Consider the following 232,676-nt stretch of genomic DNA (forward strand, 5'->3'; position numbering starts at 1 on the left):
TCAATGCTGTGGCCATCCAACTGCATACATGATCTATAAAAACATAGGTGGTTTTTTCCATTTATTTTTTTCATATCAATTATTAGCTAATTCTTTTTGAGTAACTGGAATTCATAAGGTATTATTAGAAGAAAACAGAAAACTGCTTTCAAACCTGGTTCACATGACTCCACAAAACCTTTCTTAATCTCCCCAGGAAATGTCTCCTTCCTTTGAATCCTCTTAAAATGTCCTTCATGTCTCTCATACTCTTTATCTCTCTCTCTCTCTCTCTCTCTCTCTCTCTCTCTCAGCCAGGATTGAATCTTGAGCACTTAAGAAGGAAGCATACTGAGAGAGGGATACAGGACTTACAGAGAAGGTCACATATAGGGAAAAGAGGAACTCCAAAAGACCAATGTCTAAGGAACAGTAATTGCATTTCTAGCTGATTTTTCTCAGCTTCTCTTTCCTGATGCAGATAGAAACCTATGACCTTCATTCACACCATCATAGGGCCTGGGTTAAAACAGGAGCTATACTGGTACTTTTACAATAGAGAGACTTTAGGGAAACTGAGCCTCCAGATGCTTGCTTCTTGACTGGTCTTCTGCATTCTTCTTATGCATATCTAACCACTCCCCCTCCTTAAATCACTCTATTCCTCTATCTCTCCCTTTAGGACAACCTCAAAGCACTCCTCTAGACTCTAAACTTAAGGGAGAGCCATAAATAGTGGCAGGAAAGAAAATGAAATTCAGCTTCATCTATCCAAGCCCATTCTACACCTTGGACATCTATGTTGATGAACAATGCCCCATACTTTCATGGAAATGAATATTCTCAGTCCATTGAAACTTTGGAAATCAGAAGCCATCAGAGTAGCAGAGGAGAGCTACTTTGATATCTATCAAGAGGTCTATCAAAAACACTTATCTTTGCTGAGGTGGGTGACTATGGATATAAAACATATATTATTGGACTCGTTCCATAGTGGATTAGTTTTGCTCAATTATTTTTCTTTCTTTTTAAAATCTCTAAAACAAGAGTTTGTTCTATGGTAAGGAGAAGAAGGAGCAATACATTGGGAAAATAAAGAACATAAAAAGACATTAAAAAAAGAAAGAAAATAACTGTCAAGATGAAGCCCTGGGAATCTGTGAAAATCCCATTTGAGTCCAAGGGTTTTGATTTTTTACTATTAGGAAAACTATTCCTTGAGTAAAGAATAAATAAAGTAGAAAGCAAACTCAATAAAAGGAAGAAGGTATCCCTTGAAAGGTCAGTCTTCCAAGATCCCTAGAATAAAATATTCACAGATGGAAGGAGATATTAGTGAGGCCAATCAAGCAATTCATTGTGACCCCATAGTGGATCCAATACTGGTTTGTTTGTTTTTTCTGTGACACAGAAGCATTCAACATAGTCTCTGACCACAAGGATATTGGGGATATTCCAACTGGGGACACCTGGGCCCCAGGGAGAAGAAGTTACTTATATATAATAAATGTCTCTAGGGTCCCATTAGCAAAACATTCTTCCCTATGATCTTGCCTTTTCCTGACCACAAGAAACTAGTCTTTAGTCTCATTCTGGAGACAAGTTAATATATACATGAACAGATAGCTGCCAATACCAAGCAATATGTAAGCACACGTCTACCTTAAAGTCTAGAGGCTACAACTACAACTACTACAGAAAGTCTCAGGATACTCCCCCATTCTGTACCCAGGCAAGAAGTGTCAGAACCAAATAATTGCACTAGAATTGCCTAACTTCTCAGTAAAAGAAGTAAGTTCCCTAGTTCTCACATTCCTCAACTCATCACTCTACTCTTACAACTGAGGAAAAAGACCTATGAGAACCCACATGTAGGGGATACATGTATTACTCATGTAGTTTAAGTACTTCCACATTTGTTTACCTAGACATGGTTCACATGGAGATATATAATATAAATATATGCATATATATTCACATATAGATACATATTCACATACATATATATACACACATATAAATGTATATACACAAAATTATATATGAATAATCCCTAGGGTCTATTCTTCTCTAAGGGAGTCTTTGCCAGGAGAGGAAGCAAGAGATTGAGGTTACAAGGCTGGCCATTCTTTTCTCCTCAGAAGAAGACTACTGTGCCAGAATTTTAAATATCCACTCCCAAAATAGAGAAATAATTTTAGATGCAAATTGAATTCCTGATTGCTATTCTATAATGGGAAATATGTGCCCAAAACTACATATCCAAAATTTTATTTCCCTCCCAAATGTTGGGTACACAAAAACGTTACTAATGAATAACAAATATTTATTTATTTATCTAAGATGACAGAAAATGGAAATCAAAGAAATTGTACAGATGAGATTATACCAGATAATATAAAGAGTAAATGATCTCTCCCATTGGGATCAAGATCTCTCAATTTTTCTTGTAGAGAGAAAGAAACAGAAAGACAAACAGACAGGACAGATACATCCTTGACCCAAGGGGAAACTGTTAGTTGGAATAGGAAATTGGTCAATGTGCCAGTTCTTCTGCATGTTTTCTTCTTCTCAAAGACTATTTCTTCCTTCAGAAACCTCTCTGTAAGAAAGAATCTGGAACTGTATGTCTTCTTTCTCAAAGCCAAAAGCAGAAAAAAACATGATATCTCCTGTCTCAAACTCTCAAAAACTTTGCTTGTTTTTATGTCAGTATGAAGCATTAAGTATGGAACAATCTCTACCAGAGAGAGAAGAGTCTTATGCCAATAGACTTTGAGACCCAATTACATTTAGAAATAACTATGGTTTCTGCATCTAGAGTTTTACCCAGCAAAAGGAGAAAGTTAAAAAGTGTACAAACATCCATCAAATATAAAATAGGCAGTTTATTCCATGCAAAATGGAATACTAGGTAAAACATTCATAGAATTATTAGAATACATTCTGGTAATCTATTGCCAGTAGTATAATCATTTGGGAAGTGAATATGGAAAGCTTGTTGGAACCCAGAGGCTCTATTAAGCTCTTTTACATTTTATTCTCTGTCAGCATTGTTCAATCAAATAGCCAGTTGGGATCCAATAAGCATTTTCTTGTTTTTGGAGGTCCCCTTCTCTAATTCCAATGCTTTCTTTATCCCCAAACCTAACCCTTCCACTGTGTTTCGTTCTGTGTTTGTTGCCTTTGTCACCAACATTTGTGAGACTTTTAGAATCTCCAATGTTCATAAAATCATTGTTAGAGAAAAGAAGATACAAAAGGAGAACTCAACTAGTTGAGTTTACTCTTCACATGAGGAGTGAAGATCTGAAGGGTTCTGGGTCTTCCAATATTCTGGAGTAGGGAAGGATCTTTCCTTCTTCATCTCCCCAGACTGTAATTACATCTTGTCTTCTCAAAAGCCAGCTCCAAGAAAAACTACCCAAAAGCCACTTCTTCTACTACTAAATGTGACACCCTATATCATCAGATTTTTCAAATCAGCAACCAATGAAAGCTAAAAGAAGATACAAAACTTAGCAATGAGTAATATATGTATATATATATGTATATATATACATATATATATATATATATATATATATATATATATAGAGAGAGAGAGAGAGAGAGAGAGAGAGAGAGAGAGAGAGAGAGAGTAAAAGGAAGAATATATCTGTGAATCCTCAAATTTCTACATGGTCCCCACAGAGGTAGGCAGAGAATATCTGCACAAGCACTTAGGTGGAGAAGCCCATGAGTTTGACAGTAATGCTAACTAAACATGCCCTAAAGAGTTCCACTTTAGGGAGTGTTTCATAGACAGAGAACAAAGAAAAATTGCAAGAAAAATTGTGGGAAGTCATCAAAGAAGTGGATCTTGAACTAGACTAAAGGATTGATATGATTTGAATAGGTAGAGAATAGGGTGAAAGGTATTTATAGTGAGGGGAAACAAGAAGATCAAAGCTATAAAACTCATGCATTATTGCAAAAAACCCAGAATATTTCACATTTCAAAATTTATTCCTCAATCAACAAGCATTTATTAAGTTTCTACTATGTGCCAGGCACTATGTTAGTCATATCCTAGGAAGGGAGGAAAGGAGAAAGGGAAGAGGTCTGGCCATTCATTCATCATCTATTTATTGCATAAACAGAGGCATTGATTTTGAGAGGATAAAGGGGGGACAGAGGAAATGAGACATAGTTCAAGCTTTTGAAGAGTTCATAATGAAATCAGGTAGACAGACACTAAATGTGGAATAATGATGGGAGATAGGATGCAGGAGTGGGCAGGAGGAATTAATTCAGGCCTAGAGCAAGACAGGCTCCAGGATGTCACTAAACATTCCACTCTGACAATTAAAAGAGAATAGAATTTGTTACCACCAGAAAGGCCATTAGAGGTCATCTAACCCAGACCTTTCATTTCACTCACAGGAAAACTAAAACCCAGATACATGAGCTAATTTGACAAAGTTAATACATATATTTGGTGGCAAATCTGTAATTTGAACTGAGGCCTCCCAATTCCCCCTTCTCATTTCCCCATGAATGATAAAAAGATAAAAAGCCCCACCCCACCACAATCCAAGGTTCAGTCTGCCTTCCAATTTAACCATGTTGTCTCTCTACTCACTAGCTCTTTCATTCCTTGAAAAGTCTACCCAGTCAATAGTGATAACCTTCAAAGAGGTAAAAAGTGAGGTGGGGAGGGAAGAGGCTGACCATGTAACCTAAAGATCCTACTTCTCATCCAAACCCTCTTCCCTCATATGGAATTCATCATCTCTGTAACCCTCATTTCTCCAGGCAAAGATATTCCCCTGATATGAAAACCTATTAGGCAATCCTCCCCATCCTGGATCACTGAGGCTGATGCTCTGTGTCTGCAAGGGAAAAAGTTATTTTGGCAAGTAGGGAAGCATAAGGGGCCAACCTCAATTCCTCCCTGCTTCCCAAATTCCTCTAAGAGAGATGTTACTTGGACCTCTCTCCAATTAGTTCATTCTCTCTCCTACCTCAGACCTAGAATCAAGACAGACACAGGTAGGAATTCTGACTCTACTATTTATAAGTTGTCTGATACTAGACAAATCACTTTTTGAACCCTGGTTCCTCATCCGTAAAAATGGAGATGATTATCTCATTACTACTGATGTCATAGAATTCTTGTGATGATCCATTTAGATGATGTATACAAAGTATTTTTACAAACCTCAAAGCATCATATTAATATCTACTACTGCTATGAAGGAGTGGCAAGAAGACTATGACCCAGTAAAGGAGACCATGCTAGAGTAGTAAAGACAAATAGAGGAAAAACCAGCAGGAAACAGTCAAGACAAACAAAGAAGCAGAGAGGATCCTAGGAGAGAGAGCCAAGAGTGTTGAAAGTAGAAAGCTCAAAGGAAATAGTCTTTCTTCTTGACTACTTCTTGAGTACACATCATTGAACCAACCACAAATCTCAGGATGTTGGAAGTGTCCTTTGAGATTATCTAATTCAACTCTTCCTTTATTTTAACTGAAGAAAAATGAGACCCAGCAAAAGGAATGTATTTGTCCAGGGTATACTGAGTCTGAGGGCTCCAGAGATCATTCATACTTGGATGTAAATGATTGGGTCTTTTGTATACGTGCTTTTATCTGATGAAGGAATTTCAGCTATAGTGAGGTAGGGGTTGAGGTTAAGAAAAAGAATTCCCATTCTTTCCAATTTTTCTACTTACTCTACTGTGTATCTGTCTTCCATTTCTTCCATTATCCTCTCATATCCCAAGGTCTTTCCCATGGTCTTTCCCTCTTCCTTTGCTCAATATTTGAGGGAGGTAACATCAACTTGTCCTTGGGTTCCTACTCCTCACCATGAGGCACTGATTTTTCAACATTCCTGAGAAATTTTTTTTTTATTTGTTTGGTTAGTGTTTTTGAAGAATGCAATCTAATCTCAAAAGAATTTACTTTACTGACTCTGAGTTTGGGGAAGTGATGATAATGAAGGATGAACTCTTATTCCCTGGTGACTGCTTCTCATGAATTATTCAGGAAAAACTGATCAACCTTACCTTCTTGCCAAATCCTTCCCCTCCTTTCCTCCATCTTACCATGGCTGTCCAATTCCCGGAAAAGGGGGGGAAAGAGGACATTCCTTGAAAGACAAGGTCAATTCTCAACATGACTTAGACAAAGGGCATTAAGCCACACTAATAGGTCCCTGGAAATAATCATGGAATTTAATAATGCAGATTAAAAGGATGTATACTGAACTGGAATGACTTGTAATTCATAAGGTAACCCATTAACTGGTTATCTAATTTACACTGACCATATGAAGCATAACTAGGTAGTTTTCAGTCTCAGGCAGAGGACAGCTTGAGTGAATATGGATGCAATTACAGAAGAGGGACTAAAGAAGAAAAATAGCAGCCCAGGAATAGGCTGGAAGGAGACCATGAAGTTGAGGCAGAGCCAAGATGGTGGATTAGAGGCAGTAACCCAGGTGAACTCTCTAAAAGTCCCCTCTAAACAACTTTAAAATAAGACTTCAAATCAAATTTTGGAGTTGCAAAGCCAATGAAAGGTCAAAGTGAGACATTCTCTAACCTAAGAAAATTTAGAGGATCATCAGGAAAGGTCTATGACACTAGAATGAAGGTCTCTGTAGAGTACATGCACAGGGTACAGCAGCAATATAAGGATTTCTCAGTCCTGAGATGGTTAGGGGATCATACAACCAGAAAACCAGAAAAAAAAATTACAGGGTATCCTTTGCTGGCACCGGGTGCAGCTGATACTGATAGCAATTCTGTTGCCTATATGCAATTCTGGATAACTGTTTTTCTGATCTACTACCTGTGATTGGTTACAGGAAGCAGGGCCCTGGCAGAGTTCCAGGGTAGAGATGAGTTCTAGCAAATTTACTGCAGGGGAGCAGGGACCTTCAGCACAGTTCTAAGGTTAAGAAAAGAGTTAGTACTACCAGTTAAAAGGGACCAAGTGCCCTTCCTAAGTAAAAACCAGAACAAGGAGACCAGTGACCTTTCCCAGGATAAACCACCTTTGAAACACAAAAACACTTGCAGACCCCTAAAACCAGATCAGAAAACAGAAACACAAAAAAAATTCTGAAGCTTGGGATAGTGCCTCTTCACTCTGAGGTGAGCAGAGATCAATTTTAATATAAAGTGCAAAGTCAGGTAAAAGTCCATAAAAAATGAACAAACAATACCAAAGAAGAACCTGACCATAAAAATCTATTACAGTTGCAGGAAATACTAAGACACAAATTCAAAAGAAGACAATAACATGAAAACAGCTATAAGCAAAGTCTCAAAAAATTGCTAATTGAACCTAAGTCCAACAAAAATTTGTGGAAGAGTTTAAAGAAAGAAATGAGTGGTAGAGTAAAAATCGGGAAATGAAATGACAATAATGCAACAAAATTATAAAAAGAGAATTAACAATTTGATGAAAGAGGAACAAAAAATATTGAAATGGGATGGAGGGGAAATAACCAGTAGTAATAACTGTAAATGTGAATGGGATGAGCTCACTCATAAAACAGAAACAAATACCAGAATGGATTAGAAACAGACAGCAGATTAGATTGCGCATAATATGTTGGGTGCAATAGGCACATTTAAAACAGAAAGACACAGAGAAAGAAAGCACCAAATAAAGACTGGCAATTGTATGATGAACAATTGATTGACTTGCTTTTCTCAGCAATAGAGTGATTAAAGATAATTCTCAAAGACTTATGTTAGAAAATGTCATTTGCAACCAGAGAAAGAACTATGGTGTCTGAATACAGATCAAAGCATATTATTTTCATTTTTAAATTTTTTTTGTTTTTTTCTTTCAGATTTTCCCTTTTGTTGTTCTTTCACAACATGACTAATATGAGCATATGTTTGATATGATTGAACATGTATAACCTATATCCAGTTGCATACTGTCTTGGGAAGGGGATGAAAGGAAGGGAGGGAGAAAAGTTTGGAACTTAAAATCTTAATTAAATAAAATGCAATGTACATTTTTAAAATAAATAAATAAAGGACTAGAGCTTCAGCTAAAGCAAAAAGGCAGAGATAACAATCAAGATCTGAGACAAAGCAAAAGCAAAAATAGACCTAATTAAAAGGAATAATAGGGAAATTACATTTTTTCTAAATGTACTATAGGACAACAAAGCAATATCAAAAAAATTTACAAGTTTTTCTGATACTTTATTTCATATATATGTATATATGTACAGAGAGAGAGAGAGAAAGATAGAGAGAGATTCATCAGAGAGAGACAGGGAGAGAAAGGGAGAGAGAGAGAGAACTGAGTCAAATCTCTAAAAATAAAAGCCATTTTTAATTGATAAATGGGTAAAGGATATAAAAAGGCAGTTTTCAGGAAAAAAAGAAAAACTATAGTTAAATGAAACTATCTGTAGTTAAATGAAAAAATCACCAATTAAAGAAATCCAAATTAAAACAGCTCTAAGATGTCACTTCGTGCTATCAGAAATGATAAATGCTGGAGGGGAATGAAGACAAATAGGTACACTACTAGCTGCTGGTGGAAGAGTAAACTAGTCCAACCATTCTAAAGAGCAATTTGGAATTATACCCAAAGTGCTGGATTTTATGCATACCTTTTGACCAAGTGATACCACTTTAAGGTCCGTGTCCCAAAGGGATCAAAGAAAAAAGAAAATCACCTATATGTACAAAAATATATCAGCTCTTTGGGGATGGCAAAGAATTGGTAATTAAAGAAATGTTCATTATTTGGGAAATGGCTGAACAAGTTCTGAATTGTGATGGTGAGGAAACAAGAAATTGAAGGGATTAGGATAGCAAGGAATTAATAATGGAAAGTGACTGAACCACACCGATTCCATCTTGTGACTCAGTTATGGAACTAGCAGTTTCCTTTCTATTCAATTATGGCTCTAATCTAACTTCAGAACCATGAGAATGCTTTATTCAACTGTAGGGACTGAGAGAAAATTTGTTACATTGTTTGAACCTAGCCCTATGTGACTGGAAGCTGAATCACCTCTCCCTAATGCTTAGAGGACCTTAACTAATTGCTTTGTTAGGCAATTGGCATGTGTTGCTTAATAAATCAATATGCTCAGAAGATCAAACCTTTGTTTCTGCAATCATTTCATCTTTTATCAGTCACAATGGAATTCTCTTGTACTATAAGAAATGACAAGGGGAGTGGTTTCAAGGCTTATATGAACGGATGGTGAGTGAAGTGAGAAAAACTAGTCATAGTAATGTAATTATGGTCAGTTGTGAAAGACCTTGCTACTCTGATCAAGCAGGACCAGATTTCTTCAACATATACCTAGACCTTGAATGCAAGGGGGTTGGGGGAGGAGAAAAAGACTTTTTATACATTTAAAACAATGAATCATTTAAGTCCAAAAGCAATTAAATAAGGAAATTCCAAAAGTTTCATAATGAAAAAAAATTCTATCTACCTCCCAGGAGAGAATTGATGAACTCCAAGTACAAGCTAAAGTAGAATTTTCTAATTTTATTTTTCTTGCTTTTAAAAAATATGACTAATATGGAAATATGTTTGCATGACTTCTCACATGTAATTAATATATTGTTTTCCTTCTCAGTGGATATGGGAGGGCATAAGGGGGGAATTTGAAACTCAAAATTTTAAAAAGAAAAGAATGTTTCAAAACCAATAGATAGGGGTGGCTAGTTGGTACAGTGGAAAGAGCACCAGCCCTGGAGTCAGGAGTACCTGGGTTCAAATCTGACCTCAGACACTTCATAATTACCTAGCTGTGTGGCCTTGGGCAAGCCACTTAACCCCATTTGCCTTGCAAAATCATAAAAAAATCAATAGATAATAAATTTGAAAAAACAAATTAAAAAGAAAACATGGGTGTTAAGACCATGAATTGAGGCTCATGGACATCAGTCACTACATGGAAGAAGAACACTCCCACCCCAGATGTTGTCTCCCTGGAGCAACACTCCATTTCTAACCATGTTCTTTACAATTATACTAATCAGTGGAAAAATATGGAAGTAACTTTTGCGATGGACTTACCCTAAAGAATGTGATCCACCCATGACAGAGTTGTTGGTGTTGGAACAAAGACTGAAGCACATTTTTTATTATTATTATTATTTGGGGGGCTGCAGGGTAAATGGAGCTGGGTGGCCTGCCTGGAGATGCATAGCAGGGTGATCCTGGGTTGTCTGAGGCCAGATTTGGACCTGGGTGCTCCTGGCTCAAGGGACAATGCTCTGTCCACCACCCAGCCACCCCTACTATTATTATTACTATTTTATTTTATTTGGGGTCTTTTTTTTTCCTTTTTTTTTTGGTTTTTGCAGGGTAGTGGGGTTTGGGTGGCTTGCATGTCACACAGCTGGGTGATTGTTGGGTCTATGGGGCCGGATGTGGGCTCGGGTGCTCGTGGCTCCAGGGCTGGTGCTCCATGCATTGCGCCACTTGGCCATACCTACAATTATTACCATTATTTTTTATAATTTTAATTTTTTTTCTCTCCCCTTTACTTTATCACTCAAGCAAGTCTATATTTATGGGGGAAGGGGTATTTTATTTACTCTTAAACAAGAATATTTTATTAATGTAAAAAAACATTTTTACAAAATGAGAATAAATATTAAAAAAACAATTATACTAATCATAAAGAACTTAAGAGCTCTTAGAGGCCCTGTAATTCAACCCTTTCATTTTACAAACTAAAGAACTGAGTTCCAGAGAAGGGCTCAGCTTCCCTACATCACAGAACAGAAATGACCCAAAAAAAAGAAACACAAATAGTAAGGGAGTTGGGGTTCAACCACCAATCCAGTATACTTTTCATTATGCCACACAGTCTGACAAAGTTGGACAGCATTCCTTTTCCCTTTCCTTCCCATTGATTACACACAAAAATTTATTCCTGAGTCAGAGACACAAGAGAACACAATAGCCATGGTGCCTAAAACAGAATTCTAAAGAAATTCTCACATGATTATTACTACTGCCTAAGCAACCAGCCAGAATCAGATAGGAAGTAAGTTGAATCCTAGATGAAACCAGGGTATTCCCGAATGCATCAATATCCCTACCCCAATCCCCCAATGTGATAATGATCTTACTCAGAGATACTTTTAAATCCTGGCTCATTCAAAGGTAATCATTGTCTTCAACCAAGATGGATTTCTTTGCCTTCTTTCTGACTTATCACCATCCCCAACCTCCACCATCACCACCACCACCACTCCAGATTCTAAGCAGGACTGAGAATTCATAAAATATGGGCAAAGGCAGATAAGTGAGAACAAAATTCTCAACCTAAATTTAAATCTAGCTGCAGGCACTTAATAGCTTTTGGCAAGTTATTTAATCTCTATTTGTCTCAGTTTCTTTAATTGTAAAGGTGGGGGGCAGGGATAATAGTATCTATCTCCCAAGATTGTTCTAGGAATTAAATGAGATAATTGTAAAGTACTTATCATGATGCCTGGCACAAAGTAGTTGCTAGATATTCATTGTTATTATCATTATTGAAAAAACCAAGTCATTCTTCCACTCAAAAAAAAAAATCTCCAGTAGCTCCTTACTGCATCTAAGATAGAACACAATTGTTTAATGTTTAAAGTACTTTACAACCTGTCCCCATCTTTTCTTTCTAGACTCAGTATACTATCCCTGTTCTTTCTTCAATCTACCTCTATGTACCTCATTCAATACTCCATCTTCTATCTCTTGGCTTTTGCACTGGTCATTCATCTACCATTTTTGGAATGCTCCTCACTATCTCATAAAATCCCTCTCTTCAAAATATAATATGAACACCACCATGAAACCTTTCCTTATCCCCTCAACTGCTAGTGTCTTCCCTTTCAAACTAGTCTATATTTAACTGTTTTTATTTATTTTTATTCTTTTAATTTATTCTGAATATGCTTATACGTGCTTATCATCTTTCTTCACTAGAATTTTCGTTACTGGAGAGCAGTTATTAGGAGGCAGTGAAGTGGCCCAGTGGATAGAACATTAGCTCTGAAGCCAGGAGGTCCTGAGTCCAAATTAACCTCAAACACTTGCTTAGCTGTATGATCCTGGGAAAATAACTTAACCAAGAGAGAATGAGTGAGTGAGAGAGAGAAACAGAGAGAGAGAGAGAGAGAGAGAATTCATTCATTATATTTGCATCCTCAGCTTCTTGTACACATAATAGATGACTAACAAATACTTAACTGACTGATCCCTAAAGACTAGATTTGTAGCATTTTAACTAAAACTAGATCATACTATCCAACCCCCACATTTTACAGATCAGAGAAGTTAAAGGACTTCTTCAAGGTCAGACAGTCAGTGATAAGCAGGAAGAAAACAATGTTCTCCTGACCGCTTAGTCCCAGAGTCTGTGGTCACTATACAACCTTTAATTATACATATAATGCTCAGAGATTGCACAGGATCATCCTTACAAAGGTTGCTTCTTGGTATAACAGAATGAACACTGACCCTGGAAGCAGAGAATCCAGTCACAATTTCCTTTTAGGAGGATTAGATCACACACACACACACACACACACACACACACACACACACACACAACATTGAATCTATGACCCTATTATCATATACCATTTGTATTGAAATATATCATCAAATTCTTGTTGCTCCATTCCTTTATGATTTGGTATAATGGAAAGAAAGGCAATCTGGGAGTCAGGAGTGGTGAAAAACATTCCTGAAATGTCTGGAGTCCTTTTTTGAGCTGTGTGGTAGAGATGATGGTATTGATTCTTACAGTGCATTACTAAAGGTAGTCCTTTGGAAGGTAAAGACTGTTGAATGAATGATAAAGTTCTCACTTCTATACTGTCACATAAAACCTTGGTTTCATCTTTTTCATGTTCTCCCTACTTCATAAAGTTGAAGAGAAGAAAGCCTTTTGAAAATCCTAAAATATATAAATTGGATTTTCCATTATTATTTTGTTTCATATTACTTTTATTTTGCATGTTATCTTGTGAAGAGTATAGTCAAGCTTAATATAGAATGTAATGTATTGGCTGGATATAATGTAATATGGCTGTTCTGTAATGACCTAACAATGTGAAATGTGTTACACCTCTAGGATCTTCTATGGAGGCTATTTACTAAAGGATTTAGAAGGGGAGGACTTGTTCTATAATTCTCCTCCAGGTTTAGGTACTCTCCTCTCTGACATAACTATGAAGTTTAGGATCATCATCATGATCAAAGACAATCAAAGACAATCAAAGATCTATGGCTGCAGGAAAGGGTTAATAATGAGTAGCTTTGAGTTCCCTTTCACTGTCCATGGAGAGTTGACTTTCAAGGTGGATATTTTTGTAATAAAATACTAGCATTCCTCCTATTGCAGACATTCTGTAATTCTTTGAACATTCCAATTCCAATTTAGAATCCCCATAAATTCTCAAAACCTAAAATATTATGACTAAAAGAACCTTAGAGATTACCTGGTCTAACTCACACACTATATAAATGAAAACATTGAGCTCTATTCCCCTTGAGATATTCTTCTCCTATATTCTGGATCTTTTCTCCCTAACCTTTCTATTTCCATTGGCTAGTAGAACAAGATGTTTGGAGAATTATGTGGATTTAAAAAAAAGAATCATGGTGGGGGGAGAGGAAGAAACCTCTCTTCCCATCTCACTTCTTGTCTGAGGCTTGCCAGAGTTTGGAAGAAAATATCTCCTAAGAGCTCTGAAGCCACAGATGGACAAGAAAACCCAATCCAGACTCTGCCTATGCCCCATTCCTTCTGCCTCCGGTAATTCAATAGATATAGCAAGCCCAGAAACTGCATGACAGAATGATGGAAAACTCCAATTTTCCAAATGGCATCGAAGTCAAACTCCCTGCATTCTCATACACGTAAACAGAACTGCAGGCTGCAGTGTTATTCACGGGGTGATGGTGACAGTCGATAGTACCTAGGGTGAAATGCACTAATTTAGAGAGTCATCTATTTCTCTTTGCTTAAATCTGAGATCATGCAGGTTTAGGATGAACCAACACCTTAGCAGAGTTAGAAGGGATTCAGAGATCTTTGGGATAACAACCCATCCTGTGGTCTTCTGCCTGTGATGTAACGAAGCACCCACTTCAGAGCCCTCCCTGATGATAACTTATTTCCAAGTTGTCTATTCCAAACCATTAAAGAAAACCAGAATCAGTGTAGTTCCCTTCTACACTGTTTATCTTCATCCCAGATTAATAATATTCCTTCCCTTGAGGGAATGCACAACCTTTTGCCTTCCTAGACTTTGTCTCAGTTCTTGATACTAAGGGATTATGTCCAATGTTATTCCCATATGTGTGTGTATGTAAAAATATATGCAAAGAGTCAGAGACAAACATTAGAAGATAATAATATCTAACATTTATATATCATTTACAATATGCCAGTGTTTTATAATCATTATTTCATATGATCCTCATAAGGACTCTAGAATGCTGGTGCTATTATTAACCCTATTTTGTAAGTGAAGAAACCCAGGCAAAGAGAGTGAGTGACTTGCCCAGCATGCCCAGTAAGCACCTAAGGCCAGATTTTAACTCAGGTGTTTCTGAATACAAGTCTGGTGCTCTCTTCACTTGAGCTAAAGAGAGGTAGCTAGGTTTCAGAGAGTCAAGAGAGTTTGGCAATTTCTGCAAGTACTCTGTGGTATTGACCCTGGAGGATAATTGGGGATAAACATTTAAATGACAGTACAAGGTCACTTTTGGAGGAAAATAACTGTAATAACACATATATTCCTTACCTCACAGGGTAAGATCAAACAAGTAATACCTGTGAAATTTTTTTACACACAACTTGATACTATATAATTGCTAATTACTATAGCCCATTTTATCTCTATATCACTCTTGGTTTCTGGAAAATAAAAACAACCAGGTATAAAAAAGAAGTCTAAATCAAAGAATTTTTGCTTCAAGATTCTGCCAAATATGGTCCCTTACTATCTACCTTATTTCTTAATGCTCACCCAACAATCATCCTTAACTCAAATCATTTCAATCATTCATTTATTCACCTACTTACTTCAAAACAAAGAGGTTCCATGAATTCATTAGCCTGAGGATATCATCTAATGGTGCAGATAGCCCAGTACCTGTTACATAGTAAGATGCTTTTAATTTTGCTATATATTGTTGGTAAGTAGATTTAATTGTGTCCAACTCTTCATGACCACATTTGGGGTTTTTTTTGGCAAAGACACTATAGTAGTTTGTTGTTTCCTTCTCTAGTTCATTTTATAGATGAGAAAACTGAAGCAAACAAAATTAAGTGACTTGCCCAGAGAAACATAGCTCGTAAATATCTAAGACTGAATTTGAATTCAGCTACTCCTGACTCCAGGAAAGGCACTCTATCCACTGAGCTGCCCTCTTATTTTTTTTGGGGGGGGGAACATATACATATATATATATATATATATATATATATATATATATATATATATATATATATATATATATGAAAATCTTGCCACATCTCTTGCAGATTGATCCTCATATATTGCTGTGGCCAAAAATAAACTCATCAGCTGGTGGTGGCCAGCCTTCTGACAAGGGGCATGCATGAACTTGAACTCATTCACCAATAAAAGACTTATTTACTTCTACCTTATAGAATTCCTTTATTCCTTCCACATTTAGCATTTCTTGATCCTGACACTGCTAGTGCTCTCACAAAGTACTTTGCATCAAACTCCTGTGCATTTATTTATTGTATTCATAAGGCAGCTAGAGGTACAAAGGACAGAGTGCTGCACCTAGTGTCAGGAAGACCTAGGTTAAAATTTGACCTCAGATACTAGCTGAATGACCTTGTTGAAGTCACTTAATCACATTTACCTCAGTTTTCTCATCTGGAAAATGAGATGGAGAAGGAAATGGGCAGTCACTCCAGTGTCTTTGCCAGAAAATTCAAAATGCTGGCACAATGAGTCAGATACAACTGAAAATGACTGAAAAGCAACATTACTTGTCTGAACTTGGGGTCCATTGGCATAGCTTTGAAGAATCAAAGAATCTGTGCCAGGGGAGGATTCCAAATATGACTTTTGTGGAGGATGCATTGCTCATTCATTGAAGATTCATTGAATATCATTTCATGTAAGGCACAGTGCAAGATAATATTCAGACTTGTTCCTTTAATGCCCTAGAGTGGTCAGGGACCACTCTTTTCTACTTCTTAATCTTAAAGATTCCTCAGAACAAAGTTGAACACATAGTAGGTACTTAATAAAGATTCCATGAGTTTGGCTTAATGATTACTGTTGCTAGAGATTGTCCTCAAGCACTTTTAAAGGAAAAAAATTCATTTTCTCTCCTTTCAACCTGACCCCAGCCAGAAGTAGCTTTATTTTCTCATTGAAGAAAATGTAATGGAGACTCCCTCTATGTTTATGGTTTAGAAAAGAACATTAGAGAATTACCATGGTTACAGGCCTGATTCTGCCTTCATTCAAGGACCAGAGGGAAATTGAGGAAGGCACAAAGCAAGAACAGCTCACACAGCTCAGGCAGGAATAATAATAAAAAAATGTTTACATCAGAGGAAAAATTGCTTCTCAAATGGCAAGGGGGAAACGCCAAGTTTGATAAGATTGTTGCACAGACTCTCAGCTCACTTGTTTCTGGATCCATTTTCCTTCCCCCATCCCATTATTATTTAAGGTTATATTAAATCAGTAAAGGGAACAAAAGACAGAAATGCTACTTCTTATGGGCAGCTTTGGCCAGATGCCCAGGTCTGGATACTAGACACTAGCCTGCCCAGTCCCTGGACTAAGACTGTCTCCATGCAATGAAGTACAAATGCGATGAAGCAGGGCCTTCTCACTAGACTGAACATAGCAGAGTTTATATATGTGTGTGTGTGTGTGTGTGTGTGTGTGTGTGTGTGTGTATATATAATATATATGTATGTATAAAATGTATGTATGTGTGTCTGTTTATATGTATATACAGACATGTCTAAAAATATATAATACATATATAAAATCATTCATACAATGAACACATAAAAGAAAGTAGAATGTATGATATGGATCCATGATACCAAATAAGTTTTATATATCTCCTAGCACTAAGTATAGCTCTCTCTACAGTAGTCTGCACACCTTAGGTACCTAAAGAATGTTTAATAGGAAGGAATATAATGAAAAAGGGGAGATCAGAGGAAAGAATAAGAATGGGAAATTGTATGCCACTGACACTCAAATCTTCATCGAACAGACATTATAAACAATAGTAATTGATTATTTTGTATGTCTAATGTTTGCAAAGCACTTTACATGCATTACACTCATGCTAAGTGATGAAGGAAAATTAAAGATGAATAAAATAGATGAATAAAACAGTCCCTGTTCTCAAGGAGCTTATAGGTAGGATAGAAACACAAATGCACGAAAAATTAACTAATAATCTGATAAGTAAGACAACTATGCAAAAAATGCCAATATGTGGTAAGCATCAAATGATTGCTTTGTGAAATAAAATGGATTTCCATAGAGGGATCAATTAGCAAGAAATGGAGTTCTGAGGTATTATGAGATGGACTTAGAAAATAGGTAGAGAAGAGGAGAGGAGAGGAGTTCTAGGCAGGGCAAATAGTAAGAAGGAAGGTGAAAAAGCAGGTGGTTGGTTGTTCAGTAAACCGGGAGCACACTGGTCTAATTAAAAGGTAAAGTGTTTATTTTCTTTGTGGGCAAAAATGAAGAGAGTAACTTTTATTAAATCCCTCATAGGAAAATAAAACACAAGCGAGACCCAAACACTGTGATGCTGAAAACATCAGTATTCTTTTCAGTTTGGAGAGGCTCTTTTGGAGGGAAATGGGGCTGAAATCTAGAGCTAAAATTTTAAGTGTCTCCAACCTCTGTCCCATTCCATTATGCTCTCATCTTCCAAATATACCATCAAGTACCAATCAATCTCATACCTCCTCCAAAAAGTCTTCCTTGAATTGCAGATTTTGAGAGTCCCCTATGCACCACCTCCAGATTCATGGGGTACTATCAGTTCTGGGGAGGAAGGAGAAAAGTGGTATACTGAAGGGTGATCCAGGGAAAAAGATTAGAAAGTAGATGGAGTCAGGAAGTTTGAAGTACAGAGAAGTAAGACATAGGTGGAAGCAGAAAAAGAAGGGCTATCACTACTTACAGTTTTGATGCAGAGCTAAAACAAGGAGTTATGTCCACTTTAGGCAAAGCAAATCTCATCAAGTGTTGTGGGTGTTATGGGGTGTTTTTTCTTGGGGGGGGGGGGCCAGGCTATCTATCTGGGTCAGATACAGTTATGCCAAGAGATGAGTGGTCTTGCATAAAGTGTAGACTGAATAACTTCTAGATACTTATGGTGGACTGGGGAAGCCTCAGACAGGGAGCATGACTGTGAAGGAAAGTGAACCCAGGGAGAGGGTTACTCCAGTAAGGGGTCTGGCAGCTCAGGCTTAGGTCAGGCAAAGGAAGTTGTGCCATTCAGCATAGGGCTGTGAGTCAAATTAATCCTCTAGGAAGGAAGCATCTCCATCCATATTGGCTACCCACAATATCCTGGGACAAAGCTACAGTTGTCCCATACTAGTTACTGTTTCTAATCCAAGTAATATGCCAAGAACTCTGTTTTCAGGGAAATTCCTGCCCCTGTAAGTCAGTGTTTCTGAACTACATCTTATTGTTTTCTTTCTCCTCAGGACTCCTACAACATGGGCCCAGTTTAATTCATGATTATAGGCTGTCTTGTAATGTTCTCTAATTGTTCCACCTGAAATAATTGTCTCTCCAAGTATATCAAGTTCCTTTAGAAATAGGGAAAGTCTCTTCTCATTCTCACATCATCTTACTTCACTCCCCAATATTATGTATAAGATTGGTTCTCTCTAAAGATCCACCTGATGAAAGGATTGATTGGCCAAGTGAACAACAAGGACTTGAGTCCAAGAGATTTTGCTCAAGGGACCTACTAGGAAGAAACAGGATAAGGAAGGAATTGATTCCCCTGCTCCGAGAAAGTTACTCTCCAATAACCTATAGCAGCCCTAAAAAAAAAAAAAAAAAAAAAAATCTAGCTGGCCCTTGTGGACGTCTTCCCTGGGCTTCTCTGCATCCATCATTCTCTGCCACATCCCAGGCCTGGCTGCCTGCATATTCTCCTTTCAAAGATTTGGGAAAGAGACTGATTCACTTTCTCACTTGTGTGTAATGTGCAGGTTAATGTTATAAAAACAACTCAAAGGCTCATCCCCAACAGTTCTGCAGGTACCACTTGCTGCTTCATTAATATCATTGCCTAACAGGACCTCTGTAGACACCTCAAGAGCTCCCCCAGGGCCCAGAAAGTCCATAACCCTACTCCAGCCAGCAGTGATGACACTCCCTCAGGAAATTGCAAATGAGTGTAAAAAGAGGAATCTCAGGGCAGAGCCAAGATGGTGAAGAAGAAGCAGTGACTGTCCTGAACTCTCCCCAAACTCCCCAAAACACCTTTAAATAATGCCATAAAATAATTTCTGGACTGACAGACCCCACAAAAGGGTGGAGTGAAATAATTTTCCAGTTAATTTTGGCAGTAAAGATCTGTGGCACCCATGTGATAGTGGAGGTAGTCCAGTGAAGGCTGCACTAGCATAGACCTGTTCCCAGCAAACCAGGAGCAGGCCTTGGGAGCCACTGAATCAACAGTGACAATGGCTGCTTCCAGAGCTCTCAGCCCTCAGATGGTAAAAGGATAAAATAACTGATCAGAAGAAGATTACAAGGGTATCTTTGCTGGCACTCTGTTGCTTTGCCCATACTCATATCCAGATCTCAACCCTGGGTGGCAGTCCGAGAGGAAGAACACAGGCACACCAGAACTTGAGGCCACAGTGGAACAGGAACCCTTGTCAGAGCTCCAGGACAGAAAAGAGTGGTTGGGGTCACTCACTCACAGACCAGAGCACAGACCAAAAGAGGTAAATGCATCTCTCCTTGGATACCACCAACTTGGAAAAACTGAAAACTGACAGGTCCTTAGAAGTTTCTCTGAAAACAGCTTGCCAAAACTTCTGAAGCTTGTGACAGTAGAATTCACTCTAACAAAGAGTTTTTAAAAATGAGCAGATAATAGAAAAAAGACTCTGACCATAAAAAGTTACTATGGTGACAAGGAAGATCAAAACACACACACACATTTATAAGAAAATAACAAAGTCAAACTTCCTAAATCCAAAGTGTCCAAGAAAAAAAAAGCACTTACACCTAAGTGCATTCCAGGAAGCTTAATATTTTAATCACAGAGCGGGAAAAGTCATTTCTAAATGAAATTGCGGGGAAAAAATTCTTTCTGAAGCTTTTTTTCTCAATTCCTATATAATAATAATAATAATAACAATAGCAATAATGATGATAGAATTCTACATAACACTTTTAGGTTTGTAAAATATTTTACAAATATTATTTGACTTTCTCTTCAGGAAAGCCCTGAGAGATCATTTTATAAATGAGGAAACCTGAAGAAGTTGAGATTGAATTGCCCAGGGCCCCACAGCTAGCAAGAATCTGGAAATTTGAACTCAAGTCTTCCTGACTCAAGGTTTAATACTCCTTCCACCATAACACCAAACTACCCCTATATACTTACTTCAGTCTTTCCAATATTTTCAAGGCTTTCCCTTTCTCCATGTTGTACTTAATGCTACTCCTTGTTGCCTGGAATGCTCTCTCTTCTCCTTTGCCTACTAAATTGAAGGCACAACTGGGACTCCCCAAGGAAATATTCCACTGGTAAGTGCAGACTATAGAGATCTTTCCCTCCTCTGAACTCTGACAGCACTTGTTTTCCAGTTTAGTACATAATTACACAGTGTTCCTTATTTAGGGTACATATGTTAGTTTTTTTCTCCCTACCATAATCTATTAAGAATATGGCCTAAACTCTTTATATTTCAAAACCTCCATAACCCAAGACACATAATAACTACTCAGCAAATATTGAGATGTTATGGTTGTTGTTAGCTGAAGAATCTAATTCAGGAGAAGGGATTGTGTAGGAATCTGATATTACTTTGAAAGGTACTGTATTTTAAATGAAAATGTAAACTAATTCTAAGGAAAAGCAAGAAGTTAATAAAATATTTGTACTGCACGATAAACCGAAATTTATACAATCCTACATAATGATATCCCAAGCTATATTATTTAAGTTACAAGAAATAAAATTTGAGGGGCCACAGAAGAAAGCAGAGAATATCTTATAAACCTTGTTTTCACTTGGAATATAAGCTTTTAGAGGCCAATAATGATATTTAAATGGTTTTATGATCCATCTTAGTATAGCACTACTGCTCACCCCAACAGGGCATACTTTCTTTCTAAATGAAAGTTAGGCATTTCTCAACAGACTCATAGGTAAATTTGCCCATTATGAAAAAAATGGAATATTGGTGATCTTTCCTAATACAAAGAACCAAATAAACTTGGATAACATTTTTGCTTCTGTGATTGGTTGTCTCTAGCCAGAAAGTTACTATGGTGATAAGGAAAATAAAAACACACACTCAGAAGAAGACAGCAAAGTCAAAGTTCCTATATCAAAGGTCCCCAAGAAGAAGAGGCAACTCCACCTCAGTGCATTCCTAGAGACTTGATTTTTATTTTAATCACTAAGGGGAATTTAGATATATGGTAATCTCCAAGGGGAGGTCATTTAGGCTCATAAGCCTCAATAATATAATGGTTTTAATTATAAATTAATGAAGATGACATTTTCATCCAAATTCATAGAAAGGTTGACACCTTTAAATTTTTCAGAGACCTGTACATACTCTGTGTCTCAAAATACAAATACAAATCACAACCAATTTTATTCCTTAGCATCAATATGCCTTTCCATGTCCCTTCTATCTGTGCAGCATTCCATGGTTCTGTTAGCTCTTATTTCCAATTCAGCAGGCATTGGTAGTTGCTCATCCTTGTCAATGTAGACAATAGTCATCTCATAACTGGTACTACACAGTTTCAGTTTTCTGCCAGATTTATTCATTCAGTCATCTCAGCTCTTGCTCTCTTTGCTCCATAGTTGGGCAGTATTTCTCTCATCCAGTAGATAGCACTTGCTATCTTTTCCAGGGCACCAGCTCTCTAAACCTGGCCTCTGTAGAGACAAGTTACTAACTGGACTTCTTCAAATCAAAAAATCTCTCAACTTCCTTGTTCTTAAACCTTATTTTTGTGCACAGCTCAGGGGCTGTTAGAACTTCTCTCACAAGTGAGTCTCCCCTTTTACCCCTTTATGGTTGGTCATATTTTGCACACTTCACTCCCTCAGAATTTTGGCAATAGGTCTACTACTTGGGTCAAAATTTACTGCCTCCCCAAGTCTCAAATGTCTGAATTATATCCTATTCTCTCCTCAATTTTCCTTATGTCTCTCATTCTCTTCTAAAACAGTTGGGCTAGATTATTCAAATTGCTAGGGTTACTACCAGGTTCATCTAGAAAGTGGGGAGGGGAGGGTAGCATCAGCTCTTCCTTGCATGAGCCATCCATCACATGCTGGGAAGAAGGAAGGATTTGTACCTCCTCCTATGTACAAAAAGCAATCCCTGTTATGTCATTTATCTGCCAGAGCTCAGGTGTTGAGTCCCTTTCCTGGACTCTTATGTTGAGTCCCAGTTTTGGACTCCTTCAGTTGTCCCCAGGCGAGTGTTGGAGGGGCAAGAGACAAGTACTCCATCAAAATCTCCAAGTGCTCCATTTATTTACCAAAACACCAGTGCCTAAATACCTTTCCAGTCTCTAATCCACTCCCCCTCCCATGACACTTAATAAGATAAGGCTCTGGTGTTCAAAGACACCAGGTGAAGATAGTTCACAATGCTCCCATACACAAAGGTTCCCAACACTCAGGTATGTATTGATTTCATTGTTATTTAATTTTACTTTCAATGCTCATGGATATTTCTAATTATATTTCATTCTACTAGCTAGTCCTAAATATAAACTACTCTGAATTGGACTTCTTATAGTATTTCATTTCTTAGTCTAAACCTATGATTTCACCCATGTTGGGAATTCCTGATGTAAAACCCACCTATCCCCCAGCACCACCACTGAGGTAGATCATTATCTCATAGTTTTAGAGACATAGATATGAAAAGTTGAGATTTGTTATGGTCACATAGTATGTATCTGAGGCAAGACTTAAATACAGATTTTTTTAACTACAAAGCTGGCCTTTTATCATTTAAGATATTAAAGTCTAATTGGAGAATAGATATTTGATCATTAATGTTGAGATGGGCCCCCCAAAACACTGAAGGTCACTTGAATCCAAAGACAACATTATTTTGCACACATTTTGAAAGAGGATAATAACAGCACAAATTTCAAATTGTCTCTGTGATGTGCTAAGCATAAGAATAAACAACCCCCTGTCCCACTGGTATTTACCTTTCTCCAGTGTTTAAGGTCATCTTAGTTAAATTATCAAATCCTAAATGTATGGCATGTAGTTCTTAATGAGTTGATTGTTCTGTTTATTGTAATTAGTTCAAGTCAAAAGTAACCTGATACTTGAATTTGAAAGGCCTTCACGGGTGCTTTGAACTTGGATAGGGCCCAAAACATTGAGATTGTCTGCATACCCACTAATGTCAAGTTTCAGAACATTGGAATCATTTCCTTTTCCTTTGGGAATATCATCTAAATTCTTAGCTAATTTTATTGGGAGGCTAAAGAATGTGATCAGAGTTATACAACAAGAGCAAGAATATGAAATGATAGTTCTAGAATTCCCTGTCCTTCCACCCTAACTTGAACCTTTTACAACTATTACACTATTAAGAACATGGCTATTTTAATCTAAAATTTCCAGAGTGTTGGAGGAAAAGAATTATCTAGTTTCCTAGGAAGCCTGTAGAGTTATTTCCTCTGCAATCATGAGTAATCTTCCTCATCTGACCAAGTTACATCATTGGAGGCAGCAATGGTCTCTACATAAAACAAATCAGCCACTCATTCAGTGGTAACATCCTGGTCCTTTATGCTTGTGACTGAATGGTTACAACTACTTTATGCTGAATGACCTGGAGCTATACACAAAGAATCTGGAATGGGACAGAAGTGGATCTTCCTCCATCCCTGCAGGAGTAGAAAGTCACAGAGGCATATCCACCAGAGTGGAAGATATTAATATATAGGAAATGGATCAAAGGATAAAAGAATTCAGAGATGAAATTGTTCTTGGATATGATCTAGGTCAACCCTGCTCATTGTAGATAAGGAAATTGAAGCTTTGAAAGATTGTGACTTTTTACAAGGTCACACAGGAGGTATATGACAGAATCTGATTCAAATGCAGGACCTCTGACTCCATTGTAAACTGTTTCATTTAAATTATTTTTTTAAAAAACATATTTCAGAAGGTTTCACTACTTCTCCTGAAAGTTCCCATGAAAGGAGTTGGCAAAGGAGAATGAAGGAAGTAATAACTGAAAAGCATTTAACCATAGTAAGTGTCAATGTGATATGATGTGGTATTGAGAACATTAAAACGTGCACTAGGAAACTTAGGATCTATCCCTGGCTCTGTCAATATATGACCCTGAGAAAATCACTTTATCACTTTGGCACTCAATTTCTCCATCTGCAAAATTGGAATGATAACACCTCATAGGTTGCTGAGAGAATCAAATGACAATCATTGTCTCCCTTCTCATCTCATCCACTGCCATAGCTTCATTGATCACCTTATTACAGATGATTCCCCAGTATATTTAAAGTCCATTTCTCCCCTGAATTCCTATCTCACATTTCCAGCTGCCTATTGGATATCTGTACCTGGATAGCTTGCCAGTAACTCAAAATCAATATTTCCATAACTGAAATCATTTAGAGTCAAAAGACATTTTAACTCCTAGACCAACCACTTACTATGTAGGTGACTTTGAATTAACTTTTCTGGATCTCAGTTTTCTCATCTGTAAAATGAGGGACTACATTTACTTGACTTCAGGTCCCTTTTGGCTCTAAATCTATATGATCCTAAATTTCCCCTCCACATCAGTTCTTTCTCCCAAGTTGCCTCTTTCTAGTGATAACACCGACCTGGAACTTCAGATACCACCTCTAACTCCTTCATGATCCACCCCCATCTAATCAGTTGCCTAATGCTGTTAATTCTGCCTCCATTATATCTCCAGCAGCTTTCTTCTCTTCTCTAATAACTCCACCACCATCCTTATCCAGTCCCTCATTCCTGATATCTCACTTGTCCCACTGTAATTGTCTTGTTGGTTTTACTAACAAAGATTTTTCACTATATATTATTGACACATTACCAAATTAATTTTTTCTTACATACGTATCTGACCACACCTTCTAAATCTCTCAGCTCTTTTTTTCTCCTCTAAAAATCTCAGCAATTACATATTTCTGGTATATCATATAGGTAGTATCCAAAACAGGAATTCATGCCCTCCTCTCCAATTGGAAATAAAAATCTACCTAAGTCCAAATACTATGTCATCCACAAGACCTTCCCTGAGCCCACCTAAAAGTACCCTCTCCTTATTCTTATTTCTTCTAGCAATTTATCCAGACCCTCATTTTGTCCTTATCAAATTGCAGTTGGAATCTGTGTACATGATGCATTTCACATATATACACTCAGCATAACCAAAGAACATAAGCTTTTTTGATGACAGGGACCATGTCTCTTCTAACCTCTGTATTCTCAGCACCTAATGCAGAGCTTTGAACATAGTATCAGCTTAAGAAACATGTATTAGTTGAACTAAATTGAAATAAGATTAAGCATGCAGAGCATTGTGTCAGCCTTAGAATTTTACATATACATACATACATATATATATATATATATATATATATATATATATGTATATATTCACACATATTTTAAGGGTTGGAGTTTTCCACACTCCCAATTATTCACAGAAAGTCCAGAAGGTATCAAGGTTATAGGTAAGAACAAGCCATTAATATGAAGTGCTTTGATCTTAAATGAAGACAGAGAATGCCATACAGGAAATGTCTTATAATTGGTTGAAAAAAATATGTAGAACCTAGTAAGACAATCTGGCATTCCAAACAGTATGCTAATCCCAATGGTAAAGTAGTTCCAGTTAAACCCTTGAGAAACGATTAGTTGGGATTGAAGGTAGAGAAGAGGAGAGAATGTTTCCCTACCCCTTCCACCCAGGATATTGTTTGAGTTTGGAAAATCACTGGTAACTCGAGCTGGTAGCAATGACCCTGGAATCGTAGTGACTGATCTCAGTCCGAGACTGCCAAAGTGAGGACAAACTAAATACATTAAAGAAAATTGACTTCAAGATTCTATAAGGGCACTGACCCTTGGAACCCAGTAGCGAATCATGACTAAAGAAAATTTCATGAAGACTCCAGAAAATGGAAAAAAGTATTTGTAGCAACCAAGAAGGTACCGTTTACTTATCACTGTAAGTTTGTGCCTGCTCACCCTATGAATGCTGTGTGTATTTATGTGAGCCTAAACTTTTGGGGAATTTTTATATCAATACAATATCAATACAAATGCCTTTTCCAAAAGTTCATTAAAGCTACTGACTGTTAATCAATGGTGAACACACTATTAGGGGCTTATTAATATCAGTACCAGAAACCTCAGCAATGCTCAGGGTAAAAAACCTAGAGGTAATAGAAGCAATTGACCTCTGGAGACCCAGTCCCTCAGTATGATTTGGAATTGACAAAGCAGTCCTGAAAGACATATCAAATATAAATATAAACAACTGGTATTTTTGTTATCCCTAAAGTTTTTACTAGCTCTAGTTTTACATAATACAATGACAGTATTCTTGTCATTCTCAGAGATATTACATTTTAAAAGAGAAATTTACAAACAGACATGATTAAACCATGAAATTAATAAGTAATGGTGGAATTGCATTTTTTTTAAGAATTCCATCTTGGGGGCAGCTAGGTGGTGCAGTGGATAGAGCACTGGCACTGGAGTCAGGAGTACCTGTGTTCAAATCCAGCCTCAGACACTTAATAATTATCTAGCTGTGTGGCCTTGGGCAAGTCACTTAACCACACTGCCTTGCAAAAAAGAAAAAAAGAATTACATCTTGATGTAAGGAAGCTATGGGTTCTTGCTCTGAAGTAGGGCACAAACAGTAATCTAAAAGTAAAAGTCCATATAAATAATTATTTTACTAAGTGGAGGCACAAGTGAGCATAGTTTCCCAAAACATTCTCAGTCACACACAAATATATTCACTCCCTCCCCCCACCCTAAGCAACCTACATAGAATCTCCAATGTATATGAGAAGTCATTGGTCCATCTTATAGATACCTTGCCTTTGGCTTCTAAGTCAATTCTTTCTAGTTGGTGGGGAAGGGATTTAAATCAAGTTTCCCAGGGTCCACATCATAGCACCCTGGCCTACAAAAACTCATAACAGGTGAGCCAGTCACAGTCTTTCACATAGCAATCAATTAGCATTTATTAAGTGTCTATCATATACCAAGATACTACGGTAGCACTAGGACTACAAAGGCAAAAATGAAACAGTTCTTTTTTTAAAATTTAAATATTTTATTTTTTTTTCAACTACATGCAACAGTAGTTTTTACCAATAATTTTTTTGGCAAGATTTTGAATTTTACAATGTTTCTTCTTTTCTCTTCCCTCCCCCCTCCCCCTGAAAGAATGCAATATAAGTTCTTCATTTATAACCATATTAAACAGATAAATATTGAACATGTGAGAGAAGATTCAGACTCGAACAGAGGAAAGAAAATATTATTGAGAAAAAATGACATAATTCATAAGACAACTTTTAAAAATTGAAAATAATAAGCTTTGGTCTTCATTTAAACTCCACATTCCTTCTCTAGATATGGAAGATATTTTCCATCACAAGTCTTTTAAAATTGTCTTTGATTATGGTAATGCTGAAATCCTGTTCCTCATGATTTCTTATAGAGCAATAGTATTCTATCACATACATATACCACGTGTTCAGCCATTTCCCAGTTGATGGGCATCCCCTCAATTTCCAATTCTTTGCCACTACAAAAAGAGCTGTTATGAATATGTTTGTTCAAGTGAGATTTTTACCCTTTTTCATTAACTCTTCAGAATACAGAGCCAGTTAGTGGCATTGCAGGAAGGTTAGGCACATTTTTATTGCCTTTTGGGCATAATTCCAACTTGCTCCCCAGAAAGGTTGAATCAGTTCTCAACTCCACTAACAATACATTAGTGTCCCAGTTTTCCCACATCCCCTCCAACAGTGATCATTGTCCTTAATGGTCATAGTGGCTAATCTGAGAGGTGTGAGATGGCACCTCAGAGATGTTTTAATTTGCATTTATCTAATCAATAATGATTTAAAGCAATTTTTCATATGACTAAAGATTTCTTTCTATGATAATTGTCTTTCCATATTCTTTGAACAATTGTCAATTGGGGAATGACTTGTTTTATTATAAATTTGACTCAGTTTTCAATATATTTTATAAATGAGTCCTTTGTAAGAAACATTAGTTTTAAAAATTGTTTCCCAGCTTACATTCTTTTTCATCTTAATTGCAGTGTTTGTGCAAAAATTTTTAAATTTAATGTAATCAAAATTATCCAGTTTGTTTTTTATAATGTCCTCGACCTCTTCTTTGGTTATGAACTGCTTCTCTTTCCATAAGTCTGACAGGTAAACTAATCCTTGTTCTCCCAGTTAGTTTATAATATTACTTTTTTGTCTAAATCCTGTACCTATTTTGACCTTATATTGGTATAGGGTATGAGATGTTGATCTATGCCTCATTTCAGCCATGCTCTCTTCCAGTTTTCCCAGTAGCTTTTATCAAAGAGTGAGTTTTTATCCTAGAAGCTGGAATCTTTTAAGTTTATCAAACAGTAGATTCCCATAGTCGTTTACCACTGGCTCTTTTGAACTTAATCTAATCCATTGATATACCACTTTTTCTTAGCCAGTACCAGACAAAACAATCCTTTCATTCTATCTAAGAAAATAACATGAATCTATGCAATCAAGCACAATATATATATATATATATATATATATATATATATATATATATATATGAAGTAAATATGAGGTAGTTGTGGGAGGGAGAAGGTTCTATCAGCTAGGAGGATCAGGAAAGGCCTCTTATAGAAGGGAAGCACTTGAGCTGAGTTTCTAGGCAATGTAAAGAATTCTAAAAAGAGTGTACATTTTAAGCATGGGAATCAGCTGTGTCTAAAGGCATGGACACCAGAGTTGGAATGACATTTACTCTTAGACTTACAGCTTTAAGTGATCTTAGAAGTCATTTAATTTGAATGGAGAGGAAAAGATAGGGACTCACTTGAACTCTCCCAAATTTCTTTCCAAACAACTTTAAGATAATGCCTCAAAACAAATTTTGAAGTGGGAGAAGCAAGAAAAAAGATGGAGTTAAACAATTTTCTAATTCAAGGCAACCTGGAAGGTCAGCAGGAAAGGTTTCTCATATCAGGGTGAAAGTGAAGCACAATTCAGTGCAGACAATGTCCTGACAAGCAATTAAGAACTATGTATAAAATCTGCCTATACTCTGACCCAGCAATACCACTAGGTCTGTATCCGTTTTTTTTTTTAAAGGAACAGTATCTATAAGTTTAAAACTATCTAAAGCAGCATTATTTTGTGGCAAAGTACTGGAACTTGAGGGGATGTCCATCAATTAAGAAATGGCTGAAGAAGTTATGGTATGATTGTGATGGAATACACTTGTAATATAAGAAATGAGAAGCTGCTCTCAGAAAACCCTGGAAAGACTTATATGAATTGATGTAAACTGAAATGACCAGAACCAGGAGAATATTGTATACAGTAACAGCAGTATTGTATGGTGATCAACTATAAATGATTTAGTTATCCTCAACCATACGAATATGCAAGACAAGTCCAAAATTTCTCATGATGAGAAATATTATGCACCCCCAAAGAAAGAAGTGATGGAGTCTGATTAAAACATGCCTTTTAAGTTTATTTATTTTTATTTTGGTCAATATTTTCTTTCACAACAGGAATAATAAGAAAATATGCTTTGCATGATTGAACAAGTATAACCTATATCAAATTGCTTGTCTTCTCAAGAAAAGGGAAAGGAGAGAATTTGGAACTCAATTTAAAAAAAAATGAATGCTAAAATTGGTTTTATATCTATCTGGGAAAAATAAAATATTAATTTAAAAAAGAAAACAAATGAGGCTTTGATGGTGTTGAAGCACAATGTCAATGACAGATAAATAAAATAGAACAAAATTCCAAAAAACAAAAAGAATCTGTGACAGCCATTAATAAAAAGCATGAACCAACGCACAGAAATTATAGAAATATACTGTTTTCTATTTACAGAAATGTCTAGAAACACAGAAACACCATGACATGATAATTTGCTCAGTTTGAGAGGATCATGAAGTTGAGCCTCTGTAATGTCATTGCAGACAGTATTTGAATGAACTAAATTTAATATAGAGAGAAAATTAAATACTTTGAGGAATAAAAAAAAGAAGTCAATTATTTCAACTCCCTCATTTGATGGATGAGGAAATAGAATGTTAAGAGACTTGCCCCAGGTCACACAGGTAGTAAAAAGATTTGAACTCAGGTGCTGGGAATATGAATTCAGTTCACACTGACCTATGTGTAAGATCAGCCTTTTTGTCTTGTTCCCTTTGCACTATAACACAAAGGAACTTTTCAATTCAATGATGCACAAGATCCTAGAAGCTCAGTTTTCTGAAGTGGGTTGGGAATGGCTCACCAATTTTCTCTAATCATTTTGTCTTGTACACACAATAAGCTTCTGCTGCCCATTTCATTCCCAACCTCTTCCTCTTAAACTAGAGTTTTCCATAATCCTCTTCAGTCTTTTGGACATAAGACAGTCCCTGCTGAAATGCCTTATGGTCAGAGGTAAACAATCACCTCTTAAATCACAACAAATGGCCCAGAGTCTCAATCCATCTTCTGTCCCAGGAAAGGAAACATCAATGGCAGCAATTCAGCAAAAATATTATGCAGAGAGTGGCAGCCCCTAACTCTTATCCAATCTTCCTGTCTTGGGCAGGGAATTTTCCAGTTTATTTAATGTATTTAATGAGAGTAGAGTACCTGTAAGTCCCTGTACTGGGTGGGAAATGAAGTCAGGAAAACAGATGGATAAATGAGATCAATAAGACACAGTCCTAGCTTATAGGGAGCTCACAGTTTCACCTTCCATCTCCCAGAAGAAAAAGGGTAATCCTTGATGGATGTCTTGTGGTTATTTTTGCCCCCAAATAAAAATAGAAACATAAATAATGACAAGATTTTTAGCAGGGAAAGATGATGCCAGAAGGTAATTGCTTTGCAAATTACTGAAAGTTATAAACGGATCAATGATTTTCTCCAAAGTTGAAATCATCTGTAATTAGCAATATGCAAATCCCTCCCTAGTCCTTTGCTAGAGACAGTGAGATGTGAAACCCTAGGAAGCTGTATTTCATATTCTTTCAGACTATAGTGGACAGTGATCAAGTTTAATCTAGAAAAGAGGAAGAAAGATTCTGCTATTTATAAAGGATTCAATAGGACTTTCCTCCAACCATGGGGACCTGTGGACTGTTCAGGCAGAAGTGGAAAAAATTTACACTATGGGGATGGCCAACGATTCCTATTATTGTTGTTGATAATACTAATTGACAAAGAGCTTTAAAGTTTGCAAAGGACTCTGCCTACATTACTTAATTTGAAACCCACAATAACCCTATGATGGAAATCCTCCTGTATCCTTTTCTTCATTTTACAAAGAGGAAATTGAGAATGAAAAGTTGAATCATGTCCATGGTCACGCAAGATTACACTTTAAACAGAAAACCTTTCTAAATTCTTCTTAATTTTAGGACTTTCCCTTGATTAATAATTTCGTATTTATTCTGCATATAGCTTGTTTTTATGTAGTTGCTTGTTTTTTGCCTCACTGATAAATTGTGAGCTACTCAAGGACAGGGATTGTCTTTTACCTTTCCCCAGCATTTAAGAAAGGGTTTGGCATATGATTATTGACCAACTGACAGGTATCAGAGGCAGAATTCAAAACTATATCTTCCTGACACCAAATTTAGCAGCCTGTTCTCTTCATTGCATTTCTCTTTCTCAAATACTGTTGCTGTTCTTTGTTCTCAAAAAAGACCATGACATCAGGGATGTGATGCCATGACATGCAAGTGAATTGGATTTAAATTAGGGAGTACTGTGCAAAGTCACCAGCCTCACTTTCTCCTCTGGTATCATCTAGGTACAGTGGTCAGATATAGACCAGAATGACTGGAGATGACCCCAGATGCAGTGGGAGACCTTGGTCTTTTTAAACTAACAATTCTTTTCTCTTCTCTCCCCCCTTTCTGACCAAGTAGGGCATCACATCCCTACCTGCAAGTGCTCTGCCCAAAAGAATATAAATTCTCAAAAATACCAAGTAGATATTACTTCCCTTTACTCATAGGCAGTGGGTGAAGGTCCTCACCCTCCACTCCCCTACAAAAAAGTGTAAAGCAAGAATTGATCTTTTTTGTTTTTACCTTTAAGACAATGTCCCTGACTCCCCAAAAAAAGACATTTAAAAATCCCAAGTTTTCTGTTACTCCAGTGTTTGGAGATGGTTCACAATAACCTTAATTAAAAAAAAATCAACACCTGTATTTTTACCCACAGATCCTCCTCCCTAAAAAAGCAATTCACAACAGCTGTTGCCACAGAAATAGGGTCACCAAGAAGATAAAGGACACTTCAGTTAGAGCATAAATAGAATATTCTACCTTATTACCTGAAAGGGGCCTGTGTGTATCAGAGCCTAGCTGTTCTGAGGGACAGAACTGCAAATGATGGAGCTATAAATGCAGAGAACATCAGCGGTAAATTCAGTTCATCTAGACCACACCTCTCATTGAATTAAGGGGGAAGAACAGATGGCAAGAAAGGGGGAGTAGATTGTCCAAAGTCTCAGAGTTTAATTCAACAAACTTTATTTTTGCTAGACACTGATGAATATACCTGAAAAGTCTGTAACTCTAAAATTTACAAGTATTTTATGTATATTATCTTAGCCAGTCTTCACAACCACCTTTTGAAAGAGGTGCTATTGTTATTAGTCCCATTTTATGGGCAGTTAGATGACACAGTAGATAGAATCTCCCCATGGAAGCAAGAGGACCTATGTTCTGATTCAGTCTCAGACACTTTCTAGTTGTGTGAATCTGGGCCAATCACTTACCCCTGGTTGCCTCAGTTTCCTCATCTGTAAAATGAGCTGGAAAAAAAATTGATAAACCACTCTGGTATCTTGGTCAAGAAAACACCAAATTGAAGCCACAGAGAGATACAACTAAAATAGCTCAACAAAATTATTCCCATTTTATAGATGACGAAACTTCTGAAGCAAAATCTGAACCCAAGTCTTCCTCATTTTAAGTCTGGTGCTTCACCCACCAGGAAATAATGGTGGTCTCACTAATAGAAACAAAAATTAGAATCTGGGTTTACTGGTTCACTCTCAGTCCATTTCTCCCCACTACACCATAATGTCATATCGTGAAACAATATAGTAAAATGTCCTCCCCCCTTTCAGACCAAGCTGCTTCCAAATTGGGCAGGTGTTCTCCAAATCTCCTGATGCTGATCCCATCTAGCTAATGGAAAAACTGTCTCTGGTCATACACAATTGAATTTCATGTGACTATTCTCTGAATGCCATTAAAGAACTGGAAGGTTAATCCCTCTCCAATCCAGGTAGGTAAGAGGTTGATAATAATAAATATTATTTACATAACATCTTACAGTTTGAAGTGTACATTATGTTCATTAACTCATTTGATCACAATAATCCTGAGAGGTACTGTAATGATGCTCATTTTACAGATTAGAAAACTGAGGCTAATGGTAAGTGATTTACCCATGTCACACAACTGGGGGGGGGTGAGATTTGAAAATTGGTGTTCAACTCCAAATTCAACATTCTAGGACCTTATCCCTAGACTGAAGGGGGGGCGGGAATGAAAGACAAAGGACAGTCTTACTCAGACTTCCTGTCACTTCAGGATAACAGAAACCTGTCAATACCCCCATTAGAAAACTTCACTCTTCTAAAGGAAAGCTAACTTTTAAAAAAAAAAAGTAGCAGAGGGTATTTATGCTTGTTCGACTGCCTATAAACAGCTGGGCTCCAAGCATCAATGGTCGTGGTTCCCTGAGGTCGTGGGAGGCAGCAGGCGAGACCAAATGGCCCCGCTGCCTATTAGGACACCATTTAATAAGCAACATCTGGCACTCCTGTAGCTCCCCTTTACCCAGGGCTCTCCAAGCGTACAGCCCAGCCCCTCCTAATGAATCTCCCCACACAGCCTCCAATGCCAGTCCCAATTGAACACATAGAGCTGATCTCTCCAAAGTAAACCAGCTGCCCCCTTCTAAGGGTGACCTGGTTCCATTTGAAAGGAAAGGAAATAATACAAAAACATATTTTTCTGAGCCACAGTTTATGAGTAACCCCTCCACAGTATGTGCCAGCAACTGATCACTCCCCAGAGCCCCTTCTGCCCCCTTCTTTTTCCTCTTGTCTCCATCTGCCCTGGTGAAGGACCAGAAAGGCCCCTCTTGGAAGGTTGTGGTTCATATCTTGACTGCTCAGAAAGCATGGTTTATGTCTCAAGCTCATATCTCTCTTGGGTCCCTACTCTCCTAATTTCTACAAGAAAGAGTCTCCTTCAAATAATCATATGATGGATGCTAATCAAAACACATTAAACAACTCTGGCCCTGCTCTTGAAATTCCAGCTAGCTAAGAAAAGTAGCAAAGACCAGAACATCATCAAGATCTATAGAAAAGGTATACAGAATAGCATTATAGGGTTAAAAAAAAGGTAAAGAGGCTCACTCACGTATTTGGCAGATTAGGATTAAATACATTAAACACCTTACTTTGCATTCATAGAAGAACCATATTGGAAATTTCCAAGGAGTTTTGAGGGTCATCAGAAAGTCCTTTTCCCTTTCTCTCCTGCACTGGTCAGAAGAAAGTCCTATGAAAGAGTTTCTGGAAGGAAAAAATAGCTACCATGGCAAGGATGAAGAACTGTTCAGATTAGAAGACCAGTGATTGAAAAACAAAAATACAAAGATGATATCTGTGAGGGCAGTGATGGCTGGATGAACATGGAGGAATTCCAGAGTCAACCTGGAAGTAGAGATCAGACAAGAGCAAGAGGATCACACAAGATCCTAGGGACCAACTCAGGATTTGGAACAACAGAAAAGTATAAATCACTAGATCCACCCCAAACCACCAGAGGTTAGGGAAGGTGTTCAACTCCAAATTTATGGCAGCTTGGTGGTATAACAGGTAGAATGTTGCTCCTGGAGTTAAGAAGAGTGGAGTTCAAATCTTGCTTAAGGTACTTATTATCTATATGACCTTGGGCAAATCACTTAAGGGGGGAAAAGCATCATGTTTCAGATCCTGTGCTTTATAAATATTTTCTCATTTGATTCTCACAGAAACTCTAAGAGGTGGGTACTATTATTATATATTTTTTTACAGTTGAAGAAACTAGGTATGTCAGAGGTTAAGTAATTTGCCTGGGATTGCATGACTGAAAAGAATCTGGATTTGAATTCAGGTATTCCTGACTTCAGGTCTAGAGCTCTGTTCACTGCACCACCTAACTGCCTAAATCTCTCAGCTTCAATTTTATCATCTGCAAAATGGATATAATAATATCACCTTTGTCACAGAATTGTTGTGAGGTTTAAATGAGATAATATATGTAAACTTCTTTGTAAAGCTTAAAACGCTAACAAAAATGCTACTGAAGAAGAAGATGATGATGATGCCCAATCATAATTACTAGATATATACCATGACCTGGGGTCCTACTCACATTGCTAAGTATGTCCCTGTGAAGTCAGGGACTGTGATAAAACTCTGGAGGTAGGGAAACTGTGGTTACAAAATAGAATAAGGGGCCAAAATCAATACTTTACTAAAGGGGCTCAGAGTAATAATTAGATGACTCAGGTATAAAACATTGGACCTAGAGTCAGAAAGACCTGAGCTCAAATCCAGCCTCAGACATATACTAGCTATATGACCCTGGGCAAGTCATTTAACCCTGTGTGAAATAAGCTAGAGAAGGAAGTAGCAAATCATTTTAGCATTTTTACCAAGAAAATCCCAAATGGGATCATGAAGAGTCTGAAGCTATCCCTGGAAAAATCATTTCCCCAGAATTCATGTAAGATCATTCCTAATTGTACCAATCTCCCTTTCCTCTGGATTCCTATAACCCTTACAGTTTGTACCTTGAACCAGGTATAGACTGGATCACAAGGACACCACACATACACCAGGGCCATGCTCAGAATCCGGCCTTCTGTAGAACCCTGCATTTGCAGATGTATGACCCCTGCTTCCCATTGAAATCCTACTTTCCATGCCTCATTGCAATGTGTAAGTGACCCTAATTTCTCAAAAATAATATTGACAATGAACAAATTCTTCAAGGTTCTACCAAACTGGAAAGGCTTCAAGTATACACCCAGAGACCTGTTTGTCCAAGGCCCTGTATCAAAAGACCAGTCTGGTTGGGTTTAGAGAGGATAATCACCAGACTGACCACAAGTATGTACTCAGAGATTTTCCAAGGCATAGTGAGGTTGTATTAGGTGTCAGTGTTGGGAGTATCCCAAACAGTTCCCAAGGAAACATCAAAGTAAATTACCCCTTCACCTCAGGTAAAATGTGTTACTGGAATTCAGGGGCCATAGTTTCTCCTTACCTAGTACACCCCTAACCCCTACTCCCAAGGATGGAGAGTACAGGGATGATCACACTAGATTTTCAACAAAGACATTCTTGATCGTTTGATATATATTATTATTAATGAAATGTCAATGCATGGATATTAGAATCATAAAATTATACATCTTAGAGCTGGAAAAGACATCAAAAGACCATCTGATTCAGTCCTTCATTATAAGCAATAGCATTAATAGGTTCAATTTTGGCAGCTAAAAGAGCATTGGATATTAGATAAGTCCAAAAAAGCATTAACATTGAACTGCATATCACTCCTGGGTACAGCTCTGCCCTCTTTTCTCCAAGCACTAGAATAACCCACAAGAACAAAATTAGGATACCCCAAACAGTACAATTCAAGGTCAAAGTAGGAAACCATGCACTTCAATATCTATATTTATTGGTACAGAACACAAAGGCAACTGAAAAGGAGATTTTTTTTGGTTATTAAAGAGTGATTTTTTCCAATCACATATGAAGATACTTTTCAAAATCCTTTTTTCATAAAATTTTGAGTTTTTTCTCCCTCCCTTCCTTCTCTTCCCCTACACAAGATGGCAAGAAATATGATATAGGTTATATATGTACCATCATGGAAACATATGTCCACATTGATAATGTAAAAAAAAAGAAACAAAAACAAGAGGAAAAGACAATGAAACAAGTGAAAATAGTCTGTTTCAATCTGTATTCAGACTCCATATTTCTTCCTCTGAATGTGAGTCTTTTTGAATTGCCTTGGATCATTGTGTTGCTGAGAAGAGCTAAGTCTATCATAATTGATTATTGCAAAATGTTGAAGTTACTGTGTACAATATTCTCCTGGTTCTGTTTTCTTCACTCAGTATCAATCAGTTCATGAAAATCTTTCCAGGGTTTTATGAAACCCACCTACTCATCATTTCTTATTTTATAATAGCAATTCATCACATTCATATAATGCAACTTGTTCATCCATTTCCTAACTGAAGACCTTTCCTCATTTTCCAATTCTCTACTACCACAAAAAAGAGCTGCTATAAATATTTTGGTACATTTGAGTTCTTTTCCCTTTTTTATGATCTCTTTGGAATACAGGCCTAGTAGTGGTATTGCTAGATCAAAGGGTATTCACTGTTTGATTGTCCCTTTGGAAATATTTCCAAATTGCTTTCAGTAATGACTGAATCATTAGTGTCCCAATTTTACTATGTTCTCTCCAATATTTATCATTTTCCTTATCTGTCATATTAGCCAATCTGATAGGTGTAAAAAAATAAGATATTTTAAAGGATAATAGTGTTCCAGAGACACCTCTAGTGGGCTTTCAAGATTTAACTATTAAGATTTTTCATCATGAACATTTACACCCAGGAAGTCAGCAAAAGCTAAGAAACAGGGCTTGACTTATTGTTCTGTTGATTTTACAAACTTAATAAAGTGATGGAGAAAATGTGAATAATAAAAAATGAATCTTAAGAGAGTGTCTTACTGTTAACAGAGCCTTTTGCTAAATACACCCTATATTGGGTCTCTAAATATTTAAAACTTGCCTATTTAACTTAATTTTACATAACTTTGCTCCCCAATTGATAAATGGTCAAAGGATGTGATCAGGCAGTTTCCAGATGAAGAAATTAAAACTATAGTCACATGAAAAAATGCTCTAAATCATTTTGATTAGATAAATGAACATTAAAATAACTCTGAGGTACCATCTCACACCTGTCAGATTGGCTAATGTGACAGAAAAGGAAAATGACAAATATTGGAGGGGGATATGGGAAAACTGGGACACTCAGGCATCATTGGTGGAGTGGTGAACCAATTCAACTATTCTAGAGAGTAATTTGGAACTATATCCAAAGGGTTATAAAACTGTGTAGTAATAACATTACTAGGTTGTATCTCAAAAAGATAATAAAAAGAAGGAAAGGATCCACATGTACAAAACTGTTTATAGCCGTTCTTTTTGAAGTGGCAAAAATTTGGAAATTGAAGGGATGCACATCAATTGGGGATTGGTTCAACAAATTGTGGTATATGAATGTGATGGGATAGTATTGTTCTTAAGAAACCATGAGCAAAAAGTCATTCCCCAATTGACAAATGATCAAAGGATATGCAAATGTAATTTACAGATGAGGAGATCAAAGCAATTCATAGTCATATGAAAAATTGCTCTAAATCATTACTTATTAGAGAAATGCAAATTAAAGCTTCTCTGAGGTACCACTTCACACCTCTCAGACTGGCCAATATGACCAGAAAGGATAATGATAATTGTCGGAAGAGTTGTAGGAAATCTGGGATACTATTACATTGTTGGTGGAGCTGTGAACTCATCCAACCTTTCTGGAGAGAAATTTGGAACTATGCCCAAAGGGCAACAAAACTGTGCATACCCTTTGATCCAGCAATACCACTACCAGGTCTATACTCTGAAGAGATGATGAAAAAAGGGTAAAAACATCACTTGTACAAAAATATTCATAGCAGCCCTCTTTGTGGTGGCAAAAAAAATGGAAATCAAGTAAATGCCTTAGATTGGAGAATGGCTTAGCAAACTGTGGTATATGTATGTCATGGAACACTGGTTCTATTAGAAACCAGGAAAGATGGGAATTCAGGGAAGCCTGGAGGGATTTGCATGAACTGATGCTGAGTGAGATGAGCAGAACCAGAAAAACCCTGCACACCCTAGCAGCACCATGGGAGGCTCAACCTTGATAGACTCGCTCATTCCATCAGTGCAACAATCAGGGACAATTTTGAGCTGTCTGCAATGGAGAATACCATCCGTATCCAGATAAAGAACCATGGAGTTTGAACAAAGTCCAAGGACTATTTCCTTTAATTTAGGTAAAAACTGATATATTATGATCTTGTTATCTCTTATACTTTATGTTTCTTCCTTAAAGATATGATTTCTCTCTCATCACACTCAATTTGGATCAATGTACAACATGGCAACAATGTAAAGACTGACAAATTGCTTTCTGTGGGGAGTGGGGGGAGGGAAGTAAGATTAGGGGAAAAATTGTAAAACTCAAAATAAATAAAATCTTTAATAAAAAATTTTTAAAAAAAGAAGTTAACTTTAAAAAAAAGAAAAGAAACCATGAGCAAATAGATTTCAGAAAAGGCTGCAAAGACTTAGATGAACTGATGGTGAATTCAGAAGAACCAGGAGATCATTGTATACTTTAACAGCAATATTATGTGATGAACAACTATGATAGATTTAACTCTGCTCAGCAATACAGTAATCAAAAACAATTCTAAAAGAATCATGATGGAAAACGACATCTACATCCAGAGAAAGAACTACAGAGTCTGAATGCAGACCAAAACATGTTATTTTTACTTTTTATTGTTACGTTTTTTCTTTCTCATTTTTTCCCTTTGTTCTGATTTTTCTTTAACAACATGACTAATATGAATATTTATTTAATATGATTATACATGTATAATCAATATCACATAATTTACTGTTTGGGGGATTGAGAGAGAAGGAGAAAAATGTGGATCTCAAATTTTTTACAAAAAATGGAAAAAATAAAATACGACACAAAAAATTGACATGCTTTTGGGATTCATAAACAATTAAGTGATGAAGATAATGGGGGATGGGACAGTGTGAATGAGGAAATGCTGAACTGATAAGAATCTGTGGGGAACATTCTCTGCACTCATTTTTTTTATATTGACCATCAATATCCCTCCTCAGTTCTATCAGGGTCTCCAGACTCTAACTGTCAGAGTACCATAACCCCTGAGAAAACAAACCTGAGTGAATCATGAAAAGTGCAGAAAGCATCAGAAAGATGCAGCTGATTGTCCATCACTGACCTTGTATGCAGCAACATCCCTGCCAGTTCTTTGGTGAATGTCATATCCTAAGATCTGCAGAATCATGAAGTAAAACTTATTTCATAACATTCCACCCTCATTTCCCCCACCTTACCTCCCTAAAACACAATATAACAGCACCCAAGCAGACACAATAAAAAAAAAATCACCCAGGTACCCAGGTTTAACAGAACTATACCACAAGGATAAAAGGAAAAGTAGAACCACCATTCTTAGCACCCTCATCCCAGAAGAACCAGAAGTGGTCCTAGTTCCCATTCCCTCCTTTCCTATCAACACAATTAGTTCTATAATATAAGGGATGATTTAAAGCCACTGACTCAAAATTGTTGACTACCTACACTGAATCCAGTTATCTTCAAGGGGTGCGCAACAGGCAGGTCTTTTTGGAAGCAAGTTCTGTTTTCCCACCCCACAAATCAATCACCTTGCTTTCCCAACACTGGTAACAGTATTTAGACTCCATAATTGAGAAACCAACTATATTCCTAGAGACATACTTTGTTTTCTTTAATAGAAGAAAATAAAGGGGTCAAAGCAGAGAAGTTGTAGAGGAGGATAAATAGACAGCCTGGTGGTTATCAAATTTGACCCTGGAGTCATGTAATTAGAGAAGGGGTAGGGAGGACAAATCTCATTAACTATAAAAATCATTAACAGCAGAAGAAAATAAAAGGAGGGCAGAAAGTGGGGCTGCTTAGCTGCAGAAGAAGATTGCTTGGGAAGGAGAGTTCTCAGTGAAGAGTCATTTTTATGATTGCATGAGTGTGCCTGCCTTTGTCATCCCATGGACTCCTATGTCCTCAGAATAACTTCTAGAAGTTTCAATGACACTTCCTTTAAGCTAAGCACCTCCCAGTACATCCTCAGCATCAACCCCCATCCATCTGCAAGTTAAAAGATTAGATCCTAGTCTTGTCTCTACCACAAAGTATATGATATTGAAAAAGCTAATTCTTCTAATTCTCTATTTCTTTATTTATAAAAAGATTAAACAATCTCTTGGATGCCTTCCAATTCTAACATTGAGTCTTATGAGATCCAGGGTTTCTCATCCTGGGGTTCAAATGAACAGATTCCAAGGGATTCATGGACAGATTCCAAGGAGTTAATGAAGGTGGATGGGGGAAAAAATTACATGTTCATTTTCAGAAACTTCTAATTGAAATTTAACATTTTCTTCAAATATTTAAAAACAAGTTGGGAATAGATGCATACCAGTATGCCAAAGGAATCTATGACCCCAAAAAGGTTAAGAAATCATGATCTAGTATGGCCTGGCCTTACTAATATCCTTGATTGCCAGGGTCTACTGAGTCCCTACTCTAGATCTTCTCTTCCCCTACGTCTATGCCTAAACCAGGAAACCTCCCAAACCTGGCCTCCAAATCCTCCTTGAACTCATTGTGGGTAATTTTTCCAGCCTCATGAGTATTGTGCCAGAAACTCACAAATTTACATACATATACATACATATATACATGAACATATAAACATACATAAATACATGCTTTGTGTATGTGTAGTTGTCCTTCATGCACAAAGACAACAAAAAATAAAATCACTATATCATCAGGGTCAAGGTATAGTGCATCTGACTGTGACTGATCAGATCAATACAAGCTTTAAAGTCTATCGGAGATTGGGTAAAAATAGTCTATTTGAACATTTGGGGTGGAGATGTCTCTAAATTTGTGCACCTCACAGTTATTTTGAGCTACTGCAGTTCTGCTTTGCTCAGAAAGCACAGCACATTCTTTAATGTGGGTGCCATGCTAGGTGGTCCTGAGCCAATGTCTCCTATGTCTCATAATCAGCTCCAAAGTTTTTCAGAGAAACTTTAAGAGTGTCCTTGTATCACTTCTTTTTTCGGTTTTTTTGTTTTTGCAAGGCAAATGGGGTTAAGTGGCTTTCCCAAGGCCACACAGCTAGGTAATTATTAAGTGTCTGAGACTGGATTTGAACCCAGGTACTCCTGACTCCAAGGCTGGTGCTTTATCCACTATGCCACCTAGCCGCCCCCCTTGTATCACTTCTAACTTCCAATGAACACTTGCCTTCTGTGAATTTTTCTTTAAAATGGTCTCTTAGGCAAACATATATTTAGTATTCAAACAATGCGGTCAGCCCATCAGAGTTGTATTGTCTACAGTAGAGTTTGAATGCTTGGCAGTTCAGTTCAAGAAAGGCCCTCAGAATATAGTACTGTATCCTTCCAAGTGACCTTCAGAATCTTCCTAAGACAATTCAAATGGAAGTGATTCAATTTCTGGCATGGTGCTGGTAGACTGTCCAAGTTCCACAGGCATATAGCAATGAGGTCAGCACAATGGCTCTGAAGACATTTAGTTTGGTAAGCAGCCTAATACCTCTTCTCTCCCATACTTTACTTGAAAGTCTCCCAAATACTGATCTAGTTCTGGCAATATGTGCATCAGTCTCATCATCCATATGTACATCCCTAAAAATATACCATCAAGGTAAATGAACTTACACACAGTATTAAAAATTTCTCCCTTTGACTGGTGGAAAACCTCTTTCAAAAATTAGTCCAAGTGACAGACAATTAGTCTTTAATCTGTTGTATCCCAGCATCAGAGGCTACATTGAGTACACAAACATCTAAGAAGAAAAAGTCACTCATCAACTCTTCCTCCACTTTAGTATTGGCTTGTATTTTTTTTCAAGTTAAATAATTTACTATTAAGTATGGTAGCTGACCTTGATGCCATTTTTGTCCTCATTGAAGGCATCTCCAAACACTACTGAAAACATCAAGCCAGAAAACACAGGATCAAGCACACAATCTGTTTTACTCCATTGGTGACTGGAAGAGTACAAGAGCACCATACATTATCCAGAATCTATGCAAGCATGCTATTGTAGAACTGGCATACAATATTGAAGAACTCTTCCCAATAACCAAATTTTCCATTATGTTTCACAAGCTTTCACAATTGACAGTATCAAAGGTCTTGGTCTTATCAACACATATTGTGTATTGATCTCATTCTGCTCCAAGAATTTATTCTGGAATTGTTGGGTAATAAGTGCCATGTTGACCATGCCTTTGGCCTTTTTTGAAGCCACTGGCTCTCAGGTAGAGGACTATTTTCTGGGTAAAGAATCAACCTATTGGACTTCAGGCCAAGATGGTGGAGAGAAGGCAGGCACTGTTTAAGTGCTCCTGATCCCCTCTCAAAAATAACAAAAGAAACTTCTTAACAAATTCAATTGACAAAACCCAGAAAGAGAAGTTAGAAGAACACCTACCAACAAGGTCTGTCTCAGGGGAACTTGGGTGAAACAGGAGTGGAGACCAGAGGGGCAGCACAGGGACAGCAGCAGGGGGAAGTTGGAGGACTGGTCTTAGCCACAGAGGCTTTGGTGAGTGGAAGGTCTAAGGACCAACTTTAGCCATGGAATCTTTGGCCAGGGGGAAAGGAGTGATGGGAGGGTGAGTTCCAGAACAGAGAGTTTCAGAGCATGCCTGGAAAACAACCAGATGGGCAAGGGATCTAAGCTACATACTTTTAGAAGAGCCCTCTTCCCAGAACTAAAGATAAATGGCCCCCCAGCCCCTCAGGCTCAGGTGTGGGCAACAGAGTTCCCTCAGCTGAAAGGGAGATTAAGTCCCTCCCCCAGGGCTGAGTCCATTGCTTAAGGTCAATTCAGATCCTGCTGTTGAGGACCTCAAACACTCCAGAGAAAGCAGTCAGTACCCCTACTGGCTGGCCCTTGGCATTACTAAGCCAAGTGAACAAAGCCTCTAGGGATTTCAAAAACAAGATCCTAGGAAAATGAAGAAAGGCCATCAAGAGGGGGGCCTATGGAGAAATACTTAGAAGAAATAGATTCTAATCCAGAGAGATTTAGCACTTCTGAAGAGAATATGAATTGGTCTCCAGCCCAGAAAGACTTCCTTGAAGAAATAAGGAAGGAGTTTAAAAGTCAATTAGAAAAAATTAACATCTCACAACAAGAAACCAAATGCTTGGAAAATACAATTGGACAAATACAAAATGAGAATAATTCTCCCAGATCCTCAATTGGGTAAATGCAAAAAAGAAAATAATTCTCTCAAATACTCAATTTGGCAAATGCATAAAGAAAATAATTCTCTTAAAACTACACTTGGGCAAATGGAAAACTCCTTCAAAACTAGAATTGACCAATTGGAAAAGGAGTTGCAAAAGGCAAATGGAGAAAATTTTATCTAAAAAAAAAAAGAATGGAATCTTTGGAAACTAACTTCATGAGACAACAATATTCTGTTAAACAAAACCAAAAGATTGAAAAAAGAGAACAAAATGTAAAATACCTCATCAGCATGAATAAATGACCTTGAGAATAGATCAAGAAGGAACAACCTGAGAATTATAGATCTTCCTGAAAACACTGAAGAGAAAAAAAAGCCTGGACTTAATATGACAGGATTTAGTGATGGAAAACTGCCCTGATATCATGAAACCTGAGGTCAAACTAGTTATTCAAAGAATACATTGATCCCCTCCTGAAAGAGATCCTAAAATGAAAACACCAAGGAATGTTGTGGCCAAATTCCAGAACTAACAGATAAAAGAGAAAATCCTACAAGCAGCCAGAAAGAAACAATTTAAATACCAAGGAGCCACAGTCAGGATTACACAAGACCTGACTGCATCAACATTAAGGGATAGAAGGGCCTAGAATGAGATATTCTAAAGAGCAAGGAAGCTTGGAATGCAGCCAAGAATCCACTATCGGGCAAAGCTGAGCCTTCTCTTCCAGGGGAAAAGATGGGCATTTAACAAAATGGGAGGCTTCCAACATTTCCTGATGAAAAGACCAGAGCTAAATAGAAAATTTGGACATCAAACAGGAGACTCAAAAGACACATGAAAAGGTTAAAAAAAGGGGGGAGGGGTAAAGAAAAAAACTGTTATCCTATAAGGTGAAATTAACTATATCCCCACCTGGGAGAAAGATTTTCATAACTCTTGAGAACTGTAATTCTATTAGAGAGAATATACATAGCCATAAGTGATGGACACTCATGACTTATCTGTGAGACTGATCCAATAAGATGAAACTGGCTATATCCCTAACTGGGAAAAAGATTCTAATAGCTCTTGAGAATTGTAACTCTATTAGAGAGAATATACTTAGCCAGAAGTGATGAACACTCATGACTTTTCTGTGACTCAGATAGAATTATTTCAAAAGAGTACCTCCTTAAAAAGGGGGAAAATAAGGAGACAGGAGGATGGAGGAGACTGAATGGGGTAAATCTCATTACATTAAGAGGTACAAAAGACATATTGTAATAGAGGGGAAGAAGGGAGAAGGTGAGAACCACCTGATTCTTCATCTCATCAGACTTGGCTTAAAATTAACTTACATATACTCAGTTAAGTTAAGAAACTTATCTTACCTTTCAAGTAAAAGGTAAAAGGGGAGGGGGGACAGGGAGGGGGAGAAAAAGGGGAAGTAACAGAAGGAAGTTAAGGGAGAAGGGGAAAGGGGAAAGGAAAATGGGAAAGAAAAAGGAGGGTGTTGATATAGGAAGGCAAACACACTGAATATGGCAGTATTCAGAAACAAAATACTGGTGAATGTGGATAAAGGGAAAAAAGGGAAAAATAGAAACAGAGGGAAGATAGTATGGAGGGCAATAAAGAGTTAGTAATTATAATGTTGAATGTGAATGGAATGAACTCTCCCTTAAAACATAAGTGAAAAGCAGAGTGGATTAAAAAGCAGAATCCTACAATACACTGCTAACAAGAAACTCATCTGAAGCAGAGATAAATATATAGAATAAAACTAAAAGGTGGAGCAAAATATATTTTGCTCTAGCTGAAGTGAAAAAAGCAGAGGTAACAATCCTTATCTCAGATAAAGCAGCTACAAAATTATATAGTGTTAAAAGAGATAAGGAAAGAAACTATATTCTCCTAAAAAGTACCATGGCCAATAAAGTAATTTCAATACTAAATATATATTCACCCAATGGTATAGCATCCAAATTGTTAGAGAAGTTGAAAGAGCTACAGGAAGACATACATTGCAAAACTCTACTGGTGGGAGACCTCAGCCTCTCACTCTCAGTTCTAGATAAATCTAATCATAAAATAAACAAGAAGGAAGTTAAGGAGGAAAATAGATTGTTAGAAAACCTAGATATGATAGATATATGGAAGAAATTGATGAGAATAGAAAGGTATATACTTTTTTTTCTGTAGTACATGACATTTACACACATACTAGGTCATAAAAACCTAATGATCAATTACATAAAGGCAGAAATAGTGAATACATCTTTCTCAAATCATAATGAAATAAAATCATATGCAATATTGGGCCAGGGAGATATAGACCCAGAGCTAATTGGAAACTAAATAAATTCATTTTAAAGAATGAGTAGATCAAGCAAAAAATTATAGAAAGAATTAATTATTTCATCCTAGATAATAACAATAATGAAACAACATACCAAAACCTATGGGATACATTCAAAGAGGCTGACAGTGGATATATTATATCTTTAAAGGCTTATATGAATAAATTATAGAAAGAGGAAATCAATGAACTAAATATACAACTAAACAAAATTAGAGAAAGAACAAATTAAAACCCCCTAATTAAAAACAAAATTAGAAATTCTAAAAATTAAAGGAGAAAGAAATAAAATCAAAAACAAGAAAACTATTGAACTAATAAATAAACTCATTTTTATGAAAAAAAGCCAATAAAATTGATAAACCTCTGGTCAATTTGATTAAAAAAAAGAAAGAAGAAAATCAAATTGCCAGTATCATAAATGAAAAAGGTGAACTCACCACCAATGAGAAGGAAATTAAAGTAATAATTTGGAATTATTTTGCCCAACTCTTTGCCAATAAATTTGACAATCTAAATGAAATGGACAAATATTTACAAAAATATGCCCAGATTAAATGAAGAGAAAATTTAAAAACCTAAATAACCCTATCTTAGAAAAATAAATTCAACAAGCCATTATTGAACTGCCAAAGAAAAAAATCTCCAGGGCCAGATAGATTCACAAGTGAATTCTATCAAACATTTAAGGAACAATTGGTTCCAATTTTATATAAACTCCTTGGAACAATAGGTAAAGACAGAACTTTAACTCTTTCTATGACACCAATATGGTGCTGATACCAAAACAAGGAAGAGTTAAAAAAAAAAAAAGAAAATTATAGACCTATCTCCCTGATGAATATAGATGTAAAAATATTAAATAAAATCCTAGCAAAAGAATTTCAACAAGTTATCAAGTAAGATTTATCCCAGGAATGTATGGTTGGTTCAATATTAGAAAACTGTTAGTATAAATAATTATATCAATAACAAACCTACCAGAAACCATATGATTATATCAATAGATGCTGAAAAAGCTTTTGACAAAATACAGCACCTATTCCTACTTAAAAAACTAGAGAGTATAGGAATAAATGGATTGTTCCTTAGTATATAAGAAATAAGTAGTATCTATCTGAAACCATCAAGAAGCAGTATATGCAATAGGGATAAGCTAGAAGCATTCCCAGTAAAATCAGGGGTAAAACAAGGATGCCCATTATCACCACTACTATTCAATTTTGTTTTAGAAATGATAGCTTCAGGGGCGGCTAGGTGGCATACTGGATAAAGCACCAGCCCTGGAGTCAGGACTCCCTGGGTTCAAATCTGGTCTCAGACACTTAATAATTTAATTACCTAGCTGTGTGGCCTTGGGCAAGCCACTTAACCCCATTGCCTTGCAAAAAAAATAATAGCTTCAGAAATAAGAGAATAAAAAGAAATTGAAGGTATTAGAACTGGGAAGGAAGAGACATAACTCTCACTCTTTGCAAATGACATGATGGTATACCTAGAAAATCCAAAAAAATCATCTAAGAAACTACTAGAAATAATTAGTGACTTTACCAAAATCACAGGATATAAAATAAATCCTCATAAATCCTCAACATTTTTATATTTGACTAACAAGATGCAGCAGAAAGAGAGAGAAAGAGAAATTCCATTCAAAGTAAGCTCAGATAATATAAAATACCTGGGAGTCTACCTGCCAAGGCAGACTCAAAAACTTTTTGAAAACAATTACAAAATGCTTCTCAAACAAATAAAATCAGATTTAAATAACTGGGCAAATATCAACTGCTCACAGATAGGCCGAGCTATATAATAAAAATGACAATTGTACCAAAACTAAACTACTTGTTTAGTGCCCTACCAATCAAAATTCTAAAAAAAAATTACTTTAATGAGTTAGAAAAAATTCTAAGTAAATTCATGTGAAGAAATAAAAAGTCAAGAATTTCCAGTGATTCAATGAAAAAAAGTGCAAAAGAAGGTGGCTTAGCCTTACCAGATCTAAAATTATATTATAAAGCATCAGTCATCAAAACTATCCAGCTATTGGGGTAAAAGAGTCCAGCTATTGGGATAAAAACTCTCTCTTTGATAAAAACTGTTGGAAAAATTGGAAGTTAGTATGGAAGAAACTTGGATTAGACCAACACCTCACACCCTATACCAAGATAAGATCAAAATAAGTACAGGATTTAGACATAAAAAAACAATATTATATGCAAATTAGAAGATCAAGGAGTAGTTTACCTGTCAGATCTATGGAAAGGGAAGCAGTTTATGACCAAGGAAGAGATGGAGAACATCATTAAAAATAAACTAGATAATTTTTATTACATTAAATTAAAAAGCTTTTACACAGACAAAACCACTGTAACCAAGATCAAAAGAAATGTAGCAAATTGAGAAACAATTTTTACAACTAGTAATTCGGACAAAGGACTCATTTCTAAAATATACAGAGAACTGAGTCAAATTTTCAGAAAAACAAGCCATTTCCCAATTGACAAATGGTAAAATGCAAAGGCAATTTACAGGTGAGGAAATCAAAGTGATCCAGTCATATGAAAAATTGCTCTAAATCAATATTTATTAGGGAAATGCAAATGAAAGCATCTCTGAGGTACCACTTCACACCTCTCAGACTGGCCATTATGACCAGAAAGGACAATGATCAGTGTTGGAAGGGATATGGGAAGTCTGGGACACTAATACATTGTTGGTGGAGCTGAACTCATCCAACCTTTCTGGAGAGAAATTTGTAATTACACCCAAAGGGCAACAAAAATGTACATACCCTTTGATCCAGCAATACCACTACTGGGTCTATACCCTGAAGAGATGATGAAAAAGCATAAAAACATCACTTTTACAAAAATATTCATAGCAGTCCTGTTTGTGGTGGCAAAGAATCGGAAATTAAATGAATGTCCCTCAGTTGGGGAATGGCTTAACAAACTGTGGCATACATATGTCATCAAACACTATTGTTCTATTTAAACCAGAAGGGATGGGAATTCAGGAAAGTCTGGAAGGATTTGTATGAACTGTTGCTGAATGAGATGAGCAGAACCAGAAAAACATTGTACACCCTAACAACAACATGGGGGTGATGATCAACTTGCTCATTCCATCAGTGCAACAATCAGGCACAATTTTGGGATATCTGAGATGGAGAATAATACCAACTGTGCCCAGAGAAAGAATTGTGAAGTTTGAACAAAGAACATGTATACAATGGAAACAATGTAAAGACTAACAGACTGCCTTCTGTGTGTGGGGTGGGGGGGAGGGTAGCAAGGCTAGGGGAAAAATTGTAAAACTCTAAATAAATAAATAAAATCTTTCTACAAGAAAAATAAACCTGTTAAGGAAGACTCTGGCAAGAAGCCTGCCAGCAATAAATAAGATTGTTAAGGTACCACGCATTTCCTTTTCCTTTATAGAGATATACAATGGATCTATCTTTGAACTCCTGTTAGATAAAGCCCTCTTTCCATTTAAACAGGAAGATTTCAGTCAGCTTTTGTATGACTCCTTCCCTTATAAATCTCACCTGGAAGAGAATCACACCAGAAACTTTACCATACAGGAGGAGCTTTGAATAGCATTCAAAACCTCTTATTCAGTTGGAAGTTTAATTGGAGACAGATTGACTTCAGCAGGAAGTTAGTGGTTTAAACAATGATTGATAATGGTCTGTTGAGACTACTATGGGAGTGTTCAGCTCATCTCTCCAGGATTATGTCCTTAACCCTAATCAATATGACTATATTAGTGCTGAATAGCTGAAATGCACCACAGATCTTTGACCCAGAAATAGCCTTCAGGACATCATGACAATGCTCTGTATTGTTACTATCAGCAAAAACTGAATTTCATCTTCTTTCTGACTGAACCAAGAATCCTGCAAACCTCTAAATTTCACTTTACTTTTGATTAAGTTAAATACTGCCTTCTTTTAGACATATTAACCTGCTGGTAAACCCTATGGAGTTCTCGTTTTTCCCCTTAGCAACTTCTGAATATCCCCATCATCAAAACAATCTTAGTATTTGTGAGTATTCTGGACCATGGGAACAAATGAGTTGTACTTCAAATCTCTGAAATATAACTACTTTTTTCTGCTTCACTGTTGCCAACTGTGTGTTGGCTCAGTTTTCCCTCCTAGTTAGTAATAAACTGTTCTTGATAAGGGAAGCAGTCTAATATGTTGACATTAAGTCTCTTGGTAGTCATTTTACTTTGGGGCCACTGCTTTTGTTAAATTCAAATGTTTACCTTATAGAGGGTTAAGTCTTTGACTGTTCCAGTGCTCTATATAACACATTACCTTCATTATTCTGTCTGTCTCTTCCTCTTAAAATGACATGGTCTATGAAATGTCAATGTTTACTGTAAAGGTGCATCCTTTTTTATTGTTTAAATAAATGGAAAACAGTGTGGGTAATGAGGTCATGAGCTGCACAAGCCCTCAGCACTGACTGTTACTGTTGTTATTTCTGACTCCATTCCTTCCAAGGACTCCCCACCACGTCTGATAGTCTGTGCCTATTGTGGCATTTATGCCACCCAAAATTGCAAGTTTTTCCTCTTTTAGTACATTGATGATGAGGGACTCTGGGTTTTAATAAAATTTTTCTTTGACCTTATCAGGGTTCAATATGATGTATTGATGATGGTGGCATATAGAAGCTTTACAGCAAGTGACAATTAGCATTGTCATGAACCTGTCATTCATTCCTTTTTGGGAGACATACAATCTATTTGACTAGATTAATTTTGATTGTGAAACCTATACCTGTTTCACAATCCTCCCCATCACTGCAACTACTCCAGAAAAAACATGTAGCCAGCTCTGTCTTCTGTAAATTGTTCTTCATCTGACAGCCTTCCTTTGTTCTGGGCTGCTATTTGGATCTAATACCTGCTGAGTTTTCTTGCAACAAGAAATGTTTGTCTTTCAGGTCTACTGGTTTTCTTGTTGTCCATAAGCTTCCATGTAGCAATGTGAGTGGAATCATCTTTGCAAAAGATTTGGTATATTATTTTGTGTTTTAACCAAAAGGAAGGATCCCCATCTGAGGTAAATAAGCCAGAGTTAGGTTAAGTAAAGCAGACAATTTTTAGGGCACATTTTTTTAACCCCATCCTCACACATTAAATAAGGTTGGTCAGACACCCAGTGGTTGTTGAATCCCACTGTTGCTTCATTCAAGATGACTCTGTGGTCTGAACTATCTGTGTAAAGGGTTGTGACTACAGCTCCAAGTGCTACTACACCCACTGCTTCATCACTTACCTGTCACCCACCACAGATTTTTGAGTTAGGTAAAAATGGTAAAATGATATGAGTGATGTCTTTTGACTTGCACATAAATTGGATTTAAATGAGGTAGAGTTGTTTAAAATTGTCAGTCTCATTCTATCTTCCACAGTTATCAGAGTCTAGTGGCAAGACAAATGTCATGGCTTGAGATACAGTGAATGACCTTGGTGTGTTCAATGTCTAACCAAGTTCTAAGTGCTTCACCATGCTGCTTCATGGTTCATTGAAACAAATTGTTCACATCTGCCTAGTCCACCAGGGAAGTCTTAGCATGTTTGGGAGAAGGCACCCCCCTAACTCACTGATGGATTTGAGACTGTTAGTTACCCTCAATCCAATCGAGTCCATCTGCTGAGAATGGTTTTACCAGAATGTGGCCTCTGCACATACTACAGCTTCTTGGAGCCACAGGTGATAATTGGGTAAATCAGATGGATAGCACGGTAGATGAGCAGCTCTGGAAAGGACTCAGTAGTCCTCATACCAGAGGTACTAGTCTTCCCTGAACACTAAACACCTGTACATTATATACTATGTTTGAGGGATAGACAAATAGAGACAGAGAGAGAAAGACACACAGAGACAGAGATAGAATAGAGATAAAAGAAGGCGTAAGAAAGAAAAACAGAGAGAGAGAGTGTATATATATATATATATATATATATATACAGATATATATATATATATATATATATATATATATCATGAACAATTCACAAAATCATCAGTTCCCTAAGCTGCACAATGAAGATAATAGCATCTCTCTCCAAGGATTATTGTGAGGATCAAATAAGATAATATTTGTAAAACATCTGACACAATGACAGACACACAGTAGGCATTTAATAAAAGCTTTTATCTTTTCTTCCTTCCTACCTTTCTTTCTATCTACTTTGTACTAATAAGCACTGTGGGAAATATGTAGATACAAAGAAGACAAGTATCATGCCTTATAGGAATTCACAATCATGAGAGAGAGATAAAATTTATCATGGTATCACATAATGTGAGCCCAGGGATGGTGCCACTAGCACCTCTGGTACGTGTTACACTCTCATTTTGGTGCCAGACCACTGGCAATCAAGCTGATTTATCCCCAGTCATAGTTGTTTTTTTTTACCTTCTAGGGACCTTGAGCAGAAAAAAAAGACCACAGGATTTTTCTTCCTCTTTTTTTTGCTCCTGCTTCCAAATAATAGAGATTCACCACAAAGGATTGGAAAGGGAAACCCAGCAGAGAAGGGATACACAGGGCCAATGAACTTGGCATGACATTTCCCACCTCTCTGCAGTCATGCAGTTCATCCCAAGGTCTGGCATGGCTCCTTCCTCCTTTCCTTTTTTTTCAGATTCCTTATCTTCCTTCAACATTCACCATCAATGAACCTCCTCTGTGTACCCTTCCCTAATCCCACTGTTAGTTTCCTCTCTTTGCTCAAATATCCATAGAACGTAACTGTCTGAGCTCTCGTTCACTCCCTATTTTGTAATATGGAGAAGGAAATGGCATCCCACTCCATTGGGGCAGGTAGATGGCTCAGTGGATAAAAGTACTGAGCATGGAATCAGGAAAAATGGAGTTCAAATATGGTCCCACACATTTACTGGCTATTTGACCTTGGGCAAGTCATGTACTTTTCCTCATCTGTTATAAGAACTAGAGAAGGAAATGGGAAACGATTAGTATCTTTGCTAAGAAAACCTCAAATGAGGTCCTGAAGAGCTAGACACAACTGAAAGACTCAACAACATTTACTCTAAAAATATAGCAAGAACAAATGTATAAATATTCTCTCTTCTCCCCAACACCTAGGCTAAGTACCAAGGCCTGTTTTCTTGAGGTCACATGGTAGAAGGTCCTAAGGCCCTTTCCTCACAGCATAAGTTTCACCCCTCCAAAATTTGCTTCTCCAACCCTCAGGAATTGAGCCTTTTTCAAATACTGCATCCTCTTCAAATGTCATATTTTTTTTTAGTGTACTTCACCCTACCTTACAAGATATATTCTAACAAAACCCTTTTCTAATTCCCAACCCTACCTCTCATTGAGAGTCTTTCTTTTCCAGACCTCAGTACTTTCTCTTTCCCTTTAGACTTCAGACTTCAGTCTTACACCTTTTTTACCATGCTCTGGCTCCTGGAAGCCTCTCTCTCTCTGCCTATCTTTCTGTCCCTCTGTCATGTTTGTCTCTCTCTATTTCTCTCTGTCTCCCTCTCTGTCTTGGGGTGGATCCCTGAAACTTTATAGTTTAACACTTTCCTCAATTCAGAAGAAAGTTGGAAGACTGCAGGTACCATATCTTGCATATTGGAAGAATTCATTATTGGTTTTGTTTAACTTTTTCTTTGTTAAAAGAAATGTATGGGGTACAGTATGACTGATATAAAAACAAAAGGAATAAATAAAACTTTTAAAATATATATATATATATATTTTACCTTATTGAAAATGTTTAAAGGCATGTGACTTAATATTAACATTCTCACCCCAAAATAATTGGACAAGGTCATATCATTATGTGTACATACATGAAAAGTTATATAACACAAAATATAAGTGACCGGTGGGTGACATGAATGGCTTTCAGCAGAGAAAGAGGTTACAATGAACTGAAGCAGCCAAGAGAATTCCCAAGGACCAATGGGGGTTGATCTGGCCATATCTGTGCCACAAGGATCTACACCTCAAGGTCCTTTTGGTGATATGGCTAATTAAGGACCTTTCATTCAATCTGATGTATCCAGACATCAATGCATAGGTACTGGGTCCCTCCACCCTTGCAGGTGGCAACCCCTCCTCACCTTTGCCTTCTGTGTGATCTTTTTCTTTCTGAAAGCCTGCAGTGAGGTGCTGCCCAAAGCACCAGCTGTGGCCTCCCTCTGATTCTATTACACCACCTGCTGCCCTCTCTTTTGCTACCTGACTATTTCGCCTTCTTCTCTTTCCCACTCCTACAGGCTGTCCTTAATCCTACTTCTCACACTCATAGTATCATAGCTTTAGAAAGGAAGGGAACCTACTATGTACCTACCAGATACTATGTTAATACCTTATGAATATTATTTCATTTGATCCTCTTAACAGTCCTGATCATTATCACCCCCATTTTACAGATACAGAAACTGAGGTGAAGTGACTTGTCCAAGGTCACACAACTAGTAAAGATCTTGAAGTCAAATTTGAAGTCAGTTCTTCCTGATGCTAGGCCCAGCACTCTACCCACAGTGCCACCTAGCTGCTTTTAAAGCCAGAAGGAATCTTACAGACTACCAAGCCCACTTCCTGATTTAACACATGAGGAACATTTGACTGAGGCTCAGGGAAGTCAAGAAATTTGTGAGGATCACACAGTGTGTAAATGTCAGAGGCAGGATTTGAACACAGGTCTCCCTATCTCTATTCCAGCACTCTGAAACATTACACTGGCTCCCTCACCATTGTTTGAAAGTCATCATCGCTAATGTGCTGCAGCCTGCTTGTTCATCATGTAACTTTTCATTCTCGTCTGGGTCAACTGCAATTTTGATTTTCCCGAGATTGTGCTGGTCTATGGCTTGCAGTCATGTAGCATCATGGTGAGAATGTTAAAAAAAAAAAGGATGATGTTTTGTAGCAGCATGTGGTCTGGGATCATTTTTAAAATACACCATTACTCAGATGCAAAGTAGTTCTAGTCTAATTCTGGGTCCAGCTTAGGATTTCAGAGTCTGTCAAGGAGAGAAACGGGAAGAAAGGGAGGAAAGGGAGAGGGAGAAGGAAAAAGGGGAAAAGAGAGGGGAGAGGTAAAACAAAAGGAAAGAGAGAAAGAGGGGGAGAATAAGAGAAAAGGAGAGAGAGAATGAGAGGATAGGGGATAGAGAAAGGAAAAGAGAAGAAAAGGAAGAATGAGAGAGATGCAAGTGAGAGAAGAAAAGAGAAAAGAAGAGAGGAGGAAAGAGATATGTTTATACATACATACATATACAAACATGTATGAATATATTATGTATTTGTATATACACTGAGCTAGGTGACACATTAGATAGAATGCAGGACTTGGAGTTAGAAAGACCTAAGTTCAAATCCTGCCTTGGATTCTCCATAACATGACTCTAGACAAGTCATTAAGCATTCTATACCTCAGTTTCTGCATCTGTAAAATGTACCTTCTTTCCAAGGTTGTAGTGAAGACCAAATGAGTTAATATACATAAAGCATTTTGTAAAACATTAAAGTTCTCTATAAATTCTAGCTATTATTATCACATACATGGATATACAGTATATGTCTATCTCTGAGTTCAAGTTTCCTTTTTGTCACATATTAGCTTGTGACCATGGGCAAGTCGCTTAACCTCACAAGTGGTGCAGTGGATGGAGCACTGGGTCTGGAGTCAGGAAAAATCATCTTTGTGAGTTAAAATCCATCCTCAGACAATTCTAAGCTGTGTGACTCTGAACAAGTCACTTAACCCTCTTTACCTCAGTTTCCTCACCTGTAAAATGAGCTGGAGAAGGAAATGGCAACTACTTTAATGTCTAATACCTTTGCCAAGAAAACTCAAATGGGGTCATGAAGACTCAGACATTACTGAAAACAACTAAACAGCAACAACAACCAAAATAACTCTTTCAGACTAAGTTCTAGATAATGTTTGAATCTTCATGGGTAGAAGGAATTTCTATATCAAAAGTCCTCTACATAGATGATTCACAAGGATTGTCTTTATTTTTTGCTTTTATTTGTATTCCTAGCACTTAGCATAGTGTTGGCACAAGCTTAATAAATGCACTGTCTGGGTGGCTAGGTGGCAAAGTGGATAAAGCACCAGCCCTGGAGTCAGGAGTACCTGGGTTCAAATCCGGTCTCAGACACTTAATAATTACCTAGCTGTGCGGCCTTTGGCAAGCCACTTAACCCCATTTGCCTTGCAAAAACCTAAGTATATATATGTATGTATATGCACTGCCCATCTATCTGTGATCCAGTGAAGATATCTGCTTCCAAAAAAGATACAATCAAGTATAACTGTTCTCTTCATATTTTCACCAAGGATACCAATTATTAACACATTATTTTCATAAAGATTTTTAGAGAGATAACAATGTATATGTGTGTGTGTGTGTGTGTGTGTGTGTGTGTGTGTGTGTGTGTATTTATATGACTTGGTAATTGTTCACATCTACTCAGAGTCCTTTTATCAGTAAAAATACTATCTGTAGTAATCTTCCCTTCTTTGAATTATCTTTAAAAATCATTTCCTAGATATCTTTAAGATGGTGCAGCTTCTATCACAAAATTCAAAATTCAATTCAGACTCAGATACTCTTTCTGACTTTACCTTCCTAAATGTCTACCACATTTTTACATAGTATGGTATTTCTGAGGTAGCAGAGTATAAATACATTTGTTCTACTATTATTGTGAAAGACCATAGATCACTATAGAAATGCCAGCAAATCTGTCCCATTCCACAACTATTTAATGACTACCTTCCAGGTAGACATTGCTTGGGGGAAAGGGAGCAGATGGAGCTAAGATGGCAAACCAAATCTTCCAGGATTCACCTCCAAACAACTTTAAAAGAAGCCTTAATTCAAATTCTGGAGGGGTAGAGTCAATAAACCTCAAGCTGAGACATTCTTTCCATCTATGATAATTTAGGAGATCAGAAGGAGAGATAAGTGACATGGGGGTGAAGGTCAAGGTGAATGCAACACCAGGGTTGGTTACAGAAGCAGCCAGAGGCAGTAAGGAGATGGAAGTTGGTTCAAAAGAAATTACAAAGGCCCCCTGTGCTGGCACTGGACACAGGAACAGATGTTGTTTGGTAACCTACTTGTGGGTCATGGTACGTGGTTAAGAGGGAATACTTAGCAGTATCACTTCTGATCCCAAGGGAACAAGGATCTTGTGGAATAGTACCAATTGCAACCCCAAAGGATCTCATCCAACAGGGTAGCATTAGAGAAAGGGAATAATAGAAGGGGTGATGACAAAAAGGAGGGTGGATAAAGGAAGATAGTGATCAAAAGTAAAAAATTTTAGGGGAAAGACAGGACAAAAAGAGAGAGAGAATAAACTGAAGAAAACATAATGGAGGGAAATGTACAGTTAGCAATCATAACCATGAATGTAGATGGTAATGAATCATACAAAAAATGAAAATAGATAGCAAAATGAATTGGAAACCAGAATTCAACAATATGTTTTTTAGAATAATCACACTTGAATCAGAGAGACATAGAGTTGAAATATGGGACTGGAGCAGAAGCTATTATGCTTGAGTTGATGTAAAAAAGTCAAGGGTACAAATACCCCTTGGATGAGATGTCTGAGCTACCAGAATGTTCATTTTTCTCTCAAATACTTTTTTATTACTTTGCATATAATACTATTTGTAATCTTCAGATATCTTCTTCCAGAAAGTTTTACAAAAGAACTTATATTCTAAACCCACATTGCTCTTGACAGCTAATCATCTACATCATACAGACTGAGAATCTGCTGACTGTGGCACGAGACTGCACCTCCCTACTTGACTGGTATGAGAAACAGTCACCAAAATTTCTGAAGGAAATGAGTAGAGGCAATATCTTTACTTTCATTCATTCCCCATTTTACAAAGTACAGTTTGCTTAAATAAGTCAAGATAATGCAGCTTTAAGTACATACAGCATTGTTTCAATATCCTTAATATTTCTCCTAGCAATTGAATTCAACTTTACAAACATTTATGAAATACTTGCTATATTTACAATACTACACAAGATGCTAAGGATACAAAATTGAAAAAGACATAGAACCAGTTCTCAAAAAAGATTGGAATCGAATATGTGTGTGTGTGTGTGTGTGTGTGTATGTAAATAATTGTAAAAGACAAGACAAAATGTGAAGAGTACTAAGTGCTATAAGAAAGATGAGAAGAGAGAGAGAGAGAAAGACTATTTGGTTCTTAGAGAGTAAGGAGAAGGAATAGTCTAAGACTTCATGTTAGCAGTGGTCCTTGAGTTGGACTTTGAAGGAAAAGAGAGATTTCAATCTATAGAGATAAGAAAAGCATATGTTCACTCCAGAAATGAGAGATGGCATAAATAAAGACACAAAAATGTATGGGGGAAAAGCAAGAATGAAGGAAAGTACAGTCTAGTTTGGCTAAACTCTAGACAGAGAGGAGACTGGAAAGGTACTTTGGAACCAGAGATTAGAGGAGCTTGAATGCCAAGATAAGAAACATATTTCATTCAGAAGGAAATATAAAGTCCCAGTGGTTTTGAATAATGCCTTTGGAAAGATGACCTGAAAGCTGCATGAGGGATAGGAAAAAGTTGAAGTAGGTTGATTAAAGAGGCAGGAAGATTATTGATGACAATTTTTGTTGTTTGGTCATTTTTCAGTCATGTATGACTCTTCGGGATCCCATTTGTGATATTCTTGGCAAAGATACTGGAGGATTTACCATTTCCTCCTCCAGCTTATTTAACAGATGAGAAAACTGAGACAAACAGGGTTAAATGGCTTGCCCGGGATCATACTGCTAATAAGTGTTTGAGGTAGGATTTGAACTTGGAAAGATGACTCTTCCTGACTTTAGACCTGGCTCTATCCATTGTACCATCAAGCTGACCTTTTCATTTCAAGAGCTATGACAAAAATCCAGTTAAATGATTGATGAAGGCCTGAACTGAGAGTAGATGCATTTATAATGAATAAATGCTATCACTGAATAAAGATGCTATTGTGGAGTTTGTTTGAGTTTTTTTGGGGGGGGGGGGCAAGGCAGAATCAACAGTACTTGGCAACTAACTAGAGTAAGGGAAAGGAAAGAAAAAAGAGTCACTAACACCATTCCCATTGCCACCACCCTAATTTGGAGCACCTTTGCTACTTACCTGATGAATTATCCAGTCTTCCAACTTCTGGTCCTCTTCCCTCTTTCCAATCCATACTACAAAATGTTGTCCCATTAACTTGTTTCCCTGATGTACTGGTAGAATCATATCATCTCACTATTCAAAAACCTTTCATTGGTCCCTTTTTCCCACCAAACAAAATTTCATCCTTCTTAACCTAGCATTATTCCCTCTAGCTTCACCATATTTGGTCTATACTCTAGCTAAATTGGATTACTCCACACTTCCCTAACTCCAATACTCTCCTACCTCCATGCCTCTATCCATACTGTTCCCCAACAGTGTTTTCCTGGGTTGCCAACCCACAATCTCCAATCTCTGTTGATATTATACTCATCCTTAAAGATGTAGCTCAAATGCCATCTACTCCATGGAGCCTTCCTTGGTTCTTCCTTGTCCTCAATTACAAGAAAAAATTTCCTTCATTTAATCACATGGAACTTTATGCTTAACTTAACATATTCTAATTTGTATTATATTTAGCTGTATAAATGCATCTCCTGGTACCAAAAACTGTAAGCTCGATTAGAACAGAATATATTACACATACTAAATACTTAAGAATGACAGTGCTCCTGGGTATTTGACAACAGGGGATACAACCTTTCTCCCTCCCTCACCACACAATCCACACACACACACACATACACACACTCAAGCACTGATGTTGTGTTAGCCTCTGCTAAGAGGATAGAGTTTGAGTGGCAGTTCAGAGGGAGCATCAGGTCTGAGAAGAGGAAGCTCTGCCTCCAGGGAAGGAGAACAGAGACCTTTCTTTACCAAAGCTCCAGGAATGCTAGTGAAATCTCCCCACCTGTAAAGGGGGCAGGTACCTCAGTGACCTTGGCCAACTATAGCAAAGATCCTTGAGCTTTTTATGTACACAGTCACTAATAGGTACATAATACCACATCTGCTGCTGCTGAAGGAGACCTCTCTTGTCTGGGTTCATGAGGAAGCTTCACTTGGATCTAGAGTTGTAAATACATCAAGGAGTCCAGGCTGGTATATATGATTTAACTTTAGCATAAGGGAATAGAGTGAATCTAAGTAAGCCCTTACTGCTAGGTATGCTAGCAGCTTCTCCCAACTGTAAAGAAAGGTCATCCACTCATGCATATGATGAGAATCTGCCTTGGAAACTCTCTCAACCCAATAGATTTCAGGTACTTTATTTCCATCATAAGATCTAAGAGCCCAGGGAGCAGGGAGCAGGAAGCACCACTAGAATCAGACAAGAGGAATGGGGGGCGGGGTGGAGAATCTTCCTCAAGGGAGGAAAAAGAATATCTCTCATCCAGTAGACTGAGAAATCCCCAAGGGCCACATCTCCCTCCTCAGATTTTGAAGACTGGGAGTATAACCCTGACTTCACAATGAATCTCAGGACTTTACTCTATATGCAGAAGAAACAGACACAATATAATATATTAACTAACCAGGAAGTAATATTTTCCATTTCATATAAATAAATGTGTGGGACTTGGGAGTCCAGAAGGACTGAGTTCAAATCTAACTTCAGATGCTTATGAGTTATGTGACCTTGGGCAAGTCACTTAACCTCTATTTGCCTCAGTTTCCTTATTCATAATGACCTCTACTTCCCAGGACTACTGTGAAGATCATATGAAATCATATTTGTTGAGCACTAGGAACAGTGCTCAGCTCATCATCCATACTATATACATGTTAGTTGTTATTGTTGTTGGTGTTCTCAGTCCAGTTTCTTTTTGGTTCTGCCTGACTTTTCTCAGGTACTATGTTAACTGATATGAATCTATTTTAGACTAAGACTCAGGGTATTCATTTATTTTGTATTTTCTATTTGCTGCTACTACCACTACTACTAACTACTACTACTTCTAACTGTAACTACTATTAACTACAACTACTAACTACTTCAACAACTACCACTAACCACCACCACCCACAATAACAATCATCACCAACCACTACCCACCACCAACAACCAACAACCATCACCAACAATAATAACCACCTACAACCACCAACCATCACCAACAGCAACCATCATTGATCACTACCAACAGCCAACCATAACAACCACCAATCACAACCAACAACCTCCACTATCAACATCAACCACCAATCACAACCAACAACCTCCACTATCAACATCAACCACCAATCACAACCAACAGCCTCCACCATCAACATCAACCACCAATCCTCACCAACAACAACCTCCACCATTAACAATAACCAACAACCACCATCAACAATTACTACCACTACCTACATCAACAACTATCACCAACCACCACCAACCACCAACCATTACCATCACTACCACCACATCAACCACTACCACCACCACTACCACTACTACTATAACTAACAACAACAACAATAATAATACTTTTAAAAGAATTAAGCTAATGGTTTCATTTCTCCCACAATACACCTTGAGTACCTCTGATGGCCCTATCTGGCCTTGGTCCTGTATGCTAATAGAAAAATTAGGTCTTTATAATGCTAAGAAACATTGTCAGTTCCCATTCCCTGGAGGGTGATGATACTGTAGCATCCCCAAACTTTAACACATATGAAGATATTGAGCACATAACTATTTCCAAGCAATCTACAAATAAATACATATAACATATATATATGTATATGATGTATGTATACACATATAACACAAATGAATAAGATGCAAACACAGAGTTCATTCACATATAAACATATACATGCACACCTCCATGCATACATACATACATACCTAATAAATAGAATTAGAAACCTGGCTTTACTTTCTTCCAGCATATGCCCCTGAAGAAAACTGCTGGCATCGCAGGGTCTTACAGCTTCCTGCAATCAGGCAGGAAAGGCTAATTAGTCAGTCTGAGCTCCATGGGGGGAATATGCTGACAAATTTAATAGGTAGCCAGTGTCTGGGCCTCCTGGGGAACAGGCAGGCAGACAGAGATGTACCAGGTCAGAAGGCCAGGGAGAAGATGGGATGGCATTCTCTAAATCAGACTTTTTCCTCCAACTGCTTGAGGCATTAGAATGGCTCTCTTTGGCACAGGGCAGGTTGGCTCAGACAACTCTGGCGTCTTCCAACATCTGGAGATTGGTCCTGCCTAGGGATTCCAGACTAGTGGCTAAGGTCCCGAGAGGAAAAAATTCCCACCCTCCTCCAAAGTGCTTCTTCAGTTACCTGAACCATCTCTACTCTTATCATTCCTTGCTGAGGCAAAGTTTCAAACTTGTCCTTTCCAAATCTGCTCTATGGGGCCAATTCTGCACCAAAACTAGAGAGATACTGAGATGGGGAGATCCAATAAAGTCATGGGTATAATTAGGAACATAAATGAAATGCAGAGCATTCTAATAACACCTGAAATTCATACAGTCCTTTTTAAGTTTGCAAAACACTTTATTTTTCTTACAAGGTGTTCAGGGGGACCTCCTGACATGAAGAATCATACATGAAGCTGGACCGTACTCTGTATCCATATAGAGAGACAAGTACCCTATTACAGCAACACAGGAAACATCTTGAAAGCCCATAGTTCCTAGGGACCAACTAAGAGTTCCCTATGTCAATCCATTAGGGAGCATGTCCAATTCCATACAAGATGCCTCAATTCATTAAATCATGTCCCTATCTTATCTGAGGCTCACAAGATAAAGGCAGAACCTTCTTTTAATAGATAAGGAAACTGGGACTCAGAGAATTTAACTGGCTTGCCCATGGTCCCACAGCTACTAAGTATCAGAGGTAGGATTTGAATCCAGCTCCTTCCCTCTCCCAAATTCAATCTGACTATTCTGCAACAAATTGGTCCCAAATTACAAGTAGTCAACTCAAAATAATTTCATTGGTGGTCTTTTTTGGTTTTGTTTTTTAAATCCCAAATCATTTAGATAAAGCCAGTCCCTGATTATCTATGAGCTTAATTGTTCACTGAGTGAATTATCTCATTTGAACTGAGGCTTTTGAGTGGAATCTTGAGAGTAGATAATGGTAGGGAGGGACCTGAATTTCAGTATAGACCAAAATAGTTTTCAATACATTCCTACCCATTGCTTTGTTATTAGCCAGCCTTCTTCCATATATTAGAGAAAAAATGGTGTATTTGGGGTGGGGGGGAGGCAGCCCAGGAATTACCTGAGTCTGACTTAATCCATTTCAAACCAAAGCAGGTTTTTCTCTAAATAACAAGTAGCTCAAACCTTGACTGTGGGGAAGACTGGAATCCTGTTTCTGTGTTCAGGGTTGGTTTTTCTGCTTTCTCCTTGTCCAAGTCATGGCCTTTCATTGGATTTCTCTTTGGGAACTCAGTTTTCTCCTCTATAAAACCTGGGGGAAGGGGAGAGAAGGGAGGGGAGAGGATGAAATTACCTGATGATAACCAAGGTCTTCACTGTCTCTGACATGCCACCCTGGAAGGTGCCTCTCGCTCCAGAGGGGCCTGACTGTACCCCACTGCTGACTCTTAAGTATGTGCAGTGCATCTACTCTCCTGTCTGTCCATCACCAGCCTGATTATCTTCTAAGCTATTTGCTGCCACCCTCCCAAATAAATCAAACTGCAGCCTCAGCATCACCCACCATCGGGGAGGATCGCTCTCCACAGTAAAGAAGGACTTGAAAATTGCTTGTGTCGACTGGATTAAAAGAAAATAAAAACTGCACGCTATTCCCAAACAGTAATGAGTTTGACTCTACAAAATGAATTAGATATTAGACAAAATTGCCCAGCCCCAGAGGGCACTACCACAGTGGGAGGAGGGGGGAAAAATGCCTATCCTATGCAAGCTGCCTAGGGCTCCTGGCTTACATCTGCATAACATCTTACATTTGGCTATGTCAAAAAAAGCAATGCTAAGGAGCCATGTGGGGGCAACAGATGTCTTCCCCCGCCCCCTTCTTAGGTTCCTTAATGCTACTTTTGGCTTAATGGGCCAAGTGTGTTTCTCACACCTGGGTAGGCTTCCTAATAGGTGAGCATCCCTTTGCTCCATTCTCAAAACTGGGAGGATTCTCCCTATCATCTGCAACTCACTTAGTGAATACTTGGAGTTCTGAAAGTAGTGCATCTCCAAGGACCACCCAGTCTCTCAAGGTTCTGAATCACCAGAAGACTGCAGGGGCAAAATGTGGAGTCAATCCTTGCTCCAGAGGCAAAGTTCAAGATGTGACCTGCCATTTTCTCTGTAAACAAGGCACTCAGATCCTCCAGAAACATATAATCGCCAAAAATCAAGAGGACTCATTTTTAAAGTAAAGGACTATATTCCTAGACCTGCCACTTACTATATATTTGACCTTCAGCAAGTCATTTTCTTCACCTGCAAAATCAGAGGATGGAAGTAGATTATCTTCAAGATCCCTTTCAGCTCTAAATCTCTGATCCTACAATGAAGGAGGCACTCTGTCAAAAAAGATTGACAAGGATGCAAAACAATACAGTAACTTTTTATTATATAGCATCCTCTAGAAAGGAGTTATTCCACAAAAGTAAATTTTTCAGATAACTGGAGCTCATTTCCTATAAATAATAGCTTTAATGATAATCACAGCCAACATGTATATAATGTTGCATCATTTGCAGAGCGCTTTATGTATATGAATTTCTTTGATCTTTTAATTAGAGGAAACTGTGCCTAGGGGCAGATTCAAATGGGTTGGGGATCATAGGGTGGTAAGTCAGGTACTACCAGCAATGGTCCAAGTTATGGGGGTGGGAATGGGAAAGAATGTGGGTAAAGGAGTCCAGAGAACAGTACCATACTGAGTATATACCTGGAAAGTGGAAGCATGAAAACATGTCAAATTCACAGCAGTTGACTCCTCTCTCCTCCAACCAATGTTAGGGGCAAAGATTCATTGGTCCTGTTCCAGTTACCCAAAGCTAGGTGGTTCAGTGAATAGAGTGATGAACCTGAAGTCAGGAAGGCTCATATTTGGCCTTAGACACTTACTAGATTACCCTGGGCAAGTCACTTAACCCTATTTGCCTCAGTTTCTTATTCTGTAAAATGAGGTGGAGAAAGAAATGCCAAACTATACAACCACTTCTGCCAAGAAAACCCCAAATGGGGTCAGAAAGAGTCAGACACAGCTAAAAATGACTGATCAGCAACAATTATCCAAAACTTTTTGTTTCAGTTTAAACATTTGATATGTTTAGAATATGGATAGAAATCTTTTTAAGCAGATTGCATTCTTTACTTGCATTCATCCTTCTGAGAGGACAAAAAACATAATTTATTCTTTTCTTGATGATTTGGGATTCTTCATTATGAACATCAATGATTCAATTGTACTATGCATAGTGATATCCATAGGTGCTCCAGAGAGATGGAGGGCTGTTTGCCCTGAGACTAAATAGCCCAGACTACTGAGCTTCTCTAATTTTTCTGTCTTCTTCCACAAATATTGCTTGTCATTTTTCAAATTTCTTCTTGATGCCACAACACATTTTCTTATGAGGCCAAAAGCATCTGTCATTTTGTTAATAGTCTCAAATTTGCTGTCTTATTTTATGCACAATTGTCTACAAGGCAATTCTGCCTTCCTTACCCAGCACAGATATTGTAGCAGCTATTTGACACTCAAAGGTGATTTTGTCTTACACGTAGTAGGCATTTAATGATAGTTTAATTGAACTAAATTTCAAGTTCATGGTCATGTTCTGGATAGTTAAGATTACCAGATGTCTGACTCCTGGATAAGTGAGGGGGAAAATCATCAGATGAGAGCTAGTAATTGCCCTTAAAGAGCTTAAAATCCTAGACATAAGATAAGCACATGCAAAGTAAGAAAGAAATCCCTGGAGAGCATCCAGTGGGTGACAATGATACCAAATGTTATAAAAGTTCAGAGAAGATACAATATCTTGAAGAGGACAAACATCTATGACCTTAGCAACATTCCAATACTTATAAACTCAACACTTAGATGGTAGGTAAAAGCAGTGCTTGGGGCAGGAGGATAGAAGATGGTAATCACTCTTGCCTTTATCAAGTATCTAATATTAACAGATGCTAAGTAAGAAAAAGGAAAGACGCAATCCCTGCCATCCGGTCTAGTTGAGTAGATAGGTGACCCTTATCACCTGGTGCCTAAAGAACAGTCAGAGAATAATTCAAGGCAGAATAAAATCAGACAGAAGCAGAGATATAACTAGGAATCTTTAAACATGGGACAATGTAAAGAGTGAGATAAAGCAAAGGGTTCAGGGTCAGGGCAAGTTCAGTAAGCGTGACTACTGGGATGAGAAAGTTCATACTGAGAAACAGTTGCTGTAGACTTGGTCACTATACAGAGGAGTGCAGCCTCTGGAGAGAGGAAATATATTACCTTAGAATGAGGCTAATGTCACCAAGTTCTGGGCTGAGAGGAAATCCTAGTTGGTACCTTTTAAATTTAAATTCCTTAACAAAAAGCCCCAGTGAGGGTAGTAGTAGTAGTAATTCAACATAGGTTGCTTTGGGATGCTAGTATTCAAACTGAGATATCTACTTCTCCCAGGTGTTCACCTTTTATCTCCTTTCCCTATAAGAAGTGCAGGCTTTCAGGAGCATTGACCTTCCCAAATTAAGTAATGGTCAAGGGGAAAGGGAAGGGGAAGGAGAAAGAGGTGAGAAGGGGAAACTGGGGAGGAAGAGGGAGAGGGGAAGAGATGGGAAAGGAAGAGAAAGAAGAAGAAGAAAAGGAAGAAGAAGAAAGAAGAAGGAAGAAGAAAAAGGAAGAAGGAAGAAGAAAAAGAAAGAAGAAGGAAAAGGAAGAAGAAAGAAGAAGAAAAAGGAAGAAAAAGAAAGACAAAAAAGGAAGAAGAAAAAGAAAGAAGAAAAAGGAAGAAGAAGAAAAAGGAAGAAGAAGAAAAAGGAAGAAGAAGAAAAAGAAAAAGATGAAAAAGGAAGAAGAAAAAGGAAGAAGAAAAAGGAAGAAGAAGAAGAAGAGAGGAAGAGAAGTAGAAGTGGAAGGGAAGAGGGAAGAGAGAGCAAAGGGAAAGAGGGACAGAGGGGAAGAGAGGGACATAAAAAAAGGGACAGAGGGGGACAGAAATAATATAGCCCAGATTTTATTTTTTTATTTACCCTTTAATATCTATTATCTGAATGAAATTCTCACAAGAACTCTGCAGGGCAAATATCATCATCCTCACTTAACAAATAAGAAAATTGAGGCTTGGGCAAAGGTGAAATAACACAGTGAAATAACTAAAGTTGCAACTTGTAAGTAAAAGAGCAGGGACTAGAGACCAGGGTCTCCTAACATGTAGTCTGGGGTTCTTTCCCCTGTACTAAACTGCCCCTAAGACAGGGGGAGACAGTGAACTGGAAATGAACAAGTCAATTTTCATACCAGCTGTTCTCTGGTTACATCATGGCAAAGAGAATTAAAATGCACAGATGGTACCCCAGCAGATTTTCTCTTTCCCACTGGGAAGGAGCAGGGTTTCCTGATTAATGGGTCTGAATTCTTCTCAAATAATAAAAGCCAGGAGAGAGAATTTTAGCTCCACCAAGCATAGAGTTGGCTACATCCTTGCCAAAGTCCCCTAGAAACAATGATCAGACAACACAGAAGCAGCCAAGGTAGAGAGTGATCCAGGTCAGAATTTTATTCTTCCCTCAGTCTTATCCTGGGCAGGGGGGGAGTTATGCCCTGGGGATTCTAATCAGAATTTATAGAATTTTTTTCAGAGAAAAGGGGAGCAACTTGAACCCCCAGAAATCACAAGATCATAGGATTTAAAGCTGCAAGAGAGCTCATCAAATCCAAATACTTCATTTTATAGATGAGGAAACAGAGCCCCAGAAGAGTTAGGTGATTTGGCCAAGGGCAGGCCACTGTCAAGTAGCCATGCTAGAATTCAAACTTAAATATTGCAATTCCAGACCCAGAACTTTTTTGCCTGCTCTACATTAGGGAACTTGTCCCACTCATTCTCCTACATCTCCAGAGAAAATCCCAGTAAAGAGATAATTCCAGGCTGACAATCTGCCTTCAGAGTGGTCAGGCTTAGAAAGTAGATACCTTCCTTATTATCTCAGCTGCTGCACAAAAAGGCCATATCAGGTTTTGAGTGGGCTCCTCTGAGGCCCAGAGTCCGGAACATATTAAGATTATTCAAATGCACCCAATATCTCTCACCAGTGTCTTCTACTTTGCATCCACATTCTTTCTTCCTTTCTCCTCATTAGTCACTGCTTCTCCTCATTCAGAAAATACAAGTCAAAAGGCTGTTTCTGATCTCTAAATGTTAGGACAGCCTGGTTAGAGAGGTGGGAAACTGTTTCCAAACCTGGGAATAGTGGAACTGGAAAGGAAAGGTGAGTACCAGAAAAATCAAAGAACTCTAAGATTAGAAGTCAGAGATGTTCATGGTTTAATCAGGATCATTCATTCATCAGCAACCAGTTATTAAGCATCTACTGTATGTAATGCACTGACTTGGGTTCTAGGGGAAAATCTAGGCAAAAGCTGATCCCTTCCCTCATGCAATTATAGTCTAATGTGGGGGGGGTGCAGTAAGGGGAGAAGGGGAAGGGAAAACCTTATACTAATGGCTTCTTTGTATCTTCTTATACTTGAGGAATGGAGAGGTGACTTGTCTAGGATGACAAAACCAGTATGTATTAAATACTGATTGATAATACTTGTCCATAAGGGAGGTGATGCTATGACATGCACATGAATTGGATTTAAGTGAGGGGGTGCTGGGTTAAGCCACCAGACTCACTTTCTTCTCCAGAGTCATCTTGGTCCAATGGCCAGATATGGAACTGGTAAACTGGAGATGGTCATGGATGCAAGGCAATCAGGATTAAATGAATAAAACCACACATCTAGTAAATGTCTAAAGTTAGATTTAAACTTGGGTCTTTCTGACTTTAAATCAGTGCTCTACCCACTCTCATCTAGTTCTGTTAGACTCTCCTGCTGAGGTTAATTTCCAAGTCACTCTACTCAACTCCATTACAATACATTTGTCCTCAACCTATCCTCTCATTTTACTGAGAAATTAAGGACCATTTCCCAATACCTCCCTCTTTCTTCTCCCCATATATCTTAACCTCTTGATATCATATCCCATTCTTTCCTCCTGTACTCCAGCTTCTATTGAAAATATGATCCCTATTCTTGACAAGGTCAATTCTCTATTCCATTTTCTTAATCCCATCCCCTCCAATGAATTGTCCCTATAATAATTATATATATATATATATATATATAAAATAATAGGTTATCATTATAATCTACAATCTCCCACTATATATTGCCATATTCTTTGATGTTTACAAATATACCCTCTCACCAAAAGACTTTACTAAGAAAATAAGGCCATTCCCCATGCGTTCTCTTCTCTCCTATTATACATCTCAAAACCTTCCATTATCCTCCATTCTCTGATATCCTTATTTCTGATAAGAAATGATCTCTATCCTAGAGAAAATCAACCACTATGCCTACTCTTAATCCCTTTCCCTCCCATCTCTTCAAACTGCTCCCATAATCATCTCCCTTTCTCTAATTTACAGTCTCTATACACTGGTACATTCCCTGATATTTACATACATGCCCAAATCCTATACCCTTGAAAAACACTCACTTGGCCCTACTATCCCCTCAAGCTGTCATCCCATAGCTCTTCTCCATTTCACAGTAAAATTTCCAGAAAAAGATGCTTACTTTCATTGCCTACTTACCTTCCACCCATTTCTTAATTTTTTGTAAGGCTTCTGGTCTCATCCCTCAACTGAAACTGCTCTTTCTCCAAAATAGCTGATGATCATGTCACTCAAGTTATGGCCTCTGATCAGTCCTTATTCTTCAAGTATTCTCCAGGATACTATTTTCTTTCTAGGTTTTCATGACATCAGTGTGTTTTGATTCTGTTCCTACCTGCCTGAGCACTCTTTCTCAGTCTTCTTTGTTAGAACATCATCTACATCCTTACCAATTGGGTGTATCCCAAGGCTCCATCTTGGTTCTTTTTTTTTTCTTATTTCTTTATTCTGTTGGTGATCTTACTTATTTGGGTTCAATTATCAACTTTGTCAAGTTGATGCTTAGGTCCTAGTTTTTCTCTAGCTCTCCAGTCTCATATAACAAGACAGTTTAAACCAGATAACTCAAAGATATCTCAATGCAACATATTTAACACCCATTTCTGATGAGGATGATGTTTTTCCTTCATCTCTACTCCTACATACCAAATCAGTTGCTTTTATCTTCCCCAACATCTCTCATATCCCTCTCCTTTCAAATCATATGGTCAAATTCCTTTCATTCAAGTCCCTGTATCTTGAAATATTGGTCTCCCTGCTTCAAGTATTTTCCCTTTCCAAATCATTCTACAATCCATCTGCCATACTGCTTTCTCCTGATATATCTCTTATGTATATCATCACTTCCTCTCAGTCTCTTTTGCTAGATTTTTATGCAAGGTTATGACCACTAACTGTGGGTATCCCACAAAGATCTATCTAAATCCCTCTTTTATTCTCTTCCTATACTATCTTACTTGATAATTTCATTAGCTTCCATAGATTCAATTATCATCTCTATGCAGGTAATTCTCAGATTTATTTATCCAGCCCTAACCTTTCTCTAGAACTTCAAACTCACATCATCAATTGCTTGCCTACTAGACATCTTGAAATAGATGTCCCATTTCAAACTCAATATGTCTGAAACAGAACTAATTACCTTTTCCCAAAAATTCCTTCCCTCTTAGGAACTCCCCTGTCACAATCCCACAATCTCAACAGCATCCTTGATTTCTCATTTTCACTTCTCCAACACAGCCAGTCTTCCATCAAATGCTATTCTTCCTTCCATTACAATTCTCAAATATATTTCCTTGTCAACTCACAGAGCTAATATCCTGGTGTATGCACTCATCACCTCACATCTGAACTTTTGTAATTTCCTACTGGATGTTGGATGTCTCTTTTCATAGTAATTCCTCCTTCAGTCAGCATTCAGAAGGATCCTCTCAAGTCATTCCCTAAAAGATAAATAGTTTTCAGAAGAAGAAAAAGGCAAGCTATCAATACCCATATAAAAATGATTTAAAATGTTAATAATTAGAGGAATGCAAATTGAAAAACTCTGAGGTGTCACCCTTTTCCCATCAGATTGTCTAAGATGACAAAATAGGAAAATAACCACCAATATTGGAAGGACTTTGGGAAAAAAATGCATTAATATACTGTTGGTAGAAACTATGAACCAGTACATTTTGGAAAGCAATTTGGAACTATGCCCCCAAAGCTATTAAATTATGTATACTCTTTGACCCAGAAATACCAATACTAGTTCTATAAGCTAAAGAAATTAGAGAAAAAGGAAAAGGACTTTTATGTACAACAATATTTATAGAAATTCTTATTGTGATAGAAAAGAATTAGAAACTGAGGGAATGTCCAACAACTGACAAATTATGTTTTTATAATGTTAGAAAATATGATTCAACTATAAGATAAGATGAAAGGAATGATTTCAGAAAAACCTGGGGAAACTTATATGACCTGATGCAAAGTGACATAAGCAGAACCAAAGGAACAATTTACACTGTGATGGCAAAATTGTAAAGATAATCAGCTGTGTTTCTTAGTGATTCTAATCAACAATGATTCCTCAAGTTCAAGAAACTCAAGATGAAAAAATGTTATCCTCCTTTAGAAAAAGAACTGTTGAAATCAGAGTACAGTCTGAGGCACCATTTCTTTTTTCTTTTTATCTTTTTGGACATAACTAATGCAGGAATTTCTCTTCATCTCTAAATATTTATGTGATGAGTTTTATTCTTCTGACCTCAGTGGGTGAAGGAAGGGAAGAGTGAGAGTGAAACAGAACAGAACTGAAAATAAAATCAAATTGAATTTGAAAAATAGAAATCAAAGTGATTTTATAAATAGATATAGATATATAGATATAGATATCTCACTATGTCATTAGCCTTACTCAGTTGCTTCTGGGATGAAATATAAACTCCTGGGTTTGAAATTTAGAGTCTTTCACAATCAGTTTCCAACTTCCCTTTCTAACCTTATTGTATCCTTTCTTCCTTCTGACTCTTTAATTCATTCAACTTGATCTTCTTTCTACCTCATACATGACATTCCATCTCCTATCTCCAATGACCCTCATATTTCACTATAGTCACCCACCCTTAGGATAGTTACACTTTATCACTATCACTCTAACATGTCCTACCTACAAGATCTTAAACTTAAAATGTCCCTTCTTATGACTCTACTAATCATAGGCTCCTAATACTCCACTTCTCATCCCCCCTCCTGCCTACTGAATACAATATTTTTATTCATCACCTTTTGACACTTATTTTATTTCTCACAATAATGAAAAATAAGCCATTTCTAGTGATTTCTCAACCATTTACACTGTCCCAAAACCTTCAAAGTCATCATTACTCCTTCATTTTCCTCCAATGGTTATCTCCTCCTACTCTATTAACATGGAGATTATGAGTCTGCTCTTATTCACTTTTCTCCACCTCCAAATCACTCTGCATTTTCACTCTCACCACCTCCTCTTACTCCTTTTCTTCTTATCAAATCTAACTCTCATTGGTGAGGTCATTCACAATCTTTTCTACCTTCTCTAGGTTCTTGCTTTATTTACCATACTTTTTTCTCTTGTACATTCAATTCCTCCAGTTCTACTGACTCCTGTCTATAAAAATGCTCTCTCCACTTGGTTTTTGACTCCACTGAATGTCACGTTTCTATAGACTAGGTATGCTCAAGTGATCCCCCCCCCTTTCTGTTGTGTGTTGTCTTCTCCTATTAAATTGTAAGCTATTTATGGGCAGGGACTCTATTTTTTTATTATTTGAATAACAATACCTAGCCCCTTGGTGGCTTTTAATAAATGTGAATTGAATTGAACTGAAAATATAAAATGGCTTTTTTTCTGAATCCTCATTATCCTCAATCTCTAATAATATTTGAGCCATACCCTATTGCCTTCCTCTTTCCTCTTGACTTCAATGAATGAATTGAATGAAGAAAGAATTTATTAAGCATTTACTCTTTGATGAACACTGTGCCTAGTTCTGAAGATGCAAAGAAAAGCAAAAAACAATCTTTGCTTCCAAAGATTTCAGTCTATTGGGGAGATACCATGAAAACAATTGTACAAATACGACACTAGGTACAATTAGGACACTTGCATTTAAAAGAATCAGGAAAAACTTCCTTTAGAAAGTGTTTGAGCCTCTTCTATCTGTCCTCAATATCTGCAAACTACCCTTGCCTTCACAACTTTCTGTAATGCCAGAGATATCCTTGATTATTGACTGTGCAATATATATCCAAGAGAGACCTCACTGGGGATGATTGACTGCTGTGATTCAGTCACTAACAGACTCTGTGACCTTGGGATGAGTTACTTCACCTATCTTAGTCTCTTTTTTAGTAAATTGAAAGCAGTTATAATATTTTGAGCTGCATAGAACCTTATAGACAATCTAGTCTAGGGATTTTTAACCAAATTGTCCATTGATTTCCAAGGGGTTGGGGGGGGTACAGTTCATGAACTTAAATGGAAAAAAATTACTAACCTGAAATTGAAATTTATTATTTCCTTCAATTATTTTAAATAGTATTCTGAAAAGTGCATAGATTTCCCCAGATGATCAAAGGGATCTATGACACAAAAACAGATTAAGAGCACTTGATCTAGTCCAATCCTCTCATTTTACAGAAGAGACTCAAAACACTCCCCCAAGGTCACACAGGTAATAATTGACTGAGCTAAGATCTGAGCAATTGCTAATAGGTATGAAAAATAAACAAAACTCAAGTCTTCTAACTCCAAATCCAAAAATCTTTCCACCACACTGTGTTGTACTAAACTAAATTATCTCTAAGGACCCTTCCTGCTCTAACATTCTAGATTTCAAAATATAATAAGGGTGTTTTGACTTTGATAAAAGTTCTCTAACATAGCTACAATTACATACAATGATTAGCTAGAGAAATTGCTGTTTATTGGGAAAGCTTCAGACATTAGTCTATTGACAATAGTCAAATACTCATGCCAGAGGTACTAGTCATCCTAGAATACTCTTCCCACTGAGAAAGGCAAAAAACAGTCTTTTCCCTCAAGAAGTTCCATTCTATTGAGAACTTATGTATTTTGTGTGTGTATGTGTTTGTGTATAAATTTTTAAAGCTAGAGTGTTATCTATTAGGAAAAGCGAGGAGGAAAGAGTAATTGATTCAACAGAGTCTGTGGAAGGATGACTGGAAACAGGATTGGTGAATGGTCATGCTCATTTCCTATTCAAAAATGGTCCAGGCAAGGTGCCAGATACTATGCTAAGTTCTAGAAATATAAAGAAAAGTAAGAGATAGCACCTGTTCTCAAGGAGCTTATAATTTATCTCCTATCTCATACATAGAAGATGAGATTTTATCTGAGAACTTGAAGAAAGTCAGTGCAAACAGTTAGAGATGAGGAGGAAGAACATTTCACACAAGGGTTAGAGTCAGAGAAAAATGTGGAATCTAGAAATGGAGTAAGTATCTCATGCAAGTAATGTCAAGGAGACCCATGTCATTGAATCATAGAATACTTGAGGAGGGGTAGGGTAAGGTACAAAAAGAATGTGGGCCAGGTTTAGAAGGATTGTGAATGTCAAACAAAAGATATTATATTTGATATAGGAAGGTGATAGGGGACAAGTTAAAGTCAGTTTATAAAACTCACAAGACGCCAAATGAAGGCAGGACTACTATGGAACTGGTTAAAGGTTGTTGTTCATAGCTGTGAACATTCATTTAAAATTGGAAAATGGATGGCTGGTGTCAAAGAAAGTGGAGTCACTGGGGCCAAAGAAGCAATAAATTCAAAATCAAAGGAAAGAAACAAACTTAGAACAGGAAGGATGAAGGAAAGATTTGTAAAAGAGCAGCAAATTCTAGAGATTAAAAAAATTATAACATTGAGGGGAGGCAGAGAGAACACAAAAAGTGTCATCAATCCTTCTTGTGATTTATTATGGCACATCTAAAATCATTGAAGGAATTTACAAGTTTGGCACAAACTTACCTACCCCAAAGCATGTGTTCATACTTGCCCACTCTCTCCACAAAGTTCTGGTCTTTTTCAAATCCTATCCAAATACCCACCTATTCTTTATGCTCTCTTTCTAGATATCATTAAACAGAAAAACATAAACAATTATATGTATATAAACAAATATATATAATCTCCATTTACAGATGAAAAGCAGGTCTAGGAAAATTAGATTACTTGCTCAAGTTCAGTGTCAGGGGAAGAATGAGAACCTAGGTCCTCTGATTACTGATAGAATATTCTTCTTTACTGTCTCTTCACTGTCCCCCTGTCTTCTTGAGGGTGCTGAGTTACTTTGGAAAATCAGTGCAGAAAATGTTACAAAACAGTTTTCAAAAGGTTTGCAAGTAGGAGATTAATAGGCATGGTTTAAGGTAGATTTAAACAAAGTAAAATTATGAAAATGACTCTAACCTCATGCCCCGACCCTAAGAAGAATCACACAACATTATATACATTGTATTGGGTTAGAAACCAAATTTAAATCAGTGACAAACAAACAGCAATGGGGTGAGACTAGATCCTCAGCCCTGATGCCTGAATGAAAAGAGAACAAGAACAAAGTGAGTTCAGAGCATTTAATCTAACAATGACATTGAGGGAGTTCACCTGAGTCTGGAAAGTATTATTATTATTATTATTATTATTATTATTATTATTATTATTATTATCCTAACATGCCAAGAAGGCTGCCCTTCTCATTACACATACCTCTCTCTTCAGAATACTCTAAGAAACTTGTCTTATCCCTAGTACTCTGATAATATCTTTACCTTTCAAAGTAGGATCTTTTTTTTTTTAGGTTTTTGCAAGGCAAACGGGGTTAAGTAGCTTGCCCAAGACCACACAGCTAGGCAATCATTAAGTGTCTGAGACTGGATTTGAACCCAGGTACTCCTGACTCCAGGGCCGGTGCTTTATCCACTACACCACCTAGCCGCCCCTTAAAGTAGGAACTTTTCTGAGGCCACTTTGAAAGCATATATTTATCTTCTTCTCCAAATATTTAATTGCCACTTATTCAACATCTAACAACATTCACAAACACTTAAATGTCAAATAAGTTCAAGATATTATGAATTCTTTCATAGTTTTTTTTTGGGGGGGGGTAGCATTCTTTCCTGAAATAGCAGGAAAGGATTTCTAGATTGGTTGGAAGAAAGCACTAAGGCCCTGATGATCTTGATCAATTGTATTTATTAAGGGTCAACCAAGTACTAGATTCTGTGTTAAATACTAAAGATAAAAAGAAAGGCCAAAACCATCTTTGTCCTCAAAAACTCACATGCTGATGAAAATGATACCATGTAAATAACTAGATATGTGTAAAATTTTTACAGATAGAATATTATCTGCAAGGAAAAAGCAAGAAGAATAGTGTAACTGGATTACAGATGTATGGAAAGGGAATTGGAAAAGTCTTGGTTGGTATTTGGTGTTGACCATGTTCCTTATTTCCTATTCAGAAATGATTCAATTGATCAAGAACATTTCTTAAGTACATACAGTGTGCCAATTATAATTCAAATCCTACCTCTTCTATGAATCCTGCCAGGATCACTTCAGTCCATACTTTCCTCTCCCTTGAAAATATAAAAACAACATGAATTTTTGGTTCTGTATGAAGATCTTTATGTGAGGTGCTATGAGAGAGATCAAATTTAGATAAAGCACGGATTCTGCCCTTATAGAACTTGCAGCTCAGTAGCAGAGATAAGATATTGACAGAGAACTGAACACATTTTTGATATATAGAATTATAACAATATTTTGTACTGGTGGAGGGAGGAGGAGTGAAAAGGAGTCATTAGCAACTGAAGGAATCTGGGAAGACTTCCTGGAGTAACTGGATTTTTTAAAATAGTTCTTCATTGTATAAATTGTCCTTCCAGTTTTGCTCATTTCACTCTGCATCAAAATTCATGAAGTTCTCTCCAGTTTTCTGGGGAGCTGTCAATTTTGTAATTTCTTATGATGTGGTAATATTCAATTACTTTCATATATACTGAAATTTCTTTAGTCATTCTTCAATAGGCAGACAACCCTTTAGTTTCCAATGGGTTTTTTTCTATTATGAAAAAAAGTGCTAAAGTTTTGTATCCATGAGTTCTTTTTCTTTTTCTTCACTCTCTTTGGTCATGGATTAAGTATACACATGTATGTAATTACTAAGTATATAGATCTGAAATTGGGGTGGGGAAGATACTAGCAGTTGAGGGGATCAAGACAGTCCTTCTGTAGAAGGAAACACTTGACCAGAGCCTTGAAGGAAACTAGAGATTTCTAAATTTGTAAGTGGAGAAGAAGTGCATGGTGGGCCCAAAGGACCACCCTTGCAAAGGCATAGAGAATTATGCTGATAAAGAACAGCAGGTAGTTCAGTTTGATTGAAATATAAAGGGTGTCAAAGGCAATAATATGCAAGAAGCCTGGAAAAGTAGGCAGCAAACAGATTGTGAAAAGCTTTAAATGTCAACAGGAATTTTATCCTACAGGTTCCTGACCAGGAAAATGACATGGTCAAACCTGAACTTTAGGAGCATTAAGCTGACAACTGTGGAGAGGATGGATGGGAGACAGGAAGATGAGGCAAGTCAATTAGGAAACTATTATAATAATAATAGGAGAGGAGTAATGAGAACCTAAATGAAGGTGGTAGTCATGGAAAAGGAGAGGAGAGCAGAAGTAAAAGAGATATGATAAAGATGTGATTGACATGATGTGGTAACTGACTGGATAAGGAGAGGGAAGAGGAGGAAAGAGATAATGTATGATCCCAAGATCTTGAACCTGAGGGATTAGATGGTGAGACTGTCAAGAGATGTGGAAATTTGATTTTATAAGGAATCTGTCTCAGTTTAATTCACAAAGAGGACAGAACAGACATTTCCAGTATCTTTCCTGCTTCCCATCCTTCTCTCTTTTTAAGGTATTGTCTGTCACCCATTTTCTGCAACCCCTTTCTTACCATCACTGGTCAAGGAAAAAGGAGCAGGGCAGAATTCTCTAACTTCTGACCTGACTCCCCAGGAAACTGGCAATGGGTCTTTGAATATTCCCAGGTCATAACATGCCTAGGCACTTCTGCCTGCCACCATTCAAAGCCTCCCTCTATGCTGAGGAATGTAACCAAGTACAAATGGAAACTTTATCAAACTCACCAATTGTAATCATATGGTACCATGGTGGGATGGGTTTCACCTGTAGGTGTGTGTTATTAAGCCTCCCATATCAGCCTAGTCAATTTGGGGAAATGGATTCATTTCTTTATCACCTGTGAACTCTATTGGACTTTTAACATTTCCAAAATTCCCATGGCACTGGTCCCTCCTAGCCACTCTCCCGTTGAATTGGTTTTCTGACAGTGCCACTTTAAACATGATTCAAGAAAAATTACAGGGGCCTCCACTCCATCTGTCTCTGGAAATGGTCTTTGTGCTCAGATCCTTTGCCAGCAACACTCCATCTCCACAATTACCTCGGCTATTTTATCTTTATCTGTCTGGAACACTGAAGGGGAAGCAGCAGATAAGACTGATATTTAAGTGACTTGTTCAGCTTAAACACATTTGCACCTCCAGAAAATGAAATACCCCAATAGGGTACTGGTCCTTCCCTGGGTGGGGGAGCTAACCTCTGTGCCATTTTTAGACTTCAAGCCTGATAAAGAGGAACTACCAGAAAGAAGTTTTAATTATAACATGATTCAAACTCAAATTCCAACCAAAAATCCTGTCTTCCAGAGCACTGATTCTTATACACAGATGGGTAGAATCTAGGTATTGGATGAAATTTAAAATCAAATTTGAAGCTATATATTCACATCAACTAATGAAATACAGGTTGAGCCCCATGGTGACGGGGGTCTCTCAACAACTTCCAGAGACCTTGGCCTCTTAGAGCAAAAGCAATAGTTGATAGTTTGAAGTGAGTGTATTTGCTTTAAAAAGATAAAAGGGAAGACATTAGGGAAGCAAGGCTAAAAAGATTTAAATATCAAACTTCCTTACCCTCACAACATGATAATTAATCAAAAAATATATCTTTAGTATCCACTATATACAAGATACTATGGGAGAAATCAAGTCAATAAGTCATGAATTGACCTACAAGGAGCTTACAATCTAATATAATCCTTATGAATATCAGTGGAGTACACAAAATGTCCATCTATTATCCCTCGTTCTTGCTTCACAAGGGGTCCATCTTCTTCCTTTAGCCTAGATCTCTCAGGTTATATCCCTTAGGTTAATTCCTCATTGGGTATCCATGGAAACAAGATGCATAGATGTTTTTAAAAATAGTTGTTAAGTACTCTGTGCTACAGACAAAATGAATAGCATAGGCAGTGACTACTACAGGAATTTAGAGGGGAAAAAAAAGTTGAAACTACCCACTTTGAGGTGGGATGGACATGAAATATTTCACAAAGCAGAAGGGACTTAAGTTTAGCCTTGAAGAACAGAATAGATATTCCAGGTGGGGATATATGCTGAGGGAAGATAATGATTAAACCAATTTGGATAAAACAATTTGTTTTTTTTTTACCTTTTTCTTTGGAATTAAAATGGACTTAATTGATTTGCCCAGGATCACACAGTGTTGGTCTGAATCTGGATTTGAATTCAAGTCCTCCTAACTTCAGAGTGGGTCTATGCACTGCACCACCTAGTTGCCTCCAGACAATTCATTTATAGGAATTAGTGGGAAGTAAAGTTAGGGATGTAGATTAGGATTAGATTATAGAGATCCTTGAATGCCAGAGAGAATATTGGATTTTATTCCATGAACAGTGGGGAATGGATTCCTAATGAGATAGATTCTAACGTCATTGAGAAAGACAGAGTGAAGGCTGCCCAAAGAAGCTACTTTCATCGGTTCCATGGACAAGATATTCCTGCTTCTGATGTGAATCATTCTTCATGTAAAGGGATGGAAATTGATCCCCATTCTCTCCAAGGCCAAATCCAGAGGAAATAAAGCAAGCAGGAAGATAACATAGCCCTTCTTTGGCACACTGATACATCTCTGGGACCACATCTCTTGTTAACCCTCCAAAATCTCCCCATCATATTTTCCTTTCCCTCCACATGAGCGACCCCTACAATGTACACAAATACATAATTCTGTGGTTTCTCTGTTTGTTTTCATCTAGTGGAAAAAAATTCTAATTCCCAGTTAACATAAGTGAGAGGCCAATTTTCAGGGGATAAATGAATGAATGAATGAATGAATAAAAAAGATAAAATAGAGGAAGAAGATCTTATGCCCTGATCCTCTCACCCTGAAAAATCCCCAGAGTCATTACCTGAAACTAGGAGTATAGAAACCTCTGGTCTGATGCTGCCAAAGTAACCACAGGTGGGGTCTCAAAATTCAATTAATCTAAGGAGTTTTTTAGGAGTGAATTAATTAAATGTTTGATTAAATGTAACCTACAAATGATGTTATAAATATCTAAATGACCCTTGGCAGAAAAAAAAAGTTCCCCACTCTTGCCCTGGGCAGTCAAAAAAAAAAAAAACTCAGTAAAATTGTGTTTCATATATCTTGGGTTGAATACCTTGTCACACTCTCCTTATTCCTAATACTTGTTCCTCTTTTATACAACTTTCTGGTAATATTGTACCTGCAATCTTGATTACCAAAAGGAGGTTGAAGGATTTTGCAGAAACATGCCTACATAACTTACTTTTTGCAAACTGAAGGAAAAGCAAACCACATTTGCTCAGCAGACAGACTTTGTCACCATGAACCTGAGAGCCATCACTTTGCAGATAATTGTGACTGGGGTGAGAGGCACTGAAACCAGTGAGAAGATAGAAAACAGACACCTGCAAATTCTTATCCATGAGGTGCCTAGGCCTTTAAACAGAAGTGTTATTCCAATTTTCTCACTTCCATTCTCCTTTAACCTCAGACCAAAGAAGGATCCGCCTACTTCGATTTGTAGTCTGAATTCTTTAAAGAGATGGAGTGTTCATCTTTTTTTAAAAACTGGGCCAGATATAGGAAGGATAAAATATAGTTTTGGATGAATGGCTCTAAACACTAAGGGCCACTATAGAGGAATGTCATGCAACTAATCCATTCTTGCTGCTAACCCAAAAGTCAGAAAACCCATGGAGGACTTTTTTTCTCTCGAAGATTTCAGGCTCCCTAAGGGCTAATTTCTTTGAAAGCTGCATTAAACTAATAGCACTATAAAAGGTCCATTGTGAGATGTAATTGGTTTGCAGGACTTTCCTATAAAAATAATAAAAAGACTGCCAAAGGCAGTTTCCAAAGGTCAATTATCTTTGTGTTGCTTGAGTTGAGTGGAGGTCAGTCCCAGCATTCCATTTTATAGGTGTATTAATCAAAACCAGGGCTGCCCCATCTATCTGACCTCATCAGCTGTCAAGAAAAGCAATGTTTCCACCCTTTGGTTGGTCCCAAAAAAGTGTATTTTGGATTCACCATATCCCATGGAAAGGCTGAGTCACAAATTAGTTGCAAGAAGAGTAAGAAATAATCAATGAAAAAAAACATTCTCTAGAAGACCAAAGAATACCAACTTCAACAGCATCCCACCATATCCTAATTAATAGTCTTGACTCAAATCTGTGTGTAAAAGAACTTCATTTGAACAAGACTATGAATGTGCCTCTGGCTCTGAATCAAAGGCCTGGTCAGCTAGCAGGTAGGTGGCTTTGCTTGGGGTCCTTTCTTGTAAGAAGATGAAAAATAATGGATATCCAAAGAAGTTCATGAGTTTTGGCAGAAGTGTTGCAATGGTTTCTGGATGAAGACTCAACTCTAAAGACTGAAGTTTGATTTAAGATGCAATGGAGGCAATAGTAGGCAGCAAACAAGTAACATCCCATTTAGGTCAGGAAGTCGAAGTTTCAAGAATGGAAAAAAAAATACTATTTCTTTTTACTTCCTGGAAAACTTCGGTGACCAGGATGGAGAAGGATAAAGCCCTATAAGAGGACACATCCCCAGAAAGTGGTGAAATAAGATTATGAAGATAGCTCTTACTGGGGCAAGAATACATGTAAATTGATAGGATTAGCTACTTCTGGGAATCTTGCCCAGAAGAAACTCACCCTAAGAGATCTAGGGTAGATGTATGACGGAAATTACAGAAACCTTCCAAAACCCCCATAATCTGAAAATGTAATTAATGTAAGATAAATGAATCTTGGACATGATAACAAGAAGTAATGTAATGAAAAATAGCTTTTGATAGCCACAGGCCACTACTGGAAAAGGGAGAGTTGGTTAGGAATGAATGGTCATATTTAAGAATATCTAAGGAAGAGGATAGTCTGAGTATTCAGCATAAATGTCCATGTCTCTTAGTAGGTATATATCCCTAGGGAGTTGGGAGGAGTGGGTGGGTGCTTTCATGGCTTAATGACATAATTTGATAAAGCCATTTAATTCCCTTTGCTCTGACACCATACTCCTCAAGCAATCCTGTAATACAATATTACTCTTGAAAAAAGAAGGCACTGACCAGGTGCCACAATTATTCTCAGCCACTCACAAAATATACTTCTTAGTATAAATTAATAAATTGACTTTCTGGTTAAGTCATCAAGCTCTTAAAACTGGTGAGTAGGAATCTGTCCCTCAAGAGATTGATCACCCCAGATGAACTGATATAAAGGAGCTTCTTGAAAGTGCAAAGTTAATCTCTTATACTTTATTTTTCTTCCTTAAGAATATGATTTCTCTCTCAACACATTCAAGTTAGATCAATGCATACCATGGAAACAATGTAAAGACTTACAGACTGCCTTCTATGGGGGTTGGGAGGAGGGAAGCAAGAATAAGAGGAAAATTGTAAAATTCAAAATAAATAAAAATCTTTCTCAAAAAAGAAGAAAGTGCAAAGCTGGGGAGCAGACCCTGAAACCATTTTGTGTCTGAAAAAAAAGCAAACAGCTAATATCTTCCCTTCCCATCTTAATTATGTTAACGAAGTTCAAGAAGCAGTAAAAGCAAATTCATTTACTCATCCATCTAGCATACCTGTACTGCTGAATATTGAAAGAGAAACTCTGAGGGACTGTCCAGCAACAGTAAGATAGAAGATGTTATATTCTCTTACAAGCAAAAGAAAATCCTCTAACTCAACTAAGATTTGTCAAAAATGTCAGTAAAGGCACCAGTCATCTCTAGGACAAGAAAAGGCATTGCTACTTATTAAGTTTCCTTAGGGCTAGTGAGGGCTAGAATTCATAAAGTCCCTTTTCTTCCCTTGGAATCAGTGGAAATCATCACTTCCTAAATGTGTTAGGACTTCATTTCTATTATTTCAAACAGAATTGCAGTGCCTTTTGATATATTTTTCACAGATCTTTTTCTATCTTTTGTAAGATGTCTCTAATAATGTCCTTTTATCTCCTCTGACACTGCCACTACTCTGTTACTAGCCCTGGTCATCTTATACCTAGACTATTAAAATAGTCTGCTCATCGACCTACCTACCTCAAGCATCTTTCCATTCCAACTCGGTCAGACTGAGTCTTCCAAAACAAATCTACTGGCATCACCCCCTCTCAATTTAATCAAATCTACTTTGTTCCAATTTCATCCAGGATCAAATGTAGATGCTTCATTTGGCTTTAAAACCTAAACCCTTCCTACCTTTCCCAGTTTCTTATAACTTACACACCCATACACAATTCTGTAAATCCAATGACATTGGTTTCTTTGCTGTTATTGAAAAAACCAACATTTCATTTTCTGACTATATTAGTACTGGCTGTTCCCCACTTTTGGAATTCTCTCTCTCCATTTCTGACTCCAAGTGTCTCTGACTTCCTTCAAATCTCAACTAAAATCCTACCATCCACTTAGAGGACTTTCTTTGTCCTCCTTAATCTTGATATCCTCTCTCTGAGAATGTCTCCAACATAGTAGCTGCCCTGTTAGTCCACGTGTCTGGCTGTATACTATCTCTCCTATTAGATTGTAAGCAATTGATAGTAAGAACTGTCTCTATAGCATAGTATCTGGCTAATGCATAGCTGCCTGATTGCGAAAATAAAATCATGAATTAAAAAATATGAGTGATTTAACCCTTTATACCCAAATTCATCTTGGAAGGGGCAACTCTATACTGGTTAACAGGCACAAAGCTTATTTTTAAAAGCATAGATAACATAGGTGTAGGATCTAAATAAAATATAAAATTAAAAAATCAGCTACCAATGCTCTTTGGAGATAGAGGAGATAAAATGATAAGAAGGTAACCCTTCCCTTCATTAAGCTTACAATCTAGTAAGGAGGCCCCCCCAAACTTTTAAGTTGCTCACTTTCTTTAGCTTTGACTCTACATTCCCCAAGAAACTTTATGATTTTCATTTTTTCTCAAAGTAAACTTTCCAACTGGAAAAACCAATGACTAGTTAACTAGTTACTTTTTAGTGTAAATTAATAAATAGATTTCCTAGTTTAACCATTGGTATTTTTAAGTGATTAAATTAATGATCTCCCTCCCAACTCCTATTGATCATTTCATCATTCTTAGCTTATTTTTCTTGAAATGTACAGTTTAGAAAATTCTAACATGAACTACAGAATGTTTTGATTCTTTCTGAAAAGATGAAATTCAGTTGCAACATTAGTAACCTCTAACTTACTGAGTGATCTGGAGCAAGTTGCAACCTCTCTAAGTCTCAGTTTCATTTGTAAAATGGATATACCAACAACCTTCTCTGTCTATAAGGATATCATGAGTATAGAATAAAGTCATGCATAGGTAAATATTTTATAATTGGAAAAGGCTATGCAAATATGTATATCCATTAATTAATAACTAGTACTGGTCCAAATGTAGGTTACACTTTTGCTTAAAAAGGTGGCTAATAAAAATTTTATTATGATCTTATTTTCCATATGTATGTATGTATGCATATACAATACATAGCACATATGTTTATACATTTGTGTCTTATATTGATATATTTAATATTTGCATATCTCTGTGAGTAAATATGCAGATAGATTAGACGGATGATAGATAGATAGATAGATAGATAGATAGATAGATAGATAGATGATAGTTGATAGATAGTTGGATGGATAGATGGATAGATGTAGATGTAGGTATAGATGTGGATATTTCCCCTTTTCAAAGACATCTCATTTTAGGAAGATAATCTGTATTCAAATGGATATACTATGAAAAAATGTGGTACATACTAATACAGAACATTAATATACAAATAGGAATAAAGGTATTTAGTCAAAGAACTCCAAGGTGAAGACAATATAAAGGGAAAGACAGCTCACATTTGTGTAATACTTTACATTCAGCAACCCCATGTGCTAAGTAGTATATGTGTTATTATTCCCTTTTTACACATGAGGAAACCCAGGGTCAGAGAGGTGAGCAGAAGCAAAATCAACTGAAGTTCAAGATTCTTTCATCCTTCCAGTGCACAGGCAGCAGGGGCAGAGAGTCATGAGGACTCAAAGAGCTTGCCATTTCTGGTTTAAACACTCTAAACATTCTCTGGTTTAAACAATCTTCCTAAACTGTCAGGTGAGAGTAATTCTAAAAAGTAATGCTGAATATCCAGGGGGAAACAAATTCTCTGATAATAAATCCCACTAGGAAATGGTAAAAATTTCTCAAATTAGATAACTAGACAGCCCACTGATGTTCTCTTGGGAAAGACCTACTGACAAGAATATAAGTGGCTGCCCATTTTGTGGAAGATATATTGACTTTAGGCATTTTGCTCAGGACTTTATATTGGTGATCAGAAAATTATGGGGTCCTAGTTCTGCTATTAGGAAAAAGTGGGACTTACTGGTTTAGCTTGGGTTTGGAGTTTACTTTATTGGGATGAAGGGGAGCTGTCACATAGCTGAACAGAATTTATTTGTTCTAATGTTCCATCTGGAGAAAGTACAAATATCCTTTTGGAAGCTTATTTTTTTTTAAATTGGATTAGTAAGAGTATGTTTTTAACAACAATAACAAGAGGATTTGGATTTGGATACACACTTGGGTTCATAAAATATAAATCCTGTTTAAATCTATAGGCATGAAGGAGCCATCTCATGGTTCTTCAGAGAAGAAAGTGGGATCTCTGTGGAATTACACTAAGTAATGGTCTTGGGTGTTTTGTGATAGTGACAGATCTTTGCTCCACACCAAGCAGAGCAGAGAATTAAGAAAGTCATTTCCAGTCATGGCGTAGGTAGGTGTCTGAGCTGAAATATGATGAAAGTTAATTTTTTCTCATTAAGCTACCAAGCACAAGTGAGAAAATTCCTTTTCTTATTTAGACCTGAAATCTGGAAATTCCATCACCCACATTCGTCACAGTAAAGCAACACATTGCTCTTTTGCCTTTTTCTTCAAAAACAACAACAAAAAATGAAGTGTTGCTACCACCACTTAACATGCGGATTGATGAGCAATGACTGCTAATTAGTGGTTTTTTAAAGCTATACCTCTTTATTCTTGTCTTACACAGCATGTCTACCAAGCTCAAGGTCTTAATATCTATGACTTTGAAGTTCTTACTTCAAGCCCACCTGTTGGATGGGTGCTGCAATTAGAGTCATACATGTGGAGCGGAAAGGGACAAAGGCTTTTTAAATCCAATCCTTTCATTGTAGAAATAAGAAAACAGAGACCCGGATGGCTGATTTGCCCAACTTCATACAGTTAATAAATGGCAGATTTAAATCTATCCTAACTCCAAAGCTAGTTTGCTTTCCAGTATTTCAGACTGTCTCAGTTTGGTGACCATAGCCCAGATTGGTTTCTGAATTATTTTTTGCAATTCTTAATATTAAGAACAAATCTCCCTTATAGGATCATAGCTCTAGAGCTGGAAAGGACCTTGGAGGTCATTTACTTCAATTCAGTTTTGAAGAAACCAAGGCCCAATTAAGTGACTTGCCCCAGGTCATAATAATAGAAGTGCCAAAGTCAGAATCTTAATTCAGGTACTATGACTACTACCAGACACTGCCCTTTAGAAGTAGCAAAACTTTGCAACTTTAACACAAAGAGCTCTTTGACTTTTTCTGATGCATTATAGCTTAGAGTTGTTCCTCCAAGCTCTTGAAAGTTATGAAATTCTTTTTCTAAAAATAAAATTTTCTAAAATATTTTTTCTAAAATAAAATAAAAATAAAATGAAATGAAAGTTATGCCATTGGGGTATGAGTGTAGAAAGTCCATATATGGACTGAACCAATAATCCGAGGTCTAGGCCAGCTAAATTTAGAGAAGACTGGCCAGTAATGGATAGTTTTTGTCCAAAGGAGCTCATAAAGACTTGCTAATAAGTCGGGGGCAGCTACGTGACACAGTGGATAGAGCACTGGCCCTGGAGTCAGGAGTACCTGAGTTCAAATCCGACCTCAGACACTTAATAATTACCTAGCTGTGTGGCCTTGGGCAAGCCACTTAACCCCATTTGCCTTGCAAAAACTAATAATAAAAAAAAACTAGCTAATAAGTCCTGGAGAAGGGACAGGGGTTGAGGGAAAAGAGTATCTGCATGGATGGTGGGAGTAGCCACACAGATTCTCTAAACAAACATTTTGTTCAACATAAATTCAATAATAATAATAATAATAATAATAAATAGCTAACATGACACATCTCTGGGCAGAGCACTGTGCTAACTACTAGTGAAGATTCAAAGTTTAGATAAGATAAAGGTCCCTGCCCTCAAGGAAATTACAGTCTGATCATAGAATAAGAAACATTACAACACATGCAAATAAAAGCCACAATACACAATGCCATTTGAGGGATAAAAAAAATGCAGTAGGAGGTAAAAACTTTTAGCAAACTTTTGAGGGGAGACTGGAAGATCAAGAAAATGAATTAAAATCACAGATAGTTCAAATAATTTAAATATATCACTATTAAAGTATTTTTTAGAACTTTCAGAACTAAAAAAAACCTGATCTCATTCCAGGCTATGGGGCATAGCAAACAATGATCAATCCCCAAACTAAAAAATCATATAATCATCAGTCTCAGTGCAATTCCCCAAACAAACATCTAACATACCATCATTAAACATATCATCAAGCTCTGTGGAGTTTGGATTATACAGACAGGTCCTACTATATTTTTTTCTACATTATAATAAAGACAACTCAATTTTGAGATATCCAAAAGTGGAGATATAGGAGAGGCCTCAGAGTCAGGATAATCTAGGATCAAATTTGCCCCTGACACATACTGGTAGAGTCAATCTGAGCAAGTTTCAAATTCTCTAGCCTCTCTAAAGCTACTGGTTTTAGATTTTTCTACAGTGTGCTACTATATAGGAAGTTTCTCACTGGAGAACTCCCTATGCTAATGAAATATTAGATATAGACACACAATATACACATCTACATATATGTATGTGTGTATGTACATGCATACATACACACACACACCAGGTACTCTGGATACAAGAAAAAATAAATAATCCATATCTGTCCATATCTTCAAGAAACTCACACTCTATTGAAGGGGAAAAAAGCAGTATGTAGAAGATAAAGACAAAATAAATTAATGGGGGGAGGAGAAATAGTAGAATAACAAATTGGGACATCAGGAAAGGTCTCTTATATGAGATGGTGATTGAGCTTTCTTGCAGAGAAAGGCAGAGGGAAGGAGTGGGAATATTCTAAACAAGTTCTATAGAAGATGGAAAGTCATACATGGAGATCCAGTAGATCAGTTTTGCTGGAATATGGTATGTGTGAAAGGGAGTAACATGTCATGAGACTTGGAAGATAAACTTAAGCTAGATTTTGAAAAGTTTTAAACACCAAAAAAGTAGTTTTTATTTTAACCTAGAAGAAGGAGCTCCAAAATATTTTGAACATGAAATTGGAAATAATCAGATCTGTGCTTGAGGAATATCACTTTGATAGCTATGTAAATGACTTATTGGAAAGCAGAAAATAATTAAAGCAAAGTGACCAATGAGGAGGTTATGGCATTAATTCATATGAGATATTGATGAGGGCCTAACTTAGAATGGTTGTGGAATGAGTAAAGAAAGTTAGGTAGATGGGAGAGATACTAATAAGGAAATATCAGTAAGACTTGGTAAGGATGAAAGTTGCAAACCTGGATGAATGAAAGAATGGTAATATCTTTATCAGAAAAAGGAAATGAGGAGAAGTGAGTTTATGAAAAAATCAATTATTTCAGTTTTAGACACATTGAAGATATATATATGTATATATATATATATATATATATATATATATTTGAGAATTATCTACATGAAGATCATAGTGATACCCAAGGGAACTAATGAAACCACAAGAAAAAAGCCTATAAAGAGAAAAGAGTCAACTACAAACCCAGAAAATGCAATTCACTGGTATCAAATATATAAGCTAAGGTTTAAAAGAATCATTTTGTCACCTACTATTCTCCTTTCTACCAAAAACAAGACTACAAACTGCTTCTGTTTCCTACACTATCCACCTGCTACCCCATTTTCTTTTTTCTAAGACTATGTATTGTATTTTTTTGTACATTCCTTACTTTCACCTTGAGAAAATATATTTCAACCAACTATAGCTACCTGCACTCTGCATCATGGAGGTGAACTCAAAAGTTCCAGTTTTCAAATTTTAAAAAGTTCCAGTTTTCAAACTTCAAAATCCTGAAAAGTGCTATCTATTAATAAATATTATTTTCTTTTACAGAAAACATTACCTTTACCTGTTTACTACATTTCTTGATGCTGCTTAGAAGAAGCAGTCATCTAGCCTATTCTCTCTCCTTCCCAGTACAAAAATCTCTTCAACAATTCTCATAGGTCTTTTAATTCTGTGCTTGAACATTTTCAGTGATGGTAACTTCACTATGATGTGAAACAAATATTTCATTGTTGGAAAATTCAAATTATTCGAAAGGTTTTTTTTCTGTATTATTAAAATCTTTCTTTCTCTCAATATCTACCCTCTATTCTCAGTTTTGCTCTCTAGAGTTATATAGAAAAAAATTCAACTTTTCCCCGTGATATCCCTAAAATATTGAAAGATCATAATCTACATCTTCCCAAATCACCATTTCTCCAAGACAGGGTATCTATTAACTAAATGACAATATCCAAAATTACTTAGGTCTGCCCTCTATCTACTGTGTCAAGAATAGAGTATTAAGTACTAATAAATGCTTGTTAAATTGAATTGGAAATTAAATTGTCTTCTTTCCTACACATTCATCAGTAAGTTGACTGTGAATATGCAGGCTTGCTTTTGCATTCACTCAGAAATGGTAAAAGCTTAAGCATCCTAACCCCACTCCTAGAAGGCTATCTGCATGATTATAAGTTAGAAGGCTTCAAGTCGTTAATGTAATTGGCAAACACGATTACTCCCATTTCATTCCCTTACATTATCATAAGGAAAAGTAGGAAGAAGATTCCCTTTAAACCACTAAACCACTAAAGAAAATAGCTTATCATTGGTTTTAGAAGTTGAAAGTTCTTGGTGTTCTGTCCTAAGTACAAAGAAAAACAATCACAGGAGCAAGAGACTCAGAACTGACATATTATACTTTAATAGCTATTAAAACTACCAAGTTAAGGATATCCATTATTAAAGGTGCCTAAATATGTTTTCACTGTACAATAAGAACACCTGATCAGGTCAATTCACATAGTAGTTTTGAATGTTCAGAATATATATTATCCATTAATCTGATCATTTGGAACAATGTGCTCTAAAAAGAATGGAATATTAGGAAGTAATTTTAATTTGAGCATTTTAAATGCAAAACAACTCGGGAATGGAAGACTTTCCTAAATGCTAAAAGAGAATAAAAGCATCTTAGAAAAGAACTTGGCTCTTAAGGCCCTCATAAATAAAATGGTACAAGAGATTTGATTAGGCAATTAGAGAAGTCAGGTGGCTGTACTGTATAATGATGAATATAAAAGAACCACAAGCTGTATTACATATTAAGGAGGAAGAAGGAGGTATTAGACTGGACTAAGAGGAACCAAGGAACTAACTAATGGAAACAACAGAATATGCATATAAAATTTCTAATTTTAAAACTTCTTGATAAAAATTTTCCTAGTGCAGGCATTTAGTAAATATTTGTGGATTAAAGAATATAATCATTTCCCCCCTTCTAAAACATATTTCTGAACTAATATTATTAACTCACAATTAGATAATTTTTTAAAGGTTACACAGTGCTTTCCCAAAATCAAACCTTTGAAATGGGTAGTACAATAGTGTTATCCCTATTTTCCAGATGAGGAAACTAGGACCCTGAGAGGTTAAGTAAATTACTCATGTTATATCTAAAGTGGGAACTGGACTTTCTCTTGACTCCAAGTTGGCCCTCTCACTTTGAAAAAAGAAGGGTGGGTCATGAAATTGTAGAAGCTTATTCCTGAACACAAAAATCCTCTCACCCACAGAAATCTAAATCACTATTGATTAGAGAAATCCAAATTTAAAACCATCACTTTACACCTATCAGATTGGCTATTATAATAAAAAAGGAAAATAATAAATTTTGGAGGGGATACAACAATTGGTTGGCTCCAATTGCTCATCACACCTCTACTCCCTTAAACATGTGTATCCCCTCAATAGCAACCCTCCACTCTAGTTATCCTATAATATTTCCCAGATCTCCCTTATCAAACCTATATTTAACTCCACCCTTTCTCTTAGTAGGATTGATCAGTGTGATGACTATTCAAGATACCACATCCCACTCTCCTAAGAACAATCTAATAATAATTTGGGGGAATTGAGATTTAGGCCACTTGTCTTCATCAAACCTTTATTTTAAGTCCAAGTTGCACACTTGAAAACTGGAAATTTTTAAAAAATCTAAGTCATGAGAGGGTTCTGGAAGATGGCAGAGTTAGGTCAGAAAACTTTCATTCTCCAAATTTCTTCCACAAAGAAAAAAAAGCTAGAACATTGCCTCAGAACAATAGAAATAAACATGGAGTGAATCAGTTGTACTCCTAAGGCAAATTGAGAAGAGCCCAGAAAAGAGTAAACCTTTACCTGCAAAGGTTTGGTCTAAGTGAAACACAAACACCTCCAGGCGTTGATTCTGTAGAATCAACAAACAAGCAACCCTGGGGGCAGGTTGAGTGGCAGCCTCAGCCTTATAAATTCTCCTCTAGTAGAAAATGTAGAGGTATGACAGCAGAGTAGAAGATTGAGGACCTTCCACTGTAGAAAGATCAAAGCATAGCTGTACTATCCAGATGTATCCTAGAGCACATAAGTGATGAGTGCAGTAGCCGGAGGGGCGGGCAGGGACCCTACTGGCTGTAAGCATTTGCAGGCAAGCAAAGTCTCTGAGTTCAGTTCCAAGGAAGAGAGGATAGCTGTAATTTGCCACCAGTGAAGGGATTGCAGAATTAGATCATTTGTGGGACAGGGTGGTGGCCTTAGCTATGGTCCAATGTTGGACTAGGACAGACCTTAAAAAATAACAATAAGAAGGGCCTGAGACTTGGGACATCATTCCCCCATAACTTGGGACTAAAACTTGATTACACTAATAGTTGTTAAAAACAAAATAAAACAAAAAATGAATAAAAAATGAATAAGCAACAAGAAAGAACCCAATCAAAGATGGTTACTATGAGGTTAAAGCAGATCTGGGTTCATATTCAGAGGAAGATAGTAGTAGAGTTTTAAAAAACCACTCATTTTTCAATGAGAAATAATAAATGGTCCCAAGCATAAAAAAAAGTTCTTGGAAGAACTTATTAAAATCAAGGAAAAATTGGGAAAAAATGAGAGCAATCTAAGAAAATTATGAAAGTGAACAAACTTGAAATAAGAGAATCAAAAACTTCAGAAAATAATTCCTTAACTAAACTTGAGGAAGGAGACACTAATGATATTTTAAGATGCCAAGAAATCAAAATAATGAAAAATTAGAAAAGAAAGTGAAATATCTCATCAGAAAAAAAAACAACTAATTCAGAGAACAGATTGGGGAGAAATAATATAATCATAGTCTGACTACCTGAAAATTAAGAGAAAATAATTTTGATAAAATATCACAAGAAATTTGCCCTGAAGTTCTAGAACATAAGGCAAAAGCAGAAATAGAAAAAAATCCACTCATCACCAAATGAAAGAGATTCCAGGAGGAAAACTTATAAGAATTTTATAGTCAAGTTTCAAAGCTTGTTGGAAGCAATAAGAAAAAAAAAGATATCATGGAGCTACAATAAGGATTACACTACTACACTGAAAGACCAAAATCTTAGAATACTATAAAACAAATGATCTGAGGTTATGATCAAAGGTAACGTACCCAGCAAAGTTAAGTATAATCCAAGAAGGAAAAAAATAGACATTTAATGAACTGAGACTTTCAGGTTTTTTTGACAAAAATCTCAGAACTTAAGGAAAATTCAACATATAACATCCAGGATAAGTATAATTAATATATATATATATATTATATAATTTTATACATATTTGTCTATATATTATATTATATAAATATAATTAAAGACAAATTACAAGGGACTTAAGTCAAATTGTTTACTTTGCATCTGTGAATTATTAGCAATACTCTTATTACTGTCATTATTTGGGTAGTTTAAAAGAAAAGTTGGGACTGAGCTGTGTATGATGAGGAAATTCTAAAAAAATAAACCTGAATAGAGAGAGATAAAAATGAGCAATTAACTCATACAAATGAGGCATAAAAAATCAAAATTGATACAAAAGAAACTATAAGAGGAAGGGCAGGTAGTGCTAGAAACACTCTCATTGGGAAGGAGTTGAAAATAAGGATACACACACACACACACACACACACACACACACACACACACACACACAAACATCACCTGAATTCAGAAAGAAATAAAAGAACAAGGGGATAGGGTGGAGGAAAGGATAAGGGAAGGACTTTTAGAAAGCATGGAACAGGTTGAAGTAAAGCTGAAGAGCAAGGAGAGATAGGGTAAATAGGTTGAGGATAATGAGGAAAAATAGCAAGGAGGAAAATACACATGTAATGTAGTTTAGAATGTGAATGGGATGAATTTACACGTAAAACAGAAATGATAGATTAAATTCTTGAATTCAACAATATGTTGTTTTCAGAAAACACAATAAAAATGAGAGATACACACAAAGATAAAATAATGGGCAGGAGCAATATTTATTATTCAAAAAAAGCAGGAATAGTAATCATGATTTCAGACAAAGTTAAAGTCTCTGAAGATTATTGTTTAGTTTGAGGAAATTGGGAAAAATCAGAGGCAAATTCTTTCCCTTCCCTGCTCTGACCCAAAATTAATCCCATATGATTGGCTAACAATTGGCATCCCATTGAAACATTTTGTGCATTGATGAGAGACAAAATTGAATTATATGGAGTTCTACCATCTTCTACTTGTTGATATAACATATCCTTGATAAAATTATGGCATAAACAAAACACCCAGCCAACTTGCTTGCCATCAGCAATGTTGCCCCACTTTCCCACCATCTGGACCATGATTGTTTAACAAAATGAAGTTTATAAACCACTTATTTTTATCAATCATCCAAGGGCTGGGTTTTTTTGGTCACTTTAAAATTTAGAAATTAAGTTGGCTATGATTATCAAAGAAAAGCAGAAAAAAGATGAGACCCCGTAAAGATAAACCAAGTGCTTTTAAACAATATTGCTGAATGAGCAGAATATTCTCTTAATGAGAGAGAACTCTTAGCTAAAACCCAAATAACTATTAGAATGGAAGGAAAAACATTCATTGGAATTTATAACTCAGGTTCTTAAAAATAAGGAGTAAAATGAATCCCTAGGATATTTTTACTGGGTTCCTAAATTAAATCCTTATTTTGAAAAGTTCCATACATTGACTTTAATATTTTATTATGTATTAAAACAAAGCAAAGATCAAAATCTCTACAAAAGTTTTATATCTTTTAAAAATAATATAGTGTTAGTATGTCTCTTTGGAATAATTTCCTTCCCTCAGGCCTGGAGATAGCTTCCATACAGAAATCATTATCAAAACATTAATTTTTAAAAGATTCGATATCTCATATAATTATTTTCTCTTATGATGTAACAGAATTAAAAATGTAGCTTTTTATTTAGAATACTGGAAGATATGCACTAGATTTCAAAAACAACTGCAAAAAAAGAAAACATCAAAAGCATCATATTATCTAAGAACAGAAATTTAGGTTCCAAAGATTTACCACATGGAATAGATTTGGTACATTTCAAGTCAATCAGATGGTAACAACTAAAGATCTGGCTCAAACAGTGGACAGCTTAATTGAATAGATCTAAGTACAATCTGTTTGTATCCACATGGACCAACCCAAACTTCATCTCTGTTAAATGTCTAAGATTCTGCCAATTCTGCCATTGGATATTATTCCATTTTGCTTCCTGGAATCCAAGTACTGAATTGAATGGAAATTCCTTATTCACATGACATAAAGAACATGTCTCCCAAACAATTCTGAGTAAATGTAATTAATTAATCAATTGGGCCCCTGCTAGTTGCTCCAGATTTTAAGCCAGTGCCTTGGTTGGCTTATTGATGGGGAATCCTCCACCAGTAAATCGAGGGCCAGGTCTGCTTGATGAATAGGTATTTTCTATTAAGGAGAGGCATCCTTTATTCCTTTAAAAAAGAAAAAAAAAATAGTTGATTTATCATCTTTTTTCCTTTTGAAAGTTTGATATTACTACAAGAGTTTCTTTGGTATAATTACTTATACACTTAAAATGGGGTGATTAAAGCTTCTAGTATTGGGCCAGATGACAAATCTAATTAGGTAACTACAGATAACATTTGAAATAGAAAAAAGCTACAATTAAGTGAAGCCTCCGAATGTGAGCTTAAATATGGATAGAGGACCTCAGAACTAGAATGCTATCAATTTCACTGGCTCCCAATTTCTAATGATCTTTCAGTTTTATGAAATACTTGTTTTTTTCAAAAGACTAATCACTTTTTTCTCTTTACTGATTTAAAATCAAATTAATCATGCATCACCTTTTTTAATTTTAAAAAATCTCCAAAAAACTTTGATAATACAAGTACAATTTTAAGAAGATATGTGTTTATATGTGTTGGGAATTAAGGAAGATGTTGAAAATGATTAGGAAAACTTATGAGTTAAAAAGAATGAGAAGAGTTAAATTTGATAAGATGAACTGGGGAGGGGAAGAGTCAAAAAATAACAACCTAGAGGGTTAGATGAGTAGGAAAAATTTTTCAAATTTCATTTCTTGGTGGGGTTAAAAAGAACCATAGATCATTAATTAATCAATCAGCTGCCTCCTAGCAGAACTGATTTCATTATTTTTTTTTTGTTAAGGAGAGATTTCTTAAGTTTTTTTTTTTTAGTTTTTGCAAGGCAATGGGGTTAAGTGGCTTGCCCAAGGCCACACAGCTAGGTAATTATTAAGTGTCTGAGGCAAGGAGAGATTTCTTTAATTTTTTTTATCTTTTTCAATTACATGTAAAGATAGTTTTCACCATTCATTTTTGTAATATTTTGAGTTCTTCAGTTTACTCCCTTCTTCCCCATGACAGCAAGTAATCTGATATAGGTTATACATGTACAATCATGTTAAAAATATTTCCACATTAGACATGGAACTGATTTCATTATTATGAAAATCTTCAATACAAGAGAAAAAATATTTAGCTTTAAATGTACCCAGCAAGGATAAGTCCCTCATATGACCTGGCAAATCATTCAATTGATTACTGCTAAATATATGTATGTTACCCTCTTTACCACCTTACCTCCCCTCACCCCAACTAACATAAATCTTCACAAAATAAGAAATTTTAGCTTAATACTCTTGGGTTTCATTCTTTTTAGTTATCTTTTCTCTAAATGTTCTACTAACATTTTAAATCTCACTGCCTCATAATTTTCTTCAAATCGTTTCTCTCCTATAAACTCACCATTCTCTTAAGTCTTACTTTCGTGAAGACTAAACCTCAAAGCAAGTAGAACAACTCAACTAAAGACTAACAAAATCATAGCTAGTTGATGATTAGAGGAAGTCAAAAGAAGAGTATCATGGAAGGTTAAGACAATTGGAGTAACAGGTCATCACACTCTGAGCCTAGAGCTCTCTGACAGAATGACTGAGAAATTATAAATAAGAATGGACTAGATCCCACATCCTGGCAGACATGAGGTAGAGAGAAGGCAGTCATCCCTCAAGTTGAATGCCCCACCTAAAGAAAGTAAATTAATTCATCTTTAAATGTAATAGATATGGGTTTACCAAAAAAAAAAAAAATCCAGGCAAGTTAGCAGTTGGGTGCTAAGGATTGTTCAGTGTTTGGAAGATTCCAAAAGAAAAGTAAGAGAGAAAAGGTATTAGGCTGACTACCAAACCGAAGGTCTATAAAGCCATTGTGTTGACTTCATTGTTGTATGCCTGTGAAACTTGGACAATCTATCCTAGGAAACCAAATCACGTCCATTTAAATTGTCTTAGGAAGATTCTGAAGATCACCCAGCAGAAGAAGATGCCAGGCACTGAGGTTCTTTCTTGAACTAAACTGTCTAGCATTCCAACATTACTACAGAGAGTACAACCACAATGGGTTGGACACATTGTCAGAATGCCAGACAGATGCCTGCCAAAAAGACTGTTTTGTGGGGGACCATCCAGGGAAAGGATCATGGGAGGGTCAGAAAAATCAATACAAGGACACTATTCTCAAGGACTCTCTGAAGAACTCTGGAATTGATATGGTGTGCCCTCAACAGAGAGGGTGCACTGCTGTATGAGCAAGGCAGAATTGAAGTAGCTCAAAGGAAATGTGCGATATTAAGTTTAGAGAACCCACACCAGATGTTCACCTGGACTATTTGTGTGACTTGTGATGGAGAATTCCAAGCTCATATTGGACACAGTCAGACACACTGGAACTTGTCTCTAACAGAGTGGTGTCATTTTGATACTCTTCATTAAGTAAAGAAAAGAACCACTATAGGATTGTTGATTAAGAATTTTAAGAGACTTTAGAGGCCACTAGACCTATTCCCTCACTGTAGAGCTGAGAAAATTAAGGCCTAGAGAAATGAAGAGAGCTGGCCATTATCAGAGAGGTAGGATGTAGCAAAGGCATGGCAAAGAAGTTCCTCTGACTCTAAATTCGGCAATCTTTCCATTGTACAAAGTTGCCTCTAATGACAAACACAGCATTACTATCTGATAGGTGATCTTTGTGCAATTACATTTAATTGAGAGAAGCATTTAACTGGTTCTATCTACATTACAGCAGTGCTCTGTCCCACTGAAGTATAGGCATCCAATTTTTAAAAACAAGAGATTTTTTAAGAAGGGTTAGATAGATCACTGAGACTGAATTTTGCCACTGAAGTAATGAGAGTAGTACTGGCCAATAACTGGAAAACACTGGATCATATGCTAACCCATTCAAATCTTCATGCAACTGAAATATCCAAACTCAAAAACCACTAAGCAATCAGCATAAGCATAATAATAATAATAATACCTAGCACTTTATATGACGCTTTAAGGTTTGTGAAGTTCCTGTATATGGAAATATCTGTTGGGTTCTGACAATGCTATAGAGTCCAGATGGCATTCAAGGTTCATCAATCAAGTACTGAAATCTGCTAACTTTAACTTCACTAACCCCAGGATCAGGCTAATGATAATAATTAAATAATAAGTTATTTAAATATAAGGAAACTCAAATCCTTTCAGGATTCCTGAAAGGAAATGAAAACATGGAAATTTAAGAGGAACTCTTCATAACAAGAGACAGTTGAAAACATTGATCCTAAGCTTTTAGTTGAAAACACTGATCCTAAAATTTAAGGAAGGTTGTTAGGGGTCAACAGTTGTTTTCAATTCTGAACAGAAAAGCTACATTATCATAATGTATGGATTAACTAAGATCCTAGAAAGAGAAATGTTTGAAGTCCTAAAAGTGAATGAGACTGGACAGAATAATACTGATTTTAAATCACACCAATAAGAAGGTATTTATAAACTCCCAAAGCAGACTAAAAATATTTCACCATATATTCTTCAGTCTATCTAGATGTTTACTAATTAATGTTAGTCATTAGTGGATCAGAGCTGCAAACTAAAATCTGAACATTTGACCTAGCTTTAAAACTTAGTTTAATGTTTAACCTTGGAGCTGTCATCTGTTCTCTGTGTCTCATTATACCCACAGAGGTTCTTTGCTCCACAGTGACACTTTGTAGTTTTCTGTGTATTTGTAATATATTTTCATATATGCAAACAGTACAGAACATGAAAATGGGGAGGGAAAATCACAGCTCTTACTTTTGACTTTGTTCCTTGCGCTTCTGAGCGAGGTATTTCTTCTTCACATTTAGGAGTTCATTGGCAAGTCTCTCAATCTCATACTTGTACTCCTGGCTCTGAGACTCATACATATTCAATTCTGAAGACAAAACCTAACATTCCAAAGAAAGTGGCAGTAATATAAGATACAGTTAGATGGTTTCCTTTCCCTGGTAGAGCTAGAGGCTTTTAGCAACAATCTGTACCCCAGAAAAAAACTCTAAATGGACTACAGTTCAAGCATATGATAAATACATAATTACAAGTCACTAAATGGACCCAAAGACTTTACTAAGGATTAAAGTATAAAAAGAGAGCAAAATACCTTAAAATGAAGTGTCATTCCCTAACTTATTATGGATAATATAAAAAAATTCATTAGGTTAAAAAATATGATATCTTCAAATAAAAGATCTTATATTCTAAGCAGATACACACAGGGCCCATGCAACACTCCCAAGTGTCATAAAGCAGATTAAAATGTAATTGGGAAATATTTAACAAAATAAATTAAGACACAATAGAGATAATCTTTATGCATTATTGTTATAAATTATTCTGTGCCTATTATTCTCTTTATGTATGGTTTAGTGGCCCCTCCTTTCTATTTGAGTTTGATAACACCATTGTAAAGCAAATTCTAAGAACATATGCCAAATATACCCGAAAAAGAGGAATTTTTAAAAGTTTTAATTTAATTTGCTTTTAAAACTTTTTTAAGACAATCATGAAAAAATGACTAGTTTGACTACAAAGCTTTTGAGTAAAAAAATTATTCCAGATTCATCCTCCTAATCCCTTTAATCATCACATTGCTAACACTATGGGTATTCATTTTGTAAGTCCCCAGTGAATTGTGGCTCTTGTGTGTGTCCCTTGAAATATCTGGAGTCATTCACAAATCCTCATTTTACCAGGCACAGGGAAGCTTACCTCTGAAGAAGCAAAAGGTAAAACATGTTCTTAAGAGACTCATTCATATTGTAAGAAACAGCAACATGAAATATGATTAGCTGCTTCAGTTAAATGTGGGAAATAGATGTTTCTATGGTCACCAACAGGTCAAGCAGGGTATTTGCTTCTCTCAGACAGTGGACTATGCATTTCATATAAGATCTCAGTATTAAAATCTGCCCCCAGTCTCCTAGAAAAGCAGAAATTGTCTTCCATTCTATTTACGGAGGCTGTGATTTATTCTGTATTTCCATTTCCTTATTCTTTATTTCCAAGATTTGCATGAAAAGAGGATCTTCGCCTCTTAAGTGTTCATCTGCTTCTGAACCCTTTCTCCTTAATTGAGATGGAAATGATTATGACTATGGTGATGCCAACAGAAGAATATGATTTCCAGATAGAGGAAAATCTGCCACAACAGATGAACTCTAAGAAACATAGATCCTGTTTTCAACCCATAAATAAAGAAATGGGGAAGAGAATACAGGCAATGAGGCCAAATCAATTGAAATGGTTATTAACATTGGCCTCTGAACTTTTTTTCCATGTACCATCCACTTTAATTTCTCAAATTAAGGATCTGGACCTTCTACACTGAAGGATTAAAAACAGATCTGAAGGGGGCGACTAAGTGGTGCAGTAGGGGGCAGCTAGGTGGCACAGTGGATAAAGCACCAGCCCTGGAGTCAGGAGTACCTGGGTTCAAATCCAGTCTCAGACACTTAATAATTACCTAGCTATGTGGCCTTGGGCAAGCCACTTAATCCTATTTGCCTTGCAAAAACCTAAAAAAAAAAACCAAAAACAAAACAAAAAAAAAAAAAAAAAAAACCCAGACCTGAAGATTTTATGAGCCACTCAGCATAATGCAGGACTAATGGATGACTAAAGGATATCTTCAGTCTACAACAATGTTCACCTAACCTGGTATAAGTTTATTGTAAAAAGAAAAGGATAATATTTGTTACCTTGTTTGAAAGATTCAATTGTTTGAAAAAGTGATTAAGAAGTTAACCCTTGAAAAATTCTATGTGATCAAGAATACTGTGAGAATTGTATAATCTCAAATGCCATGTAGTCCAACCTATAATTGAACAACAATCTTCTCAAAACATAGCCAGGTCTTCCCTCCCACCTTCAGAATACCTCTAGTGAGAGGGAACTTGCTACCTCTAGAGATAAATGATAGCAATAAGTATTTACAACAGTGTGATGTAAATTAATGTAGTAATTAGACATATGTTTTGTCTGCCAGTTTTTTAAGAAAAAAAGTTATAAGATAATATTCTTCAAAGAATACTTGTAAAATGACATCTGTTTTCACCATGCAGGGAAAGCTGTTGAACTCAAATAAAAACTATGTAGTACTAGACTACAAGCAGTCTCATGATAGAGGCCACTACATCTAACTTCTGTAGCATCGAACACAGGACTTTGAACATAACAGGAAATAAATATTTGTTATGGCTTTATATTTAATATGTGCCATTACTGTGATGGCATTTGTGGCATATTATACGTTTCTTATGAGTCTTTCCTACTGCAGTAACAATATCCAAGTATTTAGTAGGATTATGTTCAAAATATAATGGGAAAATTTATATTGGGGGGAGGAGGGGAAGGGCCCAGATGGCAAACAGAAAAATGAGTTGTAAATGTAGACCGACGTTGCAAAAAAAAAAAAAAGTACAATTCTTGTACTAAGGAAAGAGCTTCAGGGTAACAAGACTTTGGATGAAACCCAGTTCTTGCTTAATTGAAACTTAGCTTTTTTCCCTTACCTATTCATCATATTAATAGAAGGGTATAACCCTGGGGAACTGTGGGGAACTTGTACTTTTTGCATAGGCATTTTCAGGTGACAGAAGGGAACAAAAGAAGCCAGAACCCTTGTTCCTACCAGAATGACAATCTGGACACTTTCCCATGTTGATTTGAGAAAGTTAGTCTGGTTTTGTTTGGCAATTAAACCAAAACATCTTTCCCATCCCCTAACAAAGGTCTCTATTTCTATATTATCTACTCAACCTATCTTAGAATTTCACGATTCAGCCCTTGTTCTTTCCTTTTCTGGTCCACCTGACTATCTAGAAGTGGGGACTCTTGAACTTAGTCTGAGCATCCAAGAATTGAGGAGGGAAGCAGTCAGGTCTGCCTCTCCCTTGATTACCATAGGGAAAAAATAGCAATGGCAGCTTCTTACTGAGAAGCAAGGGTTTGTCCTCCTCCCTTTTGATAGTGAATAGTTAAGCTCACTTTCAATTGTTTGGTTTTTTCTCTTAAAGTATGTCTGTATAGTTGCAGTTGCTCAGCTGCTTCAGGTCCAGGTTGCCGAGCCAAGATGTGCTTCAGTTCCACATACAGCTTCTCCTTTTCCTGTAGAAAATATTAGAGAATGGTAGAATTTCATGCTAGAAAAGACATTGGGATTAACTAGTTCATCTCCCCTCATTTTTTTAATGTTTAAACCAAGCCCTAGAGAAATTGAATGACTTGCCCATGGTCACTTAGCTAATGAGCATCTGCCCTGGAATTTACACTTGGGTTTCTTGATTTTCAAGACCATGACTTTTTCAGAAGGACCAAAATTTAGTGATGCTCTGAGTCTTCTCCACACTCACATCTAAGGTCAATGGCTTGTGACAGCCAAACAATCAGTTCATCTTGACCCTATGATGAGAATAATCAGCTTGAGGGACTCCACACTTCCTTCACTAACCCCTACTAACTTCCTGAGTTACTTCAGTTTTCAAAATACAATGTCAATAGATACTCTGAAAGCTAATTGCCTGAAATTTACTTTCAAATATTTAAATTGAAGGCATTATGTGAAAGACAAAAATTCCCTTCCATAGCTTTCCAAACATTAGGTACCATCACAAAATCTGGACAGATTCTGATAAAGACAAGTGTTTCCACTCATCAGTTTCTGTATTTATTTCCTTGAGATAACTAAAATGAAAAAAAAAAACCATGACAGATAAAAAAAGACTCTCATTAAAAGAGGCATACAGTCAAATGAGAAGCTAATTTTTACCAAGAAGCAAGTATTCCAAGTACTATCATCAGCTAACCCGGTTTGCCAGAGAACATAAAATAGTCAATAAAAATGTAGCTAAAGGGAAATTCATTAACTGGCAATTGTTATCATTTGTTGTAGTTTCTATCTTCCCCTGACGCATTATGGAAACTTTGTTATAAGCACCACAGCTCCATTTACCAGGAATTGTATACATTACTTAAAATCAGTTTCACAGAATAAATCCATTCCAGATACATACCACCCAGAACCTTCTGGATGAATACGTTAAAAAGTAGTCACATTTCACAAACAGTCCCAGCAGTGACATGGAAAGAAAACAAGACACATTGAAGGGGGATATGAACAAAGAGATTTAGGAGCTAAGCATTTTCCCATTCCATGACAAAACCCTCCAAAAGAATCTTCACAGTAAGGGTCAGCAACAAACAAAATGAATAATATCAAGAGTGAGTTTATTTTATGTAACCACTTAAAGCTTACCTTGTGAAGAAAAAAAATCTTCCAGACATAGCCTTGAAGATTCCACTTAAGTAGTAAAGGATAAGGAAAGAAGCCTAGCTAACTGTTTTGGTGCCTCTCATCTGTCTCAGCTTCTCTGGCATATGAAATAGTTGGGACTGAACTTAAAGGATCTCACAGTAGGGAGAAGAGACTAATCTTGTTTTTGCTCAAATATAATCTTGAACTAATTATACTAACTTCTTCCCACGAGCTCAGATTTTTTTCACAGAGACTAATGTTTCAATGATAGGGAAGCCAAGTAAAAGATATAAAGGAAATTCAATATTCATCAATACTCAATAAACATTCACTCTATGCTTATTGTGTACAGAAAATGATGCAAAGTGGTAAGGAAGAGGTAGTATTTAGATAAAACATACAAAAACTTGACTTTAGTAACTTAGTAGGCATAGTGCTGGATTAACTGAGGAAAAAAGCTGTCTGAGGTCTATCTTAAGATACACTACTAACTGTGATCTTGGACAAATCACTCTAAGTCGCAGTTTCTTCATCTGTAAAACTGGGAAAATAAAACTTCTTGCACTTACCTCCCAGAGAGCAACTAAGTGACACAGCCAGGAAGACCTGAGTTCAAATTTGACCTCAGACATAGACTAGCTGTGTGGACCTAGGGCAAGTCATTTAACCTAGTTTGCCTCAGTTTACTCTTATGTAAATGAGCTGGAGAAAGAAATGGAAAAATTTACCAGTATCTTTGCCAAGAAAAGCCCAAAAAGAGATGATGAAGAGTCAGACAAAACTGAAAAAAACAACTAAACAACAATTCACTTCCCAGGATTGTTGTGAGACCCAAAAGAGAAAATGGATATAAAGCTTTTTGCAACTTTCAAAGTGGCACATAAAAGTATGCTATTGTTAGCATCATCAAAACTAGAGGGGATAAGACAAAAACAGATTATTATAATACACATTATTACATGAAGAGTGGATTGGGGATTTTCAAAACAAAGTGCCCCATGAGCTCTTAGGGAAGAGAGTTGATAGAAACCATGAAAACCAGAAAAACTTTGTGGAAGAACTGAATTTTAACTTTGTCTTTAAAGGGAGGTTTAAACTTCAATAGATGAAAAGTAGGAAGAAGAAAGAGGAAATCATAAGCATAGGGAAAAAACCTAAGGAAGGGCACAAAAGTGAAAGAGTTTGCTGCCTTTTCAGGGAAAAGAGCTTGTTCTGGAACCTATAAAGTTTGAGCTACTAATGGACCAAAAAAGAGTTTCTATAGGCAGTTCAGGTTTAAAGTTCAGGAGGGGGTCAAAACTAGAAGAACCAGTTGGAAGAGCTCCGTACAGTGAATGAAATTGGAAAAGGAAAAGATGTAGAGAAACAAAAAATGAGGGTAAAAGCTGTTGAGGAGTGGTGTTGGGGCAGAACAGGTCATTGATGAGACTCCTTGACAAAAAGAGAACAGTTATTAAACTATTGGCTCGGGGCAGCTAGGTGGCGAAGTGGATAGAGCACTGGCCCTGGAATCAGGGGTACCTGAGTTCAAATCCGGCCTCAGATACTTAATAATTACCTAGCTGTGTGGCCTTGGGCAAGTCACTTAACCCCGTTTGCCTTGCAAAAAATAAAAATAAATAAAAATTAAAAAATAAACTATTGGCTGACCATAACAATAATTTCATTTCATCAAAAGGTAGAGGGTTTGACAAGGGATTCTGCTATTCTAAACTTGATTCTCACCCACAAGAAAATACTAGTTGCTAAAGTAATAAGAATGATAACATTAAGGAGAAATCTCTCCAACTTAAAATTCATAATAGAAGAGAAGTTGAGAATCATCTACTATGTGCCATGGATATTGAGAATATATTTAAAGGAGTTTAGAGAAGTAATGAGTAGCATTCCAAGCTCTAAAATTCTGAAGAGAAAAAGAGACAAGGGAAATATAGAATGTTCTCAAAAACAAAATGTGAAGGAACAAAGAGAAACAATTACAGTAAGCAAAACCAAAATGAGGAGGGAGTTTAAAAAATATCAGTGTGAAAACATACGGAATATGAAATGATACTGAATAAAATGATCAAAATCAGGAGAACATTGTACTTAGTAATAACAACATTATGTGATGATCAACTCTGATAGACTTAGCTCTTCTCAGCAATACAATGATCCAAGAATTCCAAAAGATTCATCATGGAAAATGCCATTCACATTCAGAGAAAGAACTATGGAGTCTGAATACAGATCAAAGCATACCGTTTTCACTTTTTTCTTATTTTTTTCTTTTTGTTGTGATTCTTCTTTCTCAACACAACTAATGCAGAAATACGTTTAATATGAAGTATATGTATAACCTATAACAAATTGCTTACTGCCTTGGGAGGAAGGAGGGAAAGGAAAGAGGGAGAAAAATTTGGAACTCAATATCTTACAAAAATGAATTTTGAAAACTACCATTACATATAATTGGAAAAAATAAAATAATATCAAATGTGAAAGAATTCAGACCAATTAAGATTTTTAGAAAGCATCTGTAGAAGATGGAAGCAAAGGCAGGTAATAAAACACAAATACAAAAGATCGGCAAGATCCTGTAAGAAAATGTGGAACACTAAAGCCCTAAATGATTAGACATCCACAAGGAATGCTCAAATAAGCAGAAGAGACTAAAAGTCTCCACTATAAGGAAGATGCCCAGCCAGCTATGTCTTCTTCATTCTTTCTACAGGCTGAAATCCTAACTCTCCTCTAAGAATTTCTCAACAATGCATCCTGCCAGGTACCTTCATCTCTCTCCTCCATGCAGGTCCCTTTTATGTACTGTCTTCCCTTGTTAGAAAGTAAATTCCTTGAAGAGACTGATTTTCTGTTTGTATGAATATTCCCAGCACTTAGCACACAGTGCCTGAGTACACAGTGCAACTTGTAATCTATGTTGGAGCGATCAAAGAACAGACGGACTACTGCTCCAGGCAGGTGGAACAATGATAAGGGACAATTAAGAGAAGGAAAAACTATTCGACCCTGTTTTGCTTTCTATTTCTCTGCCAGGGAAAAAGGATCTTTGGATTTTCAAGGATAGATATTAAAACTCAGGTGAAGTAGGAAGGTAGTAAGAGAGTTCCTAGCTACCCTCATTGAATTCATCAACAGACCTAAAAGAACTGACAGCTGTGACTGCTCTAGGCAAATGAGCTATTCACCTTCCAAATTACCTTACACAGGACATCAATAACATCTCAATCTCACAACAGAGTGAGCCCTTCAAATGTTTCCTAAGAAGAGGAACAATTTTCATGTGCAGAAGTAGGAATTTTCTCACATTTTGTTCGCCAGTCCTATTCTAGGGCTTCCTTCTTCTAAAACATAAAAAATATATGTTAAAACTGATGAGAGGGTTGGGGTGGCTAGGTGGCACAGTGGATAGAGCACCAGCCCTGGAGTCAGGAGTTCAAATCTGACCTCAGACACTTAATAATTACCTAGCTGTGTGACCTTGGGCAAGTCACTTAACCCCATTGCCTTGTAAAAACCAAAATATAAACATTAAATAAAAATAAATTAAAAACTAATGAGAGAAAGAGTAAGAAAAAGAAATGAAAAAGGGAACACCAAAAAAAAATCAAATAGTAGAACTAATTCAATCCTGGACTCTTAGAGATAGGAGGTCCTTGAAGGCTACCTGAAGTGAACTCTACTTGACCCAGAATCCCTTTCTACACGAATCTGAGAGGTCAACATCAAATTACATTGAAAACCTCCAACAAGAAAGAACCCATTGCTTCTAAAGTAGCCCATTAGACATTGAGATAGCTCTCATCATTATAAAGTATTTCCTTACATCACATTTAAATCAACCTCTCTGAAACATCAACTCTTTGTTTAGTTCTGTTCTCTAGAATGAAACAGAATAACTCTTGTGTTTCTTTAACACAAGAATTCTTCAAATGTTTGAAAATAGCTCTCACATTCCCTTCAGCTAGAAGGCAAAGTGAAAAGAGCTCTAAACTCATTGTCAGGAAGATCCAAGTTCAAACCCAGTCTCAGATACTGTCTCACATCATTTAACCTCTCTTTGCCTCAGTTTCCTCAAATCTAAATGAGGATGATGATAATAGCCCTTACTACAGAATTTTGTGGGACCCAAATGAGATATTTGTAAAACAAGCCCAGTCCTATAACATACTGTTGCTGTTCAGTTGTATCACATTCTTCATGACCCCCATTTGGAGGTTTTCTTGGCAAAGATATTGGAGTGGTTTGCCTATTTCCTTCTCTAGCTTATTTTACAAATGTGGAAAATGAGGAACACAGGGTTAAGTGATTTCCCCAGGGTCACATATTAGTAAGTATCTGAGGTTGGATTTGAACTCAGAAAGATAAATCATCCTGACTCCAGGCCCAGAGCTCTATGTATTGAACCATCTAACTGCTCAATGCTTATTCCTATCCCACAGAACAGGAATTCCTGTCCCTATTTTTTCCTCTAGGTTATAATTCCCTAATCTCTTTACTCAAATTTCTGGTAAACATGAGGTTTTTTACTCTAGCTTATCAATGATCACCATAAGTAGTGGTACCCAAAAATGTACAGAATGTTCCAGCTGTAGTCTGACCATGAAGAGGACAATGGAAATATTTTTAACCACACCACACACACACACACACACACACACACACACACACACACACACACACAAACACACATGACTTTCACATCTATGACTCTCTATCTTTCTTGATTCAGTCTAAGATCACACTAGCTTTCTTGTCTGCCATATTGATGCCATAGTCTCCTAAAGTGCCCAGATCTCTTTTTTTCAGAAGAGTTGTTGCCTATCCATGCTTTCCTTTTCTTGTTTTTATGAAATTAGATTTTTGGAATCCAAGTGTAAAATTTTACATTTACTTCTCTTAGATTTCATCTTGTTAGGCTCTTCTCAGTTTCTCTTATATTTCATCTTGTTAGGTTCTTCTTCTTTTGAAGATCTTTATTCTATCATACAGTGTGTTTGTTGGTTATCCATCCCAGTTTTATGTTATCTGCAAATTTGATTTCTGCCATCTCTGCTACTATTTAAGTCATTAATAAATCTATTAAACAGCACCAGACAAAGCATATATTCTCTTTCCAAGTTGGCATTAAACCATTAATGATTCCTCTCTTGGTCAAACTATCCACAAATTCTGATTCCATTGGTACAATCTGTACTAATTTCAAGTCCACAACTCCCTCAGGGAGTTAGGTGTTCTAAGATAGATGTTGGACAAGAAACCAAATAATAGTTTATGGTCTGAGACAATGAAAAACAAGATGAAAAGTGGAAAAGGGAATTCTGGAAGTAGAGAGTCCTTTATCAATTTCTTGTTGTATCAATACAAATACACTCTTAAAGAAGAACATCTTCCTAATAAAAAGCCCTAGCAAAGGCCAGTCAGCATTAACATGCTGGCCCTGAGTGTGACACAGATTTGTATTTGAGGAGAGTAGACTAGTAATTTGGATAAATATGGAGTAGTTGATGGATTGAAGGTCTTATGTACAATTGTTTTCCAATTTATTTCTCTCCTAACCCTCTACAAGGGCCAACCAAGCTCTTCAAACACTGTGCAATGGTGTGTATAATAACCCCATTTAGAGACAAAGCGTGCAATTCTATTATAAAGAGAATCTATCTTATGCAACAGAGACTCATTAGCTGTCCGATGTATATTGTCTCCATAAGCCGGCACTGGCAGAACCAGCTGCCTTGTAATACATATCCTGTCCTTCTTCATTAAGCAGAGTCCATCTTTTTTTAAACCTAGTCAATTAATTTGTCACTGGGTTAGAAGCACCATATGTCAATGAAAAAATCCCAGAAAAATTATGAATACTATATTTTTTCCTCACTAACAAATACTATTTTCTTTGGGTTAGCACCCATAAATTTACTGTGTTCACTATTTCACAAGGAATATTATTATTACTTTGGTTCACACCTCATTCTTCAAATGATTTTATGGACTAGAAAAAAATAAAGCTAGACACATCAATACCCAAGATCTCTGGTTCCAGTTTAAAAATTTTATGATCCAAGTTTAGTTCATTGTATGGAAGTGTTTTTGTAAACATTAAGTATGTTATCTTCATCCTCAGTAATTAAGTTCTCTTCCCAGGAATCCTCATTCTCTTTGTCAGAGAATTTGTCAGACATGATTATAGGATTCCTTTTCTGGAAGGCTCTCCATGGAATGATGTCAGATGATAGTTTAACACAACTGTCAATACTGGCCAAATGCAGTGGTGAAAAATTAATTGCATTATTAGCCTCAAATAATACTGTCATCACATGGTGGTATTCTGAAACCACATGGGAAACTGCAGAGTTAAGTATCACCTAGATTTCAGCTATTAATGTTTTATCTACATAAAATTTCAAAACCTGTCTTCAGAACAGTCTGTGCAAATAAAAGTTATAACTATTCTGGGAACAATTCAGAGCAAGGACTTGGGATGCTCATAGGTCTCCTTTCAAGCCAAACCATAGTAACATATTAAACTCTCTGTGTATTGACTCTATGGTTTTTCATTTGCTTCTTAATCTCTAAGCAGAAGCTAGTTCACATTCAATGTACATCTTACCCTTCTGTTTCCACAACTCACTCACTCTACAATAACTGACTAAAAGGAATTAATTTATTCTATTTTAGTCTGAATCTGTGTTTGACAAATGTCAATGCATTGTCATTGCCCACAGTCATCCATTTGTTCAGGCTAACAGTTAGTGTAATCATGGCAGCCAAGTCAGGTGAAATGGGTGATGTCTTTCCAGCTCAAAGCTTATCCATCCAGCTAAAGTCACTGGATACTCTTGTAAATGATACCCTTATGAAATGCTGGGAAGGAGGGACCATCTGCATTTCCTCTTTACTGGTGAAGTCAGTGAAATTTGAAAAAATGATATATTGATAAGAATTGCATTTACTGAAAGAACACTACACAGTATCAGGGACATATGTAGAAATTCTATGATAATGAACGCAAGAAATAAATATAGGGCATAGAATAATGTAAGCAGCTACTAGGAAAAGCAGTGAAATAGTGGTCCAAACATCTATAAAGGAAAAGGAACATCAATGCTTGGGATCCAGGCATCTACAAATGGGGCAATAATCTCAAATATTCCAATGTGCTGCACTGTTTCAAATTTCAAGAAAATGCTTTTCCAATTGGAAAATTCCAGTTGCAGTTATTTATATTGCTATTTATCTTTCCAGTCTCCCCAAATAGATTATAAACTCCTAAAGAAAAGTTAAATGGAGACGTCCGGCCAAGATGGCGGAGAGAAGACAGGCATAGTTCTAAAGTCTCCTGATCTCTTCCCCAGCTATCACATGAAACAAACCTCTTAAAAGGATTCCGATCCAGAAAACCCAGAAAGAAAAGCCAGAAGAACAGCTACCTCAGGATTTGTCTCCCGCAGCAGCCTTGGACGAAGTCAGGTGGGTGAGTCTGGGCTCCAAGGGAGGATCTGCCCCGGATCAGCCAGATTAACAGCTGAATTGGAACCCGGAGTCTGAGGGCCCTAGAGTGGACCTGCTGGATCAGCAGTGGGGCTGGACAAAAGTGGCTTAGGTCCACAGGGAAGCATTGGCGCTGGTGTTGGTGCTGTCCCCCTGGAGCTCCAGGACCAGGCTGGGGGAAGTATTCTAGTGCAGGAGAACAGCAGACACCATCCCTGGGCTTCTAGGGTCTGAGAAACTCTGAGGGCACCTCTCCATTGCAGAGGCTTCTCCTGAAACAAAGGCAAATTACTTCTGCCTCAGGCCCAGGTGTGTGAGCAAAAGAACCAGCCCAGCTGAGGAATGAACTCAGGCCAGGGTAAAGCCCACCATTGATTGAAGGCAAAAGAATTCAATAGTTCCATCTCCTGCCTTCCAGCAAAGGGAGAAGGCCTCCCAACCAAGGTCACAGACACTCCAGAGAGGACAACCAGCATCTCCTACTGGCCAGCCAGAGAAACTGCACTCAGTAAAGCCTTCAGAGATCTCAAGCCCAGGTGAACCAGCCCCACCCAACTCAAGGTCTTAGCATAATGAAGAAGGGTCAGCGGAAAGGTGGATCCATAGAAAAATTCCTGGAAGGGAAAGACCCCAACTCAGAGAGAACTGGAACCTCTGAGGAGAATACAATCTGGTCTCCAGCACAGAAAGACTCCCTTGACGAAATAAGGAAGGAGCTTAAAAATTTGGGGGAGACAATTAATACCTTAGAAAGTACAATTGGACAAACACAAAAGGAGAATAAATCTCTCAGATCATCAATTGGACAATTACAAAATGAGAATAATTTTCTCAGATCCTCAAATGAGCAAATGCAAAAAGAAATTAATTCTCTCAAAACCTCAATTGGTCAAATGGAAAGCTCTTTCAAAAGTAGAATGGACCAATTGGAAAAGGAGTTGCAAAAGGTTAATGAAGAAATAATGGAGTCTACAGAAACTAATGACTTCATGAGACAGCAAGAGTCAGTTAAACAAAATCAAAAATAGAAAGAATAGAAGCAAATGCAAAATACCTCATAAACAAAACCACTGACCTCAAGAATAGATCAAGGAGGGGCAACCTGAAAATTATAGGACTTCCTGAAAACACTGAAGAGAAAAAAAGTCTGGACTTAATATTACAGGATCTAGTGATGGAAAACTGCCCTGATATCATGGAATCGGAGGGCAAAGTAGTTATTGAAAGAGTACATCGATCCCCACCAGAAAAAGATCCTAAAATGAAAACACCAAGGAATGTTGTGGCCAAACTGCAGAACTATCAGATAAAAGAGAAAATCATGCAAGCAGCCAGAAAGAAACAATTTAAATATTAAGGAGCCACAGTAAGGATCACACAGGACCTGGCTGCATTAACTTTAAGGGATCTAGGGGCCTGGAACGAGATATTTCGAAGAGCACGGGAGCTTGGAATGCAGCCAAGAATCTACTTTCCTGCAAAGCTGAGCCTTCTCTTCCAGGGAAAAAGATGGACATTTAAAGAAATGGAAGAATTCCCAAAATTTCTGATGAAAAGACCAGAGCTAAACAGAAAATTTGGACATCAAACAGGAGGTTCAAGAGACACATGAAAAGGTAAAAAAACAAGGAGGGGGTGGCAGTAAAAGAAAAAAAAAATATGCAATCCAGTAAGTTGAAATTGGCTAAACCCCAGCAAAAAAAAAAAAAAGATTCTCATAAACCTTGAGAAATGTAACTCTAACAGAGAGAATACACCTAGCCAGAAATGATGGACATTCATGACCTATCCATGAGACTACTATCCAATGGGATGTAACTGGCTTTAACCCCACTTGGGAGAAAGACTCTAATAACTCTCAGGAAATTTGACTCTATTTGACAGAATGTACAAAACTAGAACGGACAGACACTCAGAATTTTCTATGACTTAGACAGAAGGATCTAAAAAAAAAAAAAAACACTACCACCCTAAAAAGGGGGACAGGAAAGAGACGGGAGGAGGGAGGGGATTGAATGGGGTAAATCTCATTACACTAAGAGGTACAAAAAAACCTATGGTAATAGTGGGGAAGAAGGGAGCAGAGAAGAAACACCTGAATCTTATTCTCATCAGACTTGCCTTAAAGTCAACCTACATATACTCAGTTAACTTATAAAACATCTAAAATTTCAAGTATTAAAAAGGGAAAAGGGGTGGGGATGAAGAAAGGGAAGGGGAGTGGGGTGGAAAAAGGGGAAATAACAAAAGGAAGGGTAGGGAAAAGGGAAAGAGGAAAGAAAGGGGAGGGTGTGATATAGGAGGGCAAAAACACTGAAGGGGGGTGGTTTTCAGAAACAAAAGATTGGGGAAAATGGATAAAGGGGGGAGAAAGGGGGAAAATGCAAACAGAGGGAAGATAGCACAGAGGGCAATAAAGAATTAGTAATCATAGTAATCATAACCTTGAATGTGATGGGATGAACTCTCCCCTAAAATGTAAGCAAATAGAGTAGATTAAAAACCAGAATCCTATAATGTGTTGCTTACAAGAAATTCATTTAAAGCAGAAAGATACATATAGAGTAAAGGTAAAAGGTTGGAGCACAATATATTGTGCTTCAGCTGAAGTAAAAAAAGCAGGGGTAGCAATCCTTATCTCAGACAAAGCAGCAGCAAAAATAGATAGCATTAAAAGAGATAAGGAAGGAAACTTTATCCTCCTAAAAGGTACCATAGACAATAAAATCATTTCAATATTGAATATATGTGCACCCAGTGGGACAGCACCCAAATTCTTAGAGGAGAAGCTGAAAGAATTACAGGAAGACATAGAAAGCAAAACTCTACTAGTGGGAGACCTCAATGTCCCACTATCAGATCTACATAAATCGAATCATAAAACAAACAAGAAAGAAATTAGGGAGGTAAATAGATTGTTAGAAAAATTAGATATGGTAGACTTATGGAGGAAACTGAATGGGGATAGGAAGGAATATACCTTTTTCTCTGCAGTACATGGAACTTATACAAAAATTGACCATGTACTAGGACATAAAAAGCTAATGATCAACTGCAGAAAGGCAGAAATAGTGAATACATCTTTCTCAGATCACAATGCAATAAAAGTCATATGCAATACAAGGCCAAAGAGACCCAGAACAAATTGGAAACTGAATAACCTCACTTTAAAAAATGAGTGGACCAAAAATCAAATTATAGAAAGAATTAACCATTTTATCCTAGATAATGATAATAATGAAACAACATACCAAAACCTATGGGATTCATTCAAAGCAACTCTCAGGGGATATATTATAGCTCTAAATGCTGATATGAATAAATTGAAGAAAGAGGAAATCAATGAACTAAACATGCAACTAAAAAAATTAGAGAAAGAACAAATCAAAAATCCCCAATTAAGTACCAAATTAGAAATTCTAAAAATTAAAGAAATTAATAAAATTGAAAGCAAAAAAACTATTGAATTAATAAATAAAACCAAAAGTTAGTATTATGAAAAAACCAATAAAATTGATAAACTTCTGGTCAATTTGATTTAAAAAAAGAAAGAAGAAAACCAAATTGCTAGTATCATAAATGAAAAAGGTGAACTCACCACCAATGAGGAGGAAATTAAAGTAATAATTCGAAACTATTTTGCCCAACTCTATGCCAATAAATTTGATAATCTAAGTGAAATGGATGAATATTTACAAAAATATAAGTTACCCAGGTTAAATGAAAAAGAGATTAAATACCTAAACAACCCTATCTCAGAAAAAGAAATTCAGCAAGCCATTACTGAACTCCCTAAAAAAGAAATCTCCAGGGCCTGATGGATTCACTAGTGAATTCTACCAAACATTTAAGGAACAATTGGTTCCAATTCTATATAAACTCTTTGGAAAAATAGGGAAAGATGGAACTCTGCCTAACTCTTTCTATGAAACCAATATGGTACTGTTACCTAAACCAGGAAGAGTTAAAACAGAGAAAGAAAATTATAGACCTATCTCCCTGATGAATATAGATGCAAAAATCCTAAATAAAATCTTAGCAAAACGATTACAACAAGTCATCACTAGGATAATACATTATGATCAAGTAGGATTTATTCCAGGAATGCAGGGTTGGTTCAATATTAGGAAAACTGTTAGTATACTCAATTATATCAACAACAAACCTATCAGGAATCATATGATCATATCAATAGATGCTGAAAAAGCTTTTGACAAAATACAGTATCCATTCCTATTAAAAACACTAGAGAGTGTAGGAATAAATGGACTGTTCCTTAAAATAATTAGCAGTATCTATCTGAAACCATCAACAAGCATTAAACTCAATGGGGAGAGGCTAGAGGCATTCCCAATAAGATCAGGGGTGAAACAAGGGTGCCCATTATCACCACTACTATTCAATATTGTATTAGAAATGTTAGCATCAGCAATTAGAGAAGAAAAAGAAATTAAAGGAATTAGAATTGGGAAGGAAGAGACAAAACTCTCACTATTCACAGATGACATGATGGTCTACCTAGAGAATCCCAAGAAATCATCTAAAAAACCACTGAAAACAATTAGCAATTTTAGCAAAGTTGCAGGTTATAAAATAAACCCCCATAAATCCTCAACCTTCCTATATATGACTAGCAAGAAACAGCAGGAAGAGCTAGAAAGAGAAATTCCATTCAAAGTAACCTCAGACAGTGTAAAATACTTGGGAGTCTATTTGCCAAGACAGACTCAAAATCTTTTTGAAAACAATTTATAAAACACTTCTCACAAAAATTAAATCAGATTTAAATAACTGGGCAAATATCAACTGCTCATGGATAGGTAGAGTTAATATAATAAAAATGACAATTCTACCAAAACTAAACTATCTGTTTAGTGCCCTACCAATCAAAATTCCAAAAAATTATTTTAATGAGCTAGAAAAAATTGTAAGTAAATTCATATGGAGAAATAAAAAGTCAATAATTGCCAGGAGCTTAATGAAAAAAAAGTGCAAAAGAAGGTGGCTTAGTCCTACCCGATCTAAAATTATATTATAAAGCATCAGTCATCAAAACTGTTTGATATTGGCTAAGAAATAGAGTGGTGGACCAGTGGACTAGGTGTAAAAGCAGGAGATGATTATAGTAAGCTTCTGTTTGATAAACCCAAAGAGTCTGGCCATTGGGATAAAAACTCCCTCTTTGATAAAAATTGCTGGGAAAATTGGAAGTTAGAATGGAAGAAGAAACTTAGATTAGACCAACACCTCACATCCTTTACCAAGATAAGATCCAAATGGTTACAGGACATAGACATAAAAACAATACTATAAGCAAATTAGAAGATCAAGGACTAGTCTACCTGTCAGATCTATGGAAAGGGGAGCAGTTTATGACTAAGGAAGAGTTGGAGAACATCACCAAAATCCAATTAGATGATTTCGATTACAGTAAATTAAAATGCTTTTGCACAGATAAAACCAATGTAACCAAGATCAAAAGAAATGTAGTAAATTGGGAAACAATCTTTACAACTAATGATTCTGACAAAGGACTCATTTCTAAAATATACAGAGAACTGAGTCATATTTTTAAAACAAAATGCCACTCCCCAATTGACAAATGGTCAAAGGATATGCAAAGGCAATTTACAGATGAAGAGATCAAAGTAATCTATAGCCATATGAAAAAATGCTCTAAATCATTAATTATTAGAGAAATGCAAATTAAAGCTTCTCTGAGGTACCACCTCACACCTCTCAGATTGGCCAGTATGACCAGGAAGGATAATGATCATTGTTGGAAGGGATGTGGGAAATCTGGGACACTATTACACTGTTGGTGGAGCTGTGAACTCATCCAACCCTTCTGGAGAGCTATTTGGAACTATGCCCAAAGGGCAACAAAAATGTGCATACCCTTTGACCCAGCAATACTACTACTGGGTCTATACCCTGAAGAGATGAGGAAAAAGTGTAAAAACATTACTTGTACAAAAATATTTATAGCAGCCCTGTTTGTGGTGGCAAAGAATTGGAAATCCAGTAAAGGTCCTTCAATTGGGGAATGGCTTAGCAAACTGTGCTATATGTATGTCATGGAACACTATTGTTTTATTAGAAACCAGGAGGGACGGGATTTCAGGGAAACCTGGAGGGATTTGCATGAACTGATGCTGAGTGAGATGAGCAGAACCAGAAAAACACTGTACACCCTAACAGCAACATGGGAGTGATGTTCAACCTTGAAGGACTTGCTCATTCCATCAGGGCAACAATCGGGAACAATTTTGGGCTGTCTGCAAAGGAGAATACCATCTGTATCCAGATAAGGACCTGTGGAGTTTGAACAAAGTGTAAGGACTATTCCCTTTAATTTAGAAAAAAAAAACAGATAGCTTATTTTCTGATCTTGTTACCTCTTAGACTTCTCCTCTCTTTAAGGATATGATTTCTCTCTCATCACACCCAATTTGGAACAAGGTACAACATGGAAACAAAGTAAAGACTGACAGAGTGCTCTCTGGGGGGGGGGGGAGGGAAGCAAGATGGGGGAAAATGTAAAACTCAAATAATATCTTTAATAAAAATAAATTTAAATTAAAAAAAGAAGAGTTAAATGTTACATTTCTTTATACCCCCAAGTCTAAAACAGGTGCTCCCTAAATTGTTGTTGATAAAAATGCTTTATCATAAATCCATATTTCTCATATATTAGGATCACAGAATTTTAGATTTAACATTAGGAAGGACCATTATTGTCATCTAGTCCAAACTTTTTACTGTATAGATGAGAAAAAACTGAAGTCCAAAGACAGTAAGTGACTTTCCTCAGGTCTCATAGCTGTTATGTGATGAGCTAATATTAAAATTCAGTCCCTAACCCTAAATCTAGAATTTTCTACTATAGCAGCATAATAAGAAATTCAAATTAGTTTTAAAAAAATCAAATTCCAATTAAAATCTTATAATTTTTCATCAATTAACAAAATTGGTAGAGTTCTCCATAGTGTACAAATTGTTATAGCTATATAACTCTTGAGTTGAAGATGTTCATAAGACATAACTCTTAAAACTTAGAACTTAGTCGAGGGGTTGCTCAAAACAATCTGTGATTTCTTTGATTTGGATGTTTCCTCTAATAAATTCGATCCTTGCCCTTTCTGTGGTTCCTGATTGCCACAGGGGATCCTCCTCAAGATCAGACATGATCCCATGAATCTTTTTTTTTAAGGTTTTTGCAAGGCAAATGGGGTTAAGTTGCTCAAGGCCACACACAGCTACGTAATTATTAAGTGTCTGAGACCGAATTTGAACCCAGGTACTCCTGACTCCAGGACCGGTGCTTTATCCACTGTGCCACCTAGCCACCCCCCAGATCCTATAAATCTTAATTAGTACTCAACTCATGACCCTTTACCTCCCTAATTAGTGAGTGAAGCCTTGAACTCCAAAACCTATCTTGAAGGAGGAAGCTCAGATATCTTATTTCTCACCTTGTTTTATTATTCTGGGACTTCTCTGACTTCTCTGCCACACTCCCATTTTGGGTACCTTTTCACCTAACCTTTCTAATTTAGGTTCCTGTTGAGTATTTTCCCAATAGCTTGCAAGCTCCTTGAGAACAGGGACATTTTTCCCCCTCATATTTTTGTTCACAAAACTTAGCATAGTGTCTGGCAAATAGGAGATGATTAATAAGTGTTTACTGATATATCACTGACCCAAAATATTGGAGTCCTTCCTTACTTTTTCTTGACATTGTAAACCCCATTGAGGGTTGTTGCTCTATGGCAAAGTCTTGGAACACAACATTTTCCAAAGAATTAAAAGTGAACATCACCTAGAGTGCAATGGAGAAGAGTATGATAGGTATGATCAAACTGTAACATATAACTGAGGAAGAATTTTGAAGATTGGGAATGAAATATGTCATCAGAGAACTGTGTAATATTGTGATATGTGTTGGTCATGTGTGAAGAAGAACCTAGGATGTCTACTTGTCATCCCTCTTCCTCATACATAGAGCAACAAAAGTAGGATTCAGTATATTAAAAGATGATTCTTTGCTATCGTTAAGAAGTTTGGATTCATTAAAAAAAAAAAAAGCTCTGTTGTTCTGCTGTATCAGTTATTTCTGACTTTTCCGGGACCCATTTGGAGGTTTCTTGACAAAGATACTGGAATAGTTTGCCATTTCCTTCTCCAATTCATTTTGCAGATGATGAAACTGAGGCAAAAGGGTTAAATGACTCATTTTGCCCCCACAAAAAACAATTACTCTTCAACTTGGACTCTGAATTGGAATTCCTCCATCACAGTGGAGATTATCTTTGGCAAATAAGTATCTCCCTCTCTTATTGACTGATGTTTGATTAGAGGTAACTGAGCAAAATAGTTTCTGTTGCTATTGGGTTTAAGGAGCCATTCAAGATTGGTGTACTGATAGGAGAAGCTTTGTTGGAAAAGAACCTGTAAAGTGACATTTTATTCTCCTGAATAGAATGTATTTTTATACTCAACAGTTAAGTTCAACTTTGATTTGCTACATCTTTTGGTCCTTTGTGAAAGGGTATCCATTCCCTCTTGCAGACTACCATCATATACCAATTTGTCTTTCTCCATCTTTGTACTCCTCAGTGCCATTCCTACTTCTCCTAGGACTGTGATACTAAGGACCAAGTGGGGTGGATCCACTATCCTTGGGGTAAAAAATGAAATGTCATAATAATTCTTATAAATTTTACTTATTTTTCCTAATTGCTGACTTCTTTGCATCTTCATGCTTAAATTTTCTTATGGTAACTTAGTTGATATCTTAAAAAGCTTTCTCTGATTTAATTTTATCATCCACTATTTCTCTCTGCTCATTAAATGATGCTGTTCATAATTGTGCATGCATCTTTGTAAGATTTTACAAAGAAGTTTATATCCTAATTTTGGGTTGTTATCTTTCTCCTCCTGGAAATTAAACTATATTTTTGCTGTGTTTTCTGAACACTTTTGCCTCCATGGCATGACAATCAATTTACAAAAATTAAGCTTTATATAAAAATATTATAATTGGTGTTGATGTAATATCTAATTTCCATTTTCCATCTGGGGTATGATCCTGGCAACAGATTAAGGTAATTTTCTGAGGACCACCTAAAGAGGTTCATCATTTTACATGGTGATACGTGTTTTTACCATAGTAATCCATGAAATAAATTTTAAATGGTCAATACAATGCCATCCCCATTTGTGTAGTTACAGTGGGAAAGTGAAAGTAAAGGGGACAGGATGCTAAGAATCAGTTTTTAGATTGCCTATAAACTTTAATTTGGTGCTTGCTATTTTAAATATGAGTTCTTTGTTCAGTGACCAACATGTGGACATATAGCTTAAGGAACTGGAGCACATCAATTGACATTCTTCCTATAAATGAAATCAAAATAGGAAATTACAGCTGAATGAAAGGATGGCTCCTTGGAGAGGCAAAGAAAAGAGTTGGCAGAGTAGGTTTTATCATACACCCAAAGGCAAGAAGGAGAATTATTTCATGAAATTTTTAGTCATCCCATACTGAGAATATAACCCTGGGTTTCAAGCATAGGCATTGGCATAAGATTCTTCTTATTAGTGAGGAAGACGATTATTCATAATTTTCTGCCTGTCTGAGGGGTAGAGTTGGCAAGAAACTAGAAGAGGAGAAATTCTTTTTCTGGCTTCCAATTATGAGAGAGGACGGATGTGGTTCCAGGCTCTATTCAGGGAAAAGGCCTTTAAAGGGTAAGACTGACTCTGGGAAGAAGTCAACATATAAAGGAGTCCATTCCTCTAACATATCCTTATTTCCAGTTTTCCACACTACAAACTTAGAGCAATATCCCCTTGTGTGAGATCCAGGGACTCTATTGATTGAATCCCAAGGGAGAGGATTTATTTATGGCACATTGTTTGATATCTTCTAAATTTCTCTGATTTCTGTTTCTTATCTTCTTGGATAAATGGATGTATTCACAATTCAATATGTGGGATGGTCTTTATGTAACTAGCCTTTAGTGGAAAGGGAATCTAGCTTTTGGATATAGCTTGGAATACTCCTTTGCCATTAAAGGGTTGGCAACCAAAAAGGAATCTTAAACCTAAAAATTATTTCTCCTGGTCTAATATTAATTGGGGGGGGGGGGGCAGATGGATATGATTGTGATCCGATATCCCCTCTCTGAGGAAGGCAGAATGGGCCAGCACTGTAAACCCAATCTCCTACTCCCCTACTGAAAGGAGTCAAAGTCTCTCTTGGAGAGGGATGGGCCATATTCTAGAGATATCTATTCATGCCTCCCTGCAAACCAAATTTAAGCAGATTCAAGTAGACCCATACATAATCTACAAGAGCAACATACACAAGTTGTAGAGGAAATAACTTCAGTTTATATACTAGAATGAGTTGCTAGGGACAAAGTAGTAGAGAAAGCCTATGAAGATCTTGATAATAAAAATTAACATACACTGATACTTAGTTAAGAAAAAATATATGGGAAAGCGTTATTCAGAAGAACAAATAAGAGAGGACAAAGACTTGTTGATTATGTAAAAACTTCATGCCTACATTTCATGAAAACTTTCTACAAGAAAAGACTTGGTAGGCATTGATTATGGTGGGAACCAGATAAGAGAAAAATGTTAGGGATTGGATTTGTGATTTCACTGTTATAGAGAATTCCCAAAAAGTTAATTTCTTCTATCAATGCAAGTTGGTACCTTCTCTGCAGTTTATAATCTTAGAGAGTTATCTAGGGTCCTAAGCAATTAAATCATGTGTCCCACCTCACAGAACAAATAGAATCTTGAGCACAGGTAAATCTGGTTCTGAGGCCAACTCTCTGTTTATTATTCTAAGGTTACAAGGCAAATAAAACAAAAAAACAAACAACCGCCCCCCAAAAAACCCCTACAAATTTTGTTTATTTTTAACAAATAAGAAAGGATTTATTATTAATAGAAGAGTTATCTTTGAATCAACTATCCAATAAGATCAAAGAGTTATTAGAGCTAAGATCAGAATTAGTAAAAAAGAAAAATGAGAAGAAGTTAATACACACAATTGAAATAACTCAATCCTGAACTATTTAAATAAGTAGTAGGCAATCAAAATTGTGAAATGAACAGCAAAATCCAGGGGCTTACTGAATTTATATCTCAGAACTAAGTCAAGAATCTCAGAGCTGAAAAGGGCCTCCCCTAAAAGAGAACTTAAAATATTAAAGAACATCTCATTAAAACCATACTTGAAAAATAATATCTTCTATAATTTGTCTAACAAGGATCCACTTGAATCATTCCAATGAGTAGAACCTGTGACTTCTCTCTCAATGTGGTTCATTCTACTTAGGAACAGTTTTGATTATTATTATAGTTATTTATTTAGCTATAAAGTTCTGCTTTATACCTGATGTCCAAGTCAAAATCTATCCTCCCTATAGCATCCACCTCATACTGCTCTAAGTTGTGCCTTTTGTGATGATAGCCCTTTCAAATTTTTACAGATAACTATCACAGGCCCCCTGACTTCACTCCAATAAATACTTTCAGTGTTCCATCACTCAGTCCTGCTGGTGCATGGTTTCTAGTCCTGTCACCCTCTCCTCTACATAATCTAGCTTGAAAAAATGAATTTCCTCACAAAACCCAACAATACAAAACTGCATGAAGTCCAAAAAACAAAATAAAAGCAAAAGGAAGTTATGAGACTTAAATGTAACAGTGATTGATAAATACAGATTATATTTTAGTCTGGTGATCAACAGGACATTTTTATGGGAACACAGAACAAACTTTAAATTTAATTTTTATAGGGCTATTAGGGATTGTGGAATTTCTTAAAATGGATCAATCGGGTCTGTCATGTCCTTTTCTACAATGAGTTCAAGAATATTTTTATATTTTCAAATCATTTTATTATTACTTTAAAATATTTTTAAAATGTTCTTAGTTCACAGGCTATACAAAAACAGTTCCCAAGATGAATTTGGTCTTTTGGGCCTTAGTTTGCTGACTCTTGCCATAGAACATAAACTTGGTTCTAAGTCCTATGATCTATGAAAAAACAGAGTTGAAAATATGCGATGCTGAAGCAAAAACAAACAAAAACTCAGGCCCTCTTTTGTCCATCCTTGTGAACAACAATTCTGGCCCTCTCCTCTGAGAAGCAGAAAGCGAAGCAGAAAAGAAAGTACTATGTGTCAGGATATTTTTATCCTTAAAACTTCTGCCCTTGGTTAAACTCCAGGAAAAGTGGAAAATCATCCTATAACAAGAAGGACAACTAATTTAATCAACATTTCAAAAATGACCTCTCTCCCTCAGCCAAACTGGGTTCTCTTTTAAATTCCATGCTGTACCTACCAGTCAGTGACAACCTAGCTTATTTATATACTCCTAAAAAACAGGCCAGAAAATTTTTTATTATACTACCTTCATCTCTTAGTTATAAATGCTTGTAGAAGCTTTTATGGTGGGGGGTTTTGGGGGGAGTTGGGTTTTTGGTTTTGGTTTTTTGAGGTTTTTTGCTTTATTTGCTTTGTAAATTAATGCAAATTAATTGTGCCAGGAAAACTCCACATGTATTTACATGTATATATTGATATATTTAGGTGAATGTTAGATATAACAGCATTTTTCCAAAAATCATCCTCTAACTAAAATGAACATGTCAAATAACTAATCATATGCTTCTGCATACATAAATACATAGCTCTTGGCTAGAAAAACCTTAATGCAATATTTTTTTTTCCTTTCTGTTCCGTTCCAAACACCCGCTTCCATTGTCTTTAACAAAAGAACAAAGCCAATTTAGGATTTTGAGCAAAATTACTTCCCTCACTAAACAAGAAGCCCAGAAATACTACCTAATCTGACTGAAAATGCTTATTTTAATTAGTAGGAAAATAAATTAGAAGCAATATAAACCTACTGCAATTCTAGCTTGCATTAGAAAAGAAAAAAAAAGCATGCCTAATACCTTGGGGCTTTCTTGTTTATTGGTATTATAACCAAAATGTCAGCTAAGCTGAACTCTGGAACCACCTTGTTTATGATGTCATGAAGCAGCAAAGCCCCCTCGAGAGAGTATCTGAGATGTTTGAATTCTCGATGAGAAAAGGCACTTACATTTCTTCTAATGGGGGGGGGAAGGTCCTGGTTTGTTGCACAGTGGTTTTTAACATGGGATATAAATGATTAAATGTTTTATGAGGCATATCAGAAATTAACATACACTAACCTTCATTATTGTTTATAACAATATGGAAGACATCTCTCCAGGACTGTCTCATATAAACAACACAAATTTCTTTTTTGATCCATTTTTGCAGGAGTATATTTTTCTAAAATGCAAGTCTATTTGCTGATAAAAATTCTACGTAGATTTTTGCCATTCCCTTCACATAGACTGAATTTCATTAACACAACTGTTTAAATTTGTTTTATCTTGGTAGCTGGCAGAGTACCATTGTCCTAGCTCTGTCCTTGTTTCCCTTCCTACTCCAAACTCAGCTCTCCTAGTCATGGAATTTCTCTGGGGTTTACTTTCAAATTTAAATTGTATTAATCCTCCACCTAGTCTAACATTCCAAGCAATAGTGGCTAGGTTTTTTTTTTCCTTTTTCCTGTGAACACAGTCCTCTAAGCTACTTCCCTGGGATGATCCTTCCTAGCTGACTTGGTTCTGGCTCAGCTAATATTTTAATTTCCAGCTCCTTTTACCAAGTGGGATCGATTCTGAGCACCTGGAAGAGGATTCCTAAGTAGCATCCTTTCTCTATCTTTCTCCTTATCATTGTCTCCCATTAAAATTCCATATCCAGATTTCCCCTAACACAATCTTCATATAAGATTCATTTCAAAAAACTGGTTTCTAACACACTTACGAAAGGTCTTTTATTAAATGATCAATTGAGTACGCTTTCATCTACTGATTGGAATCAGAGTTAAAATACAGAAGAAAAAGTAAACTTTTAAAAAATATGAACATAAAAATATTTATATTTCTAGGATCCAAACTGAAAAAATCAACATGGGATAGGTGGCACAGTAGATAGAGCACCAAGTTCTGGAGTGAAGAGAGCCTGAGTTCAAATGTGGACAAGTCACTTTACCTCAATCGCCTCAATTAAATATTACTATGTGCCAAAGCACTGAGTCACAAAGTAGAGAATTAGAAAGAGCCCAAAGAAAGGATTCTTAACCTGGGATCTGTGGATGTTTTTAAAAATATATTTGGACAACTATATTCAAATATAATTGGTATTCTACATATTTTATTTCATAAATTTAAAAACATTATTCTGAGAAAAAGTCCATAGGTTTTACCAGACTGCCAAAGAGATCTACATCCAGAAAGGGTTAATAACCCCTGTCATCAAGTTGCTGAAGCTTAGAATTAGGAAGGACTTCAGAGACATTCAAACAATATATGAAAACTCAGTTAAAGGGTAGTTTTGGGTTTTTTGTTTTTGTTTAAATAAGACCTCCAGTGGGGGCAAACCCACTACCTCTAGAGGCAACTCACTTCTTTTCTGGAAACTCAAATTGTTAAGATTTAAAAAAAAAAGGTTTCCTACCATCCAGTCTAAAGCCTCTTTGAAATTTCCTCCTTTGCTCCTGACTCTACTTTCTCTTGGACTAAACAAAATAGGTTGAAAATCTCCAAACAACAACCCTTGAAATATTTGTTAAACTGCTATTCTATCAACCCCAACCCCCCAACTCTGGGTTCAACATTCCCAGTTCAATTGATCTTCACATGATATAAATTCTGGGGTCTTTCACCATCCCAGTTGCCTATTCTAGAGATTTTCCAGTTTATCAGTGTCATCCCTAAAATGTGATACCCTCAGCTGAAGAGAGAACTTCAGATATAGTCTAACCATGACAAGAGATTGCAGGATTATTCCTCATTAATCCTAAATGCTAGAGCCAGTATCAGTCAACAAGTATGTATTAAGTTCCATATCCCTATCGATTCTGCCATGACAGTCTCATGCAACCTGCTTCTCAAGACATCCATTGTAACCAGTTAAAAAGTTCAGTTTCTTAAAGTTCACACACTCAAACTTCAAGGAAGTTTGAATTAATAAGGTTGTATCAAAATTCTAAGAGAAGCAGGATGGAATTCCTGATGTTAGAAACGAACAGTTGCAATTATATATAGTCTAACAACAATAACTCCAAGTAACCTAGGGGTTTTTTTTAACTTTGAAAAACATTGTCTTCACCCCCAAACATTATTTACTGGCATGAGTTGGCCATAATGGCCTATATTTTTTAAGCCAATCTTCTTCCAACCCCAGGAGTGTTCCCATTTAATTCATAAACAAGTACGTGTATGAAAAAGAACAAACTGACAAAGAAAATTGAACAAACATCTGATGAAACAGAGAACCCAGTGGGATCCCAAAAGAATATGGAACAACAACAAAATGTTCCAGAATTGTTCAAAAGAAAAATGAAAACTATAAAGAAACAAATTAGAAGAGACTAAGTATCAACATAGTAGAAAGAATTAGAAGAGTAGGAAATACCTGAACCCTTAGTTAAGACTCATGCCAAAGAGAGAGAACAATAGATTTGTAATTCAAATTAACAAGACAATCTAGAAGAAAAAAGAAAAAGCAATAATATTAAAATAACCCATGATCTCATATAATTAAAGGTTATTAACCTTAAAAGACAGGATGCACAGAGACAACTTAAGCATCATCAGTCTCCAAAAAAAATGACAAACTAAAAAATGCAAACACCACAATATAGGAAATGATACAAGAAAACTACCCAGAATCTCTGACTAGAAAAACCAAAGGACCAATCAAAAGAATCCATAGATACATTCACCTACAGCAAAAGAGCTTTATACTTTAATATCTAAGACAGAGATTAAATGTAATAATTCCAAAGACAAGCAACGAATCCTGCAAGTGAGCAGAAGACCTTCAAATATAAAGACAAGAAAAAAATGTGAATAGCACAAAACTATTCTGTATCCACTAAAAACTGCAAAATGAAATGGAATAATATATTCCAAAAAGCAAGGAGCTCACGATTCAATTCAAAATGACATACCCTAATAATCTAAACTTAATCAAAAAAGAAAAAAGATGGAATGACATTTGAGGTATTCTTGCAATAACAACAACCAAAACATGTGGATAAAAAATTTGACTTGCAAGCACCCTCACACAATAGAACTACAAGGATTCCAAATACAATTACCAACGAAAGATACAGTAATGAAATAAAGTTGTTTGTTTTTTTAAAAGAGAAAAAGACTGATTCAAAAAATGGCAACAAAGAAACCATTAAGAGGTTGGTTTATTTTAATAAGTTTATAAAGAAGAAAGGTAAAAGGGAAGAGGATTTTTAAACTAACCACTTCTGCAGAAGAAAAAAATGAAAAAATACCTAAATAAACATAAATTAAACAAAACCATCCTAGGTTTTGTTTAGGAACTAGGAAAGAAAAAAGGTAAGAGAGAAGGGAAAACTTTATGGAATTATTAATCCATTAGAGTAAATTGAGCAAAATAATTAGGGACAAAGTATTTAGAGAGAAAAGAATTTTTAAAAAAACCCTAATTTTAAAAAACACTAGATAAAAAAATATAGGGAAATATAACTAATTCTCATGACTTTAAATGTGAATGGACAAAACAATCCAGTAAAACAAAAAAGAGTGCAGATTGAAGAAAATAAAATCCTACAATTTTACTTACAATAAACAAATTTAAAAATCAAAGATACACATAAAATCTGTCATGAGGACTGGGAGAAAATTTACTTTGAATCAGATGAATTCAATAAAGAAGGAACTGCGATCATGCTGATGGAGAAAGTAAAATGAAAATTTCATAATATAAAAAATAAACATGAAAATTACATTATCCTAAAAGTAACCATAAATAATAAGCCAATACCAATATTGAATTTATATGATCAAACTGAAAATAAAAATTTAAAAAGACAGATATTAATATATAATATGATACCTTAATTTTCCACTCACAGAAGTGGAAAAATCTAACAAAAAGATAAACAAAAAGAGGAAAATAAAGAATTAAAGGGATTATAGAAGAATTTAGTTAAAAGATTTATGATGCCTTTGGGATGGAACCACAAAAGAATATGTATATTCTCAGCACCATATGTCAATTTTACAAAACTATATATTAAGGCAAAGAAAAATTGAAAATGTGAAATATTAAAATACTAAACATATCCTTCCTAGACCATAACAAAAAAATGGCAATTAATTCAGGGAACATGAACAAAAGACACAATACTTAATGGAGATTGAACAATCATATATCCTAAAAACAATGATTGAGTTGCACAAAAATATCCTAGAATTATGTCAAAACTGATAATGAAACATTGAAATTTCTGGGATGAAGTTAAAGCAGTCTTAAGAGGAAGCAGTTTGTCCAATAAAAACAAACAAGTTTTGTTGTGCTTTTTTAAAAGGAGTAGATGGTTAATGCAATGGATAGGCATTTTTTTTTAAATTAGAACTCAAGTAAACACAAAATAAACACAAAAGAACTTTTAAAAATTAAAGAGAAATAAATACTATAGAAATAAATAAAATTAATGACAAGTTTTTTGGAAAGACTAACAAAATTGTTAACCCTTTACTCATGCCTAATAAGAAAGGGAAATGAAATCAACAAAATAATAAAATGATTATAATCACAACAAAAAACAAAAACTAAAATGAATTAAGACCCTACAATGTATTGTACATCAAGATAACCAAGGACTTTTCAAAATTATAAAATATTCACATTAAAAGAACAACAAAACACGGTGGGAGAACATCCTAAGAACCCAGAATCTAACCATCATGAATTCATACTAATTTCAACTTGTCTTTGACCTCTGGTTGCTAATGAAGGGGTTTCTTCAATGGGGATTACCTCTGAGGATAAAAATCAACAGTTTCGTAGCATAAGAGTCTGTGTGTGTATGGTTAGGGAGAAGGAGGAGGATTGTCTCTACCACTGTAGGCTGCAATTTATTGTCTTGGGAGAGTTGCTTGGAACACAGTTTAAATGATGTACCCAGGGTCATAGAACCAGTATGTTTCAGAGGCAGGATTTGATCTCAGGTCTTCATGACTTCCAGGCCAGTTCTCTATTCACTATACCAATGTGCTGTACATTGTATTTATATGAGTGTATGTGTGTATTGTGTGTGTATACATATTTTATATTATGTATGTATAGATTCACAAAGGAATAATCAGGCATAATCTCACCGTCACTCAAAAGGATTCTTCTTCCTTGAAATGCTTAACTTTCATCATTCTTCTCAAACCTATTATCATGATTTTATCTCTCCTCCCCGTTGTCTGTCATCCTAGTCACATCTTCCTTCCCATTGTAGGCTTGACACAGCTTTAAGGTGGCATAGTGAGCACTGGCCTTGGGAGTGAGGAGGTAGGGAATCTGAGACCAGCCTCAGACCCTTGACGCTTATCAGACACCTTGGATTAATCACTTAACCCTGACTATCCCACATCCAGGGTCAACTCTGGTCATCCTGTTTCATATCTGGCCACTGGATCCAGATGGCTCTGGAGAAATACAATTCATGTGTTTTTCATGGTATCACCTCCCTGATGTCACGGTGGTCTTCAAGAATGAAGGACATATTAGGCTGGACACTAGTTATTCAACTCCTCTGCTTCTATTCTTTGCCCCCTCCTCCCACTATCTTACTAAACCCAATTCTAAGTTCCCCCCTCCTTGTCCTTCTTCACACCTCCTCAAGAGCTGTTGCAGGCCACTAGAGGAGCACCCACAAGGTGCCAAGGAGGTTCTCTAGCTATATCTGAGTCCTCACTGCTTCAAAGTGATCCTTTTTCCTTGACCCTAACTCTTGCTATCCTAAACCTTTTTTCCTCTCCTCACTGCAGAGAAAGAGACCCGGATTTCTCTTTAGATGACCTGGGTTTATTTGGCAAGTCTTTCAGAACTCTCCTACCTCAGCACCTTAGCCCCCTGTGACCTTGGTGAGGTCACTTGGGCTTTCTAGTCTTGCGAGCCATCCCCGTCGGTCTGGACTAAACGTTCTACAAGGAACCTTCCAACTCTTTTTAAGGATTATGAGTGCCCTTATTTTTTTTTACTTTTTTTATTTTTTTTAATGAGCAGAACCCTTTATTAAATAGGATTTTGAGATTCCCCTTGCTGTAGGAGAGTCAGATGGGGGGGGGGGGGAAATCAACCGGTGGTCTCGTTAGGCGCGGGAACGGGCGGCCCGGGGAGGCGGCCGCCGGGCTGGAAGCCCCACATCAGGCCGCGGGGAAGAAGTGCGGCAGCAGGCTGCGGTAGATCTTCTCGTCCTTCTCCAGGAACACGCAGAGCACCAGGCGGTCCACCCGGTCCCGGTGCTTCTCCAGCCACTCCCGGAGGGTGGCCAGCACCAGCTCGGCCGCCGCCTCGCTGGGGTAGGCGAAGGCGCCCGTGGAGATGCAGGGGAAGGCCAGGGAGCGCAGGCCGTGGTCCAGCGCCAGCTGCAGGCTGCTGAGGTAGCAGCTGCGGAGCTCCTGCGCCTGCGCGGGGCTGGGCTGGCCCCTGATGACAGGCCCCACCGTGTGGATGACGTACTTGGCCGGCAGGCGGTAGCCGCCCGTGATCTTGGCCTTGCCGGTGTCGCAGCGCTGCAGCGCGCGGCACTCCTCCTTGAGCAGCTGGCCCGCGGCGCGGTGGATGCAGCCGTCCACGCCGCCGCCGCCCAGCAGCGAGTTGTTGGCCGCGTTCACGATGGCGTCCAGCTCCAGCTTGGTCAGGTCGCCCCGGAACAGCGAGATCTTCTGGTTCAGGGCCCGGTCGGCCTGGTAGGGGCAGCTCCGCGGCCGAACCGGGCTCGCCTTGGCCCCCGCCTCGTCCCAGGTCGGGATCTTCTTCAGGCTGACGAAGTCGAGGCAGAAGTAGTGCGCCTCCCGCTGCCTGTCGGTGAGGCCCCTCAGGAAGGCCTTGGCCTCCCTCCAGTCCAGCCCGCTCTGGAGGTCCGCCTTGGTCGCCATGGCCGGAGGGGAAGCCGCCCCAGCCAGCCGCGGGCCCCGGGGTCTCGGGCCGGGCAGAGGCAGCGCGCTGCCGCGGGCGGGGAACTGCGGCGGCGCCGGCCGCGGGGCGCGGCTTTAAAGGGGCGCCGCGGGCCGGGTCACACTGCCTCTCAGTGACATCGCGGCTGCCTCTCCCGGGGCGCCCGGGCCCCCCGAGAGCAGGCTTGGTACCCGGGCGGCCTGCGCCTGCGCCTTCCGGCGGGAATGAAGCGTGGCCGCGCGGCCGCCCTCAGCCTCGAACGCGCAGATCTGCCCTCCTCCAAGCTGCACCGTTATTTCTCCAGCCGCCCCGGGACGCCGGCACTGCCTTCAGAGACCCGTCTTCTCCTTCGTCATCAGAGGCACCATCTTCTCCATCATCAGAGGCACCATCTTCTCCTTCATCATCAGAGACAGAGTCTTCTCCTTCGTCATCAGAGGCACCGTCTTCTCTTTCCTCTCCTTCACCCTCATAGCCAGTCTTGTCCGCTCTGCCTTCACACCTTCTCTCGCATTGATTCCTTCTTCCTTCGTAAGAGCTGCCTAAAGCAAAGGTTGGGTTGTTTCATTCCCCCTGCTCAAGAAATCTGTCGATATATCTCACCCAGAGTCTCTAGCATTTATAAAGGCCTTTACAATCTAGTTCCAGTCTAAGTTTCCAAGCTTATTTATCCTTGCTCCCTTTCATGAACTCGGACTTTTCTTGCCAAACCGGCCACCATACTAGTCTTGAATTTGGCATTCCACCTTCCAATTTCAATTTTTGCAGGTCATTTCCACACTACCTCCTTACTTCATCTTCTGTGATCTTTAGTTTCATTCAAGGCTCATACATATTTACATTGATATGTGTGTATAATTTATAGATACAGATACAGAGAGAGAGCTCAATGTGTGAGCTTGAGCACGCTACAAGGCTCTTTAGTAGGCTATTTAGTAAATCCCCGCATTTAAAAGATAAAAGAATCTGAGGCCAAGGGGTGGCTAGGTGGCGTAGTGGATAAAGCACCGGTCCTGGAGTCAGGAGTACCCGGGTTCAAATCCGGTCTCAGAAACTTAATTACCTAGCTGTGTGGCCTTGGACAAGCCACTTAACCCCGTTTGCCTTGCAAAAACCTAAAAAAAAAAGAATAATCTGAGGCCTAAAAGAATTGGAAATCAAATTAATGTCCTGTGGTATATGTATGTCATGGAACACTATTCTATTAGAAACCAGGAGGGATAGGAATTCAGGGAAGTCTGGAGGGATTTACTTGAACTGATGCTGAGTGAGATGAGCAGAACTAGAAAAACACTTTACACCCTAACAGCAACATGAGGGTGATGATCAACCTTGATAGACTCACTCATTCCATCAGTGCAACAATCAGGCACAATTTGGGGCTGTCTGCAATGGAGAATACCATCTGTATCCAGATAAAGAACCATGGAGTTTGAACAAAGTCCAAGGACTATATCCTTTAATGTAGAAGGAAAAAAACCTGATATCTTAATGTCTGATCTTGTTATCTCTTATACTTTGTTTCTTCCTTAAGGATATGATTTCTCTCTCATCACACTCAATTTGAATCAATGTATAACATATGGAAACAATGTAAAGACTGACAAATTGCCTTCTGTGCAGGGTGGGAAATAAGATTAGGAGAAAAATTGTAAAACTCAAAATAAATAAAATCTTTAATGAAAAAAAAAAGAATCTGAGGCCTAGAATGATTGTGTTATCTTAGGTGGTATATCCTATGAAAAGGAACCTTTCCTAATCCTGGTAATTGTTTGCCTCTCCTCCTCCTCAAATCTTGTTATCTAAATATTGTATCCACCCACCCACCCCCATAAAATTGAAGCACCTGGAAGGCAGGGACTGCTTTGCTTGTTGTCTTTGTAATCCTAATACTGAGCACACACTGTGCTGCACATGCCAATATTTTATTTTTTATTTTTTAGGTTTTTTGCAAGGCAATGGGGTTAAGTGGCTTGCCCAAGGTCACACAGCTAGGTGTCTGAGGTCAGATTTGAACTTAGGTACTCCTGACTCCAGGGTCCGTACTCTATCCACTGCACCACCTAGCTACTCCTATATGTCAATATTTAATAAATGCTTGTAAAAGTGAATTTAATTTAATTGAATGAATGAAGGCATATTATATAATGGAAAGTGTTGGCTTTAAGAATCAGAAAACCTGTATTTCATTCCAAGTTCTCATTTTTTACTAGTGGAGTGACTGTAGGCAATTTACTTAATTTCTCTCTACCTTGGTTTCCCCAGTGCAAAAGGAGACTAACAACATTTCAATAGTTTTCTCACAGGGTTGTTATAAAACACTAAATCATAAAGAGTTATATAATACATGAGAACTATTTACTATCATCACTCTTCACCAGCCCCAAATTACCCCTATGAAAAAAAAAACTTTCCCCTGATCTTAGTGCCCCTTTTATGTATACTATTTCTCTCCTCTTACTGGAAAGGTCCTGTAACAAGTGGTATTTCTGTAACCACCTCCACTTCCTTTCCACCCCTGCCCTTTCTTGCCCCTCCAAACCATCTAAATTGTACCCCTTTTCAATCTACAAGAATTACATTCTTAAAGGTCACTTCCTTCTAGCCAAATCTAAAGGTCCTTTCTTGGCTCTCATTTTCTTTGATATCTCTTGACATCTAACTGCTGAAAATTGTCATCTTGAATCTCTTTAGTCCTTGAATTCTATGATACTGCACCAACCCAATACTCCTTAAAAAACAAACAAACCCTCTCCATCTACTTGTCATCTTCTATATCCCAAATGTGAGGCTTCTTCAAGGTATGATATCTTCACACTCCAATGAAGAAATCATTCATTCTCAAAGATATGAATACTATAGACAGCAGCCAAATGGGACACCTGACTGCCATTCAGAGAAAAAAAAAGTATCTTGGACTATTTAACTGTCTCTGTTCACACAACCCTGGGAAGCTTCTATCAACTTTCAATTCCTGCTTATCAAAATCCTACTATCCTTCCAGACCCAATTCATTTGCTCCCCCTTTCATGAAACCTTTCTTTTACCTCAAGTAGAAAATCTTTCCTTCCTTGAAATTTCCCAAATGTTCTTCTTAGTATACTTAAGTAGTCATCATTTCTATTTTAAAAATTTTTGTATGTGTTGTGTAGCTTTATCAATTTTATTAAGGACCTACTACATGATGGGAAAGATACAAAGATAAAAAAGATATGATCCTTGTCCTCAAAGAGCTCTATGGTCTAACAGGGAGAAAGAAGACCTATATATAGATAAATATATGCAAATACAAATTATAACATGCAAATATGTAAAGGTTGTATAAAGTATCATGAGCTCAAATGGCTGGGCATTCACTTCTAGTAGAGGAGGTAATGAAATTATGTATATTATTATCTTCTATGTCCCTTCCTCTACCCACCACCTTGTAGGCTGTTGATTGACATTTTTTAACCTTTGTATCAGTGCCTACCATAGAGTTTTATAAATAGTAAGCCTTCAAGAAGTGTTTTTTTGAATGGAAAAACTCATAAATGCACATCACAACCCTGCCCCCCCCAAGTATTCACTACAGCTTATCCCAGGTGAGGCAGCATGGTTTAATGGAAAGCAAGATGAACTTAAGAGTCTAGAAATCCTACCTTTAACACTTATTAACAGCATGATCCCATTGGACAACTCACTTAATTTTCTAAGCCTCAGTATCTTCAATTATAAATCTAATAATAATGCCTGTAGTACCTAACTCAGATAGTTGTGAAGTTAAAATGAGATAATTTGTGGAAAATATTTTGCAAACTTTAAAGTGCTATCTATATAAATACTTGATAGAATAATTTTATTATTGAATTCTATCTTCTATTTATTTTTTTCTTTTCTTTTTTGAGTCTAGGTTCTTCTATCTGCTCCAGGCTGGAAATGCAATGGTCTCTCATTTTCCAATCTCACTGCTGAACAGGATGACAACTTTGACCTGTTTCCAACCCAGGCTAGTTTACCCCTTCTATGCATCCTGATAGTCCTATCAGCTCTATTGTAGCTCAGAGCAACAAAGCCCAAGTAATCCATTAGTAGGAATCACAACTGTGTGCCAACACCCCAGCTTAGCCCTATGTTTCTGATTACTTATAAATTACCTTCGTTTTAATATTTCATCATCTTATCTAAAGCTTTAAATACCTAAACCAAGCTTATAATCTCTCATTTCTTTTTTTTGGGGGGGGGGGACTTTTGCAAGGCAAATGGGGTTAAGTGGCTTGCCCAAGGCCATATTTATTGTCTGAGGCCACATTTGAACTCAGGCCCTGACTCCAAGGCTGGTGCTCTATCCACTGTGCCACCTAGGTACCCCTCTCATTTCTTTTTAGCAGCACTATTTTTGTCATCATTTCCTGAGCTTGAAATCTTGAAGTCACTTTTTTAGTCATTTTTGGATATTCTCTTGTATTCTTCACATCCAATTATTCATATTATATTCTGTTAGTTCCTTTTTCAAAATGTCACTGTGATTTGTCCTTTCTGCTATAACTACTTCTACCATCCTTCTCTCTCTTACAACAGTGGTGGTAAACTCAAATAGAAATGAATATTCCCTTATAAAACCACAAATTAATCATCATCTATGTTGATATGTATTTTTATTTATTTTTGTTAAATATTTTCCAATTACACCTTAATCTGGTCTGGGTCACACTAGATATCTTTGTTGGCCAAATGCACAGGCCAAGAACTTGACACTTCTTCCAGAGACTACCATGAAAGTCTCCTAATGAGTATTGTGCCAGTCTCTATCCCCTTTTAATCTATTTTCTCTAATACTGCCAGATTAATCTTCCCTAAATATCATAATCATCATCTTATTCCACTTTTCAAAAATCTTCATGGTTTCCTATTATCTAAACTCTTCTTTTGACTTTTAGTACCCTCTATTATCTCAATTCACCCTATCTAGTCAATCTTATTTTCCATTATCCCCTACTCTGTACCCTCCAATCAAGCAGGTATTTCACACATACACCATGCTCACTCCCACAAGTATTGCTTCATTCATGTTCAACTTTCTCCCTTCCTGAAATAACCCCCATTTTACACAATAATATGCCCTTTTGTCAGATCCTAGCTCAAATACTAATTCCCTTTGAATTAATCAACATGAGACCATACTAATGTTTCCTTGTTCCAGAAGTTTTGTATAGTAATACACACAACTCATATGACTTAGTATCTAATTGTGAGACACAAAATATTAGTATATTTCATATATACATATAATTGCACATAATACTCTTATATACTAATTCCCATCAGTAGCATATGAAAATAAATCTCATTTTATGGTAATTTTTGAATACCATTAAATAATCTCATTATTTCTTCCTCCTCAACTAGATTGCCAGTTTCTTGACATTAAAAACTATATTTTATACATCTTTGTATCTCTCTTTAGAGGCTAGAACAATGTTTGAAACATAGCAAGTAGATGTTTAATATATTTTAATTGAATGTTATACTAAATCTTTTAATGAAGAAGGAAATATCACTGAGGACTCCCTAATGATTTAATTCAATTCAAAAAAATCCATTTATTAAATGGTTACTATCTGTCAAAATGAATATTTAATAGAATATAGGTTACACTGAGGACTCCCTAGTGATGCAATTCAAAAAAAATTTATTAAATGGTTACTGTCTGTCAAAATGAATATTTAATAGAATATAGGTTTTAGTTAGAATAGAGAAATAGGGGTGGCTAGGTGGCATAGTGGATAAAGCCCAGCCCTGGAGTCAGGAGTACCTGGGTTCAAATCCAGTCTCAGACACTTAATAATTACCTAGCTGTGTGGCCTTGGGCAAGCCACTTAACCCTGCTTGCTTTAGAAAAACTTAAAAAAAAAGAATAGAGAAATAATAGAGGTGTGGCAGAAAAATGCATGTATTAGCTCACTAATAGATTCATAGGTTACTAATTACCAAGTCAGATGGTCCTAGACTTTTCTGAAGACTTTCAGAGGGAGGAACAGTAGAGGAATAAATTTATCCTCAGTCTACCTCTAGGATAAAGCTGGACCAAGTCATCAAAAACCCAAAACAAAAATGAGTCTGATGACTTTAGTACAATACTTAATAAACCACATATTTGGCATCTGTTCCAGGATAGACTATGCATCAGGAACTCAGAAAAGGCCTCTGGAGTATAGAGTCAGCTCTTATATCAATCAGTGTCTCACCTACATATCAGGTCTGTAGAAAGAGGGTTCTACATTGTTAAATGCATGAAACAGGAGCCAGATTTGACACCCATTTATCAGAGCTTCTTTAGGCATAATAAAATCAATCCTACCATTATAAGGAGGGGTGAACTTGATGACCCACTAGAGATTTTTTCCAATCTAAATGGTTCTATAAATTCCCTTAAAATCATAAAAAATCTGATTAAGGATTCATGTAGGTATTTGGACTATAAATACAAATTAATTTCTGCTCCAGCTGCAAATTTTCTCATCCTTGTAAGTAGCACCTTTATGTCTGAGATATTTCTGGAGGAAAAACTATGAGAAGAGCTAAAACTAGACAGGACTCCCCAGAGTTCTTGTTTGAATCATTTTCTTCTAATTTTTAAAATAACTCTGCATCTTGCTCCTGTCCACAAATGTTTATCACTGAAAATCTGTTTCACTTGAAAATGAAATATAATTGTATACTGATTTAATAAGAACCTAAATGTTCCACTGAGAATTTCTTTATTCAGAACACTTTGTTTCTGTTCTAACTAATCTACTTGTTTCCATTTCCAGTACTAGATATGCTATTGCTATGTATTTTTACTAAAAAAAAGCAATTTTCCTATTTAAATGCTGCTCTTATAATAAATTGATGTAGTTATATTGATTGTTATGCATCTTTTAAAAAAAATAATTGAAATTAACCCTTTCTCTAGAAAAAAAGCACTAGTTTCTGTTTAGAATTTTACCCCTCACCTATTAGATTTCAGTAAGTAGAAACCAAAGAAAATTGCAAATGTCAACACTTTTTGAAAGATTCATTTATCAACCAATACATTTCTGTTTCACACATGTATTCAAGATGGAGTCAGATTACAAAATAGAAATGAACAAATGTATCATGGGAAATGTTTCCAAATGCGCAGGAGGAAAATGTACGACCCCAAAGAAATGTGCACTGCTATGACATCACAGCTGTTTCTTCTATAAAAGAAGCGAAATCGTGCAGCAAAGTATAATTTCTCAATAAAGTGAATAAAAGATGAAAGCAAAGAGAAATATGTCAGTAATAAAAGCCTAGGGTACCAACCAGATGTCAAGTATATTAAAATATCACATCAGCCAAAATAAAACTACTCTCATATCACTTGAGAAGCATCTTAAGAGTAGTAGTTAGGGAGTCAGCGTTGAGGCTAGAAAGACCTGGGTTCAAATCTAGCCTCTGACAAATGTACTGACTGCATTAGCATGGACAAATCACTTAATTTCTCAAGAGTCTAGACCAGAAGTATAAAAAAAATGTCCATAAGCTTAGTTCTGCTCAAATCACATTAAAATGTCATTGAAAATAGTTAACAAATAAAAATACAATAGATAATATACATGTGAGTTCCCTGTAACAATGAAATTAAAGGTCAGTAAAAAATCAACAATAGCAAACCATAAAAGGCTAACCTAGTAACCATGGATAAAAAAAGAAAAAAGTTCCCTGGCCTCAAGTTGCTTACATTCTACTTTTAAGGCTACAGGTGAGATGAATCTCAGACTTCTCATCCCAAAGGCTCAGAGGTCTCAAAATCTGAGAATCCACAATCATATATATGCTCTTTGTATTTGCTCAGAGCCCTTTCAAAGTCAGCATGTCAAGGCAAGAATTCAGGGTTATTCAGAGTAATCAATATCTCGCCTTGGGAAGGTGATCCTAAGATTTCAAAAACTAGCCAGGCATCATTGCAAGCTCTAGCATTTCTATCAAGTTCAAAAGACTTAAGTATGAGCTCAGTGAAGAACTATCCCCTTGCCTGTGTTTGATGACAAGTTTAAATGAGTCAGAGACACTTCACCAGACTGGCCAGTGGATGATGGATTTTTCAGGGACCTGCAATTCTCCAATACTTCCTACTAAATCTTAAAAGAGATTGTTATGTAGGTCAGGGAAAGGAATAGACACAATGAAGGAATTACAGTTTCTTGAAGAAACATGGAAAGCACACAGAAATTAATATGCTTTTCTTGATTTGGAATTGATTTTCCATCAACTGACCAATAAATACTATGCAGTTTACTGAGCACTAGATAACCTTATTGAGATTCTCATTAGGGCAGCTTTAAGAAATATCACTCATTCAACATATTCTACATGGTTCAGGGCCTTTCAAAGACCCTGAAAGGAATTGGGGGGGGGGGGGTGGTAAGAGAGGTGGAAGAGTGAGCCTAGAAGTGACAAAGAGAGAGTGAGTTAAAGACCATAGGAAGGGCAGGTGGATTCTCACTCAAGTCAGTCATAAAAGGGCAACTCAACTCTTTGGAATTCATTCACTACATAACCAGTCTGCTCAGATTCCATGAGGAAATGCCTTCCAAGCAATGACCCACTCAGATTGACTAGGAAACTTTAAATTGACCAGTGACTCCTCTAATCATCTCTCTTATAATCTATTTACTAAATATTTTCTATGTACTCAGTATTTCCAGAAATACAAAAAGGACAGACTACCTGCCTTAAAGATGCTTACAATCTAAAGGAAAATTTGTTTGTCTATCACAAAATCCTAAACTAGATAAATGTTGAACTGTTGTCTAGATTCCTGATAAATTAAAATATTTGAGAATATTTCATTTAATTTTCATTTTAATTTTAAGCAAATGAAGATCTATTTAAATTTGAGATTAAAATAAATGAAACATTTAATTTAACCAATTTCTGTATTTTTGAGTCCCTTCAAAACATTTTTTTAATTTCTCCCTAATATGTATAATAATAAAGGACCCTTCTGATGAAATCAAAAGCTTGGTCCACACTGATCCATTTAGTAATCCATTTAGGCTGACCATTACTGTAAGAATTTGAGGTTATCTATCATTTCCTGAAAAGTTTAAACTATTTTTAACCAGTCAACCAAAGTAGAGTACCATCTCCATAACAAAATTTCTAATATCCAAAGAATTTTGATTTTAAGAGAAGTCATCCTCAACTCATTTACAGAAAGGCCACTATAAAGTAAAATAAGGAAGCACACAATAATTGAGAATATTAAGTATACCTAAGCAAGCATGCAAGAAGGATAGCTGAGAATCTTATTCATCTTAAATGAAGCTGAACAAAGTTTAAAGAAAGTCTAAATATGGTCACATAATAAACCTATAAATGCACACTCCCCTGAAAGATGCTGTCGAAGAAAAAATATTAATAGTATACTTCATGTTTGGGGCACAAGCCTGCTAGAAACAATCATAATTAATTTAACAGTAACATAAATCTGAATTTCTTGTTCAAAGAAAGAGAGAGATGGCTAAACAAGAGTCTCTTCATGACTCTGGAGCTGTCCCTACCATTAGATACATTGAATATAGGAATCTGGAACAAAGAAGAGGTCATATCTAGTTTTTGTTTGGAGGCTTTTATGTTTTAGAACAATAGTCACTTTAGTCATAATTGTCAATCCTTCCAAAATTTACCCACAAATGACTGAAACCTGTGTCCTCCTTATAATTAACATCTTAATTCTTTTGCAATGTAAAGAGGGCATTGCCACTGGGTGGTTCATGTTTTCTATGATTTGGTAGGGAAGGCAGGGATCTCAATTTGGTCAAACCATAATCCCTATTCACCAGAGCCTTTGCTCTTGACTTTTTTTCATATGTCTTCCTAAAGGGAAAACTCTGGTAAGAGTTTTAAACTAGAAAAAAATATTATTGCTTAATATTTTCAGTTGACCTAAAAAAGGAAGTTTTTAATATGCTTCCATGATGCTGAAAGTTCTAAGAATACACTGCCCTTCTCCTTTTAATTGGTGGAGGTAAGAAAAATTGTTTAACACCCATAAAAAAGCTATGCTGCACAGAAAGGCTAGGTGGCAAGCATTTGTTAATCCTACTATGTGTGAAGTACTGTGCTAAGCAGGTTATAAAGAAAGGCAAGATATAATCCCTACTCTCAAGGAGCCTACAGTCAGTCTAATGAGGAAGATAAACTGCAAATAACTATGTATAAACAAAAATGTCTAGGATAAATTGTGAATAGTCTCAGAGGGAAGACACTAAGATTTAAGGGGACTGGGAATGGTTTCTTGCAGAAGGATGAACATTGGCTAGGACTTGAAGGAAGCCAATGAAACCAAAAGGTGGGGATGAGGAGGGAGAGAATTCCAGGCAGGAGGTCAGCCAATGAAAGTACCCCAAACCAAGAATTGGAGTACCATCTTCAAAGGACAGCAAGGAGTCAAATGTCACTGGCTCACAGACTGTAGAAAGGAAATTCAAGTAGGAGAAGACTGAAAAGGTAGGAAGAGGTTAAGCTTTGAAGTTTTTAAAAACCAAACTGAGGATTTTTATACTTGATCTTGGGGGTAGTAGGGAACCACTGAAGTGTTTTAGGAAGATCTATTTAACAACTGAGTAGACTATAGTCTAGGTGGGGAGAGACTTGAGGCAGAAAGACCAACAAGAAGACTAAGTATTTCAATACTCTATGTGTGAGGTGATAAGGGAGTAAACCAGAGTGGTTCTGGAATAAGCAGTGTCAAAGAAAAGAATAGTATGTCTATGGCAGATGTTACCAAGATGTTGCCAGCTATTTTTATATGGAAAGTAAAGGAGAGTGAAAAGTTGAAGATGACACCTAGGATGTGAGCCTGAGTGACTGGGAGGATGGTGGTACCCTTGATAGCAATAAGGAAGCTAAGAAGAGGGGATTGATTTGGGGTAAAAGATAAGTTCAATTTTGAATATATTAAGTTTATGATATCTACAACATATCCATTCAAAGGTGCCCAATAGGTAGTTGGAGATTTAAAAACATTAGAAGAAAAATTATGGACAGACAAATCTAAGAATCATCAGCATAGAAATTATCATTGAATTCATGGGGAACTGATGAGATCAAATAAGCAAAATATATAGAGAAAGAAAAGAAAAGGAACCAATATAGAATCCTTAAGGATATCTATGATTTGTTTTTAGGTTTTTTCAAGGCAAATGGGGTTAAGTGGCTTGCCCAAGGCCACACAGTTAGGTAATTATTAAGTGTCTGAGACCGGATTTGAACCCAGGTACTCCTGATTCCAGGGCCAGTGCTTTATCCACTGCGCCACCTAGCCGCCCCATCTGTGATTTTTAAAATAATATTGTTCCCCAGGGCAGATAGGTGACACAGTGGATAGAGCACCAGTCCTGGAGTCAGGAGGACCTGAGTTCAAATCTGACCTCAGACACTTAATAATCACCTAGTTGTATGATCATGAGCAAATCACTTAACCCCATTGCCTTGCAAAAACTAAAATAATGATGATGATGATGATGATGATGATGATGATGGTGATAGCAATTTTCCCCAATAACATATAAAAACAATTTTTAGCTTTGGGGTATTTTTTCAAGTTTTGAGTTTCAAATTCTATCCCTTGCTGCGATGATAAACAGTCTAATATAGATTATGTATGTGCAATCATGTAAAACATTTCCATTTCCTCCATTTTGAGGAGGAAAATGAAAGGAAGGAAGGGAAGGAGGAAAGGAAGGAGAGAGGAAGAAAGAAAAACAAAAATAGTGTGCTTCAGTCTGTTTTCAGACATTATCAGTTCTTTCTCCAGAGGCGGATGGCATTTTTCATCATAAATTCTTTGGTATTGTCTTAGTTCAACTGTAATGCTGACAATAGCTAAATCATTCTCATATTGCTGTTCCTTTTTACAATGTTCTCCTGGTTCTGTTCACTTCACTTTGTTTCAATTAATGAAATCTTTCCAGGTATTTTTTTTTTAAATCATCCTGCTTGTCATTTCTTATAAGACAATAATATTCCATTACGATCACATACTACAGCTTACTCAGCCATTCCCCAATGGATGGGAATCCCCTCAAATTTCCATTTTCTGCACTACAAAAAAGAATTGCTATAAATATTTTTGTACAAGATGTTCTTCATCCCTCCCACCACCACCTTTTTTAATCTCTTTGGGATACAGGCCTCATAGTGGTAGTGATGAATCAAAGGATATGCACAAGTTTATAGACCGTAAACATAGCTCCAAATTGCTCTCCAGAATGATTCAATCAATTCACAATTCACAATGCATTAAAAAGATACCTTTGATCCAGTTTCCAAAGGAGAAAAGAAATGTCAGAAAGGTAACCAAGATGGAAGAAAGAAGACTCTCCCCCCCACTCCAAATACCTTTAAATAATGACTCTAACCAAATTCTATAGTGGCAGAACCCACAGAAAGACTGAGTAAAACAATTTTACAGCCCAAGACAACTTGGAAAATCCATGGGAAGGGTCTGTTATACCTGGGTTAAAAAGGGCCCACAGGGCCAGAGCAAACTGGATCTAGACATTAAGGGATAACCCGTGGGATGCCTGGGTCCCTGGGGGGCACCTGTTCCCTGAGGATGACCAAGTCTACAGTAACATTCCCATTCTGAAACAAAAAAAAGCTTTTGCTGTGGAGTGGAAGAGGGAGAAGGTGAGGGGGAGTGAGTGAGCCTTACTCTCATCAGAAGTGACTCAGAGAGGCAATAACATATACACTCGATAGGGTATAGAAATCTATCTTACCCTGGAGAAAAATAGGAGAGGAAAGGGATGGAAGAAGGGAGGATTGGAGAGGGAAGGGGGGGGGGGTGTAGGTGACAGAAGAGAAGGAAGACCATGGGAGAGGTAGTCAGATACAACACATTTTTAAGGAGGGACAGGGTGAAAGGAGAGAGAGAATAAAATAAAAGGGGGTAGGATGATTAAGATGGAGGGAAATACAGCTAGCAATAGCAACTATAGGAAAAATAATTGAAGCAATTTCTCTGATGGACTTATCATAAAGAATGCAATTCATCCCAAAGACAGAGCTGATGGTGTCTGAATACAGACTGAAACATACTTTTTTTTCCAACTTCATTTTTCTTGATTTTTCTCTTTCTTTGGGGGGAAACAGTTGTATATTTTACAACATGACTAACAGTTTTTCATGGCTATACATTTTTAATCTATACCAACTTAACTTGCTTTCTCAGTGGGGGTGGGTGAAAGGGAGAGAATTTGGAATTGAAGGTTTTGAAAGTAGAATGTTGAAACTTGCTTTTGCATGTTACCAGGAAAAAATAATTTTAAAAGGAAAAAAAAGAAATGAAAGGTAGCCAAGAGAGGGTAAGGTCAATAAAAATTTAAGAGAAGAGAAAATTTAAGGAGAAAAGAATGGTGGACAGTATAAAAGGTTGCAAAGAAATCAAGGAGGATAAAGATTGAGAAAAAGCCATTACATTTGTCAATTAAGAGATTATTTGGTAACTTTGGAGAGAGTAGTTACAATTGAATGATGATGTTAAAACTAGACTGCAGAGAGATAAGAGTAACAGAATGAAAGGAAAGGAAATAGAGGAATTGCCTGTAGATATCATATAGTACATATATATATATATATATATACACACATATATATATACATATATGTATATGTATATATGCATATGCCCATATACACAAATGAATGCATACTTATACACACACATATTTTATATCTTCTGGCATTTATCATGTTCTACCCTATATTATAGTTATTTTTCTAATTATAATCTATTCCATTCCTTGAAAGAAGTGATTCTTTTATCCTCAAAGGGTAGTATGGAAGAATAGAAACAGGATGATGTTTGTTCTCAAAGGGACTGGGGTTCAAATCCTGACTCTGTTATTTGGTACTTTGTGAAGTTGGGAAAGGCATCTCATCTGTCAGGTCCTCTTTTTCCTCATCTGTAAATTGAGGAGATTGAATGAAAAGACTTCTATGGTGCCTTGCATCTCTAAATCTATAATCCTGTCATCCATCTTTGCAACCTCCATAAGAGCTAGATAGACAGGGTCTACAAGAAATTATAAATTCAAGTATTATTTAATTGTATATATTATATAAATCAGCATGCAACCATACACATCACTTTTATGGCTACCTTTCATTTTTTTATACAACTAGGTTCCATTTCTCTCTTACTCTGGGGGACAGGTTGAGTACAACTAAAATACTAAGAAAACTCACAGTGCAATTTCAGCAGAAAGGAGGAGAGAAATCAAAATAGAAGAGAAGCTTGTCCACTGGAAGCAGCTTGGAAAAGAACCCTTTTTAATTGGGTTTATCATTTTGAATCCTTTGTGACACAGGAAGGGCCTTCCCACTCTCATCTAGTGCTTTTTCTAAGCGGCAAAATTATGTTCTTCACCTCACATTTTGGAACGGAACCTAAATTAGCTTTGCTGGGTTTTTTTGTTTAGCAATTTTAATTTCCACTGTATCTTCCTGTGGCACAGTCTTTCTAATACACATCATTAATGATTTTGGCACAGCTTTGGGGCCTGAGACTTGTTAGTTAACTGTTAATAGCAGAAGCAAGAATTATGATATTTGCAAAAGTCATCCCAAAAGAAACTGGGGCAAAATCTTGGAGTCATTTCTTCCAAACACTAGGACCATTGCTTAATAATGGGGCAATTATTTTTAATACAGTCATATAAGAGCTAGCAATTTGGCTGGGTCATGTCTATATCTCTATTCATAGCTGACAGATTCCTTTAGGAATTCTTTTATGCTGTATTTGAGGTTTTTCATGCTTCTATCCACAGTGTAGATTTTTGTATCCTGCACTGCAGTCTCCATGCTGGATCCAAAGCTCCTAAGTCTTGATGCACTCCATCTTCCCTATAACATTCTAGAGCATCTATGCCCACCTTTGCACCATTCTTCCACACTACTCCCCCCCAAATCTCAATCATATTGGAAGCACAAGTGAAATTATTTGAGATGGAAAGGGGGGAAAAAATTAACCTATTGTAATCTAAGCCTAAGTCAAAGTATATGACTATTTCTAGCATTCCCAAAGTATATGAATACACTGTTAATGATCTGAAAAGCATTAAATATTGTATGTTAGCCTGTAGAAGCTCATATCATTTCAAATTCTTGCCTAATTCAAGACATTTTACAACTAAATAAAGCAGACTTTAACCTACTCAGTCATAAAATTAAATTAAAGAAAGTTCACCTTGGAAATACAGGACTGAGATGCTATCAAGTAAGGAATTCCTTTGGTTCATTTAGCCATTTATGTCTCTCTCTCTCTCTCTCTCTCTCTCTCTCTCTCTCCATCTATGGGCTGTCCCCATTCACCAGGCCCCTAGGCTGGTGTGACAGGGAAAGTTGAGTATGTAATGTGACAATTTCCTAAAGCATTGCTAATCAGAACTCAGAAAGGTACTTTTATTACTTTATGAATTTTCAATACGTCACTATTCATTATACAGTCAAGTTCCCCACACAAATTACTCCCTAAAATGCATATCCTTTGTTGTCACTGCTTGTTTATCACTGTCAATAACATCTCAAGGGAAATGATCTCTCAGTTCATTCTGCTCTTTTCTTTCCCAAAAGACCTAAAGACGACCCATGTGGCTGACAAGTCATTTAATCTATTGTCGTAATTTCATCTTTTTGCGATCATTTTTTAGATGGATTGTGGCATCATGATATAATTAATAATCCAGATTCAGGAAGTAAAGCTAAAAGCCAAGGAGTTTTAAATGGTATATGAGTGGACCAAGAAAAACAATTCTTCCAGGACAAAGGTATTGACATTTATTGGACTGACAAACAGGTTACATCAACCAAAATGGAACTTAGAAAAGAAGGCTAAGTAGAGCAACTAATATTTGCAGATCATTATGACTTCTATTTTATATATCTTTTATATTATGACATTGTGATTTCTATTGCCCTAGAATATAGAATATTCAATTATTTTCACAGGCAGACATTTTCCACTTTATGAGTACTTTGTAAAGGAGAATTAAAGAAAAAAAGACATTAGAAATGTATATATACATATATGTATGTAGACATGTGTATTCAGTCCACCAAGCACATAATATCTGTAGAGTATTGAATAAGTTCCTACCATCTTGACTAGAATCTAATCTCATTCATCTACAGATTGCCATTTTCATCCTACCTCCTACATGTCTATTCTTCCCTTTTCAATGCAATCTTTTTTGTTCAAAATTTCACTGGATCAACCTAATTATAAAAAAAGAAACTAATGAAAATTAGCTAAATAAGACTAAATAGTTTTAATTAATTCTTCCCTGATACTTCATGTAATTGAATAAAGAACTTTCCAATCTCCTGATTCTCTAAGTGTCCTCATAAATAGACTAAGAATTTATTTTTTGGAAACATGGACGATAAGACTGGAAAAAAGAGTGGAGACAACCCCATTTTCTAGATGAAAAAAGTAAAATCTGACAAAGTGACTTGCCCAACAGATTAGTGGAAGAGTTAGGACTCTAACCTAGGTCATCTAATTTTTAATCTAGTATTATTTCCACTATAAATTGATACTTTTATTTCACATTAACTTTTCTATAATGTGATAGCACCATTTGTGCATAGATATTTATAAATACCATACCATTTCCTAGAGAATGTTTTCAGCTTTTATAAACTATTAAAATTGCAGGATTATTTTTTTTAGGGAAATGAATGGAGTAATAAGAAAAAGGAAGGAATGGATGGGCTTTAGATATGATCCTGAGACCCAGAAAACTTTTTGGGTTTGAGGTGTATGACCTTGGATGCTGACATACTTTAAAAAAACATTAACAATAAACTCCTATATTTTTGTTTCAGATGGCAAAATGAAAGTTACCAAAAATGCCTAAATTTCTCACGAAGACCAAAAGGAGCATCAGATAAAATAGTGATCAAGAAGACCAGCAAAACATCAGTAAACTCCTCCATCCAGTTATTCAGGACTACTAGGAGCCTCTGGGTTCTCAGAGGTGACTTTTTTTTTCTTTTACTGCAGTGGGGAGGGTAAGGGGAAGAAAGTCCACAAGTGCCAGGAAACAGAATACTCGGGTCTAGACTGGCCAATAAAATCCCAATCTAAAAAGGGTCTGAGGCAGTGGGCTCTCTGAGAAGGACTGGACCAGAGGACTGGGAATTACACTAGCCTGAAGTCTTGTAGGGGCTTCCTTCCTTGATCTATCAGAGAAGCAGCTGGGGACAGAGCCAGCCCACTAAGTCACCAAGTAGAAAAACAGGACAGAACAGTAATGTCTAGGTACATTCAGGGTCAGAGTAGGCCAAGGCCAGTTCAATAACTGCATTGGCTCAATATCAGAAAAGCTTTAAATATAATAGATTATATTGATAATTAAAAAACAGTTTAAATGATTGTATCAATAGAAGGAAAAGCCTTTTTGACAAAATTTTTTAAAAATCCATTTATGTTAGAAAAAATGTTTTTAAAGCATAAAAATAAATGGCCCTTTCCTTAATATAGTCAACATTATCTATATGAAACTCAGAACTAGTATTATATATAATAAGAGAAAAACATTTCAGTAAGATCATGGGTAAAGCAAAGATACAAATGCCACCACTATAACTTGATATAATTTTAGAAATGCTATTATAGGAAGAAGAGAAAAAAAATTGATGAACTAAGTATAAGCAAGGAAAAGTACTAAATTATTACATTCAGAAGATGATATGGTGGTTTACATAATATTATAGTCACCTAAAATTAATTAAAAACAACTCCAGTAAAATGGTAGGATATAAAACAGATGCACAAAAATGATCAGCTCTTCAATATTTGCCAAAAAAATCCAGTAGAAAGAAATTTAAAAAAAAATATTTGGGGGTCAGCTAGGTAGCCCAGTAGATAGATAGAATATCAGCTCTGGAGCAGGAGGACCCGAGTTCAAATCTGACCTCAGACACTTAATAATTTCCTAGCTATATGACCTTGCGCAAGACACTCTATTTTTTTTTATTGTTTTTTTTTTTTGCTAGGCAATGGAGTTAAGTATCTTGTCCAAGGTCAAACAGCTAGGTAATTATTAAATGTCTGAGGTTGGATTTGAACTCAGGTCAGGTCAATCCTCCTGACTCCAGGGCCAATGCTCTATCTATTGTGCCACCTAGCTGACCCTAGGGCAAGACACTCAACCCTATTGCCTTAAATAAATAAAAATTGGGGAAAAAATCTATTCAGGTATCTATCAAATATATAATATATCCAGAAGTCATCTTACCAAAACAAAGACAGGAATTACATGACAACAACTTTAAAACAAATGGAAATAAAGGCTTAAAGACTTTATAGGAGTAGTTAGGTGGTATAGTGTCCTGGAGTCAGGAGGGACCTAAGTTCAATTACAACCTCAGACATGTCCTAGCTATGGATCCCTGGCTAAGTCACTTAACCTCCACCTGCCTGCCCCACTCCACTCCCAAAAAAAGACTTAATAAAAATAAAGACCTAAATAACTATAGAGTATTAACAGTGTATGTTGATCCATGCCAAAGTATTAAAAATGACAATAAAAATGTCTAAGATAGCCTAATTCAGTGCCACACCAAACAAACAAAAGATTGCCATATAGAACTAGAAAGAATAACACAAAATTCATCTAGGAGAACAAAAGGCTAAGAATCTCAAGGGAGATCATGAAAAAATAACTCAAATCTAGCCTTGGACACTTATTTGTTATATGACCCTAGGCAAGGCAATTAACTTCTGTCTGCCTCAGTTTCCTAATCTGTAAAATAAGGATAGCAGCAGCCCATATTCTTTTATAAAGTTAAAATGAGATGACTTTTTCAAACCTTTAAATGCTATATAAATGATTATAATAAGATGATGATGATGATGATGATTCAGACTGTACTACAAAAAAGTAATTACAAAATTGACACTGGTATAAAAATACAAAAATTAATGATAGAAATAAATTAGATATGCAAGATCTTGAAGCAATTATGCATAGCATCCTATTATTAACTAAAAATATCAGCTACCAAGTACCAGAACCAAGTTTATGACTTACTTGTTTGTTTGTTTTAATTCTGGGAAAATAGAAAGTAGTTTGGAAGAAATTAAACTTAAACAAACTTAGACCAATATTTCACACTACATTTTATATAATTTCCAAATGTATACATGGCCTAGATATTAAAGGACATATCATAAATTAAAAGAATTCATTTAAAAAGGGGGATGGGGAGAAATATGGATGATTATAAAAATAAAGTAGATAATTCTGATTATATAAAAGGAAAAGTTTTAGCACAAAGAAAATCAATGTAATAAGGAAATAATGAACTGAAGGGGAAAATGTAACAAATGTCTATGTTAAAAATCTGGTATCCAAAGTATATAGGCAATTGATAGAATTATAAAACTACAAGAGACATTCCCTCAATAGGAAAAATGGTCAAACAACAAGAACGTGATGTTCTCAAAAGAAATATTAACAACCATATACAAAGAAATTACCCAAGTCCCTAATAATAAGAGAAATTAAAAATATAACAACTCCAAAGTTCTATCTCGCACCTATCAGATTGGCAAAGAAAAGAGAAAGTAACCAATTCAAGAGGGGTTATAGGAGGACAGGTGCACAAAGTCCTTGGAAGTTGTGGATCAGTCCATCCATTGTGAAGAACAATGTGCATTCCCCCCAAATCACTAAACTTGACCTAGTGATATCATGACTAAGTACATACTTCAAAGAGATTAAAGATATTGGGAAGGGGCACATATATGGAAAAATATTCATAGCAGCACTTTTGATATAGCAAAGAATTGAAAACAAAGTAGGTATTCATCCACTGGGGTATAGCTGAACAAGTTATGGTATATGAATGTAATGAAATATTATTGCTCGGTAAGAAATAATGAAAGATGTACAACCTATATCATATTACTCGCTGTCATGGGGAGACAGGAGGGAAAGGAAGGAGGCAGAAAAATGTGGAACTCAAAGCTTAAAAAAGATGAATGCTAAAAACTATCTTTGCATGTAATTGGAAAAATAAAATTACATTCAAAAAAAAGAAATGAATTTAAAGAAAATTAGAAAGACTAGCATGAATTGATACAAAGTCAAGTATTTGAAGCCAGAAGAATAATTTGAATAATGAATACAATACAGAAAGGAAAAATAACTTTGAAAAACTTAAAAATGGCCATGTTATATTTAAGCAAATATATATATATATATATATATACATACATATGTATATACATATACATATAAACAAGTAGTACATAACAGAATTTCATTATTTCATATACTAGTTTCTCTTCCTGTTCTTTGCATATGGAAATGCTTGAAATTGTTGATGTTTATGAAAATAAAAGTTTAAAAGATAATTTCTGTTTAATAAAAGAAATTGGGTCAACTAAAACTGAATTTTGAACTATGATACAAAATGCCAAGGAATCTTGAGCTAGAGGACTCTTTTGGAAAGGGAATGACCATCCAAACCAAGAACATCTAGTAAAGGAAGCCATGATCACCAAAAGCCAGTTAGAAAAGCTTCATTATAAACAATTAATGTCAGAATCAATGCATTTCCTTTTTGTCAGTGTTTAGTTATCATTAGTATACTCAGATTTCATGACAGAATTTGACAAAAACCACCTGTGTTATTCTAGTAGGCTGGATGAACTTAGAATTGATTGAAAGCCCAGACTCAGAATAATCACCCATGGTTAGTTACTGGGAAATGGTCTCTAACAAAGTACCCAAGGATCTGTGCTGTTTACCAGTTCTTATTAAAGGCTTGGATAAAGATCTTAGGTGGCATGCTTATCAAATTTTCAGAGGCTACAAGGGATAGTTAATACTTAAAGGGCAAAGTCAGAATCCAAAAAGATATCAATTAGTTAGTATGTTTGAATGAATATAATGATGAAATCAAATAAGAGGAAAATATAAAGTCTTGTACTTTGGGTTAAGAAAAAAAAATCTCACAATGGGGAAGGTATGAGTAGACTGCAGATGATACAAAAAATGAGTGTTTTCGTAACCTGCAATCTTAAAAAGAGTCAAACGTTTGAGATTCCACTGCACCATGCTCCTCTTATTATTTAACAGGGGCCAAAAAAGAGACTGCAATCTTAGTTCATATTTAGAGAGGCACTGTATCCATGATAACTATGCCAAACTATTTGCTAGTCACACCACTTCTGTAAGCCTATGTTCAGTTCTAGGGTCCTTATTTAAGTGAGATTGTTGTGGGGGAAGCTCATCAAGGATCACAAAGAGCTTGGAGATTATGTCCAGGACAAACTGAAGGAACTAAGGATATTGATTTTGGAGAAAAGAAATCTTAGGCAGAATATTATAACTATCTTCAATTATTTGAAGGGATCTCACCTGGAAGAGGGATTAGGGGTTTTTTCCCCCCCTTCTGTTTAGCCTCAGCAAATAAAACTTGGTACAAATAGGAGGAAATGGTGGAGAAGATTTAAGCTTCCTGTAAACTATAGTTACTCCAAAGATGAGGGGCAGCCTCAAGAGGTTTAAAGGCCATCTCCCATTTCCTGCCCCCCCCCACTCCCTTGTGGTCTTTAAGGAAAGGTTTTATATTATCATAGTTCAGTCTGTTATAAAGGAAATTCCTTTTGGGGTACAGGTTGAACTAGGTGGCGCACAAAGTCCTTTTCAATGAAAAATGCTTCTACTTTTCAGTAGAAAAGGAACAAAGATTCCTTAGTGTGGCTACAGAAAAGGAAGTCTCCCCATTCACTATGTATATTCTGAGTCAGGAAACAGATTCTATGTATTCTCTCTAGTCCCTTATTAATTCACCTTCCAGGAAGTACCGAAACACTATTCTCAAATCCATCCTTAAAACAAAGAGCTTATAGAATGCCCAGGTATCTTGACTCACACACACACATACAAAAGATGTAGGCATTAGAATTAAAAGTGTATCTCAGCCTACTGTAAATTATAGACCACCACAAAGATTGACATTAATAACAAAATATGAAGACATTAGGAACTGAATTCTACTCAAAACCTTTTAGAACCTCACGCATTACCCTCTAGCTGATTGGACACAGCTTATCTTCTGAATGTGCAGCTGGTTCTTGTCCTTCGTTATTGAAGAAGACCAAGATGACATCACTATGTTTGAGAAAAATCACAGTGTGTCTGATGGTGGCTGATCAGCCCAATATGAGCTCAGAATGCTCTACCACAGGTTGGGCACAAATAGTCCATGTGAACCTGGGGTGAGAAGGGACCTATTTATTTCCTTATAACCCCTTTCCATGAAGGCAAAACATTCAATATTCTTTTTTTTAGGTTTTTTGCAAGGCAATGGGGTTAAGTGGCTTCTCCAAGGCCACACAGTTAGGTTATTAAGTGTCTGAGGCCAGATTTGAACTCAGGTACTCCTGACTCCAAGGATGGTGCTCTATCTACTGTGCCACCTAGCCTAAATATTCTTTTTTAAAAGAATTTCTATATAATCCACAATTGAAACAAACACATCATTTCTAATTGTAGCATTTTCTGTCAGGTTCAGAGCACTTTTCTAACATTTTAATGTAATTATCCAATCATTCTAGTTCAGTAAAACACTGAGATTTTTCTCTAAGAATGACACAAGTGGTTTTCTTGTCCAAAGAAAACTGCATATGTCAGCTACAGAGCTGGTCAGCCTGTTCAAAGGGCATATTGACTTGATGAACACATTTCTTGAGGAGTAGCTGATTTGAATAAAGCTTTCCAAGGTTCCTTGTTTCCATATTTTCTTCTTTTCTCAGCCACTACTAAGGATCATGTGATGCTTTAGGAATAACTATAAAATTCGACTTCCAGCCAAGATGGTGGAAAGAAGACAGGCACAGTTCTAAAGTTTCCTGATCTTTCCCCATCTATCATATGAAACAAACCTCTTAACAGAAATCTGACCCACAAACCCATAAAGAAAAGCCAGGAGAAAGAACATCTACCTCAGGATTTGTCTCCCTCAGCAGCATTGGATGAGTTTGGGTGGGTGAGTCTTGGCGCAGAGGGCAGATCAGCCCCGGATCAGCCAGATTAGCGGCTGAATTGGAGCTGGGAGTCTCAGGGCCCGAGAGCCGGACCTGCTGGATCAGCGGTGGGACTAGACGGCGGGGTCTTGAATCATCTAGGGAGCAGAGGCATGCTGACCCTCTGGAGCTTGCCAACAGAGCTGGGGGGAGAGCTCCAGTGCAGGAGAGCTGTGGACACCATCCCTGGGCTCCTCTGGTCTGAGGAACTCTGAGTCCAAGCCTCCATTGCAGCTGAGGCCTCTTCCCTAAACAAACAATGGCAGACTACTTCTGCCTCAGGCACAGGTGTGTGAGTAGAAGAACCAGCTCAGCTGACAATAGGGAGAGGAATGACCTCAAGCCACCATTGATTGAAGGCAAAAGGATTCATTAGCTCCAACCCCTCCCTTCAAGCTAAAGGAGAGGGCCTCAATCAAGGTCACAGACACTCCAGAGAAAGCAACCAGCACCTCCTAGTGGTCAGCCAGAGAAATTGCACTCAGTGAGTAAAGCCTCTATTGATCCCAAGCCCCTCCCCAACTCAAGGTCTTAGCAAAATGAAGAAGCCTCAGCAGAAAGGTGGATCCATTGAAAAATTTTTGGAAGGGAAAGACCCTAACTCAGAGAGACCTAGAACCTCTGAGGAGAATATGATCTGGTCTTCAACACAGAAAGACTTTCTTGAAGAAATAAGGAAGGAGTTTAAAAATCAACTGGAAAATTTGGGAGAGATAATTAATACCTTGCAACAAGAAAACAAATCCTTAGAAAATACAACTGGACAAATGCAAAAAGAAAATAATTCTCTGAAAACCTCAATTGGTCAAATGTGGAAAGCTCTTTCAAAAGTAGAAATGACCAATTGAAAAAAGGAGTTGCAAAAAGTTAATGAAGAAAACTCCTCTCTAAATAAAAAGGAGTCTGCAGAAACTAATGACTCCATGAGACAGCAAGAGCCAGTTAAACAAAATAAAAAAAAAATAGAAAAAATAGAAGAAAATATAAAATACCTCATCAGCAAAACCACTGACCTTGAGAATAGGTCGAGGGGGGCAACCTGAAAATTATTGAACTTCCTGGAAACATTGAAGAGAAAAAAAGCCTGGACTTAATATTACAGGACCTAGTGATGGAAAACTGCCCTAATATCATGGAACCAGAAGGCAAAGTAGTTATTGAAAGAATACATCGATCCCCTCCAGAAAAAAGATCCTAAAAATGAAAAAACCAAGGAATGTTGTGGCCAAATTCCAGAACTATCAAATAAAAGAGAAAATCCTGCAAGCAGCCAGAAAGGAATAACTATAAAATTCAAGAGTGGTGGTTCAGACCATATTCCATTTTACTTGGAAAGCTTACTTTCAAGCATAACTTATTTGAGACTACAGAGAGCCCAGACCAGGGGTTATAAATGACTCTGGATTATATTTTGTGCTCTAAAATGGATTCCTTCTAACATTTCTGGTCAATAAATTAACATACATGGCTCTGGATAGTTATATTAATATCTTGTTATGTCTCTTTTCTCCCCAATTTCTACCAGTAGCAATAAGAGATAAGGTGCATTCCCTACGCTTGTGGTTCCACAAAACCACCCTAAAGGGAGATAACAGACTCATAAACTAGGTAGGACAATCTGAATTTGTTTACATCATCTTGGGAAGGATTTTTTTTAATAACCACATAAAACAAAAATGTCCAGGTTCATTCTTGTTTGACCAATTGACAGAGGCCTTGGTAAGAGTCATGATCTCCAGAAAGGTCCAGAAAGAATCCATAATCACCAAGTCAAAGACCTAGAGATAACTGCCTCTACCCTGCTCCAATAATTTTGTATTTTTGTATTTCACTGGGAAAATTCTGAGGTCTAAAGTCAAATCACTGGGTACAGGTTTTAGACATAAAAGGTGATATCATAAGCCAATTAGGAGAACAAGGAATAGCTTATCTGTCAGATCTATGGAAAGAGGAGCAGTTTATGACAAAAAGAAGAGATACAGAACATTATAAAATGCAAAATGGATAATTTTGTTTACATTAAATTGAAAATTTTTTCCATAAATACAACCAATGCAACCAAGATTAAAAGGAAACAATTTTTACAGATAGTGTTTCTGATAGAGGATTCGTTTCTAAAATATATAGTGAATTGAGTCAAATTTATAAGAATAGAAGTCATTTCTCAATTGATAAATGGTCAAAGGATATGAAAAGGCAATTTTCAGGTGAAGAAATTAAAGCTATTTGGGGCGGCTATGTGGTACAGTGGATAGAGTACCAGCCCTGGAGTCAGTACTACCTGAGTTCAAATCCAGCCTCAGACACTTAATAATCACCTAGCTGTGTGGCCTTGGGCAAGCCACTTAACCCCATTGCCTTGCATAAAAAAAAAAAAGAAGAAAAAGAAATTACAGCTATCTATAGTCATATGAAAAAAATACTCTAAATATTTTTTTTTAGGTTTTTGCAAGGCAAATGGGGTTAAGTGGCTTGCCCAAGGCCACACAGCTAGGTGATTATTAAGTGTCTGAGACTGGATTTGAACCCAGGTACTCCTGACTCCAGGGCCAGTGCTTTATCCACTAGGCCACCTAGCCACCCCTCTAAATATTTTTGATTAGAGAAATGCAAATTAAAACAACTTTGAGGTACTGCCCCATACCTATCAGATTGGCCAATATGATTTAAAAGGAAAATGATCAATGTTAGAGAGAAGGTGGGAAAACTAGGACACTAATGCATTATTGGTGGAGTTGTGAACTGACCCAAACTTTCTGGGAGAGCAATTTGGAATTATGACCAAAGGGTAATAAAACTGTGAACCCTTTGATCCAGCAATACCACTAACAGGTCTGTATCCCAAAGAGATCACAAGAAAGGTTAAGAAAACCACTTGCACAAAAATATTCATATCAGTTCTTTTCATAGTAGCAAAAAACAGACATTGAAGGGATGCCCATTAATTGGGGAATGGCTGAACAAATTGTGATATATGAATGTTATGAAACACTATTGTTGTAAAAGAAATCATGAGGGGCCCAGACTTCAGAAAAGTTTGGAAAGATTTGCATGAACTGATGCTGAGTGACATGAACAGAACCAGAAGAATACTATACACACTAACAGCAACACTGGATTATGATCAGCTATGATGACTTGTTCATTTCAGCAGGATAATAATTAAATACAATTCTAAAGGACTGTGATGGAAAATACCATCCGTATCCAGACAGGGAATATAAAATCTGAATGCAGACAAAGCTAATCATCTTGAATTTTTAAAAAGTTGTCTTATTGTATTCTGTTTCTTTTTCTAATTTTTTTCCTTTCTGGTTTTATTCTTCTTTCAAAATATGATTAATATGGATTTATGTTTAACATAGTTATAAATAGTCATATATATATAATAAACATAGTTTTATATATCTATAACTTATATTTGATTGCTTTCAGTGGCAGGGAGGAGGGAGAGAAGGGAGAGATGGATAAAAATGTGAAACTCAAAACCTTAACAAAAAATGTTTGTTGCAAACCATCTTGGTACCTAGTTAGAAAAATAAATGGTTTTTTGTTTTGTTTTGTTTTGTTTTTTAATTGTGGGGAGGAAGACAGCCCTAACACTCCTTGGCAGATTCCCAAGAGCTTACCAAAGAAAACCAGATAAATCTAGAAAAACATCTTCATAGCCCCCAAAACAAGTGTGGCCTTTCACTTTGTTTTCCAGAATTCTCTAGATATCAATGAGCACAGCCTAAAAGAGCAATTAATCAGCCAAGGCTTGTTCTCCATATGTAAGTCTCTGGTGCCATCTGCTGTTCACTGGCAGGCATGCCACACTCAGCATCATCAAAGGACCCAACAGATACCAGACCACGGAGCATCACCCAGACACCAGCAGGGACAAGAACATGCAGAGGCTAAGATTATCAGGAAATTAAAAAGGCAAGGAAGAAGGATCCTACCTGAAGGAGTAATTCCTTTTCTACCACCTCTTCTGTCTTGCTGATGAGACGTTTCTGCAGCGTGTGGATCTTCTGTATCAGTTCAAAAGTACTTGGGTCACTAGCCTGTCCGAGAAGAATGACAAAAGAGAGGTCAACATTCTCAGTATAATGGTATCAATCACTATCCCAAAAGTACTACTGCTTTTCTTCAGATGCATTATGAGTCCCCAGATGCTGCCTGAAACATTTATTTTTAAGAGGAGATGGGATTTCTGCCTTCATAGCACTCATATCAAAGCACACCCAAGACAAGGTCATGAATCTTTACTTGGCTGGTTTTTCAGCAGTCGGGCTGTAAGAAGAGATTCTTTTACAGTAAGATCATATATTCAGAACAAGAAGGGGCCATAGAGAATACATAGTCCAACACCTCCATTTTATACAAGAAGAGATAGGACTTGGGTGCCAAGTAACTTACCTGTCCATGGTCACAAAGCTCATATGTATCAGAGGCAGAATTTGAACCTAGATCTTTCTTGTGCCAAGGCCAGGTCCCCATATATTATGCTATGGCCTCAAGTTTCTAGAACAATGTCTATAAGATAAAACATTTAAGATAATAATAATAATAATAATAATAATAATAGCCTCACTGATAACTAATCATTGATCCTGCTCTCAGTACCTTCTTTAATCTCCTACAATTCCAGTTTTAAGAGTTGCCATTCCCAATCCCCCCCTTTCCCAGGTACACATTACTCACTGCTTAAAGCCCTAGGGTGATGCCACCCTATGGCAGAAGTTATTGATATTGATAACCTACCTGTACTAATTCCTCAATAATTGACATATTCATTCTTTATCATATCTCCCCATTCTGGTTATGTGTTACCCCTAGCTGTCATTCTTCAAACCTCCTTCTCTATCAATGACTAATCACTCCTTATTCCATCCCCTAGAATTCAAATCTCCCAAATTCCCACATTAAAGCCTCACACACCTTCACACTTCTTCCACTGTGCTCTCTGAAGTATCTGCTCCATAAATAACAAATGTGCTTTTATCTTAAATAATTTCCTTTCTCATTCTTTCCATCTCTTTGCATTCACTGGGATCTGACTCCCTCCAAATAACAACAATTTCTCTGGTCATCATTTCCAGTCCCAGTTGCACTTTTGTGTACCACCATTCACTGGCTGTAGCAGGGGAATCAAAGTAGTCCCTGCTTTCCATTGCCATTTCCAGGATCTTTGCTACTATCATCAAAAAGTAACCTTTCCTCCCTGGAGATTCAATTCATATTTATCATACAGCTAATATTCTCGTAGCTGTTATCAATTGACAATCAGGACATTCACCTTCAATGAGTTCAGTGCCAAGTTCAGAGTGTCCTCTCCAACTCCAATTCTCATTTTAGGTGTTTTCAACATATATATTAATTCTCTCTCAAGCTACTTAACCTCACAATTCCTTAAGTTACTCATTTTACAAGATCTACTCCTCCATTCAACCTTAATTACTTACAAAGACAGTCATAGTTGATATTACCCACAGATAATCTAGTCCCATGTTCATAAACTCTGAAACTTCTTTAATTGGTCAGAATCTGTTGAGCTTCTACACCTTTGCCTTGAAATATCAAATCCTGTTATTTGTATTATGAAATTCATCAGTCCCTCCATCCCTCAGTTATCTCCCAGGTCATTATCCCTGACACTAGGGAACCAATCTAACTCTTCTTTTTTCATTTATTTTATTCTTTTTTGTGATTTTTTTATTTCTTTTAATCTGTTCCTTCTTTCACAACTGTGAAAGGAAGAGGAAAAGGGGAAGGAGGAAGCGAGAAAAACTGGAACTCAAAATCTTATAAAAATGAAACCTAAAAATTGTCTTGACATGTAATTTGAGGACGGAAGGAATAAAATACTATTAAAATAATAATTTTGCACTATCAAGCCTTAGGCTTAGATTACCCCCAATATTGTCTTTATTCATATTTGTATGCTGTCTGGGATCCACTATAAATTTATATTACATAACTTCAACTGGTTCCTCACTTACAGCAACCTTAATTGATTCAATATCCCATTTACCACAGCAGTTTTCCAAATATTTTCATCTTTCCTGAAATTTTCCATGGCTCCCTCTCCCCCAACTGAGTCTCTTGAGTACTTTGCCTCATATTTCACTGAATGAAATGAGACCGGGGCAGCTAGGTGGTGCAGTGGATAGAACACTGGCCCTGAAGTCAAGGAGAACTTGAGTTCAAATCTGGTCTCAGACACATAATTACTGAGCTGTGTGACTTTGGGCAAATCTCTTAACCCCATTGCTTTGTAAAAAAAAAAAATTTAAATGAATGTTGAATGAAATGAGGCCATTCACCAAGAGTCCCTCTTATCCTCTCCTCTTCATCTTGCATCATTCAGAGGTCTTCCACCACTATTCCCTCTTTCACATGCCTCATGAGAAGGGGTAACCCCTTTTTCCAAGGCTACTTCCTACATGCACAAATAGTCTCATTGTGCCCAGTCTTCTGTATCTGATTGACCCTTGTATTATCCCAACTTTCTCACTTATCTTCAGACTCTCCCTGCCTACTAGTTGTTTTCTTACTTTTGTATAAACCCATCCATGTCTTTCCATCCCCCTAGAACCCTTACTTTACCCATCCATGCCCATTAACTATCATACCATATTTCTATTCCCTTTTGTAGCTAAATTCCTTGAGAAAACTGTCTCTGATTAATGCCTCCACTTCCTTTCCTCTCCTCTTAACTCTCCACTCTAGTTTCTAAACTTATCAATTCAGCTGATAATGTTCTCTCCAGATTTACCAATGATCTCTTAATTACCAAATCTAATGCCCTTTTCTCAATCCTCATCCTTGACTCCTTGAAAATGTCAATCAATTTCTTCTCTGGGACACTCTCTTTTCTCAAGGTTTTAATGACACTGCTCTTTTTTTGTTCTTTTCTTACCTGTCTGCATACTCCTTCTGTTTCTTTTGCTTTATCTTTTATCTAGGTCAAGTCACCACAAGAGTCCCTCAAGGTTCTGTCCTGGGCTCTCTTCTCTTTTCCCTCTATACTTTTCTATTTAATGATCTCATCACTTCCTTTAGATACAGTTATCATCTTTATGCCAACAATCCCCAGATCTCCAGGCCTCACCTCTCTCCTAACCTCCAGTCTCACAAATCCAAGTGCCTATTGAACATCTTGAACTGAAGATTCCATAGACAGTTTATACTTAATATGTCCAAAATTGGATTCATTCTGTTCCCTCTGTCCCAATCTTCTCCTCTTCCTAATTTTCCTATTACTACTGAGATCATCACCATCTTCCCAGTCACCCTGCCTCACAGTCTAGGTGTCATTCTCAAATCCTTTTTCTCTCTCTCCCCTTCCTATCAAATCATCTACCAAGTCCTGTCAATTCCTACTACAAACATCTCTCAAACCCCCACTTCTTTCTTCTGACACTATAACCACCCAAGTCTATGCCTCATCCCCTCACATCTTGACCCCTGCAGAAGCCTGCTGGTTGATCTACCTCTCTCTACACTCCCTATTCATTTTTCCTCTCAGCTCTCAAATTGATCTTTCTAAAAGACAGGTCTAACCATGTTACCTCCTACCCAATAAACTCCACTGGCAGCCTATTATCTCTCCAGGATTCAATATAGAATCCTCTGGTTGGCATTCAAACACTTTCATATCTTGGACCTTTCCTGCCTTTATGGTCTTGTTGTACCTTACTCCACTCCATAAAATATGCAAACCAAGGGCACTGCTCTCTTTACTGTTCATCATATACAATTTTCCATCTCTAAAAAGCGTGCTTTCACTGGCAGTCCCCCATGCCTAAAATATTCTTCCTCTTCATCTCAAGTATTCTGACTTGACTAATCTCCTTTAAATTTCAGCTAAAATCCTACCTTCGACAAGAAGTCTTTCCTGGTCCTTGATATTAGTGCCTTCCCTCTGAGTGTAACCCCAATTTTTCCTACTTATATCTTATTTGTACATAACTGTTTGGCTGTTTTCTCCTCCATTAGATAGTGGCTCAGAAATAAAAATCAGTAATTATTTCTGTACTTTCTAAGCCTACTTACAATTGGTCTGGCATGACAATTTAAGAAAGTGACCTCAAAAAAAAAACTATCTAAATATTTTTTAATCCTTTCCAAAGCTTCTATTTTCCCTATTTTTTAGAAACCCTGACGTGGAAATATGTTTTGTAAAGGCATGCCCAGAAACACAAGGAATGAACAATTTGTCAGTAAATGAATTCAACTTGATGTCTTCAGGAGCATCCATATTCTCACTCATTTGGTAAGACAGCTAAGTCACTATGGGAATTTTACTAAGGATGAATGAGTTTGGGGAGAAAAAAAAAGAAGAAAATAAATTTCAGTTGGCTCTGACTTTATTTAAAAGATATCCAATAGAGCCAATTGATATGCACATATTTGGACTACATTTGGCACAGTGTCTCTTGGCAGACCTGAATGTTGTTAAAATTCAGGCCTCCTATTTACATAATAATTTATTAAGCATTACCCTTAATACTTTCTTCATTAAATTTTTTTTTAGAAAAGAAATTACTTCCTGAAATTTCTTTGGCTAATTTCCCCCATTACTTCAATTTTCCTTACATCAAAATTTTCATATTCTCTTTAACACCTGAATTAGTTAGTCTCAGGACCCTTTCTTATATGTATATTATTAGGAATGACTAAAAGGAGGAGTCCACCATTTTCTTTAACACACTTGACCTGCCTTTCAATTTCATCTATCTTTTTCTTGATTTAATACAACCCCAGTGGTGGTGTAGACATAAAATTAAAAAAAATTGTTTACATTTCAACCAAAATCATACTTTTTAAAAATCCAAAGAACTTGAATTAATAAAATGCAGTTCTTTGTATTAATAGTAATGCCTAGCACATAGAATGCTTTCTGTCTATTATCCCTTCACAAAGGGGGCGCATCCAAGAGATGCCTGCTTCTTACAAGACAGAAAAGGATGCAAAGCCTGACTGAAAACTAGAGAGGATGCCATCAATTAGTAAAAGATAAGGGGGTGGGGCGGCTAGGTGGCCTAGTGGATAAAGCACCAGCCTTGGAGTCAGGAGTACCTGGATTCAAATCCAGTCTCAGACACTTAATAATTACCTAGCTGTGTGGCCTTGGGCAAGCCACTTAACTCCATTTGCCTTGCAAAAAAAAAAAAACCTAAAAAAAAAAAGATAAGGGGGTCATCAGAAACAAAAGCTAACTGGCAGGAAACAACCTAAACAATGGTAGGTGAAAACTAGTCTATGTCTTGAGCTTGAACATCTTTTTAAGTCTCCAAATAGGCAGAGTTTTGTCAGAGACTTCTTAAACAAAACCGATTAAACCATCTGGCTCTGGAACAGCACAATTTGCATTTCACCCAGCCTTCTTCTATAAGCGACAATTTGCATAGCATTAAACAAAGCCATGTTTCATGTTGTGCTCTAGGTTAGAAAATGTGTGTGGGGTAGAGGAACAGAGTTGAAAATGAAATAATGCTTTGCCAGATGTTACCTCCAATTTTCTCCATCTGTGTATATTCATGGGGTTCTCTAGTTCCTCCTCCAGGGCTCTACAGCGGGTCCTTTCCTTTAAGAATTCTCTTTGCATGTGAAAAAGCTCCTGCCTGAATAAGATAAAGTCTCTTCAGTAAAGAAATTTGGTACCAATTTGAGTATTACATCACTATAATATTCAACACAGAAGAAAGCTCAGAAGAAAACTTGGAGTTAGAAAGACTTTTAAGATACAAATACACCTATTAGCAATCAAAGTAACCCAGTTTCATCACTTGGTTTAACTATTTTGTGATTTATGGAAAAAAAACTCCAAGGCAAATGAGCTGTTATAGCTCTAATTCATGAGTTCATGACAGCCCCTGTACCCAGTGGGAGAAATCTGCATTTTCATTTCAAGGCAGCTGGTTTCCTGATGTTAAACTCCAACTATGAGGAATCAAAGGATCAGAGATAGAGGTGAAAAGAAACTCAGAGGCAGTCTAGTCTAACCCCCTTACTTCATCCTCCAGATGAAGACATGAAGCTTAAGGAAACTGAATGACTTGCCCTTATAGTCACACAGGTAGCATCAGAGCTGTAGGGTTCGAGCCTCCAGTCTCTGAGTCCAGAGTCTATACTCTTTGCACTGAAGCCCAAAAACCCTACAAACTCTAAGGAAGTTTCATCTAAGTCTCCACCACCTTCCTCAACATCTTCTCAGAGGAAGCAATGAATTTCATTTTTGGTGTTTGCTTTGTTTGTTGGATTTTTTTACTCTATCTCCAAATCCTAGGCAACCCAAACAGATGTGTAAAAACTGCAAAAGTAATTCCTAGACTACTTCCTTTTAACACTTATATGTCAGGTCTGGTTCTAGTATCACCCAAAAGATATGTGGAAATTTTTAATTAATGGGTACATTATCCTCAATTTGGACCACATAATTTTAAAACTAAAGGTAGCTGTTTAAGTTGTTGTGTACAATCTCTTCATTTTTTTTTCATACAGGAGGAGAAAAAAAATCTCAAAAAGACTATCATAAGTAAACCTAGTTAATGGTAGCCAAGGGTGGGACTAAAACCAGGTCTCTTGCCTTTCAACCTAATTTTTTTTTCAACCACACTGTGCTTTATTATGGACCTGATAATGCACCATTTACATATAGCTTAAAGAACTGTAGACTATGAAAGCAAACATTGATGAGAAATGGTAGCAAAGATATTTTTATCTATGCCATTCTACCTTGAGAATTTGGAGAACTAATATTAAACAGCCTTTTTTACTTAATTGCTTCATTCAAACTTCCCCTCATTAGCAAGATAAGCCATTAGAATTGACTGTACTATGTTCACTCACAAGGCAAAAACTGATTGCTTAGAATTAAAAGTATATATTAAAGATACTCCCACTATTTGACACAGGTTTAGCAAAGAGTAGTAGAAGAAGAATGTTTGGGTCCATGGCAATTAACCAAAAATAATCCCTGAAGGACCAGTCAAATCAGATTCTTGGTAAAGATAATGAAATCACCTCCATGGTGGGAGGTCCTAGTGATGGGCATGAGACTTCATTAAATGTGAAGTTGCTATATTATAGTTAGTGAGAATTGATCTAGTTGCAATGGTAACCAACACACAATTCTTAAAAAACATTTCCTGAATTGAATGCCAAAATAATTTTTTAACAATTAATTTGGCAGTAGGTTCAAAACGCAGTATTGGATCCTGATAATGAATGTCCACCTGTGGCTTCTGATGCTTCCCCAGGGACCTGCAAGTAATAGGAAAAGTCCAGGACCTCTTATTCTGGTTTCTAAAAATTTCCAGGTTACCTATATAAACTATGAAACTGTTTACCCAAAAGAAGAACACATCTTATATAAGGCAAGATTTTTTAAAAGCATTCCACCATAATAAAAGAATTCAAAGGTAAAACAGAAGTGGGGTAGAACATTGAGATAGGTTCTAAAAAGACATGGATAACTAGATGGCACAGTGGATGGAGAGGTAGTCCTGGAGGCAGGAGTACTTCAGTTCAAATATGACCTCAGACACTTACTATTTGTGTGACCCTAGGCAAGTCACTTAACCCTATTTTTTTTTTTAGGTTTTTGCAAGGCAAATGGAGTTAAGTAGTTTGCCCAAGGCCACACAGCTAGGTAATTATTAAGTGTCTGAGGCCAGATTTGAACTCAGGCACTCCTGACTCCAGGGCCCATGCTCTATCCACTGCACCACCTAGCCACCCTGCACTTAACCCTATTTGCCTCAAATTCCTCCATATTAAAAAAGAACTGGAGAAAGAAATGCAATAGCTTTTCCAGGAAAAGCCCAAAAGATAAGAATCAGATAGTGCTGAAATGACTCAACAATAACAGCAACAAAATTAAACCTAGGGAAATATAGTTTTCTGCTTTTTAAAATTTTTTTGCTTGTTTTTCAAAATGAAAATATGGAAATATGTTTTACATGACTTCACATGTAGAACTGATATTGCTTACCTTTTCAAAGGGTGAGGGAGGAACTGGAGGGAGAGAGAGAATTTGGAACTCAAGTCTTTAAAATGAATGCTACAAATAAAGAAATGCTGCTTTCAATAATGCTAGAACTACATTTTTCTCATCCTTCAATTCTATAAATACATCCACAAAAAGAAGTGAATAAAGGTTATCATGGAACATTATTTACATGACAATCTTCTACCCAGGAATGGAAAAATAGTCTGGGTTCTACTCTAGGATCTCTCTAGGTCACCATCTCCTGCTCTGAAAAATGGCATGGAGGGGTTAAGTTAAGTTGTTCCCAACATCCCTTCCAGTCTAGGATATTCTACACCAGGTCTATGCTATTCTCTGGTTCTCTTTGATAGCTTAGTAAAGTTATGTATTGAGAAATGAAATTTAAAAAAAAAATTCTTTCAACTGTTCCCAATATGCTAACATGACCACAACTGCTAATGAAAAATATTTGGGGTATCTCAACCTGAGTTCTTCCACATTAGCCACAGTTTTGGCAAGAATTCCCTTTTCCCTTCGCAGTTTCTTGATCTCCAGTTTAAGGATGCGCATATCTTCTATTTTCTGGTTGTACTGGCTTTCTCCTTTGTTCAGTACAGACTGCTGTATTTTGATCTTCTCATAGAGCAAAGCAAGTTCATCATTCCGCCTTACCAGCTGAGATCCCAAAATATCTCGTTCACTTATGACCTAGAAAAGGAAGAAATGTGGTACCATGAACAATAGTTAGCTGGTTTTAAATAAGCATTAGAGTTCTCAACCAAGTTAAGAACACATTTGATTAAATGTCTCCTGTGTACTAGTACTGTGCCTATCATGCTTCATAATCAGCAAATGAAAGGATCACAGATGTACCTTTTCTTTCCATAGAGATGGAAGAATTTAGAGGGAAAGAAAGAATGACCTGGAGTTGACTCAAACATCTTCATTTCTTGATGAATAGTCTTCCTACCTGGTCCAACTCCTTCTTTTGCCTCAACCTCTCAGCATCAGCCTCAGCGATGATTCTCAGGAGTTTTCTCTCCTCAGCTTCTTGTTTTTCAATAAAGTGTTTGGTCTCAAGGGCTTGTTGTCTCAGCTTCTGCAGTTCAGCCTGACAAGAACAAAAGACCCAGACAAATTTTGCTTAGTAACCACATACAGTACAAGTTGAGGACCAGGGTTTAGATACACTGTTGAGCTTCACAAGCATTTCTAGGTTCCTTCATTCAACATGACTCTGATCATTCACATGAGCAAATTTGAAACTGAAAGAACACAAGCCCAGCACAAAGAAACAAATAAGAAAGTGTAATAGTGCAGATTATAGTAAACATGTTTATTCTGTGAATCATGACCAAGAGGAATCTCTAACATCTCACCATATATGTGTAATGACATCTTAATTTGTTTTCAGCAGCATTTTACAGCATTCCAAGGGAATATATACATATATATATATATATATATATATACATAATGTATAAAGAACTACTGAGCTGAGGACATAGGGACATTTCATTAGAAAGTTAACATGCTGGTCTTTTTACACTTTCAAGTTGACTTTGGGGGCCACTTGGATTATAAGTAAAAAGTCAATAAAATGCTTAATGAGACCAACTATGTGTAGGGCACCATGAGAATTGCAAAAGAGAATAAGATATATAGTACCTGCTCTCAAGGAGCTTGCAATTTATTTGAGAAAATAAAACAGACCCCATTTTTATCACACATGCTTACAGCAAATAGCCTCTTATATTTACATTGTGTGAAGCACCATGCTAAGCACTGAAGGAAATAAAAAGATAAGTAAGACATAACCTTTGTCCACAGGAAACTTACAATCTAAGCAGGGATGATTAGACATGTGCATATATGAAAAATAACTAATAATAAAATGCAACTTCAAAGTAAAAACTGAAATGATGTAATAAATACCATCCAAATATAAGGAAAGATTATAAGGTTTGCTATTTAGTAAAGGTTTCACAAAAGAGATGATATGAGATATGATAGGTAATAATTAGCTAAGTAGAGGTGAGAGGACTATTCTAGACAGAGGCATGAATAAAGACACAAAAGTGGAATTGCAATTAGTTTCATAAAATAATGACATGAGTTATATTTTTAATGTATCCCCTATGACAATCTAACATCACCTCTCTGATGTCATGATCTTTTTTGAGAATAAAGAATAAAGAACAAACATCAAAATCATTCAAAAGAAGAATAACATAACACCGAGAGGTTCCTAGGCAAGGATAAAAGTTCATTTGATATTTCCAATCAGAATGTCAGTCTTAATGATTGTTAACAAGGCATGAAAAAGAAGGCACAAACTGAGTTTAACTTCCACTAAGGATTAGAATTACAGGAAATTCTGCAAACTGAGATTAAGATGTCAAACAAACAAAAAAAAAAAAGGAAAAAACAAAGGTTGTCATTTCTTCAAGGACAATATTCAGAAAGTCTCCCCATCAGTCCTATAGGTTAATCTCTATCTAAGGTCTGCCTATAATACAGGAGGGTCCCAAAGTTCACAAATTTCATATCTCAAACTAATTCAAGCAGAAGATATATTGACTCTATAATCCAAATATATCTTAACAAATTAGATGTAACCAAAGACCATATAAACAAGGTAAAACAGGATGCTCTGTTTGTTCATTCATGAAATATACTTTGGTCTAGGGTCAAAAAAAGAATTGAGTTTTGAAGACAATAATCTTAGTTTCCCTTCTGTAAGGGAAGAGTAAAAGGGTGGAGGATCAACATTTCAATTTCACCAATCACTTAATATGATAGAGACAACAATAATAAAATATCCTCTAAGCTCATGTTTTCTTTAATAAAACTTTTCTTTTCCCAGATTTGCAGCATTCACTTCTCTTTTACTAAGTAACAAGAGTAGATCTGAATCTATCAGAAGAACAAAATGTAAGCCCTGTTATATTAAAATGCAATCAACAGCATGTAAAAGTATCTGTCTGAAAATATAAAACTGCTCATGCATTTGTTATTGCTATATAATTCTTTTTATAATGTATCACAATTTTGAATGGTCTCATGTCATAGATATAGGAATTATAAACAAGCTGTGGCATTAGATGTTGGCAGTAAAGAAAAATCTTGGGTCTTATATAGGTAGCAGTTATAAATCTGTGTGATCAGGCATGGTTAAACATTTCTATGTCCCAAAAAAGATCTATCCAACTGGACTTATGTTCTAAGAGATGTTTGTGATTCTAGCATCTGCTGGAATGAAATGGCTTCAACATGCCCAGAGATCATGAGCTGTTGAAACAAAGGAGTTTCTTCAATGTCTCTGCACTTGAATACACCCTTCTTATTTAGTAATGAGTCAGATACCTTAAGAAAACCATCTTCAAGATTCTTATGTCTTATCAATTATTCAGTGTTTCACCAAAATTGCCTGCTTCTTTCTAGCAGAGCAAACAAGACTAATTGAGTGTTCTTGCTCCAAAATAATTAAGTTCTCTTCTGCTATTGCTTCCCAATCCATAAAATGAGACAGAGTGCATTAGGTGAAGGGATACTGTGCCCTAAAGACTGAGACTAATATGATACTTGGCTCTGGACATATAGTATTTGCTGCTAAATTATTCACCAGAAATCAAAGAACTGTCAAAGTGATACAGGATGATTTGGAGGTGACTAGACAGGATCTGGGGCTTGTTAGGATTGAAAGGCATACATTCCAAATTAGATGGTTCCTTCACTGCTGATAAAATAAGCCTGGGATATATAAGCCCAAATTCATCAATTTACTAAACTCTATTGACATTCTGTCATAACCATAATGTGCTGACGATGCTCAGAATCACAAGGAGTTGGTCAGGGAATTGACAGGGAATTGACAAAATCTAGCAGGGAATTGACAAAAGAAATACTGTATGGAAACCAGCAGGATTCCCTCTTTTGATGGCACTAATTGAAGACAAGAATGACCTAGCATGAAGTCTGTTCTCTTAGCCTCAAAAAGAAGCAATAAATTGGACTGTCCTATCAAAAGGTGCCTCACAGTATAACAAACTGAACAGAGTTCACACCCACCTGGAGGTAATCCTACACTTATACTGCTTTATAGAAATCTCATAATAAGAAGCTAAATTTCTCTTTGAGCAGACTTAACATGAAAACGGCAAAGATTTATGACCCAAAGGCCCATGTATTTTGAGATTCATATCCATAGACTAAAATGTCAAAGGAAGCCCTAACTAAAGTACTAAGAGGCACATTTTCTAATAAAGTGTACATAAAAAAGACTTATTCCTAAGCAAAAACAATCTTATAAAATCTTGATTCTACAATCAAAACTTATTGAGGGGCGGCTAGGTGACAAAGTGGGTAGAGCACTGGCTCTGGAGTCAGGAGGACCTGAGTTAAAATCTGGCCTCAGACACTTAATAATTACCTAGCTGTGTAGCCTTGGGCAAACCATTTAACCCCATTGCCTTGCAAAAAAAAAAACCTAAAAAAAATTTTTAAAAACTTATTGAGAAGTCCTCTTTGAATGGAGCAATAGCCCAAGAGAGAAATCCTTAGGGGAGGAAGGAAGTGACTCTCAGCTGCAGTGAAGAATATACTCTAAACAAAAATCCATGTAAATTTTTAATCCAGAGCATTTCTCCAAAGCTAATTCTGGAAATCCCAATTAGGATAGAAGGAATATCTTTTACTTAGTCTGTTATCTACCAATTCTGACCTTAAGCCACAATCCCAGGACTCTATTGTTACATAGAGGGTGCTACATGATCTTTGATTTGGTTTTGGTAAGTCATCATTTGGAACACATGCATGGTTATATAATGATCATCATAGAAATATTTTTTGAAAGGCAATGGGGTTAGGTGACTTGCCCAGTGTCACACAGCTAAATAAATATTAAGTGTCTGAGGTCACATTTGAACTCAGATCCTCCTGATTCCAGGGCTGGTGCTCTATATCCACTGTATCACCTAGCTGCCCCATAGATGTATTTTTTGCAAATATGGGAATACAGGGGACCCACTTTAAGCAAACCTCAATTAATATATAAAGAGCAAAATCAAAAATAATGCTAATTATGTGTAGTTCATTTAAAATATTCAACCAAACATGCATATTATTCTCTAGACCAAAGGTCATTTGGATATTTATAACATTATTCACAGGCTATATCTGGTCAAACATTTAATTAATTCATCCCTAAAGTGTTCCAAGATTTAATGAATTTTGAGACCTGCCTGCAATTGTCTTGGCAATGACAGACCAATATTGTCCCACCCCTGCTCCAGACTCATGATCTCTTCTCAGAAGACTGTTTTTAAATGCAAAAAATAAGATATGTAGGATGAGAAAGTAAAGCAAAAATAGAGATTATTTTCTTTGCCATCTAGTCCATGCAAATCCTGAAATCTATTTACTAATAGCTTGAGAATTCATGGATTCCAGGTTAAGAACTCCTGCAGCTGAAGCAAAATTGGGCTACCTAGTTAATCTTTAAATAACATCTCTAAATGTAATTACATAAGTGCCTTGCTAAGATGTGATCCACAGTACCCATATTCCTAGACCAAATTAGCAATATAGTGTTTAACTGAAATTCCCTCTGATACTTCCAATTAAAAATAAATATATAATAACCATCTTGGATAGGGTTCAAGGTTGACCTGCTTTATAATATACTCTCCAAATAGAATTATACAAGACTCCAATATATTTTTACATCTAAAACATCAAAAGGGATTTGTTTATAAAAAAAAGTCAAGAGTGGAAAAAGGGAAAGCAAATCTGTTATTCAACCTGTCTAGATCCTAGCCAAGACTTTAGTAACTGGGCTCCATGATTCAAAGTTATTGGATGCTAATCCAAAGAAATCTAAGGTGCTAATACAAGCAGATGGTTGTTGTACTGGAGCAATCAGAATGAGAGAAGGCAGTTCAGTCTCTAACACAGGTACTTTGCTATTCTAGTCATGTTAATGGAGTGTTACCTTCAGAGTTTCCTTCTCCTTCTCTACACGCTGGTGTTCCAGATGTAATTTCACAAGGGATACTTCTTTGGAAGATATTTCTTCTTTCAACTGATCTACCTGGTGGGTCATAATCTTCAACTTCCTCTTCATTTCTGTAATCTCATCCTGACAAGATGAAAGGGGGAAAAAAAAGGTTGAAAAAGATATCTGAACCATGCCTGTTATAACACAAAAATAGATTGATAGCAAAAAAACTAAGAGCTTTTAGGAAAATCTAACTCTAAACAATAGTTTCTCAGTCCCATTACCACCTAAAACTATTCTTTTTTTACTTTATATTGCTTTTTTCTCCAAGTACTTTAAACTATTCATATTCAGACCCTAGATAGTATTGCTCTCTTTTTACAGAAAACTAAGAACTGTCAAGATTCTTCCTGAGTTCAGATCTGATCTCAGATACTTGGACTAGCTGTGTGACTCTGGGCAAGTCACTTAAACCTGTTTGTTTCTGTTTCTTCAACTATAAAATGAACTGTAGAAGGAAATGGCAAACCATTCCAGTATCTTTGCCCAAAAAACCCCACATGGGTCATGAAGAGTCAGACATGACTAAAAATGACTGAACAGCAAAAAAGGACTGCCAGCACAAGCCAAAATTATAAGAGATTCTGTCTCTAAGTTGTGAGCTTAGATCACTAGTGTCTGATACTTTATCTCTCTATTCTTAGTTTCAATGAGCATTCTTTTAAGCTTAAAAATGGAAGAATAGTAATTCAATTGAATGATTAAAAAGAGAACTATTCTAAACAATCCTATTATGTTAGTCATTCAGGAAGTATTTATTAATCACTAACTGTATGAGCTAAGCCTTGGGGTTACAAAGAAGATGCAAAACATAGTCGCTGCCTCAAGGAGTTGAATGGGAGAGTCTACCTACAAAAAAAAATGTACAAACTAAGCATAAGTAGAAGGAAATCTCAGAGGGAAGGCACTTGTAGTTTTGATAACTTGTGTATTTGTTAACACAACACTACAGTAATCAACAAGTGGTTTGGGGTTCTAAGTGTCTATACTTAGAAAATGAATTTTCTCTTCAAAAAGAAAAAAATGAAAAATAAATTCACAAAACCTCAGACAATGAGATCTAAACCATCTTTTAATTTAGGTATTTAGAAAATAGGTTTAACAGAGAAGTAATATTTAAGGGAGGAGAAGGAACAGAAGTATTCTTTACCTGAGCTTCAATCAGATTTTTGCTATACAGGTTCCTATCTGATCTCACAGCTTCATATAGGTTCTGCTGCTGTTTTAATTTAGTCTCTGATTCAGCTATTTTTTTCCTGTAGTCAAAGATCTGCATCTCACGGGTCTTGATGTCTTCTATACTTGTAAGGACCTAAGGCACACAGAGGTAAAAGGATATGATTAAATAATTCAATTGCAAAGACTAATTTGTGACAAATGGGTAGATTTTAGAATCATTAAAGTCCAACACTTGTTGGATGTCACTTGTTGATTAGGGAGACCTTTCTTTTTTTCCCCCTTCTACAAGTTCCACTCACACAGAAAGGATTAACATAGTTATTTGGAGATCACAGTAGGAAAAAAAAGAAGAAACTTCTTTCAATTCTGAAAATAATTGCTGGCAAAACAGGATTAAATAGATCTCAACAGAAAATATTCAGGAAACAAAATGAAAGATCAAGACAGACTTTCAATATGTTGTCACACTTGTTGATATTCAGCTTTACATATAACCAAAAATACCCTTCCAATACTGACAATAATAATCACTCAAATGCCTTAACTATATCAAGCTCCTTTCTTCTAAACAACTCATAGTACTCTATATAATGATCTCTTTTTCTAAGAGATGTAAATACAATTATTCCCATTTTGCAGGTATGGGAAGCAAAGGTAACAATTAGAGAAATTATTCAATGTTACAAATTCAAGGACTTAGGATAAGAGCCAGAACTTCAGATTTCACAACATGGTCTTTACATCATAAACTGTGTTGCCACAACTGAAAATATTCACATTAAGCATTTTCAATTTATTTTAAAGTGACAAACTACCATAAATATTACTAACAGAAGAAAATGAAGTCATCATTGGGATCCAAAGTCTAACTATCATGTAGAAAAACACAAGGAGAAACTTAAAAGCATTTCACTTTAATATTTCCTTAGCAGAAACTAAAGAGCATTTCCCTACAATATTTCCTTTCATGTTAATATTTTATTTAATAAATGTTCAGTTTCAAAATAGACAATTTTTAATTTTCTAAGAGATCCTCCCCCTACTTGTTCCTCAATTCAAGAACAGAATTTGACAGCCTCACTACCTCTTCTAATCTGGCAGAGGGGGAACAGATGAATGCAGACTTCTAGTACTCATTCACCTATGGGACCTCAATATGGAGATTAGAGGTGGAAGGAACCTCAGATACTACCTTGTTCAACTGGATCTTGAAAAGAATCCCTTCCTCAATATACCTGAGAAGAGGTCACCCAGCCTTTGTTTAAAGACTTTTTAAAGAATGAATCCATTACCTCCTGGGATAATCCATTCCCTTATTGAACAGTTTTCATTGTTAGGAAGTTTGGATGTAGGATTGGAATTTTACTCTTAGTTTAAGTATCAATGTGTCTTCCTTCCACTTAAGTTTATCCTCTCTCTGGGAGTAGCTTTTCATATACTTGAAAACTATTGTGTTCCCCTGCCCACTTAACCACCCTGAGTCTTCTCCTCTCCAGGTTAAATATATCCAGTTCCTTCAGTGATTCTTTTGAAACATGATTTTTGACCCATCTCTATCCTGGTCATCCTCCTCTGAATGTCATCCAATTTATCAATGTCCTTTCTAAAATTCAAGGCCCAGAAATCAAGATCTACAGATTTTCATGATCAAGTCAAAGTATAAGTATGACTAGCATCTCCCTAGTCCTTAACACTAGGCATCTCTGCAAAGCAGCTTAAGCTTGTATTTGTTTGGAGAACTGTCCTATTTTACTGTTCACATGTTGACCTTGCAGTCCAAAACAGATAAACAAACAAATGAACATACACCAAAAAAAAAAACCCAGCTCTTTCTGAAAACTGCTGCATAGACACAACTCCTTCATCTTTAGTACTTATGGAGCTAATTCTTTAAAGGCAATTTTGTTTTTTGGTTTTTACAAGGTAATTGGGTTAAGTGATTTTTCCCAAGGTCACATAGCTAGGTAATTTTTTAAATGTCTAAGGGTCTAAGGTAGGATTTGAACTCAGGTACTCCTGACTCCATAGTTGGTGCTCTATCTACTGCACCACCTAGCTTCCCCTTTAAACCTAATTTTTAAACTTTAAATTTTAATACCAATGTATAAGCTGTCAGCATGTTTGGATCCTGCCATTCAGCAGGTTAGCAATTTCTTCTAGCTTTGGTCATTTCCACATTTGATAAGAATATCATCTCTGTCCTTATAAAAAAAAAAAAACCCGAAAAGTTTAAGTCCCAGCAAAGATGCTCAAGACATGTCACTTCAGAGTTCCTTGCAAGTTGGCATCAAACCACTTGATGACTATTCATTCTGAATCTTTGTAAACGGCATTACCTGTCCCAACTCTCTCCATATTGTTCACACAAATACTTTAATTATCCTACAAATACCAAAAGGGAAATGAGGTTAGTCCTCTACAACCTGCTCATGATTAAGCTATGGCAGTTATTGATCAGGGTATTCTTTTCCAATTTATTTTCCGTGTTATCCGTACTTTGTGAATGCTACTTTTTCTGCTTTTAGGATCTTTGTATCTCCTCTTATACTTCAGACCCTTCTACTATGGTGGGTGTTTCCATTCCCTGCCTGGTTCAGGATGCCCTTTAGTTCAGCAGAATTATATAAGAGCATTTTTTTTATGCTAAAAAGCTAACACCAATGAGTGCACATCTAAGGGCGAACAATTAACAAATTCACAATCTAACTGAGGCTCCTCAAGACTAATTATTTATTTGCCTAAAGCCTTATGCCTTATTTACAGACATTAGCACTTGAAAGTGTTGGCTGAGGCTGGTTCCCTAGTGCAAAATTAGAGACTACTAAAACACAATGCATTTATAACACTGAGATATGCTTTTATTTACTAAAAAGGGACCAGTGGCTTTGAGCAAAGCAGCACCTCCTACTTAAACAAATGTTCACTCTTTAACCATAATATTCATGTTGTTGTCTTTTACAAAGATGCTTATGGAGTTGTTTTTTTTCCCTTTGACTTGTTAATGAGCATGCACTTTTCCTCTTGCTTATAACCCTTTGGCCTAGCAAGTTGCCAGGTGAGCCAGTTCAGAGGGGCAAGCCCAGAGTGTGAGAGAAAATATGACATTTCTCCACAATGGAGCATGGGAAATGCATTAAAAAGAACACTGTCACCATGGCTTAATGAGCTACTACAGTTTAACAACCAAATAGTTTATTTCTTTCCATGGAAAGAAGAATGAAGCACCTTTTCTCACACAGGGAAAAATCAAAAGTACCTGATCCTTACATGAGATGAATGGGATGAATTCTGAACTTCATTACACTGTTCTGAGATCTATATATGTTATTGATCCATAACTTAAAGGTCACCAAACTAATGAATATTTATCAAGCGCTTATTATCTGCACAGCTGTGCTAAAAACAACTGTGGAGGCTGCCAAGAAACATAAGACCTAGTTCCTCAGGGAGCTTCCCGTTTAGTGATGGGGAAATAGATGTTAATATATGAAAAGTTCAACAATATTTAATAGATTTAAATAATACTTCTGAACAACGTAGGCACTGCAGCAAAGCAGCAATGATCAAATAAGTAGATCAGACAATAAAGTCTATTCTTTCAAAAAAGAAATAGATTTCTATGTGTTCTGAAAAGACGTCATGAAGGAAGAAAAATGAAAGCTGTGTCTTGAAATATGGATGGAATTTGGATAGACAGAGAAAGGGATAGAATGACAGCATGAACAAAAAGCATGAAGTTGAGAAAATACCAGTATTTGGAGGCAATAAGTATATCAGTTTGGCTGGACCATATGGTTTCTTTGTGGGGAATCATGGGAAATTATTTTGGAAAAATAGGCTAGGATGGGGAGTAGCTGGGTGGTCCAGTGGCCCTGGAGTCAGGAGGACACAAGTTCAAATAAGTTCTCAGTTACTTAATCATTACTTAGCTGTGTGACTTTGGGCAAGTCACTTAATTACCTTGCAAAAACCAAGGAGAAAGGAGGAGGAGGAGGGGAGGAGGGAAGGTGAAGAAGGAGGAGGAAGAGGGAAGGGGAAGGGGAGGGGGAGGGGGAGAGGGAGGAGGAGAGGGAGAAGAGGGGGAAGAGGAGGGGGAGGGGGAGAAGAAGGTTGGGGCTTTGAATGTCAAATTTTAAAGTTTGAACCTCATCCTGTAGACCATAGGACCATGTCTAGACAATTGGAAGCTGAGTTTTAGGGATATTTTTCCAGCAAGATTGTTTAGATTGGATTAAGAGATGAAAAAAAATTAAAATAAGAATAAGTAAGGAGACTCTCACAGCAGTTCATGTTTGAGATGACAAGGGTGGTGGCAATGGAAAAAAAAAAGGCAAAGCGTAAAGAACATTTCTAGTCCTTGATGAGTTATGGTAGGAGAGAGAAGCCATCAAAAGAAGTCAGAATTTTAAGTCTGAACAACTGGAAAATATTAGCAAAAAATTGGGAAGTAAGCAAGAAAAATCTGGAAAAGGGAAGGAGGAGAAAACTAGTTTGGGACAAGGAAAAGAATCTATGAAATATTTACTTGGATATATAAGGTAATTAATAAACCCAACTGAATACTAATCCCCTTGTATTTGTGTCCTCAAGAAGACCTTTGCCTTGTATATGCCGATTCTCAAAAAATGTTTGTTAATGAGAATGTTTAAACCACTGCCGTGTAGAAGAGTGATTAGTTTCATTTTATGTTGTTCCAGAGGGCAAAACAAGGATGAATGGGTTTGTTATAGTAAGCCAAATTTATTTCAATATCACTCTCAGTTAAAACTATCCAATGAGCTTCCTTATGAAATAGGGATCTCACCATTATGAAAATTTTTTGGATAGAGACTGAATTATAATATTTTAGGACTACAGCAAAAAGTATTCCTGTAAAGAGTTGAAGACTAGACAAAATAATCAGTAAGATTCCTAGTCAATCTTAAGCTTCTCTGAAGAATTCAGTTTTTATACATCTTGAGTGTGGTATGATGGTAGGACATTTGGGTGAAGGTGCCCAACTATCAGAAATACAAGCCTGGAACTTAGGAGAGGTGAGAAGAGTAGGCTTATATTTCTGAGTTCTGAGAAGAAAGTCATGAGAGTTGATGAAGGGGGCAGTTAGGTGGCACTGTGGATAGAGCACCCATCCTGGAGTAGGAAGGACCACAATTCAAATTCAGCCTCAGACACTTAATAATTACCTAGCTGTGTGACCTTGGACAAGTCACTTAACCCCATTGCCTGGCAAAAATTTAAAAAAAAGAAAGTTGATGAGATTAGAAAGAATAAGAAAATACAGGAAAGTTGATAGAGAAGGAATAATCAACAAGAACAAAAAAATAGCACATATAATATTTATTGAAGAAGACAAGGTACACGAGAGCTGAAACAAGCAAGAGTGATCAATGTTATAAAGTGCTATGGAAAGATTGCCTTTATATTAAGAGAAAAGGACTTAAGCACATGCCAAAAATAGTCTTCTTCAAAAATAACCCCGAAATCCACACTCGTCAAAAATGATAAACATCTTTTGGAAGATTTTTCCAAAGCATCCATATTTGTCATTATTAAGTCATTTTCTGAGGTTCTAAAAAATCCCAACTTGAAAATGAATCTGGGAGAAAATAAGGCTATAGAAAGTTTTTCTCTAAAATGGAAAGCCTATTGCTTTCACTGAATGATAGGGAAAAGAATGATCTGAAAACACTTTGAACAGCTTCATCAATAATCAAAATAACAGGCAGCACGTCAAAGAGGAAAATGCTTGTTCAATTACTTTGAGAGGTTTTTTAACAGGAATAACCTTTTGACTAGGAAAAGTGATATATCAGGTTAAAAGAATACAGTTAAAAACTATTTCTTTTGTAAGTACACAATCAAATGACACAGGCAGACCATCATATTGTAAAGATTTTAAACTAGCCACTCCAGGATTCTCTATGCCAGAAATAAGTGTTTATCATGATTGACAAGAACAATTACTATTTTTTAATGGCAACTAAAGAAATACTTAAGTACTGAAACCTGTGATGGAAGGCAGAGACAATTTAACAAGGTAATTTTTTATTTCAGTATTTAGAATCAAATCATTTCTATGGGACTTACTCAAAACCAAGTCACAGATGCATAGGAGTCCAAATCCTGAAAATTCAAAAAGTGACTTGAACACTCTATCACAGGAAAGCATACTGTCAGCAAACTGTCCCCTGTTGGAAATGAAACATCAGAGAGCACAGGATGCTAGCTGTGGGGCAGGAGCTTAATTAATTGATTGCACTTTCAGATATCTCAAACCAACTAGTGAGAAAAACCATGCCTAAATATAGAAAATTTTATTACAGCAGCAGAAGAGATGAGGTTCTTAGCATTTATAAGCTTGCTGCCATAGAATCCAGAAACTGCTTACAATGCATTATGAAGGCACAGTCCCAGTTTATAATCTACTCCTATCTTTTCTTTTTTCTGTTAAAACAACCTGCCAATGGTAATAAGAGAGAGATAAAAATCAATAAAGCATGCTTTAAACCTGCAGCATAGCCAAAACATATGGACTGAGGCTGGGCAGGAAAGTAGGTCATTGAATTTGTAACCCTTTAACTTGTATTTGATGAAATATAAGTACAATATAAACTTCTCAAATCAGTTTTCTAACCTGTTGTCAATGGTTGGGATGCTGACTATGCCTTTATGTTCTGCATAAAATAGAAAAATTTCCTGTCTAAAGAAAAAAAATACCCACATGCCTAGATATTTGAGACTATCAGATGCTTCTAAATCTAAATCACCTTGGACTAGCCCAAATGTTTCTGTATTTATGATATGTAAGCACCATTCTAAGCACTGAAATAGATACACAATGATGATAAAGTCAAAGTTCCTGTCTCCATTGTTGTAGAGGAGATAGAAATAGAAACAACAAAATTACAAAGGCATTTCTTTAACTATCAAGGCTTAAATTTTAGGTGGTTTAAGAAGGCATTTATAATTAACCTTTTATATATGTGATAATAATGTCCCTATTATAGTAGTAAACAATCCAATCTACTAGCTTGATTAGATTGTAGGTTGCACTCTATTTGTTCAGATAGAGTGATGCCAAATACAATTTTCCCCTTCTTTTATTGAGCCAAGCACTGTTGTTATCCATATTGCCCCTCACTTATGTAGTTCTGGGGCATTAACACCAGTTCCACATTCAACTTCAAATTAGTATCAAGGACATAGGCAGCCAGGATCTAAGATTAATTCAAATACTGGCTTTATTTTCTAGGGAGCTTCATTTCTTTAAGTCATCAGTGCAGTAAGAACACTATTTCTTTGATCAACTTTTGCCTTGCTTACTTCCAAGTCTTTGAAACCCATTATTATTCATCTCCTTGGGTCTCTGTCTACAAGAGTTTGGCTTTACCATATTATAGACAAGTGAAATGAGACTTCAATAATTTGTAGGTAGGAATTAATTGTGGGAAAAAAATGTTTTTTGGCTACGTAAAGTACTAGGGCAAAACTGTCAGAAGATTAACATTAGGAATGAAAAAGAAATGGTCCTGAAATGAGTTACTGCCTGCTGAGTACAAAATTCCTGGCAGGCAGCTTGATTAACTAAAAACAGTTTTATCAGATACTTATGAAAATTCAGAAAGGTTGCCTTATATCGCTAAAGTTAGGGGTCAGGAGAGGACAACTTGCATGGAAGAAAGAAGAAAAATACTAGAATCCATAAGAAAAATACTGGGACTCTGATCTATCTCCTTTTCATACACACACACCACACACACATTCTCACATACATACACACACACACACACACACACACACACACAATATTCTTCTCCAGTTAGACTTCAAGCAAAACTAATATAACTGGATAGTCCCCAATCATCTTGGATTTCTCTTTGTATTTCTCCAAATAAGAAGTAGCCATATTTGATGGCATGGAAAACTCCAGAAGAGGAATCATACAATATCAGAAAATTCTGATGGTAATTCAAAGCCTTCCAATAAATAGATTAATAAGGAAAGATGAAATTATAGGTTAATATACTTCTAAAGTAAGATTTAGAATAGTTCCTTCCAAGCAAACCTTGGGGAGTCTTGGGCCCTATCATTCATTTATTCATTGATTTAAATATTTACTGAATGACTATAATGTGAGAGTCTGATATTCAACACTAAAGGAGATACAAAGAATAAAAACTAATGTCTGGAATTTGACCATAAAGGAGACTCAAGAGAATGCACCCCTTCCTCTTCTTTGAAGGAACATTAGACACTGCAGTTAATGTATTTGTTGGTTAGTTCTAAACCACTTTTCTTTCCCTTTCCTTTTTATTTAATGTTAAAAGGGAAGGTTTCAGGTAATTGGGAAATGAAAGTGATGTCATTAACAACAACAACAACAACAACAAAAACTGCTTTGTAATGTTTTTAATATGGCTTCTTTTAAAATGGAAACCCCTGGTAAGGTAATACAAGGTATAATTTGATATCTATGCAAAGAAAGATTAAAAACAAAGTTTCTCTAAGGACATTTGTATCTGGAGGAAATCATGAAAGGCTTCACTAGGGAGAAGGTTTTTGATCTGAGCCTTGGAGGTTACAGAAAGATGATAGATGGCAATGGGGGGGGGGGGGAAACATCTCTGTCAGAATTGCATGGCAAAAGCATAGGAAAAAATACGGGAAAAATATGAGGTTTAGTCGGAGAAGCATCTGGGCTATGCTTTAAAAGGAATGGGTCTAAGATTTGTGTGGTAGAGTTGAAACAGATTGTAGCTTCTCTACATTAAAGAATTTGGACTCTATTCTACTTCTATTATTGAAAGTTCTCAAGAAGGAAATGAATGAACATATTTGTATACTACAAAGATTAATATGGTAGAAGATATAAAATAGACTAGAGTAGGAACAGACTGGAGACAAGCAGGCAATTGCAATAGTCAAGGTAAGACAATGAAGGATTAGAATATATAACAGTTGGATGCAATGAAGGGGATGGAGGGCAAAAAATTTTGAGAAGGTAGAACCTATAAGTTTTGGCAAATGGTAAGATGTGGAATGGTGAAGAAGGAGGAGTCAGAAATGATGCCAAGGGGCGGCTAGGTGGCACAGTGGATAGAGTACCAGCCCTGGAGTCAGGAGTACCTGGGTTCAAATCCGACCTCAGACACTTAATAATTACCTAGCTGTGTGGCCTTGGGCAAGCCACTTAACCCCATTGCCTTGAAAAATCTTAAAAAAAAAAAAAAGAAAGAAAGAAATGATGCCAAATCTTCATGGCTAGGAGGACATCAAGATCATCCTATCATCTTCCATGGGGGGGGGGGGGAGTGAGATTGGGGGGAAAATTGTAAAAATCAAATAATATCTTTAATTAAAAAAAAAAAACCTCTTCCGGCCAAGATGGTGGATAGAAGACAGGCACAGTGCTAAAGTCTCCTGATCTCTTCCCCATCTATCACATGAAACAAACCTCTTAAAAGAAATCTGACCCACAAAACCCAGAAAGAAAAGCCAGGAGAAAGAACATCTACCTCAGGATTTGTCTCCCCCAGCAGCATTGGCCAAATTCAGGTGGGTGAGTCTGGGCTCAGTGGGAGGATCAGACCTAGATCAGCCAGATTAGCAGCTGAATTGGAACCAGGAGTCTGAGGGACCAAGAGCTGGACCTGCTGGATCAGCGGTGGGGCTAGACGGCAAGGGCTTGGGTCTGTGGGGGAGCAGAGGCGCTGGTGTTGGAGCTGTGCCCCTGGGAGCTTGCAGACAGGGCTGGTGGGAGAGTTCCGGTGCAGGATAGCTGTGGACACCATTCCCTGGGCTCCTCTAGTCTGAGGAACACAGTCCCATTACAGCTCAGACCTCTTCCCAAACAAACAAATGCAAACTACTTCTGCCTCAGGCCCAAGTGTGTGAGCAGAAGAACCAGCCCAGCTGAGGAAGGACCTTGGGCCAGGGTAAAGCCCACCATTGATTGAAGGCAGAAGAATTCAATAGCTCCAATTTCTCCCAGGGAGAAGGCCTCAATCGAGGTCATAGACACTCCAGAGAAAGCAACCAGCACCTCCTACTGGCCAGCCAGAGAAATTGCATTCAGTGAGTAAAGCCTTTAGCAATCCCAAGCCCTGGTGAATCAGCACCCCCCCCCCCACAACTCAAGGTCTTAGCAAAATGAAGAAGGGTCAAGGGTCAGAAGAAAGGTGGATCCATAGAAAAATTCCTGGAAGGGAAAGACCCTAACTCAGAGAGACCTGGAACCTCTGAGGAGAATACAATTTGGTCTCCAGCACAGAAAGACTTCCTTGAAGAAATAAGGAAGGAGCTTAAAAATTTGGGAGAGACAATTAATACCTTGCAACAAGAAAACAAAACCTTAGGAAGTACAATTGGACAAATACAAAAGGAGAATAAATCTCTCATAACATCAATTGGACCAATACAAAAAAGAGAATAAATCTCTCAGATCCTCAATTGGACAAATACAAAATGAGAATAATTCTCTCAGATCTATAAATGGGCAAATGCAAAAAGAAATTAATTCTCTCAAAACCTCAATTGGTCAAATGGAAAGCTCTTTCAAAAGTAGAATTGACCAACTGGAAAAGGAGTTGCAAAAGGTTAATGAAGGGGGCGGCTAGGTGGCACAGTGGAAAAAGCACTAGCCCTGGAGTAAGGAGTACCTGGGTTCAAATCCAATCTCAGACACTTAATAATTACCTAGCTGTGTGGCCTTGGGCAAGCCACTTAACTCCATTTGCCTTGCAAAAACCTAAAAAAAAAAGGTTAATGAAGAAAACTCCTCCCCCCAAAAAAGAATGGATTCTACAGAAACTAATGACTCCATGAGACAGCAAGAGTCAGTTAAACAAAATCAAAAAATAGAAAAAATAGAAGCAAATGTAAAATACTTCATCAACAAAACCACTGACCTCAAGAATAGATTGAGGAGGGGCAAACTGAAAATTATAGGACTTCCTGAAAACATTGAAAAGGATCTAGTGATAGAAAACTGCCCTGATATCATGGAATTGGAGGGCAAAATAGTTATTGAAAGAGTACATCAATCCCCACCAGAAAAAGATCCTAAAATGAAAACACCAAGGAATGTTGTGGCCAAACTCCAGAACTATCAGATAAAAGAGAAAATCCTGCAAGCAGCCAGAAAGAAACAATTTAAATATCAAGGAGCCACAGTAAGGATCACACAGGACCTGGCTGCATCAACATTAAGGGATTGAAGGTCCTGGAATGAGATATTTCGAAGAGCAAGGGAGCTTGGAATGCAGCCAAGAATCTACTTTTCCGCAAAGCTGAGCCTTCTCTTCCAGAGAAAAAGATAGACATTTAACAAAATGGAAGAATTCCAAAAATTTCTGATGAAAAGACCAGAGCTAAACAAAAAATCTGGACATCAAACAGGAGGTTCAAGAGACACATGAAAAGGTAAAAAAAAAAAACCCAAAAAAGATCATCCTATCATCACAGAAAAGTTAGACCTTCCATATAAGGAAAAATTCATAGAGTAAATTTTGACTTTGAGCAAAATCCTCAAAAACAATGAAAATTTAATCCAAGGCATATCTCTTGGCATAAAACAGAAAAAAAAATCACTGAGAAAATCTTACAGTAGGGTAGAAGAGATAATTGCCAATGTGGTGTCATTTGAAAAATTCCCCAACTTCTTCCCCCATTATCATTAAATGAATGGGTTGAAACAGAACATTTGGAGAACAGGAGTTTTAAAAAGTTTTGTGTGAGGGAATTGATTTATTTAAAATATGTAAATGGAAAATAGCACAGGACAAAAATACATTCAGGCCACACTACTGGTTTGTGTTATGTCCAAAGGTAACTGATAAGCAATCTCGAAGAAGCTGTCATGCTTATATGGGCACTGTACTATTTACACATAATCAGATCCAGAAGACCATAAGGAAATGATGACAATGTTATCTGGTATCTTTCCCCACCAAAAATTCAAGAAAGGATTTATGAATCATATATTGACTATCATTGATAGCATTCCTGTTATTCTTTACTTTGATTCACTCATTGTCCCTCATTAGCATAAGTGAATTAAGTGAAAAAGAATCTCAAAAACCAGTGTACCACACAAAGTATAACTGACTAGTTAGCAGCATATCTGTAGGCAACTAAAATTTATGTTCTGCCACCTATGGGAAGGATACTAGAAGGCTAAAGAGATCCTTTATTTAGTTGCTTGGCTAATAAAAGACTATATCTGGCAATCAAAATACACATATATGTAACAGTACTTGAAATTCTACTATGAGAATACTATGTATTCCTTTGAATACAGAAAAATATTTTTTAAATATAAATTCTCCTAGTAGGAGTAACTGGAAAGAATGCCCTAAGTCATTCACAACTAGATATAAAATAGTTTAATTAGTTGTTTTTCTCCTAATAAGCTCAACCAGAACTTGGGGCAGGGTGAGAAACAATAAAATAATAAATTAGAACAGAGAATGAACAATTTTAGAGTATGGGGATCTCCCAGATTGGGCAGGCTTGAGTATAGTACCACAGTGAGAAGCCTAGACAACCAAAAGGTAGCATGAAGGCTTTGAGTATCAAGGAGGGTTGAGGGAAAACTAAAGACAAGTTGTCCACTTCATAGTTTGCCTCAGGCCAGACCTGCATATGATAATTGAGGGGATAAGATTGCCTTTTACTATTTCAAAATTCAGCCATCTAAAACTCCAGAGAAATGAAATTTCATAGCTTTAACAAGCCACATTTCTAAAAATTCACATAAGTTTGGAAGAGAGGGGAGAAAAGACTGTGATGGCACCTCACATGTAAAATCAAGAGTCTTACCCTTTGCGTGAGGTCACTAGCTTCATTAATATAACGATCTCTCTCCTTTTCCAGTTGGAAGATGATCTTCCTTTGTTTCTGAGCCTCATCTTTGTAGTTCTGGATTTCTTCTTCCAAGTTCCTCTTGTTTTGTTCATGAAGCTTCACCAAGTCCACCTGTTTCTGGGTGGCATTGACAGCCTTCAGCAAATTCTACAAAAAAAAAAAAAAAAAGACACCAAAACATTCAGGTCACCAAACAGGTTTAATATGTGAAATGAACTCAGGAATCTGGAAAAACTATCATTAATAACATCATCCTTGCACATTTTAAAATAAAATGTATTTTATATTTTCTAATTTCATATAAAGACAATTTTAGCATTCAATTTTTTTAAATGTTGAGTTCCAAATTTTTTTCAACCCTCCCTTTTCTCCTACCTCCCCTAACCCCTCCCTAAAACCATAAGCAATTTGATATATATATATATATATGCAATCATGTAAAACATATTTCCATATTAGTTATGTTATACAATTCTTGAACATTTTAAAGTAAGATATAAAGTGTTCAAAATGTAAATTACACATTTTTTCTGATGATAAAGTATCACACAAAAAAGGTAAACTTTTATTTTTTCTACCTAAATTGGACACTCGTTATTCTAGAGGGGAGTTGTTTGAAAGGTAGCAAAATGAAAGGAAATTTTCTGATTGTGCTACTTATTAAAATACTTTTCTCTTGAAAAAGAAAATATTTTACTTGTTTCTAAATATTATGCTGTATTCATTTATTAAATCTCCTACGTAAGAGACATGTTGACCCTGGTGGATAGAAAACTGGTTTCAGAACCAGTCCAAGTCCTGCCTCTAAAACATATTAGTTGTGTAACCTGTGCTAATCCTTTAACTTCTCAGTGCCATAAGGAACTTTCTAATATTTTAATTTTCTAAGATTTTTGCACAGAAGGTGGCCATGTAAATTGGCAGAGGGCATCTCTTCATCTATAAGTATGAAACGGCAATGAAATCACAGGAATAAAACCTAGCCTATTACGTATATTGGATGCTACTTAAATTAAATCTGGTTATAATGACTGCATATGTAAAATTGAAAATCTGGGGACTATTTCCAGAATTATCCAAAAATGACTAAATGGTTTTCTTTAGCTATATGGACATGTAAAAAATTGAATTTGGTAAAAATTTATTATACTCCTACTATGTGCCCCTATTCTGCTAGATACTGGAGATACAAAGACAAGAGTCAAAATAGTCCTTGACTTCAAGTTGCTTAAGTTCCACTTCAGGGAATAATATGGAGAGATATAAATAGAAAATATAAGCATAAACATATATGCACAAATACACATCTTAAGAGCAGATTTGAATCAAACATTAAAGAGAAGTCAAAAGAACAATTAAGGGAAGAATGAAAGGATTTTTGTGAGTAATGGGGCCCTACTTATGTTAGAAAATATAAATTTGTTGGGGACCCAGTCAATCTGGTTGTGTGATTTCCTCCAGTAGAATTCAGTAACAGTAGAAGAATGAAGAGGGAAAATAGTGGGGATAGTCTAGGTTTGGAAAGGGATGAGCAAGACTAGGACAAGGGCTATGAGTCTGATTCACTCATTGTCCCTCATTAGCATAAGTAGTTATGGCTCAGTTCAGGTGATTTGATTTTTCTCCCTCTGAGCTCAGTTATAGGGAGCTATACTAGGTTTATTATCTCACCTTCCCTCACCATTAAAGCAGCTTTGCACCAAGTCACATATTAAATGCTGAGACACCTTTATCTAGAAGGAGTGAAAGGAGATGGAGGGAGAGGGGAGAGGAGAAAAACTGACAAAGGCAAGGGGAGGAGGGAGAGAACGAGATTGTTGTAGATAAGAAGAGAATAGAAGGCTGTTTTAGGATTGGGAAGCCGTGAACATGCTTGTAGCCTGATGAGAAGGAGCAATTATTAGAAAAGGAGCAATTTAAGAAACCTTGGAGAGACAGATCGCAAGAGCCAAATCTTCAAAAAGAGTAGGAGGAAACAAACCAAGGGCAGAGCCAAAAGAATTAGCTTAAAGAAGAGTAAGGATCTTTCTGTGATTTGAGAGAAAGGAGGCAGTGGATTATAGTACAGAGGATTCTGGTTAATGAAGGGAGAATGTTAGGCAGTCTACATGGGATGGCCCCAAAAGGAAGTCATCAGCTGCATGGAGGGTGGGGTGAAATTGGGGAGGGGGTGTGAGAGACAGAGGAAATACTTCTAAGACCTATGAAATCTAAAGGAAATAATTTGGAACTATTTATGAAACCTAATGAAATGATTAAAGATATAGCTAACAGCTGCTACCTCATGTAGGTAGGAAAGGTGACACAAAAACTTCGCAATTAACAAAGCCCTTGAAATTCCTCTAATAATAAATGGAGCCCTCCGATTTTAAAGTAGAGCCATTAATTAAACAAGAGAAAGAGAGGATCATGGAAAGAAGAATGGATAATTTTAATTACATGAAATTAAGACTATTGTACAAACAAAATTAATGCAGCAAAATTTGAAAGAAAATTGGCCAGTGGAATTATACCAAGTTTCTCTCATAAAGAGCTCATTTATCAAATATATAAAGAACCTAACCAAAGTTATATACAAAAAAGAGTCATTGTCCAGTGGATAAATGGTTAAAGGTTCAGACAGGTAGTTTTTGAAGGAAAAAATCAAAGTTATCTATAGTCATATAAAAAAAGTTCTAAATCACCACTTTTTAGAGAAATGCAAATTAAAACAACTCTAAGGTACCACCCTTACAGCTATAAGATTGACTAATATGACGAAAAAGGAAAATGACAAATGATGGGGGGATGTGGAAAAATTGGGATACTAATGCATTGTTGGTGTTGTGAACCTGTCCCAGACATTTCAACTCAAAGAATTATAAAACTTTGTGTATGCTTTGACCTAGATATACTACTTCATCTCTATCCCAAAGAGATCAAAGAAAAGGAAAAAACCCATTTGTATAAAAATATTCACAGCAGTTCTTTCTGAGCTGGCAAAAAAAAATGGAAATCAAGGGGATGTACAAGGGAATGGCTGAACAAGTTGTGTTAAATGATTGTGATGAAATACTATTGTATTATAAGAAATTATGGGCAGGATGGTTTCAGAACCTGAATTTATATGAACTAATGCAAAGTGAAGTGAGTAGAACCAGGAGAATAGCAATATTGTAAGGATGATCAACTCTGGAATATTTAGCTACTCTAAGCAAGACAATGATGCAAAATAATTCCAAAGGACCCATGATGAAATCTGATGAACTCTGAATGCAGATTGAAGTACACTTCTTTTTTAATCCCTCTATTTTTCTTTTCTTTTTTTGGCCATTTTTCTTTTGCAATGAGGCAAATATAGAAATATCCTTTCATGACATCATATGTATAATCAATATCAAATTGCTTGCCTTCTCAAGGAAGAGTGAAGAAAAGAATTTTTAAAAAAAATAAATGTGAAGCAATTTTTATAGCTAATATTTCTGATAAAGGATTCATTTCTAAAATATATAGAGAATTGAATCTAATTTATAAGAATCTAAGCCATTCCCCAGTTGATAGATGGTCAAAGAAATATGAAAAGGCAGTTTTCAGATGAAGAAATTAAAGCTACCTATAATATGAAAAAATGCTCTAAATTATTATTGATTATATAAATGAAAATTAAAACAATTCTGATTGGGGCGGCTAGGTGGAGCAGTGGATAGAGCGCCAGCCCTGGATTCAGGAGTACTGAGTTCAAATCCGGACTCAGACACTTAATAATTACCTAGCTGTGTGGCCTTGGGCAAGTCACTTAACCCCATTGCCTTGCCAAAAAAAAAACCCTAAAAAACAACTCTGAGGAACAACCACACCCATATCAGATTGGCCAATATGACAAAAGAGTTAAATAATCAATGTTGGAGGGGATGTGAAGAAACTGGGACACTAATGCATTGTTGGTGAAGTTATGAACTGATCCAACCATTCTGAAGAGCAATTGAGGGGATGTCCATCAATCAGGGAATGGCTGAACAAATTGTGGTGTATGAATGTGATAAAGTACTATTATTCTGTAAGAAATCATGAAAAATGCTTGAAAAAGCCTGGAAAGACTTGTATGAACTGATGCTGAGTATAGTGAACAAAACCAGGAGAACATTGTATACATTAATAATAACAATGTGTTTCACAAGGACTTGTGATAGAAAATATCAACCTTATCCAGAAAAAAGAACTATGGCGTCTGAATGTAGAACAAAGCAAACTATTTTCCATTTTAAAATTTTGTTTTATGATTTATGGTATTTTTTCCATTCTTATAGCTTTTTTCCCCTTTTTATTCTGATTCTGCTTTTACAACATGGCTAATGGAAATATTGGAAATATGATTAACATAGTTATACATATATAATATATAATCAAATTACTCCCTGTCAAGGGAAGGGAGGGAGGAAAGAAAGGAAGAGAGAAAAATGTAGAACTCAAAATCTTCATTAAAAGAATGTTGAAAATAATCTTAACATGTAGTTAGAATAAGAAATAAATTTAACAAAAAATATTTTAAAATGTGCATGTAATAGGGAAATATTTAACAAAGTAAATTAAAGCATTAAAAAAAAAAAGTAGAGCCGCCAGAGCCAGACCTCTGGGACTGTTTCACTAGGTCTATTAGGGAAACATGAACTCATAAGTCTAAATGATCAGAGATTTGGAGCTGCAAGGAACCTTAGGGGTCATCTACCTCATTCTATAGATGGGGAAAATGAGGCCCACAAGGATCAAAGGACTCAGCCAAGGTCACAAGTAGCAAAGGCAGGATCTAAATTCAGACAAATGGAGCACTTTGTAAAAAAAAAAACTCCCAATAAAAGCAAAATTGAATGAAGGATGGAGGATAAGTGAGGAATTTTAAAAATCACTAACCTACTATTTTCTAAGATATTATGCACTGCGCAACTTTTTTTAAGTACTCACATTTGCTCAATTAACACGACATTGTAGATATATAGATATTGAATTCTGAGATTTTGATCTACTACTTACGATACCAAATAACATATCAGCAATAAAATGGAATCCATAAAATACTCTTAAATCCCCTCCTGTTTTATATGCTAATTCTCAGAAGTCCCTTTGTGTTCACAGGTGATAATGTAATTTCAATTCACAGACACTAAATGGCAGAGTGTAAGCAGCTGCTTAAAGGAAAATTGAGAACTATTATTTATTCTAATCTACTTTGGCTTGCTGTGAGTTTTATTTCTCTGCACAACTGGTTATAGACAGATATTATATTCCCAAAGCAAGACATTCATTTTCCAGCATTATAATCACAAACTCACCTTATTTAATATATCTCTCTCTCTCAGAAGTTCATCCATAGCCTTTTTATCAAGCTCGCCTTGTTTTTTTGCAATCTCCAGCTCTAAATCATCAGAAAAAAGTTATAAGTTCAGGACCAAATTATGGAGCTAATAAAAAATAAAGACAACTCCTCTAGAACAAAGAGAAACTTTTATTAGTATTACATCAAAGAGGAAAGATCATTAACAGGAAACTAAAAATCTTAAGGATAGCTTTAACAATATCTATTCAAGGAGAAAGCAAACTTGTGACTGTTGTTGATGTCAGTAAAGGATAGAAACTTCAGTCCAACACTGTAATGCAAAAAAAATAAAATTACAAGACTGAAATTGTTACCAACACAAACTCCTCAAATTGGAAAAACTCTCTGTGAATTTAACTATTTATAAAATAAATTACACCATTTCCTGTTTCCTTCATATCTTTCAATGAGGGTGCCAAGAAAGTCTCAGGCTAGGCATCTCAAAAGAGGATTCAGCTTCCTAAAGCATCCTAAAACTAGTGTGTTAATTTAAAAAATCACTTAGACATCTGAAAGCCACCAAGAGATAAGCTTGAATTGCCAGCATTTCTAATAATCCAATCTAAGCAGGAGAAGCCCCTTTAAAATAAGTTGATCCAAATTTTAATATATATAGTTTTATTTGGAAACAGTAACTAGGACAATGGACTAAAATGGTGCATTATCCTTTTCTCATATTATTTTTTCTCCTAATGGGTCTCTCTCCCTTAACCAGGTAAAACTAAGGCTCACTGGTACTATAAAATATTTTCTCAGTTTCCAAATCACCCATTCAGTACTTCTCAAAGGAAAATTGAGCCAAAAGTACATTAAGTCACTATAGTGAGAGTCCACTCACCATTCTCATGTGAACAAGTTAGGAACCATAACAACAAACTTTTTATTCCCCATCACCTCCCCCAAAAACCTGAACCAGGTATATGTTCAGACATGATGGCACTAGGAATGGGTACACTGAGATTTAACTCTAATGTCTAATACTATTTCTAAATAAAGTCAAAAATCACCTGTTGAAAAGTAAATAAAATCAGTCAAACTGGCTATTTGATTATTATGTTAAAAAAAAGTATTCACTGAATTCAACTGTTGACTGGATTGAGTCAAACTATTTTTTTATGGGCTTTGAAACATAAAGCTCATCAGATTCAATCAAGAGTTGCCATTCAACTAATCAAATGCTTATGAAGAAGACCAATAACAATGCTGCTTTCAGTCTACCTTTCTCTAATCCATTTATCTGATTTTTGAGGATTTCCTTGGTCTGTTCCACCTCAGCCTTTTGATCTTCAGCTTGGTGTAATTTTTTATGTATTAATTCTCTTATTTTGTTAAGTCTTCCAAGATCAAGTCGCATCTGATGGATTTCCTCCTCTTTAGCCTATATAATTAGTGAGAGAAACAACAATGACACTTGGCAAACAAAGGACTCAGTGAAATGAATCAATGATAAATTCTGAACCAATAAAAGGAAGTATTCCTTTAACAGTGCAAAGGTAGTCTGTGGGATTAAAATTTTAAATTATTGTTTGGACTGAAGAGAAATTGGAAAGCTATGGTATGAATAGTGCAGTAAGCAAGTTAATAAAAAGAGTGTAACCAAAACTTATATTTAAGAGTAAAATCTGATTGTGGGTCAAGTAAGATTTGGCAACTGAAGCCATTATCACAAATAGGTGTTTTTTTTGTGTGTACACTTGATAGATAATGATTCCATAACTGGTGCTGCATTGACATCAGTCACTTTGCAATTTTCACTAAGCTACTGAGATGCTCCACTGCCCTAATACAACATATAGTGCTTTAACTTTTTTGCACAAATGACATCACCTAGAAGTGAAGTCTTAAGACAAAGGAGTGCTATTCTTTTATGAGTATGCATGAAGATGGATTGATAAAGCAATATTAGTAGATAATTCTGCATGGTAACAAATGTACCTACAAAAGAATTCCTATCATAGACAGCATCATATATTTACTGCCCATATGATTTCAATTAAAGGCAGGGAGGAATGAATATTATTGCACTGACTCCCTTGGAATATGAGGGGGCAGCTAAGTGGCAGCTAGGTGGCGCAGTGGATAGAGCACTGGCCCTGGAGTCAGGAGTAACTGAGTTCAAATTCGACCTCAGACACTTAATTATCTAGCTGTGTGGCCTTGGGCAAGCCACTTAACTCCATTTGCCTTGCAAAAACCTAAAAAAAAAATGTAATGCTATTAATTTTCTCTAGTGTCTTTATCTCACAAAATCTTCAATATAGACAACAATCCCTTAAATGCCATATAATATAGATTGATTTTTTTAAAACTAAAATCAATGAAAATTTTTAGAATTTTGTTGAATCACTTTTCAAAAATGTTAACTGGAGCCAACCTGAGAGGGAGTCATCAAACTAATTTTGGGAATCACAGTTTTAGAAAATGGAGAGGCAGAACATGGCTCTCTGCTTGTTGTCTTTTAAGGCAGAATCCTCATAGATTTGGAAACAAATCTTTTTGGCTATGTGCTCCACAATGACAACAAAGGAGAAAGTTTATATAGGCATTTTTACTCTAATGTAAATTACAGGTTCATATTCCTTTCCTTCTAAGTTATTGCTTTTTCACTGTTTGAACTAATGATGTGCCCAGAAAGAACACTTTTTCAATCCAAACCACACCTAGATGGTTTTGATATTTATTTGCCTTTAGGCAGAGGATTGTATTAGATTATTTCAATAACCCAGACAGTTTATGAGACAAAGATTTCTTATTCCAAATCCTAACAGACCAGGATTATGAATATAGTGGTGTCTACTCTTAGAGGTAACAAGGTAAATAAAAAGCTGTTTCTTCAATGTCTCATATCACCTGAATCCAAGGCCACTGTTTATAGACCTTTAATGAAGGTAAGGGTATGAACCAGAAACCCACTTTGAAAAATGGATAGGACACAGATGACACTCATATAAATGGATTAGCACAGTCTTGCAAATAATTCAAAATCCAGGAGAGTTATCACCCTTCCCCACTTTGACTTTCCAGCAGTAGTAAGTAATGATAATAATAATAGTAATCAACATTCTTTACAACCTTCTCAATATGAATTGTTTTTTTGCTCTAGGCAAGGGGTATCTTACAAGGATGAATTGAGGAGGAAAACATCTGAGCCAGATTTTGTGAGGTCTTGAATAACCATATGACCCACAATAAAACTTACAGTTATAGATATAAACATGGGAATTATCACAGCCCTGGGGCATAAAGCAATCATAGCAGGTGTTCACCTGCCTTTGATATATTCAGGCAATCAGTAAAGAAGGAAAGCAGTGCATCTAGGGAAAGGGATCAATGGTTTAAATTCCATATTAACAGGAGAGAAGGAGAGAAGTCTTGTGTAACCAACATATCATGCTGTATTTACTTTCAGCTCCAGTGTCTTCTGCTGGTTCTCCTGGTTTATCTGTTCACAAGCCAGAATGTGCTGCTCATTCTCCTGCTGAAGCTTAGTGTTCCTCATCTGAAATTGTTCCAGCTCCTTGGCAGCTCGTTCATTTAGGATCTATGAGAGATGTGGAAACAATCTAGTTGATACTTTTTAATCTGGCTACAATTTCTACATATGCACATAGACAGCACCACAAGCCTCCCAGAAGGAGAAGAGTAACCACAGATTTTCATCTCTGTAGAAATTGCTCTTTATTCCTGATGAAACTACTAATGTGTTCACAATACAATGAATGTTAAATGACTAGGGAGAATGACAATTTCTAATGAATAACACAGTGAGCATCCTTTTTTTTTCCCTGAGAGCTCTGGGAAGTCTCACTCACAGGTGGTGGATAAATATTTTAATGCCTTTTTGTCGTTTGGCAGACATCACATACACAACAATCGCTATAATCATTGCAAATGAGCAGGAGATTCGAATGGATTTTATCAGCTATGGGGCAGGGGAGCAGGACATCTCTGCAGGCAAATCCAACATTAATATGCCTAAAACATTTCCATAAATGGAACAGTTCACTGAGACCAGCACATAGCCATTTTCCCATTTAATCCATCTTAAGTCAAAAATCTGGAACAGTCACATCATGATTTATACCTTCTCGATTTCACTATCAGCCAGTTTTCTTCCTTCTTACAAAAATTCTCCTGAACAAAGTTTTATAAAGATGAACCTATAAATATCCTGGGTCATCTCAATGTAACAGAAGAGTAGAGGAATCAGAAGATAAAACAGAATAGTGGGAAAGAAAAAGAAAAAAATCATATGAAAAGTACTATTCTAGAATGCTGTCACCATCCTCTCATAGATCAAGACTTGGGCATCTATTCTGCCAGAGGCTAAATCAAATGTTCAATTAATATAGAATAAACTAAAATGCAGCCTTTCAGTCTAAATGGAGCTGGTATTTTACTTAAGCTGTCCCTATCTTGGCTGAATAAGCTACTCTGTTTTTATCACAATTGCCGAATTCTGGGAAAAGTATGTCATTCTGCAGGCATGATGGTAATAGGTAATTTATTGCCATATTAAGAAAGTTAAGGAATGACTTTACAATTCAAATAATTTACTCATCATCCCCTTAGAGATTATGTGATATAAAATATATCCATAACTTTGGACTTCATGTAGAAATAATAAAGAAATTGTCATAGGAATATGTGATACAATCTTTTTTTTCTTAAGTCATGAGAGGAATGTGGCACAACTAAGCAATTCTTTGAAAAGAATGTCTCTGGCAACAATACCTGGGAGAGTAAGAAATTACCTTTTGATTACTGGAATTTCTTCCTCAAGGTCTCATCATCAGAGAAGATGAATTATATTATTATTTACATTTAACATAACATTTAAGGAAAGAATATTAGAAACAGTATATTGTTTAAAAAATAAAAATAGACTTGCTCAATATACTCTTTACACTTAAGCCTTAATAATTAATCTCCCTCTCTGTCTCTGTGGCTACTTATTCATGGACAGAGCTTACTCTGACTGCTCCATTTTTAACCAAGGTTGGTTCATTTTTTTCTTAGGCAACCTGTGCTCATTAATGTGGACAACAGATCAACTTGGCCTACTATGACCAAGATCTCAAGATCCAGATCTCAAGAGATCCACCAGTCTCAAACTCCCCAGATATGAATTACAGGTATGCATCAACATATACTGCATTAATATAAATTTTTCAGAGTCAAAAAGGCAGGGGGGAGAGAGGGTTCATTTAAAAAAAAACATAAAAAAGAATAGAAACATTTGTTATGAAATGTAAATGGTTGTGTGCTGTCTGCAATGCAGGAGAGAAGTCACTCTCCACCTTTCTAGAGGAAAATGGAAAATGCTAAAGCAGACCACTCTGGAAGACTTGCTCATAAAGCCAGGAGTGTACCTGCCCAGGTACAGGTCATACCTTCTGCTCTTTGAGCTGTTGTTCCAGTTTTTGAATTTCATCTTTACTCCTCAACACAAGTTGCTGAAGTGTCTTAATTTCATTCTGTTTCCCCTCCATGTCAGTTTGAACCTGTTTGAGCTCTTTCTCCACTTTCTCCTTCTTCCGAGTTTCTCGGGAAGCTTCATTCTGCCGAAGCTGGATTTCTTGTTGAAACTACAGTTACAGAAAGGGCAGAAAAGAAAGAAATTAAAATCTGTTGGTGCAAGTGGTAAGCCTGCTTAGTTCTCTCATTTTAAGGGAAGTTACCTCAGAATAGGGGGTTTTACTAATTATCTCCTAGCCCTGATTTTTTAGTCTTTAGAGGGCAGAGGGAGACTTCTGGCTTGCTCTTCAGAGTGTCACAAATCCATGTCAGTCATGACCATACTTTCTTTCCTGCCACTCAGAGAGATACCATAAAAACCACTGATTGTGAGAAACACAATTTGGTCCACAGCACAAAAAAAATTCAGATTTATTCACCCAAATAGTCCTTGAAACTGGCATGACTGAAAGGAATTACTTCCCCCAGATTGGTAGGTAGTAGTTTATGTTTTAATCTAATAAAACAACCTTTTCAGGACAAGATTGCCAACAAGGCATTTCTTCCAGGCTACATTCTCAACTGATGCAGTTCAGAGAACAGTCAATAGAGAGCCAACAGTTCTTTGAAAGAACAGGCTAGAGAAACACACAGAACTGAAATACCCTTTGAAATGAGAGGACCAATTTGAGATAGGAAAAGGAGATGAAATTAGTTTCCCAGAAGGAGTTAAAAAAAGAAAGTTTGGGACAACCCTCTTTCTTCTTGGTGTTCATGCTTGTTTCCCAGACCTGAGAGATGGCTTGCTCTGCCTCATCTTTTGATTTCTCAGTTTCTTGATGCTGTTCGGTGATCACAGACAGGGCCTCTCGTAATCTCACAACTTCTGACAAGAGTTGATCTCGTTCTTTTGTTACTTCTTCCTTATACTTCAATAAATCTCTAATGCTGGGGGGGGGGGGGGGAGGAAACAAAACACAAACCAAATGGCAGTCTTCTCTCTGAGATCCTATCCCCAACAGAGTTCATTTTAATGTAAGCGATTTAAAGTCAAGCATTGCTGATTAACCCATTGCAGCTGTCAAATTATACAATTTTTCTTTTCATTTTAAATATTCATTAGAGAGCTGCAGTCATAACTGATAAGCCTAAGACACAGTATAGAACTCCCATACACATCATTAGTTTTTACCCTGTTCATTCTTTCAAAAATAAAAAATGAAGAGCAAAGGATTAAAAAATTCAGAGGAAAACCATAAAGACAAAATTTGAAAAAATATTAATGATGTAACTTACAAGAACTTGCAGTATTAAGGTCCTTCTATTTAAAGAAGAAACTGGGTTGTTTTTAATTAGTTTGTAATCCAGACACCAAAACTAGTTACTTAACTTAATTCTTCTAAAAACTTAGAATCTTTAGAGAATCTAAGTTTACTAGTAGCATAGCCTCTGGACCAAAACAAATCCAGAGAAAAGCAAATACTTTGTTCCATCTGTCCCCCAAATGGCTATCTAAACAATTTGAGAACCATATTTACTTTACCTTATTTATTTACTCATCAGCACTTTTCAAAATCACAAATATATATTCATTTAAATTTATACACATCTCAAAGTGCTTTCCTCCCTTTCCAGGAAGCTCTACCAGAAACTCATGGAATCAGAGAATTTTAGAGTTGGAAGGGACCAGAACAGTCATTTAGTCTACCTGATACACAAAATGGAATCTTCACTAAAATATATACAAAAAAGCCTTTTTTCTGCTCTTTCTACACTTTACTCTCTTCCATGTTTTCTTTCATCCAGCCAGACTATTCTTCACATATTCCGATCACCCATATTTTTGTCTGGCTGTCTTTCATATCTGGCAAATTCTCCTTTCTCACCTCTACCTCATCCTGATGTCCTTCAAGATCTAGCTCAAACTCTACCTTCAACAGGAGACCTTTCACAGGCTTCCCTAGCTGCTAGAATTTTTTCTTCTAAGGTTGATAATCTTTGATCTACTCTCTATATATATTGTATATACCTAATTATTTATATGATGCCCATTAGTATGTACTCTTCTTGAGGTGGCTAGTTGGCACAGTGGATAAAGCACTGGCCATGGATTCAGGAGGACCTGAGTTCAAATCCAGCCTCAGACACTTAATATTTACCTCGTTGTGTGACCTTGGGCAAGTCCCTTAATCCCATTGCCTTGTTGAAAAAAATGTACTCTTCTTTAGGGCAAGAACTAATTTTTTTTTTATTATTTCTAGTCCTTGACATAGTATCTGGCACATAGTAAATAGTTAATACTTGAACCTCACCTTTTTCCCCCAATTTTCATTCATTGCTCCTATTTATACCCATATAAATCTAATCCTTTTTCCACATGACAATGCATCAGATAAGTTAAAATAGTTATCATGCCCACCCTGAGTTGTATAATTGAAGGATTCAGGATTTACAGTTAGAAGAGACCTTAGCAGTCAATATAACCCTCTCATTTAACAGATGAGGAGCTGAGTCAAAAGAGGTTAAGTGATCTATTTAGTGTCACACGGCTACTAAGTATTTAAAGGGGAAAGAAGAGAGGGGGCATTTGAATCTAGGTCTACCTTCTCCAAGTTCAGCTCTAAGTCATACTGCCTCTCTTCTTCAGATTAGACAACTAATTGCTTCAATGAATCTTCATATGTCATGCTTTTAAGGTCCTTCACTTTTGCAGCTGCCCTTCATAGACATTCTCCAGTTATACCAACAGTCTTCCTAAACTGTGATGCCCATGACTGAAGACAATGTTCCAGAGGTAGACAGACAAGGCAGATCCCCGTTGGACTCTTTCCTTATTCCAAGAAGCTATGCTTCTTTTTCTGTAGCCCAAGACTGTATTAGGTTTTTTGTCTGCTATTTTATACCATTTATTTATGTTGAACTTGCAGTCCACTAAAATCCCCAAATCTTTTTCACAGACCTTCATCTAGCATTTAAACCCATCTTGGATTTAGATAAATTAACTTGAAATATTATAATTTATGTTTATTCCTATTAAATTTCAATTTATTCAATTCAGTCTAATCTTCTAGTCTTTGGCGGCATGTTAAAAAGTTCAAGAGACATAGTTTTTGGGTAATTTGATCATTTTATTTATAAGACCAGCATGATAAGACCAAATAAAACCAAAGACCCCTTATGGTGGTGGGGCACACAGTTTATATGCCCTTGAAAGAGTAATTGCTCCTGAGGATGGTAATCAATTCTGATTGGTTGACAACTAATGTTAAAATGAATATTCCAAAGAGGGAAATGACTTGGAAGTTTTGGTCATACACTTACCAATTTCCATATCATCTGTCTGACATAAAGGAGGATCCGCATTTCCCCAGACCTGTCTGAGTAAATGCAATGAGCAGGAATGTATCCATTAGTCTAAACTTAGAATTTTTTTTTTTTACTATCTGATTAGATTTCAGTCATCCTGGCTGGGTAAGTCTTTGAGAGAGACTTCTCATAAATGGTTGATTTCTGAGTGAGAAAGTAGAAAAGGGGAAAAACTTGGTCCCGATTCAATAGTTCTATCTATCTCTCTCAAAATATCTTTTAATTCTGACCCTGTCCCTCCAAGTGTTCCCTCCCACCTCCATTAAAGAGACTAAAACCACTTGACTAAAAACACTCTACTCTTGGAAACATGATAACTTAAAATTGGATTAAGACTTATGAATCAGACTATAGATATATTTAGATTTGAATCAGGTACCTTCTTGACCTTCCTTTCATGTCACTCTTTGAGGATGAGCCAGATTCTGTGGTTATGAGATTTCTTATTATAATCTCATACACTTTCTTTCCTTGTCCTTAAATTCTTGCCCATCACTTATGTGCCATCTCAGAGTATACCTTCAACTCTATCAGACTATTTATTCTCTACTACTACCCTCCCCTAGCCTTCAGGGGCTTAGATTCAAAAGGAATTCTTTACCTGTAACATCACGATCAGTACCCTAACTGCTCTAGAGTGATTCACCTATGACTCCATGAAGGTCTATTTTAGACTTCTCCATCTTCTACTTGTAGTGCCAGTTTCTAAAGAAAAAGCTTGGATTGACTCAGTAATAAATCAAGACAAATTGTGGACTCTGTTCACAGACCAATATTTAGCAAATTATACATGCATAGGTACTATATATATATATATATATATTATTATATATATATGCATATATTGTATTTTTTCTGTATCCTCAGAGTTTACACAGAGCCTGGTTTATGGTAAGTACTTGATGTTTGTTGACTAATGGTGGAAATGAAGCTACCATCTAAATACACAATGAACACATTTTTTAAGGACTAGTTTACTTAAAGGAAAGCTAAATTTGTTTGGGAACTTCAAATAGTTGAATACATACCACTATTGGGAAAAGAAACCAACCATTCCAAAGGAATTGTTAACTAATTATGTAAATCCACCAAGTGATTCAAATTTCCTAGAAGGGTAATAATCACAAGCCAAAAGAAAGAAAAACAAAATAAAGAGTAAAATTTTTATAGTATCTCCAAAAAACAAACAAATAAAAAAAAACCCACAAAGACAAACAAGCAAAATAACACAGAAGTATTCTATGGAAGAAGTTAAGGAAATTGCTTTATAACATCAGAAAGGTAAGGTTTCATTTTTAATGAGATTAATTTTTTCAAAAATCAGTTCAGAACATATCTAGTAACCTACTTGTTACTCTGGCCTAGTGATAATCCTGATCCTTGTTCTACTAGTTTACCCAGATTCACTATTTCCTCTTTCAGTGCCAGAATGGTTTCCTTTGCCTTCTGTTCTTTATCATAAGCAGAATCCACCATTTTCCAAGCCTTTTCTATTTCCTAGAAATGCCATGGAAAATATTAGTTAGAAAAAGTCAGAGAAGTTTCTAAATGAAAATATCTTCATTCGTGTCAAACCTAACAAAGTAACACTGATTAGACTTGCAAATAATAATACAGCTGTAAGTCTTGGAGAAGAAGGATTAGAAAACACACTGATGTACTCATTAGCTGCCAATGAATATTGAGGAATACTTTCAAGGAGAAATAAATAATCATTAATTTAAAAGATATTCAAGGAGAAATGTATTTCTCATTAACATAAGTAAGACTTAAATGTACAAGATATGATAGAAATAATCAAGGATCTGAAAACAGACTTCAAAAAATTGAAAAATCAAAATCTAATAGGTTTCCTGGTTGATACTAAATTTTTGACATTGCTTGAAGGTTCCAATTCAAAGGCCATGTTTGTGTCCTCATTCCTGAGCTGAACTTCATTACTCCAGTAATAGGAACTGTGTTCAGAGAAAGGGGAGTACAAAACATGATCTTAACTATTAACAAATTGTATAGGACAACCACCTCAATTATTCCCCTTTCCTTAATTCCAGAATGCCAGCATTCCCACCATATTTCTAGAAGGGAAAGCAAAAATCAGAGCTTGAGATTATTAATACTACAAATTATACTATGAAATATTTACATGGATGATTAGGATTAAATTTCCATTACCTAAATGAATTAATAGAGCATGCCAAGTAATGCAATATTCTCAATTTTCATATTGCTATTTAACTTTCTTGCTAATATGGTAATTTTGTCACATACATAAGTATTTCTATCACAGTATAGATAAGCATAGAGACTGAGTGAAAGGAGAAGAGAGTCTAGGGCAATAATTACCCCAGAGTGAGCAAGTACTTCCAGGTATACATGGCCAATAATATGTGCACACCTATTGTCAGAAGACAGACCCAACAAGCTTCTGATGAAAATTTCCAGTATTCACAAGGAGAACTGAAGGAATTGGGAGGAGACTGATTCTTCTCATTTTAAGTAATAAAATAAGAGGAAGAGATGAATTTAATTTAAATATATCATCAGGTTTCCTATTTATATTAGAGATAAGAAAATGAGACTATACTGATTCATCAGATAATTACAGTTTATAATTATATTGTTTTCTATAAAAACAAATTTTAGTCTATTGTATAATTACCCATATCTATTGCACCAGGTCTGCTCTGCTATTTCTCTTAAAAGTTATAAAGAAAACTTACAGGAAAATATTTAAATATTAAAAAATACTTTAGTTCAAGCTTAAAGAAAAGTGCTTAAACATAAACAGTAGATAATTTCATCCAATTAGGCTAAAACAGTTTATTAAGCTAAATGACAGAATTAGTAATTTCTATTTCTTTCCTTTACAAAGAAAATATTCTTTTTATCTCCAAACTCTTTTAAAACATTTACATCTACAGACAGGAAGGAAAGCAATGGGAAAAGTGAAAAACCTTAGTACAAAGAAAAATACAACTTCTGAGGAAAGAAAAAGTATACTTCCACATGATTCTGGGAATTAAAGGAATTATGTGTGTGGGAACAGTGAGAATTTTTTGCTGACCAAAAATAAAAAAAACTTTTAAAAAATTTATTTAAATTCATTCTTTAATCTTATTGACTTTTTGTCCAGGTAGACATCAAAGGTCATTATTTGTGGATAACTATTTGACTTAAGGCTAGATATTCCCATTATTCTCTCTGCATCAGCATCCATATGGTAAATGTAAACTAAGGAGGTGAGGTCATTGTTCTTTACCTTTATTTTTACCTTTACCAAAAAAAAAAAAAAAGAAAAATGTGAAAATTCTCTCTTATCAGAGTTTTGTATGATAAATGAAAATATCTAAACTTCTCTCACTCTGAATAGACCAGGAAAATTTCCCAGTCCTATTGACAGAATAATAGAAAAAAATTAAATTACAAATCAATTATAGCTATATTCATCCATTGTCTTAAGCTGAAATCTCTTGTTTAAAACTGCTAAAAAAAGATAAAAGGATAATTTAAATTTATGAAATATTCACTTGATTGTTTTCTCTTTCCTTTCTTTTCAAATCATTACCTTTTTGAGTGATAAAATGGTTGTCTGGTCATCCTGGGATAGCTTCAGGGCAGTGGCTACCTTAGCTGAATTAACAACAATCTCTGCATTTAGTTCTCTACATTTTGCCATAAGACGTTTTTCATTTTCATAGGATTTTTTCATAACAACATGAAGTTTCTCATATTCCGCCCTGAATTTCTCCAGACTTTTATCTCCTGAAAGTTCATTAATAACATCTTGGAACTCTTTTTCCAATTCTTCAAAAGCATTTTCTTCCAGGTGTGATTTTTCCTATAAAAAATTACAGAAATATGAATTTAAAAGTTGAGCTCAGAGCTCATCATAAACTACTGCCAAATCAGCAGCAAGAGAATTCAAATCCAAGACCTCTTTTTCCAAAATCTAGCACTCTTTCTAATGTATCACATAGGACTCTTGCTATTGATAAAACATTTTTAAAATATTTCATTATCAGTACATGCAGGCATGACTGAAAGAAATAACTTTCATAAATATGTGTTCTACAACTCTTCAAGCGGTTTCTTTGGGGGGGGGGGGGTTACAAGGGTTAAGTGACTTGTCCAGGGTCACACAGCTTCATAATTATTAAATAGCTAAGGCCATATTTGAACTCAGGTCCTCCTGACTCCTGGGCCAGTACTGTAGTCACTGTACCACCTAGCTATCTCAGGTTTCTTTCTAAAAGTCTGGTTCTTGGGTGTGCTTGAAATGTGGGACACATTTTCCCCAACTGAAACAATGTTAAAACATGTTTGGCTTCTTACTGAAGTTTGTATCAGACTACAATATGGTTTATTTGTATAATATTATGGAGTAAGTGAATTCAGAGTTCCAATTGAAGATACTAAAAATATTCTCTTCCCAGATCCAGTATAGGAATTGGAGGGAGAAGTGGCAAGGACTCTGAAGTGATAAGGAAAGGAAGAAGAGAGAGAAAATGGAACTCTAATTATAATAAATCCCAAACATACTTACTAGTCTGGATCTGCTCCCCATCATCAACCATTTTTTTCTTCTAAAGACCCCCCCCGGGGTGGGGGCAGCTAGGTTATTCAATGGATAGAGCACTTACCCTGGAGTCAGGAGATCTGAGTTCAAATCCGGCCTCAGACACTTAATAATTACCTAGCTGTGTGATCTTGGGCAAGTCACTTGACCCCATTGCCTTGCAAAACAAAACAAATAAATTAATAAAGGCAGGGACTGATCTGAATGCTTCTAATTCTACTGCTATAACCACCTGCTGTTGACTGAAAAGATTTTCTACTTCCTTAACTACACAACACAGATACACACACACACACACACACACACACACACACACACACACACACACACCTTTCTAGGGTTTTGCAAAAGTTTTCCTGCTAGAGAATATGGGACAAATATAAAAGGGCTTCAAAGTTCCTATCCCCTTTCCAATCCAGGCAGCTAGATGAACTAGTCCATCACTGGACTTGAAATTTGAAAAACCTGAGCTCATATCTTATTATGTGACTTTGGGCAAATCATTAATCTCTCTTCAATCTTCAATTTCTTTACCCATAAAATTGGGGTAGAAGTAAAAGAACCTACCTTATAGGATTGCTGGGAGGGTCAAATGAGTTAACATATATAAATCTTTTTTTATTATTAAAGATTTTATTTATTTTGAGTTTTACAATTTTTCCCCCCTAATCTTACTTCCCTCCCCTACCCCCCACAGAAGGCAATTTTCTGGTCTTTACATTGTTTCCATAACATATGTAAATCTTAAAGCACTACATCTATGCTAGCTAATATTATCCAAACTACACAGAAATGCCAAATCATCAATCTTCCAAAGGCTCGGGTCTGCCCATATTACTTCTCTGTCTGAAAAACCACTACTAGCTCCCTATTGCCTCTTAAACTACAAACTCCTCAACCTGACATTTAAAACCCTCCAAAACCAGACTTCAATGTACCTTCCCAACCTCATTTCCCACTACTCCCCTTCACAAAGTTTTTGTAGCCCAAATTCAATATGCCATTATCTATCATCATGTGTTAGAATGCTATCCATTCTCATTCTAGCCTCTCAAAATCAGCTCCCTGGAATTAAGGTTTGATAGGTGTTACCTCAGATGTTGAATGATCTGGCCCATCTTGTTTGCAGTATGTGTATTTGTCCACTCCTCCCTCTTCCCCTTCCTAGTTAAAAGTTTCTTGAGGAAGGAACTATTTTATCTTTCTTTTTGTATAGGTAATACAGTAGATAGAGCCTTGGCCCTAGAGTCCGGAGGACCTGAGTTCACATCTGATTTTGGACATTTGAAACTAGCTGTATGACCTTTGCCAAGTCACACAGGGACCTGATCCAGGGCCTGATCCAAGGCCATCTCCAGTTGTCCTGTTAATATCTGGCCTCTGGATTCAGATGTCTCCAGAGAAGAAGCTGGTGATTTAGCATAGCACTCTCTCACTCAAATTCAAGTACAAGTCATGGTATCACCTCCCTTGATGTCATGGTATCACCTCTCTTGATGACATGGTCTTTGAGAAAGGACCAAAAAGTTCATCAACATCATCATCTGTAGATATAATAATATGAGCAATGAGGTGATGTAAAGGATTGAGCACAAGCCCTGAAGTCAGTAAGATCAGAGTTCAAATCAAGACTCAGACACTTGATGCTTACTAGCTATGTGACCTTGGACAAATCACTTAACCCTGATTGTCTCACATTCAGGGCCATCTACAGTTGACTCATATCTAGTCATTGGATTAGAAGGCTCTGGAGGAGAAAGTGAGAGTGGTGACTGAGCATAGTGCCTCCTCCCTTAAATCTAGTTCACATGGATATCTTGGCATCACCTCCCATGGTCTTCTTTAAGAACTAAGGACAAAACAAGACATCAATAGCTAACATTTAGGGGCAGCTAGGTGGCACAGTGAATAAAGCACCAGCCTGGAGTCAGGAGGACCTGAGTTCAAATTCGTCCTCAGACAGGCCTTGCAAAAATCAAAAAATTAAATAGTCAACATTTCATAGAGCACTTGTTATATGTACCAAGCACTTTATAATTATTATATCATTTTATCCTCATAACAAAACTGTGAGGTAGGTATTAATGTTATTACCATTTTACAAATGCGGAAGCTGGGATAAAGAGATAAAGAGAAGATAAATGACTTGTTTAGGATTACAGGATACAGAAAGTAAGCATCTGAGGTCAAATTTGAACTCAGGTCTTACTGACTCCAGATCTAGCATGATATCCACTGCACTGCCTAGCACCACCATATATACATAAATATATATATATATATATATATATATATATATATATAATATTTAATTTTTTTAATTAAATCTAATTCTAGTGACTTAGCACAGCCCTCCTTCATTTAAATCCAATTCACTTGCAAGTCATGGTATCACATCCCCAATGTCATATTCTCCAAGAATGGAGAACAAACAACAAACAACAAAAACCCCAGTACCCCTCCCCCACACTCTCCTACATTTTCACTTAGAACTTTGTAAATAAATACAAAATCACATAGTTCTTGGCAATACAATGATCCAAGACAACTTCAAAACCTTCATGAGAGAAAATGATATCCACATCCTTAGGAAAAAACTATGGAGTTTGAATGCAAATCAAAACATATTATTTTCACTTTTTTTTTTTGCTATTTGCTTTTTGTGGCTTTTTCTTTTTTGTGCTATTTCTTCTTTCACAACATGATTAATGTGGAAATATGGTTCCATAATTGCACATATTTAAAACTAAATCAGATTGCTTGCCATCTTGGAGAGGGGAAAGGGAAGTGAGGGATGGAAAGAGGGAGAAAAATTTGGAACTCAAAGTCTTATAAAAATTAATTTTGAAAACTATCTGTGCAGATAATTAGAAAAAAGTAAACACTATTTACAAAAAATGCAAAGTCAAACTTCAGTATTAAGAATAGATCAAGGGGCAGCTAGGTGGCATAGTGGATAAAGCACCGGCCTTGGAGTCAGGAGTACCTGGGTTCAAATCCGGTCTCAGACACTTAATAATTACCTAGCTGTGTGGCCTTGGGCAAGCCACTTAACCCCGTTTGCCTTGCAAAAAAAAAAACTAAAAAAAAAAAAGGAATAGATCAATAGGGGGACAGCTAGGTGTTGCAGTGAATAGAGCACCAGCACCGGAGTCTGGAGGACCTGAGTTCAAATCCAGAAATTCAAATTACCTAGCTGTATGACCTTGGGCAAGTCACTTAACCCTATTGTCTTGCCAAAAAAAGTGGATCAACGAACCAGGTATAAATGCCTATGCTTTTTTTTTGGGGGGGGGGGGTACAGGGGGAAGAGCTAGGTAGTTAGTGGATAGAGTGTAAGGCTTAGAGTCAGAAAGACTTATCTTCCTAAATTCAATTCTGGCCTTTTACTATGTAGCCCTAGGGAAGTCAATCAACCCTGTTTGCCTCAGTTTTCTCATGTATAAAATGAGTTGGAGAAAAAAATGACAAATCACTCCTGTATCTTTGCCAAGAGAATATCAAAGGACATACATAACAAAGAGTCAGACACAACTTAAATGAATAAATAACAAATTCTTTTTCAGAAACTGGTGCAGAATTAAGGCTAAGATTTCAATTTGAGAGAAAAATCAGGCATGTGGGCTGGAGACAAGAGGTGTGGGTTGCAATGCAAAAACAGCTAAAGTGGATAACTCTTCCAAGGTAGGATAATGTTATAGAGGAGAAAAGTCTCCCATGATGACTCATATACACTTCAGAACTAGGAATATGACCCAGTTCTTTTCTCTTTGTCCTGTCCCAATTACTTCCCAGTCACTAAGGTCCCCATTCTGGACCAAACACTGAAGGTGAAAAGCAAGCCCTAGTATGAGGGAAAGGGAGTGAGAGTCCCAAACAGTAACTGAGAAAAGAAGAGAAAAAGAGAAATCTCAAACAAATGTAAGTTAGCAGCAGAACTTATTCTTCCTAGTTAGCTAGTTCATGTCAAAGACATACAAAATCTTTGGTGAGCCAGGGACCTAACTAGCTAAAATGAAAAACTTCATCCTTGACTATGGGAAGGGGCCTACCTAAAGATAATTTACAACTCATTCTTTTGGTTTTTTAGCTGCCTTTTATATAAAGAATTTAAAATACTTCATTTTTATGTCAACTAATCTCATGCAGCAAGGTAATACCAAGAAAAGAAGTTTTCAACACTTCACTAATATTAATATAAATACATGGATAAATGGAAATTAAGACCACATTTAGTGGAAAGTTTATTTTTCCATTGTTCCAGTCAAACCTGAACTTCATCTTGTGATTTCTAATCCTTTGATCCTCTTCCTTTTCTCTCAGTCTATCTCGCTTGATCCAATTTGACTTGCCTCTTTATCTAATCTGGACTTCATTCAGCCATTTCAAATATGTCCTTAGTACCATAAACCTTTTGTCCCTGAGATCTCTCATTGTGCTTGGACTATTAACTCTCACCCTTTGGTTGCCTCCCCTGTTGATTTGCTACACTTTCTTCATTCCTGAGCTGCCAATCATTTTCTCAAGAAACACTAGACAGGCCTGGGTGCTCAGCAAATATTTATTGAATTTTTATGAAACATTTAATAGACTACTTATATTTTAAAGTTTAATCTTACCAGAGATATACATCATGACATGGATTTGACAAGATTTATATCCATTATGCCATCCTGGCCTCCTATTCTCTGAAACTACTTAGATCTTTTAGACCCAGCAATAGGACCTAAGGAAAAAAAATCTCAATTCACATTTTCCTAGAAGGGTGAAGAATTCAATAAGAAATATTGAAATCCTGGTGATTTTTAGTTTTTAAATTATGAGTCTGCCTCAGGATTATTGATTTCCAGGAATATTTTATAAAATTATCAAAGCAAATCATTACTAAGATGATGTCATATCTCCATGAAAACATAGGAAAAACAGAAATATTTTCCCAAAGTCACTAAAGGGATAGCAAATCAGACATCTGAGGACAATTCTTCTGAAGATAGTTCTCCCTATAATAACCTGAAGAGAAATGGCTGAATATCGAAAAAATTACAGGAAAATTCTGTCTGGATATCCAGAAAGATTTTCCAATAAAAATTCATTTATATTATGAATACTATTCCAGGAAAATTTCTGTAGAAAAACATCTCTGTGCAAAGTTAATAATCCTTTCTATATTTAATTTATTTTTCCTCAATGAAAAAATAAATATATTCATTTAATTAAAATACTCTTGATATTAAGTGGAAAAATCATGAAATTGAAAGTCTCAGTAGTCATTATACATTAATTCTTGCTTACTGTATTCTTCTGCCAGATACAAGTGAATGCTAAAGATGATTATTATGGAACATTAAAAAGTTCTATAATTTTATTAATAAAACCTTAGTGAAGAAACAAATGTATGTCCTTCCTATATATAATACAACTAATTTTTGTTGATAAAATGTCTTTACAACCAGAGAGGTTGTGAAGTTTGATTAATGTTTACAACATGATTTGAGATCTTACATTAACAAGGACTCAAGCATTAAATCTCTAAGTTTACCAAAACCATGAGCCTATGCCCCTGACACATGATAAAAATTAGAAACTAGAATGTTTCAGGGCTGAGGAGAAGGCAAGTATTACTGCTTATTATTCAGAAAGATTTCCTTCCCCACCTCCTCCTCCTATTTGAGGCATCTAGAAAAGGGAGTAAAAGACTGCAGTTAATTGGGAGAATATTTAGAGAGGGCAGTATGCGAGAGGCATACTGGAGTGTGACTAGATTATATTATATCCTAGATCAAGAAAGGAGAGATAATGGTCAGGGTTTGTGTACATTTGCATTATTCATATTGATGTGAGGATAAAGTATGTAGGCAGGTTGAACCTGGGAGTCTATGGAAGTACACTTAAGGAATAGCTCTGCTATTTCCCCATGTGACTTTAGATTAATCACATAATCACTCTGAGCCTCAACTTACAGAAGAGGAGTTTGGATTAGGTAATCTCTAAGATCCTTTCTAACATTAAGCCAACTATCCTAAGATTCCATAATATGTATTAAGCTAGAAGAATGCAAATGATGGAAGCCCTCAGCAATACCTTAGCACAGAGCTGCTTCTCCTTTATGGTTATCATGGGGGTAGATAAAGGAGAGGTTATATGCAAAGGAATAGAGTTTATCACTGCCTAGTTGCTTATTTCCTACACATATTATATACCAGTCCAGTATTAAGTGAGCAGGAAGACAATTTAGGGGTCATTAAGTCTAATCCCTCATTTTTTAAGAGATGAAAAAATTTAAGAGTTAAGTAATATCTCCCAAGATTGAAGATTCACACTCAGGTCTTTGAACTTTCAATTCAATAGTCTTTTTTGGGACAACTATTTTCAATTTTCATCAAAAATCATCTCAAGGACACAATCCAAAGAAAGTGTTTCCTACTTCTACTTTAGGACTAGGTTCAAACTTGGAGTTTTTTTGGTAGATTAAAATAGGTTACTAAAAATATCACAATATAACATTTCCACAAAAGGAGAAAAAAATGCTATTAGGAAGATAAGGTGGTATTGCTACTGCTCAATACTTTTCTCCTGTTGATGCTAAACATGAGCACACAAAGAAATTTATCACAGCAATGTTCTCAATTCCATCCCATAAATGGTATTAATGTCAACACTTAATCACCAGCTTAATGATTTGTTTGTAGACCAGGTTTCCCCTGAACACTTGGAATTTATCATAAAAATGGGAAAATATCAAAGAAAAAAAAGTTTGAAAGAGGGGGAGAAATAACTATAAAAGTACATGGTTGGTCATATCTATAGATTTAGTGGTGTGTAAATAGATATATGGAAATGAGAAATCTAATCACACTATCATTGAAAATAAACTTCAATTAAAAACCAAAATGTTTTCACAATTAATGATGAGCAGCTGGTTTCAGATAAAAACTTGAACTGAGTGCCATCTCCATTTCTGAAGAGCAATAGCCAAATCAGGGACAGTTATAATACCAATTAATAAATAAAAGGAAAAGGAAACAGGAAATGTGAAATGATGAAGATGGAGTAGAAAACTGAGGATGAGGTCCTGTGAGATCAATGAGTGGTAGAGATAAAATAGAAGACTAGAAGGCAGTGTGGTATAGTTGAAAGAGCAATCTGGTTCTGCTTTGAATAATTACCAGGGAGTTACTGGGGAAAAGTTATGTACAAGGGTATGCGTGACCTTCATAAAGCCAACTAGTTTAATTTCATGATTTTACAGATGAGGAAACTGAGGTCCAGGGAGGTAAAGGAACTTGCCCTGGGTCACACAGTTGTGGCTAGGGTTTGAACCCAGGTCTTCTGACACCAGAGTGGGGTCTTTTCCCAATAGAGGGATGACCTTGGAGTCACCAGGACTTAAGTTCAAGTCTAAGACCTATAGTCAGTATGACCATGGGCAGGTTACTTGACTTCTAAATGACCCCTAGCAACTCTAGGATTATAACGTGTGGTGGAGACCATCTGATGCCTTGGGAGAGGGAGTTTATCCACAGAATGAAATCACAGGTGCTGAAACACATTCACACCCACAAGAAATTGTGAAGTGTGTCTATGTCTGTGTGTCTGTGTGTGTGTGTGTGTCTGTGCCTGTCTGTATCTGTATGTGTGTCTGTGAGTGTGTCTGTATCTGTGTGTCTGTGTGTGTCTGTGTGTCTGTGCCTGTGTCTGTATCTGTGTGTCTGTGCCTGTGCCTGTGTCTGTATCTGTGTGTCTGTGTCTGTGTGTGTCTGTGTCTGTGTGTCTGTGCCTGTGTCTGTGTGTCTGTGTGTGCCTGTGCCTGTGTCTGTATCTATATCTGTGTCTGTGTGTGTGTCTGTGTGTTTGTCTGTGTGTCTGTGTGTCTGTGTCTGTGTGTGTCTATCTGTGTCTGTGTCTGTATCTGTGTCTGTGTGTATGTCTGTGTGTCTGTGTGTGTCTGTGCCTGTGTCTGTATCTGTATGTGTGTCTGTGTGCCTGTCTGTATCTGTGTGTGTCTGTATCTGTGTGTGTCTGTGTGTGTCTGTGTGTCTGTGTCTGCGTGTCTGTGCCTGTATCTGTGTCTATGTGTGCCTGTGCCTGTGCCTGTATCTATATCTGTGTCTGTGTGTTTGTCTGTGTGTGTGCCTGTATCTGTGTCTGTGTGTGTCTGTGTGTGTGTCTGTCTGTGTCTGTGTCTGTATCTGTGTGTATATCTGTGTGTCTGTGTGTGTCTGTGCCTGTGTCTATATCTGTGTGTGTCTGTGCCTGTGTCTGTATCTGTGTGTGTCTGTGTCTGTATCTGTATCTGTGTCTGTGTGTGTGTCTATGTCTGTATCTGTATCTGTGTGTGTGTCTGTGTCTGTATCTGTATCTGTGTGTCTATGTGTCTATGTCTGCGTCTGTATCTGTGTGTGTCTGTATCTGTGTCTGTGTGTGTCTGTGTCTGTATCTGTGTGTGTCTGTGTGTCTATGTGTCTATGTCTGTGTCCATATCTGTATCTGTGTGTCTGTATCTGTGTCTGTGTGTGTCTATGTCTGTGTCTGTATCTGTGTGTGTCTATGTGTCTATGTCTGTGTCCGTATCTGTAGCTGTGTGTGTGTCTGTATATGTATCTGTGTGTGTGTCTATGTCTGTGTCTGTATCTGTGTGTGTCTATGTCTGTATCTGTGTCTGTGTGTCTATGTCTGTATCTGTATCTGTGTGTGTGTCTGTGTCTGTATCTGTGTGTGTCTATGTGTCTATGTCTGTGTCCGTATCTGTATCTGTGTGTCTGTATCTGTGTCTGTGTGTGTGTCTGTATCTGTCTGTGTGTGTGTCTATGTCTGTATCTGTGTGTGTCTATGTGTCTATGTCTGTGTCCATATCTGTATCTGTGTGTGTCTGTGTGTGTTTGTATCTGTATCTGTGTGTGTGTCTATGTCTGTGTCTGTATCTGTGCCTGTGTGTGTCTATGTCTGTATCTGTATCTGTGTGTGTGTCTGTGTCTGTATCTGTGTCTGTGTGTGTGCCTGTATCTGTGTCTATGTGTGTGTCTATGTCTGTATCTGTGTGTGTGTCTGTATCTGGGTCTGTGTGTGTCTATGTCTGTATCTGTATCTGTGTGTGTGCCTGTATCTGTGTCTATGTGTGTGTCTATATCTGTGTCTGTATCTGTGTGTCTGTATCTGTGTGTGTGTCTGTATCTGGGTCTGTGTGTGTCTATGTCTATGTCTGTATCTGTGTGTGTGTGCCTGTATCTGTGTCTATGTGTGTGTCTATGTCTGTATCTGTATCTGTGTGTGTGTGTGTGTGTGTGTGTGTGTGTGTGTACGTGTTTTGGCTGGGGAGTGAGGCAAGGCCACAGCATTGAGGCCGCAGAAGAGGAGGCGGAGGAAGGGGGGGTTCGAGTGCGGGTGAGGGTCCTGGGCCCCGGGCACGGGCAGCGGAGGGCGAGCGGGGCGGGGCGGGGCGCGGGCTGCTGACCTCGTCCATCCGGCCGCTGTCCGGGGCAGCGCGCAGCGGGTGCTGCGGGCACTGCGGGCTGGCAGGGGCGGCGGGGCGGACGCGGCTCAGCCCCCCGCCGGGGCTCGGGAGACGCCGCGCATCTCCGCCGGGGCGGCCACAAGACCGGGACCATGACGCGTCTTTCGGTTGCTACGCAACCGGTAGGCTCGCCGGCATCACGTGACAGACGCGCAGGGCGCGTCGGGCCTGGGGATATGCAAATAAGCGCCCGGGAGCGGCCCTCCGGGAGCGCGGGGCGGGCCCGGGCTAGGGGCTGCCGGGAGACGGCTCCGGGGCCCGGGCGCCCACGGATGGATGGCGGCGGCCGAGAGGAAGCGCCCTTTGCCCCGGGATCAGACCGGGACCTGTGGCTTCCAGCTCTCTTGTGTTGGCGCGCGGGGACGGGCAGGCAGACCTGTAAGGGCAGTGCTCAGCCTGTAAGAGCCGGGGCCTGCCAACGCCAAGACCCGCGCAAGCAGGGCCGTCGCCAGCCCCGACTCCTCTCGGGCCGCTGGAGCCGGATGGCTCCGAGGGGACCGTGAGGCCGGTGACCCCGCAGAGCCCCCTCCCTCAGGGCCTGGCCCCGCCCCAGCGGGGGCTGCCGGAGGGGAGGCTCCTTGGGGCCCCGCAGCCGCTGTGCCACCCCGCTGCCCCCTCCGCAGTGCCCCCTTGTAGGGCCACGTGCTAGACGCGCAGTGTTTGCAGCTCTCCCCTCCCCCTGCCTAGCTTCGTGCCCCCCGGCCTGTGTCCGACCCTGCTGAGCCTCCTTTCTTCCCTTCTAACAATGGAATGACAGATTTCACAAACATTAAATGATTACTAAATACATAGGTACGGTGAGGGAGAGATGACGCCCTATCAGTGAGATGTGTGTTGTGAAGAAGCACTCTGTACACCTATATACTATTAAACATGTGATTTCCCTTTTTCTGTCCATACTTTCTTTTTTTCTTCCTTCTTCTTTTCCTTTCCTATGACATAGAACATTCCGTTATATCAGGTCTTATTATCTGTCCTCCATTGCCAAGGGATGAGCCTCACTAGGGAGATAAAGAAAAAGAAAGTCAAGGAAAGAAGAAAGTTGCCTACCGCCCCCACCACCACCACCATGCATGTCTTTGAATAGCAGGTAACATTAGGGGGAATGGGAAGGGGGAGGAACAAGAATTTAGGGAGTAATTCACCGAGCTTTTCAAATACTTTCTCATTTGATTTGCTCTTCACAACCACCCAGAGTGCCCAGTTAACTAGTCCAGCTAGAAGAGACTTTCAGGATCATCCAAGTTCATCATTTTGCATATAAGGAAACAGGCTAAGAGAGGGGAAGGTTTGCCACTTAAACAGACTAAGCAACCAATCCATGTCTCCTGACTTCAAAGCCTCTAGCTTCCCTGGACCAGGATTCTCATCAAAGAAACATAGATATTTGAAAAATGTGTTCTCCATGGCATTTTTCCTCCCTACCCCAAATTATAGGTTAAGAGCTTATAAGGATCATGAGACACATTCTTCCCATAAAGTCTATATTCACATAAATCTGAAAATAACTTCTTCCAATTCACTCAGAAGCTAATCATTACCCAAAGAAAACCAGTTCCTGAGATCTCTGGAGAATCTTGAGCTGTAAAGCTCCAGGAGCGACCAGATTTTCCCCCTTCAGGGGTTTCTCCTGCATTTTTTCCAGATTCCTGAGCTTCTTGTGTCCCCTGGGTGCCATCACCAGATGTACTAGCACCTGAGGACTTTTCTCCATCTAATGGAGTATTACCCCTTGCTGTGGACATGAAAAAGGTTGACTAGTGTTCTAGAAAATACTTCAGACCCATTAAAGATACCTACATTCTAGAATCACAGAGTCACAAAATCTTAATGATAGAATGAATGTTAGGGATATATAGAACAGATCCTTGGAGCTCATTAAACTCAACCATAGCCTTCCCTAGCCTTCACTCCATTGTTACCTGCCTCTTTACAACTTGGGTCATTTTGCTGCAAGCAAAGTATTTTCAAAACCTTAACTTTGTATATATTAAGTGTGAATTATCAGTAATAATGATGCCTGTGTCAATTTTTTGGCTGGCACAAATGGATGTCACAGATGGAGATATTGAGGAACCTCTGAGGTTGACTAGACCACCACCTTCCTTTTACAAAAGGGCCCAAGAAGATTACTCAGGATAATACATCACACACATAAGAAGTCTCAGAGGGGAAGGTGATAAACCAGAACAGGCCTGCTAGGGAAGGTAGGATTTTATTTAAGTCTAAAAGTAAGTCATGGAAACCAGAAGGTAGAGGTAAGAGCTTTTCAAGTATGGAGGACACTCAGTCCTCCTAAGAGTTGGGTCTCTTGTGTTCAAGGAAATGCAAGAAGGCCCATGTCACTGGCTCTTATAGTATATGGAGGGTAGAAAGGGGATGGGTTGTAAAGGGCTTTAAAAGCCAGGGGATTTTATATTTGAATCTAGAGGTAATAGAGAGCCACCAGAGGTTACTGATGGGTAATAGTCAAACCTATGCTCTAGTAAGATTGCTTTGGCAGCCAGATGGAGAATAGATCTAAATGAGGTGAGAGTTGAAACAGAGACCAACCAGAAAGTTATAGCCACTGACAGAGAGCAGTTAACAATGGAGTGGAGTCTGGAAAAGACTATAGTTGAACTTAATGACCTACAAGGATCCCTTCTATGTATACTTAACATTCTATCATTAAGGTTTTGTGATATTATGATTCTAGAATTCAGATACCTTTAATTCTAGAGTATTTTCTAGAGTATTAGGGGTGTCAGCTGTGTGAATGGAAAGAATGAAGCAGATTAAATATGTAGTAAGGTGTTTGCAAGTGAGAAGTCAAGGCTGACACCAAATTTTTGAACCTGGGTGACCAGGAGCATGTATATGCTTTCAAATATATAGGAAAACTGAGGGGAGAGGTTTGGGGGGGAAAGATAATGATTTCTCTTTATCCAAGAGAATTGAATGTGAGATACCTTGGCCTAAGGTGGTAATTTATATGTAAATTTATACTATTCAAGGTTAAAATTATATTTATTGGTTTATTTATATATAATTTATATCTTATTGATTCTGGTCCAGTAGAAATATGCAAGTGTGAATTTGAGTAATGTGCCTCTTCAAGAAATTTATTATTCATGCTAATTGGGACTTGGCTATACATTTAAAAATAATAATAGAGAGCAGCTAGGTGGTGCAGTGGAAAGAATACCTAGAGTCAAGAGGACCTGGGTTCAAATCCAGCCTTAGTCACTTTTTACTAAATGCATGACCTCCCCACCCCTGCAATTGCCTCGAAATAAACAAAAAAAAAAGCATTATATCCTCTAAGCATAACTTGGAATCAATGAACCCATGATGACTAATATATTAGTATTTCATCACTTCAAAAAAATCCATTAATTTATCCCATAGGTCCTCCTTCCACCCAAACAAATAAAAATTTCTCTTTTAATAGGTAGCCTTTATGAATTACTGGTAGTTGATTTTCTGGAGTTAAACCTCTCCCAAGGCTGGCCTTGTTAATATTTATAGACTTAATAGTTCCACCTTTAGTGAAGGATCTGGCACAAATGGTTCCACTTGGTTCCACTTCTTGCCTCCAGGCCCCTTCCTCAGTTTCCCAACCCTAGCCATTGAACAACTGGCTCCTTCAATAGGCTTCTTCCCTTCTGGTGCCTTCACTAGCCCCTTTGTCCAGGGATCTTATTTACCCAACCAGGCTGCATAGTATTAACCATCAGTCAGCAAAGAAGCCAAGATGCAACTGCTACATTATTGACTTGCTTGCCCCAGGCCTTCCTCCAGATATTACATTTCTCTAGCTTAATAATATTAACAAAATAAGTAGTGGCATAATATTATTACAATTATGATCATTATTGTCATCATCGTTGTCATGTTCATTGTTTCGTTCCTCCTTCCCTATCTTATAATTGGGTCATGAGAGTTTTCCTCCTCTTTAGGGACATAGAGGAAAGTTCTCAGAATTAAGAATCAAAGGGTATAAATTCAAACCCTGGTTCTGCCATATACCACCTATGTAATGTTGGATAAATCATGTTTCCTCTCTAAATCTCAGTTTCCTGCTCTATAAAAATGAAGAAGTTGAACCTGATGATCTCCAAGACCCCATGGGGCCTTCTAAGGCTCTATTCCTTAAACATTTCCACTCAAATTTTTCCTATCTTCTGGTGCTCAATGAAATCTTGATTTCTTCTGAAGATGCCATAATGCTTGGTACCTTCTTCAAGGCTGTGGGTTGTTTTTCAAGTGTTCCCTGAAATATAGTACTGAGAGGTAGAGTTGGCATACTTCTTCCCTCCCATTGCTAATTTTTGAGACCCTCTCTGCCACCATCATTCAACAATCAATTCTCTTCCTTTAAAATTTATTCTCCTCTAACCATATCCTTGTTGCTTTCATCTATGGGGCTCCAAATCACCTTCCCTCTTCCTCACAGTCTCACAGTCTTCTCTGCTCCAACACCTGCCACCTTCAAACACTATAGTCTTGTCAGTTCTCCATACTCATCTATCTTTACATCAAATGAGGTGAGATGCTACTGACTGGGAAATCAGAGGACCTGGGTAGAAATCCTGCCTAAGATATTTCTCTTCTTTTTTAAAATTTATTTATTTGTTTGTTTGTTTATTTCTCCCTTCTTTTTTCTTCCTTTCTTTTTTTTCTTTCCTTCCTTCTTTCCTTTCTTTGTTCTCTTTCTTTCCTTCCTTCCTTCTTCCTTTCTTTTTTTCCCATACTCATGGGTACTTTGCCCAAAGATAAGATTTCTTGGGGTTTACAGATCCAAATCACTCTGACTTTCCTTGATTGGTCTACAGTGGGTCTCATGCTAAGCCCACTTGGTCATTATTTGGGCCCTGATTGGTTTAGAGTCACTATTTAAATAGAAATTATTTCTGTTTTGGCCAGAAAGCCTGAGATATTTTTCCTTCCCAGATTTTTTTTGACTATGTAAAAGAGACTCTTCTTGCTCTAGAGGTCTTAATAGAATTAGTTCAAACTACAACATCTGAAGTACTTCAGGGAATCCTTCTACAACTCAGACTCTTCTCTCTATGAAAATAATAAATATATCTGGTGAGTATTTTTATGCCTCACAATGTTAATGATCAAAGATTAGTTATGTATTTGATTCTATCTTATAAGTAATCTAATTTTGCCAAAAGAATGAGAGAAAGAAAACTTAACATAGTGCTTTGCTCTATTGAGTAATATCTCTTTTTATTGTCAACATATTCTGTAAGTGCATCGTTAAGTCCATTGTGAATTTTTAATATGTTTACTTTGGAATATCGATTGTCCAAGTTTGTGTATTCCCTTCTATAGATATCATCAAGGATGTCCTTGATATATATGTAGATTATTCTCATTAAAATTTTATATAAATGGAAAATAGACATGTGAGTTGGTTTCCATTGTTGTTCAGTCTTTTAGTCAAATCTAATTATGACCCCATTTAGGGTTTTCATGGCAAAGGTCCTGGAGTGGTTTCTCCTCCAAATCATTTTACAGATAAGGGAACCCAGGAAAATAGGGTTAAGTGACTGGCCCAGAGTCACATTGCTAATAAGTGTCTGAGATCAGATTTGAACTCCTAACTCCAGACACAATACTCTATCCATTGTGTCTCTTAGCTGCCCTTTAATGAATTGGAAGTTGTTGATTATCTTGGTCATTTTCTAAAGAGTAAACATGACTTAAGATTTTTTTGCATGTCTTTAATATCTTTCTTCTTCTTCAAGTGATGATTTGATAAATGATTGCTCAATACCCTCAAAGTTGTATTGTCTCTAGTTTGAATCTCCTCACTAAGTATATATAGTCCAGTTGCTTTTTTCCATATTTGCTTTTTTTCAATGCCATTTCCATTTCCTCAAGAAGCATCATCAGGACTGTGATGCTAGTGGTCAAATGTAATAGTTCCACTTCTTTCGATGGTGAAAAGCCCTTGATAAAATTCTTTACGTTTTTTTCCCTTTTCTCATCTCCTTTAACTTTGCTTGGTTGAGTCTAGCACCAAGATTTATCCTCTTTTTTGTTCCTTTCCAATGCTCCTCGATGCTTTATTCATAATTTTCTACCCCTATTATCTGTAAGTGGTTTTAAAATGAGTTTATATTCTAAAAATTTGTGACTCCCAGTCAAGAGAACTTGAGTTCAAATTTGATGTCAGACACTTGATACTTACTAGATGTGAGACCTATTGCCTCACCCCCAATCCACAAAAAAAAAAACCCAACAACTTATGGCTCCTGACTACCGTGTCCCTCTGCTTGGCACAAGGGGTCAAGTTTAGGTTCTTTATGGCAGTTAATTTACATTCTTTAAGCTTCTGTACAGAATTTTTCTAACATTTTATCGACCACTTCACATTTTTGAACACCAATAATTTGTTTAAATAAATCAGATTGGGAATGTTTTAAGTTCACCTCACTTTCACTCTCATCAATGACAAGCTGTTTTCTGAATATTAAAATATAACCAGCTTAATTTTTATGACTATTTATTACTTGCCATAATCATCACTTTCCAGGTCTTTTCTAGAGGAAAATAAACATGAAGCTTCTATGCAGTCTCCAAGTCTTTGAAAGTTGGCATTCCTAATCCCTGAGCTATAGTATTAATCATATTTTCTTGCCATCCTCCTCTTTTCATGAAAGTCACCAAGTTTCAAAGCACGTGTTAAATTTGAATTTGAAGGTCTCATTGAGTTCTTTGTAAAATCACTCTTCCTTCTTTACCTTTTGCAACAGACAGAAACTGCAATTTTTAAGGTTGTCTTTTTGCAGATACTTAGAAGTGAGCACTTCAACAAAGGATAACTAAATCTCCCATGAAATGAAATTTCCCATTGTCTTTGGACACAAGGTAAAATCAACTCAGTCAAGAAGAATCTGTGAGCCATCTTTCTGTTTCACTACAATTTCAAAACTTTTTTGTAGTCTGACTCCAGCCTATATTTCTAGATTTATTGCACATTACATTTCAGTGAAATTAGCCTTTTTGCTGTTTGCCATATATGACGTTCCCATTTCCTTCTTCCTTTGCACTGGCTAATCCCATGACTGGAATTCACTCTCTCCTGACTTGAATCCCAAGCTTCTTTCCAGGTTCAGTTCAAGGATTTCCTTCTACTTAAAATATGCCTATCCTGGCCCAAGTAGCTAGTACTCTTCTCCAGTCCTTAAAATTCCTGTATTTATTTAATCTGTTTTGTACTCACCAATCTCTATATTTGTTGTTTCTTCCCAAAACAACCAAGCTCCTTGAGATAGAGCATGGATTTGCTATCAGGAAGACCTGAGTTCAGATCCAACTTCACACATACTAGCTTTATGATCTTGGGCAAGTCATTTAACCTCTTGCTTAGTTTCCTCACCTGTAGTTAATAAATTTTTCTGAATCTAGTTTTTTATGACCACAAGTATTTATGTCTTAAAAATGAAATAGGGCAGCATCAATGCTTTATTTCATATTATTTCAAATGAAATCGCTAGAACAACAAACCTATTTTATACTCCAAGAGTATTGTTATAGTTAAATGTAGACCTGTGGTAGGTTTGAATCCTGATTCCAGGACTTACTATCTGTGTGATGTTGGGCAGGTCCCTTCCTACCTCTGGACTTACATAAAATGAAGGAACTGATCTCTCTTTTCTCTTCTAGTTGGACCATTCTGGGATCCTGCATCTTCTGTCTCTGAGCAGCTATAATTCAAATTCAGGAATATAGAACCCTTCAAGTCAAGTTCCAAGGGTAGGTGCGAGATGTAGATGACTATCTACCCAGGTGGACAATGAGAAGAGAAATCTTAGTTTTTAAGTCCTCACACTGTACAGATTTCCAAAAGGTTTTGCAACTATTTGCCATCTAGCTTCCTGTACTGCTCTGTTATAATAAAATATGTCACAAGATGGCAGAGCAGTACCAAAAAAACCCTTGAATAATAAGTAAAGTCAATCCAGAAAAATTTTCAAAATAATTTTCAATTCAGTAAGCATTACTGAGTACTTAATGAGTTCAGAGCTCTGTGCCAACCTCTGGAAAAGCAACAAAGATAATAAAGGAATATTTTGGTAAGTTTTGCTTTTGTGTTTGTTTTTTGACAATTAAATATTAAGTGCCTTATAAACATTATCTCATTTGATCCTCACAACAACCCTGGAAAAGTAGGTGTATCCTTATTTTACATTTGAGGAAACTGAGGCAGAGATTAAGAGACTTGTCCAGGGTCACACTGTAAGTACTTATGTAAAACCAGATATCAACTCAGGGTGTGATGCCAGACCCTATATTCTATCCACCATGCCACCTAGCTGCCTCTGACAGGGGTAGACAGTTCAGATGTCAAATTTTCAGATAATAAGTCTTATAGGGATAGTTAGAACACTGGATAAAAGGACAGATAAAAACTAAATCAAATAAGATGAAATTTAGTAGGAAAAATATAAATTTTTACAGTTGGGTTCCTGAAATCAATTTCAAAAAAATAAAGAATGGCAAAAACTTGGCAAAGCAACAAGTCCTTGGGGTGGGGGGGGGGAATTTCTTGGGGTTTACAAGATTGTAAGCTCAATATGAGTCAAGAATATGATTGGTAGCTCCAAAAATTAACATTATCCTGTACTGCCTCAAAAGAAGAAAATATTCCTAACGAGGGAGGCAATTTTTTCTTCTACCATGGTCTACTGGGTCCCTTATACTCATTTCTAGGCTGCACACTTTAGGAAAACTCTAGGCAAAGTGGAGCATGCCCAGAAGAGGATAAATAGGATATGAAAGGCTTTGAAAATAAGATATGAGAAACTGAAATAAATGAGAATGATTGATCTGGAGAAGAGTTGGAGGAAAAACATTGAAGTCTCTGAAGGCATACCAAGTGATAGAACTTTGACTTGAATATAAACTTGCTCTCTTTGACCCCAAGAGACAGAACTAAGAACAATAGGTAAGAACTATAGAGAACTGTCATCTTCTTGTCCTAGTTCCCATTCTCTGGAATGAAGTACACAGAATAAATCTAATTCTTCTAAATAGTTTCTCAAATATCTGAGAACTATGTTCATATTCTGCCTCTTCCCTTCTCTGAATAAATTATTCATTATTTCTTCTACTCTGTGTATAGAGGAGTTGAGACTTCTTGTAATCCAGATCACCTTACTTTTCTGGATATGCTTCAGTTTCTCAATTTTCCCGCTAAAATTGATGCCTAGAACTGAACACTGTACTCCATATGTAATTTGTCCAGGAAAGAGTATAGTGGGCCATCACATGCCTCCTTCTAGACACAAACCTTCTATTAAATCAGCCAAAGATCACATTAGCTTCTTTAACTACTATGTCACACTGTTTTCTCATGTTGAGTTTTCTGTCCGCTAAAACCCCTAGGCCTTTTTCACTAGGAATTCTGTCAAGTCATATTTTCTCCAATTTGTTCTTATGAAGCTGGGTTGTTAAAGATTTAAAAAACAAAAAACACTAAGTGAAATTCTTATTATATCTGCAATGTTGTTTGAAAGAAAAAACTGTCCCTTGCTCAAAGACTGAACTTTCAATCCCAGGGTGGTTCAAAACAACTTATTTGTGCTACAGAATATAGAAAGTATGGTCTCAAAACCCATATCTTACTGAAAGTGGATCAACTGAGATTCTATGTATTAAGGATAGGACATTATTATTATAGAAATGATTCACTTTATAGACCATTATAGAGCTCATATGGAGAGAAAAGCAATAAACCTCTGTGGGTAGCATTGACTTAAGAATTGGCTGAGAGTTTTAGGAGCAGTGAACAATTGTTTCAGATACTAAGGTAGTTGAAAGAAACTGTACCTAGGCTACACCACAAGAATCTAGCAGACATCTCTCAAGGAAGAGCATTAGGATTTATCATTGTCCTAATGCTATGTAAGGCCATGGGGGTGGGATGGATGAGTAGTCAGTGTTTCTTTCCATATCCTTGGTGTGAAGGCCCTACAGAAAACTGGTCTTCTTTCTTTCCTACAAAACCTTATACATTGTTGTGTATACAATAGTCACTCAAGAAATGTTTGTTGAACTAAACAGACAAATGGAAAGAAGTCTCCTATAGAGAGTTGTCCCTGTCCCTCTAAATGTTATCCATCAAAACAGACTACTTTTGAATTTCCTACTGGTATCCTGGTCCCATTTCCATTTCTGCCTTTTGATCCTATATACTACTACCATTTTCATCAGCAAACTAATGGCAATTGACAGTTTTCTAGAAAAATGGTAGAAGGAAAATTGAACAGGGAATAAAAAAGGTATTAAATCTGGTTCAATTTCAATTCTTATATGAAGGGTTGGACTTACTATGAAGGATTGGAGTATGGCACTCCATGTATCTACAAATCTTTGATACTTCTCTATATAGTGCTCATTACTCAGCTGTGGTACTGTAAATACATGAGGTATCAAACCCCCAGACCCTGCTCTTAAGGAGCTCAGTTCATTCTCAACAAAGATGTGAGGACAAGGACCCAAAGCAGCACTGAAATTACACAAGGGTTCCCTCATGGTAGGTTGGAAAAGTTTTATAGCACTATCTCAAAAGAGTAATTCATATTAATGGAACTGGAATATCTTAACCTGAGATGGGTTGTTTTGAATATCATGGACTAGAACTCAGCAATCACATCCTCTGAATCTTTCAGTACTAGAGGAAGTAATTCATTTGGACTAGGTGATTTGAATTTATCAAGACTCTCTTGCTATCTCCTTATTTATCTTGGCTCTTAGCTCGCGATTAGTCATTTTGTTCTGTCCTTTCCAATCCAAAGGTCATTTTCCTTTGCAAAAACAAAACAAACAAAAAAAAAAACCAAAGAGCCCCACAGGAGTAAGATTTGAAAGGGTCTGACATCTCTCATTAGGCTATTCACCTTGACCTTGTTTAACCTTTTCTTCAATGTAGCTTTAAAAAATTTTTTCCTTATTGTTCTTATTTTTCTTCATCAGCTTCAATGTCTTCTGGGCTTTAACAATACTACCAATAACACTTTGGTATTCATTCTCTATATTGTAATTCATTCTTCCATTTACCCTCTTTTAGCTTTCTTTTTTGAGTTTTTTTCTTCAAGAAGACTGTATGTCCTTTGAGGATAGGAATTATGTTTTTCTTTTTATTTGTTAGTAGTCTCAACCCCTAGCACATAATAATTACTTAATAAATGTCTGTTGGCTAATTGATTGTTACCTATCTCTTCCATCTTCATTAACCATCTTTTTAAAAAATCAAAATTGATTGGTGAATTCTCTCTATATACACACATCCATTACTTTCAGCCAATCCTCATTTTTTCCTCTTCATCAAAATTTTATATATTCAAATTTCATATATCCTTTTTAATATACAAATTTCATTCTATAGTTTAGCAGTTTGGTGCCCCAAACTGGACCCAATACTTTAGAGGTTGTGTGATTGGGGAGAGCTTGAAGGGACTCATTCTTGACACTGTGCCTTTCTTAATTCATTGACTTTTGGGGCCACTGTATCACACTGAGTTTCAGAGGCGGTTAGGTGGAACAGTAGATAGACCACAAGTCTAGAATCTAGAAGATCTACTTAGAGTTGTGCAACCCCGGGCAAGTCATTTAACCTCACTTTGCCTTAGTTCCTTAATTATAAAAGAAGATAATAGTGGCAGCTACCTTCCAGGGTTGTGAAAATTAAATGAGATAGTATTTGGAAAGTCTTTGGTACACAGGGCCTAGTACATAGTAAACACCAAAATAAAAACTTATTATTATCACTGACCCCTATTGAGATTGCAGTCCAATAAAACCTTAGGAACTTTTCACATGCATTTTTGTATAGCACTGCTTTCTCCATACTATTTTTATGCAGTTGATTTCTTGAACCCGTGTAGAACTTCTGACTGATGAGGCAAGTTCAGAAAGAACTAAAGAAGAGGCAATGGGAAAAAAACTTTTCAAGAAAGAAAAAGAAAGGCAGGTATATAGATGGAGGGATTGTGAGGCTGGGAAGAGGTTCTTGCCAAGTCTGGGTTCATCCTTGAACCTGACTCCAGGCTTGCTAAATAACAAGGAAAAATCATCTGGTTCATCAGTCCAGTTGATGAGCCAGCTAGATTGGAAAGAAACTGGAGGGCAAGACTAGAGGTGCCTCTCAGTGCTAAAATGGTGTGTGAAGTAAGGAGGAAACACCTCAGGTAGTGAATTCCCCATCTTACTCATTATCAACCCTCTGGGAGGTTTCAACATGACTAGAACAGCTTTAGGGAACAAAACTTATAGGGCAACTGAGAACAAATCAGTCCAAGAAAGTCAACTGTGTTCCTGGAAATGTTGGTCTTGAGTTGTGCCTGTAGATTAGTTTGAAACAAAAGAAACCCCAAACTTATAGCCCACACACTGGTTGTTTAATATATTGGTTTTTCTTTCTGTCGAATCCATGATTCATGCAATTAACCTATACTTGTGTATCTGACACCAGGAGGCTTTGCATAAGTGATTGAAACCTACTGAAACTTAGCAGTAAACAGAAAAGAGTGGTTTCTGCTAATAAGAAGGAATTTAAGAATGTGGTTGTTTATTCATTTCAGTTGAGTTCAACTCTTTATGACCCCATTTGGAGTTTTCTTGGCAAAGATGCTGGAGTTTGCCATTTCCCTCTCTAGTTCATTTTACAGATGAGGAAACTGAAGCAAACTGGGTTAAGTGACTTGCCCAAGGTCATCAAGCTAGTAAGTATCTAAGGGCAGATTTGAAATCAGGTCCTTCTGACTCCAGGACTAGCCCTCTATCTACTGCATCATCTAGTTTCCCCAGGTATAAGAATATAAATGGATAAATACATACTGTATCTTTAAACTAATGACAGGATCATTATCAACCAGGAAGGAGAGATAAGGAATAGAGGGGATAGTTCTGAGAGTGTTAGAGAGCTTGGCTGTCTTCTCCCTACACCCTGCCCCAGGCACCCCCTGCTGTTGAGTAGATGTGTAATTCTAGGACAGGCATAGGACTGCCAACTCTTGGTCTGCATTATTGAACAGGATCAAGCAACTAGACAATTGTACTCCTTTGGTGATTAAATGCAAATTGTTAAGTATTCCATCTGTAGCTCCCTTCAAGATTCTGACTATGGAATTGAATAGACTATAGAATATAGAATATTGAACAGAAGAAAGGAAAGGACAGATTTCTAAAGCATTTCCCTAAAGACTGCCCTCAGGGTAAAATAGATGCATTACTGATTACTTATCTGGTCCAGTCATTACAAAGGTTACAAATCCACCTCCCTATATCATCATTTAAATCATATGTCCCTCAGACTTCTAAACTAGAATATTCCAAGATTCTTTGCTATTTGCCTTCCTGAAACTCAGATCCATAGCATTCTATGATTTACCAGTCTTGTAACCCCAGCAAAAAAAAAAAGAAATGAGGTTCATCTGCTATAACTTGCTCTTTGTTTCCTTTGTTTTTAAATGCTTCTAAACAATTAAAAATACATGCTAACTTTTTCCCCAGATGTCAAGTTCCACATTCCATACACTGAAGAATCTACCATCTCCCCTTCACCACTCTCTAGTCCTATAGCACCTCTACCATTCTCTTTGACTATCAAAAATCACTATCAACAACTCAGCAAATACATTCATATATTCTTTTCTGGAGTTTTCTATCCCTATCCACTATGCCTCCTAGCTGCCCAATGGAATATGATATACACACAAATTCATATATATATATATGTAGTCCATAGGTATTACATCATTTTTTCTGGAATTTTTTCCTGGAACTTTTCTCATATGATATTTACTGTCAGGCGCAGCTTATCATTTTAAAATACTTTTCATCTTTTCCTTTCTCTTATTTCTTATTTCTAATCCCTTCTGCCTACATTTTTCTCTCTACTTACTTTCTGGAGATATCAATAGGTGCTTCCAGTCTGACTACCAACATGGAGGTCAAAAGGAACTGACTGTCCTGCTTGGGTATAATTCAAGATTTCCAAGGAACCATGATTTCATCAATATGAATTCTCTCCACAGATACAAATTACAATTTCCTCTTTATTGTAACAGTTTATAAATTGCTGGGGGGGAAGAAAAATCGCTCAGAGGTTAATAAATCTTAACTAGATTGGCATTCAGACAATAGACAACACAGAGTACTTGACTTTTTTTCCCAGTTTAATAGTATCTCCTAGAGTTTGTTTCCCATGGACATACTTTAGAAGACACAAGATCACTCTCACACTATAATCAGGCATTAGAATAGGAAGTCATGAGATTGGGGAGGGGCTTGGAACTGAACTTGGTTAAGTAAAGATATTAAAATACTGACCTAGAAGGGGTGATTATCTTTTCTTTGGGGGTGTTTGAATATGATTAAAAATGAATTCTGCAATTTGAAAGCAAATTAAGTGGGAGGGTGATTTTATTGAGTATAGATGGAAGAAAGAGAGAGTACATTAATAGTGGCCAGTATAGAACTGGGATTGTATGAACTGAATATGAAAAATAGAGAAGAGCTGGTTCATTTCTTTGCAGCAGTACACTAGGGGAGAGTACTATGATGAAAAACTTTAAGAACAGACAATTCTATCTCATATGTTTGTTTAGGAAAGAGATTTCTGAGGAGGCATAAGGTGACCTAGGGACATGGAATATGTATGACAGCATAATGATGTAGGATTTCAGTATTCAAAAAACTGTGACTAAAAACTGTAAACTGGGGTGGCTAGGTGGCGCAGTGGATAAAGCACCAGCATCAGATACTTAATTACCTAGCTGTGTGGCCTTGGGCAAGCCACTTAACCCCATTTGCCTTGCAAAAACCTAAAAACAAAAAAACAAAAAAAAAAACCCTCTAAACATGGCATTTTTAAGCCACTTAATATTTTTGCAAGTAGGGTGTGTATAAGTTAGGCCAGTAGTTTAAAGAAACATTCTTGGGCCTAGGAAAACTGAGTCTACTTCCATGTTTAAGAGGGATTTCTTTCGAACAAGTAGAGTCCTGAACTGGGAGGCAGGTGACTTAGCCAGTCTGCTCCCAAGCATCACTTCTCTCCAAAATTCAGTTTCCTCAAGGATAAAATGCACCTGCATACTGTGATTCCACGGAGAAGAGTAATGGGAATTCACTTAAATGTAGTAATCAAGGCCCTCAGAAAGTTGTCCCATATTCTAAGTACTGTGGGGCTAAAAAGCCTCTGCAAATCACAGTTCATAAGCCCCCCCATGCCAGCAATGTATTTTCTTTTTTGAGGATTTTTAGTTTGCTTTTTATACATTTTGTACATATCTGTATATCACAATCCCTTCTAATCCCTTCCTCTTTAGACTGAATTTAGACAATAAAAAAGAATTAAGCAAGATGATCTGATATAGAAACCACATATGGTCCAATACATCCTATCCTGTCATATTCATCTTTCACTTCTTTGTTTTGAGGGCAGGGATACCATATGCATAGGTTTTCCTTTCTAGAACTTGCATTACATTGGTTTTTTCCCATTGCTCAAAGTTCAACTTTCTTTTAATGAACTTTTCATATGCATTATTGTAGCCACTATGTATATTGTATCTGTCTGAAATTTACACAGTAGTTGTAGGGTCAATTTAGCCACTTTTCTTGCATAATTCCAAATTGAAATATGGAACAGCAAGACCATTTTATAGCTCCACATACCAATATGTCTTAGCTACCTGTCTCGCCATAGCCCCTCCATAATTGATCATTTCTATCTTTTGTCAACTTTACATATTTGCATTTTGTTGCTATTGTCATGTTTGACTCTTCATGACCCCAAATGGGATTTTCTTGATAAAAAATATTGGAGTAATATGCCATTCCATTCTCTAGATCATTTGACAGATGAAGATACTTAAAGCAAATAGGAGAAAGTCACTTGCTCAGGGTCACACAGCTAGAAAAGTGGATGAGGCCAGATCAGAACTCAGGAAAATTATCCCGATTCCAGGCTAAGTTCTCTATCCACTGTACCACCAGGCTACCCTCTGGTATAAAGTAAAATTTAGGAGCTGTTTAATTTGCCTATCTCTTTCTATTACTGATTTTTAGTATTTTTGTAGTTATTTATAGTTTGACATTCTCTTGAAAATTTTATTTATATCCTTTTATCACTTATCTATTGGAGAACAAGGGACAGCGAGGTAGTCAAGTAGATAAGGTTACCTAACCAAGAGTCAGGAAGACTCATCTTCCTGAATTTAAATTTGATCTCAGACACTAACTTAATAACCCTGAGCAAGTTACCTGACCCTGTTTACCTCAGTTTCCTCATCTGTAAAATAAACTGAAGAAGGAAATGGCCTTTAATATCTTTGCCAAAAACTACTTTAATATCTTTGCCAAGAAATTCCAAATAGGGTCTTGGAAAACTTGAACATGACTTA

At 36.7% G+C, this 232,676-nt stretch overlaps 1 protein-coding gene and 1 pseudogene across 3 annotated transcripts; both read right to left on the reverse strand.

The window, feature by feature from the left end:
• Positions 1-95,596: 95,596 nt before the first annotated feature.
• Positions 95,597-218,012, reverse strand: CFAP58 (cilia and flagella associated protein 58). Of its 3 annotated transcripts, none has more exons than XM_074233757.1 (18): positions 217,809-218,012; positions 205,746-206,018; positions 203,529-203,677; positions 199,606-199,762; positions 198,751-198,945; positions 196,761-196,898; positions 194,576-194,735; positions 193,314-193,396; positions 187,963-188,154; positions 175,115-175,276; positions 173,899-174,045; positions 168,877-169,017; positions 168,391-168,614; positions 165,426-165,537; positions 159,868-159,972; positions 103,996-104,115; positions 100,765-100,898; positions 95,597-97,087 (listed from the first exon to the last, which is right to left on the reverse strand). In XM_074233757.1, exons 1-18 carry the CDS (start codon positions 218,010-218,012, stop codon positions 96,976-96,978), a joined length of 2,808 nt encoding a protein of 935 aa, XP_074089858.1. In that variant the 3' UTR covers positions 95,597-96,975. The 3 variants fall into 3 exon arrangements, with proteins under 3 accessions (XP_074089858.1, XP_074089856.1, XP_074089857.1); XM_074233755.1 differs by lacking the exon at positions 217,809-218,012 and adding an exon at positions 216,208-216,369; XM_074233756.1 differs by lacking the exons at positions 203,529-203,677; positions 217,809-218,012 and having other exon boundaries at positions 205,746-205,873.
• On the reverse strand, positions 131,949-132,904 carry LOC141521311 (ADP-ribose glycohydrolase MACROD1 pseudogene; annotated as a pseudogene).
• Positions 218,013-232,676: the final 14,664 nt, after the last annotated feature.

This window comes from Macrotis lagotis, chromosome 4 (assembly GCF_037893015.1).
Source record: "Macrotis lagotis isolate mMagLag1 chromosome 4, bilby.v1.9.chrom.fasta, whole genome shotgun sequence".
Taxonomy (NCBI): Eukaryota; Metazoa; Chordata; class Mammalia; order Peramelemorphia; family Peramelidae; genus Macrotis; species Macrotis lagotis.

Coding starts and splice junctions, on each gene's coding strand:
- CFAP58 (XM_074233757.1), bottom strand. CDS start 218,012: ATGTCCACAGCAAGGGGTAATACTCCATTAGATGGAGAAAAGTCCTCA. Junction 169,018..173,898: donor AGGAGAAGGAAACTCTGAAG/GTAACACTCCAT, acceptor TGTTCTTGTCAG/GCTGAACTGCAGAAGCTGAG. Junction 159,973..165,425: donor ACAGATGGAGAAAATTGGAG/GTAACATCTGGC, acceptor CTTCTCGGACAG/GCTAGTGACCCAAGTACTTT.